At 50.9% G+C, this 230,633-nt stretch overlaps 17 protein-coding genes and 1 long non-coding RNA gene across 32 annotated transcripts; 9 read left to right on the forward strand and 9 right to left on the reverse strand.

The window, feature by feature from the left end:
- The first annotated feature begins 17,723 nt into the window (after positions 1–17,723).
- On the forward strand, positions 17,724–25,699 carry LOC311152495 (GDNF-inducible zinc finger protein 1-like). 5 transcript variants are annotated; one of them, XM_084203650.1, is made up of 8 exons: positions 17,724–17,796; positions 18,028–18,144; positions 19,639–20,547; positions 21,126–21,986; positions 22,841–22,935; positions 23,463–23,630; positions 24,120–24,277; positions 25,187–25,699. In XM_084203650.1, the coding sequence occupies exons 2-8, from the start codon at positions 18,083–18,085 to the stop codon at positions 25,340–25,342; spliced, it is 2,409 nt and encodes an 802-aa protein (XP_084059776.1). In that variant the 5' UTR covers positions 17,724–17,796; positions 18,028–18,082; the 3' UTR covers positions 25,343–25,699. The 5 variants fall into 5 exon arrangements, with proteins under 5 accessions (XP_084059776.1, XP_084059778.1, XP_084059775.1 ...); XM_084203652.1 differs by having other exon boundaries at positions 17,773–17,796; positions 18,028–18,205; XM_084203649.1 differs by lacking the exon at positions 17,724–17,796 and adding an exon at positions 17,807–17,942.
- GZF1 (GDNF inducible zinc finger protein 1) lies at positions 25,511–34,052 on the forward strand (the record flags this gene model as incomplete). Its single annotated transcript, XM_084202673.1, has 7 exons — positions 25,511–25,549; positions 25,906–25,985; positions 27,023–28,420; positions 30,669–30,763; positions 31,232–31,399; positions 32,006–32,163; positions 32,503–34,052. The coding sequence occupies 7 exons, from the start codon at positions 25,511–25,513 to the stop codon at positions 32,812–32,814; spliced, it is 2,250 nt and encodes a 749-aa protein (XP_084058799.1). The 3' UTR covers positions 32,815–34,052.
- Positions 34,053–34,585: 533 nt separating this feature from the next.
- On the reverse strand, positions 34,586–43,065 carry LOC311151845 (beta-soluble NSF attachment protein). The gene is made up of 11 exons (XM_084202545.1): positions 42,699–43,065; positions 40,785–40,864; positions 40,382–40,498; positions 39,593–39,639; positions 39,438–39,515; positions 38,699–38,754; positions 38,406–38,490; positions 37,732–37,836; positions 37,433–37,501; positions 37,173–37,223; positions 34,586–36,202 (listed from the first exon to the last, which is right to left on the reverse strand). The coding sequence occupies exons 1-11, from the start codon at positions 42,794–42,796 to the stop codon at positions 36,098–36,100; spliced, it is 891 nt and encodes a 296-aa protein (XP_084058671.1). The 5' UTR covers positions 42,797–43,065; the 3' UTR covers positions 34,586–36,097.
- Positions 43,066–52,219: 9,154 nt separating this feature from the next.
- ZC3H6 (zinc finger CCCH-type containing 6) lies at positions 52,220–65,667 on the reverse strand. 3 transcript variants are annotated; one of them, XM_084203177.1, is made up of 12 exons: positions 65,307–65,667; positions 61,207–61,387; positions 60,796–60,921; positions 59,997–60,252; positions 59,657–59,796; positions 59,449–59,565; positions 58,421–58,534; positions 57,795–57,902; positions 57,061–57,314; positions 56,103–56,605; positions 55,488–55,727; positions 52,220–54,626 (listed from the first exon to the last, which is right to left on the reverse strand). In XM_084203177.1, exons 3-12 carry the CDS (start codon positions 60,868–60,870, stop codon positions 53,125–53,127), a joined length of 3,309 nt encoding a protein of 1,102 aa, XP_084059303.1. In that variant the 5' UTR covers positions 60,871–60,921; positions 61,207–61,387; positions 65,307–65,667; the 3' UTR covers positions 52,220–53,124. The 3 variants fall into 3 exon arrangements, with proteins under 3 accessions (XP_084059303.1, XP_084059302.1, XP_084059301.1); XM_084203176.1 differs by having other exon boundaries at positions 59,657–59,778; positions 65,016–65,667; XM_084203175.1 differs by having other exon boundaries at positions 65,016–65,667.
- Positions 65,668–68,207: 2,540 nt separating this feature from the next.
- On the reverse strand, positions 68,208–73,397 carry FBLN7 (fibulin 7). The gene is made up of 8 exons (XM_084201945.1): positions 73,269–73,397; positions 71,905–72,064; positions 71,635–71,805; positions 71,184–71,309; positions 70,963–71,100; positions 70,422–70,559; positions 69,300–69,438; positions 68,208–69,184 (listed from the first exon to the last, which is right to left on the reverse strand). Exons 1-8 carry the CDS (start codon positions 73,362–73,364, stop codon positions 68,812–68,814), a joined length of 1,341 nt encoding a protein of 446 aa, XP_084058071.1. The 5' UTR covers positions 73,365–73,397; the 3' UTR covers positions 68,208–68,811.
- Positions 73,398–74,544: 1,147 nt separating this feature from the next.
- Positions 74,545–91,437, reverse strand: MERTK (MER proto-oncogene, tyrosine kinase). 3 transcript variants are annotated; one of them, XM_084203556.1, is made up of 19 exons: positions 91,189–91,437; positions 87,256–87,604; positions 87,055–87,155; positions 86,786–86,959; positions 85,534–85,620; positions 84,847–84,962; positions 82,489–82,672; positions 82,008–82,162; positions 79,669–79,819; positions 79,265–79,418; positions 78,084–78,169; positions 77,896–77,991; positions 77,619–77,699; positions 77,413–77,505; positions 77,201–77,319; positions 76,882–76,991; positions 76,573–76,732; positions 76,142–76,278; positions 74,545–75,060 (listed from the first exon to the last, which is right to left on the reverse strand). In XM_084203556.1, the coding sequence occupies exons 1-19, from the start codon at positions 91,256–91,258 to the stop codon at positions 74,586–74,588; spliced, it is 2,898 nt and encodes a 965-aa protein (XP_084059682.1). In that variant the 5' UTR covers positions 91,259–91,437; the 3' UTR covers positions 74,545–74,585. The 3 variants fall into 3 exon arrangements, with proteins under 3 accessions (XP_084059682.1, XP_084059683.1, XP_084059681.1); XM_084203557.1 differs by having other exon boundaries at positions 79,265–79,385; positions 79,669–79,822; XM_084203555.1 differs by having other exon boundaries at positions 79,669–79,822.
- Positions 91,438–96,616: 5,179 nt separating this feature from the next.
- ANAPC1 (anaphase promoting complex subunit 1) lies at positions 96,617–121,617 on the forward strand. The gene is made up of 47 exons (XM_084202388.1): positions 96,617–96,914; positions 97,692–97,853; positions 97,981–98,032; positions 98,593–98,702; positions 98,866–98,948; positions 99,768–99,841; positions 100,066–100,211; positions 100,839–101,059; positions 101,693–101,902; positions 102,187–102,282; positions 102,531–102,621; positions 102,711–102,776; positions 102,922–103,059; positions 103,391–103,531; positions 103,767–103,827; positions 104,115–104,302; positions 104,751–104,825; positions 104,965–105,230; positions 105,441–105,532; positions 105,828–105,976; positions 106,929–107,007; positions 107,086–107,122; positions 107,215–107,285; positions 107,401–107,579; positions 109,484–109,710; positions 110,792–110,910; positions 111,323–111,594; positions 112,129–112,363; positions 113,087–113,178; positions 113,314–113,448; positions 113,567–113,649; positions 113,762–113,840; positions 114,114–114,188; positions 114,706–114,782; positions 114,972–115,062; positions 115,156–115,209; positions 115,479–115,672; positions 115,894–115,980; positions 116,378–116,495; positions 117,240–117,317; positions 117,644–117,711; positions 118,665–118,803; positions 119,314–119,400; positions 119,837–119,932; positions 120,082–120,280; positions 120,746–120,880; positions 121,368–121,617. Exons 1-47 carry the CDS (start codon positions 96,702–96,704, stop codon positions 121,481–121,483), a joined length of 5,856 nt encoding a protein of 1,951 aa, XP_084058514.1. The 5' UTR covers positions 96,617–96,701; the 3' UTR covers positions 121,484–121,617.
- Positions 121,618–127,510: 5,893 nt separating this feature from the next.
- On the forward strand, positions 127,511–140,661 carry LOC311151704. The gene is made up of 3 exons (XR_014616022.1): positions 127,511–127,728; positions 139,848–140,217; positions 140,544–140,661. It is a non-coding gene; the product is annotated as an uncharacterized lncRNA (long non-coding RNA).
- BCL2L11 (BCL2 like 11) lies at positions 135,312–145,587 on the reverse strand (the record flags this gene model as incomplete). Its single annotated transcript, XM_084202317.1, has 3 exons — positions 135,312–138,431; positions 140,717–140,829; positions 145,230–145,587. 3 exons carry the CDS (start codon positions 145,585–145,587, stop codon positions 138,342–138,344), a joined length of 561 nt encoding a protein of 186 aa, XP_084058443.1. The 3' UTR covers positions 135,312–138,341.
- A 4,766-nt stretch (positions 145,588–150,353) lies between these two features.
- Positions 150,354–162,315, reverse strand: BUB1 (BUB1 mitotic checkpoint serine/threonine kinase; the record flags this gene model as incomplete). The annotated part of the gene is made up of 25 exons (XM_084202674.1): positions 150,354–150,549; positions 150,729–150,835; positions 150,980–151,157; positions 151,237–151,394; positions 151,500–151,661; positions 152,296–152,411; positions 152,979–153,119; positions 153,493–153,716; positions 154,110–154,188; positions 154,680–154,860; positions 155,345–155,420; positions 155,808–155,898; positions 156,223–156,315; positions 157,096–157,236; positions 157,734–157,786; positions 158,426–158,733; positions 159,509–159,657; positions 159,875–160,065; positions 160,166–160,212; positions 160,521–160,615; positions 160,880–160,920; positions 161,422–161,618; positions 161,851–161,995; positions 162,109–162,168; positions 162,236–162,315. The coding sequence occupies 25 exons, from the start codon at positions 162,313–162,315 to the stop codon at positions 150,354–150,356; spliced, it is 3,309 nt and encodes a 1,102-aa protein (XP_084058800.1).
- Positions 162,316–162,878: 563 nt separating this feature from the next.
- Positions 162,879–174,477, reverse strand: LOC311151235 (two pore channel protein 2-like). 4 transcript variants are annotated; one of them, XM_084201558.1, is made up of 20 exons: positions 174,354–174,477; positions 174,158–174,240; positions 173,491–173,605; positions 172,310–172,438; positions 171,992–172,108; positions 171,167–171,285; positions 170,934–171,035; positions 170,180–170,306; positions 169,103–169,304; positions 168,266–168,410; positions 167,007–167,192; positions 166,711–166,775; positions 166,372–166,459; positions 166,067–166,136; positions 165,309–165,528; positions 165,112–165,202; positions 164,366–164,479; positions 163,860–163,978; positions 163,525–163,645; positions 162,879–163,300 (listed from the first exon to the last, which is right to left on the reverse strand). In XM_084201558.1, exons 1-20 carry the CDS (start codon positions 174,372–174,374, stop codon positions 163,222–163,224), a joined length of 2,313 nt encoding a protein of 770 aa, XP_084057684.1. In that variant the 5' UTR covers positions 174,375–174,477; the 3' UTR covers positions 162,879–163,221. The 4 variants fall into 4 exon arrangements, with proteins under 4 accessions (XP_084057684.1, XP_084057683.1, XP_084057682.1 ...); XM_084201557.1 differs by having other exon boundaries at positions 163,525–163,648; XM_084201556.1 differs by having other exon boundaries at positions 163,525–163,697.
- Positions 174,478–176,023: 1,546 nt separating this feature from the next.
- Positions 176,024–187,288, forward strand: NPHP1 (nephrocystin 1). Of its 2 annotated transcripts, none has more exons than XM_084201777.1 (20): positions 176,024–176,114; positions 176,250–176,314; positions 177,081–177,141; positions 177,521–177,657; positions 177,991–178,192; positions 178,375–178,476; positions 178,757–178,848; positions 178,969–179,008; positions 179,290–179,374; positions 179,756–179,850; positions 180,137–180,265; positions 181,075–181,149; positions 181,415–181,525; positions 182,450–182,532; positions 183,383–183,459; positions 183,735–183,834; positions 183,942–184,054; positions 185,298–185,371; positions 185,473–185,517; positions 186,935–187,288. In XM_084201777.1, the coding sequence occupies exons 1-20, from the start codon at positions 176,046–176,048 to the stop codon at positions 187,211–187,213; spliced, it is 2,034 nt and encodes a 677-aa protein (XP_084057903.1). In that variant the 5' UTR covers positions 176,024–176,045; the 3' UTR covers positions 187,214–187,288. The 2 variants fall into 2 exon arrangements, with proteins under 2 accessions (XP_084057903.1, XP_084057904.1); XM_084201778.1 differs by having other exon boundaries at positions 183,738–183,834.
- A 1,565-nt stretch (positions 187,289–188,853) lies between these two features.
- Positions 188,854–191,446, forward strand: MALL (mal, T cell differentiation protein like). The gene is made up of 4 exons (XM_084201947.1): positions 188,854–189,037; positions 190,123–190,290; positions 190,483–190,611; positions 190,947–191,446. The coding sequence occupies exons 1-4, from the start codon at positions 188,936–188,938 to the stop codon at positions 191,007–191,009; spliced, it is 462 nt and encodes a 153-aa protein (XP_084058073.1). The 5' UTR covers positions 188,854–188,935; the 3' UTR covers positions 191,010–191,446.
- Positions 191,447–191,479: 33 nt separating this feature from the next.
- On the reverse strand, positions 191,480–205,269 carry ASB3 (ankyrin repeat and SOCS box containing 3). 2 transcript variants are annotated; one of them, XM_084203007.1, is made up of 10 exons: positions 205,252–205,269; positions 198,056–198,266; positions 197,606–197,767; positions 196,731–196,843; positions 196,280–196,415; positions 195,904–196,081; positions 194,402–194,599; positions 193,438–193,683; positions 192,571–192,704; positions 191,480–191,996 (listed from the first exon to the last, which is right to left on the reverse strand). In XM_084203007.1, exons 2-10 carry the CDS (start codon positions 198,249–198,251, stop codon positions 191,749–191,751), a joined length of 1,611 nt encoding a protein of 536 aa, XP_084059133.1. In that variant the 5' UTR covers positions 198,252–198,266; positions 205,252–205,269; the 3' UTR covers positions 191,480–191,748. The 2 variants fall into 2 exon arrangements, with proteins under 2 accessions (XP_084059133.1, XP_084059132.1); XM_084203006.1 differs by having other exon boundaries at positions 193,432–193,683.
- CHAC2 (ChaC glutathione specific gamma-glutamylcyclotransferase 2) lies at positions 199,192–204,127 on the forward strand. 2 transcript variants are annotated; one of them, XM_084202271.1, is made up of 3 exons: positions 199,192–199,602; positions 201,439–201,474; positions 202,225–204,127. In XM_084202271.1, exons 1-3 carry the CDS (start codon positions 199,306–199,308, stop codon positions 202,606–202,608), a joined length of 717 nt encoding a protein of 238 aa, XP_084058397.1. In that variant the 5' UTR covers positions 199,192–199,305; the 3' UTR covers positions 202,609–204,127. The 2 variants fall into 2 exon arrangements, with proteins under 2 accessions (XP_084058397.1, XP_084058398.1); XM_084202272.1 differs by lacking the exon at positions 201,439–201,474 and having other exon boundaries at positions 199,196–199,602.
- Positions 205,270–205,275: 6 nt separating the features above from the next.
- Positions 205,276–213,819, forward strand: ERLEC1 (endoplasmic reticulum lectin 1; the record flags this gene model as incomplete). Its single annotated transcript, XM_084203008.1, has 14 exons — positions 205,276–205,581; positions 206,088–206,192; positions 206,283–206,363; positions 206,788–206,865; positions 207,396–207,459; positions 208,535–208,575; positions 210,213–210,436; positions 211,497–211,626; positions 211,938–212,099; positions 212,401–212,460; positions 212,555–212,679; positions 213,095–213,172; positions 213,360–213,435; positions 213,576–213,819. The coding sequence occupies 14 exons, from the start codon at positions 205,276–205,278 to the stop codon at positions 213,645–213,647; spliced, it is 1,602 nt and encodes a 533-aa protein (XP_084059134.1). The 3' UTR covers positions 213,648–213,819.
- Positions 213,820–218,373: 4,554 nt separating this feature from the next.
- Positions 218,374–220,998, forward strand: LOC311151963 (toll-like receptor 2 type-1; the record flags this gene model as incomplete). Its single annotated transcript, XM_084202675.1, has 1 exon — positions 218,374–220,998. One exon carries the CDS (start codon positions 218,374–218,376, stop codon positions 220,996–220,998), a length of 2,625 nt encoding a protein of 874 aa, XP_084058801.1.
- A 3,967-nt stretch (positions 220,999–224,965) lies between these two features.
- On the reverse strand, positions 224,966–226,507 carry GPR75 (G protein-coupled receptor 75; the record flags this gene model as incomplete). Its single annotated transcript, XM_084203057.1, has 1 exon — positions 224,966–226,507. One exon carries the CDS (start codon positions 226,505–226,507, stop codon positions 224,966–224,968), a length of 1,542 nt encoding a protein of 513 aa, XP_084059183.1.
- Positions 226,508–230,633: the final 4,126 nt, after the last annotated feature.

A 230,633-nucleotide genomic window follows, 5' to 3' on the forward strand; every position in this document is an offset into this window, starting at 1 on the left:
CTCCCATCTGAGTGAAGGTTCAGGGAGCCACAGCCAATGCTCCCAAAGGAAAAACAACTTTCCAAAAGAAGTGGGAGGGAGAAACCCCACCTGGATGCTGTTTCTAATTGGACTTATCCAGAATTCCAGGAAAGGGAGGAATTTTTTTGGGACTTGGAATAAGAGAGCTCAGCTCAGTTTCCTGCTGCCAGCCCAGGACACGGCTCCACTGTTGGAAAAACACGGATCATGGTTTGTCCGCCCAGTTGATCCTACAATTTTCCAACCAACAACTTCTTCCCACAACCCAACCTGGCTTTTTTTATCCAACCAAATTTTCCTGGACAAATCTGGGATTTTTTAACTAAAGCTCCTCTGGATATTCCCAAACTGGGGAAAATCCCAAAAGATTTAAATATCATTTTAATAGTAAAAATCACTCCAGGATAATCAAGGAATTGATAGGAATGTTCTTTCTTAGGATGTGGAGGGTGTCTAATCAGGAATCCTGTCCCAGGGAAGAACTTCTTGTTCAAAACCATGGAATATTCATGGAATATTTGCAAAAATAAAGTTAAAAACCTTTTCCAGTGGCTTAAAAAAAGCCAAAAGATTTATCCATCTTTCCAAGAGTTTCATGGACAGGAAAGCTCCCCCCCATCACTTTTAGGAAGATTTCCATATTCCAAGCTTATGAGGGAATATTTTGGGGAATTTTTGGTGCTTCTTTGATTTTTATTGACTATTCCACACTCCTTAAATTTCCTTGTATTTTCCCACTGAAAATCCAAGTCCTGGCTCCAAACTTTAAAGGGATTTTCTCTCCCAACCCCCTCTGGCTGAACACATCCATAGGAATCCAATCCCAACGATCTCCTGGAGAGCAGAATTCCCACCAAAAGGTAATATCCAATATGACTAATTAAAACCAATTTTAAAAAAACAGGAATTGCTGAAATTAAGGAATTGGTTTAAAAGTGTCTCTCGGAGGTTAAAGAAGGAAAAGGGCGTGGAATGTGTGACGTCAGCGGCAAATCCCAGGACTGGGATGAGGGACAATGGAGCCGGTGGGGGGCGGGACACCTGTGAGGGGGAAAAGAATTGGAGGAACTCGGCTCCCTCTGGAGACATCACAAGGACATGGAGCCGGGGTTGGGAAGCTCTGGGAAGGCTCTTGGAATGGGGGAGCTTCTGTTACACGAAATTTTGGGAATTTGGGCAATGTAGAGGAGCAGGAATTAGAAGGGGTTTAATGGGAACAGAATTCGAAGCGCCAGGAAAGGGAATTGCTTTGTTTGGGTTTTCACATCCCTTCCCCTGTGCTCCCCTGTGCTCCGGGGAAGTCCCACCTGGAATTCTGCACCCAGGTCTGGCTCCCAGCACAGGAAGGACGTGGAGCTGTTGGAGCAAATCCAGAGGAGGCACCGGGATAATCAGAGGGATGGAGCAGCTCTGCCAGGAGGAAAAACTGTGAGAACTGGAATTGCTCATCCTGGCAAAGAAAAGCTTCAGGATAATCCAGTTGTGGCATCCCAGGAGCTGAAGGAGTCGAGGAGGATTTCACAAGGGATGGAGTGACAGGAGAGGGAAATGGCTTCCCACTGCCAGGCACCAGGCTTAGATGAAATACTGGGAATAAATCCTTCCCTGGGAGGGTGGGGAGGCCCTGGCACAGATTCCCAGAGAAGCTGTGGCTGCTCCATCCCTCTCCAAGGCCAGCTTGGAGCACCCTGGGACAGTGGGAGGTATCCCTGCCTATGGAATGAGATGAGGAACTAAGATCCCTTCCAACTGAAACCATTCCATGATTTTTTTCATGGGGTGGCTGAATGCCCACCTAGATGGAAATGAGGAAAGGAAGGAGCAGTTCCCCTTCCAAATATCCTGTTCCTTCCAGGCATCTCCCTCCTTTTCATGGAAGCAGGGAATTGGTTCCTTGGAGTCCAGATTCCATGCTGGCATTTTTGATTCTTCCCTCCCTTTATCCTGCCCGTGCTTTTCCAACTTTGGAACAACTTCCAGGCTAAAGCTGGAGGAGGGTGGATGTTCAAAACAACCTGGAGCAAATCCAGGAATTCTGTATGTCTCCAGATAAAACCCAAGAGAAAATTCCAGGAGCTCTGTGGAGTCTCTGCCAGCTGGGAGGGAGCTGATCCAGGTGTTTTGAGCAGCTCCAAGGAATTTGCTGGATGCTGAGTCAGGACAAGATCCCTGAATTTTGTCCCATTTTCCCAGCCCACCCTGTGCTTAAAACCAGGAATTCCATTTCCATTTGGAAGCAGTCACCTCGATTCCAGGGAGGAGAAATCCCACTGGCCCCCAGCAGATCCATGCTTTGAAATTTCTTTGGGATTAAAGTGGGGCACTCTTCCCAAACTCTTTCCTCCTGGAATATTAGGCTGGATAGCAGCTGGAAAAATGGGAATCATGCCTCTGGAAGCCTTCCATCCAAGAAGGACAAGCTCCTCAGATCCCAGTGGGAACACGGCAATCACCCTGGGGAAAATCCTCACTCCAAGGGATGTTTTCCCTCTTCCTTTGTTATCTGAGGGATTTTTTATTATTCTTGAACTTTTCATGTGCTCGGAGCCCTGGAATTGCTGACAGGACTGTCCTGGGTGGTCCAGGGTGGGAATGTGGGGCGGGAACAGCCTCTCCTCCAGATGCAGCCACTTTAGGAAAAAAACAGGAATTAAATAGAGGCTTCCATGGGGATGGATCCCTCCTCCCACCAGGATGTTCTCCAAGGAATATTTCTGGGGGAGCTCTGGAATAGCAGGGGGGAAGATGAAGGAGAGGACAGAGATTGAATCCCAACCCAAATTCCCTGCTTTCATTCCAGCAGGAGATTTGGAGATATTAATGTTGGAATGCCACCAGGACACCTGGAGAGCACATACACAAATAAACTCTGGGATTTCTCCAAACAATCCAACTCATCCTCAGGGGCTGCACTGGGATTTGGAGCTCAGACCAGCCAGAGTGGGGGAAATGCTGCAGCTTTGCAAAATTCCCTCTTATTCCCAAATTTCCTGGTCATCCAGAATGAGCCATCAGGGAATTTGGCAGCTCCAGCTGCTCCTGAGGGAATTACAACTCACCTCCCTAAAAAGGAAATGCCAAAGGAAAGGAAAATTGGGAAAATTTTTCCCTCAAAATACAAAGAAAGTGGAGAATTCACTAAGGATGGGGAATTCCTGTGTGGTTTTTACTGGGATTTGTGTGTCTGTTCCTTGTGGGAAGCTGGAGGCAAGAGGGAACATCTTTAGGATATTCAGGAGGTTTTTTTGGGGCATAAATTGAAATTTTCTGCTGGGCATTCCCACTTTTAGCTCATCCCGTTTGGTGGCAGGATCAGTTTTCCAGGTGGAATAATTAAGGAGTAAATAAAAATTTTAAAAATTAAAAAATTAAAATTAAAATTATTAGAACTAAAATAAAAATAAAAATAGTCAACCATTTAACACCCACATAAACATAAACATAAAAACAATCTAAAACTAAAACTAAAAACATAAACATAAACTAAAACTAAAACTAGAACTAAAACTAAAACTAAAACTAAAACTAAAACTAAAACTGAAAATAAAAATAAAAATTAAAATTAAAACTAAAACTAAAACTAAAACTAAAACTAAAACTAAAACTAAAACTAAAACTAAAACTAAAAATAAAAATAAAAATAAAAATGAGTGTATCCATAGGCAGATGCTCCCTGAATAAACATGGAATTACCATGGGAAGGAACCATTCCAGGGGATCCCCGAGGAGTTGACTCCTTCTTTTTCCCCCCTCTGTCTCATGCTTTTTTCCCCATTGCAAACAGGTTTTCCCTGCCCACAAGAGCTCTGGGGAACAGAATTCCCAATTTCCACCTAAAGTCAGGATCAGGGGATCCAAGGTGATCCCTGTATTCCCATGTGGTGCCAGAGGGAGAATTCCAAAGGAAGCCGTTTAATACCCAGCCGCGTGATCCCAGAAATGGGGACGGGAAGGTCTGGAAAAGGCACTGGGATCTGGGCTGGAGGATTTGGGTAATCCCATTTTTCTTTGAGATGTTTAGGACATCCCACGCATCGATCAAGGAAGGTGTATCCATAGATCAACTTTTTTTTTTTTACTGGAGCAGAGGCAGGGAAGCGCTGGGCTCTCTTATTAAATATTGATTTCCCCCCTTTGGAGACTGTTTGCTCATCCCACAGAATTCCCTGCTTGTTTTCCCTCCCCCTCCTGTTGGAATTCCCACATTTGTGGCACAATCCAGACTTCCAGTCCTCCCCAAATTCCCGCAAGCAGCAAAAACCAAGGATGGGGTTAAAGCGGGATCTGGGCTGGCTCCGGCTGCTCCAGCTCCACCTTGCGCTGAGCCAATCGGGATTTGCTGCCATTCCCAAATGTCATTCCCGGCCGGAGGGGCTGGGAGGGCCGGGAATGACTCAGGCCTGGCACAATCCCAGAGTTTCCAACACCCCCAGCTGGATTGTTCCCTGTTTTCCCATCTTCCTCCCGCTTTTTTAACACTGTCCCAGCCCAGCTGCGCTGAATGGCTTTTCCCGCTGATGTGCCAAATCCCGGGAAGGAGGTGGCTCTGGAATGTGAAGGGAAAGGCAGGGTTGGAAACACACCCGAGGCTCGGGAAGCGCCGGGTGTTGGCCGGGCAGGGCGGCAACAACTGGAAGGAAAAGCAGGGTGGGATTCTCCAAAGGGATGAGCGGCTCCTCCAGACCCTGCCCAGCTTTCCCGGGATCATGGCAGCGGCGTGGGACGGGCTCGGAGAGGGGGATAAAAGTGAAGACATCTCAAAAAACCCGGGATGTGGCTCTGCAAAAGGGGAAATCCAACCTGCAGGGGAAGCAGGATAATCAATTCCTTGTTTTCCAAAGGGATTGGAATGAGATGGGCTTTAAGGTCATTCCCAACCCAGTCCAGCCTGGGATTATTGTTCTCCTGATCCTGGTCTTTCCAGAATCTTCTCCCCCCAGATGATCCTGTTTGGAATGTGGGATCCCTTTGCTGGATCATGTCACAGAACAAATTCCATTTAAAAAAAAAGGGAATTATAAATATTGGCATCCACTGGGAAATCCAGAGCCCCCCCATGTTGGGATGCGGCTGCTCCAGTCCCTCTCCCTATGCAAGGAAAGATCCCAAAATTCAGAAGGGAGAGGAGCTGAAAGTTCAAATATTCCTTAAAAAAAATTGGCAGGAAAATGGCTCAAAGCACATAAAAACATCGAGGTCATTCCTGGCAGGAGCTGATCCCAGCAAAGCCTGGATTGATCCCACCACCAGTGTCACCATTCCTGCTTCCCACACTGGCTCTTTTCCAGGTTTTTCCTTCTATCCTACAAATCTTCCTCCTTGGAGAGGAGGAGGAAGAGAGACAAACTCCAGAAGGGCCTTGCATTTGCCCTGGGAATAGCACTCATCATTCCAGGGATAGGAGGGGAATCCTGAGGGGAAAATCATCTGTTTTCCTTTCTGCTGATGGAGTTTGTGGCTGGGAGGTGAGAAAAATGGGATATTCCCACTGGAATTTTATTGTTGGATTGAAAGATTATCCCAGCTTGCTTTGTTTTCCCATTGGATGCTGACTCTGGATATCTTTTCTAACCAGGAATAGAGTGGGATTCTCAGTTCCATATTTTCCCTCCTTTTTCCCATACCTTTGTGAACTCAGAAGGAATTTCTGGGATTCCATTACTTTTGGGATGTGCTTCCACAGGGAATGAGATGCTTTGGACTGGGAGTAGTTCCACAGGCAGGGAAATGGGATTTGCTCATGTATCCATCTTTTTTCAAGCAGCTGCTCCAGGTTTTTCCAGGGAGCTTGGGATGTGTGGGGAGTCAGCTGGGAAGTGCTCCTGGAACTTTATTCCCATCAAATCCAGCTGAACCCAGGATCACCAGGGAATTACCCTTAGGGAACATTATCCCACAGAAACCTCATCCCACATCCAAGTATAAACACAAAGCCAAGGGGAGCCAAAATGGGAGCCCATTCCTACTTTTTGATGGGTTTGTTTTCCAAGGCCCAGAGTTCAGCTGGAAGTCCCACTATCAGTAGGAAAAACTGGGTCAGGCTTCATTCCCGATATCCTGGACTCAGGAAAGCTCTGTTTCCACTCCAAAATTTGCATCCCAAGTTCAGCACATGGACTAGAATAACCATTCCCTGTTTTTATCTCCCATCCCATGGGAGTCAGGCCTTGGATGCTGCTGTATTCTCACTTGGGGTGTGGGATGATGCAGATCCCAGTGCTAGGAATTCCTGGGCATTCCCTGCCCTGCAGAGCCAGGTCCAGCTCTGATCCACTTCCTAAATCTCTAAAAATCCCAGGATCCTTCTTTTCCATCTCCCTGTGTGTTCAGTTTAACAGGATTTAAGTGGGAATAGAATTCCTGTTCCCACCTGGGCCAAAAGAAGGAAATATTCCCCTGGAATTGCTGATACTTTGGGTTTTGCCTTGAAGATCCCACCCATTTCCAGCCTCTTTGGATGTGGATAAATCCTTGGAAAACTAAAGCTAAAAAATGCTATTGGTACATTCCAAAGTTGGAATTTTGGAGGAAAAACTGGCATGGGACTCATGTGGCTCCTGGGACAGCTATCCCAGGCTGGCTCCTTCCCTTCCAGATCGTTGGGAGAATCCAGGAACAAGGAATGTGGATGGTTTTAACCCAGTCCTACAAGGTGCTTCCCTAAATCCTGAGGTGGGATCCCATTCCATATCCAAGGCTGAGCCTCAGAGCCCACTGGGATGTGTGAGCCTGGAATTCCCATGGGAGAATCCCTGTGGCAGGATCAGAAGTATCCCACTTCCTTCTGGGAGCTGCTGGAATGACAGAATTCCCAAAGAATTCCAATTTCACCCTCTTCAAGCCCAGGCAGGTTTGACCTTGATTCCCACAGTTTGTGTGGAACAGATGGATTGAAAATCCATGGCAAACAGGAGGGAAGAAAAGCCCTCTGTTGTTCCCAGCTGTTGGTGCACCAATTCCCTGGTTTGGATTGGGAAAAACACCAAAATTCCTTTTTTTCATGGAAAAGATTCCCAGTCCTGAGCAACGCCTGGTTGGATTTCCAGAGCAATTCCAAGCTGCTTTTCCTTTTCTGTGTTGCTCCAAGTTTTTTTCCCTTTGGTTTTGTCCACTTTAACTCTTTTCCCTCTTCCCCCTCCTATTTATCCAAGGAAATGGGGCTGCTTGGGAATTCAATGGGAGGAAGGCAGGAGCTGCTGGCTCCGCATCCGGGGGCTGCCGGGGGGATCCGGAGGTGCTTCCCTACTTTTTAATGGGATTGAGGAACAATCTCCTATCAACTCCACTGAAAAACTGTTGAAAAAACAAGATCCCAAAAGCTGGAGCCAGGGCAAACCAGCTGTTAGGGAATTGGGAAGTTTGGGAAAGGGGGGAAACAAAACAAGCTCTACAATTCCTGGGAAAAGTCAAGCAAGGTTTTAATTCCTTGCTTGGGCTCTGGGAAGAAGCAAATCCTGCCCTTTTCGCAGCATCGCTGGGATCTCAGGTTTTCCTGGAATGGGATGGCCTTTGCCCCGTGCTGGTGATTTATGTGGGAATCAATCCCTGCTCCTGACCCTGGAATATTTGGAGTCGCTGAGCTGGGAGTGAGCTGGGAAGTTGGGAAGTGGCTGGCATTCAATCCCAAATGTGCTCCCAATCCCTCTGGTGTTGGGACAGGGCTCAGTAGCCCAGGGAAATGTCCCCAGATCTTCCCAGAATCTCAGAATCCCAGAATACCAAACTGGATTCCAGCCAGAGGTCACCACCGCGGGGGCAGGACCTGCAGCTCCCTTTGGATTCGCTCCATTATAACAGAGTCTGGATTAAAAGAATTTAGGGATCAAATCCCTGCCTAAAGACAGGTTCTAAACCCCATCCCAAGGTTTTCTTGGAGCTTCTTTGGGAAGCCAGGGCGTCCCTCCATGTCCAAGGCAAGAGCTCCCTGCCCACGGTGGAGCAGGACACGGATCCTGGCAGGATTTGTCCGGAAAACTCAGCGCTCCCAGTACAATGCCCGATTTCCTGCTGGGAGGGTCCCAGCAAGGCAGGAAAACATCAGCACTTTTCCAGAGGCTCCGAGCTCTGCCTCCCTGCTCCCAGCTGCCTTCAGAGCAGGGAGGATCCATCCTATAATTTTTGCTGGAATTGCACTGCTGTCAATCCTCACCTTGGATCCAGCCCATGGATACACCAGAGCTTCTCATAACCTTGGGGATGAGAGCCCTGTAAATAAAACTTGGGATTGTTAGGAATGTGGGCAATAAAGATAAGGGCTGGGAAGGCTGGGCAGAGTTTTCTGGCTGGAGACCGTGTCCCAAGGCTGCTCTTTTCTCTCCTTATCGCAGCTCCACAGGAGGTGGGTGCTACTGCCAAGGGATGTGCCGGAGCTGGGACTGCCTCAGCTGGAATTTCCCTGCCTCAGCAAGGGAAAAAAAAAGGGAATATGAAGTAAAAATTCCCTGGGCTGCTGAGCAGGGAATCACAGCCAGAGGAAAATCTTCCCTTGATTCCACACCCAGCTCAAAGGTGTTTCTTTTTCACCCCGAAAACAGGGAAGAAAATGCTTCCTTACAGGTTTAAAAGGAATTTTGCCTCTTTTCCAGAATTATTTATTGGTGTTTCCACAGCATCTGCCTCCATGCCATGGCTGTGGGCACACAATGCTGGATTTGCCTGTGGAAAGGGAATGGCTGGGGCTTTGGTGCAGCACTGGGAAAATTGAAACAGCCACAAAAAACATGGATAGGGATCCATTCTCCAGCTGCCGAGATGGGATTTCACTGGTTAATTACGGCCACATTCCCATGCTGGAAAGGAGTTAGGAATCATGTGCCAGGTGCTCCCTGCCCTGCTGTAATTCCAAGGGTTTTACCTTTCCCGGGAGCCAGCCCAGCTTGCCGGGTTATCTATGGCTGCTTCCGGACCTCCCCATGGAATTTGGTGAAGGCCAGCGTGGAAATGGGAAGAGCCCTGCGGATAAGCATCTGGATCCTGCCATTGTTATCCTGAAAGGAGCAGCGGGGAGAAAGGTGGGGAGGAACCAGGGATGCTCCGAGCAGGGCTGATGTTTCCAAAGGGATAAAATGCTTGGATTCTTGTCCCTCCCGGCCACCTGCAGGCCAGATCCCAGCTGGAGGCAACTTTTCACTGACCTCACTGGGTAAACATTCTCTCCTCCCTGGTTTTGCAGGGAATGAGACACTGGATGTACAAGATTGAAGGAAAAATACATGGCAAAAAAAATAGGAGCCTGTTCCTAAAGGCTGAGCCCATTCCCAAATCCTCCTGGGATTTTCTGAGGGCTCCAACTGAAATCCAAGCTGCGTACTTTCAGTTCTGGGAGGTCTGGGGCTCCAATTCCTCTTTTTCCCAAGGAATGGGCTGTGCCAAGGCCAAGTTTCCCATTAATTCATCCCACTGGATCTGATTCATTTCCCAGTTAAACACCCCAGGTTTGGTGCGGTTTTTCCAAAATTCCCTGGTAAAGCTGGAAAAGCCTTATCAGACAGCTATTGGGATACCCCAACGGGGCAGCCAGAGCTGGATAGAGCCAATATTATCCCTAGAGAAGTGGGAAGCATGAACTGGAAGTGGGGCAACTTGGAAAATAATGGGAATGTCATTCTCATCCTGCAAAGAAACAGAGGGAAAAGAGATGGCATGGATTTGATCCCAAATAAATGGGATTGGTTGGTTTATTACTGGCATTGCCACAGCATCCATGGCTCCTCTTCCCACTGTGTTACCCTGGATGTGGGAATTCCCAGCAACTAACCAGGATTGCTCCCTTTGAACTATGCCTTGGCAGGATTGGAACCAGGCACCATCTCCTGGATTTTTAACAGGAAAAAAATGGAAAAGTGGCATCCACTGGCTCAGGCAATGATTTTAGCAATGCGCAGTGCCGGCACTGCCCTTCCTTGGAGCTTTTCCCTGCCTGATTTCCCAATCTTTATTTCCAAATCCGTAGCATTCCAGCCTGATCTCCTATGGAATTCAGGCTATAAAATTTCCCTGTCAGTTCTGGCTCTGAGTGGGAATGCTGATGTTGAAACACTCCCACCTAGATTTCAAAAGCCATTCCCTAAAGGTGGAGAATCCACCCTATCCTGGGGTGATCCACCCAGGATCAAACAGCCATGGCTCCAGGGATGAGGAGTGAGTGGTTTCTTTTGGTGGGATCCATTTTCCTCCCTGGAATTGCTCTCAAGGTATTCCAGCTGTTTCCTGGGAACAGCAGCTACTTGTTCTTCCCAGTTCTGTGGGATTTTTGAGATTGCACTTCCCGCTTCATTCCCTCCTCCTCTGGAGGTCTTGGTGCCAAACTGGGGACCCAAACTCCCCGTGGGAACAGCCTGGAATGTACCCGGAGCCGCTGGAAAAATCCCAAGTTGTGGTCCCAGCTCTGTTGCCATGGTAAGGAGCTCTTGGATTCCATGAGCACAGTGGGGTGGGTTCATTCCTGGTTCTCCTGCTTGCTCCAGCCGGGATCCCAGCAAGAACAGGATTCCTTACCATGAGCTCCACATCCTCATCCTGCTTTTCCAAAGGGAACTGTTCCAGCTTCTGCTGCTGGACACAGCAGGATCTGGAGGTCTTTCCCTGCTTGGAATGCCTTGAGATGGCTGGAGCAGTTTCTTGGGAAAGGGGGATTAGAAGGAACAGCCTCTTTTCGTCAGAGCAAACTCTGTCTCCTGCCAACATTTCACTGGGAACAGCTTGAAAGGACTGGAAAGTCCCCAGGGAACACGGATCCCCAGAAGAGATCTGCCTAATCCGTCACAGCACGCGTGGTCCACCGTCATTCCCGCCTGGATGCGAGTTTGGGATTACTCAGGGGTGAGGTGATGAATTCCTGTGTGTCCCAGATGTGAACCCCTGGGATGGGATGTGTCAGCACAAGAATTCCCAAGAAGTGCTGTCCAGCTGGGATGAACTTTAGTTTTCCAAAGCCTGGATAAAGGAGGGGTTATCCTGGGTCACGTGGAGCTGCCAGGCTTGGAATGAGCAGCCCCGGTGGAAGGAGCAAGGTGTGGAGATCCTCTTGGAATTCTCTTCCCAGCAAAATAACCAAAGTGGCTTTTCCACCTCTATTGGGAATGTTGAGAAGAAGGGAGAGGTGCCAAGGCACCCTCCTGTGCTCCATTCCCAACTGCTCCATGCCAGAGGTAGCTCCTGCACCTTGTCCTTGGAGTTCTGGAATTCTGAGCTTCTACTTCCTCCCCATACACTCCTGTTTTCCAGAGGAATAAAATTCCCACCTGATACTCACGGCTCAGCCCACAGTGATCTTGTCCCAGCTCCGGGAAAAGGCAGGAAAGCTCGGATGCTGGCATTCCAGTTGGGAATTCTGGGCCTATAAATGTCTCCCTGCTCCTATCCCAGCTGCAGGTACATGTTCTGAATTCCTAACTTTTGCTCCAGAGAGGAAAGAGTTTGTGGAGTCAGACGGATCCACTCCTGAACTTTTCCACAGCCTGTTCCTTTGGGAAGTTGGAAATGTGCATCCACAGCATCTCCTGGATGAGCATGGATCCTTGGAACCAGATCCACGGACCTAAAAATGACATTTAAGGAATTTGGGATCTTTTTTCCCTTCCTTTTGGCTTCCTTCCCTTGTCTCTCCCACATTTTCCCCTGACCCTTTCAGGGCTCAACCTGTTTTCCTATTTTTATTTTTTCTAAGGATGGGTTCCATGCCCTCACATGGCTGGGAGTAGGTAGGCAGTAAAAACACAGGTCCATCATATTTTGGGATGTTCTTACAGCTTCCAATGCAAGCCTGGGCTTGGCAACCCCACTGCAGCCATCCTGGTGCTCCCAACAGATTTTTGGGATAATCTGGAGCCAACTGTCCAGCTGCTGGAAAACCTCCTGACTCCATGGATCCCTCTGAGCTATAAAAATGGATCTATAAAATCACTGGCCTTTGGAATGTTGGTGGGTACCCTGTATCTGAAGTTGTGATTCCCATATGGAAAAACAAAGGAATTTTAGACAGAATTAGGTGCCCCATTATGTCCAGCTCCCAGGTTTTTGTTTGTTATAATTCCCTATAGAATGTGTTTTCCCTGAGGAGAAGGTCCCAGAGGTTGGATCCACCCCTTTCAGTGCTGGAGTTTGCCTTGCCTGCAGGTATCCCAGAAAATTCCTCCACACTTGGAGCCTTCTCCGTGCTCACAGCAACATTTTCCTATTTCCTTGCAATCCCTGTTTATAAGTGATAATGAATCCAGATGGGAAATATTGGAGCATGACGTTCTGGGCTTTGGAACTCCAGCTCCATCCAAAGGGATATTTTTCCTTTATCCACCTTGGCATTCCTCCATCCCTGGAATTCCTGGAACCATTAAATATCCCAGAGCAAAAGCAGATGCTCTAACAAAGAGTTCATGGCCTGACCCAATGTCATTCCCGCTGCTTTTCCAAAGGTTATTCGGCCATTCCCAACCCCACTTCTCCCTAGAAATATGAATTTTTTAATCTCACCTGGGAAAATATTCCTTTTAAAGATGAGTGGTTGGTCTGGGAACGCTTCTGGAGATGGATTTTTGTAGATTTGAAGGTGGACATGGTTCCAAAAGCCATTCCTGAAATTAATTGCGATAATTATTGTGATTGTTATTAGGGATAAGCACAAAGCTGGAAAATTAGCGGTGGGAAAACTCAGTAAATCCTTCTCCTCCTCCTCCTCCAGAAATCCCTAATTCACACTTTTATCCCGAAGGCTGGCATGACCCTCATGGTCATTCAAGTCTCATTCTGCAGTTCTAAGCTTAATGACCGTGCCTAATGACCGTGCTGGGAGCGAAGGGTGATGGATCAAAAGGGATTAATTGGGATTTTAATGGTCTCGGACACTTGGCTTGGGATGAGTTCCTGGTGTTCCATTGGCTTTGCGGGGATGGATCTTGGCATAGACCTTCTCCAAGCAGGAGAGCTGAAAGGAGAAAAGATGGAATAAGATGAAGGCAGACGGGAGTTTCTTAATGGAATGGGGTGTTAGCATTGGAATTGCTCAGGGAAGTTTGGAGCTCCTATCCCTGGAGCAGTTCTGGAACGGGATAAAAGCAGATGGGAATTTCTTCATGGAATGGGTTGTTAAGGATTGGAACAGCACAGAAAGGTTTGGAATTCCCATCCCTGGAGGAGTCCAAGGAGTACCTGGACATGACACTCCTGGGCTGGGTGACAGGTTGATCTTGACGATCCCAGAGGTTTTTTCCAACCTCAGTAATTCCACGGGATTCTGTGGAACTAAAGGCAACCTCCTGAGCTGCAGCTGGGGCCGAGCTTCCCCAGCAAGGCCCAGGATGACTCATCCTGAAACTCCCCAAAATATTTTGCCAGGTGTTTGTTTCTCCAGGCAGCTGCTCCTTCCACGTTTAGTCATTCCTGTGCCAAGATTCCGCACCCAAACTGGGACTAAAAAAGGGCATTTTCTCATCCCTGCAGGAGCACCTGGAGGCAGGAATACCCTCCCTGAAAACACTCAGGCTCGGGACGCAGATATAAACTGAGATTCCTGATTTTCCCCAAATAATTTGGATTTGCAAACCACGGTGAGCGCTCAGGAAAAATAAACATTGAGGGAAAAATATTATTGCTGGGAAGCCAGATATTTACATTAAAAGAAATTGGGATAATTCTGATGGCTAAAAGTCAAGAGGCTTCTGTAGGAGGACATAAAGTCTGGGATCTTGCAAGGGAATGCTGCTTTCTGGGGATCAACGGAAAAACACAGACAGCTGTTGGAAAAATACCACTTAATCTGATGTATTTAGATTATTTTCCTTATAATTTTCCCTGGTGAACAGCTGGAATCAGCTGGAATTTGTCTGGAATCACCTCCATGAAATCAGCACCTCTTTTAATCAGAGTCTTGAAACATCAGGAGCGTAAATCTGGCAGGAATTCCCTCTTTTCTTGCCATTACGAATAACTTTGGGGGTTGTTTTGCTGAATTTCTTCTGGCTGGCAGCAAGGTGCTAATCTGAATTTACTCCCTGGGATCTTCCGCATTCCGTACAGCTTTATTGCGGAATATTGAGTTGGAAGGAACCCTGTGGAGAAGAGGCAGGGGGGAAAAAAGGGATTTTCCTCCCCACCTCCTTTTGCTAGTGGAATATTTGTTTTATATTGAACTGTAACTAAACAGGAGGCAGCTCCTTTCCAAGCGGGAAAAGCATTAACATCCTGTCCATTAGCTGGAGACTAAACATTATCCACCTGTTTTCCAGACCCCAGATGGGGAAACAGGACCTTTAGGATATTCCATAACCCCCAGACTCACCTATTTCAAAGTTCAACCAGAACTCAGCTATTTAAAAAACAATTAAAACAATTTCACTTTGGGCTTGACTGGGAGTGTTAAGGAGTTAAAAATATGTGGATCAGGCCTTCAATATCCACGGAATGTGATGGAAAATCCTTTGCTTCCAAAGGCAACTTCTGTGTTTAATGCCCATGGTTTAGCAGGGGTTAAAATACTTGGGAGAAGAAGGAAAAGAAGTTTGCAAAGTGCCAAGAGCTTAAAAATGTGTGATAAACAAGTAAATGAGCTGTGCTGAGGATTTATTTTGTGCCAGAAGGAAACATCATAGATACACTCCCAGAATTTGGATTTCCATCGCCCTAACACATCACTTGTCAGGAGTGTAGGGTCAGAATTGCAGGGAATGAATCCCAAAGCAGCCCCACTCCCTCTTCCCCTGGAGCTGTGGGAATACATCCTATCACAATCACTGCTACACAGGAATGAGCTCCCAGGAAAAATGAGAGGGAACGTCCGGAATTCACAGCCCAGAGCCAAAATCCTGTGTGCCTTCATGCCCAGGGTGCTGCTGAGCTGGCTCCACGTTCGTTCCAGAGAAACCTTCCCAAACTGGGGTCTTGACCTTGCTGGGAGCCCTTCCAGTGACTCCGGGATGTGTCCCCACATCAGGGACACGGAGTTGGCATCCAAAGTGTTCGCCCCATAACCCCAGGGAACACAGAGGGGTGAAAAGGGCTTTTAACTGATTTGCTATTTATGTTTTATTTAATTGTATTTTATTTAATTAATTTATTGCCTTACTCCGTAAAAGCCATTGGTTTCCCAGAGCTCCAAGTGTTCAGCCTGGAGAAAACAAGCTTTGGGGTGACCAAAATGTGGCATTCCAGGACCTGAAGGAGCTACAAGAAACATGGAGAGAGATTATTTCCATGGGCCTGGAATGACGGGACAAGAGGAAAGGCTTTCCCACTGCCAGACAGCAGGGAAAGATGGGATATTGGCAAGAAATCCTTCTCTGTGAGGGTGGAAAGGCCCTGACACAGATTTCCCAGAGAAGCTGTGGCTGGTCCATCCCTGGAAGTGTCCGTGGCCAGGTTGGAGCACTCTGGGATAGTGAAGGTGTCCCATGGCAGGGGGTGGGACCGGATCATCTTTAAGTTCCCTTCCAACACAAACCATTCCATGATCTTGGAATGTGATGGCTGAACTTGATGATCTTAAAGGAATTCTCCTATTCCACCTTGGTTTGCCCTGGTGCTCAGACTTTTCCCACCAGAACCTTGGCAGGAAGTAAACTTTGCTGGTTTTTAGGATTCTAAAATCTTCTTTTCCAGACAAAACACACAAGGACTTCCCTCCATTCCCGTGTTTTTCAAGTGACACCGGTATATAGGAAGCATTCTGCCAGGATATACAGAACTCCTTCTCCTTGAGACTGAACATGAGGGGGAGAATCCATGGGATGTTTGATTTGTAGCACGGCCCCATGCCAAGATTTCTCATGGAGAACAGGACAAGAGGCTAAGCAGCGCTCGGTGCTGACACACGGAGCAAGGGCTGCTCTGTGCTTCCCATAAGGATTTTCTCAGGAATTTGCATTTTTAGCCCGTGCCAAAAGCTCTGTCCCTCTTTCACGGATGATCTGGAGGTTTGCTTGGCTCACCAGAAAAGGCTTCTGGAAGCTCTCTCTGCAGTGCCACGGTTGATCCATGGTCGGATTCCTCTGGATTAAGGAGACGAGCAGGGCTGCAGTCCGGGCAGCTCTTTCTGAAGCCTGCAGCATCCTCTGGTGGAGCCGTAAGGAAGGGATATCCATCCAAGGAAAACACACAAGGATGTTTCACTGGGGAGCTCCAAAAAGCCCCCCAGCTTTGCTGGGAATAGCCAAAATCACCAATGCCCCGGTGCCGCTTCCCCCTGTGCTCCAGGGGGAAGGAACCTGGGATTTGGGAACACTTCCACCCCTTGCTTTGCTGGAGATGTCCTGGCTGACCTCGAGCCACAAACACCCGATGGATCAGGAGCAGAGCCAACTCCCAGTTTTTCCCCTTTTCCTGGTTTTAGTCACCACGATCAAAGCCCAAGGTATCTCTCCACTCCCAACCAAGGGAAGTGCTCAGATAAAATCTGAGTTCCCAGACTCCAATTCTTTCCTGGATTTTGTTGTTTTGGATTAACAGGTTGTTTTATTTCGCCATCCCAGTGCCTGGAATTCTTCACCCACCACAGGACATCTGGGACTGGCATCTCCCACAGCTGCCTCCCACATGTTTCATCCCTTCTGTTGAAATTCCAGAATTAGGGATTGGGAAAGAGGAGCTATGATGCTCTTCCTTCTCTCTCCCCACAGGAGAGACATGGAGAATTCCATGGGTTCTAGAGGGACCCTGAAGCGCATCCGAGCACCCGGAGCATTTGGAGAATCATGCGAAACTCCAGAGAAACAAAACTGGTGGCAAAGAGCAGAGCGAAATCCAGCCTTGGGAAAATCCCTCCTGGGATGTGAGACACACGGACAGAAGCCAGCAGTGTATGCAGAAATTCCCTCCATCCTCATGGAATTCAGGCTAAATTGGCCGGGAGCTCCCCAACTCCTCTGGGTGAGAGCTGCCGAGCACACCAGTTTTCCGATAAAGGAAAAGCAAACACCACTCCCTCGTGCGAAGATACAGGAATATTATCCTGACATTTTCAACACGGATCACTCATATTGCCGCTCGTTCTTCCCGCTCCGAGAGCTGTGTCTGGACAATAGAAACATTCCCTGGCTGCAAACAAAATAATCAGGATTGGAAACGTGGATAACACAGATGTCTGCCTTTCCTGATTTATTTTTTTATGAAGGAATTTGTTTTACATTTCCTCAGGGAATTACAGTCATCCAGCATTTTTACAAGCTGTTAAAATGCAAAGACTAAAACCTGCGTTTAAGTGGTGAAAAAATGCTTCAAAAGAGGAATTTATCTTGGAAAAAAAAATTGGAAGTGCTTGGTAATCCACCTTGATATTATTTTATGTGATAACAGACAGGAATATGGGATCACCAGTGGGAAGAAACAGGGAAACCCTGATTTGTCCTAATCCCAGATTTACCCCGCTGAAGTTCAGAGCTTTATAGTGGTATATATAAACACCTCTCTGAACTCTGGCACTGTGAAAAATGTGTACTTTATGACTAGCGTTTTGCAAATATTAAAATTAATATTATATCTCAGTATCTTCACTGGAAGAGCCTGAGGAGCTGCCCCAGCAAACTGAGGACGCGCATCACTGAGGTCATTTAACCTCATAAAACCCGCCTTTTTGAAAGCGTGAAAACACATTATTTCCACAACGGGTGGTTTTGGGAATGTTTCTTTTAGTGGGGGAGGATTGGGGTGGATTTGAGGCTCGCTTTAAAGGTTTTTCTCCCGTTCTGAGGGAAGGCCCTGCCCTCACCCAACATGGCGGCGGCGCTGAGGCCGCCATGGCCGCCATGGCGCTTTCGGGCGGCACCCGGCGGAGGCGGCGGCGGCGGGGTAAGGGCGGGCCGGGGCCGGCAGGGACCCTCGGGATGGAGCCCGGCAGCGCCGGGAATCACGCCCGGGAGCGGCGGGAGCGATGTGAGCTGGCGCTGCCGGGCGGGAGGCGATTCCCGGCTGCTGCCGCCTCCGGAAGCGCACAGGTGACCCCTCGCGTCCCGCAGCGCTGAGCCTCCCGCTGATGGCGAGCGCCGGGATAAACATTCCCTGTGTCCGTTTTCCTCGCAGCGCTTCCCAGACATCTCCGGATCAAAATCTAGTGGCTGCATTCACAACGCAGAAGATGATCCCGGCTGTGCCCGTGGCACGAGGAGCCGGGCAGCGCGGCGGCATTCCCGGAGGACGGTGAGCGGCGGTGCCGGGCCAGCCTCGCATTCCCGGGGGAGGAGCCAGGGGCGTCCCGAAGGTAACGCGGTCCGGGGAAAATCCGAGAGCTCCGTGCTTCAAAAAAAACCCCAAACTTTAGGGCTTTTAGAGGAATTGGGCCGGCAGTTTGCTGGAGAGAGAATGGAAATTTTCTGGAGCACAAATTGAGATTTTTTTTTTTTTTCCTCCAGGGATTTTCCTGGAGGATAGATGGAGATTGGAGGGAGATTGATCCTGAACAATAAATAAAGATGCTCTACAGCATAAATTGAGATTTTTCAGGTGGATAATATAGAAATTTTTCCAGCAGGTAAATGGAGATTTTAAAAATATACAAATATAAATATTTTCCTGGAGATTCAGGCCACTGTTTGACTTTATTTTTTAAAGGAATTGTACCAATTCCAGTTGCACTGATTCCAGTTCCTCATCAGGAACTCCGTAACTGAATTGAAATACGGTTTGAGTTTTGCATCGGTTCTGATGCAATTAAAGTGTCTTTGCAAATAATCTCTTGGATTAATGATGCTTTCTGCAAATCTTGCGCACGTGTGCACATTTTTAAAGTTTTTATTCTCGAACTGCCAGGGAAAAAACTGGAAAGAAGTTACAAACAAATGAGAGGGAAATGGGGATTTTGTTTAAGTCCTTGGAGTGAGTGTTTTGGAGGCTCAAGGATTCGGCAGCACTTTGGAAAACTAAAGATCAGCTTCCAAATGGGAACATAAAATACAAATATCAGGGTTTTTTCGGAAGGAAAAAATGGTGGGAATTGATGGATTTGTGGAAGGATGCTTCAGTTGCTGGGGGGTTTAATCCAGAAGCAGCTGAACTTGGAGATGATCTTGGAATTTATCTCTCCCATCGGGCTCCATGTCAGATCCTGGTGTTAGAGGAGCTCCCGTGGGAGCGTGGATCGGGATCTTATCGCAGATGGGAATCTCGCAAAGGAGCAGCAGGAAATTAGCACGTGCTGCTCTCATTGATTTCTCTAAGCACTGCACACAAACCAGGATTTCCTGCTGGAAAACACGGAGGCAGCAGATGGGCTGGAAGCTCCTGTGGATTTTGGAGCTGAACCTCGGGATCTGCACTGCTTCCAGTGTGCTGTGGTTGTGTCTCCACGTGGGAATAGTTGGCAGGTGTTGGGTTGGGAGTGTTGCAGAGATCCCTGCTGGCTGTGGGAATTACCCAGCAGGAATCTGGATGTCCGCAATCCTTTTCCAACTGAATTTAGGAAGCACTCTTTTTGCCCATATTCCCTCAATTTCCTGCTCCTGGGAGATGGTTTGGTTCCGGTGGTGGTGCTCCATCGAAGGTTGGAGGTCTTTTCCAGTCTCAGTGGTTTTTACAGTTCCACCTGTGAAGGGTGAACAAGGAATTAGGGCATGGAATTCCACTGGGCTTTCCCGGCCATACTTGAATGGAAAGATAGGAAAAATCATTCCAACACTTCTCTGTTTCTTCTGGCAGGATGGAGAAGAAAATCCTGATGAAGTCCAAGGTTGCTGCTCCCAATCTCCTGAGGGCTCTGCATTCCCTGTACCGGCTGGGGCACCTCTGCGACGTGACAGTCCTCACCCAACACCTGGGAATTCAGGAGGAATTCCTGGCTCATAAAGCCGTCCTGGCAGCTTCCAGCAACTACTTTAAGGGGCTTTTCCTGCACCAGGAGATGCTGGACACCCAGAAGTGCACGGTGACTCTGCAGGACATCTACACCGAGGAGTTCACCTCCTTCCTGGAGTTCGTGTACACGGCAGAGGTGGAGATCGAGGCGGGCAAACTCCAGAGGATGAAGGAAATAGCAGAAAGGCTGGAATGCAAGGATTTGCTTGATATCTGTGAGGAAGTGAAGGCAGAGGGCAGGAAGGGCTTGGATTTGAGCCTCCACCTGAAAGGGCAGAGGGATGAAAATAGGGGATCGCAGTGGCCTTGTATCCAGCAAGAGGAGAACCCCAGGAACTCTTCCCAAGTCATGGCAATTCCCATGCAGAGGAAACTTTGGGACAGGCAGAAACATAAGGAGCTGCTGCCAGGCTATGAGCTCATTGAAAGCCAAGCAGGAGGCCTGGAGCAGGAGGCCACAGCTTTTCCAGCTCCAAAATCCAGGCCGGCAAAGCTGCCCAAGTGCAGCAAGCCCCATTCCCCAGCCAGACTGGGTGTGGATATCACCGGCCTGGAAAGCAAGGATGGCCATTCCCTCTGCAGGGGGCAGGAGCGGAAGCGGGAATCCCAGGCGTGTCCCTACTGTGACAAGGCCATCAGCTCCGAGTGCGGCCGGGCCGTGCACATCGGGACACACGCCGGGGACGGGCCCTACCGCTGCCAGCGCTGCCCCGCCAGCTTCGCCCACAGGGCTGCCTACACCTCCCACCTCAGGTACGGCATTCCCGGGAACGCGCTTCCTTGGGATTCCGGGATAAATCGTTCCTGGAGTCCTCCCTGCCTCACTTCCAGAGTTCCTTGGGTCTGACTCGAAGCGTGTTGAAATAGGGATTTCTCACTTGGCCTTGCAGTGCGGATGACTGGATTGAGGTCTCCTAGACGGGCAATTGAGGGAATTTCCCATTGGATTAAGGGGGACTTGTGCAACCAGATTTCTTTGGAATCCTCAGATTTGGGGTTTTAAGTAGGAATTTTGTGTCTCTATCTGGGCATTTAATCTCTATTTCCCTTGGTTTAAATCCATGGCCTGGGAGGAAAAGTTCATCCTACATTCCTGGTCAGGTGAAAAATGCAGATCTTAATGAACTGAGGCATTTTAATTTTAATTATCTTGTCCGACTCTTCCCAAAATATCCCTATTTTCAGGCTTTCCAAATATGCTGGGAATTTCTTAAATGGTGCAAGGAGCAATTCAAAGGAAAGGACTCTTCCCCCAAGGCCTGAATTGGAACAATTAAACAATTAATAAGTTTCAATTAAATTTAATGGAAGTTGTCCTCCATTTTTAACAGGAAAATCCATGAGTCTGGGCAAGAGAGGAAACTCCTGCCTGTCTATTGGATGGTGGTTCCACCCACACATGGCCCAAACCCCACGAGCCGTGACAGAGATCCCAACGGAGGGACTTGGGATGGGACACCGGAAACCTCAGGGTGTGAGGAAGATGCTGGGAATTCATCCGTTGCTGAAGCAGAAAGGAACAAGGAGCAAGAGGAATCCCAGGAAGCTGAAGGAGGGAATGAAGATGAAGGTGGAATGGATGTGAAGGGTGAGGAGCAGGGAGATTATAACACGGGATACTCGGAAATTGAAGGAAGCAGGGATGACGAGGCATGTTCTGAGGAGGAGGAGGAGGAGGATGAAGCCTCAACAGAGAAGGACAGCAAAGAATCTGAACCAGGGTTTAAACTAAAGAAGGCCAGTAAAAGTGTGGCCAACAAGAAATCCATCTACGTGATCCAGTGCGACAAGTGCCAGGAGCAGTTTGTTTCCCGGAAAAAATACGTGGATCACTGCCGGGACGTACACCAGAGCCTGCCTGGCAAGGTGTACCGCTGCGAGGTGTGCAGCAAGGCCTTCGCCAGCTACACCAGCTGGAAGGAGCACCGCGCCTGCGTGCACAGCGAGGAGAGGAGGTTCTCCTGCAGCCTCTGCCAGGCCACCTTCAAGAGGAAGCGGGATGTGAGGACTCACTCCATGCGGAAGCACGAGGGCAGGGCCAAGCGGCCGCTGTGCTCCGTGTGCGGCAAGATCCTGAGCTCCCGCACGGCGCTGGTGTTCCACATGCGCACACACACTGGAGAGAAGCCCTACGAGTGTGGCGTGTGTCACTCCAGGTTTGCTCAGCCTTCCCAGCTCAAGATCCACACCAGGTCAGATTCCAGCCACGCACATTCCTTGCCCCTTAGAGCGGGAACGCGGGGGTATCGGGTTCAGTGGGATCCGTGATTAATTCCCTTACACAAAGGCTTTGGCTCCACGTTGCGTTTCCCATGGTTGGGATTTCGACATGGATACCCTGTCCAAACTTGCAGGGAATATCCGTCATTTGGGACAGGCTCTGAAATCCCACAAAGGCCCTCAGTGATGAAGAGTGAGTCAGGGATCCTGGAGAAACAGATCCTGAGCTGTGCTCGCTCTCAGAGCAAGGAATTGCCATGGGATTTCATCTCCACGTGCAACTCCAAATCTGCGCCACTCAGCTGGAGCTTGATGGGATGAGTTGCTCCCTGGTGGTGTCTGTGTGGATGTGCCCTTTCCCAGGAGAGGGTGAATCATCCCATGGAATTTCCCATCTTTCTCCGAGCAAGATTGATGATAATCCTTTGTCCTGACAGATCAAAATCAGGAATAATTTCGGACGTCATCCTGTTTGGGTTGGAATAAGTTAAGATTACGCTCAGATTTTTCTGATTCTGTGTCATTTTCTGGTACTTTCCCTTTTTTCTCCTTTCCCATGCTCTGAGCTGTCTGGGAAAAAAAGATGGATTTTTTAGGGCCTGAAAGCGATGAAAAGGTAAATTTTAAATGGGAAATTTTAATTTTAAAAGGTAAATTTTAAATGGAAGTTTTACTCCTGGAGCGTAGCAGCTGGAAACACTCGGTTTTCTGAGGGAGTAGAATTTCCTTTTCCCACTACATTTAAAACCCAAGCATCGTTTCAAATCCAGTATTTTTGGGATCAAGACCTAATTAATACTGATCTTTGGTGTTTTCTCTCCATTAGATCCCACACTGGGGAGAAGCCCTACATTTGTGAGGACTGTGGTGCTTCCTTTGCCGACAAAGGAAAACTCACCGGCCACAAAAGGACACACACAGGTGGGAATTCAATATTCCAGGTGGTTTTCCCATGCCTTTCCTGTTTTATTGCTGAAATATGAAATAAATGCCCCCCCCCCCTTTTTTTTTTTTGGACTCATGGAAGAGTATCCAAGTACCAGGAAGGAATTCATAGGGATAGAAGGACTTTTAGCCTGGAGGAAAGGAGACTCTGGAGGGATTTTGTTGCTTTCCACAATTCCCTGAGAGGAGCCAGGTGGAATTTGGGCTCTGCTCCCAAGAGGAATGTCCTCATAGTGGTGCCAGGGGAGGTTCAGGTTGGATATCAGGAAGAATTCCTTCACGGAAAGGGTTATCAGGGATTGGAATGGGATGGAGTCCCCATGCCTGGATGTGCTCAGGGGACAGCTGGATGTGGCACTGGTTGCCGAGGTGGGGATTGGGCACGGTTTGGACTCGATGACCTTGGAGGTCTTTTCCAGCCTGGCTTCTGTGATTTGCAGACTGACTCTGAAGGACAAAATTCCCCTGGGAGAATTCCCAGCGTCCGGTTTCTGTTCCCGCAGGAGAGCGGCTGTTCCGGTGTGACGTGTGCGGGAAGCACTTTGCCACCAACGAGTACCTCAAGTGCCACAAGCGCTGTCACCTGGGAGCCAAACCCTACAGCTGCGAGGTTTGTGGGAAAGCCTTCGGACTCAGGGCCTCCCTGGCCCAGCACAGCAACGTCCATGCAGGTAATTCCAGGGCTGGGAAAAGGAATGGTGGCTTTGCGGTACTTCCCAGTGTGGGTGCGGATGTTCCAGCCCATTGCTGAATTAGGGGATCCCAGAATCACTGAGGATGGAAGAGAGCTCCCAGGTCATCGAGTCCAAGCTGTGCCCAGTCCCCACTGAGTGCCACGTCCAGGCATTCCTTGGACACCTCCAAGGATGGAAATTCCGTTGGGAAGCAGGGCTCATCCTGACCCTGGCTCGTGGGAGCGTTGCGTGGTATCCTAGAAAACTGAGGCCTGGATCATGCAGCTGATAGAATTTGGAGAAGAGGAAGGAGTAGGGTACCCTTGGCAGGTATTGGGAAATATTTACCACGGAATGGTTGGGATTGGAAGGGACCTTAGGGTTCATCTCATTCCACCTGCTTCCACTCTCCCGGGTTGCTCCTTGGGCACTTCCAGGGAAGTGTCCCAAGTGCCCCTAACTCTTTGCTGTCGCTGTCGCTCCCAGAGACCCGTCCCTACTTCTGCGAGCAGTGTGGCAAGGCCTTCACGCAGCAGGGCGCCCTGCGGCGCCACCAGCGCATCCACACTGGCGAGAAGCCCTACAAGTGCCGCGCCTGCGACAGGACCTTCACCGACATGTCCACCCTGCGCCGGCACGCGGCGGTACGGCATCCCCCCGTCCTCACTGCCGCCTCGCAGGGCCGCCCTGGCAGCGGGAATCGCGGGGCCGTGATGGGGATGAGTTTCAGGGCAGGGTGGGGAGCCGCCATCTTAGCGCCGCCATCTTTAATGCCGCCATTTTAGCGCCGCCATCTTAACACCACCATCTTAACGCTGCCATCTTAACGCCGCCATCTTAACGCCACCATCTTAAAGCCGCCATCTTAACACCGCCATCTTAACACTGCCATCCTAAAGCCGCCACCTTCTCCTGGATTTCATGGGGTTTTCCTCCAGCGGCATGGCAGCTCCCGCTGCGGGCTGCCAGTCCTGTCACCTCCCAGCCCCAGGGGAAGAGTCACCGTCGCTGGGAGGGACTGGGTACAGCGCTTGCCGATGGTGGTCATCTCCGAGATTTTTCCGCTAAAAGGTTCCATGGAAGCGTTAGAGGAAGGACTCGGGATTTTTAGATATTTTTTTTTATGGGTTAAGTGCAGAGTCTCCAATGCTTTAACACCACAGTTTATACAACCCTGTGCTGTGCATTAGCGGGAATTCACACATTCCCAGCATTCCGCTGGAAAACGCTGAGCTCGGCTCTTCCCAGAGACCTCCAGGTCCTGGAAGTGACAGCACAGACAGAACAGGAGGTTCCCGTCCAGCTCCAAGTCAATATTTTGCCCGTGTGCTGAAATTCCAGCTGATTTTGGAAGTGTTCCATGGCAGCAGAGCCAGAAATTCAGCACGGATTTGGCAAAAGAACCTTGTTTGTGTTTGAGTTGAGACTTGGAGCGCAGGATCATGGAGTTGTCCCAGGATTGTTGGATTTAGCTCTGGGTGAAGTTAAACATTTGGCAGTTAAAAATCAGGTCTAATTGTTTTCCTGTCCCCCTCCCTTTTTTTTTTCCCCAGATCCATGACCGGAATGCTCACTGGAGAAGCTTCTTGATCGACCTCACCCAGAAGAAAGACCACAACTGGTCCAAAATAGAGACGTTAGCGGAAGCGCATCCGGGAGGAGATCCCGTGCCGGAAATTTGGTCGGTTGGCCACGGGAAACTTTTATAAACCAGGAAGTGCTAAAGCAGCGGCAGCACAGTTGACACCTGGGCTTGGGGACACTGGGGACACTGACCCCTCCCTTTTGTACTTCTAAAGTCAGGTTTAGACCCAAAAATGGGTGGTCAGAGGCAGAATGGTGGGAGTTGTCCTTTGGAATGCAGGGAATCATTCCCAATGGTCGCTGCAGCTGCCTCGGGAGCTGCACTGCTGGTGGTAAAGGGGTAATTCCTCATGAGGGTATTTATTCCACCGCAATGTTTGCATCTGTCCAGAGGTTTGTTTTTCCCCCAAAGCTGTGGGAGCATCCCGTTGGGAATGGGCAGGGCGGGGTGTGTGTTTGTACAAACACAGCGCGGTGCCGCCGCTGTAAATCACCAATTCCTCCTTTAATAAAGCTGCAAGTGGCGCCCAGCCCGTCCCTCCTTCATTCGCCCGGATTTCCCAGGGGAAAACGCCGGGATTTGGGAATGCCAAAACCGCGGGCGGGGTAGGCCGCGTTGCCAAGCAACACCAGGCGCGCCGCGTGACGTCACTTCCGGCGCGCCTCCGCCGGGGTCGTGGCGCGTCAGCGCTTCCGGCCGCGCCCGGGGCTGAGCGGGAGCAGTGGCCGGGAACGGGCCGGGAACAAACCGGGAACGGGCCGGCAGCCGTGAGTGCGGGGGCCAGGGCGGGCTGGCTCCGCCCGCCTTCTTCTTCTCCCCTCTTTCCCCCTTGTTCCCTCCATCTCCTCCCCTTTCTTCCCCTCCTCTTTTTCCCCCTTCTTTTCCCTTCCCTTTTCTTCTCCACCCCTTCCCCTCCTTGTTTCCCCCTCTCCTCTCCGCTTTCCCCCCCCTCGTCTTTTCCCCCACCCCAGCATTCCCATGTGATCCAGGATCCTGTGCAAACGGAGTTGGAAGTAGGCGCTCTGGGGTTCTCGGTGACTTCAGCAGCAGACACCTGGGAATCCTCTCCCCATTCCCCTTTGGGCTGGAGCTTTTTGCCTCTTCCCAGTCAGTTTTGCTTCTGGAAGGGGAGGTGTTCCTGAGAAATGGACAGTGCCCAAATGGATTTAGAGGAGTAGTTGTGAAATAACACGAGAAGTAGTTAAAAATCATTTTACTGGGGTAAAAAAAGTGGCACTTTGGTGTCACTGATTGTTTATAAAGCACTGGGTGAGACATCACGTAATTCCCAGGACATGGAAGGAAATTCCTCAGATTCCAGTAGGAGCAGGGTTAGACTCAACAGGTTCCTCAGAGCACCTTTAAATCCATAGAAATCTGGTTTGTTCTGGGGTTAGAGATTTGGGAAAACACCGTGAAACTTCCACTCTTTTTACAAGCTTTGGAACAGCTTCAAACATTCCCAAAAATAGGGCCCGATTGGAAATGGGCCTCCCAAATGTGCAGGTTGTGAGTCCATTTTGAGGAACTCCCATCGCTTTGGGGATTTCCAGTGTGTGAGAACAATTATCCATCACATAAGAGCTTGGAATTTTACGTGGAAGGCATTTTCAGGTGGGTTTTTAGGACAGCAGTGAACTTTTGCTTAATCTTGCCTTCCTTTTATTATTGCCTGGTGAGGCCAGGAATCATTCCTTAGTTCCAGGTACCAGCTCTGTTTGCTCCATCCCTACCTATCCCAAAGGGTTTCATGGAAAACTGGGGTTGGGACTGAAGCTCAGATTCACTCCGTGGTTTTCCTCAGGAGCTGCAGATCGCTCCGAGGTCGGATTGAACGACCTCGAAGCTCTTCCCAACCCCAGCGATTCCTGAAACTCCAACAGGGAATCCCGCCGGCTGACGCGGGGCTCTCGTTGGCAGGCAGGAGGAAGATGGAAAGCAACCCCGTCCTGCTGGAATCCAAGTCCTCTCCCATCAACCTGCTGAACGAGATGCAGCAGCTGCGGCTGCTGGGCCACCTGTGCGACGTGACGGTCAGCGTGGAGTACCAGGGCGTCCGCGCCGAGTTCCCGGCGCACAAGGCCGTGCTGGCCGCCACCAGCAAGTTCTTCAAGGAGGTTTTCCTCAACGAGGAGCCCGTGGACGGCCCCCACAGCAACGTCTTCCTCAACGAGGTGCAGGTGGCGGATTTCGCCTCCTTCCTGGAGTTCGTCTACACGGCGCGCGTGGAGGTGGAGGAGGACAGGGTGCAGCGCATGCTGGAGATCGCCGAGAAGCTCAAGTGCCTGGATCTCTCCGAGACTTGCTTCCAGCTGAAGAAGCAGATGCTGGAGTCCGTGCTGCTGGAGCTGCAGAACTTCTCGGAGTCGCAGAATTCCGAGGAGGAGGGCGCCGCCCGCCCCGGCGCCGTGCCCGCAGCCAAGGCCGAGCGGGACTCTCCGGATTGTTCCGGCGCCGCGCCCGGCCGCGGAGCGTCTCCCGAGGGGCCGGCTGCCAAGTCCAAGGAGAAGACGGACAAAAAGAAGGAAGTGCTGAAGGCTCCTTACGCCAAGATCCGCAGGGCGAGCGGGCGGCTGGCCGGCAGGAAGGTGTTCGTGGAGATCCCCAAGAAAAAGTACACCCGGAGGCTGCGGGAGCAGCAGCGGAATGCCGAGGAGGAAAAGCAGCCCAAGGGCGAGGAGGGAGAGCGGGAGCAGGAGGAGAACTCCGGCAAACCCGAGGGGGCGGCCTCCCCGGAGAACCCCGCCAAGGGCGAGGGGGAGGACAGAAAGAAGCGCGGCGGCGCCTTCAAGTGCGGCACGTGCCAGAAGGAGTTCCTGTACGAGAAGAGCTTCCTGAAGCACATCCAGCAGAGCCACGGGATCGCCTCGGCGCTGGAGTTCCGCTGCGAGACGTGCGCGCAGACCTTCGCCAACCGCTGCAACCTGCGCAGCCACCAGCGGCACGTGCACAGCAGCGAGCGCCGCTTCCCCTGCGAGCTCTGCGCCAAGCGCTTCAAGAGGAAGAAGGACGTCAAGAGGCACGTGCTGCAGGTGCACGAGGGCGGCGGCGAGCGCCACCAGTGCCACCAGTGCGGCAAGGGGCTCAGCTCCAGGACGGCGCTGCGGCTGCACGAGAGGACGCACACGGGGCACAAGCCCTACGGCTGCCCCGAGTGCCAGGCCAAGTTCTCCCAGCCCTCGGCGCTGAAGACGCACATGAGGTAGGAGCCGCTCTCCCCGCGCCCGAGGGGCCGCCCTCAGGGCCTCTCCAATCCCTGTTTTCTCCTCATGTGGGGTCCCGCTCTCAGGGCCTCCCGAATCCCTGTTTTCTCCTTATATGGGGCGCAGTCCTCAGGGCCTCACAAATCCCTGTTTTTTCTTCCTATGGGGTGCAGCCCTCAGGGGCTACCCAGTCCCTGTTTTCTCCTTGTGTGGGTGCCGCCATCAGGGCCTCACAAATCCCTGTTTTCTCCTCATAGGCACTCCAGTCCTCAGGGCCTCACAAATCCCTGTTTTCTCCTCATAGGCACTCCAGTCCTCAGGGCCTCCCAAATCCCTGTTTTCTCCTCATATAGGGTGCAGTCCTCAGGGCCTCCCCAATCCCTGTTTTCTCCTTGTGTGGGTGCAGCTCTTAGGGCCTCACAAATCCCTGTTTTCTCTTCCTATGGGGTGCAGCCTTCAGAGCCTCCCAAATCCCTGTTTTCTTTTTCAGGGACTCCCAGTTCCCTGTTTTCTCTTTCAGGGCCTCCCAAATCCCTGTTTTCATGTGGGGGGCAGGCCTCAGGGCCTCCCAAATCCCTGTTTTCTCCTGATACAGCATCCAGCCCTCAGGATCTCCGAAATCCCTGTTTTTAACTCATATAGGTTGCAGCCTTCAGAGCCTCCCTAATCCCTGTTTTCTCCTCAGCCAGGGTCCAGTCCTCAGGGCCTCCCAGATCCCTGTTTTTATGTAGGGTGCAGCCCTTGGGATGTCCCAAATCCCTGTTTTCATGTGGGGTGCACCAATCCTTGTTTTTTCTTTCAGGGCCTCTCAAATCCCTCTTCTCTCCTGATACAAGATTCAGCCCTCAGGGTCTCCCAAATCCCTGTTTTCATGTAGGCCTCAGGGCCTCCCAGATCCCTGTTTTCTCTTTCAGGGCCTCCCAAATCCTGTATTTCATATGGGGTGCAGCCCTCAGAGCCTCCCCAGTCCCTGTTTTCTCTCTCAGGCTTCCCAAATCCCTGTTTTCTCCTCATATCCCACATGGGCCAGGCCTGTGCTGCGGTGAAATCCAGGTGGGATTCCTCCAGCACATCCTTAGGCTCAATACAAAGACAAGTGTGGAAATATTTGGGAAGCATTTGGCAGGGTTTTCAATAGGAAAATGACGGATTTGGGGGCGAAGTATGGAAAACAATGGATCTGGGAACAGGAGGAGGTGGCGCGTTGCCGATGTCACCCACACGGAGCTGGGTTTTATCTGTCCCAGGGAAAAAAATCACCTCTGAGGGGTTTTAACCTGATTTTGTCAGTATTTTATCTACCTCAGGGCATTTTGATAAGGGAAAAATCATCCCTGAGGGGTTTTAACCTGATTTTATCCATTTTATCTTTCTGAGGGCATTTTTATCCGGGCAGAAGTAGATTCTGAGGGGTTTAGCCTAATTGTATCCCTTTTTTTATCTGCCTCGGGGCAGAGCCCTTTTCAGGAGGGCAAAAATCATCTCTGAGGGGGTTAACCTGATTTTCTCAGCTATTTTATCTGTCCCAGGGTGTTTTTATAAGGGTAAAAATCATTTTTTACCCTGAAATTAAACCTGATTTTATCAGTTGTTGCATGTGTCTCAGAGCAGACATTTTGATCAGGGCAAAAAATCCTCTCTGAGGGGTTGAGCCTGATTTTATCAGTTTTATTTTTCTGAAGGTGTTTTTTTCAGGGCAGAAATTAACTCTGAGGGGCTTGAACCTGATCTTATCAGTCATTTTACCTTGTCTCATGACAGAGACATTTTATCAGAGTAAGATCTTCTCTGAGGAGTTTGACCTGATTTTATCACTTATTTTATCTGTCTTCGTCCAGAGACATTTTTATGAGGGAAAAAAATCCTCTCTGAGGGTTTAAAACTGATTTTTTTCTGTTCCCAGAGGCCTTTCAGGAATTTTGGACGCTGGAAACTCAACGCTGCCTTAATTTGGTTGTGGTGGCAGCCGGTGGTGGGGATTTCTCATCCTTGGGGATATATTTTGCCACATGGATGTATCTCTCCAGAAAAAGCAGCCATCCCAACCCCCTGAGAAGCTTTCCCTCACATCCCAAAGGATTTGGCACCACAACCTGGAGAGAATTTTCTGAATTTGGCTGCATTTCACCTTGAAAAATTCCCTTTGACTGTGACATTTTTGGATGTGGGTGTTTACCCAGCAGTAAGGATCAATGGGAACGAGGGAAAGGCTCATCCTGGAGTTCCAACATTCCTTTTTCCTTGCAGGATCCACACGGGGGAGAAGCCCTTTGTGTGTGATGAGTGTGGGGCCCGCTTCACCCAGAACCACATGCTCATCTACCACAGGCGCTGCCACACAGGTGAGGCTGGAAAACTGGGAAAATCCAATCCCAAACATTCCAGGGAAAATGCTGCCTTCAGAAAATGCTTTTTGTCCGCATTTTTATGGATAAAACGAGATATGGTTGTCTCTTAGGTGGGATTTTCCTGAGGAAGGTTCCCAAGGATATCCTGTGATTTGAAGCTGAGGGAGGGTTGATTTAAATTGGATTTTGGGAAGAAATTCCTCCCTGTGAGAGTGGTGAGGCCCTGGAACAGTTTTCCTAAAGAAGCTGTGGATTCCCCATCCCTGGAATTGTTCCAGGCCAGGCTGGGAATGGCTTGGAGCACCCTGGGACAAGGGAAGGTGTCCCTGCCCATGGAATGGTTTGGAACTGGGTGACCTTGAAATGTCCTCACAGGGAGGACACGCTCCGGAGTTTCTGTGGGATATTTAAGAGCATCCCCAGAGCTCTGCTGGTTTAACCCTCCTTTTCCCCCTTTTTTAGGAGAAAGGCCTTTCATGTGTGAAACTTGTGGGAAGAGCTTTGCCTCCAAGGAGTACTTGAAACACCACAACCGGATCCACACGGGATCCAAGCCCTTCAAATGCGAGGTTTGCCTCCGGACCTTTGCCCAGAGGAATTCCCTGTACCAGCACATCAAAGTCCACACAGGTAGGATGTGTCCCTTTTCTTGGATACACAGGTAGGATGTGCTCCTTTTCTTGGATACACACCCTCCTCACCACTGCAATATTCCAGCAAGGAATTCTCAGCCAGGTTTTCCCCCGTGTGCACTGCTTGATGTCTCATGTTCTCCACTAGTCTAGAGTGACGGCAATTCCCTGGAATGCCTCCACAGGCTGAGGATCACTGGTGATGGAGAGCTCTGGTATAGCTCTGAAGGTTTATCCAGGGAAGGAGGAAAATGGGATATCTCTCCAAACAGGGAGTTTGTGGTGTCTTCAGAGTGATCCCGAGGCTCAGGGGAGTGGCTCAGGGGTTCTTGCTCAGAGAAGAGTGAATAAGGGGGAGGAATACTTGGATTATGGGCAGGACTTGAGTCTCTAATGGCAAATCCATGGAAAACCAGAGCGGCAGCACATCTTTACGGGGCTGGGAGGAGCTCGCTGCCTCCAGACGGGTCGCAGTGTGACATTTGCACCAGCAGGATGTTTTCCCTGACCATTCCCTGTCAGCCAGGGCTTGCTGGGCACTCCCGAGGCACAGCAGCTCTGCTCTGCCCGCGTTCCCAGCCTGTCTCCCATGCCGCATTCCCAGGGGAGCGGCCGTACTGCTGTGACCAGTGTGGGAAGCAGTTCACGCAGCTGAACGCGCTGCAGCGGCACCACCGCATCCACACCGGCGAGAAGCCCTTCATGTGCAACGCCTGCGGCAGGACCTTCACCGACAAGTCCACGCTGCGCCGGCACACCTCGGTACGCTCCCTCCCGCAGCCAGCTGGGCTGGCGGCAAGGAATTGCTCCCTGGGACGCTGGGAAGGCCCTGGCACGGTTGTCCCAGGAAACCTGTGGGTGCTGGGTTCCTGGAATTGTTAAAAACCAGGTTGGACGGGGCTTGGAGCAGCCTGAGATGGGGGAAGGTGTTCCTGTGCGTGGCAGGGAGTGGAACTGGATCATCTTTACGGTCCAGTCTTCCAACCCAAACCATTCCATGACTCCATAAACCTTTTCTACCAACATCAAATACAAGCTTGATCCAAACTTTTCCTTGTCATCCCGTATCCAACCTTCTCTCTCCTGGTTATTCCTTTGCAGATCCATGATAAAAATACCCCCTGGAAGTCCTTCCTCGTCATCGTGGAAGGAGCCGCAAAGAATGACGAGGGGCACAAAACGGAGCTTCCTGATGAGGAATACGAGGTGTCCCCCAAAATCCCAGAAAAGCTGCTGTCCTTCCCAGAGAACAGCCCCTACCAGAGCCTGGCAGCAGTCCCGGGAAGCGGGAATTCCAGCACGGACTGTAAGGCCTCTGGAGCACAGGAGTCCCTGCTGGGAGAACTCACCGTGCTCCACACGCAGACGGACTCTGGGCAGCCCCAGCTCCATGCCCTGGTGAACATGGAATAATTCGGGATTGCCTCCTGCTCCTTAGGCTGCACCCCTTGTACAGTCCTTGGCCTGAGGGAGGCTGGTGGTGGGAAGCTGGGAAGGAGTGGGTTTCCAGCTTTCCTCTGGAAATTCCTTCCCCAGCTCCATCTCCTGATGGTTGGGCCGGGTGGCACCACACCAGGGAATTTGTGGGAGTTGAACCCCTAGGAATTCAGGGGGTGGCTCAGGTACCTTGGTGGTGCAGGTTTGTTTTCCAGGGAATTCAATGCCACATGGACAATCAGGAGAACTGATGTTTCTCTATGACATTCGCTGCGTTTTCCCCAGTGGAATTTCATCCAGGAGAAGTCTGGCTAAATTTGCTTTTCAGGAAATGTTGGTTTCTCTCTGCTTTTGCCAAAGATCCCAAAGAGTGGGAGCAGCTTGGGAGTTTCATTCCAGGAGTTTGGAGTCTCTGAGCAGCAAAAAGGGGCAGGTGGCAGCCAAGTGCTACTTCCTTGGTTTTACAATTGCAGGGAAACTGGAGCAGTCTGGCGCTTGGATCCTGTCACTTCTCACCTTCCAGCTGCTCCAGCTCCCATGGAATTGGGCGCTTAGGAGAACAGAACATCTCCTAGAAGAAAGTCTGTGAAAAGGAGCTGTGCTGGAAGGGGCTCAGTTCAGAGGCTTTTCCTGCTCCATTTTAGTGGAATAGGATTTGTGGGATTTCCCCTGGGCAGGGAAGGAGCCTTGGAGTGTTGTTCCATCTGGGCTGCCTCCTGTTTTTTCACAACAGCAGCTCACTGTGCTATGGTTTAAGGCTTCAAGCCTTGGGATGGGCTTCCCAGTGTAAAAACCCACAGCTTTTTCCATTTTTTTCCCATTTCTTTGCCTGTTCTTGTAGTATTCCCACAGCAGTTCCTCAGCTGAAGCTCTGAGCAGAACTTTGGGAAAGGTAAGCACAATCCAGCCTGGTGAGATCCAGCAGCAATAAAGACACCCACCCCACCCCCCCCCCCCAACCTGTGGCACAGAGCTATTTTTTGGGATAAAGGGATGGCGGAGAGGTTCCCATGGAATTCTAAGCTAGAAAAAAGGGATTTTTTTGTACCAGAGGACGTTTCCAAGAGGTTATATTTGAGATATTTATTCCTGCTGGAGCTCAGTTATTCCCAATGGAAGGAAAGGGATTGTAGATATATTTAAGGGCTGAGCACTTGGACCTGGAGCCGGGGAATGTTTTGTACTCTGTGAACATACGGAAGTGAGTTACTTGTTTGAGCTGTTCCTATTAAAATATGGAATATGGAGACCTCCCAGTGACTCAGTTATATCCAGTGGGACACTTTGGGATATTGACAGGCTTGGAAAGCTCACCTGGAGAAGATAGGGTTCCCTGGAAACCTCAGAAGGGGCCTGCAAGGAAAAGTGGGAGGGATTCTTCATCAGGAACTATAGTGACAGGACAAGAGGGAGGGAATGGCTTCCCAGTGACAGAGGGGGAATTGGGGAATTCAGGCAGGTTATTGGGAAGGAATTCTTCCCTGGGAGGATGGGGAGGGGCCCTGAAAGAGTTTTCCCAGAGAATCTGTGGCTGCCCCATCCCTGGAAGTATTCACGGGGCTTGGAGCAAGCCAGGATAGTGGAAGGTGTCCCTGGACCAGGATGAGCTTTAAGGTCCCTTCCCACCCATACCATTCCCTGATTCCAAACAGGAATTGAAGGCATCACACCCCCTCCCAGCTTCCATCCTCCCACCATTCTCCAGCCTTTTGAGTTTTCCAGAAGAACCACTTTTCCCTCCTTCCATCCATGATTTTCACTTTATTCATGTACAGAGTCACACCAAACATGATATTCTTGCTAAGGCCATTTCCTTGAATAAGTTTTCCAAGAGTGATGGAGGTGGGGCGGGAATACAGCGGGAGTGGCAGAATTGTCACCTGGGAACCGTCACAATTCACCATGGATACAGCAGAGGACATGCTGGAGCTACTCACACACAACTACCAGGTGTAGGGATGGAGTAACAGCCCTCCTGCTCCTCCTGTCCTACAACACCGACACAGGGAACGGCAACAGAACCGAAAAAACACCGGGAAAAGTGGAGCCTCCCAAGCTGTGCTTCCCCTCATCCCGGCTCCCACAGTGCTGGACGCCTGATAAAGCCATTCCTAAGGGTGGGAATGGATGAACTCTGTGCTTCCAAGCCTGGAGCTGGGGATTACCCCCCTGCTGCCTCCCAGGCCAGAGCTTTTCCATCTGGTTGGGATATTTGGGATGAACACAAGGACCTGTGGGAAACAGAGATCAGGAAGGGTGGGAAAACACCAAACCATGGAGAATTTGGCATGGATCAGGATTTTTGGTTTTCAGAACTTTAGAGCCCAACGAGCCAAGCTCTGTCCAAAGCCCAACATTCCAACGTGACTTCTTCCAGAGGAAAGAGGGGCTGGGGCTGCCTGGAGCCTCCAGAACAGCCCTTAATTAATGACTTCACTCTTCCCAAAGAGTGACAAATTGCACTAGCTCCCGGCACCTCCAATGCATCCTGGAAAAACCAGGCAGCTCAATCCTCTCTCCTTAACAACACGCCCATCAATTCCTGCAGGAATTTTTCAACTTTTCCCAAGCAAACTGCCCCCCTGCCACCGAAATTCCAACAAGGCTCCTGTGGGATCCACACCCGCGTGCAGCTGACGGGTCAGAATTTAGGGATTGTGCCCGGCACACGCAGAGGGTGAGGTACAGAAATAGATCCTTCCTCAGGTGGAATTATTTGGAAGTGGAGGGATGGGATGCACCACAAACTAAAGTGGAAAATCAATCCAAGAAAGATGGAAACCACCCAGGACCTAGAGCTGACACCGATCCTAGGCTCCTGGAATGCCTATGGCGTGGTGGGGGTGTGCAGGATATTCCCAATTCCCAAAGCCTCTGCCTAGCACCACTTCCAGATGCCCAAATCCAAGTGTATCCAACACTTGAGAACAGGAAAATGGGAACACAACGGGCTGGAAGCGCTTATTGGTACTGTGCTGGCCTGGATGGAATATTTACATGCTGGAATCAACGGAACAGCAGGAAAACCGGGAGCTGCGAGTGCAGGCACCGGGATGGGCGGGACCAAACCCCAGGAGGAGAAGGAGGAATCCCGCTCCAAGGGCTTCTCTCGCCTGGCATCCGCCCGGAGCGTCACCACAGAGCGGGGGCTAAAGAAACACAGTGAGCCATGGGAGTGGGAAGCGACGAAAGAAAGCGCGGGATTGGGTCGGGAATTCCCGAAAAGTCCTCGGCTGGAGGCGGGAAGGGCCCGCGGGCGTCACTTGAGGTCGCCGTCGCCCTCGCCCTGGATGGTTTTCTTGATGCGCAGCAGCATCGTGGTGAGCCACTGATCCAGCCGCGAGATGGAGTCGAATTCCTTCACCTAGCACCGGCAAAAACGTGGATCAGGGAGCGGGAAAGGGGATGAGGCGGGAATGCGGCGGGGATGGGAGGGAGGTGGCAGACAGGGGCTCGTCCTGGGAATAAAGGGGAGGGAAAAAGAAGAGAAAAGGGAGGGGGGATGCAAAGAAGGACAATAAAGGGAAAGGGGGGAAAAACAAGGGGAAAAGGAAAAAAGGGGAAAGGGAGGAGAAAATAAGGGAAAAAAGGGGAAGCAAGGGCAAAGGGGAAGCAAGGGCAAAGGTGAAACAAGGGCAAAAGCAAAACAAGGGGAAGAGGGGAAAAATGGAAGGGTGGAAAAGGGGAAGAGAGGATAAAGGGGAAGAAGAGTAAAAGAGGAAGAGGAGAAAGGGAAAGGGGAAGAAAGAAACCAAGGGGAAAGGAGGGGGGAACAAGAGGGGAAAAAAACAAGGAGAAAGGGGGGAAAAATGCAAGGGGAAAGTGGGGAAAAAACAAGGGAAAGGGAAAAACAGGAAGGAAGGAAAGGGAAAGGAAAAAGGAGGGGAAAGGAAAAACGGGGACTAGAAAGGAAGAAGAGAAAGAAAGAGGGGAGAGGGAAAAAGGGAAGGGGCTGAAAAGGAGGAAGGGCAAAAAAAAAGGAGAAGTGGGGGGAAAAAGAGGGAAAGCAGAGGAAAAAAAAAGGGAATGGAGGGGAAAAAAAATAAACAAGGAAAAAAGGGAAAAGGCACAGGGCCACGGTCCAGAGAAAAGTCTCTCCAAACCCAACCTGAGCTCTTTAAGCTCCTGTCAAACACCAAGGGAGCCAGAGCAAACCCAGGCAGGATCTGAACTCTCCATGAAAACCCAGGAATGTCAAAGGAGGAAGCTGGGACCTTGCTGGAGCAGCTGTCCCTGGCCCCTCTCTGCAGGTTCCCAAACACTGAACAGGGCACAGGCATCCCAAAAAAGAGAAGGAAGAAGCAGCATTCCCAAGTGAACCCATGGGTACTCACAGCCTCGGTGTAGGCCTCGCTGTTCTGCTCCTCATGAGCTTCCAGCAGTTTCTGGGAAAACACCAGGAAAATTAGGGAATGCTCTATTCCTGCATGTTCCCACTCTGGCACCTCATCCCAGGGAACAGAGACCATGAAAAGCACCCACCACAAACAGGGCTCTGGGCCAAACCCAGAGAAAAGTGAGGCTGATGTCCTCTAAAATGCTGGGATAAAGGAGAAAACCCCTGGAAAAGTGGGAAATCCTCCTGGTTACTCACTTTCAATAGCTTGCATTCCCGGGAATCTGTGAAAGCCGGGAACATTTCTTCGTATTTCTCCAGCGCAAGCTGGAAGAGAAGAAAGATCCCTTCACACACCATTCCTATTTTTTCCCCAGGATTTGCCTTCCCATCCTCAAACTTGGGAAAGTATCCACTAAGAATCCAGTGGCACATCAAGAATTCCAGGCACTGCTGAGGAGGGATCAGGGATTTTGGGGTAATAGCTGTGAGCCCACTGAGCTTCTCCCAGCTGGCTGAGCTGGTGAGGAGGAATTGGGAATTCTGGGATAACTGACCTTGGCATTCAGCTCATCCACGATGAAGTGGCACAGGGCAGCTTTGAAGAAATATTCTTTGGCGCTGTACTTGAGCAAAGGGTTATCCATCGTGTTTGTTCCCACCTGGACAAAAAAACATGGAAAAAAGGGGCAGGAAAGGAAAGCCTGGATGAAACCAATTCATATTCCGCCCTGAGCCAGAGGGCTGGGAATAAAAGGCATGGAAAAAATGCCAAAAAGCTGTTAGGAAGCAGGGGGGTTTTGAACTCATCCCAAGGGAAGTTAGATCCCACCAGGCTGATCCTTGGTTGATGAGGAAATGGAAAAAAATCCATTTGGGAAAAAGCTGCTCCAGGATTAACCCTCTGGAAGCACCAAGCAGCCCTGTTGGTATTTGCAGGTAAATGTCCAACAGAAGGCAGAGTTGATAAATCCACGAGGGAATTTTCTGCCAAAGGGAGTTGTAAATACATTCAAAGGGGAATTTTTACGGATTTCTCCCAACCTTTTCCTGTAAACACTGAAACATGGATGTGGCACATGGGGACACTTGGCCATGCGGGGGGAACAGCGGGACTCTGACCTCAGAGAGCTTTTCCAGCCTAAACAATTCCCTGATTCAGGCAGTTTGCAAACCCCTGAGCCCTCTTCCTTGGGAAGAAGTGCTATTCCCATGGGATGTGGCTCCTGACCTGCTCGTAGATCTCGATGGCTTTCTGGTACTGCTCCAGCTGCGCCGCGTAGGCCGCCACCTTCAGCAGACACTTGTTGGCTGAGCTGCAACCACATCCCAAAAATCAGGCCCTGAATCCCAGGAATTCACCAGCCCACGCCCCAGCACCCCTTCCCAGAGAGAGAAGCGGCAACCCACAGCTGGGATTTAGAAGAATTCTCTTGGAACAGCCCAAATTAGAAGTGTGCTGGTTGTGGGAGTGTCTGGGATGGATCCCTGTTCCAGCCCTTCCCACTGATCCCAAGGACTTGCCTGTTGGATTCCTCTCCCTTGTAGTAATCCGCAGCCTGCTCGTAGTGTGCAATGGCCTGGGGACAGAAATGTGGGATCAGTCATCCCGGGATGAAGCACCATCCCAGGGAACAGCACCAACATTCAGGGAGAGAGATGGGATCCAATGGAGTGGAGCCAAGGAGGGAAATCCTTGCCTGGAAAATAACCCCTAAATCCCATCCAGTTTTGTCCTGCAAAATCGCAGCAGAGATCTGCAGTGGGATTCCTGCTCAGGGAGTTTGGAAGTGGGAACAAGGGAAGCAGTGCTGAAGGGGGAATTAAAAGTGACTAAAATGGCTCGTGACACTCCCAAAGAGCTTTTCCAGTGGGAAACACCGAGGTGGATTCTCACTGGAGTGTTCAGCCAGTGCTGCTGGCACAGGGACACACCAGAGACTTGGGATTGCTCCATGAAAGCCTCCAGGCTGGGAAAAACACCAACTCCAGTTCAGGGCTGGACTGCACTTACACCAGGAATTCTGGTGCTGGATGGGAGAAGGGAATTCTTGAGCTCAGGGCAAGGAAATCCCCGAACGGTTTGGGCTGGAAGGGCCCTCAAAGGTGATCCCCGTCCACTGGGGGGAACAACTCCCACCATCCCAGGCTGCTCCAGCTTGGCCCTGGACACTTCCAGGGATGTGGCAACCACAGGTTTTCCGGGAAAGCCGTGCCAGGGCCGCCAGTGACGTCCCTGACGATGTCACCAAGGCCCCCTCACCTTCTCGATGTCCACCAGCTCGGCCTCGTAGATCTCGGCGATGGTGATGTGGTGCTTGGCGGCGATGGTGAAGCGGCCCTGGGGACGGGAGGGGAGCGGGATGAGGCGCGGCGTTCCCGGGAAGCCGCGCGGCGTTCCCGGGAGCGGGGCCTTACCATGTCCGTGTAGATATCGATGGCTGCGTTTAAGCAGTTGATGGCCTCTGCAGCGTGTGTGAGAGACAACAGCGTCAGCCACGTCCCGCCCCCAGAGCCCACCCGGCACCTGCTCCTGGGAATATCTGCCTGCACAGCAGGCTCTGGAATGACCTCTGCCCCAGCACCCCCAGCAATTCCCAAAGGGAACAAACACCAGGATGACCCAACCCCGAGTTTGCTGTTTGCATCCCCCAGTGGAGCAAATGCCAAGGGATCAACTCCAAAACGTGGCTGTTTTCCAGGGAATCTGGGAGTTTCACCACTCCCAAAGGGTGTTATCCACCCTGAGTTTGTTCCCATGGCTGCTGGGATAATGCTGGTGGGAGATGGGGGATTTGCTTCCAGAGCTAGCTAGGGAAAAGTGGATTGGAGACCTTCCCAAAAATCACAGCCTGGCTGAAAGAATCCCAGATCCTTTATTCTCATCCCAACAAAGGCCAGGACCGGGGAAAGCCTCGGGAACACGGCAAGGCTCCTCCTGCAATCCAGCCCAGTGACTGCCTGAAGCCATTCCTCAGGAAGCCATTCCCTAAAGCCAAGCCAAACCAGGATGGAAGCTGCCAAAATTCCCAACACCCTGCAGCATCCCAAATCCCAAAAAAACCACCAAGAGGAGACGCCAGGATAGCGCTGACCTCCTGCATCATCCCAAAGCACCTCCTGGAAAAGCAGGAATGCGGCCGTGCCAGCAGCGAGCCTTTGGCTGGGAGCAATCCCGCATCCCACTGCCGGGTTCCGCTGCCTTACCTTGCGGATCTGCTTTTTTGTAGGCATTCCCAGCGTCCACAAAGCTGGTGGCTGAGTCGTGCTTGCTCTGGAGCTGCATGTGCAGCTTGGCTGCCTGGCAAAAGGCATTTCCTGCCGCTGGAAAAGAGGGAATACCCATCCCGTCAACCCCGTGAGTGAGTGGGAATGCGCTGCTTCCAGGACCCAGGGAGACTCAGGGATGAGGGCTTCCCAAGCAGGATCACCAGCTGGCATCTTAAAATTCCTCCAAGATCCTTCAGCTCACTCCCTTTGTCCACTCTCCCAGTATTTAAACAGGAATTGCGTGGACACAGAGCCCATTCCCCATGGAATAATTCACAGGAAGATGTTTGGGCGCTCTGGGATCACCCACGCCCCCTCAGATCCCAGGATTTGGACTCACCACTCCAGTTTTTGGCGATCTTGAACATGTTGGCAGCCCTGGTGTACATCTCACAGGCCTCCTCCACACGGGTGTTCCCCCTGGAATGCAGCAGGAATGCTCCTGAGGCCAGGCAGGGAGGGGACGGCTCCAGAGCCAAAACTGGGATTGGGAATTGGGAATCTTGGCCTCTCCAGGCTCTGTGAGGCTGATCCCGCTCCCCATGTGAGAACACTGAAAGGGGAATGCTGGATTTGGGGGCTCTCCCGGAATTCCGAGATGCCAAAGGTTACATTGTTGGTAAGGAAATGTAGATTTTTCATGGAAACCCTGGAGAAAAAAAGAGGATCTGGGGGAATCTGCTTGCTCTCCATAACTCCCTGACAGGAGCCAGGTGGGATCGAGCTCTGCTCCCACAGAAATAAAAGGAATCCCAGAATCCTTAAGGTTGGAAAATCCCTTGAGCCCATGAATCCAACATTCCCCCAAAATCCATGTCCCCAAGTGCCACATCCACACTGCTCTTCAATCAACCTCACAACAGGGATTATTCCATTTTCTTTTCCATCCCCTGGGAATTCTGGCACTTTTCTCCCCTCGCTCTCTCCGTCTGGCAGCTGAGCACAGTCGGTTTGGAAGCACAGGAGGGATTTTTGGATCCCTCCTTGCCCTTGGAAGGCACCTCTGGCACGAGCCAAAGCCAATGGAGGCGGCACCGAGGAATGCTACTCTCGGAGAGGCCTCTGGAACAGGGCAGGTCCCAGCCTTTTAAACCCAAAAAATTAGAAATAAAGGAATAACAGCTCCTGTGCAAGGTGATGGAGCAATTCCAGGAAGAGCCCAAGTGGGAAGAAGGCATTTGGCCGGCACTGGGAGACCTGGACATCCCATCTGCAGGGAAGATGCCAAGAGCCGAGTCACCCCCACCCCCCCACCTTTCCTTCCTCTTTTTTTTTCCCTCCATCTGTTTTTAGCCCTGAAAATTAAAAATTCTTCTCTCAAAATCTCTGCCTGTTCCCTCCAAGGATTTTCAGGAATTTGCCACCCGGATTACGCTCCTGGAGCAGGCCCTGACTGATTAATCTGCCGGAGGCCAGAGAGGAATTTCTATTTAAAACTTGTGGATTTTAGGGCAGCCGCAGCCGATTTTTCCGGGCTGATGGATAAAAACCTCCCGGCCTGCACAGAGCATTGCTCCGGGATTGTTCTTTCCTTAAAAAACGAAAGAAAAGCAGGACTGAGGTGGCCGAGCCCAGCCCGTTTCCAGGCACAGCGAGCCCGGAGCAGCCAGGCCCAGGGAAAAGGACGCTCTGCCATTTTCCGGGATAACGCCGGCCGCAGCCCCGGGGGGCCGGGGTTCCCCGGGATTTCGGGAGAGCCCATCCGTGCCCGGGCGAATCCCGGGGATGCCGGGAGATGATTCCCCCGGGATAAGGCCGGGATGCTGGCGGGGCCGGACGCGGGGAGGGGACAGCAGCCGCAGAGGCCGAGCGCGCCCGTCACATCCCCGTGGCCATGGATGGCCAGGAGGGGCTGCTCCAGGGAATCCGGGATGGGATCGGGATGGGAGCGCTCCGTGCGCCCCCCCCTCCCTGCTCTGGCAGGGATAAGGAAGACGCTAATCCACATTGGGGGGCAGGAGTCAGGAAAAAGGGGGAAGAGGTCGGCAAGGGGAGGATGGAGGAGATGGGAAAGGGGGGCAGGAAACAGGGAAGGGGGCGGATGCAGGAGATGGGGAAGGGAGGGATGCAGGAGATGGGAGGGGGACCAGGGGCTCAGGGAGTGATTCAGGAGCTGGGAATGGGGATGTGAAGGGGGGCAAGAGCTGGAGAGGGGGATCCAGAGCCGAGGAAGCGGGGGGAGATGCAGGAGATGGAAGGGGGGAGCAGGAGGTGGGAAGGGGGATCCGGGCGGGGGGGACGCGGGGCCGCTCACCCGAAGAGCCCCCGCAGGAAGGAGTGCGAGCCCTTGACCCGCTTCTCGGCCTCCGCCATGAGCTGCACGGCCTCCCGCTCCTTGCCGGCGCTGTCCATCGCTCCCGCTTTCCCCGCTCTCCTTCCTCCTCCTCCTCCTCCTCCTCTTCCTCCTCCTCCGCCGCGGCACCGGGAGCGCGGCGGGCGCGTGCGCGGGGCGGGGCGCGCGCAGGATGCGGGATGCGGGATCCGGCGGGATCGGGGATGAGCGGCTCCTCCCGGCGGGCGGGACCCGCGCAGCCGCGGCCCTCGGGCTGTTCCCAGAGCGGGATTCCTTCGGGAGATTAACTCAAAGGACGGCTGCGGGAATGGGAGCGGGATCCCCGCTGGAGGCGGGATCTGTGGCAGATCAGTCCTGGTCCCGAAGGTTATGTGTGTCACTCTCCGAGTTTCCAGGGAATTACCTCACCTGTAACGCAGGCGAGCTGAAGCTCAGATTCCCGGGAGGGAGGCTACACTTCCCTGGGAATATTCCACACTAAGGATAATCAGGAGAAGGGTCACCTGTGTCCTGCCCCCGTTACATGAGCGCACATTTGAGTCATTCAAAAACGCCCCTGGAAGGAGTGAGCCCTGTGCGGGGAAAACTGGGATATTCCTGCCTGATCCCTCCCCTGCGCACCCGGGCCGAGGGAATCCCATAACCGGAACCCGCCGAACTACGACTCCCGGCGTGCCCCGCGGCCGGCGCGCGGCGTGACGCCATCGCTCCGCGCCCGTTGTCTCCATGGCGACGCCGGCGCATCCCGGCGTCGCTCCCATGGGAACGTCCCGCATGGCGTCCCGGGAACGGCGGGAACTGGGCAGGAAAGACCTCGCGCTCCCCCCGGCTCCGCTGTCCCCAGTCCCTCCCTGTGAGGGAATGCCGGCTCTGCAGTGCCGGGAACACCCCGTGATGCTCCCCCGGGAAAGGAAATCCCAGCTCCGGTGTCCCAGGAATTCCAGGTGAGTGACCTGGTTTCAGGGCTGGGCGAAATTAAAGCCGGGAGCGTTTCCCAAGCCAGGAACTGCCATCCCCATCCAAGCTCGCTGGGAAAACTGGAAACTGTTCCACACTGGATCCAAATTAACCCCAGGGGTTTTTCCTTTTCCAGGCAGGACAGCATGGAGCCTTTTTCTCTCTCTGAGCTCGGGCTCCCAACAGAAAACAAAGCTATCCAGGGAATTCTCTGCCCCATGGCTGTGGAGCTCTGCCACCTCCTCCTCGCCCTGCAACGGGAAGATGGGATTTGTGCGGCCTTTCCCACTTTGGGGGAAAAGGCAGGAAAATTAGCCAAAGCTATGGAAGAACTCGCTGCCGTGGCAAGGAGGTGAGGTGGATGTGAGTCTCCCGGGTGGATCCGGGGGCTGGGAAGAGGTGGAAAAGGTGGCAGGGAGCCTGCATCCTCCTGGAGAGGTGGGATTGGGAGTGGGGAATAGTGCTGAGCCCAGTCCTCCCATTCCAGGCTGTCCGAGGATTCTGGCCAGGAAGGGAGCACGGAGATGTGTCCTGTGGGTGAATCCCTGCTCCAGGCTGGGAGGGAAGTGGTGCTGGCAGCATTCCAGCTCCAGGAGCATCCAGACAGCCCTCGGCACCGAGAGCACCTGGCAGCGGCCGCCAGGAGGACTCTGGTGGAGACAGCCAAGGTGAGGGGACACTGGGAAGGGACACCAGCACAGGGAAGCTCCAGCGGATCCATGGAGCAAACAACACCTCCTCCCCCCTCCGGGGATGGAACGGGAATGGGAATTCCTGACCTGAGCAGCTTTTCTGCCTTGTTTCCTGGTCAGATCCTTCAGCTGGAAGAGGCTGCAGGGATGAGGAGGATCAGCGGTGCTGCCAGCTGGCTCCTGGAATGCCTGAGCGTGCTGCGGGATGCCCGGGACACTCCGGGGCTGCTGGCTGCATTCCAGGCCTTTTCTGAGGCCGTGCTCCTGCTGAGCCGCCTAGCAGCCAAGCGCCTCCAGGAACTCCGAGACTGCCCTGGAGGGGAGAGCTTGGCCCAGACCCTGCAGCTGCTCCACAAGCGCGTCTCGCTCATCCACACGGCCCTGACACATTCCAGGGATAGCCAGGCTGACCTCTCCCAAGATTCTGCTTTCCAGCTGACGGAGAGGACCATCAAGGAGCTCCTCTCCCTGCTCACGGAGCCCCAGGACAGGAGTGGGATCTTCTCCCAGCAGGTGAGCAGGCTCCAGGCTCTCCTCTCCCACCCGGACCCCCTGCGCCTCTCCGAGGGCGGGTTCAGCTCCCACTTGGAAGCGGTCATTCTCCATGGAATGCTGCTGGCAGAGTCATCCAGGCTGGATCTGCAGCTGGAGCTGGTGGAACGTTGCTGGGTGCTGCTGCAGCTGAGGAGGAGCATCTGCAGCCACATGAGCCGGAGGGAGGGCCAGGGAGAACACGGACTGGAGCGGGAATGTCACCGCTTGAGGGAGGAGCTGGAAAACCTGGACCGGGCAGCGCTCAGGGCCACGCTGTGCCAAATCCTGGATGGATTCTTCGAGGAGAAGGAGCCCCTGAGGCAGCTGGTTGAAGGTGCCCTTAGCCTTGCCCGTTCAGGATGTTGTCCAGCAGGACCAGGAGCAATTTTAAGGAATCTCCAGCCCCTCATTGCCGCCTTCTTCGCTCAGGCCCAACGGATACTCCGAGCGGCCGATCTGCTCCTGGCCAGGTGTGCCAAGGCCCAAACTGCCAGGGAAATCCAGGAGGGCGTGGAGCACCTGCAGAACCTCCTGGCCAGCCTCCCTTCCCTGCTCATGGAAACAAGTGGGAATACCATGGAGCAGCTCCAGGCCCTGTGCTGTGCCTGGGCCAGAGCCACCAACAGCCTCCTGCGCTGCTTTGAAGAGACCATCGGCATGAGGGAATTCCTTGAGTTATCCATCCTGGAGCTGGCCAAGCAAAAGGAATGGTGTGAAGCAGCACTGGAACGCTGGGATCCCGAGGGATTCTCCTGGCACACCGCTCGCCTCATGGGCTGGGCACGCTGGGTGGTGGGAGCCTCCACCCGGCACGTGGACAGGACCACGGATCCCATCTTCAGGAATGGTTTCCTGGTGTGGGTGGAGCAATTGGCCAAATCCATCCTGGAGCTGGGAGCAGTCATGGCCCTCATTCCAGGAAGGTTTTCCTGCCTCCAAAGCAGAGATGCTTTTTCCCAGGCAGCCAGCTCCCTGATGGACTCTGCTCTCCGTGTCCAAGCCGGGCTGGACGGGTCCAACCACCCGGAGATCCTCAGCCCGCTCCGGGAGCAAGTGCGGAGCACCAAGGTGGAAAAGGGGCTGGAGCTCAGCCCGTCCCACGCTGGGACACGAACCAGTAGGGATGAGGCAGCGTTCCAAGGAGATATCCAAAGTCATCCATCTTCACCACCAGCTGACCTCCACCTGGATGCATGGAAAGGGGATACACACCCTGTCATCACAGCTCTCCTGGGAGCATCCCAGGCCAGGGACATGGATGCTCTCCGTGCTGTTTGCTCCGTCCTGCTGGAGCTCTCCGATGGCTATGTGGAAGCAGCACGGGAAGCGCTGCCTGTGGCTGAACCCCCCCAGCTCCAGGTGTTGGAGCAGCATGGGGATATCGAGGCACTTACCCCAAGGATCACAAGCCTGGCCATGGAAACGGCCCCTGGGCAGCTCCCTGCTCCAGGCAGGCTTCTCCAAATGGCACTCAGGCTCTCGGGAAGGATCCAGGAGACTCGGGAGTGCCTGGCAGCTGTAGCAGGCTCTTGGAATGGTCTGGCCCAGCAAGTGCTTGGATTTATCCTGTCAGGTGACTTTCCAAGAGGGAAGCAGGCTTTGGATGAGACCCTGCTGGGTTTAGTGGGAGCAGTGCAGGTGGCAGCAGAAATTGCAAGCACAGCCTGCAGTAGGGAAAATCCCAATCCCTCTCACGTCCAGGAGAGCTTTCTGCAGCTCCAAGCCAAGTTTTCCCGTGCTCAGCTGAACACCAAAGGGTTCCTGGAGAAGGCAGTGTCCTTCAGGGAATCCTGTGGGATGGAAAAGGCCATCCTGGAGCTGCATGGTGTTCGGTGGGCCATTGGCATGTGTGTCCTGCTGGATGCCATGGATCAGTTCGTGGGCAGGGATGTCCTGTTCCTGAGGAAGCTGAGCAGAGCTGTGAGGAACAAGGTTGGCCCACGGAGCCTCCTGGCTGCTGTGGCTGAGAATTCCCTCAGGTTGCAGGAGGCTGCCCGGCTCTCCTACTTATCCTGCCCTGGAGACCACAGTGCCAGAGAAATCCTGGTGCTCCGGGAGGAGATCCAGGTGCTCATGGAAGCACTGCTGGATGTGTCCAACACCCTCCTGCTCTCCACACTGCCTACTGCCAGCCTGGCCATCCGCTTCGAGCTCCTGCAGAGGGACGTGGCCCTCAGGTTTAAGGCATTGTTGCTCCACATGGAAAGGGTCAACATGGAACAGCTGCAGCTCATCCAAGACGTGGTTGGAGCAGCTCTGTCCAGCCTCACCCAAGAGGAGAGGCAGAGGAGCAAAGAAGGTTTTGAGGAGAAGGCAAATCAGCTCATGGCTGATGTCCAGAGGCTCAGAAACACCCTCCAGGGTGCTCTGGGGGCCAGTGCTCAACTTACATCGCAGCTTGACCTGCTATCCATGGCTGACCACCTCCTGCTCCTCACGGCTGACGTGGTGGAAAGTGCCCAGCGGCATTTCCAGAGCCACCAGGACACTGGGGATCCCTGCCAGGACCCTGGGGATCCCCACCTGGAAGGCATGGTGTGGTACTGGTCGGCCAAGGCACACTACCTTGTCACACAGCTCTGGGTTATCCACGGAAGCGACAGGGACATCCTGCGGTGCCTCACAGAATGCCTGCAGCGGGAACGCTCCCCAGGATCGCCCAAGAGCACAGCTGGGCTCTCCCCAGCCCCAGAGCCCGCTGAGACAGCAGGAATTCATCCATGCAGGAGCAGAGGAGCGAGTGGAGCCGTGCAGGAAGTGCGTGAACTGGTATGGGAGCTCTTTTCCCTGGCAGGGTGTTGGTCAGGGCTGTCCGTCATTCCTGGTGCTCCCAGCATGGAGCAGGAATGTGAGGGATGCTGGCAGGGCCTCTGGAGGTCAGCAGGCTGACCCTGGGCCACTCAGGCAGCTCAGGTTGCTGGCAGCCCTGGATTCCTGGATATCCGATCGGCCAGGCTCTCCTACTTCCATCCCAATCCACCATTTCAGAGGCTGAGGGGCTGTAGAGGGGTGTAGGGACTCTCCCTCACCTCCACACATTCCCTCTGGGAATACCAGCAACTCCATTCCCATGGGTGTCAGGAGCTGGGAAAGGCCTTGGCACAGACCCAGGTCCCTCAGCAAAGTGCTTAAGGGCTCTCATTGTGCTGGGAATTAATTGCAAACTGTCAGCTTGCAGGACGCCCCACTCCATTTGGAAATAGCTCCAAGGGCTCTAGATTTAGGGAGAAGGGCTGGTGGAAGGTGGAGTGGACCCAGAAGGGGGTGGGCAGCTCTCCCACCAACTTTACTCACCAAAATCTCCTTCAGAAACATCCAGGTGGAGGAGAGCACTCGGCATCGCTGTGTCCACACATTCCAGGTTTGGAATCTGCTCCATTACTGCCTCGACAGCGCCAGGATGGCCCTTCCAGCATCTCCCCTGCAAATCAGGAGAGAGGAAACTGTGACAAGCGGCAAGGTGGCCCCAGCAAGGTGTCCCAGGTGACCCAGGACATGGCCACCAGGAGGCTCCACATGGCTCAGTTCCTGCGGAGGAAGGGCCCCATTGCGGTAGGCAGCGTTTCCTCCCTCTAGTTTTCCCTTAGGATCATGGCAACTCCATCCCAAATCCCTGTGTCACCCAGCTCTTGGGAGAGTGGCACCAACTCTGTTTATGCAAAATACTCAAAACTCCTTCCTCCTGGTTGGATGTGAGCTTGGCATCCTGTCCTTTCCTCAGGATGTATCTGAGCATCCTGGACCTTCCCTATCCTGCAGGAAAAGCTTTTTTTTCATTCTCTCCCCAATCCCATTGATTTTTATCCCGTTCCAGAGCAAGGAGCAGTTTGTTGCCTGTGCCAGGCAAATGGTTTCCGATGGGCAGGTGGTGGTTAAGTTTGGGAACATCCTCGCCAAGCACTGCCTGGACCAGAGATGCTCCATGGAGCTGCTCCGTGCCACTGAGCACACCCAATCCATCAGCAGCCAGCTCGGCATCGTGGCCAGGTGAGCTTCCAGCAGCTGGGATCACCTCTCCCAAGGTCATCCAAGAGGGATCCTTTCTCCAAGGAATGTGGGTGGTGGTACCCAGAGGTCCTAGGGGAGGTGGGTGTTGTCCAAGAGTTGAGGAACAATTTGGAGGCCTCCCTTACCTCCATGGGTTTCCCTGGGAAACAAGCTGGGTTTGGAATAACAACACTGTCAGGATGTGCAATGTCCTTCCAATAAAATCCTTTGGAATGTTTTTGAAGGGTGAAAGCAGTGACTGGGGAGAGCAGGGCCTCCTCTGAGCTGCTGCTCAGCAACGTGCAGAACCTCATTCAAGCAGTGCAGCATGTCCTGAGGGCGGCCGAGGCAGCGTGTGTGAAAGTGAGTCCATCATGGAATCAATCCTGGAATCATTTGGGTGGGAAGGGTTGCTCCAAGCCCCATCCAACCTGGCTTTGAGCAGTTCCAGGGATGGGGCAGCCACAGCTTCTCTTTGGCAGGGCCAGGGCAGTTCCATGCTGTGGGAGTTTCGCATCCAGGTCTTTCTCTGGAAGCTGGGATCTGACTGCTCTGGGACTCCAGCTGGAGCAGATATTTCTCCTGGAATACTTTCATTTTGTGCTTCTCTTGTGTCCAAAGCCCACACTGCATCACCCCTGGCACTGACTGTTCTTCAAGTCACCTTTACCTGGTCCATTCCCCAGTTAATTTTTGGATCATAGAGCACCTTTATTTGAAATTAGTCCATGCTATCCTCTTTATTCCCAAAAGCCAAATTCCCAAGAGTTTCCCATGCAGCTGCCATCTACAGCCACCTGATCTGACTGTAAAGTCCATGGGAGCAGATTTTTCCTGAAAACAACTGGAAAACAACTGCAAACACCACCAGCCTCTCCCTGAGGCAGCATTTCCATCTGAATCCCATCCTCCTCTATAATCCTACTGCTTTTCGTGGGATCAGCACCTCTTTTTGAAGGAAAAACAGACTTTTTAGAATCCCATTTGCTGAACAATCAGCCCCAAGGGTGACAAAGCTCCTCCTGTGCTTAATTAAACTTAGCACTTCCTCTATTTGCCCATTTTTCACTTTGCTGATGCTGAATTAATTAATTCATTAATTTTGACTATCTAGATCCCAAAGTCCTTTATGACCTGGAAATTTTCCTTTGGAAAATTCCCTGCTTATCAACAAACTGCCCTCCTTTCCTCTCCCTGTAAGAAGCTTTTGGAGCATTCTGAGGCATTTTGAAGCATTAAGAGACAGCGATGCCGTGTGGATCATGCACACATTGGCACATCCAGACTTTTCCATAATTTAGGATGCAAAGGGATATATTAAACTAATTCCTTCATCCAACAGGGTTTGGGACAACCCCCAGCAGACCCTGAAGAAGAAGAAATTGCTGCTTTCTGCCAGCAGTGGAGGAAAAACCTGACACAGCACAGGGCCAAGGAGGCTTTAAGTTCCGACCGGGATGAATTAGGGCTCCGGAAAACTCGAGGGGCAAAGGCTGAGCCCACCCTGATATCTCTGGTGCAAGAGCAACCCCCTCGGTGCAGGAATATCCCAAAGCATCCCAATCCTAGGAAAGGACATACAGTTATGGACAGACATCTGTAAATCCAGAGGGGCTCTTGTCCCAGTGGTGCTGGAAGCAGAGGAGGAATACTTTGCAGTGTGCAGGATTCATGCTGGAGTTTTTCATTGTGGCAGGAAAACCTTGGAACAGGCTCCATGGGGAGGCCAGGAATCTTCTGGTGAGTGTTTTACCCCCAGGTGGTGAGATGGGATGGATGGGGCTCTGGAGAATCCTGAGCCAGTGGGAGGTGTTGGAGGTATCTCTGCCCATGGCAGGGGTGGAATGGGATGAGTTTAAGGTTCCTTCCCACCCAGACTATTCCAGGATTCTGTGATCCAGAGGTGCTCAGGCTTTGTGCCATCTTTCAGCCTTTCCTCCTTCACATATCCAGGGATACAGCAGCGGTGAGCATATTGTCTCACCTGCTGCCCTGAGCCTGCAGATTTCTTCCCAAAATCCCACTCAGCCCCAGAGTTCTCTCCTATCCAGAGTAAACATTGAATTCCCAAGTTCACCTACCTCACAGCTTCCAGAGTATCCTAGACTGGTGACACTGCTGCTCCTGTATCCTGGCTCTCCACATCCATCCTTCCAGCCTCAGGATCACAAGTTGTCTGATGGAAACACTGCTCCATGCTGGAATCCTGCAGGAGAGGTGGAAAGGAGCCTCCCCTGTGGAATACACAATCCAACACCACAGCAGATCACAACTGGCTCCATGGTGGCTGCAGCCCATTCCTGCCCACCTTGGTGCATCCCAACCACCTTCCCCAGACCAGGAATTCCATTACGTGCATGGCAGCAAGGAATCTCCTCTGTATTCCAAGAAAAAGCAGCAGCAGGCACACTGGAGTCTCTCGGAAGCTATCTGCCATGGATAAAGCAGGGGAGGGAAGGAGGAAGGCAGGAAGGAAATACACATGGAGACAACAGGCTGTGAGGACTTGCAGGCGTTTGTATCCATGTCCTATTTCCACACTATTTTTCCCTGCTGGCTTGGTTTTTTGAGGAAAACCTTGACCAGCCACACCAGTGAGTAGATGATGAAATAACAGACTACTAATAAGGGACTAATGGGTTACTCCAAAATAACAACCCAGTTCCATGGCTATTCTCTACTTTTGCTAAACAAAAAAAATCATAAAATTAATGGAATTCCTGCTCTGGCAAATCAAGAAGACAAACTGAAACCACGAATGCCTTCAGAGATGCCTCCTCTGCTACGCAGGAATCACAGGTTTCCCTTGGCTCATCCATGCAAAGCAAAACCTCAGAATTTGGGATAAACTCTGCTGTCCCAGTGGAAACACCACTTGGCCAACAAACATGAGGAAAAGGTCCGTGACCATCACTTGGCCAAGGGAAAAACAAGAGGAAAAGGTCCACCAAGGAAGAGACAGAGAAACCTTCCAAAGGGGTGGGAAGTAGATGATTGATTGAGCAGCCGGCACATTTTTATTGGAAAAGCAGCTGGCTAGGAATGACTGCATTTCCTCTGGAGAAAAAGCAGCCCCAAAGGCAGGACAGGAGGCCTGGAGGACAGTTGTGCTCTCCCATGCAAAACCTGGGGAATTTGTGACATGCAGGATGTTCCACGATGGAAAAATGGCAACTCTCTCCATAAGACCTTGGGATGAGGTACAAGGTTATGTTAAAACCCCAAAAACCATCCCAAAAAGCCCAGCTTTAGTCCCCCTCCTCCCAGCTGCCACCGTATGCACACGGAGTCGTCACCAGGAATTAACTGTACCCTTTTTAATTGTTTTGTTAAAAATGTCGTCGAGACACCATGAATACAAGTACTGCAGTTACAGCCATACAAAAAAAGCAATACAAATTAAGCAGCTGAATACAAAAATACGTTGAAATACATGAACACCACAATGGAACTCGGAGCACTAAATCCCAATCGTGTAGGCGTGGAAAAAAATTAAATAAAAACCTTTTTTTTTGTATTAGACAATGTAGTTTTCTCCACTTCGAACAGTTACTTTTGCTAGTTATGTACTTCACAATTTCTTCTATGTACAGCATAGAATAAAATACTTTTAAAAGATATGACATTTTTCATCCTCAATATGTGATATAGTCTCTTTTACACTAATATTGACTGCAGGAATAAAAACTGTCCGTGTCTTACATCAACTCATTGGAAAAGGAGGAGCGATGCTTTCCTTTGAATTCATTTCCGTGAGGTTTTCCATCAGTTCAGGGGTTTGGCAGTCCTGGAACGGCATCTCTCCCGGGAATTCATGTACATAATATTGCTTGGATCTATACAAATGTGGCAATCAGATCTAAGTGGTGGTTGGGAAAGAGGCAGCTCACACATATACAGCTCTGGGAATTTTCCATGACTTATTTACAATGAAAGTGCTTTTCTCAGCTCTAACACGATCCGGGGGGATTGGTTTCCTTTCTACAGGTCAATTATTAGTCTCCCTGAAATTGGAAAGAAAAAGGATTCTCTAGAAAATACCACAGCTTTGCAAACACTCGAGCGTACTGGAGAACTGCGTGTGGTTCGGAGATTAGCAGCTGAAAAGTGGTGGGAATTATAATTTAAAAATAAATAAAGCCAAAAGAGGTAACCCAGGTACAAAACAGCAGAGAACTGCAATACCCACAACGGTAAAAAGACTCCAAAGCCGTCTGCTAACAAAACGGGGAAGCAGTTGGATCGAAAGTCTTGAAAACATCTTTTAAGGATTTATCATCCGACTCCCCGTTGGGATCGCTCTCCGGGGCCTGCGTTACCTGTCCGGGCTGCCTCACCTGCCTGGGGTCGCTGTACTGTGGCCGGATTAACCCCGACAGAGCCTGGATTGGGAGATTATGGACGGCAGGGGCAGCGCTGGAGTGTTTAGCCTGAGATTTACTGGTGCTGTTTGCCTTGTCTGAAGCAGCTTCCGCTGATCCTTCCGTGGGTTTTTCCGTGTTGGAGGCAGCCTTCTGCTGGGACGCATCTTCCGCGAGACTCGGCTCATTTTTACTGGAATTTTTCAAAATGCTTTTTTTCTGGTTCTCTCCATTCTCTCCCGAACTGGCTGGAGCCGTGTCCGAGGATGAGCTGTGATCCCTGGGATCGTACAAACTGATCCCGCTCAGGATGGAGCCGGGAGTTCCCAGCCTAACGCCACTGGATGATAATTTGGGCGCATAGGGAGGCAGAGCATCGGGGTCAGATTTCGGAGTCGTGGCTTCCGAGGGCTGGGATGAGCTGGCAGCAGCTCTGGCAAGTCGGGGGTCAAACTTGGGAGGGTGGGAATCCTTCCCGACTCCGTGGTGAGCGTCTGCACTCGACAGTCTGTGGAGTCTGGGGTCGACGTTCTTTTGCAAGCGAGGATCCCCCAGTTTGCTGGAGCTACTGGCATGGGAATCTGTGGGTGGATCCATGTAGCCACCCCGGCCCACAAGGCTGTTTTTGGCCTTGGCAGCGAGCCGGGGATCGGCTGGCATCGCGTTGGGGTGTGGATCGTTCTTCAAATTCCGCAGTTTATTCAGTCTCTGGTCAGCAATGAGTGGAGGGAGAGGTAAATTGATGGAAGAGACGGGGTCGGGTTTAGGCAGAGGGATTGGGAGCAAGTCCTCGGGGGCCCACACAATGTGCTTGGCAAAGTTGGGTTTCATCAGGGTCACATCCATCTTAATGTGGCTGAACTGCCGCAGCTGGGAGCGGGGATCCCGTAACGTGACGCCCGGCAGAGGTTCCAAGGGAATGAGGAAAGCTCGTTCCCTCAGCTCCCTCTCCGAGTCCTCCTCGTCATCATCCAGCCCTTTCTGCTTGACCTTCACTCCGGCGTGGGCGTGGTGCAAATCCAGCTTGGCCCCAGCCAGGGAGGGGCCGGGATGGCCGCCCTCGCTGACCTTGTGCATCCGCGGATCGCGGGCCAGCCGGGGATCCAGGGATGCCGACTCCGAAGGTTTCCTGGGGTTGGGCCTTGGGGAGGCCCGGAGTCTCGGGTCAGCAGCCTGAGGCCCCACACCTTTATCTTTTGCCAGCCTGGGATCCGTTGGCATCCCAAGCATGTGCTGCTCCGTGGAATGTTGCTGCCGATTCCTAAAGTTTTCGCTTTGTTTCTTTAAGGTTTTGAGGATTGATTTAACACTGCTCCCCTCTTCCTCCTCACTACTGGAATACCAGTTGACATTGTCATCTAAAAATCAAAGAAATGCCACAAAATTTAGATTATTCCAGCAAATAATTCTTGGAGAATCCAACACTCCCTAATGGGAGTGAAGTCAAACTGAAAAAATCTGATATTAAATCACTCCCAGTGTCATAAAAACCACAACCTCAAATGACCAAAATCCATGTAATTAAAGAAATGCCATTACACAAAAACCTGGAGGTAGTGGAGATAGAATGCAACACAGCCTGGGAGCATCTCCACATCCATCAATATTATTTTGGGAAAGTAACCTGCTTTCAAACAATTCCTATCGGTACTAGTAAAAAAAAGGTATCTAAAATCTGAGTCTTGACAGGAGAAGGAAAAGTAAAATGGCCCCTTGTGGTGGGTCTTTAATCCAGGTAAATTACAAATTTGCTGCCTTACTTAAGCCAAATCCCAAAGTTTGTAGGAGAGGTTGAGATTCAGGAAGGGAAGAAATTAGAGTATTTTATTTTAAAGGATATCAGAGAAGCAAAATTGCTGCTCTAGAGGAAACAGATCAAGAGGTGCACCTGAAGAAAGTGGCTAGAGGATGCACTTCCAGTCCCAGCAGCGAGAAACAACCCCTCTGGTCCAACAAGGGACTTCCCAAAGTAATTATCAACTAAAGGACCTTTAGAAGTGCAATTAGATCCAAAGATTATTCATTGGAGCTAGGATGGACTGAACCTACACTAAGATCCTAGAACAAGCTGGGAAGAAGAGCTGAAAATACTGAGCTGGTGCTGCTTCCAGTAACTATTCCCAATAACTGTGAAGAGCAACATGATGTGAGTCAACGTCAACCGATTTGCTGAGCACGGCCATTAAGTATGATGAGAATTCCAACCAAACGCTGCTCACCTTCATCTTTGCTCATGGCCCTCTGGCCCTGGCTGCTGGCAGAGTCTCCATCCCGTTGGTGCTTCTGGCTGAGCCTCACATACAGGGCCTTCTGCATGGCCGGCAGGAAATCGGGCACGTTGATGCCCTGGTTGTGGCCCATGTGGCCACCCATGCAGTCCGACTCGCTCCCGCCCGGATGGGACTCCGGAGCCATGAGGTGAGCCTGGTGATCCGTAAATTCTCCGTGCCATGCTCCATCTGCAGGACAAAACTCCAGTTAGCAGTTAGCCTAGAGAAATGCTGACAGTTATAAACATGGAATCATGGAATGGATTGGGTTGGAAAGGAGCTTAAAGGACATCCAGTTCCATGCCATGGCAGGGACACCTTCCCCCTATCCCAGGCTGTTCCAAGCCACATCCAGCCTGGCCTGGAACACTTCTAGGGATGGGGCAGCCACAGCTTCCCTGGGAAAACTCTGCCAGGGCCTCCCCACCCTTTAGGGGAAGGAATTTCACCCTAAAGCATAACGTGACTTAACAACACAACTGAACAGCACCAGCTGAGAAAGCCAGAACACTGAAGAGATTGCAGGAAGTTTCTATCCAAAATTCATCCAGCAGATGTCCTTACCTCCAGAATTATTGGCTGGCTGGAAGTTGTGTACAGCTTGGTGGGAATAATAGTTGTCATAGAAGTCAGCCGGGTTCTGCATGGGCTCGTACTCTCCAGGCATCTGCTGGTACTGTGGCCCCGGGGGGCAGTGATTGTCCCTTGGCATGTTCACCATGTGTCCCTGCACTCCAGGGGAATTGTAGGATCCTCCCATCCCCGGTGGGGTGAGGGGTGGCCCTCCCTGCTGTCCCTGCATGGGCATTCCAGTCTGGTTCTGCGGGCCCATGTACCCTGGAGGAACGCCCTGCATGGGGGGGCTCTGCGGCATTCCCGGCCCTTGGGGGCCTCCGCAGGGATGGTGCCCAGGAGAACCGGGGTGCATCGGGGGCCCGTTGTGTCCTTGGGACATGCCAGGACCTGGCCCTGGACTGGAGCCTGGATTGTACATGTGCTGGGAATGTGGGTCGTTGCCCTGGAACGGCGGCCGCGGGGGTGACGCGCTGTTGTAGAAGGCTGGTGGCCTGGAAGCAGAAGAAAATCAAGGAATCAAATTTTGGACCTACAAACACCAACAGCTGGCTCTCTTCACTTCCTCCCACTCTTACTTGATCTGATATTGGATAAAATTCCCAAAGGAGCATTATTTTCCAACTACACCCATTCCACATTCCTTAACTTGGCGAAAACCACATTTTTTTTCCAGTATTTGCTCATCTCCATCAGTTTTGCCCAAGAAAAAGCCAACTACAAAAAGACTGGAGCAGGAACAAACTGCTCCACCTGCAGATGGAGATGCAACCCAAGAGTCAACTTCTGGAAGGTCAGGCCTAAGTTCCTTTCTGTGAAAAACATTAAATAATACTGCCATCAACTATCTGGCAGATCCTCAACTTAGCCCAGAATCCTGACAGGAACAATGGTTAAAGATTAAATGATAAATATCCAGGAGAGTTCTCCCCAGAATTCCAACACCTACTTCTTCCCAATTTTGTGCGCCAAATCCACAGTGGGCTTCACAACGATTTCAAAAAGAGATGGGATTTTCTTATAATCTCCTGAAGGATCTTGGTAATTTTCCATGTCAGACTCAGAGAAGGGATATTGCTCCGGGGGGGTTGGCAGGAGTCCGACCCCCGGCGGGGGTTTGGGAAGAGGAACAATGCCCCGCTTCCGGAGCTCCTCCAGCTCCTTCTCATCTTCATTTTGGGGTTCCTCCTCATTATTCAAAACCTGGAAGAAAGCCACGTGGCAAACATTTATTCAGTTTTCCAGTATTCCAGTTCAATTTAGTCTTGCACCTTTTATTAAAATATTATTTCCATATTTAAATGAACAATTTTGCTGTTATTTGCTACAATACTGCTGGATATTGACATCCAACTCAAAGGAATTCTAAACCCATTTTAGGGAGTTGTTTTTCAGGACACCAAATCCCAGCCAAGAAAATACATTTCTATTTCAGGAAGGAATAATTTCCCACAAGTCCACTTCCTTCCAACAGGAGTGAAAGGAGTTATTCCAAGATTCCTCAAGTTTTTAGTGTTGGAATCACACCCCTTTTCTTTTAAGGCCTGGTGGGCAGTGACTGGAGAGGGAATGCCCCAATAAACCAAAGCTCAGGGTTTCCCAGAGCACGTGGAAAAGGCTCCTCCATCCCTTCCCCACTCTAAGTGCAGCAATCCCAATATTCCCAGTGTCTGGATCGCTCACCTTATCCAACAGCTCCTTGGTTTCTGCAGTCAGGGGCGCGTGAGAGAATTTGCATTTATCTCCTTGATAACACTTTGCTCCTGTGTGGTAGAACTTGCAGGGGAATTCATGTGAGGAAGGAATTAAGGATTTCTAACAGTTTGGGAAGGTTGTAAAATCCAGCTGGCAGCTATCCCTCAATTCTTCAGCAGGAATTCATTTTTATGGTAGGAATTTTGGAAGCCAACAACCAATTTAACTCTTATTTCCATTTAAAATTCTCCTAAAAATGACATTAATGTGGCCTTCAGATTTAATTTTCCAATTGTGATTAAAAAGGGAAAGGTCTCAATTCCAGAGGAAAACATCAAAATAATGACAAACAGGAAGAGATCAGGGTCTTAAAAGGGTGGATAAATGTATCTAAAATTCCAGGGATTTTATTTTCGAAAATGTTACAAATCAGTAATTTTATATTTATTTTTCCTCTGAAGTATTTGAGAAATAGAATGTTTTAATTAATCTACACAGTAGATAGTAGTCTCTTAAAAAACATTCACCTTTACAATTCCTTTATATCAAAATAAATAGAAATAAAATAATAGAAATTAACATTTCAGGTGAATTTAGAAGTACTTTTAAAGGATATTGTGCAAATAAATGCAGTTCTCTCCTTTGGTGCAGTAACCCTGGATGTAAAACTTACAGATTTCCTTTTTCTTTTCAATCTCTGCATCATGATCAAATTTACACTGTTCTCCCTATAAACAAATTGGGAAAAAAAAAAGGAAAAACCATTATCTATCTGAAACACTGAGTAATTTAATTCTATAGTAAAAATAACATCCTCCTCAGCTGAATTTAGATTTTTCATCTTTACCAACATTAAATTCCATTATAAGCAGTAAAAACTGTAAATAAAGGGGTCTGAACATAGAAAAAAATCCTGGATTGGAATTCACAGGAATAGATGGAATGTGACAGAAAACAATCCCTGTTCTCTGCCTTCGCCTAGGAATTTGTATTAAAAAGGCACTGAAATAATATTTTACTGAATTACTTTAATATATTCTGTTATTCTTTAAGATTCTTCTGCTAGATGGAGTTTTGGGTAATTTTTTAGGATTTATTTTCCTGAAAAAGACACCAAGTGCTCTTTCAGTCCCTTCTAAAACTGAAGGTGGCAGCAAATAGTCATCTGAGCCAAAGGTATTGAAAGGCAGCAAGAAACGCAACATTTCACTTTTATTTCTGCCATTTGGGTTAGAAACAGAAAATTCCACTGCTAAATCCCAAGGAACCAAATAAAAGTGAGAAGCATTAAGTGGTTGTGTTTTCTACCAATCCCACTTTTTAAAGTTTAGCTCCACAAAGCAATTCCTTCAAAGTTCCCAAATCAGCAGGAAATAATTTAATATATTCAGGAATTGTTGCCTATTTAGATTCCAGACTTTTGAGGAATTATGTCATTAATACATTATCATTCTCAGGGTAAGTTTAGGATGTTTTTAATAATATCAATTTTTATTAGAATTTAAATCAAAATGTGTAACAGAAGAGGATGTTTTTCCACAAATAATTCCATCTAGAAATCCTCAGCACATCAGAAATCAAAATATTGAGTTTCAACACCCAAGTTTGCTAAAAATTTATTTTTAAAAAGAATTAAATTTACCTTAATGCACCTCCCTTCAAGGAAGTATTTACAGATCTGTTTGCCCTTGTGCTCCACTGTGTGCTGGTTGATGAACTCCTGGCTCATATTAACCCATTTCTTCACTGGTTTGCCATCCTGGAAAAAAAAAAAAAGCCACATTTTATCAGCTCCTTTTTGGAGCACTGGTGATGCAGCCATTGGGAATAAGGACTGGAATTGGAGGTACCTCATGGAAGCCATCGGATCCTTTATTGCCACCTCTGCCCCTGCCGCGATCTTTGCGCTTCAGTTTCTTTTGCATTCCACGCCCTCTTCCAACATTGTAGTTGTTCCCTCGTTGGGAAATGCCTGGAAAACAGGAATAACCTCTTAAAAGGATCACAGAAATTAAGGGAAAATGGTTCTTTCACAGCATCAAAAAGAGACAAATGGAATACATGAAATCCCTCCCTTTCTACTGTTGGAAATGTTATTTCTGACCAGCCAGAATATCCCAGGAACACCATCCCTGGCAGCTTCCCTCATCCAGGTCTCCACCCCAAAAATGCCACCAAAACTCCCCTTACCTTTCTGGATCCCTTTCATGCCCTGTTTCTTCACTGGTTCCTTTGGGAATGGAGGTCCCAAATCCCCACTGGAAGTCTCTTTAGCTTGTCTGTACTGTTTGAGCTGGTCAGCAAAATCCTCATCCTTTTCCTCCTCGTTGTAATTGCCAAAGTTTTCATCACTGTAATGACTGTAGTTGTCATAGTCCTTACTTTTGACATTTTTTTTATGCTGCATTTTCTGGGAACTCATGTAATTCCCTGACACGTGTCCATGCTGTAAGGAAAGGGATTGCATTAGGAAGCAATTCCATATTTCCAAACCCCACCCCCCTAAACTGCTCTAAAAATCTATTTATGGGCCTGCTTTATCATGATCAGATTTGCCCAAAAAAAAGCATCAATAATACAGGGAAAATCAGTTATTCAGGAAAAGTTAATAATTTCATTTCACCAGCTGAGAAAAGCAAAGAAAATTTGGCTCCCAAAATGCAGAATCAACTTTAGATATTGAAAAGTGGCTTTTCAAGAGTTTTTTCCTTTGAGTCCAGCCTAAATCCAGTGCAGGCAATAAAAAGATTCCTTAATAATAAATATTCCTTAATTCCTGATGCCTGATGGAAGAAAAATTGGTTTCTACCACAGATTCTGCTTTACATCTGGGAATCTCCTCAGGGGGATGAGAACTGGATGTGCTTCCAGAAATCCAAGAGAACAGGCACAGGGATGGAGCCAAACTTCCAACCCCACACTGTTTATATTTGTATTTTTGGAATGTCACCTCAGTAAAGACCTGAAGAATGAGTATGAAACTTCCTACCTGACTGAAGGAGGAATCATAATCCCTGTAGGAAGAGCTGCTGCTTTTTTTGTGGGGCCTTTCCGTGCGCTCCATATCAGAGTCGTGGCTGTAGTCGGAGCTGTCATCGCTGGAAGGGGAGTTATGCTAGAAAACAGAACAAAAAAGCTGGGAATTTTGAGGAAATCATCTTCTTTCCATAAATACAATGAGCACAAAAGTGATAAATTTACATTGTGCATCTTATCCTAAAAACTCTCAAATCCCTCTGGTTCAGCTTCCAAGTCCTGGGCTTAACTTTGAACACTTAAGACCCGTTTAAGTCTTAATGGTAATAAAACCATTTTAATTCCTTTGCCAGTTTCTTGGATCCTTGTCCTGGACACCCATGAATCAAATCAGAACTTCCAAAATGTTGAGTTTTTTCCTAACCTTATGCTTGTCCCGCCTTCTCCTTTTGGATTTTTTCTTTTCCTTCTCTTTTTTGCGTTTTTTCCGGGATTTCCGGTGGCCTTTCTCATTTTTCTGTTTATCCTCCCCTTTTGAGCCATGTTCCTTCACATCCTCATAGGCTGCATCATCTATTTCCCCATCTTCCAGCTCTCCATCTTCCCTGGAAGAGGGATACCAGGAAGACAATAAAATTCCATGTTATCATCCAGCTCACCTGTCACTGGAAAAAAACAGTTATAAAGTCTGAAGCAACCCCAAGCTGTGATTTTTGGGATAAATGGATATGCCAGGGAGAAGACATGACTCCTGTATGACCTGGAATTTCTTGGAATTACATTAATGAAATAAAACTGGAACATTAATATCCCTGAAACACCTGCAGCTATCCCAAAAATCCAATTATGTTTTGATAATATCAGTTAAACTCATTCCCTCAAGGATCAATTAAAATATCCTCTCCCATAAAATACCAACAGAAAATGCTCCTTGGGAACAAAGTTGTTCCCATGTCCCAGTTCCTATGGGAATTACACTCATGGATTTCCACTTTTGGGATGCATCCAGGACTGGAATAACTTTCCAGGTAAACCAGTCTCAGTAACACAATCCCTCAGATTGCATGGCAGAGGGAAGATTACGAAAGCCCTCTGATCTCTAAATTCTTTCCACAACATCCAAGCATTTTCCAAGGATGACCTTCAAGAATGTAAAAAAGGGGGTGGGGAAAGGAAAAAGAAGGAAAAAAAGGAAAAAGCCAACAACTGGATAAACATGGATTGAAAAGATAATGGTCAAATACACCATTTCTTGGAAAGTAAGTTATTTTTCAAGGAAGTGCCAAGGCAGGAAGGCTCTTCTGGTTTAGCTGCTTTTATTCCCTTTTAAATCCCTAACTGGAGCTGTGCACCAGGAAGGGAGAGCAGAACCTCCTTTCCTCGAGTTCCCCCCTCTCCTGCAACCTCCAGATACCTGGAGCTGGATATGTGAAAACAATCCCAGGAAACATTCCCACTGTCTGAGTGGATTCCTAGAGCAGCTCTCAAATGGATCAGAAAGGCACAGAAGCCAAATGACCTTACAGAGAAAAGCAACCTGATGAAATCCCTGGGCAGTTCCACAAATATTTGAGAAGGGAGAATCAAAAAACCCTAATTCTGGTATTTTAATTTCATTTCTAACCTGCAAACCTGGACTTTAGCTACCCTTCCTTGACCTTATTTCAGGTCATCCTTAAAAATAGAATTCCTTATGCCCAAAGAAGATTTACTCCAGGAGCTCCTTAAGTCCAAGATCCAAACCCAGAATGCATTTTCTGAAATATTCTGGGAATTCTACCCTCAAACATTATTGAAGATTTCATTCCCCATTATTTCATTTAAAAATTTTACTTTAGGTTAAAATACCCTGATGGCTTAAATTCCCCAAATTTTGATTCTAAGGTGCTGCTTAAGAAATTAGGAATTAATAATGAAAATAACTCCAAATAACAGAGAATTTTCACTGGGAAAATAAAATAAAAGCAGAGGGTGGCTGGGAGCAGTAAAATGTGAAAGTAAATTAATTTCAAGCTATTTTCTGGGAAATCTGGCATCAATTTGTGTGTAAACAAACTTGCCTCCAACTTATTCCTTACCCTGCCATAATTTACCCACACAGAACCAAGAAATCTTCACAAAATCCTTGCAGGAAAAATCTTTCCAGGACCCTCATGCTGGAAGGCTCAGACCCTTCATCACCAAAATATTATCAACAACAGGAATTAACTAGAACTAATTAAAGAACATTCCTGTCTTGAGAAAACTGCATTAAAACAACCTTCCAAATTGGAATATTCTAAGTGTGGACAGATAGGGTTTTTAAAATTATTTTTTACTAAGTAATTTCTTTATCATTCAACAGATCAGCTCAAATCAAACTATTAACAGAATTCCTGCTGCACAAATTGATTTGGAATCACAAGGTTGCCAGTATGGGTGTTTCCTGCAGTGAACTGGTTTTACTGGTCCTACATTTGCACACCTGATGTAACACAAAAACTTTGGAGTTGGGCCTTTTTTGAAGGGAATGAACTCATTTTACACAGCTAAAGTTTTAGAAAAAGTACAAATTATGATCTCCCAGGTCATGTGTCTTGTTGCTCTTCACCTCATAAATTAAAACATTATAAAGCAACACTTGTAAATTAAAATTAATTAGGTTGTTAGGTGGCACTTATTGGCTCTATTTCACAATTACCAGTGTCACAACTGGTTGTACTGGTGGGAACAGCTGGTGAGAGGATGAGAACTCCAAGCTGGAAAAACTCTGCTCCCAGCACTACCCGGAGTCACTCGGGCTTGTCCTCAAGGATTTGAGAACTCCAGATATTTTCAATCCCTGAAACAGTGAAAAGTCACAGCCTGATTGCAGGAACTCCACAGCACAGCTCTGCCCCAGCTCCAGAGATCCCACTGGATTCCTGGTGTGCACTCAGCTTGAAAACAGAGCATGACACAACTTCCACCCTTGCCCAAGGACAAGCAGGAAGGGGAAAACAAGAACCGGGAGCTCTGGGCTCTGCCTTGGACTTGCACTAAAGCCCAGGCCCATTTTAGGGATCACTTCCCCGAGAACAAGCAGGAAGTGGAAAACAAGCACCAGCAGCTCTGGGCTCTGCCCTGACCCTTGCACTAAATCCCAGGAGCATTTCCCAAGGACAAGCAGAAAAGGGAAAACAAGAGCCAGCACCTCTGGGCTCTGCCCTGACCCTTGCATTAAACCCGAGGAGCACTTTGGGACCACGTCCCAGTTTATAACACAGAACTCAGGACTCTTTTCTCCAACAAGGAAACAGTTTAGCATTTACCCACAAGCTTTTTTTTTTTTTTTTTTTTTTTTTTTTTGTCTGTCTGTTTGTTTTTTTCCCAGTGTTTCCTGGTCCTCTGAAGTGCCACAAATGGTTGTGGAGCTGTGTGGGGGTAGGCCAAGCTCCAGGAATGCCAAAACCCTGGCGTTTTTAACTCCTGCAGCTTTGTCGGGAATGCTCAGGGTAGATGTAGGCTCAAGCACTGGTAACTGCCACCCTGGCACAGTATTTTTGGAACTAGTTAGGAAGGCCAGAGCTGCCTGCAGAAAGGATTTGAATTTCCAGCAGCTGCAGGAGAGAAAAGGAGGGAGGGAAGGAGGGAGGGAGCAACAGAGGTCCTTTCACCAGGAACAGGACTCTGGGTTTCTGCGCATGGGGATTGAGAGGTGGCAAAGATAACGTCAGTCAGCCCTTAATCTGCATAAAAAAGATCCAGTTAAATGTGTAAGGTGGAATCTGGCAAGAAAATGACGTTAAATATGGCTCTAGTGAGAGATTGTGGTATCAACAAAAACAGCCAAAAATAAAAAACCCGCCCAACTCGGAGCACCCTTTCCTGCCTGAGACAGAGAACAATGGTGACATTCAACAGACACCCCCTGGAAAGTGCAATTTATGGAAAGAATGGCAAACAGCCCCCCTTCCCAGCCAGAATAAATCAATGAAGATGTAAAAACGCATGCATTCCAAAAGGAAAAATTAAAATCTTGCTAAAAAAATGCACTTTTAATGCAGTGACACCCCCCTCCCCAATTTGCATTCCCCACCACCACCACCCCGCTCCAGCCTGAAGGTGACCTGCCCCCCAAAAACATCGTTAACCCCCTCAGGCACATTAACAGAGCATCATCATCATCATCAGCATCATCATCATCATTACCAGCATCACCCCACTAAGTACCACCATTATGAGAAGCGGAGAGAGAGAAGAATGTTACTCGACCTTTCGTCCCCTGCATGTTGCCTGTCAGAGTCGGGCATGTTTGGGTCAAGAACTGGGTTTGGGGGTTTGGAGAACAGGCTTTCAAAGGCCATTGTGCCTGGCTGTGGTGTGGTGAGGAGGAGGAGGAGGAGGGAGGTGGAGGAAGGCAGGGCCCCGCCGCTGCCCGCGGTGCGGAGCGGCGGGAGGAGGCGGCGGCGGCGGCGCGCACGGCCGCGCTGGGGGCGGCTCGGTGAGGAGGAGGAGGAGGGCCGGGCCCCTCAGTGAGGAGAGATGATGAAGGTTTGCACTCACGGTTACTTAGTGAGACACTAACGGGCACTCAGCGCCCGGGCCCGGCCGCCCCGCGCGGGCGCTGCGGGGAGGCGGTGGCGGCGGCGGCGGCTCGAGCGGCAGCCCCGGGGCACAGGAGAGCGGGAGGACACACACACGGGGGGAGGGAGGTGCTGCTGGCCGGAGATGGCGGCCCTAATTCTTCCTTACAAACATGGCGCCCGCGCGAGGCACTCGCACAAAATGGCGGCGGCGGCGGCTGAGGGAAGAGAAGGAGGAGGAGAACGGCGGCAGCAGCAGCGGCGGCAGCGGCCCCCGGCGCTTTAGCCCGCACACGCTCGCTCAGCGCCCGCGGCCCGCACGCGCCGCCGCCGCCGCCACAGCGTCTTCCGCGCCCGCCGGGGCCGCGATGTCGTCGCGTCCCCTCACGCCGCCGCCGCCGCCCGCCGCGCTCCTCCTCCTCCTCCGCCGCGGCCCTGGGCCCGCCCCCCCCGCGCGCCGCCATTGGCCGCGGCCGCCGCGTCTCGCGCGCTCATTGGCTTCCCGCCGCGCCCGTCCGTCTCGCAGCGACGTCACGCGCGGGCCCCGCCCTCCTCCGCTTCCCCTCGGCCGCCGCCGCCGCCGTGCGCGCGCGAAGGGGGCGGGGCCTCGCCGCGCGTGGTGTCACGTGCTCCGCGCCCGTCACGTGGTGGCGGCGTCCCCCCGGGAATGGTGGGGAAAAAGGGGGGAACAGGGAGGGAAAAGGGGGAAAAGGGCGGCGGCTTCCGCCCGGCGAGAACCGGGACGGGCACCGGCAGCGGGAATGGGCCTCCCCTCCCGCCGCTGCGTCATGGCCGCCCCCCCCTCCTCACGCACTGCGGGCAGCGCCCCCTGGCGGCCGGTGCGTGTGAGGGGAGCCGGCCCGCGCGTCATTAATTAATGACGCTGGTAATTAAACAGAGAACGTGTGGCCCCAGGGCGGGACAGAAGCGGTGCCTGGAGTCGCCCTCGGGGTCAGGGCGTGACAAAAGCCGGGATCGAGCGGTTCCAAGACAGTCACTTAATAAAAATGCGGTGGGCGAAGGGAAGACGTGTTTGTCAGAGTCGGTTCAATGACGTTTAATCAAACGTTCCCGGAAAAAGTTACATTTCTATCCTGTCCAGGCTGTCTCCCTGCCTCTCGGGTCTTTTCAGGATACGGGACTCGGATTTTTCAGCGCTAGCAACAGAATAAACTTTATAAAACCAAGGCGGAACCCTCGCATGGATTCCCGTGGGATTCCGAGCGGGAGGAGCCTCAGATCCTTTAGGGAAGAATCATCTCCCCTGGGCCTCACACACCTGAGCAAGGCAAGCAGGATCACCAGGGAAATCAGGGAAATCCAAGGAAAAGGCTGGAAAACAGCCTTCCTACAGGGGACAAGGAGGTGGCTGGGGAACATCATTAGTGCTACTTAGGACTAATTAGCCCCATCAGCACAGGTGGAGCCGTGGAACTGATGCCCACAGGATTCAGCATCATCTCCCTAGGCCATAGGCAAGGAAAAAAAAAAAAGGGATCCTAAATCTGGAATCGAAGGAAAAATCCTAAATTTTTGGTTAAGTATTCTGGGGTGGTTTTGGGACAGCACATCTGGGGCCAGCAGTGCCCACCAAAGGGAAGCAGAAGCATTCCTGCTATTTTTTCAGCTTCCCAAATATTATTATCCCAAATGAAAGTTGTATTTCAAGACCGGAAGAGCCTCCTCTCTGCAAATTCCAACCTCAGGAAGTCTGAAAGATGCCAGAGCGGCTGCTCTGGGAAGGGAAAAAAATCTCCTTTAGTCAACTGGAATGGCAGCCAGAGGTTGAGAAAGGCAAAGAGCCGAACTTAAACTCTTCCAGGGCTGGAAGGGAGAAACCAGCTCACCCTGGCCTCGGGAATTAGGAAAATGTTGTCAGTTTGGGATGGTGCCGCAAGGAAAAGCCTCCGGAGCGTGGTCCAGGCGCCCGTCTCCAGCTGTGTTAGCCGGAGAAAGCAGCAGATGGAAACTATTCTGCCCTGTCAGGAGCTTGTCCTCTCCCAGATTCCTGGTGTTCAGCTCCCAGATTTTGTTATCATCCCAAAATAGGGTCATGGCCTGTTGGAGGAGCATGTCCAGCCAGGCTGGGAAGCGGCAGGGAGAGGAGCAGCCGTGCTTCTAGAAAAGCATTTTCTCCTAATTTTTGGGGATGTTTTTGAAGCGCTCCGGAGTTTTCCCTTCCCTCCCCCAGCACAACCCTGGGATACATTTCCCTGCCCAGCTCCACGTCCAGCCGGAGCTCCTGCCAATCCAAACATCCTCCATCCGCCGACAACAGCCCTGAATGTCCCTTCTTGTTCTGCTGGAGAGATCCAACCCCTTCCCAGGATCCTGTACCCCCCAAAAATCCAGGAGCTCGATCCCCCAGAGGAGACAGATCCGTCTTGGCAAGTCTCTTTCACTGGGACAAGGAGTGGGAATGGTTCTAGTGGCTGCAGCTCAGCAGGATGTAAGGGAGTGAGGATTCCCAGGGGAAAGGATGCTCAGGGATGAGGATTCCCAGGGTGAGGATTCCTTGGGAGAAGGATGCTCCAGGCTGAAAATGCTCAGGGATGAGGATGCTCTGGTGGGAATGAGCCCCCCACTGCATGCCAGCCCCTCCCATACAAAACAAAGCAGGAAAATAAAACCATGGATAGCAGGTTCTTGCCCTCCCAGACCCCAGTTCCCCTTGGAATGTTCTGTGGGTGAGCCTTCCCCCCATCCCCACATCCATCAGGTGCTTCACTCCGGTGACTTCCTTTACATCATCCTTTAATTGTACTAAATCCAGTGGGATGAGGGAACATGCAGAACATGCACAAGCAGGAGGGTGAATCCCCCTGGGAAAAGCTGAATCCCAGCTCTTCCCAGCATTCCTACACCAGGATGGAGGCTCTGACTGATGCAGCAGGGAATATTCCCACCTCCACATGCAGCTGAAGCTCTGCTGTGAGGAGGATCCATGGGGGATCCCCATTTGAGAGGTTTAAGGAGCAGGCATAGCCCTGGAATTCCTCCTTTGCCCCACTTGCCAAGGAGGGCACCCAGGTGGATGTTCAGGGAGTGTTCCAGCCCTGATCAATCCCAGGGGATTGAGGCACCAGACCTCAGACCCTACAGGCTGCCAGGGGGATTCTCAGCATCCAAAGGGAAGTGGAGGTGTGTTTTTTGGGGAGCAGGATTGGGTGCAGCAAGGGAGGGGAGCAGGAAGGGCCATGAGCCTCCCTCTCCCCACACACTCGGCTTCACTGCTTCCCAAAGGAAAAAAAGGGAATTCAAAGGAAATCGGGGCTGTGGTTTCCATCTGCTGCTGCAGGACATCGTCTCTCTGGAGCTGGGATGAGGATGGGGCTTCCCACTGCTTGTCGACTTCATTTGGTGGTGTCAATCCACACGGGAAGAACTTTGGGACAGAGCAGGGGAGGCCAGATGCCTGCAGAGCAGCTCCAGCCCGGACTTTCCCCGGGAGCCGCGGGATGCTGAGCAGGGCGCAGGAGCCCCCCCTAGAACTCGTAGGCCGAGACAAAGAGGGTGATTTTGGACAGGTGCTTGGCCTGGAAGACGCGGTCCAGGTACTCGGCCATGTCCACGTCCACGTGGACGGTGCGGGGCCCGCGCAGGCTCTGCACCAGCAGCAGCTCCCCGGTGTGCCGGTCCGAGCGCTGCACCACGAAGTGCCCGCGGTCGTTGCCGCCCGCGATGCCGAAGCGCAGGCTGTCGGGGCCCGGCCGGCCCGGGGCCGCCGCCGTGGCCATGCGGAACAGCGGCGCCGGGGTCTGGAGCTTGGAGGGCAGGGGGAGGTAGTGGAAGGAGATGGTTTTGGGGGCCTGGTGGCACGAGCGGCTCTCCATGGGGCACGGGTTGCGCTCGCACTGGCTGCGGAAAGAAAAGACACGGGAGGGTTTTTGGGGATGCGGCCTCCGTGCCCCCCGCCTGGCTGGCGCCGGATCCACAGGGATGCTGAGCTGTGGGTTTTGTGCCCCGCACTTACAAGGGGGAGGTTTTGACGTAGGAGACGTTGCCGGCGGCCGGGGGACACTGGGGGGTGACGCACTGGAATCCCCCGCCGGTGTTGATGCATGTGCTCCCGCTGGTGCAGTTATCCTGGGATAGGGAGCACTCATCAATATCTGGAAAACAGCAGGGGAAGCGGGGTCAGGGCCTGGAAGCCTCCAACTGAGCTCACCTTTCCATCAGAAAATAGGCAAAACCACCTCAAAACGGGTTAAACGCAATCCAAAAAATTTGGGAGCATCCCGGAATTCCATGTCCTCTCCCCAGGCTCTGCCCCTGGCCAGCGTGAGTTAAGAGCAGCCCTCTGCCAGCAGGAAGGCAGCTGCTTTTCCAAATTTTCTGCTTGATTGTTTGGAAACACCGTCCCTTTTTATTTACTGAATGGGACGCCTGGCAGGAGCTGGAATGCAGAGGATTTGCTGGGAGCATTAGTGAGATGCCATGGAACACAGGAAAACCAGGGAGGAATGGGGAAGCAGGGATTTTCTCACCCTGAACTGCAGCAATCAACACTTCAGGGCACAAAAATTTCCCTGTTTTTCAGGAGGCTTTCAGTGGTTTTGGCCTCCCATCATTCCCACCCGCTGCCTTCCACCTGCACCCCAGTTTCCTTGGATTGGGGGAGATGCTGCCACTCTCTGAACTGATCATGGAATTATCGAGGGTTTACCATTACTTTTGGCTCTTCCCAGGAATTCCCTGGTCCAGGAATATCCCCCACAGCCACAGTGGGGGTCGTCTTCAAGGAGGTGCAGACCCAAAGTGTCATTCCATCACCCAGAGAGGTAAAGGAGAGGGGAGAGGAGGAGAGGGAGAGGTGCAGCCATGCTTCCGAAAAGCATTTTATTTTCATTTTTAGGGATTCTTTTGAAGCACTCTGGCAGAGTTTTCCCTTCCCCAGCACAACCCTGGGATTCATTTCCCCACCCAGCTCCTCATCCAGCTGGAGCTCCTGCCAATCCAAACATCCTCCATCCGCTGCCATCCTGCAAAGCATCACTCCATCATCCTCCTCCCCTCTACTTTCCCTTGGATATGGAGAAAAAAGTGGGGGAGAATGGCAGAGCACTTGGGGCCAAGTGGATTCCAGCCTCCTCACCTTCGCAGCTCTTGCCGTCGCCCAGCAGGACGTATCCGGCGGGGCAGGAGCAGTGGAAGGAGCCGGGAATGTTGACACAGGCGTGGACACAGAGCCGGGGTCCCCCTTGCTGCTGGTACACCTCGCACTCGTTGAGGTCTGCGGAGACAGGGATTCACCGAGATCTCGCTCCAGCCTCCTGGGAAAACCCAGGGAGCGAGCGCGGGCCGGAGGAGCGGGCACGAGGTGGGCTGGGAGCGGGCCGATGGCAGATTCCAGGGATTGGGAGCGCAGCTCGAGGGCTGTGACCGGCGGTGTCCCGCAGAGGGCGACACTGGGCCCGGTTTGAGCTCAGCCACCCATGGCCGGGATGAAGGGCTTGGAGCTCCCGAAGGAGCTCGGAGCAGCGGCCGGTCACTGGAGATATTCCAGAACCAGCTGGGCACAGTCCCGTGCTGTGCGCTCTGGGATGGTGGGGCTGAGCCACTGTGGTCCTTTCCAATGTGACTCCGTGACCCTGTGAGGGGACCAGGCCCCGCAGCCCTCCCGTATCCCGGCTCACCCTGGCAGATCCCGTTGGAAGCCGTGCCACTCATGTGGAAGCCGGGATCGCAGCTGCACTGCTGGGTCTGGGCGATCTGGGCGCAGCGGGGCTGCCGGCTGAAGGCCGGGTCATCCGTCACGCTCCAGGTGGGAGGAGCTGCGGGAAAACGGCGGGATGGGGAGTTGGGATCAGGTGGGGGATGAAATACTCCCATTTATCCCCTAGCAAGGGTCACCCACCAGTCTGAGCCTGGTACTGGCAGATGGTTCCGGTCCACTGCGGGGGACAGAGGCATTTGAAGTGGTTGAGACCCTCCAAGCACGTCCCACCATTCTGGCAGGGGCTGCTTGAGCACTCTCTGATCTCTGCGGGAAAAGCAAGCACGTTCCATGTCATCTCCTTTTGGGAAGCAAGGCTCAGGAATGGTGCACACACCAGGATGCTTTGGTACCCTGCGGCACATCATTGCAAGGATACTGTTTCCCCTCATCTCTCCTGCTGAGCTGCTCCAGCTGTAATTCCCAGTTTTCCTTAAGACAGAGAAATCCCAAAGCCATGGGAGCTGCAGCATCCCTGGAACTTTGGGGGGCAGCTGTGATCCCTCCCCACTTTGAGCACCCCGATATCCCCCCGTGTTTATGTAAATCCAACTTTTCCAAAGGACATTCCAGGACAGGCAATGAGCAGTACCTGCACAGCGGGCCTCCTGCCCTGTCCAGCTGCCGTTGGCCTGGCATATCCGTGTGCTGGAGCCCAGGAGCTGGAATCCCGGATCACAGGCAAAGTGAACCTCATGATCCACCAAATATTTGGTGCCGAACTTCCTCCCGTCAGCAGGGGCTTGGAGGGCAGGACAGGCGGCTGCGAGACCATGGAGAGGGGATGAGTTTGGAGGGGGCCCTGTCCTTCCAAGCCACCCTTCACCTGCTGTTTCCCTGGAATGCTGTCCCAGGGACTCACCGGCGGGCGGCTCGGGGGCGGCCTTGGCCAGGGAGGCGTGGATGGTGCTCAGGCGGCTCCTGACAGCGCGCAGCCCTTCGGAGAACCGCGTCTCCTGCCCCTTCAGCAGCTGCTGCATCTGCCGGATGGCAGCCAGGAGCTGCTGCCTGCTGAGGCAGCTCTGCGGGAACAGGGATAGGGACAGGGATGGGGACCTCCCTGCGCTGCCACTCCTCCCAGGAGCCAACCTGCTGCTAGTGGGAGGAGGCTGGCGCAGGAGCTCCGCAGCATCCGATGTTCCCTGAGCACCCTGACTTGGTATTTTCCCCTGCATTTACCCAGATCCCGGAGTTTTTTCCACCTAGGCCTGCGCTCCAGGCAGGGCTGGGATCGCTTTGTGGGAGAGATGCTATAACTCATGTTTCATCCTGCAGGAGCTCCAGCCCTGTCCCACTTCCACATGACAAAAGAAGAGGAAAACAGCTGTCTTGTGAGCTCTGCCGGGGCCAGGAACGCTGGTAGGACTCCTGCCTGCAAACCGATCGCTCCCACGGGACTGACTCATGCCGGAGACGGGCACCGTTATTATGGGATTCCTGCGGAATTGACTACAAACTGAGGAAAAAGAGCAAAGCCGTTCCCAGAGCTCAGAAATGTGGGGAGCGCAGTGAGGAGAGAGCGCACAGGGGCTGGCCTGGGGGCTCTGGAATTCCGGGAAAGCGAACGGAGGTGGTGGGCTCTGTCCCACCTGGTCCAATGGATTTCTTCCCCCCTCTCCATAACCGCACTGTGGAATAATTCCCGTTTCCAAAGAGCTGCTGAGGGTTGAGAGAAGGCAAACACAGCAGCCCAAGCAATGCGCTCGGTGTCCTCTGCTTCCCCGGGAACGGGTTCGGGGCTCCCGGGCTGCCGGGGGGGATGAGCCGGGCTGTGCTGGCAGCTCTGGGACACCCCGAGCCCAGAGGAAGGGAGGCAAAAGCAAATAGATGCTGGCGCGTCGCTGGCTTTAATAAACAGCTCTTTGTTAGGGCTGGGTTTAACTCCGTGAGCCAGCGCGAGCGCCGGCGGGATGCTGAGCCATAGCAAAGCTGGAAAATCCCCCCCAAAAGCCCCAAACGCGGATTCTTTGCTCCCGATGTGCTGGGGGGCAGCTTCAGGTGTGGGGTAAGAAGGGCGAAAAGAGCCCAGAAGAAGCCGCGCGCGCTTTAAGCGCGGCTCATGTGCGGTTTAAGCGCGGTTGGGGCTTTGCCCACCTGTTTGCCGGGGCAGGAGCGCGGGCAGCGCTGCGGGGCTGTCGGGGCGCACGGCAGCGGGGAGCGAGCGGGAAGCGGAGAGGAGCCCCGCGCCCCCCCAAAGCCCCTCCCGGGGTCCCGGTCCCCCCTCACCTGGGCGGCCGGCGCGGCCGGGAGCGGCAGCAGCAGCAGCGGCAGCAGCAGCAGCAGCGGCGGGAGGCGGCCCCGCGCCCCCCGCGGCCCCGCCATGGTGCGGTGCGGCCCCGCCGCTCTCCGGGACCGGCTGCCCCGCGCTCTCCCCGCCCCGCCCGCGCCGCCCCCGCGCTGCCCCGTGCAGGGGACGCGGCGCTTCCCCGCCCCGGCGCCGGGCCGGCCCCGCGCATCCCCCGGGACACCGGCCGGGCTCTGTGGGCATCCGTACCCCGGGACACCGGCGAGGCGCTGTGGGCATCCATCCCTCGGGACACCGGCGGAGCGCTGTGGGCATCCATCCGCCGCGGCTGGGGTGCGGGAGGGTGGCTTTTCCCCCAGCAAAGCTGTTTCTCAATCTGAGCGAGCACCGTGTAGGAGCCCCTGTCAGCCCCCCCGCTCCGGCGGGGCCGGGACCACCCGCGCCGGGCAGGGAAACCCTTTCCCAGCCCTGCACGCCCTCCCCAGCTCGGTACCCCGTTTTCCAGCTCCTGCACCCCATCTCAGTCACTGCATCCCTCTTCCCAGTCCCAAAATGCCTTCCCCAGCTCCTGCAACCCCCTGCCCCCAGTTCGGTACCCCCTTCTCCAACTCCTGCACCCCCTCCCCAGCCCACTCCCCCTATTTCCAGCCTGGTCTTCCCCAAGGAGAGGCAAGAGGTGCTAGGTCCAGCTCTGGTTGCTGCCAAGCAGCCCCAGCTATGGAAGCAGAATTCCCCCCAAAAGAAGGGGCAGCAGGGAAGGACCAGGCCATGTCTGGGGGCTCCAGCCCTCTCGGGACCCCCTCAGGCTCCTGTTTCCCTGGCGTTGCAGCAGGAGCGATGGTTCCTCAGCACGTGGATGGGATGGATGGAAACCCATCAGGGAGAAGGAAATGAGGGAGCACCCGCTGTTCCCATTGGGGCTCCTGTTGATATTTTCCATGGGGATCTCTTGCAGTGTGAAATCCCCCAGCAGGCTGTAGAGCTGGAGCACTCATCATCCAGGGGGATGCCCATCCCACAAACCTTAACACGTGATGGAAAAGGGGGAAAACACCAGGCCCTGCAAGGCCAGCTGCCCCCTCAGCACCATCCACCCCACCCTGCTCTGCTCCTTCTGGAGAAGATAAATAATTACAGCAAAATAATTCCACTGTTAACTCCAAACCCCTGGGGCTTCAGCCCAGGAAAAAGCTCCTGGGGAGAGCCAGCCTCCACCAGGCAAACCGTGCAGGAGATAATAAATAAAAGAGACGACTGTTTATTAAAATATTCCCTCTGTGTCCTTGCCGTGGTGCCGCTCACACCATTCCCAGCGGCACTTCCGAGTCCTCCCCGCAGCTCCCGGCACGCGGCCGCTCCGACGCCGGCAAAGTGCTGGCCTGGCTCCATCGGCTCCCTGGCTCCAAGGCCTGGCAGGGAAGCAGTGGCACATAGGGCTCCTCCACGGGGCCAGCGAGCTGCTCCTCCACAATGTACCTGGTGTCCCACAGCTCGCTGGGATGCACATCCACGGCCACCAGCGCTGCCTCCGTGCCGGGAGAGCCAGGCTCCGACGCCTCCCCGGTGTCCAAATCCGAGTCCGCTTGCGGGAAGCCGGAATCCTGCGTGGAGTCCGGGCTCTGCTCGGGAAGGCCGGTGTTGATGTAGATGATGTCCCCGCATGCCTTGGCGCTGGGCAGGTTTTCCAGCAGCTTCTCCAGCTGGACTTTGAGCTGGGAGAAGGTGGGGCGAGTGGCAGGGTCGGCTCTCCAGCACTCAGACATTATTTCATACCTGGAAATTGGGAGAGGAGCGTGGTTAGGAGATGATTCCAGCATCCCAGAATGGTTTGGTTTGGAAGGGACCTTGAAGTTCATCCAGTCCCACCCTGCTGGCATGGACAGGGGCACCTTCCACCATCCCAGGTAGCTCCAAGCTGTCCTTGAACACTTCCAGGGATGGAGCAGCCTGCACTTCTCTGGATTAGGAGAGGTATGGGGGTTAATCCCCAGTTTCCCTACAAACTGGGCAAGCCTTGAAATTCCCATTAAATCAAAGTGAAACCAACTCCCTGTGCTCAGGCTGTTTCCCGAGGGTGTGGATTTATCAGCCCAAGCTGCTGTTATGTGAGAAGTCTCTTTCAGTGAGGCCCTGGGATCTGTTCCCTGGGAACGTCCCAGCTCTGTGTGTGGGATGCCCAGTCCTTCCCTTGGCAGGTGTCTGCTCCCAGGCTGGATGTCAGGGAGCCCTGGAAGCTCCCAGCGTGTCCCTGTCAGCCTCTCTGCCCTCCGGCAGGCCGGATTCTTAGAGGTTCCTGCACTGCTTCCTTCAGGAACAAGAAGTGGAGAGGAGCCTTTTAGGAAACAACTCTGTTTTTCCAGTTGGGATTCAAATCTCTCAGCCATGGGGGGTAAAACATTTTCAGCTCTAACAGCACTGGAGAAAAACTCAGGAAAGAAGCCTGGGAGGAAGATCTTTGCTGAGCTGCTCAGAATTCCAAAGGTTTGTGTATTCTGCATCTTCCCTTTCTGGGGGGACACAGATTTATAGATTTGAGGCAATGAAGGGACCTAGAGCGAGTTTTGTACAACAAAGAGGAACATCACCAGCCAGGACCTTTTTGGCCAAAACAAATCCAAAAATAAAGAAATAAAATACTAAAAAGTCCCATCACTGATTGTTCCTGGTGACCTTGCCAGCCCTACAAACCCACTGCTTCCCCTGAGGATATTTGTTCAGATTTTTGCCTGGAATTCAGCAGATGCTGCCACATGCTCTGCTCCAGGATCTGGCTTTCCTTAGGCACATTGTGCAAACATTAAGGGGGTTTGTTCCTAGGAAAATCCATTTTCCCAGCTGGGATCCCAGGACTCACAGCTCATCCAGGCAACCCTCGGGCTTCTTCAGGCGCTGCCCATGGAAGAGGTACTCGTAGATTTCGTGGTTCTGCACCCCTGGGTACGGCGTCATCCCGCGTGTGGCAATCTCCCACATGGTGACGCCAAATGCCCACTGCCGACACAAAGGGAAAAGGCCAAGGCTGAAGGCACACTTCCAGGAGGAATGAATGGAATGAACCTTTTCATGGGGAAAGGTCACTGCCTGGCATCCAAGGGACAACGGGCAGAGCCGTGGTGCTCCCAAAACTGGGAATGACCAGGATGGAGGCGAGGGGCCCACTCAAGGAACCGACTGCGCCAGCAGCAGAAGGGCTCCGGCAGCCTCCTGCACTTCCAGGGAATAACACCAACAGGAGCACGGCGTGGCTCAGCCCAGGGGACTGTCCCTCCAGGCACAGGGACCTACCACGTCACTCTTGGTGGTGTAGACACGGTCAGCCAGGGACTCGAGGGCGATCCACTTGACCGGCATCTTGGCGATGCGGCCCTGCCGGTAGTAATCCCCGCTGTAGATCTTCTTGGAGAGCCCGAAGTCTGCCACGCACACCGTCATGTCATCCCGCAGCCTGGGGCAAACAGGGATCAGGGCTGAGCACACAAACCCCAGGCTGAGCTCTGGGTCTCAAAACCAAGGGAGCTTTTATGGAAAGGAGCAGAGTTGTGCTGTAAATCCGCAGGGTTCATCCCGTGGGATGGAGCAGAGGGAAACACTCACATGCAGTTTCGAGCTGCCAAGTCCCTGTGGAGGAAGTTCCGACTGCTCAGGTATTCCATGCCCAGGGCGATGTCCACCATGAACTTCACCAGGGTCTGCAGGGGCACAAACTGGGGAGGGAAGGTGGGGGTTACACAATGTTGATCCAAAAGGCTTCCCTATCCAGAGCTGCCATCCCAATGGATGAGCCAACAGGAGCAGACAAGCTCTCATCCTTCAGCCATGCCATTCATTGACCCACGAGCCTGCAGGAGCTGCAGAGGGAGATTCCCTTCCCTCCTCGATCCCACCCTTCTCCTCTGCTCCTGGTGCTCCCTACCTGGGGGGCCATTTCCAGCCGGGAGCGGAGCAGGAAGCTGTGCAGGTCTCCGTACTTCATGAACGGCAGGATCACCATGGGCTTGGGCACCTGCAGGGAGCTCAGCTCGATGCACACCCCTGGGAAACATGGACAACTCACACAGTGCCCTGGGAAAAGGGATCCAGGTCCCCCCAAATCCCAGCTGGTGGGTGGGAAGGGACAGCCCATACCGAGGAGCTTGATGACATTGGGATGGTCAAAGTCCTTCATGCATGCTGCTTCGCTGAGGAACTCTTCGATCTCCCTTTGGGAAAAGTTATCCACTGGGAAACACAGAGAAAGAAAGAGCTTTAGAGCCTCAAAATGGTGCCAGGGTGCCATTCCTGAGAGAGGTACTGGGAATGTTGGTATCCAGTGGGGCAGAGAGACAACTTACACTTCATGGTCTTCACAGCCACCTTCTGTGGGGGCCCGTCGGGCTGGCTGAGCCGCCCCTCCATCACAGATCCAAACTCCCCTGCACCACAGGAAAGAAGGAATCCCTTTATCCAAAGCACCACCCTTCAGGACATCACCAGATCCCTAAGATCTGGAATGCTCCAAGATGGAGCCAAAAGGCTTGTTCCTCGTCAGTGACAGAAGGAGGACAAGCTGGGCTCGTGGAAGGCTCCCTGCCTGTGGCAGGAGGTTGGAATGAGATGAGTTTTACTCACCCTCTCCAAGGACCTTTCCTAGGCTCAGGGCATTTCTGTCCACAACAACATCCTGCAGCTTCTGCTGCAGCTCCCTGCTGACACCCAGGCTTCCCACTGCAAGAGAGAGGGACAGGGGCTCAGGCACCTCCCACCTGCTGCCATTTCCCCCTCCAGTTCCTTCCAGAGGGACAAAAAGGTATCCTTACGGGTCAGTTCCACGGCTCTCCGGCAGTAGGACTTCTTGGCTGTGTAGTTCACTACCAGCTCCGAGTCATTCCTGCTGAAAGCATTCCTAAGGGAACACAAACACATCTGCTGTGGCTGCTGAAGGAATCAGCATGGCAGGGGAAGGAGCCCAGGGGATGCATAGGAGAAGGGGAAATGCATGTTCCATTTCCTTTTTCCTGGATCAGCACCATCGCCTGCAACATCTGAGCAGAACAACAGCTCCACAAACACCACTGAACCATCAAGGAGTGAGTCACGGAGCTTTTGGGGAGGAAATAGGATACTCATTTCCTACTCAAGGAGCAGGAATGCTGCTGGAGCCCTGCAGAGTCCAGCTTTGGGAAACAAAACTAGGGCAGGATGCTCCAGAACTGGGAAAGCAGGGAGAGAGCGACAATAACCAGTTAGGAGAGGGATCCTTACTCGGTACCAGTTTCCAAACTGGGAGCACGGGGCAGTTAAACAGCTCTTGGGAAGTCACGAGGATGAGTGAGGAGTGTTGGGTTATTGCAGGAGAAAACAGCCCTTTGTCTGTGTTTTTAAACAATGCTGGGCCATTGAACCCGGGCGTGGGATGAGACAGGAGGGTTTCTCCAGGACATGGGATATTCTGGAATCATTGTATCATTGAGTTGAAAGGAACCTATAAGGATCATGCAGTCCAGCTCCTGGCCCTGCACAGAGACCCCAAACAATCCCACCCAGTGCATCCCTGGGAGCATTGTCCAAACACTCCTGGAGCTCTGGCAGCCTTGGAGCTGTGACCATTCCCTGCGGAACCTGTTCAGGTCCCTTTGGGGAAAGGATCTTTTCCTAAAATCCAGCCTAACCTCCCCTGACACAGCTCCAGCTGTTCCCTTGGGTCCAGATCACCCTCTGGTGACCAGTGACACCCTCTGCTCTCTCATTTCCGTGACAAAACACCTCCCCCACCAAGTTGCACAAGTTCACTTCCCTTTAAAAATAGGAATAGTGAGCAAAAGGTGAACTGCTGAGCTAAGGAAGGGAGGGGAAGGAAAAACTTACTTAAAAAATGACATAAAAAAAGTCATTTGTGGTTAACAACATCAGTCCTGGAGACAGAATCCTTGTCCCTAAATCCAGCATGGGCTGCTGGCCCCCCACCCCTTGGGAGCTGCCCTGTTTTCCATCCCCTTACCCATATTTTGTCTCCACACATCGTTTCTGGATGACTACGGACAAGCAGAGGAGGACTCCAACGGCAATTGTCCCGCAGATAAATCCCAGGGCTACAACAAAGGAGTCGGCATTCCCGGAGGCTGGAGTCGAAGAGGGGGCTGAGGTTATTATTCCTAAGAAAATATCCTGTTAATGGAGCTGGTGAAAGAGTCAGCCTGCAGCACCTGGGGCTTGGGGCAGGAATTCCCAGGGGTTTTCAGCAGAGCCCAAAGGGTTATTACATGGGAATGAGGAGTGAGGCTGTCCTGCTCCCAAATCAGGATCCTTGGCTGACAGGGAAAGCATCCAAAGGAGTGATGCCAAATGGCCTCATGGAAAGCACACCCTGGGCTATTCCCAGCATCCAGCCCTGCAGATCCTTACCACTGGAAGGGATGAAGATCTCCACGGGAATGCTGAAGGGTCCCACTCCCCCCTTGGTGACAGCGGCCACACGGATGGAGCAGGTGGCGTTGGTGGCCGCCACGGGCAGCACGGCCCTGCTGCCGTTCAGCTGTACCTCGTCGGACACGATCTGCTGGAGAGAGGAAGGGAAGAGAACCCTGGGCTGGGGAAGGCAGGGAAACCTGGGGATTTACTGAGAACTGTCCCCTTGGCAACCTTTGGAGCTGCTTTGCTTTCCCAGCTCAGAGGAAGTGCAGCACCCGGCTATTTAGAGAGAAGAATGGCCCTGTGTGCAAGGGCCGGATGGGATCGGGAGCGGAGCTGAGCAGCGCTTCCCGTTCAGTCCGAGCATTCCTGGCCCTCTCTGCTTCTCAACAGCAGCAGCCAGAGCCAGAAAAGAGGCAGGGAAGGAGCTGGCAAGGAAGGGAAAGGCTCTGCTGACATGGATTGTGACCCTCAGCCTTCGTTGTGGCCGGTTTGGCCACTGGAGCCCTGCGAGCATCAGCACCCACAGGATCTGTGTGCTCCCGGTAGGATTGTCCAAGTGCACTGGAAGTAGATCCTAGGCTCAAAAACCACTCCTTCTGCGGCTGTTGTGCCCAGCTAATTATAGTCCCACTTTTTATGGATTTCCATGGCAGGAGGCAGTGTGGCTCAGTAAAAACACAGGAACCTTTCCCTGCAAATTCCACCCTTTCCTGGTCATTTCCAGCTGAGAAAGTGCTGCTGCTGCTCCCTGCCGATTTCCAACTGCAAAACAGCTGCCCAGCTGCAGCCAAAACATCTGGCAGGCTGCTGTGCCCAGCCCAGCTCCTTCCTGAACACCCTACAGAAAAAGCAGGAGCTGAGAGGGATCAGTGGGTGAGGAGAGGAAATGGAGCTGAGGGGGATCAGTGGGAGAGGAGAGAGGTGAGGAGAGGGATTCAGAGCTTCTCAGATGGAGCCAGTTTCTGTTCCCTGTCCCAAAAAAGCCACGGAAACAGATGTGAAACACCCATGCCCTGGGAATGTGTGGGCACCTACTGGCAGTGACAGGAGCTGGGACCTGTTGTCACCTCTGTTCCCACATTCCTGCCTTCCTCCTCCTTGTAGCCACATGGGATCCTTTCCCTAGCACCAGCCTGTCCTAAAGGGCTCTGCTGTATCATCTGAGGACAAACCCAGACTGTGAGCACAAAGCAGGGCTGACCTGCCAAATTTAATGGGATTTTATGAGTTTTGTGGTAGTTGAGGAATTTTTTCCTGTCCCAACTCAGGCAGCCTTGGCTCCAACAAGGACTGCTGGTTAAGGAGGAAAACAAACCAACTTTTGGGAATTTTCTGGTTGTTGAGAGGCCTGCAGGTGGCCCTGTGACACCAAAATCTAGCTTCTTCCTGACTTTATCCTGCAAAAACTGGTGGTTATTTTGGGGCAGTCCAGATTTAGCCTGTGCAGGGCCACAACTCAGGGACTTTATTTCATGGAATCATTCACACAGAATCATTTAGGCTGGAAAACACCTCTGAGATTATTGAGTCCAACCTTAGAAGGAGCCTTTTGAGGAGTCAGAACTCCAGTCTCGTGTCTCAGACTCATGGAAAAATTGAGAACTGGAAAAAATTTCACTCCATAAGCTGGAAAAATGGACAAAAATTAACAAACAACAGCAGCAACAATAAATCTCTCAGGGCTTAAAGGGCAAGGCCTGGGTTTGGCCTTTTGCTGGAGAGAGACAGCTCCTGTCAGCACTTTTTTTCCGAGTCACAAGACCATGATTTTGTTTCCCGGGCTTCATTCAGGCTGGGTCTATACGGGGGAGCAAAAGGAGAACAGAAAGTGCAGCATCTGACAAAAAAAGGGGATGAGTCACTCTTTCCAGCTGGGGTCACTCTGCCAGCCTGGCACAGAAGAACCCAAACTACAGCTGGATCCATTCCTGCTGCTATCCACAGGCTCTGGATGGGATCTTTTGGCCAGAGCGCAGGCCAACCTTGCCCTAGCAAATTCCTGCAGCTGCTTCCCAAATCCTAGAAAAAGGAAGCAGGGTTGTGCCAGGTGATTTCATGCACTCACAGAGAGGCCTTTGGGCCAAAGAGTTCCTTGAGCTCTGAAATTCTGTGCCGTGGGTTCAGGAAGGGATAAATCCCATCTGAGTAAGGAACAGCTCAAAATCCAGGGAATGCAAGGCCAGGAGTGGTTTGAAGCCCACATGAAAGCCCAAGACAGCAAAGAAATGAGCTCCAAAAGAATCTGTGGAAGCACCAAAACCCATCTGGACATCCCTGGTGGGAATTTTTCCAGAATTTTAGCCATTCTTCCCCATTTCCTGGTGACTCACCATGCCCTCAGAATTGTGCCAGCTGTACCAGATGTGGTAGCCCTGGAGCTCCCCATGGATCCTCCTCTCCAGGGGTGGCTGCACCCAGCGGATCTCCAGCGAGGAGCTGGATTCATTGAAGGACACCGTGATGTCCAGCGGCGGCGTGGTCGGAGCTATGGGAATCAATGGGAAAGGAGGTGAGGGAAGCTGGGAGAAGGGGTGCAGAGATGTGGAATCAGTGGGAAAGGAGGTGAGGGAAGCTGGGAAAATGGGTGCAGAAATGTGGGAATGAATGGGAAAGGAGCTGAGGGAAGCTGGGAGAAGGGGTGCAGAGATGTGGGAATATGATGGAAAACAAGCTGGAGCTCAACCAGAAAGCCCATGAAAAAGGAGGAAGTTTCCTTTCCCACCCTGGGAACAACCAGGACTCCAGAGGTGGCCCTCATCCAGAGGGATTGAGGCAGGGAAACCCTTCTCAGTCCTCACTCCCATTTCATACCTCCCTCCGTGGTTCTGGCCGTTATCCAGGGGCTGAATGCCGACCAGCCGACCTCATTCCCGCAGGAAACACGGATGTTGTACTCTTCCATGGGCTCCAGCTGCTGGATGTGATACACGTGGGGAGGCACTGAGGTGTGGAAGGGCTGAAGGGATATGTTGCCTCTTGGAACAATTTCCTTGACCTTTAATTGGAAAATCAGTCCACAAACAGGGATTAGTCAGCAACAACCTGCAGGGAGAGATGTTGGAAAACAGGATCCAGAGCCCTGCCTCCCATTTGAACTCTGCAGGGAAAGCTCCTGCAGGGAATGCTCATGGCAGGACATTCACAGGGCACAGGGAGAGGGCTCCAGCATGTGTGGAGCTGGGAACATTCCAGGGATGTTGGGAAGGAGGGAAGGAGCATTTGCTGTTTCTTGTGGCATGGAGCAAAAGGAGCCCCGAATAAAACAACCAGGCAGCACATCCCAAATGAACAAAATAAAGCTCATCTTTTGTGCAGCACATCATTGGAAAACAGGATTTATCTCCATGGGATGTAACGGGACTAATCCAAATCCTTGTCACATTTAGCTGCATGGATGAATCCAACATCCCAAAAACAAGTCCTGCTTTTCACAGAAAGACAAATTTATGGACGTGGAGTCCCCATGTGGCTGCCCACAGAGCCACTGCAGCTTTCCAGGCAACATCTCATTTTGTGGGAAGCACTACCTGGATTGGGAGAGAGGGGGGAAAGAGGGAAGGGCAAGAACAAGGACAACCCAACCCACGTGCCCAGGGTCATGCACTCCTCTGAAAAGCCTCCATCCATGATTTTGGGATGGCAGGACACCTATACTTGTGCTCAATCAAAAGAGCCCCTCATGGTGTCCCAGGATGGTCTCAGCATCTGTTTTACAGCCAAAACATAAAGGACCAGCCTTCGTCCCCAGGTTTTCATGGAGAAATTCCCAGAAATGCTCCAAGTAGTTCTCTGGAATACTCTGCAAGCCTGGGCTTGCTGCAGCCACACACCTGTCCTGGTCACACACTTCCCAGCCAAGCAGCATTCCCAAAGTCAGGATTTGGAGGGGCAGGTTTCCCTCAGCTTCCCATTCCTTACAAATAATGGGAAGGAGCTGAAGGGTTGCCTGTCTCCTATAAAAAAGCCAGGGAATGCCACCTCCATCCCCAAGCTGTCACAAGATGCTCTGAGGGTGGCGAGCAGTGACCAAAGGAACACACACGACGCTTCCAGGACCAAACATCCTGAGCATCCAGCCCAATCCTCAATTGTCTTCTGAGAATAACCCACCAAATCCATGGACTTTGGAAGGAAATCAGGATGTTTGCAAACTGCAACAGTTGGAACTGGCAGGTGGGCCAGCTGCAGCCCTCGGGAATGAGTCACTGGCTCGGTGGGCCCAGGGATTATCCAAGGGGATAGCAGCAAAAGGGCTGAGTCACTGCTGTGTTTTTGCCAGGAACCCTCTCCTGTTTTCCACTTTCAAAGGCTATTTCCTACAGACAGACCACGAATGTTAAGTCATAGGAAATTCCTTGGCTCTCCACCCCGCTTCCCAAGCTCTGGCTGGAAGGCAGCAGCAGGACATGGTGCTAATATTAGCCCTGGTACCTTTTTTCCCTGAAATTCCTTTCACTTTTACCTGGCTTCAAAGGTCTCCTCTCTCCACGTGTTATCCCAGCTGGAGTGGAGACTTTCCAGGACAAAAATCATATCCATGAGACAGCAAGATGGGCTTGGACTGGCAAAGCCAGCCACGTGCAGCAGGTGGAAAATGCCTGCAGGCTCTACCCATGGAGGTGGCATTCCCTGAGTTCTCCAGGAACACAGGTTTCCCTTCCTAGGAGTGGGGAGCTGAGGGAAACCTGCCCCTCCAAATCCTGACTTTGGGAATGCTGCTTGGTTGGGAAGGGTTTGACCAGGTGCATATAACACATGACAACCTGACTGTGCTTCCCAATGGAAAGGAGTTCCAAGAGAGCTGGAGAGGGACTGGGGACAAGGGCATGGAGTGACAGGACAAGGGAGAATGACTTCCCACTGTCAGAGGGCAGGGATAGATGGGATATTGGGAGGAAAATGTTCCCTGTGAGGCTGTGGCACAAGCTGCCCAGAGAGGCTGTGGCTGCCCCATCCCTGGAAGTGCCCAAAGCCGTGTTGAAGCAACCTGGGATAGTGAAAGGTGTTGGAAGGGAGCTGGAACTGGATGATCTTTAAGGTCCTTCCAACCCAAACCATTCCAGGATTCCATGAAATCTGTGCAGCTCATGCCAAACACCACCAACTTCCACCTGCCTCGGAGCATCCCTGTGGGGGAGTTGCAGGGATATGGAAATTCTGGATGCTTACCTGGACACTGCAGTTGTTCAAGGCAGAGAAGGCATCAAAGCCTGGCACCCAGGATATCCTGATTCCATGGGCTGTCCTGTTGAGGACCTGCACACTGACAGGAGCTGATGGAATTCCTGCAGGGAGAAGCCAAGGGCAGTCAGTCAGCTGGAAGCCTAAACACAAACCTGGCACGCTAGCTTTTCCCTGGAGCTCCCAGGGTTCAGTGTGTGACCCCACATCCGAATTCTGCGGATGTGCTGGACCACCGGATAGGGAAGCACAAAAATGTCACTTTCAGAACTATTTTGGCCATTTCTATATTTGTGACCACTCTGGGCAGCTTAAAGACCGTGATTTATTTTGGGGAACACCCTCATGTTGCTGGAGCGCCTCCCATCAGGAATGTCAGCAATTTCCACTCTTTCCTATGGAAAATTCCTATGGAGCACCGCCCTGGTTATGGAGGAAGGAAAGGAGCGATGCAGCCCTTCCGAATCCTGCCTTAAAGCTGACAGTTTTGCTTTCAAATTTAGATTTTGGTGCTCCCTCCCCCAGTGCTGGGATGACCAAACCAGGATGACCACGTTACAACCAGATCCCACTGGATTTTAATTACAGGATTGAAGCCGGGATCTCCCTCAGCTTGTGAAGGATGAGTGCTGGAATGCGTTGGACACAGGGGTTTAACAGGGAATGGGTGCTGACCTTTGATGTTGACCTGGCCTGGGCTGGATGCAGTCAGGCCTTTGCTGTTGTGCGCCTCGCAGCTGAACAGCGCCGGCTCGTTGAGTCCTGCCGGGAAAACACAGCCCCGTTCCCTGGATGTCCCAAAACCATCCCAATCCCACCAGCTCCCCACCACCAAACACTCCAGGTTTCCTTTCTCAGCCTGTTTTCACTTCCCTCTGTGACACTTTTGCTGCCAGTGCCCGGGGGTGACCCCAGCTCCAGCTGCCCCACTCCCACACCGGGGGCACACGTGTGCCATCCCTGCCGGACCCGGCACGGCGGGGACAGGCTGTCCCTACAGAAACCTTGCACAAGCTCCTGAGGAAGGGGTTGTTTTCCCTCCAAAAGGGGAAAGGCAGAAAGCAGAAGAGACCCTGCCACAGCCTGGTCAGATGATTTAGTGCTGGTCAAGGATTGCTCAAATCCCCCAGCTGATGGCAGAGAAGGACCACTGGAAATACCCGAGGATGGATTCTCCCGGCCTGGGTAAGGTGACCCCGGGCTTGGGATGCCTGTCCCATGCCAAGGTGGAGATGTGGAGAGTGCTGGTTCATCCCAGCAGTGCCTCAGGGTGCCAGGGCTCCTGGGCCAGGAGAAGCTCTGCTCCAATGACCCATCCTAGCGGGTGCCAGGCGGATGTGAGGACATCCAAGAGGAATGAGTCACTTCTTCCGGCTTTCACTGCCTTTTAAAGGCTGCCTGCCACTGGATGCCAAGACCAGGCAATTATAGCCCAGCTCTTAATTAACCACCAGCCTCCTCCTCGTGAGCAAAGAAAGAAATACTCCATCTTTTGCCTCTGCGGCAAAACCAGAGTGGGGGTTTATGGGACCCCAAGGATTTTTCTCCCTGTGTCCCAGCAGCTGTCATGGACACACAGCACAGGGGGCATCCCAAACTCTTCCAGAGACACAAAGTGGGGACCAGCATTCCAGCAGCCCAGGAGAGCAGCCAGGTTCCTGTTGGCACAGCCAGAGGCTGGTGGAAAAATCTGCTGCTTGCTCAGGAAAGAGTCAGTTGAGTATCCTGCCTCTTCCAAGAAAGGGATTTCTGGCAGCAGCCAGAGGGGGTTGGATGGGGCGTCCTGCCCTAGAGGGGCCCCAGGACTGTGCATGGCATGGGAAGAGCCCCTCCTGGCAGGGAGCAGTTCTGGGATAGCACAAGGCACATTGCCAGCTGTGGCGTCCCACAGCAGGGACACTCCATGGCAGGGACACTCCCAGCTCACCTGGCACAGTCAGGACTGACGGGGAGATGTGGGGTTTCTGGTTGACCTGGATGTTGTTCTGGAACCAGTAGATCTCCACAGGCTCAGGAGGTCCCACAGCGTGGCACGTCAGGTTGAAGGGGCTGTTCCTGGTGACATTCAGCTGCTCGGGCTGATGGATGAAGTGCGGGAGACCTGCATGGACACAGGGAAGCAAAAGATTCCCCACTTCTGACTCCCTGCTCCTGGTCACTGAGCCAAGACACAACTCCACAGCTGCTCCAGCTCACCTTCCAGCAGCACCAGGATGGGATCAGACACCACCTCCACGCCGGAGATGTTGAGTTTGCAGACGTAGGAGCCGTTATCCGAGCGCTGGGCGCCGAGGATGCTGCCGGACAGAACGGACACCGCCTCAGGGTTTGTGGCTTCCCATCTTCCCTGGGAGCCAGCCCTCTTCCCACCTGCTCTGGAAGGCCAGCAGCACTCACCTGAAGGTGGAGGTCATGGACACCTCCTCCTCATCAAGGATCTCAAAGTGGCTGCTGGCGATGCGATCCAGCACGTGCAGCTCCCTCCCATCCTTCCAGAGGGAAATTCCCGGGGCATCGGCCCGGAGCAGCTCCTGAGGCACACGGATGGAGCAGTTGAAGGTGACATCCTTGTGCTCGTTGATGACCACTTGTGGCACCATGGTGTTGAACCTGAGCTGTCCAACAGAGCTGCCTGGGGGCGCCTCCCTGGTGCTCCGGTGGGGCCACTGGCCGAGCAGGCTCCACTGGGAACGCCGGGAATGTGCCAACAGGTACGGCCTCACACCTCCTTCTCCGTCAGCATCCCCTGCAAGGGAACACCTGTGGTTTGTCACCACCACCAGCAAGTTTGGGAGATCTCGCAGCAAAGCAACTCCACTGCTTCTAAGAATAATTAAAGGCAGCTCGTTTCTATTTCCTAAAACGTTGTCCCAGGATTCTGTACAGGCAGCACCTCTAAAAAAGTCCTTTTTAAAACAAACAGCAGCAGCCCAAGCTAAAGAAAACACTCAGCCACCTTTCTTTGGGAAGGGGAGAGGCAAGAGCTATTCCTGCTGCAATACACCCCCGGGACTGGAACATAAAAGGATCCCTGGGCAGCAGGAATTTGGGACTTTACTCCAGCAAACCCCTTGCAGGGCCTCATCTGAAGCATTTTCAGCTGGGGCAGAGGAAGAGCTCCCGGCTGGAATTTGGCTGATTTTAGGCTCTGCCAGGAGCCTGTCCCTTCCCAGGACAGGGAGAGCGGGACATGGTCTGAGTCAACTTTTGCTAAGTGCCTCCACTCACTGCCTTTCCCAGGAAAAGGGCTGCAGACAGATGAAGAAATGCCTTTGGACAGTGTATAGAAGCCAGCTGCTCCTCAGTGCTGCTCTCCAAGGGTCTTCTCCCACATTTTTTTCCCAAGGGAAAGCACTCTTTGAGGACTTCATATCCCCACCTCCAAGTCAGCAAATGGCATTTTCCCCCTCCCTCCCAGCACTTCCCACTCAGCCACGGCTGAGATGAAGAGCAGCCCCACTTCAAGCAATTCTCTTCTAAAAATCTGTGTATTTTTGAGATCAGATCTAGGGGATCCACCACGTGGAGGCTGGTTTTCCTGGACCATTTCTGAGCTTCCTGAGGCTTTCCCAGCCATCAGCAATCCCGAGCCGAGTGGTAAATCTCCCTTTCAGCAAGCAAAGGCATTGTGCCAGACAGGAATTTCAACTAAATTAATTCCCTTTTCCAAGAAAGAAAAGCCAAGCAACCACTCACAGTTTAAAAGATAAAGCACAGTTCTTATTGAACCTGAGCTCAGCTGAGTTTGTTTTTGGGCAGGTTTTAGCCCTCAAACATCAAATAACAAGTTTTTAAAGCTACGTCATCACCGTTGTGAGTAATGGGGCACGAGCCTGGTGTGTTTTTCCCAGAGCCAAGAAACACAACCCAATTTTGAGGTTGGATATATCCCTTTGCTAAATCTCTTCCTATTTTTAACCCTCAAGAAATGCGGCTTGAGGACATAATGCCAGCAGGGTTTTTCAGTCCAGAGGGAAGGGGGAGGCTCTCCCTGCCTCTCTCGTAGCACAATGGGTTTCCCTTTCAGAAAAAAAAAAAAAAAAAAACAACAAAAAAAGAGCTGCAGCTTTTCCAACCTGCGTCCCTGAGCCTCCCAAAGCAACACAAACACAGCCCATGTGACTGCTGCAAAACTGCAGGGACAGCCATGGACGTGCAGCCACGTCTCCACAGCTCCCAATGGATCTGCCAAATGCAAACAAGCAGCGACCCCAAATTCCCTTCCCTCCCCTGCTCCTCCAGGAGGTCACTGGAGCCACTCCCTGCCTGGCACAATCCAGGCTCCAACTGCTATTTTCATGCTCCGTTTGAAGGGTTCTGCCTCTGGCCAGAGCAGCTCCCCCGGCACGGACCCCTGGCTGGGGAGGACATGGATTTGTGCTGTGTCCTGGGATGGTTTCTGCTCCCCTGGGCTGCTTCAAGCCTAAAGGCAAAGAGCAAGGAGGATCTCAGCCTTGTTTTCACACTAATTAAGTGGGAAGAGGTGTTTGCTGGCCGGGGAATGAAATACTTTCCTCTCTGACTCATGAGAGTACAGGAATTCCTCATCTCCAGCACTGCCTTTGGGTACCCCAGAAGTTTGGGATGGGGATATCCTCACAGCAATTGGGAAGGGACTCGCCCTGTGTGGCAGGATAGCTCTTGCTTGAGTCCAGAGCAGTTAGGCTGGCTCTAAAATCCCAGGCTAAAGCCAGGGAGTTGCAAGCCTGGCGTGCCTGTGTGGGTGCCGGAGCAGCTCCCGTCCCAACCACAGCCAGGCCTGAGGCAAAATCTGGCGTGGAAATCAAACCACTTGCAAGGGCACTGCTGCTCTGCTGGAACACCTGGAACTGCAGCAAAACTCCAGGGCCAGCAGAGGCAGATCGTGCTGCACAGGTCCTGTGTGCCTTTCTCCCTGGAGAGAGGAATTTTAGCAGGAAAATCAGGCAGAATACTTCATTAGGAATGAAGAACCACGACTGAAACAAGGTCTTTACTGCAGTCATGATGCATCCAGGTCTGCCAAAACGCTGGCTGCATCCCTAGCCCTGAAATTCCCACTGCTGGGAGTAATTCACCTGCTGACAACAGCTTCTGCTCATTGAGCAGGAGGAATGAGGAGCCCCTGCCTGTGGGGTTTCCAACCTCCAACCTCCCATCCCCTGGGAGCTGTGGTAGATCTGGAAGTGTTGGGTTAACGTGGACTCAGTGATCTTTTCCAAGCCAAACAATTCTGTGATTGTAAGAAATTAATTTTCCCCGGGTCAAAGAAATCTTCCTTATTCAAACACCTTTTGTACAAACCAGCCCAAGATTCCTGGTTACATCCACAGAGAGTTCCCCTCACTGCAGGCTCCTGCTGTGACAGTCAGGACTTTAACTCCTCCCTGCCCAAAGCAAACACTCACATTCCTTTCTTCCCTGCTAAATTCCATCAGCACAGCGACTCTGAGACCCTTCCCCCCCCAGCAGCCCTGAGGTCACGCAGCAGCTCCCAAAGGTCTGGCAGCCCTGATCACAGAATTTTTGAAAGTCCAAAATTTACTTTATGTCCTCATTTCTTTCTGCAAATGGAATTGAAAAGCCACCAAACTGCCTGCACTACATGCACCACAAACCGTGGTGATTCCCGAGGATTTTTGTCAGCATCACTAGGTAGCTGGCTCATGACTAATGGGGCAAATCCCACACCGATCTGCCACAATTTGTGCTCCCTGCCTGTCGTGGTATCCCCGGCAAGCAGAGGCACAGCAGGCAGTGAAGTATTGGGGCAGGACCACGCTGCGGAGGCAGAGCTTGGTCCTGGGACAGCCAGACTGTGTCCCAGCACATCCAAATCACGTCCCAGAAGAGCTAGACCCTGTGCTCCAGGACAACAAAATCCTGTGTCCCGGGACAGCCAGACCGTGGGTCCGAGGACAGACAAACCCTGTGTCCCGGGACAGCCAGACTGTGTCCCAGGACATCCAAATCACGCCCCAGAAAAGCTAGACCCTGTGCTCCAGGACAACAAAATCCTGTGTCCCGGGACAGCCAGACCGTGGGTCCGAGGACAGACAGACCCTGTGTCCCGGGACAGCCAAACCCTGTGTCGCAGGACAGCCAAACCGCGTGTCCCAGGGCAGCCAGACCCGTTCCGGGTTGCGATGCGGCCAGAATCCCCTCGGGACATCCCTGCGCAGCTTTTCCCCGGGACCCACCGGGCGCTCGGCGGGCGCGCAGTGCCCGTGCTGCCCCCGCTGCCCCGGCCCGGAGCAGCACCCGCGGGGAAGGCGCTCCCCGGCCAAGCTCCGCTCGCCGCCCCGGTCCCGGGGCCGTCCCCGGTTCCCTCCGTGCCCCCAGCGGACTCACCGGCCCCTCCGCGGGGCGGGCGCAGGGCCGCCAGCAGCGCCCAGAGCAGCGCCCAGCGCCCGCCGCCCATCGCCCGCCGGCACCGCCAGCGCCGCCGCCGCGCTCCGCCGCCGGCTCCGGCACCGGCACCGCTCCGCCGCCGGGAACACGGCTGGCAGCGGCGGCGCTCCGCCACCGGCACCAGGCAGGACTGGCAGCGGTCCCGGGAACGGGACGTGCTCCGCTCCGCCGCTCCGCCGCGCTCGGGGGCCGCCGGCACCGCCGCTCCGCCCCGGCCCGGCCCCGGCCCCGGCCCGCCTCCCGGCGGGGGCGGGAGCGGGCAGCACCGGCGCTGCCGTGCCGAGAGCGCTCCCCCAGGACTGCGGGGCCAGCGCTGAGCTCTGTCCCCAAGGGCCACACGGCTTTTACACCCCTCCGCGGTGGGGATTCACCAGTTCCCTGCGCAGGTGTGCCAGCGCTGGACAGTCCTTTCTGTGAAGGAATTTCCCCAATGTCCAACCTAAACCTCTCCTGCCACAGCTTGAGGCAGACTCCTCTTGTCCTGTCACTTGTTACCTGGGAGCAGGGACCGACTCTCACCTGGCTACAACTTCCTCTGCCCCATCCCTGGCAGTGTCCAAGTTGCAGGGGGTTTGGAGCAACATGGGCTAGTGGAAGGTGTCCCTGCCCTTGGCAGCGAATGGGATAAATTTTAAAGTCCTTCCAACCCAAAGCATTCCATGATTCAGACACTGGAGAGTGACAAGGTCCTCCCTGAACCTCCTCGTCTCCAGGCTGAGCCTCCACCCCCAGCTGCTCCTGGTGCTCCAGACCCTTCCCCACCTCCATTCCCATCTCTGGATACACTCCAGCTCCTCCAAGTCTTTCTTTTCATGCAGGGCCCAAAATTGCCCCCAGGACTTGAGATGAGGCCTCACCAGTGGTGACACAAGAGGATGGTCACTGCCCTGGTCCTGTGGCCACACCACTGCCATTGGCCTCCTTGGGCACACCTGGGCACACCTGGGCTTGTGCTCAGGCACTGCACACCTCGGACCTTTCCCAGACATTCATTCCCAGCCTGCAGCACTGCATGGGGTTGTTGTGACCCAAGCACAGGACCAGTCACTTCACCCTATGGAATCTCACCCAGGAATTGCCCTCTGGCCTGTCCAGCATGGGAATGCTGAGCTGAAGGCACTGCTCCTTCTCACCTGGCCCACACCAGAAGGACAAGAGGGTACAGGGATAAAAACAAGGAAAGGAGGAAGAACTCAGGTGAAACCAACATGAGCTGTTAACCCAAGGCAAACTGAACACAACTCCGGTGGCATGGGAAGGAAACAAGGGAGTTTCTGGATACTCAGACCCTGCCCCGACACTGGCCTTGCATGGGTACATTTGGGACCAAGGGTGTATCAAGGCCATGCGTGCTCTCCCCGGCATGGGAAGGGACTGGGATTTGGGGAACCAGCATCCTGATGATGTGGCTGAAAGGCACTGGTATTTCTCTGCACCAGCCTCTCTGCTCCCTGAACCTTAGACACGAGTCACTGCCTGTTGCACTCTTCCCAAAGAACAGAACCATACCTAATACACTTTGAAGCCTTTTCCATCTGGGAAGAAAAACCTCTTTAAGCTCAGCAAAAAATCTCCAACAAATCACTCCCAGCCTTCTTTGACTTGCAAAGCTGCTTATTCACTGCACATTCCCAGGCTTTGGTGACAGGGATTGAATTTTCCTCCCAGCTTCCCACATCTTGAAGCCATCAGCAGCCAAGGAAGGGCTCATGGAGTTGGAGGCCCCGAGGAAAGGGGAGAAGGAAAACTCACTAAAAGTGCTGCAAGAAGTTGGAGCATCTACCACGCAGATCCAGCAGCACTGCTTTTCCTTCAGATGTTGGGCACATTCCCTATGGATCCAGCATCTCCCAGGGAGCAGGACGAGACCAGGGACAGACATTTAGTCCCATGCCTGTCATTTGTGGTCAGCCTTTGCCACACGAGTGCACTTTGATCTGGCTGCATTCCTCGCTGCTCCTGCTGGCTTTGCAATTTTTGGGAACAAAGCAATGGAAAAGCCTTTGGACTTGTGAGCTGCAGAGTGGGAATGGCCCTTACATCAGGATGCTGTCGCCCCACTAACACGGGGTGAGGAAGAGAAGCAGTTTGTGCAAAAGAGGAATTAAAGAAATAAGCAAGAGCATGCAGGACCATAAAGAGGATTTCAGCAGCTCCCAAAAATCCCCTGATCTGGGTCATTTCTTTGCAGCAGTTGGGTTCTGCTCCAGCTCCAGAGGGTTTATTGCACAACCTGACATAAGGAAGAGGCTGGTGCACAGAGAAGGAGGAAAAAGTCGGAGAGGAGAAATCAGAAGAGAAGATCTCAGGTGAGGTTTGTGATAGGAAAGGCCTGGAAGCAGCTGGCAGGAGCCAGTCTTACCCCTTTGGCTCTTGGATACCTCGCTGCCATCTCCTGCTCCTCACGGCATATGGAATACTGGAGTGGCCTTTTTTGGAGCAGGTGACAGATTTCCAACCTCAGAGCCCAAACTCAACAGTTGCTGGGGGGTATCCACACAAACCACTCATGGTTTTTGGCCTCTGACTCACCAGATCTCCCCAAGAAGCATCCCATGTTCCCACTGCCCAGGGCTGGGACTCAGGTGGCATTTGGCCCTGAGAATACCTCCTGGGGCAGCAGGAGAGGGAAAAAGGCGACTGATGTCAAAGGAAGGAGGGACAACCTTTCCTGGAAACAAAGTCTGCCTGCCTGAGCAGCAGGATCGGCCCTGAACCAGCTGAACCAGTCGCTATCCAAGGTTATCGGATCCATCACCAACAAAGAGCCCATGTTTTCCTGCTGTGTCCTACACCAGAGGGACAGCTTCTCCTGCCTGGGTGAGAAGGTCCTGGAGGATCCCTCTCTGCAGAGATCCTCAGCTCCTCTTGGCAGGATCCCAGCAATGCAGGTGCCTGAGTCTGACCCCTTTTTTGCAGTGTCACTTCAGAGCATCGACTCCGTTTCCTCACCAGACTTTTGGGAGGCCTCGGAGTCAACACAACCTTTGGGAAATCAGATTGTTTAGCAGAAATGGCACTTGGCAATCGGACTGGTGGGCTTTTGTCTGCTGAGGGTCCCCCCCCCCCCGGCTATTTCTGTGTTTTTATTTTCATTTTGCTAAATCATTCCTTTATTTTTGCTTCCTCTTTGGGCCTATTTTTATTTCGATTTGCAGGGGCTCCTGTTCTTTCAAATGCCAAACTCCTTTGGCAACACGTCCTTAGCTGAGGGCAGCTGGCCCATTTGTGCTCAGTGCTAAACCCCAGGCACAGGATGCAGCTCCCAAACAATTTGCAGGGAAAAACTGAACATTTTGTGATGCCACTAAAATGCCTTTTTCTTGCTGTGCCTGCTCTGGGCACTGGGACACGCTGTGGCTCTTACCGGGCACATCCTGTCCTTGGCTCAGCTGGTTCTTCCCAGAACAATTTCTCCTGCTCTGCAAATCACTTTGCAAAAGCAAAGGTTGGACATTGGCTTTTCCCATCCTGCTTCTCCTTTCTGAGAAGTGCTTCTGTCCCAACTTACACCAAAGAAGCCCCAAGCCCAGTTTCAAGTATGTTTTCGATTCATCCACAGCTTCTCCCTTCTTTGATTATTGTGAAATTCATGTCTTGAAAATAAATCATTTGCCCTTTCAGTTCCCATCGAGCTACTTCATACAGGTTTTAGAGGAGGGCTAGGTGGGATATTGGGAAGAAATCCTTCCCTGGGAGCGTGAGGAGGCCCTGAGAACAGCTTGTCCAGAGATTCCGTGGCTGTCTCATCCCTGGAAGTGTCCAAGGCCAGGATGGATGGGGCACAAATCCTATGAAAACAGAAAGGGTTGTAAAGCACTACAAGAGGCTGCCAGGGAAATGGTGGAATCATCATCCCTGGAATTGTTCAAAATAAACATGTGGATGTGGCACTTGAGGACGTGGTTTAGTGGTGAACATGGTGATGGCTGATGTTTGGACTTGATGAGCTGAAAGGTCTTTCCCAAGCTTAACTCCCATCCAGGAGGGAGAGGGGATGGCACATTCTCCCTCCACTCCAGACAGAACAGCCCCTCCTGTGTGCCAGAAGCCAGGATTTTAGCTGGGATAAGTCAGCAGAGCCCAGACTCACACAGATTTATGCTAATCCATGTCACGAGCACGTGGAATGTTGGGAACGGGGTTGTACCCATGCCCAGGGGTGGCTGCAGAAGCCCCATCATTCCCACAAAGTAGTTTCTCAAGCACCGTATCAGAGAATTCCAGAATCCCAGAATGTTTTGGGTCGTAAGGGATGGTCCAGTCTCACCCCCTGCCACGGGCTGGGACACCTTCCACCATCCCAGGGCGCTCCAAGCCCTGCCAGCTTGGCCTGGAACACTCCCAGGCATGGGGCATTCCCTGGGCTGATGTCCATGGCTCAAACACAGACAGCCATGGAGCCAAACAGGGATTGTTGGGAATAACGGGCAAGGATCCTTGGTACTAAATACCAGGGAAATGAATAAGATGTGACTGGAGAAGGGGCCATGCAGAAGTAGGGCAGGGCTTCATTCTGGAACAAACATCCTTGTTCCAGTTCACAGACACACAACAACAACAATAACAGAAAGAGAGCGTCAGCACAGAATACTTTCTTCCTTTATTTCAGAGGCCCTTCGGGCACTGGAAGGCGCTCTAAGATCTCCCTGGATCTCTCTTAGATCTCCTCCTTTCCTTTCCCAATTCTGAGGGAGATTGAGCCTAAGATTGGATACATCTTCATCCCACCTCCTCCCCGAAAAGGAGTTTAGGAAACAAGAGGGGTCATTCTGAATCTCCCTTACCCTTTCCTCCCTTTTACACCCCTGGCTTCCATCAGACTCCCTCTACATGGATTCTGATTATTCTTTACCGTGGGATGCCGGGATGATTTGGGTGGGAAGGAACCTTAAACATGACCCAGCTCCTTGCCGTGGGTTGGGAAACCTTCCCCTATCCCAGATCGCTCCAACCTGGCCTGGAACACTTCCAGAGATGGCGCGGCCACAGCTTCTCTGGGCAACTCTTCCAGTGCCTCACCACCACCCTCACAGGGAAGAATTACTTTCCAACATCCCATCTAAACGCGTTCTCCGTCAGTTTAAAGACAGTCTAGCACAGCGCCAGGCTGCGAGCCGGGCGATCCACCACGGAAGCCGCCACGGGAGGACAGCAGTCACTAACCACTACCAACAGCGCCCGGCGGGACCGTGACGCTTTGAAGCGGCATTTTGGGGGAAGTCTCCCCTCAGGATGCGCCGAGAGGCGCCGCATTCCCGGCAGGACACGCCGGGCACAGCCGCGGGCCGCCCGTGAGGCGCGGCCATGGCGGAGCGGGCGCGCGCGGGGCAGGGCGGGAGCGCCAAGATGGCCGCGCCCGCGTGAGGGGCCGCCGGTGCCGCTCCCCGCGCGTCCCGGTGCCCGCGGGAGCCGCCGGAGCGTCCCGGAAATAATGTGGATATCGGGGCCCCATGTCGGACCACTGTGACGAGAGGGCGACGATGATTGCGGCCGGCGACCTGCAGGAGTTCGCGCCGCGGGGCCGCGAGCAGAGCCGGCGGCACCCGAGCGCCCTGAGCCTGCAGCTGCGGCGGCTGCAGCCCGCGCCGGAGCTCTGCTCCTCCGACGGCGCCGCGGGGCTCGTGGGCTCCCTCCGAGAGGTCACCATCCACGACCGGCACCGGGTACGAGCCTTCCTGAGCCGGGGGTTGGGAGGGAAGGGAACTTCGAGCCCATCCGGTTCCCGCCCGCCGCCGGACAGCTTCCAGCAGCCCAGGTTGCGCCGAGCCTCCTCCAGCCTGGCCTGGACTTGCAGGGATGGGGCAGACTGTGCCAGGGCCTCGCCACCCTCCCAGGGGAGAATTCCTTCCCAGTGCCCCATCTAATCCCGCTCTCTGGCAGCAGGAAGCCAGTTCCCCTTGTCCTGTCAATCCAGACTCGTGTCCAAGTCCCGCTCCAGCTCTCTTGGAGCCCCTTTGGGCGCTGGAAGGGGTTTTAAGGTCTCCTTGGAGGCTTCTCTTCTCCAGGTGAACACCCCCAGCTCTGATGGAGATCGAGCCTAAGGTTGGATCCATCCATATCCCAGCTCCTCTCTGAGAAGGAGTTTGGGGGGCGAGGGGGTTCGCTCTAAATCTCAGAACTCTACAAAGGATCTCCCTTACCCATTCCTCCCTGGCTTCCATCAAAATAAATCTGATCAATGGATCCTGATTGTCCTTTACCGTGGAACAGCAGGGATTTTTGGGTTGGAAGGGATCTTATGGATCATCTCATTTCACCCCCTGCCGTGATCAGGGACACCTTCCACTACCCCAGGGTGCTCCAAGCCCTGTCTGTCCTGGCCTGGGACACTCCCAGGGATGGAGCAGCCACAACTTCTCTGTGCCAGCACCTCGTAACTGGCCAAACTCATCACACCCATGGCTCTTGTGGCTTCCCCTTGACAAACCTCTGTTTTCCAGGAAAGCTGGCAGCTGAGGAAAGGCATCAGTGATGTTGGGGAGGAGGTGGACTACGACGAGGAGCTGTACGTGGCCAGCAACGTGGTCATCTGGAGCAAGGGCAGCAGAAGCCAAGCCTCCGCCGTGTACAAGGCATTCACCGTCGACAGCCCCGTCCTGCAGGTACAGAAATGTGGGAGAGGGGCACTGAGGGAGCACACAGACCCCTTCCAGACAGGGAACCTGGAAAGGTGATGTTGTGTGGGAGCAGCTCGTTCTGGAGAGTTAATGATGCTGTGTTGGGTTTCAGGCCTTGTGGTGTGACTTCACTATCCCCCAGGAAAAGTCGGAAAAAGCTGATGGTGAGTGTCCTGCTCCTTGTGCTGCTGGGCAAATGCTCAGAGCTCAGCTCCCTTGGCTTGGAATCATGGAATTGTTTAGGTTGGGAAAGCCCTCGGAGGCTGCTGAGTCCAGCTGTTGCCAAGGCTACCACAAAACCACATCCCCAAGTGCCACATCCACGTGGCTTTTATAGCCCAGTGCCTGTGTCAGGGCTGGACACTCTTTAGGGGAAGAGATTTTCCCAAAATCCACCCTGGATCTCCCCTGGTGCAACTTGGGGCTGGTTCATCCTGTCCCTTGTTCCCAGGAAGCAGAGCCTGACTCCCACCTGGCTGCACCCTCCAGTCTGGGAAATTGTGCAGAGCCAGAAGGTCTCCCCTGAGCCTTCCTTTCTCCAGGCTGAGCTTTCCCAGACAGTTCTTGTTTTCCAGCCCCTTCCCAGCTCCATTCCCTTCTCTGGACACACTCCAAGAGCTCATTCACCCCAACTTGAAATGTCAGAATTTACTTTTTATGTATAAGGGATGTCTGAAACAGAGTGAAACTTCACCATGTAATTGTTTTGTTCCTTCCTTCCCAGTGTCAGGCAGCGAGGAAATAGTGGAGAAATGTATCTGCATTTTGCAGAATTCCTGCATAAACGTGCACAGCATGGAGGGGAAGGATTACATTGCTGCTCTGCCTTTCCAGGTAACTTCTGCCGTGCTTTTTGTCCACATTTTTGTCCACATTTACGTTTCCCTGCTCTTCATAAAAAGCCTGAAGATCTTTTTATCCTATAAAACCCTCAAAAATCATCAATGCAGCACATGGTTGATTTTTTATCCCACCATAATTCCATTTTTTTTTATAGGTTGCAAATGTCTGGCCAACCAAATATGGTTTGTTATTTGAGCGCAGCGGTTCTTCCCATGAGGTGCCTCCAAGTCCACCCAGGTATGGGATGAGGAATTTGGGTGGTTTCCTGTTGGATAATCTAATAAGGAATGGAGGAGTTGGAGGGCAGTGGTGAAAGATCTGTGTCTTTCTGATAGGAAAAGGTAAAATTGGGTGGAAAAGGAGGAAGTTGTGGTTGTCCCCTCCCTGGAAGTGTTCAAGGACAGCTTGGATGGGGCTTGGAGCAACCTGGGATAGTGGAAGTGTCCCTGCCCATGGCAGGGGGTGGAATGGGATCATTTTAAGATCCCTTCCTACCCAAACTATTCTGGGATTTATTGATGTGCTTCTTCCAGTCTTTTTATCCCATCCCAGTGACTCTGAGTGAGCACACTCAAAGCTGAGTGTTAAAAACTATTTGAGAGTGCTGGTCTTGGGAATAGGATCTGGGAAGCACCAGCCTGATTCCATTAAGGTTTGTCCCAGGAATTGATTCCAGGCTGTCATGGACAGCTGGGAGAGTCACTGAGGGATTGTCATCAAGACATTTTCTCTCAGCTGCAGGATCCCATTTTCTCTTTGGTGAGGATACTATTCCCTGCTGGGTGGGGATCCCATTCCCTGTTGGGTGAGGGTCCCAGCCCCTGTGGAAACCCTCTTTGGATCCCAAAGGAACTAGTTGGACAATGCACTGATGAGCAGCTTTTATCCACTTTTTTGGCTTTTCCCCTGGGATTCTCTAGTCATTGGAAGAGCTGGGATTAGGAATAGAGGTCCTGAAAAGTTGAGTCTACTCAGTCAGTCCAACAAACTTTTGGAGATGGAATCTGTGTCCCTGCTGTCACATTCCAGGCTCTGATTTGTCTGGCTTTTCCCTAGGGAGCCTTTGCCGACGATGTTCAGCATGCTGCACCCCTTGGATGAGATCACCCCTCTGGTCTGGAAGTCTGGAGGTACATTGGATGTTGCTGGAGTCCCTCGGGGTGGCAGCAAATCCCAGTGTGTCCCTGTATCAAAAACTTGGGGAAGAGTCACTTCCAAGGGTGCAGTTAGAGTGGCTGCATGAATTGGGAAACTGCTCAGGGGGGAAGCCCAGGTTGTGGAAGGAAGAGAGTGTGGGAAATGCTCATGGTATTGCTGTGGGGCTGATCCTTTGGAATGCATCCCTGTTTTCCAGGAGTGTTTGGATCGTCCCGGGTGCAGTACGTGGCTGACCACACGCTGAGGATCGTGTTCCTCAGCGCTGACCCTTCCATTGTGATGACCTACGACACTGTGCAGAGCTTACACACAGTCTGGGCCCTCAGGAGAGTCAAGCCAGAGGTACACATTCCCTGGGGAATAAAGATCCCTGGAAAATAGCTGTGTGCATTTCCGGGCCCTGATGTGTGTTAGGAATGCCTGGGATCTGGGATTTGTTTCATTTATAAGAGTAGGATGTGTGGTGGGGCTGGTTCTTTTGGTTTTTGGGAAGTTTTTTCCCATGGATTTGCCTGGAGCAGGGGGATCATGGGGTGGTGAAGGTCGTGGATTATGTTATTAATATATTATTCCATACATTGGACCAGAAGCTTAAGAAAAGTGGAATGTAACTTAGTGCCATGAAAACTTTGACAATGAGGGTTGTGAGGCCCTGGCAGAGTTTCCCAGAGAATCTCTGGCTGCTCCATTCCTGGAAATGTTCCAGGTTGGACAGTGCTTGGGATAGGGGAGGGTATTCCCGTGGCAGAGGGTGGAACTGGCTGGGCATGAAGGTCTTTTCCAACCAAATCAAATCCTGTGATTTTGTGAAAACCATTGGAGCAATTCCTGTGGGAGTGGGAGAGCAGGGTTGATGGGATTAACTCAGTAGGCTGAGCATGAATTCATAACATGTAACTGATGGGAAAAGCTGTTGGAAAAGCCTCTCCCTGGCTGTCCTTGCCCACATGCCATTGGTTTTCTTCCCAGGAGCAGAGCCTGGTGCTGAAATTCCCCGAGCAGGGGGGCACCCCCCAGCACATGGCCACCAGCAGCTCCCTGACCACTCATCTCCGGAGCCTCTCCAAAGGAGACTCCCCTGGGGGCTCCCCTTTCCAGAACTACTCGTCCATCCACAGCCAGAGCAGATCCAGCTCCTCTCCCAACCTGCAGTCCCGCTCTCCAACCATCTCCAACATGGCTGCTTTGAGGTGAGCACCCACAGCAAATCCCAAAGGATGGGACCCATGGAATAGCATGGACACATTTTGCTCTCTGTCTTTCCATCCAAGGCTCAGGTGCCTCTTGTGTTGCAGCACCTGAAATTTCCCTTGGAATTCCCTTCCTGTGGCATTATCCCAATAGTACAGGAGGGTAGTGCCTGTACCAGAGCCAAGGAGGTTGCTCTGTCATGGATCAAGGAATGTCTGCAGGATGTTTGAGTCCCAGGAGTTTTTCAGGCTGGCTTCTCTAAAGAAATTAGAGGGAAGGAGTTGGGAGGGATTTTTGATGGAATAGACCATCTGAAATCCTTTTGAAATTTCATCTGTTGGATTTGGACAGAGATGCCTGGAAAATAATTAGGAAATTGTTTTCCTGTGCTAGAAAACGAAAGGAAATCAACAGTGAGCTAGTTCCTGGTTTAGGCTTTGGTTGGGTTTTAAAGTCAGTGGATGAGCTCCCTAGGAATTCTCCCTGATTTTGAGAATCCACTTTTTGGCCATATCCAGTGTGTCTGATTCTATCCCAATTTTGAAGATCCAGACTTTTTGGCTGCATCAATATCTGATTTTTCCAGGATTTTGGCGATCCCTTTCTCATCCATATCCTGTCTCTGCCTGCAGCCGTTCCCATTCCCCAGCCTTGGGAGTCCATTCCTTCTCTGGAGTGCAGAGGTTCAACTTTTCCAGCAGTGCCCAGTCCCCAAGGAGACCCAGTGTTACCCATTCCCCAAATTCCATTTCCAACGACTCCTTCCTCGTGCCGGAGACGGAGCCAATCGTTCCTGAGCTCTGCATCGACCACCTGTGGACAGAAACAATTCCAAGCATGAGGTGAGCTGGTTTTCTTGGGATGAGAGTGGGGAAGCAGGAATTAAAGTGAAATCACAGCTTATTTGAGTGGTTTTTCTGCAAGTGGAGCCATCTTGGAGTCTTCATGGACTTGCACTCCTGATTTTTTTTTGGGAAATGGTGCTCCCTAAGTGCCTGGCTCCCTTGCAGAGAACTGAGCACTCAGACCACTTTTTCCTGGTGTGTTATTCCAGGCTTTCTGAATGGTTTCATGGAGTCTCCAAAGCAAAGCAGGTTCTAACCTGGTTCTTGTGTCTCTTTTCCAGAGAGAAGAATTCCCAGGCATCCAAAGTGTTCATTTCCACTGACCTTTGTGGGCAGAAATTCCTGTGCTTTTTAGTGGAATCCCAGCTCCAGCTGAGGTGAGCATTCCTTGGGGACACATGAACCAGGAGAAGCACTCCAGAAATTCCCAGCTGGAAGGACATCAGGGATTTTAATTAACTAGCAAATTAAAAATAAATTGATTTATTTTGGGCAAAGCAGGGAAGAGGAGGAAGGAACCACAAAACCCACAAAAAATTCACTGCACTGTTGGAAGTCTGTGTTTTCTTTCTGTAACAACACCCAGGACAAACCTTTTATGTTTCCTGTTCTCCCTAATCCCTAGGTGTTTAAAATTCCAAGAGAGCAATGATAAATCCCAGCTGATCTTTGGATCTGTCACCAATATTCCAGCAAAGGATGCGGCTCCAGTGGAGGTATTGTTACCTGTGGAATGTCCTTGTCGTGCAACTGGTGCCTCCTTAATTAAACACAAGGAGCTGAATGTGCTGCTTCATTATTCCAGGGAATTGACACACTGCTGGTTCTGGAAGGCAGTGGGAATCTGGTACTTTATTCCGGAGTGGTTCGGGTAAGCGACACCTTTTCAATCCCTAATTTATGTGCAGTGCTGGAAAGGGAGTTCTGAAACATCCATAGCATTAATGGGACAATTAAATAATTTTTGTGGGGGTTATTTTTAGAGAAAAACTTAACTTTTTGTTTCCACCAAAAAGGTGGGAAAGGTTTTTATTCCTGGGCTTCCTGCTCCATCCCTGACAATGTCCAACCCAATGCCTCGGCCAAGCACTCCCTTGGATAGTGTCAGTACTCCATCCAAGCCTTTGAACAAGCACCTGGGGCCCCTGGAAGAGGTAACAAATAAGGAAATATTCTTTTTGTTGTAATGATCAGTGTTTTTTTATCTTCTAAGGTGACTTTTAGAGTTGAATCTTTCCTTCTTGTTTTGTAAATCCTCTGAATAAAATGTTTAAAAGAAGATTTCTGTGCTGCTGCCCTGTTTATTTATTTCTGTTAGCCATAAAACTTCCAAGGCAGGCATTGGAAAGATTTATAGTCATTTCCAAGATTCTTGTTAGTGCTTCAAACCCAACAATTATAGCTGTTCTTTGCTCAGATCCCCTTTAATTCTGAATTCCACTTCAATTTGAACTCTAAAATGGGCTCATTTTTCCCACTTTCCAGAGCGTGCTTTTGTCACCAGTTCCGGAATTAAGGGATTCTTCCAAGCTCCACGACTCCCCGTACGTTGAGGACTGCACTTTCCAGCAGCTTGGGACTTTCATCCAAGCTCTGAGGGATCCCGTCCACAACAGAGTCACTTTAGTAGGTATTTCCCTGTCATTTGGGGCAGCACTTTTGGTAACAAAGATTATTTCAAGATAATTCCAAGATTTCCAGTGTTTCGCAGTGCTGGCGCCCGAATTCCACATCATAATGTAGCGAAAGCCAGGATTTGGGAATATCTTCACCCACTAAGGAGTTCTGAGTTGATAGAAAACGACTCTCCCTGCTCTTGATGCATTTCCTGATTTATTTCCACTTTTGTTGGATTTTCCAGGAGCTCAGCAATAACACCATGGTTCGGATCAGTATTCCTGAAATCGCCACCTCGGAATTAGGTAGGGTTCCAAAGCTTTAGGTGGCTTTTGCTTGGCTTGGGGAAGGGCTGAAATACCAGTTCAGACATGGCTGGTTTCAGTAATAAGCAAAAAAAGGAGTATTTTTCCTTATTTTTGTTCCAAATCTGAGGATTTGTGCTCAACTCAAGAAAGAGCTGTTGGAGTTTTGTGGGTTTATTTAGAGTTAAAAGCAGGTCCAGCAAGAGGAACCTATGGAGGTTTCCACCACTGATGAAGCAAATCCTAGGAAGCCAGAGCTGATGGATGATTTCCTTCTTTTCCAACAGTGAAAAGATGCCTGCAGGGGGTGAAAGCCATCCTGCCCAAGGAAACAGCTGTGCAGATGTTGGTGAAGTGGTACAACGCCTACAACGCCCCAGGAGGGCCCAGCTACCACTCAGAGTGGAATTTATTTGTCACCTGTCTCATGAACATGATGGGTTACAACACTGAGAGGCTCTGCTGGACACGGAATGTGAGCAAATCCATTCTTCACTTCTAATTTTCAGGCCTGTTTTACTCTGTCTTTATCATGAGATACATTTACAAGGTGCTTGTTATGAAAATAAATGATGAAGATTTGAATCCACCTCAACATGTAACACTGCTATATTAAATTTGGTTAATCTCACCCATATTAAATCAATTCTGAGTTTAAACACAGGTCACAACTCAGATTGTTGTTCTTTAAAGAGGATTTTGGATTTCTGAGGTTTGTTTAGCACATCCAGAAGTCCCTCAAGCCACATCATGTCCTACATGGCTTGAGTTCAGATGTTGTGATTCACCTAGGAAACCTTGGTTCCAAAGAAATCACAAGAAACCTTGGTTCCTAAGAAATCACAAAGAAACCTCTTTATTTAATTTTTTCTTTTTCTATTTATTTCTTTTATTTTTATTTCTTTTTCTTTAACTTGTTGCAGCTCGATTTTGAAGGATCACTCTCTCCGGTCATTGCTCCAAAGAAGGCAAGGCCATCAGAAACTGGGTCAGATGAGGTGAGAAATGGTTCCCTCTGTTGTATTTGGATTGGTTTTTAGGGAAAAAATTCCTGTATAACAGTGCTTTGGAATTATCTCTCTGGAAATTATGTTCACCATGGATACTCTGTCTTTCTTTCCTGTTTCTTTGCTCTAGGACTGGGAATATCTCCTGAGCTCTGACTACCACAGGAATTTCGAGTCTCATCCCATTGCCAAAGCTCTGCGCCTGGACCCTCTGGAAGTTTCAGCTTCCAGGGATGACTTTTCCCAGAGCCTCAGTTTGGATTCCTCCACCCTCCTTTTCTCCCACATTCCTGCCATTTTCTTTGTTCTCCACCTCATCTACGAGGAGCTCAAACTGAACAGTCTGATGGGAGAAGGACTCCGCTCCCTCGTGGTTCTCCTGGTTCAGCTGGCCAGGTATTCCCACTGGAAAATCGTTCCTTTTGGTGGGATTGCCTAAATTGGAGCAAACTTGTCCTGTATTTGAAGGAAAGGAATATTTAAAACCTTTCCTATTCGTTCCATGGCTCCAAATTCTCCCCCAGTGGCAGCAGCTGCCCAAAGGTGGCATCCAGGAGGTTGGAATGCTTTTTTCCCAGTCTGTGACTCCCCTCTCTCTCATTCCAGGGATTTGAAACTGGAAGCTTACATGGATTATTACTACAGGGACTACCCAGCCCTTGTCAAAACCTCCAGGCAGACCTGCATAATTGACCAGGGTGAGTTTAAGCCTTTGGCTAGTCCATGATACTTGGATATTCCCTTTGTTTTTAATATTACCCTCATTCTGGATGATTATTCCCTGCTTATTCCTTTGAGATAATTTTTCTTCTTTAAATAGATGTCTTGAGTTTTCATTCCTGTCATAAAATCCCATCTGACAGGAGGGATCTGTAACATTTTGTGTGGAAATGCTGGATTTGTCTTGTTGAAGGAAATGCTGGAGGAATTGGGGATGGTGAGGAATTCTTGTGCCTTTTCCCTGAGCTCATGGTCTTTACTGTTCATCTGAAGTCCAAACAGGTTTCATGCTCCATCCCTCCTTTTTTTCTGCTGAGCCTCCAAGTATCTTCCAGTGGCTGAGTTCCTGCCTGAAGGGAGAGGGAGTGCAGCCTTATCCCTACTTACCAGGGATCTGTGAAAGGAGCAAACTGGTGGTACTGGTGAGTACTGGGGGACAGGAATACAGGGAATGTGCTCTGTTCTGTCAGCGCTGCCCTCAGGGCAGGGTTTGCTCCAGCTGCTGAATTTCCTGGGAGTGAAACATCCCTAAAGAAGGGTGAAATAACAGAGGGATTTGTTTACTGGATGTATTGGAGCTGAGCAGCTTCACCACTTCTGTGTTTTTCTGTGGTTTGTGCAAAGTAATAATTGAACTTGGGATTATCTGTATTTTGGGAATGAGAATTCCCCATTTTTCTCCTTGGGCATGCCTCAACATCAATGTTTAGTCCTGTGAGTGCTGATGGTATCTCCTGGTCAGCATCACTTCCTTACTCATTGATGGGAAAACCCTTCCAACTGGGAGCAGAGGTGTCAAGCCTGAGGTGCCTAAGGAGAAAATCAGGGAGAAAAAGCCAGGATCTATTTTCCTCCTCTCTCTGCTTGATCTGCCCTTGCAGAGCTCAGAGTTGAAAGATCTTCATAAAGCCCACAAAATCATTTTGCCTGGATGTGATTTTTCCCAGAGTTTTCAAAATATAGGGACTGATCCCTTGGATTTTGCTGGCTGGATCCCACAGCTTTTCACTTGGAACCTTCACAAAATATCCAAGATGTGGAGGAGACCAAGTGGAAAATGTGTGTGTCCTGCAGGAGAAATGGAATGTGGGAAACACGAGAAGGATAACTGGGAACATATTTTTGTTGGGAAGATATTTATCTTTTGTCTCTGGAGCAATGAAGGAAAATTCAGTGCATTGTTTCAGGGTGGATTTTTTTCCCCAAAATTTAAAGCTTCAGAGTTTGTTGTTGTTCAGTTGTTTTCATCTCTTTTTCCCCACAATACACCTGCCCCACTTCTGAGGTTGTATTCCAGTTCCTTCCTGCTTGTTTTTCTGGGAAGCAAAGGAATATCAGCCCAAAATGACTTTTTTTGGTGTCTCTTCTCCTCAGAGTGTGGCTCTGTACATCCTTGGGGATGAGAGTGCTGTGCTGAATGAAGCCTCCCATTATTTGTACAAGATCACATCAGGTAAGGATGCTTTGACTCCATCCTGGGAGTGTCTCAAGCTTGGAAAACATGGAATTAACACAGCCTTGTCTTTCCTAGGCCAACGGAAGCAGCAGATGGAGCAGGATGACAATCGGTACGGAAACTTTTTTGGTGGTGTTTTATTGAGTTTGTGACTTCCTGCTGACTTCTGGATGAGCTTTTATTGACTTCTCCTTAATTTTCCAGGTGCAGTTTCAAATCCAGCACTTCTGTTTCCAGCCTGGCTGAAAAATTGGTCCTTTGGATGACCAGTGTTGGTAAGAGCGGAGCAACAACATTCCCAAATAACCATGTACTTGGATAACAGGAAGCACTCTTTGTCTGGGATTGATAACACTTATTTGGGCTTTTCTTCCCCTCCTTAATTTTAAGGTTTCACCTTGAGGGATCTGGAATCTCTTCCCTTTGGCGTGGCCCTTCCAATCCGAGATGCCATCTACCAGTGCCGGGAGCAGCCGGCCTCGGACTGGCCGGAAGCCGTTTGCCTCCTCATCGGCCGCCAGGATTTGTCCAAGCAGGCCTGGGAAGGGAGCCTGCAGAAGGGAAAATCCGTGAGTATGGCCACAAAGGGATCTACCAATCCCAGGGTTTGGGCAGAGCAAGCAGCTCAGGAATTTCCAGCTTAATTCCCAAACTGAGGACGACAAAAGGGAGGATTTACACGTACAGGGGTTTTGGTGTGAAAAGCAGCATCCAGCAGGGATGGATAATCATGGATAGCTGAGAAAACTCAAGATAAATCACATTTTTAAATTTAGACAAAAGTTTTATCTCCAGAGCTGTTGGATTCCTCCTCCTCCTCCCATTCTTTGGTGCTTTTTCCAGAGGCTCTGCCATCAAGCCGTGGCAGAAGGAGAAGGAAGTGGGTATTTGTCAGAGGTTCATTGTCTTGGCATGGCTTGCAACCTCCTTTCCACTAGAAGAGCTAGATTTGGAAATACACTTGCCACATTTCTCTTTTTTTTTCCCAAAAAAGGTTTTAGTTACTTGTATCCTGAGGTAAAATGATTTTAAAAAGTGTGGTTTTCTCTTCAGCATTTGCTTCTGATGGTGGCTATCACCAGCATCCCAAGGAATGCATCTCACTGAAATGTCCTTTGTTGAAAACCAAAAATCTTCTTAAGGCTGGCATAAAATCCCTTCATGGCAGAAGATTGGAGCCTTTTCCAAAGTCAGGAATTGGAATTGAAATCTCAAGTCCATCTTGGTCAAGATCCTTTTTTGCTGTCTCAGCTTTGGAAGGGATATTAAAGTTATTCCAGTTTTCTACAGCAAAGGCTTTATGACTAATGGCATATCAAAACTGTAATTAATTTGGCAGAAAGGTTAATTAACTCTAGGTCAAACCCCACCTGCCACCACACGAAAAATCCTTTTTGTTGCTGCTGGTGGAAGCTGTGCCCAACCGAAACCCTCATGAATCATCAAAAATGATGATAAATTTGATTTTATCACTGACTTTATAACAATGCCTCGAATTGATGTGACCTTAAAAGGCCAAAGTGAGCTTCAAACCCCAAATTGTTTGTCATTTCTCAGGAGGGCAGGGTGGAGTTTCCTGTTTCAGAACGGACGCTGCTGCTCTGGGTGGTGCAGTTGTGTGTTGAGATTGAGTGTGGATTTACCAGAAGAAATTGAGTTTCATTCATCAGCTCTTCATTTACTTGCCTTCCTGAGGCCACATGTTCCCAGAGAACCACAGGAAGATCTGTTCCCTTTGGGTCCTCTCATCACTTGTATGATGTGAGCAAACGGGAGAGCAGAGTTTTAGAAAAGCATTTCTTAAATCTTGCATAGGAAAAGGGTTTTCCAAGAGTGCTCCTAAGCTTTGGTGCTTTTCTGGTCATGTGTGGAAGCTCCAAAACCACTCTGGTGCTGTGATGAATCCCAAGTTTTATGATAGTGAAGGATTTTGGGATTTTCTGCTCTGCAGGCTGTTTGTTTTAATGGGTAGTTTGCTTTTCCAAGATGTTGTGGAGGGAATCCAAATTGATGTGTGAAAACATCAACACTTTAAAAAAAACCACAGGGTTTGGAGCAGAATCTGCATAACAGCAGCTCTGGACTGTTGGACTGATCACAAACTGGGATGATCACAAACTGGGCTGATGGAGTAGGCAGGGAAAGGAAAACCCTTTCCTACAACTGCTCCAAAACAAGGAAAGATTTTGAAAGGACAAGAACTTCATCACGCATCACCTCCTCAATGCATTTGAGGTGTCATATCCTCTTCTCTTTAGTTATTTATCCCATTTGGTTGTGCAAAAGTACTTGATTTCCATCTTGGAAATCCTCCAGGCCTTTAAATTCTTGTAAGGAGCATAGGAATGCTGTGAGCCTCCATCAGTGTGTCCGTCCCTTCTGTGTACAGACCCATCATTGTGCTGGGTGAGCTCAGGCTGTGGTGCCTTCCTGGCAGTGTTCCCCCCCTGGAATTGTCTTCTCCCTTTTGCAGTCCGTGGGCACGGTGCTGTCCTCGGACATTCCGTCGGCAGCCGAGTCGGAGGAGGATGAGGACGGCATGAACGACATGAACGAGGAGGTGATGTCCCTGATCTGGAGTGAGGACCTGAGGGTGCAGGAGGTGAGGAGGCTGCTCCAGAGCGCCCGGCCCGTCCGCGTCAACGTGGTGCAGATGCCAGAGGCCAGTGACCACGAGTACATCGAGGAGAAGGAAAACAGGTAAGGAGTCCTGGAAGCATGGCTTGGCTTGGCTTGGCTTTGGAAGGACCTTAAAGGATCTCATTCCAAGCTCTGCCATGGCCATGGTCACCTTGCACTATCCCAGGTTGCTCCAGGCCCCATCCAGTGTGGCCTCGGAAATTTCTCCATTTCCAGCTGTTTCTATTTCCCAGTATTTCGTTCTGCTGAAAGGTTGTGGGGATATTTTTGGAGGCTTGGAATCTAATTTAAAAAAAAAATCATAATCCAAGTCTTTGGAGTTCTGTGGATCTGCTGTGTTGGAGTAGGGGGCTCTTGGGAAGGACAGACAGCACATTGAGGTCAGTTGGGGTTGAAGGGATTTTGTAGCACTTTCTTCTGCCCAAAAAAAAGTGAAATATAAGCAGGACCTACTCTGTAGAGACCAAACCATCTATACCCTGCCTAAAGCTGGAGAACCCTTTGTGATAGGCTGGTCTTGAGACAGGGGACCTTGGAATTCCACAGAAAGCACATTCACTGTCCCATCCCGTTTCTTTGAAACCTGTGTCCAGTGCCCTCGATTAACCCTGTCCTGCTTTATTCACTTTTGAGGGGGGTTAAAAACCTCTTCTTTAAAAACCAAATTAAAAAGCAAACCTGAGAACACCATTACCATGCAACATGTTCTGAGTCTGACCTAGGGAGCTGAGTAATCTAACGAGTTTAGAAAGTGTTTCCAGACTAAATCATAGAGAATTGTGGTCGGCATTCTTGGAAGCACCTTATCACCTCTGTACGTGCGTTATTACTCGGTGTTACCACCACTCATAGCAGGATCCCACAGAGCAACCACCTTTACTTGGCTTTCTCCTTTCACCTCGCTTCCAGCACGGCTGGGAAGTGTCCATGGAATAGATTTATTGAACCAGCTTTAAGGGAAAAATAGTGCCAGGTTCCAGCAGCTAAAAGGTATCTTGGAGATGAACCTTGTAAGGACCAAAGATTTGGTTCACAAGGAAAAGGAAGGAGTAACAATAAGGGAAAAATGGTTCTGTCCAGTGCCTGTTTTTTGTAGGTTGTTTATATTTGGGATTTGATTTTGGATTCACCTCCCCACCAGGTTGCTGCAGCTGTGCCAGCGAACCATGGCGCTCCCAGTTGGACGAGGAATGTTCACCCTGTTCTCCTACCATCCTGTGCCAACGGAGCAGCTGCCCATCCCTAAGCTGAACCTCACTGGTACGTTGGTCAGGGGCTCCTTCCCAGTCCATCCCAGAGCTGGATGGGCTTTCTTCCAGCTGTTATCCCATTAATTTTTATAGCATCTTCTCCACCAAGAATTTCACGGCTCAAGTGTGGGTTTTGTGAGGAAGCAGCTCCTTTGGGCTTTGAATCTGCCACCTAGAATGGTGGAAGATCCTTCTGGAATGGTCAGGGCCAGTGTTGGCAAACACTGAAACCTTTTATTAGGTACAGAAGGAGAGAGAAGTGGAAAAATGGCCTAAACAGTGCTGGGGTCAACATACTGGAGATCCTGCAAAGGGCTGTCCTGACATTCCTGAACATTCTTGGATCAGAACCGTTCCCTCACTTGGCACTGGATGGAGAGCTTGGCTTTTGCTGACCGCTGTTCCCCCCTCTCCCACGGCAGGCCGTGCTCCTCCGAGGAACACCACTGTGGATCTGAACAGCGGGAACATCGATGTCCCCCCCAACATGGCCTGCTGGGCCAGCTTCCACAACGGGGTGGCCGCCGGCCTGAAGATCGCTCCCGCTTCCCAGATCGACTCCGCCTGGATCGTCTACAACAAGCCCAAAATCGCCGAGCTGGCCAACGAGTACGCGGGGTTCCTCATGGCCCTGGGCCTCAACGGGCACCTCACCAAGCTGGCCACCCTCAACATCCACGACTACCTGACAAAGGTGAGGACTTGTGGCACATCCAAGAGCCAGATCCCGGTGGGGTTGAATTCTTTAGGCAAGACAAGGAAGGAAGGTTTCTTTGAACGGCTGCATCGGGAGTTTCCTGGTGTGGGAGAATGTCTGAGTTGCTTTGTTAAGGTCGTGGTGCATGGTTTGGGTTGGAAGGATCCTTTCTCAGTGGGAGGAAGGACTTCTTTCCAAGGAGGTGGTGGAGAGCTGGCTGTCCAGGGAGAGCATGGAGCCTCTGAATAAACTCCATTCCAAACCCACCTGGATGCATTCCTGTGTCACCTGCTCTGAGTGAGCAGGGAGGATGGACGGGATAATCTCCAGAGGTCCCTTCCAATCCTAAATATTCTGGGGTTCCACAGAATGAGGAACCTCCAATTCTGTTCAAAGATTTCCAGCAGTGTTACCACCAGAACTTTCCACCCTGTGCACGGCTCACTGGGATAGGCCACTGGAATACTGGGACAGGGGTTCTCCCATTCCTCACTGGGAATGTGCCTCACTGCTCCTTGTCCCCATGCCCAGGGCCACGAGATGACGAGTATCGGGCTCCTGCTCGGCGTCTCTGCTGCCAAGCTGGGCACCATGGACATGGCCATCACCCGCCTGCTGAGCATCCACATCCCCGCCCTGCTGCCGCCCACCTCCACGGAGCTGGATGTGCCCCACAACGTCCAGGTGGCTGCTGTGGTCGGGATAGGCCTGGTCTACCAGGGCACTGCCCACAGGCACACTGCTGAGGTGCTGCTGGCTGAGATAGGTGAGTGCCAACGCTGGAAAAACAGGATGGGGGCTGGGATAGTCGCTGGGATAGTCCCAGGGAGCTGGGAGTTGTAACCTTGGCACCTTCCCACCACATTTTCTTCCCATTTTTCCAGTCCCTCTTGGGAGCCTGTGCAGCATAAAAAGGAAAGTCATTGGATTTAGGAAAAGAAATGTGGCAGCATCATTACTGTTCCTACTTCTTCCACCTGGAAATTTGGTGTCCTAAATTCCCCTGTTTGGAATTTTGAGGGTTTTTAACCACTAGGCCTTAAGAGCTGATGTGAACAGCAGATTTGTGATCTCACTTGTGCTCTTATTCTGAGTTAATTTGTAACAGCTTTTCTCCATGTTTACATGGGACTATACTTGGAGACTGTGTGGTTTATTAAACAGGGATTGGGGTAAATTTTAAGGGTGAAATTGTTGTGTTTCTAGAAATTGGATATGTGCAATCCTTTTTTAGCAACAGCATTTGGATTGGTTCAGGATTTTAAAGTATCCTCAGTTAAACTTGGCATTTTCACCATGGCTCTAAACTCCAACCATAACATTTAGGAGGGAGTTGCTATTTAGAAGTGGATGGATGAGCTGCCAGCTCCTTGTCATTCCATTGAGGACTTCCCTAAGGAGGGACAGATATATTTTTTCTCCTTTCAGTACGAATTAAGCAATAAGCTGGAATTTTCAAAGGTGAATTTTGCTGGTTTGGTTTCTCCAGGGCGTCCCCCCGGCCCAGAAATGGAATATTGCACGGACAGAGAGTCCTATTCCCTGGCATCAGGGCTTGCCTTAGGAATGGTGTGCCTTGGGGTAAGTCAGCTACAATTAGGAGACTCATTATCCATTGGGATGGCATTCCAAGAGCTGTTCTGTCCTTGGCTCCCAGCTGTGGGTTTTTCTCCTAGAGGAAAGCACTTGCATGTTTTCCTTCTTTCCATTCCTTAGCACGGCAGTAACCTGATTGGGATGTCAGACCTCAACGTTCCCGAGCAGCTCTACCAGTACATGGTGGGGGGACACAGGAGATTCCAGGCAGGAATGCACAGGGAGAAGCACAAATCTCCCAGTTACCAAATCAAGGTACGTGGTGCCAGTGCTGGCTCATTTCAGTTAGAATTCTGGGAGGTGTCTCCATGACTTTGGGAGCAACATCCCCCTCCAAGTGAACCTATGGAAAGTGTTCCCTGTGTTTTCCCAGGAAGGAGACACCATCAACGTGGATGTGACGTGTCCAGGTGCCACCCTTGCACTTGCCATGATCTACCTGAAGACCAACAACAGGTATTGACCTGGGAATTCCTGCAGGGTTAAACTGCCCTAGTGTTGGCTCTGCTCAGGTTTGGAATTGCTGGAATGTGACCTGGAAACCCTTTTCTTCTGCCATGCCCTGCAGATCCATTGCTGACTGGCTCAAAGCACCGGACACCATGTATCTGCTGGACTTTGTCAAACCAGAATTCCTTTTGTTGAGGGTAAGATTTCCCTTGGGTTCATTCCTCAGTCTATTTAAATGATATTTAGGAATTCCAGCCCAACATGTCATTGCCCAGAATCCTTTGTTTCCCAGCCAAACTCACCCCTTCCAACAATTCCTCCTTGTAGTGTGGCAGCTTCCTTGTCATGGAGACAGAATTTAGGGAGAAATAGGTGAAAGACACAATTTATGGGGAATGTTACATTAATTTTTTAGGTGTATTTTTATAGCTTTTCCCAATTCCATAGATAAATTTTCTCCCTTTCTCCAGACCCTGGCTCGATGCCTGATTTTGTGGGATGACATCCTGCCCAATTCCAAGTGGGTCAACAGCAATGTGCCTCAGGTAGGTGCTCATTTATGTGTGGTGTGTTTGCTTCTCAATTTTACATGGGTTGTTTTCCATGTGGGTATTTCCATAGTCATGTCAGGAGCACAAGGAAATGAACATTAACATGACAGAGGTGACTGTTCCATGGGATCCCTGGATTTTAGGAGCACTAGAGACTGGAAAGGAGATGATTGAGGAGAGATGGGATTGTTCCAGACACAAAATTATGTCAGGGAAAGGAAAGGATTAAACTTTTCCTTGCATTGCCAGGCCCCAAACTGTTGCATGGAGTTGAGCATTAGGAATAACTTCCCAACAGTGGAGTCAGTGATATTCCAAGATATTGTATGGAATTTTTAAGACCAAATGAGCTCAATGAAAACTACAGGATGCTGATGGTCTCTGTTGGGGGAAAAAACAGCTTTTCCTTCCCTTAGACCTGTTTGGTATCACTTAGGAGCTCTTGATGGCCAAAGTTTCAATGAGTCATCAGTTTTCCCTTGGATTTATTTTCCTTCCCTGCTTTTTACAGATCATAAGAGAGAACATTATCTCTCTTCATGCAACAGAGCTGCCTTCCTCTGAAGACCTGAGCTTGGAAACGCTGGCGTGAGTAACGTCCCAAAAATCTCCTCCTAGGGAATTTTACTGTCCTGTAAAGGAGAGTTTTGTTATACTGGATATCCTGTAAAGGATGAGTCTTCCCTTTTATTTTTGAGGGATGAAGGGGTTTGTGCTGTGTATTCAGATGAGGAGAAGAGGAACATTTAGTAATTTCCAGTTTGTGTTGTTCCTTAGGCAAGCTCACGTCTACATCATCGCTGGAGCGTGTTTATCCCTGGGATTTCGTTTTGCCGGGTCGGAAAATCTGGCAGCATTTCAGTGCCTGGTAAGAGGAGGGTTATTTGATTCCATTCACTTCCCAGGGAGCTGTCACTCACCTTTTGGATCCACATTCACTGGGCATTCCTTTTCTTTCTAGTACAAATACGCCACGGATTTCCTGAAGTGCTTGTCGGCTCCGACAGCGTCCATAGTAAGTTTTTCCAAGAAAAAGATGGCTTTTTGTGACCCTCAGCAAAACCTCAATGGGAAAAAACCCAGCCCTTTTAATTTCCTGGATTACACATGATCTCTAGGATGTGGCAGAGCTGTGAATCATTGAAGGACTTTGCTGGCTCTCCCTCCTTCTGGGGAATGTGGTTTTCAAGCTCCGGGGTAGAAAGTGGTGGATCATCCCACCCGGAATGTGCTGTTGGTGCACTGAAATGGAATTGTGATGAAACCTCTCTGTTGTGCTTGAAGACAGGTCACTATAACCTGGAAACGTGCCTGAGTGTCCTTCTCCTGGCCTTGGCCATGGTGATGGCTGGCTCTGGGAACCTCAAAGTGCTCCAGCTTTGCCGTTTCATGCACAAGAAGACGGGGGGAGAGATGAACTACGGCTTCCACCTGGCTCACCACATGGCTTTGGGGCTCCTCTTCCTGGGAGGAGGAAGGTAATGGGCCTTTTCCAAAGGCAGATCTCAACCCTTATTTCCACTTCATCCATTCCCTGTTTTTAATATATAGATGCATAAAGGGCTCTTCTGTTGGCAGAGAGAGTCTTGTTGTCTTTGTGCACTTTTGGAAATTCCTTTCCTCATCCCACCAAAATATTTTGGCCTCCTGTGTTTTTTAGAAGAAAAACTAAGGGACAATATTGGGGGTTTTTTTGCAGATATTCCCTGAGCACTTCCAACTCCTCCATTGCTGCTCTTCTCTGTGCTCTGTACCCTCACTTCCCTGTTCACAGCACGGACAATCGGTAAGGCTTTCATGGGGATCCCATTTCCTTCAGCTGAACCATCTTCTTACAAAAGACAAATGATGGATTTTTACCAAAAATCCATTTTTGGAGGTTCTCCATTAAAAAAAAAAAAGTAGAATATGGAAGAAGTAAGTGACAGTGGTAAGGGTCTTTGGTCAGTGAGGAAACACCATCTCTGCTGTGCTCCTGTGATGTGGCTGCTCCAATCTGCTCAGCAGGAAAGATTTTCATAGAAGATCTGTCCATTTATGACCCTTAATTACTTTTGATTCTACTCCATTAAGCTCTGTTCTGTTAATTAACCAACACCATGGCTACGTGGAGCTGGAATTGGGTGTGGAGCTGGAATTGGGATCATTCCTGGCCCATGCTGAGCTCCTGGTTCCCACCCCAGGTACCACCTGCAGGCTCTGCGTCACCTGTACGTGCTGGCAGCCGAGCCCAGGCTCCTCACTCCCGTGGACGTGGATACCAACACCCCCTGCTACGCCCTCATAGAGGTCACCTACAAGGTAATGTGGCTGGGAGGCCCTGAGGAGCTGGGGGATGGCCAAACACTCAGATGTATCCCAGTTTTCATTGGAGTGGCCTCCAGTCTTGGGTTTGGTTTCCAGCTGTGGTGGAGACGAGGTGAATTCTGCACGAATAAGTGAAGGGTTGGGCTCCACCCACTCCCACCTCAGGTGTGCTTTGGTGGCACCTGGAGGGCAGAAAGGAAGTCTTCAAACAGGCAAGGAAGGGTGTCCTGACTGACCCAGGTTCTTCTCCCTCTTCAGAAGGATTTCCAAAGGCTCAGAGGTGGCTGGAACCATTTGTGGCTTTCCAAGCCTTCTCCTAATTCTGAGCTGAGCAACTTGGTGTTTCTCCTTGGTGCTTCCATCAGATGTCCTTCAGGGAAGAGTCCTTTCTGTGGGATTTATTGTATATGGGAGAAGGGAGATGCTCAGAATTGAGTTCTTGGAATTTTTAGGGGGAAGAGGTGCATCTGTGATTCTGGCAAAGAGCTCTCCATGTTCCCATTACAGCTTGCTTCCCAAGCCTTCACATTTTGGCCTTGCCCAGTGTTAGGTGTTGACCATCCATTAATGGACAATACAACTTGGGAAGTCCATGTTTCCTGGCATGAGTCCTGTGTTTACTTAGGAACAGAACGCCCTGCCTGCTGCCAGGGCAGTTGTTCCCCACAAGATGCCTTTCCCTTCCTTTTCCCAGGGAAATGAGCTTTTCTAACCTGTGGCTCCCATGACGTTTTGCAGGGCACGCAGTGGTACGGGGAGGCCACCGAGGAGCTGATGGCACCCACGCTTCTCCCAGAGCTCCACTTACTGAAGCAGGTAGAGGAAATCTCTGTTTTAATGGAAAATCACCTGGATTTTGTGCCACAAATCTAGAGAGTTGAAATCTGATGGGTGTTGATTCCTTAGCCTGACTCTGGATGACATTGTCCCATTATGATTCCAAAGACAATTCTCTGTCTTCTGTCTTGATCAAGATCTTCCAAGATCCGCTGCAGCGGGAATTTCCTGTAGGAGACACAAACCTCCTCCTGAATTTTCTGTGTGGCCAACACTATAAAACAGCCCTGAAAAAAAAGAAAAGTAGAAGCTTCTTAATTCAATGATTCTGGTTATATTTAGTAATAAAATGTTTCTATTGACAGATCAGAGTGAAGGGCCCCCGGTACTGGGAATTATTAATAGATTTAAGCAAGGGAACGACTCATCTCCAGTAAGTGTTTTTTAATGCTCAACTGAATCATGACCTCGTAGTAATCGTATTTCATAGTTTTTGTAAACCCTCCCACAGCTCTGGGTTGAAACCTGGGTTTCATCAAGTCACTGTTGTGCATCTGACAGCGCTTCAGGGGTGAAGAAAGAAACTGCAGAGTTGGGTTTCACCCATTGAGGTGAATAATTCATGCAAAAAAACAGGGTCGGGGAAAACCTGATAGTAAAACCCACAGAGACTGGCAGTGAGATGGAGGCACCAGAGAGCAGCTACAACTCATGGTTTTGGTTTGGTTTTGACTGGTGGTGATATCACATTTCCCAGACTGTTGGGGACTGTAACTGCCCTGTGAAATGGTTTTTCTTGTGTCACCCCATGTCACAAAGTGCCACCCACCCTCGTGACGCGCTCGAAACGCGGCGGGCAGCTGTGGGAACCAGAGATTTTACCGGAACACAGGATCTGGGGTGGGGGGGAGTGGAAATCATTCTCATCTTTGCACTCCCCAGTGAGGGTGGGAGAAACCAGCCCAGTCTTTGCTCAGTAATGGGGTGCTTTTAGGGCATTTACTTGCCATTGATCAATCCCAGAATCATTTAGGTTGGAAAAGACCTCCAAGATTATGACTCCAGTCATTGATTGCCCTCTTGTCAAGTGGAAGGATTAAATTAAGCTCAGTCCATTAGTACAGCATGCTTTGGGTTGGAAGGGATTTAAGGATCACCCAGTGCCACCCCTGCCATGGGCAGGGACACCTTCTACTGCCCTAGGTTGCTCCAAGCCCCATCCAGCCTGGCCTCGGACACTTCCAGGGATGGGCCAACCGCAGCTTCTCTGGACACCCTGTGCCAGGGCCTCCCCACCCTCACAGGGAAGGATTCCTTCCCAATATCCAGCCTGAATTTCCTCCCTTTGAACTGTTGCCATAAATGGGCCCCACTGTGCCCCTCCAGGTCGATCCTTTCCAAGGGTGGCATCCTGTACGTGAAGCTCCGGGCTGGGCAGCTCTCCTACAAGGAGGATCCCATGGGCTGGCGCAGCCTCCTGGCACAGACCGTCACCCACCGCAACTCCGAGGCACGGGCCTTCAAGGTACTGCTCCCAGGGTGCTTCCTGCCAGGAATGCTGCTGAGGGAGGGAATTCTGCTGGCTTTCACAGGACAGACACGTGTGGGTTCCTCTCCTGCCCATGAAGTGCTTGAGCAGGCAATCTGTTAGGGTGGAAAGGTCCTCCAGGGTCCTGCAGTCCAACCTGTACATGACTGAATCCAAATTTTAGATCATGGAGTCCAGCCTTCAGATCATGGAGTCCAACTTCTAGATTGAATCCAACCTTTAGATCACTGAGTCCAGCCTTTAGATCATTTAATCAAAATTTTAGATCGCTGAGTACCAGCCTTTGTATTGAGTCCAACTTTTAGACAGTTGAGTCCAACCTTTAGCCATGGATTCCAACCTTTAGCCATGGATTCCAGTCTTTGGTGTGGGTTCCAGTTCTCTCCCTTGTGTTCTGGACACTTTGGAAATCAGTTGTTGCTACCTTTGTGCACAAATTCAAAAAGTTTATTTTAGGAATGTGTTTTAATCCTTTTTTTTTTTCAGCCAGAAGCGATTTCCGCTTTCACTTCCGATCCCGCTCTCTTTTCCTTCGCTGATTATTTTTGCAAACCGACTACGAACATGGGCCAGGTAGGAAGTGGTGATGTGGACCAACACTTATTCTATGGATAAAAAGTAGGGAAAACCTGCCTTAAACTCCAGGGCAGAATTTAGCCCTGCAACCAGCAGGAGCAGGGAATATCCTGCAGGATGTTGTGTGCTACAAGGATGATCCTCTGATTCCAGTTGTTTTGATATTGGGATTTTTTTGTCCTATTTCTTGAGGAATGCATTTAACAAATCCAGAAGACCATGAAGCATTTAGGGGAAGTCACAGAACGTGTTTGATATGGAATTTCTTTAAAAATCATTTATGGGAGGGCATAAAACCCAGTTTAATTATCCCAAGGAAGAAGTCAAGTGGTATCATTAGTTATCCCAAATTCCTGTGATACCACTGCATGGATTAACTTCAATAGAGTCAGGAACCTGGAATAAATTGTGCCTGACACCTGTCTTTCTTCAGAAACAGGAAATCCTAGATCTTTTCTCCTCCATCCTTTACGAGTGCGTGACCCAGGAAAATCCGGAGATGCTGCCCACGTACATCGCCATCGACCAGGTAGGAAACTCCTGTTCCTGTTGGAAACAACACTTTTTCCCACTTTAGGGGGCAAATAGTGGCCATTCCATGTGCTTTTCCAGAGGAGTGAGGGCAGGGGTTGAGGAGTCATTTACTTGTTTCATTCCTGCTCCGATTCCTGCTGCCAGGCCGTGAGGAGGCTGGAAAGGCGGGAAATGTCCGAGACCTTCGAGCTGTGGCAGATGAAGCTGGTGCTGGAATTCTTCAGCTCCCGGAGCCACCAGGAGAGGATGAGCAGGAATCCAACGCGAGGGCTCTTCATGAACTCGGAATTCCTGCCGGTGATGAAGTGCACCATAGATAACACCTTGGATCAGTGGCTTCAAGGTCAGAAGGAATTTCAATCCAACCAGTGCTGGAATCCTGAAATGGTTTGGCTTGGAAGGGACCTTAAAGACCATCTCATTCCATCCCCTGTTGCTCACCCAGTTCTTGTCTTGCTGATCCAGGCTGATTTTTGCCTCAAAAGTGTGGAAAACTGATGAGGGAAGGGAGGGCATTTTCAGTGTGCTGTGGACCATTCCCTGGAGAATTGTGTTTGCCTGGAGTGGTGTGGGATTTTTAATAGGGAAGGTGATGTTTCCCAGAGAAAATTCCTTCCTCATCTTGCACAGGGAGAATTTTCCCGGGGCAAAAGCGAAGTGACCACAGCAGGGTGGCCATGGCAGAAGGAAGGAGGTTGGAAAACAGCCTCCCAGCCCACCTTCTGTGGGGAACAGAGACTTCAGTGGGATCAATCAGTGGGAATCCTGCTTCCCAAGTGTCACCAAAGGTATTCCTCCTGCCTTGCAGCTGGAGGGGACGTGTCCCTGCATTCCTACCTGAGCGGGCAGGCTCCAGAGGAATCCCAGCTGAGCATGCTGGCCTGCTTCCTGATTTACCACTCTGTGCCCACACCCGCCCAGCTGGCAGCTGGAGGCTTGGAAGGTGAGTCTGGAACTGGCATTTGGGGAAATCCTGGATCCTTTCACTGGGCACCCTTTCCTTGCTCTCCAGCAGCCTGGGAATACACCAGTCCTGAGGTTACTGAGGGAAAAGAAAGGCAGCTGGACCTTAATTTTGGGAGCTCTGTTCCTTTCTTACGGCTGGGGCAGCAATGTCACCACATCCATGAGGAATTTGGGGCCTATCCCGGGAGTCCTGTGTTGGCCACAAATTCCTGTGTCTGGGCATGGAAGATTCCAGTTACCTGTTACACACCTCTCTGCTGGGTGTTCTTTTCCTCTGCGTTCTCCTTCTTCCTGGATTTGGGATCTCCTTTCAAAGAGATTTGAGATCTCTTGTAGAACTTCCCTTTCCAACCAGCACACAACAAACGGATCTGTGGGATGACACCTCCAGAGCTCTCTGAAGCTTCCCCCTCCAATTTTGGCCTCGTTTTTACACCTTTTTCCTTTGCTTTGGATGTTTTCAGGGAGCAGGAACTTCTCGGAGCTGCTGCTGAAGCTGAGGAGGCTGCACGTGCCCGTGCGGGCGCTCCTGCGCCTGGCTCCGCTGCTCCTCGGGAATCCCCAGGCCATGGTGCTGTAGTCCCACCAAGCTTCCCAAAAATCTCCTTCTTTTTGTACCTTCCCAAACAGCAGACTCAGCCCCAGCTGTGGCAACCACGACCAGGAGTTATTTATAAATTGTTATGAGGAATTTAAAAAAAGAGCTATAAAAGTGAGGTCATAATAAATTTACTTTTGTAACGAAGGTTTGTTTGTAAATGTGTGGTTTCTGTGGGGAATTTGGGAAAGACCTTGGCTGGGAATGGTGCTTTTCCTTGGCTGTATAACTGCTTTGCTTGTGGTGGATCTTATTTCCAGACAATGGAAACAATTCCTGGTTCAAACACTTTGTGTTCCCTTCCTCCATGTATATGAATTTGGAGCAGGGCTCGTTCCTTGTTGGTTCCAGGCAGAGCAGATCCTTAATCTGTCACCAAACACATGGAATTACTCCATAAAAAGCAGCCAGAGGTTGAGGGATTACTCAGCCAGAGCCAAAGGCTTGGATTCTGATTATTGTGGTTCCAAATTTAATCCTGCTCTGTGGGATTTGTGCCGATTTCTCCCTGTTTTTTCCCAAATCCTCGAGGATTTTGCAAAGGGTCAAAGGGAGGGAGGAGGACAACCAAGAGTGATTAAAAATAGAGCAAAAGCAGGAAAATTATACAAATCTGATTCTTATAAAAAAACAATTATTGTGTATTAACTGAGGTTTTCCAATTGCTTGAGGTGTCCTGAAGGAGGCAGAGCCTGTGCCAAATTCCAACCCTCATCCCTTTTTTTTTTTTTAAGCTGTTCAGAAACTTCTCTAATTTAATAAAAACAGTTTAATTAATGTAATTTATCACACCTCCCCCACAAGCACCTTCCTTATGTGAATTCAATCAACTCATGAACAGATGGGAAATCAGAGGAGCCAGGAGGTCTCATGGGGCAATCCTGGATGTTCCTTCCCCTAGGAGGTGGGTGCAGCTCAGGGAAGTTCCTTCTAACCTGAGGAAGTGGGAAGCGTGAAGTGCTAATTTTGCAGAGGGAATGACATTGGGCTTTCATGGCATCCTGGAATGGTTTGGGTTGGAAAGGACCTTAAAGACCAGGGGCAGGGACATCTTCCTTAAAGCCCCATCCAACGCCGGCCTCAAACACTTCCGGGGATGAGGAATTAAATTCCCCACGACTTTTCCAAGGACAGATACTTTTTTTGCCTCCTCAAGCCTTTCCCCCAGCCCCAGAATGAGCCTCCGGCTTTATCTCTGCTGGACAAAGAGCCGAAAATCCAAGTGCTGGATTTGGGGGTGGAAAGCTGAGAAACCTGGAGGTGTCCTAAATCCCCTTCCTGTCCCGATGGATCCATGAGGTTTATCCCGCATTCCGAGGGTGATGCTGCCTTGTGGCCGGGCAAGCTGGAAAGCGACGATTCATTTCACCACGAATAAGATGAAAAACGACGAGTAACGCGAACCAGAGCATCCCCAGCATCTCCCTGCCGGGACCTCGGCGTCGGGATGCTCCCGGTTTCCGCCGGATGCGGGAAAAGCACCATTCCCAGCGTTTGGCGAGGGAGGCGAGTCCGTGGGCGGGGGTGGGCGCGGGAGGCTCTGGCGAGGAGCTCTGGGGCTTCCTGTTTCCTTCCGCAGCTCGAGCAGAATTTGAAAGCAGCGGCTGCCGTGAGCTGGACCAATGATCGGGGCACAGCGCGCCCGGGCCGCCCGCGCCCGTTACGGCCCCGGGGCTGCGCTTCCCGGCTCCGCCCGGGAATACCGGGAACCCCCGGCCCGGGGCCGGCCCGGACCCACCACCCACGGTAAGGCGCCGCTCCCTTCGGATGCTGCCAGGAATTGCGGGGGGAAAAAAACCCATGGAAGCAGCGGGAACGTATGGGATTTGGCGCGGGTTGTGCTCGGGGTGTGCGCTTTGCCCCGTGCCGGAGGGATCTGCTGGAGGAGCCCTGGAGGCGGTGTGGAGCTGGGAGGAATTTCGGGATGCTCCGGCAGCCGCAGGGAGGGAAGAAGCGCTGCTCAGGCACGGAGAAGGGGGAGGTGGGATGTGGAAATTCTCCCTGCTCCTGCACCCGGTTAACTCCATTCCCCATCCCTAGAAGTGTCCCAGGCAAGGTTGGACGGGGCTTGGGGCAACCTCGGCGAGGGGAAGGTGGCCCTGCCCATGGCAAGGGGTGGAACGGGATGGGCTTCATGGAACATTCCCACCCTAGTCATTCCCTGATACCGTGATAATGGCACAGCTGGGAAGGGAGGCCGGGCTCCGCTGGCGTCATGCCCACCCCCGCAGTGCTTAGTCACCTCTTTGGGGCATTTTGTGCCGCCCTCTCCCGCTCGTTCTGTGCTCTCATTTGGGATTTGATCTGGGAAGGTAATAGCGAGTTCCCCTCCTGCCTCTCCCGCTCTCCCGCCACCTGCCACCCAATACATCCCAAACTGCGGCTCCCTGTGTGTCCCGTGGCTGTCCCGGAGCTGAGGGGCTCTGCCAGGGGCTCAGCAGCCCCGGGCTCCCTCCTTTTCCTGCTCTGCCTCGGCTTTGGCCCTCGGGATCATCCGGCGGCAGCACATTCCCTCCCCAGTGGGGAATTATCCTCATGATCCTTCCGTAGTCCCGGCTGGGCGGCCCCTGGGATGTCCCGCGGTGGCTGCGGGCAGAGCGCGGTTTCTCCAGCTCATCCCACCCCATGGATCGCGGTGCCGGCCGCGCTTCCCGGAGCATCATTCCCGGGACGGTCCCGCAGCTGGGACGCGCTGCCTGTTCCAGCCCGGCCCCATCGCCGCCTTCCCCACCGAGGTCCCTTTGGTTTTTTGGCTGGGGCTCGCAAATTTTCGGCAACAGTGACCTCTGTCGGCATCGTCACCGGGGCCACCGGCGTGGCCCCGCTGTCACCCGGCTTCATCCCATGCCTCCATCGCAATTCCCACCTCAGGCACGAGCGGGACGCGGTTATTTGGGACCGATCCCGCAATTCCAGCTGCTGCGGAATCCCACGGAAAAGCAGCGCTGCCGGGAGGCGGCTGCGAGAACCGGGCGCCGGTTACCGAAAGGTGTCCCCAGGACAACCCCAGAGCCGGGAACCCGAAAATCCCGGGTTTACTGGGCGGCCAAACCTCCGTGACTCATGTCGGCAGTGCTGCTGCCACCGGTGACTAATCCCGGGAGCGCTCTCTGCCCGGGGCTCGGCTCCATCCCCGTCCTCACGGGCGCTCGGCACCGTCCAATAACAATAAAAAATCCAGGTGAGGTTACGGGAAAGAAGGGATGAGTGGGGGCCGCCAGCTTGGTTTGGGCGTCACCTCAGCTCCTCCATCCATCCTGTGCACACCCAGAGAGGCTTTCCCTGCTGGGAAACGCTTCCCAGCGCCTCTGGAGCGGCCCTTTGGAGCACGGATCAGCAGCTGCAGGTGGCGGCGAATTTTGGGAGGGCTGTGGGGCCGTGGCGGCGGCCGGGGAGTGACTCAGAGGCGCTTTGGGGCTCTGTGGTTTTGCTTTCATGGTTTTGCTGTGACTTAGCAACTTGTTTGTTCGCTCTGCGGGAAGGCAGGTGCCGGCATGCCCGGCAAAGCAGCCGGATCCCGCGGGATCCCGGCTATCCCCAGGGATCCCTCGGGGAGTTGCGTTGCCCAGGTGGACGTGGCTGAACCCCACAGGTGATGCAGGGCAGTGGTGTGACACGGTTCTTTTGGGATCTGCATCCTGCAGCAGCTCCATCCCACTGGGAATATCCATCAGGAGTGGTTTCCACCCCTGTCTTTTTAGAAGGAAAATGAGATTTTTGATGATGATTCTGGCGTTGCCTAAAGCTCGCAGCCACTCCGGGGCTTTCTGGAGAGTCTGGAGAGTCTGGAGAGTTGGATCTGGAAGCTGGGCTGGCAACCTGGCATTTTCCAGGGAGATGCTAATGATTGCCAGCACATTTTCCTGTTTTGTTGCAATACTGTGGGGAAAAAAGGTGGAAAGGGAGCAGGCTGAGTGTTTTCCCACCACAATGGAAAATACTCCCAATCCTCATGTTTCTCCTTCCCATAGGATGCTTGTGGTGTAATTTCTTCCAGGAAGGGCATTTCCCACTGGCTTGTGCTGTGCTGGGAGGAGCTCCAGGGATGTTGGTGGGAAGCACTGGACAAAGAGGAGCATCCAACTCCCAGTTTTTTGGGGGGAGTAGCCAAGCATTTGGTGCCACTGTAGCCAGCGTGGTTCCCCGACGCCTCCAAAATTCCACAGTTCCTGGGTTCATTTGGAGGTTTGTGGTCCCTGTAGTCTCAGCCCAGGGAGCTGGATGGGAGATTGGTGAAAGCCAGAGATGAGGACAAAAAAGGGATGGTCTTGGGTGGTTTTCCTCCTTCAGCTGAGCTAGACCATTGCTCATCCCATCTCAGCTCCCTCAGGCACTGCTGATTTTTTCCTTGTGCTGCAGTGATGGTGCTGGAAGGGTTAAAGCCACCAGCAGGTCCTGAAGACAGGGATTGAATCAGAATGCTCAGCTGGATCATGGCATGGCCGTGGAGCACTCAGTGCCAAACCCCTCTGCATCCGAGCTGCCTCTCTGGTGTCACAAATCCAAGTGTGATTAGCTTTGTGGATTTGGGAAAGGCTGATTAAAGGTTCCCGGAGCTCCCCCTTTGCTCTGTCACCCCCCCGGGGCTCCCCCTCCCTGCTGTGTCACTGCTCCCAGGGCTGCTCATGCCCCTGAGTCACCTCCAAACTCCAGCTGGATGCAGGAGCGCAGCCCTGCCCGAAGCTGGCCGCGAGGGGAGTTGTTTTCCCAAAAAACGGCAGCTCCAGATCACACAGAACAGAAATGTAGTGGGAAAATCCCAAGGTGGGGACAGCAGCAGGGTGACAGCCAGCCCCGTGCTGCAGGAGAGAGGGAAAAGGTCCCTCAGCTGGGAGGGAGAGGGCTTGGAGTGGGGTGAGCATCTCCAGGGCTGTTCCCTGGGGAATGGGGATGGTTTCCATCCCTCACGTGCAGCCAGAGCCTTTCCTAGGGGATTTGCTGGGGGGTCACAGCTTCTTTTAGGTGGGAATGGGGGTAAAACTGGGCTTTCCATGCTGGAAAAATATCCAAGGTGCCTGAGAGCTTAGGGGTGCATTCCCTGGGTGAAAGAGCCTCCCACTCCCATCCTGGGATATCTCATCCCCTTCCCAAGCTCCTCAGCCAACAGTCCCCATGGATTTGGCTCCAGGCCCTGGGAAACGAGACCTTTCCCAGCAAAAGCTCTTTCTGATGAGAAAAAACTCCCTGATCCTTTCCCGGTGGGGGAAGTGGGAGAGCCCCTGGGCCATGGGAAAATCTCCTTCCCCGCATCCTGGCGGGAGGGACGGAGCCATAAAAACCCTCGGCGCATCCCGGGCTGGGAGCTGCGGCGAGGAGAGGCCAGGTAGGATGGGGGATGGATTTGGTCTGCTCTGGGATCCACGGAGGGATCCACCCCATGGCAGGGCTGGCTTCGGGAATTGGGGTATGGGGAATTTGCTCCAGGGGGGTGCTCCTGTGCCTGGGAATTAGGGGGCTCTGAGCAGAGGGAAAGTGAGACTGAAATTAGTGGAATTCTTGCAGGTTTCCCTGGCTGATGGATTTTTATCTGTGCTTTGCTCTGCCTGCACAATCCCTGCAGCCTAGGGAGGGATGCTGGAGCCAAGGTTTCTGCTGTCATCCCAACATCCCCCTGTCATTCCCGTTAATCCTCAATATCAGAGAGTTCATTACATTCCCACAGCAACTCTGCTGGATGGGGTTTCCCAGGGAAGCTGATCCTGACCCCTTGCCACGAAATGACTGTGGAAGGAGAGGTATAGGAAGCACAGGGATGAATCCCTGTGGTGGAGCATCCTGCCTGTGATCCCAGGGGCACAAAGCCATGGATCATTCCCACCCTGCAGCCCAAAACCCACCAGCATAAACCTGGGAGCAAAGGGGCAGAAATCCTGCTCTTCTCCTGCTTCCAGCATTCCCAGTGCTGCTTCCTCCATAGGTGATTCCCTGTTTCTGGAACAGAAGAAGCAGAAGAGGTTTTTGAAGCAGCATAAACTAAAAAAAGCCTTTTTCCCCTATTTTTCCCCAGGGAATCAGCAGAAGCATGGCTGTCCCGCTGGGATTAAGACTGGAAAGGGGAATCTTGTCCACTTCCCAATCATTTCAGTCCCCACTTAATGGTGGGAAACAAGTGCAGTCAGCACTTTGGGATTTTTCCACCCACTCCCATGAGAACATACCCAGTTCTGGATGTTCCCTCTTCCCATCTCAGATGCTCCAGAGGACGTGGGGAAGGAACCGTGGATCCGGTGAGTGCCTCCACGGGATGGATAAATGTCTCTGTGGGAAGGTCTGGGAATGGCTTCAGGATGAGTTTTTGGGGTGCAGAGTGCCGAGCTGAGGGACCAGTTTGGGATTCCCGGGCACCGATCCGTGTCCCGCTGCCGGAGCGAGGCCGTGAGTGCCACCAGCACTTCCAGCAGCCCCAGCTCGGCTCCTGGGCTGGAAACCGGGCTCTGGGGAGCTGAGCAGTTCCTGGAACTGCAGCCCCACGTCATGGGGGGTTGGGTAATCTGGTGGCAGAGGAGGAAGGGAAAACCCCACGGAGCAGCAGCGCCGGGAGGCTCTGGCCAAAAATGAGTCAGCAGTGACGGGGAGGCTGCCAGGGCTGGTGGGGCTGGGGCTGTGGGGGCTGCTGGCCTGGCTGGGGATGCTGGTGATGCTCTGGTGATGCTCTGGTGATGCTCTGGTGATGCTCTGGTGATGCTGGTGATGCTGGTTCTGGCTGTATTGGGTTTGTGGTGCTGCTGGTTCTGGTTCTGGTTGTGCTGGGTTTGCTGGTGCTGCCGGTTCTGGCTGTACTGGTGATGCTGGTGCTGGTGGTGCTGGTGTTGATCCTGGGGTTCCTCATCTCCCAGCTGCTCCTCTCCCTCTCCCCGTGCCCATTCCCTGCACCTTTGGGCAGCTGCTCTTGTCCCCTGCTGGGAATTCCCAAGAATCCCATCCATGGATTTTGTCCATCCCTCTGGAGCCCATTCCTGCGGTGTTGTGATGCCAAGGGCACCCAGGTAGTGTTTTAGGGATTTGGGGCTTTCCAGATGTTTGGGATTTATTTTCTTTTGAAAATACTTGCCAAATTTTTGGGACTAAACCCTGGCACAAAAATTGCCCCTTCCCAGGCTCTCCGAGCTCTTCCGCACTTTTCCACGGCATTGAAATCAGAGAGGGAGATTTAAGTCAGGAAAGGCGATTAAAATCCAGCAGGGCAATTAATTAAAATATCAGGGTATAAAATCTATCAGGACAATTAATTAAAATATCAGGGTATAAAATCTATCAGGGCAATTAATTAAAATCCTGCAGCTCCCAACATTCCTCTGCTTTTTATATTTAAATAAATCCTATATTTGTATATTCATATAAAAATTATATTTATGTAAATATATTTCTATTTCTACGTGAATGTATTTTTATATATTTATTTTTTACTTACAAGGACATTTATTTCTGTTAAAATGAAATTATTAAATGTATTCTCACATGTAAACTGTTTGTATGTTTATTGAATACTATGGTGATTCATACATCAAAATATTTGTTTCTTAAGTAAAGTTGAGTAATAGAAATGTAAATTTATTAAATTTAATTTAATAACAGAGAGTGATAGAATAGATAGAATTAATGTAATGTGATAAATATAATGAAAATAATATAATTCATATAATAGCAATGATGTCCTTAATGGTATAAAATAAGCCAAGTGGAGGTTTAATTTTTTTTAAAAAAGGAGAAAAAAGAATTATTTAAAAAAATATTATTTTTATAATTGGAAAGGATTGGGAATAAATGGAAGCACCCAAAGATTTAATGGCTAGTGCTGAGAGAATCATGGCAAGTGGGTTTCTTGGTATTGAATTTTCCAGATTAATTCCTAGAGGCAAATCCCAGTCTCTGGGAAAGGCCTGTCTGATTTTACAGCTGGGTCTCTTGAAATTGAATTTTTCAGCTTAAATCTCAGAGGGAAATTCCCAACCCCTGGGGAAATCCTGTACGATTTTCGAGGCTGGACATTTTTAAGCCGACTGTTACCATTTTCCCAGGATAAAACTCATCCCCCCTCAGGTCAGAGTGATCCCCCTCAAGCATCCACTGAAAAATTATGATGGGTCAAAATCAGATCAGCTACAAATTCCCTTCCCCCCTCCTCTTTTTCCATTCAGCTGCCCAAGGGATGCTCAGGGAGCAGTGCTGGCAGGAGGGCAGCCCAGAAGTGCTGGAAATTTGACTGATAGAATATCCCGAGCAGAAATGGACACACAAGGACTATCAAAGTCCAATTCCTGGTGCTGAACTTCCCACAAAATCTGTTTTCTTCACCCGTGGTGAATGGAGTGGGGAAAGCCTGAGGATTTGGGGGGCTCTCAGTGTTCCACTCTCCCCACACGGATTTGTCTCGATTTTCCTTCCCTGCAAATATTCCCAGCCTATTTGACCCCGGCACGGGGAAGAGGATGAGCCAGCCCCCAAATTTAAGCCCTGTCCCCTCCTTTGGCCACCTTTGGCTCAGGTTTGAGATCAGTGACGTGGGGAGGGAGGGGGGGCGGAGCGGGGGGAGCGTTTGACTCGAGACGAAAATAGCGACGTGGAAATTCAGCCCAGCTCGAGATTTGAGATGAAATCGTTTGAAATGAAAGATTTCGTGCCTCGCTGAGGCTGTCCCAGCCCCGCTCCCTCCTCTGCCTGCGCTGTGGATGGCTCGGGAAAGGGAGCAGCATCCCAGCAGGGTTTTGAGCGTGCTTTTGGTCATCGTTTCTCGGCATTAAATAGAGGAAGAATAAGTTTCAAACGAAGCGTGTTTTGTTTTGTCACAGGAAGTGGAAGAGAGCTTTGGGAGAGCCCTGACACATTGACTTGAAATTCTCTATTTTAGCCTTTTCCCGGCCGAGCCGAGCCGTGGATCGGTGCCTGGTGGAAGCCGGGTGGGATTGGGATGGGAGGAGCGGGGCGGTGCGACCCCCATTTCCCCGCTGACCCCGGGGGAGGAGGTCTGGGGCTGAAGGGGTTTGTGGGCTGCAGGCAGCCCTTCCTGAGGGAGCTGCCGGCTGCTGTTCCCCGCTCGGGGGAGCCCGAAATTGTGCGGTGCGAGGGTGGCGGGGCGGGCGGCCGGGGCTGCCCCCGCTCCGGGAATCCGTTTGGAGCCGCTCCCCGCGCTCCGCCGGGCTCGGCCGCCGCCGCCAGCCGCAGCGTCAGGAAAGGGAGCCGGGTTTCACAATGGCTCAGTCCTCCCCCGGCCGGGCAGCCCGAGCCGAGCCGCCTCTTGCCCTGAAAAAGCCCAAAATTGGTTTTCTCCTCGCCCGGGGGGCAGCGGGGCCGCTCGGCGCGGCGCTTCCCTCGGCGGCGCTCCGGGGGAGCCGCGGCTGCGGCGGCATCGCCGAGCTCAGCCCGGCGGAGGGAGAGCCCCGAGCCCTCCCCTGTAGCCCGAACCCCCCAAAAATCCCCTCGGGTTAACCCCTCTGCTCCTCCCGAGCTGCTGCTGCTGCTCTGTTGGCCAGGATCGCCTCCCACACCGAGCGTGGTGTGCACCGGGGTGCCTCTGCTTGAATTTCAGCCAAATCGCCAAATTCCCGCTTGCTCCTGCGGTATTAATTTGCTTTTTGGTTTCGCTATTAATGTCGAAGGGCTGCGAGGTCGGCGGCGTTGGCTTTCGGTGGTAATTCGCAGCCCCACTGATTTAATCCATGCTCTGCTGCCAAAACCGGGGCTCGCCCGGGCTCTTTGGGGTATTTGGGGGTATTTGGGATGGGGTTGTGCCCGCTGGTGGGAAAATGCAGGGAAATGCTGTTTGGGATCAGGAAAAATCCCGTGGGTCACGCAGGGCTGAGTTTGGCTTCTGCTGCGAGGGGGAGATGGGATGAATTCCTGTTAAACTGAGGGGGTGGGCAGGGGCACGTCTGGTGTCAGTCAGCACTGCCCTGCGGCTCGTCCCTGCCTCGGGGACACAGATTTGGGCAAACGCTGATTTTGGGGTTAAATCTGCCCTTTTTCTCGTTGTGCTGTGGTTCTGCTGTGCCTGTCCTCGCCACTGTACTGCTAGCAGTTTTGGGAACACGTTGTCTGCCTGAAACATGTCAGAATCGGCCACAAATTGCAGATGAGACTGATAAAAAAGCCAACAACAGAAAATAGGTAGAAAAACAACACGGTGGAGGCTGAGAGACCACTGAAGGGCTTTTTTGTGTTTTTTTAACCAGCTCTCTCACGATGGAAGTGAAAACACATGAAAAGAGAAATGTCTTTTGTTCTCCCACTCGAATTGAGATGCTCCAGCACCAGACCAGGGCTGAACCCCGTGGCTGGAGCTGCTGCCCAGCCCGGGGACTCACAAATCAGCATTTTGGCACCGATGAGGGTGGCTGGAGGTGTTTTGGGGGAGGTTTATGATATTTTTTTTAACCTTAAAAAATGTGCCCTGCAGCACGTGGGTAACTCAGCTCATTTTCTCAACCCAGCCTGCTCTACCTGAACATCTCTGCTCAAATAAATCAGGCTCCAGCTCAGAAATTAGGATGAGGTTTTTGTTTTCGTTCTACTTATTTCGTCTTTGTTTTTATAAATAAATACAAATCACTCAAACTGAAACTCGATGGCTTTGGTGATAATCAAAGAGCAGCCCTGGGGAAATTTTTCTTCATTACCATGTTCTTTCACAGCCCACACTCGGGGTTTCGGGAGGAAAACTTCTTAACCTTTGCAGCAGCAGCAGCACCCGACACTTTTTGAAGTCCCGGCACGCTCAGACTCGGGGTTCACATCGCGGAGCTGCCTTGGCATCACCTTTACTCCAGGGCCATGTGGAGGGGAGAAATCATCTCAGCCCCCAGCCCTTTCCTCCCCTCAGTTCACCCCTTTTCCCTCTTTCAAAAAACATATCAAAAAACCACCCCCAAGAAAGTGTTGGACTCCCCCCCTGCAGGGCTTGGGTTTTGTTGTTGTTTTTTCGGTTCTGTGGGGCAGCTCTGTTCTCTACCACCTTTGTACAACATGTTTTAGTATTTGCAGCTCACTTCCTGTATGAGGTTACCTTGTTTATCATAAAACCCCTATTTTTAAACCCATTTCTGCCAATAAGTCATTTGAATGGTAATAGCAGGCGCGTGTGACTGTCCCCTCTGCCCCCGGCTGGCAGGGGGACTCTGGTGGCCCCGGGAGGGATCAGCATTGGAATGTGGGCTGAGGGCATCCCCGTGGCTCTTCCCTCAAATCTCAGGGGGATTATTTGTGTGAAAATCACCAGGATTTCTGAAAATCCTGACTTATTCAGCGTGGGGTCACACGTGGTGCGAGGATGTGGACAGGCAGAGCTGCAGCGCTCACCGTCCCTTCCATCCTTAGGGAATGGCCACCGTGCCATCTTCCAACTTGATTTTCATTAATTACCGGCCAGGAGAACTGTGGGATTGTCAAAACAGGGTCGGCTCGGCCCACTCTGCCCATAATTGCAGCGAGAGGAGGTGTGGGTTAATGAGGGGCCCGCCAGGCTGGGAAGCGCTGGATACCTGTGTGTCCTCCTGGGAAAAGGGACGGAGGAGCCTGTCACAAACCCAGCCAGGAGAAATCCATCAAATCCAGGAAGAACAGGCCCTGCATCCCCACAAGGGCTGTGTCAGGCCCCCTGGGCTCCACGGGACCGGCTTTTGTTGGAGCAGCAGTATCTCCATCAGGGGGAACCTCGTTGTCTGCCTTCCCTTGGGTTGCAGGGTTCAATTTTTCAAAATTTCACGGAAAAGAGGTTTGGGATGCTCAGCAGGAAGGTTCCTTTGGGTCCAGCCATCCCTGAGCTCGTCTTACACCCCATAAAAACCCCGCTAGAGCGCCTTTAACATCCCTTTACTGCTTTTAGGCACCTCCTTGGCATCCAACACTTCCCGTCTCTGTCTGCGCCGGGTGTGATCCCAGGAGCATCCAAGGAGCTGCCAGAAAGGCAGAAACACGGCTGGAAGGAATGAGCTTTGTTGCAATATGAAAATCAAATGCAAAGCTCAGGGGGTATTTTTAGCTGGTTTAGGCTGCACAGGTGTTTGAAAGGTCAGTGGCGAGTCATTGGAAAAAAAAAAAATCTATTTATTTCTGTGTGTGGGGAGAGCCGGGTGTCGGTCCCGTGGCTCTGGATGACTGGAATCATCCTCAGCTTGGGTTGCTTGGCATTCCTGAGGCAAGCAGGGGTATGGGAGTGCAGCAATGTCCCCGTTTTGTGTGTCCCCAACAGCATGAGCACATGGCAGCCATGAATGTCCAGGGACGCAGGGAGCTGTGGCTTTTTCCATGAATAAAATCTGGGAGTTTTCTCCTTTTCAAGGAATTAAGGCCACTTGTCATCCTCAAAACAATTGCATGGAGGTTTTTATGAGCTCCTAGAATTTAAGAGCGTGGAAAGGATCTGGCTGGTGATATGGCTTTGGCGGGCCTGGGCCATGGCCAGCGTGGCTGAAGCCAACCTGAGTTCAGTGCACCCATGACCATTTTGGGCTTGGCCGTCACCAAGAGGCCACCACCACCTTGTCTTGGCCAGGAACACCTTGGAGCTGGCCTTGGACAACCTAAACCATGACCACCTTGGATTTGGCCATGTCCAGCCTGGGCTGTGGCCAGCCTGAGCCTGGCCATGGCCAAGCTGGGCTGGGAACACCTTCAAGGTGGCCATGACCCCCTTGGAGCTGGCCTTGGCCAAGATGGACCGTGACCACCTTGGATTTGGCCATGTCCAGCCTGGGCTGTGGCTAACCTGAGCCTGGCCATGGCCAAGCTGGGCTGGGAACACCTTCAAGGTGGCCATGGCCCCCTTGGAGCTGGCCTTGGCCGAGCTGGCCCTGGCACGTGCCGATCCTGGGGAGGGGCGGCGCTTCCCTCCCGCGGCGTCACCGAGCTCAGGGCACGAGCTCCTCCCAGCCTGAGTCACAGCAGGGCCACATCCCAGGTGTGACAACCCACCTGGACACTTCCATGAGCTCCCAGATCCCAACAGGAGTGCAGAGGCACCGGGAGAGCAGAGCCAGCAGCTGCCACAGGCTCGGCTGGGCAATTAAACCTTTTTTTTGTGAGTTAAAGAAGCCCCCAAAATAGCACCTGAAACCAATAAACTTCCCTTTCAGGAACTTCTGTAATTTGAAACACACACAAGAACAAAACAAAAAAAAAATCCAGAATTTTTTTAGGTTGTTTATCAAGTAGGACTTGGTGGGGTTGTTTTTAAATCCCTTCCACGTGGTGACTGCTGAGGAATAAGTGGAGAGGGATAGGAAGGGCTGGAGGGACAAATGGGATGGAGGGTCCAGGCAGAAGGAAGGTGGGATGGGAATTTTTAGGAGCAGATTTTAAACTGTAAATTAAAACCTGCCATGTGAAATAATAAAAGGAAAAAATGTTGGTGCTCCATAACAAAACCAAAATAATGTTAATAAATGCATTAAATAATAAAATAAAAATAAAACAAGACATAAAGCATAAAATAACCCCCAAAACTTCTCAGTGCCAGTGAAAACCAGCAGGGGACAAGAAGTGCATGGAAGGTGCCCATCAGCTGGGCTTGAGCCCACAACCACATAAATGTGAGGAAAAGCAAAAAACTTCCAAGGAATCCCCAAATAACTCCCAGCTGGAGCAGCCTTTGGGGTTGGGAACACTCAAGGCAGCACCTGACAAAGCAAATTCATTCACGAGCTGCATTTTGGGTGGCCTGGAGCATCTTGGAGCTCCAGGACACGGAAATGGAGAGGGGAACACCAGGTCTGGAGGGAGAATGGGTGAAAAATGGGGAAAATTGTTGCTAAAGCCACAAATATCCTCTTAGGAGAACCTCAATCCCCACAAAGAACCGGCACTCGGGACAAATAGTTGAAAGTTTTTATTCATATAAAACTCATATTAAGAACATAAAAGATTCTTAAAAACAAAACCAAAAAACAACCCCCAAAAAACAAGGCTCTTGCAATTATTTACAGCAGTATTGCACAAGTAAAGTGGCAATTACCCTGTCCAAAATTCATCAGTGCAAAACACAAGGAAGGCAGGGAAATTGCAGTCAAAAATGCTACATTAGCTGGGTCCTGCGACACGATTTAGTGATTCACGCGATCCCAAGGGACGGCTGCTCCAGGAAAACCTGGCTGGAGCAATCCCGGGGGGTGGAGGAACCAAATTCCAAATTCCCACTGGATTTCACTAATGCTGAAGTCTTTGATGTGCCTAAATCACTCCTGGGAAGTGGAGACTTAGGCACTTGGAGAAAAATAAGATTAAAATCTTGTTATCCACACCACGATGGCTTTGGAAGGGGATCCAACACTTCTGGCAGGGAGGAAACCGAATCTTCACAGGAACTTAAATAAGCAGGAAATAAATATACAACATTTCTACAAGTTACAGCATTAAACAGTAGAGTGCATTAATTACACAGGGAAGGAAAAAAAAAAAAGAACAAAAAAAGGACCTACAGTATTTACCAATTCCACTCTAAAAAAGTGTAGGAAAAAAACAGGAACTTTTTTTTAAAATTTTTTTTAGGTTTTTTTAGAAGTATTTCAAAGCTGTACAAAACTTACAGGAGAGAAAGGAGAGGGAGTACATTGCACACAGATATTTGGCTCAGATGATGAAAATAATATGGTATTCTACTCTAATAAATATTTGAGTAGTATTTACAGTTTGGTGCAAAAGAGGAGAAGCAAGAACAGGATCAATCTGGTTTCCAAGGAAAACTCTTCATCCTTTTGGTGCAACACAGAGCACAGGCTACACAAACACGACCCAGAGCAGGCAGCCAACATGGCTGAAAGGAGCATAAATCCCTATTTTATATCATTCTTCTCTTTTGAGGCTTTTTGGGGGCTTTTTCTCACTAAACCTCACAACAGCACAGGGGTCCTATTTTTTGAGGGTTCCTTTTCCTATGATTTTTGGCTGGGAACTCCTCCTGTGGAGAAGGCCCTGGGAGACTTTGCCAATATCTTTAATTGCTTTTCCCTTAAAATGAATCTGGTTTTTGTCTCTGTGGGAGGACAGGGTAAAGTGCTCTTTGGTGATTCTTTGGTGTACTCCAAGGGACACATTCTGGGATGCCCAAAGCTGGGGAGATCCCAAAGCACCATTTCATCCACCAGCAACGATGGAACTCAACTGGAAGGAAAAAAAAAATAAATCTCACTGGGTCTCCCCCCCTCTGCTGCCGAGTTTTATCCTTTTAATTTTAATTTTACCAGTGGAATTCCATGGGGAAATCCCTGGTGGCAGCCTACAGTAAGGCTGGCTGGGGCAGCACAAAGCCAGAGGCAAATCCCAAGGGATGAGGAGCAGGACCTGCCTTGGCCAGGTTTGTCATTTGAACTGCTCGCTCTCCACCAGTGCAAAGGTTCCCCCAGAGGGCTCCAAAATGCCCTTCCCAAAACACTCCCTGCTCCTGCAACCGCTGCTCACCTTGCACTTCCAAGGAAAAAAAGGGAATAAAATTGGCAATCGAGGTTAAAACCACCTCCATGATCCTCCAGGAGCAGGAGGGGAGGCCCCGCTCCCACCTGCCAGGCACAGCCCTGCAGAAGGGTCCCATTGGGGTCTGTCCCTCATTAATTAACACTAATTATCATCCATGGCACTCAGCAGCTTCTCCCTGTGGGAAGAACCGCTCCAAGGGGGGCTTGGGATGGGGGCATTCCTTCTTTTCTTTTCCTATGCTGCTGGTGGGACTAGGAACAACCCTGCAGCTTTTGGGGAGCCCCTGCGCCAGCCAGAGGGAAGGGGGATGTTTGTGCATAGATATGGGATGGCTGGAGCAGCCAATCCCTCAAAACATCTGCTGGGAGACAACGGGAACACCCGTGGATCCACGGCTCCATGGGGAAGGGGAAAGGCCCTGGGAGATGGAGCACCTGGGAACTTCTCTGGGAGGACACAGAGCAGTCAGATCCCCTTGGAACGTCCTGGATAAATCCATGTCGGGCTGGCATCTTTCCATCTGCATCTGAGCGCTCATCCCCGTCCAAACACGGAGAGGATCCCAGGAAAACACAATCTTGGAAACCTCTTTTGACAGCCACGACTCCCAACAGGTCCTGCTGCCGTCGCCTCCGGCTGCGGCGTTCCGGGAGCTGCTCCCTGTCTCCGGAACGGTTTATTGCTGGATTACTCAGTCCCCCACATCTGAGAGCAGACACTACAGAAGCGTTTTCACACGTTTTATAGAAAGAATTTCTTTAAAAAAAGGCAACCTGGTGGCTTGGGGTTTGGTTGGTTGGTTGTGATGGTTTGGACCCTGGAGTTCGACAGCGAAGTCTTGAAATTCAGAATGGATCAAAAAAAATAGAGATATCAAAACCCAAAAAATTAAAAAAAAATTTTAAAAAATCAGTCAGCAGGAAGTAGGCTGATTTGCATTAGGCAAATGAAGTTGGATTTGGGGTAGCATTAGGTATTTACAGGTAAAAGAAGTGCTGATTAAATCCCTCTGCCCTTTTTCCAGCCTTTTTGGGGGCAGATGCCCCGGAGGGGCAAAGGGAGAGGGGAGGAATCTGAGCCTCAGCAAGGCAAACTCCGAGGGCTCTGCCCATCAGCTGGCTCAGGTTTCCCTGATTCCTGCCACGGGGCTCATGCCACAGAATTCCAGGAACGATGACAAAACATGATTCCACATTTTCGCTGAGACTCTTTTGGGGGAAAAAAAAGGCAAAAACTGAATAAAAAGAGCGGAGAGAAACACCGAGTAAACACCACTCTGCCATAAAACGCCGTGGTCGGAATGGGATGTCCACCCTCATCCTGCCACGTGTCCTGGGGGAGAGGCAGGGTGGGAGCCCCACATCCATCCATGAGTCCGTCCTTCCCGGGCTTTCCCAGCGAGGAATTCAGTCCTGGCGGCTCGGGATGCGCCGGGCGCTCACTGGAGCCTCCAAATGCGGCTGATGATGTAACGCAGCAGGCGCCAGATCACGACCTGGGGGTTTCCCACCGGGTGATCCAAGAAACCCTGAAAGAGAGGGAGAGAAAAAAAAAAAAAAAAAGAAAAAAAAAAAAGAGAGAAAAACCAAAACGAAGCGGTGACTTTAATTCCCAGCGTGAAGCCCCCCATTCTATATAAATGGAAAATATTCCAGAGGCACAAAGCGTTTAACACTTTGCAGCCAGCAGAGCTTGGGGATCATGACAGCAGCCAAGGGATGTCCCCCTCTTCCAGGAAAAGCTAGGGACCCACAAGCCTTGCGGGGACAGGGGGTGGCTGGATGACGAATTGCCCGATTTCCTGGTGTCTTGTCCGAGAAACGGTCCCAGGGGGAGGCCACACCCTGGGGAACGTGACGGGGAACGCGCCGGGACCGCGCCGGGACCCGTCCGACAGCCCCGACCTGCCCGGCGAGTGCGGCTCTGGCACTGCTGCAGTTCCCCATTTCTAACCTCGGGCTGAAAGGGCAAACCTCAGAGCCAGCAGGGCCGGCAGGCACGAGCCCTTCCACCCTCCCCTCCGGAGCCCAGACAGCTCAGGAGCAGGCAGAACGCTTCCAGAAGGAAAAGGGACCTTTTCCACCAAGTGCCTCGGGGATGATAATTAAACAATGGCTGAAATGCTCTGAAACCTCCCCAGTTTTGGGTGCAGGGAGTGAGAATTTGTCACATGCTGACTTCACCAGGTACAAAGTGTTTTTAGGGTCACGCATGACGTCCCCTGCTCGTGTCACCTGAGCAGGTAGGACGTGTCCTCTGCGTTCCACTCCTTGCCCCGGGCCAGCCCTAGGTTGGAATTGCAGCCGTGGCACTGGGAACAACCTCGTGCAAACCTGGGGGATGCTCCCTGCACCTCACCTTGCTGCTGCCTGGGAAACACCCCCATTCCCATTAAATTCACCCCCTTATCCACCACAGGGTTGTAGGGAGCAGCACGATGTGCCCAGAGACTTCCAGCACCAAAGGAGCCAGGATAACGCTGGAAGGACATTCCTGCTTCTCACCAAGTGCTCCAAATTAAAGGCACTGCTCTGGGAGGCAGGGAGGAGATGGGAGATGGGTAGTCCAGCACTGAACAGGTTCCCCAGGGAATGGTCACAGCCCCAAAGCCACCAGAGTTCAAGGAATATGTGGACAATGCTCTCAGGCACAGGCTGGGATTGCTGGGGTTGTGCAGAGTTTGGACTTGGATTATCCTTGTGGGTTGCTTCCAGCTCAGGATATTCCACAGCACTCTGCATTTCTTCCAGCTCCTCTGGATCTGCCTGCTGCTACCAGGTGCCTCCAGCTTTCTGGACAGCCTGATCCCTCCCTTTCATTGAAAAGATGCCCCTTCATCCCAAAAAGCAGCCACTTTGCATCACAAGGGATCAGCCTGGGTGGGGGAGGTCTGAAGATGCGCATTCTGGATTCTGGATATCAGCTTATCGCCATTTTGTTGCAGGTCAGGAATGCCAGGGCATTTGGGAAAAGTGGAGCAGGTGGAGATGATGTGGAAAAAGCAGGATCATAACAGCCTGACCCCCCTTCTGTGGGAAAGCCAACCCTGGGAGCAGCGAGGAAGCTCCGCAGGAGTTACTTGGGAGCCAAAGAGGATGGATAAGGATCCAGCAGCCAGCATTCCATCACCAACACTGCTCCTGGCCCCTCTTCCCACAGCCCAGCCCGAGTGGATGGAGCAGAATCCACAAGCAGGGACATGCAGCCCTTGGGAACCGGCGAGCTCATCTTGCTTCACCCCCTGGGCTGGGCTGCCTTGGGCTTGGGATTGGGCTTCTCTGGGGCATTACTGCATCGACTTGCAACACCCCAAGGTGAGCGAGTTCGTGGGCTTATAAAAACTCTTTCAAAACAGTCTTTGCAAGAGAAGTTCTAGAACAAATTTGGTCTCTTCTTTGCAGCATCTGGGATTGGGGAGCTGGGCTGGGAATCCCACTGAATGCTTCCCTAAAAACGATGGTGCCGGGCACTGCATCCCCCAAAACCCCCAAACCTTCCCTGCCTCTTCCTTCTTAAAAAGCTTCCTCATCCCCATCAGGTCCAGGCCCAACCCAACAGCTCTGCCCCAAAACCCTTGTGCAAACCTGGTGCCCTAAGGCTTCCAGCCCCGATTCTGAGGTTATTTTTAATTGATTTAAAGGTTATTTTTCATTGATTTGAGGCCGCCGCCGCTGATTTGCCTGGTCCAGGCCACCCCCCGCCCGCGCAGCCTTTTCTCGTCTGAGTGAGCGAAACGCTCACCGCAGAGAGAGTTCCAGAAATGATTCAGCCTTTCCCTTCGAGAGAAACGGGAGGTGAAGAGGGGAAAGTTACCCTGCGTGGACAATAGGAGGCATTGAACTCGTCCCCGATGCGCCGCAGCTCCTGCGCGATCCAGATCTCCGGCTGCACCTCTTCAGCTGGAGAGTGGGATTGCCACCGGGAAGCTGCGGGGGGATGGAACAGGAGAGTTGGAAACCCGGGAAGAAGAACTAATTGTATAGAATTTGCTACATTAAATTCTCCAGTAACCCATCAGCTCTCGCCATCTTATTCCTACTTTTTATTACTATTATATTGTAACTGTCTAAAATCCCAGGGGTGCATGTGGGGACTCACTGCGCACAATGAACAGGCTTTTATCCCTGGATATTTCTGCATTATTATTGTTACTACTATTAGGGTTTTATTTATTTATTGTAGGTTGTCCATGGGAGCATCTCCAAGCTTTGGTCCCTCTTAAACAGGGATAAGAGTCAAGATGCCACCCTCCAATTTCCTTCCCTCGCCAAACCTCCTCTTACCCCTTTTTTTCCTTCAGCAGCAACTCCTTCCCTAACCTTAAAAACCCTCTGCCTCATCCAATTTTCACATTTCTTCCCCAAATCATCCTCAAGTGCCCAAGAAGAAAAACCAATGGGTATGTCATAGGGAGGAGAAAGCCACAGTTGGATTTATGTGTGGAGAAACCACACTTCCAGCAAATCCAAGTGCTGGCTTGAAAGAGAAAAGAAAGAGTTAATGTGTTTATTATAGGATAATTACAGGATACATCATTATTTAGGTCTCCATCTTAAAAAGTTATTAAACATGCGATAAATCCTCCAAATAGCCAGGGGAATAAAAAGAAACAGGACCATGTATGGTACCAGCACCACCTCATCCCCCTTCCCTAAAGTTCAGGATCCAAACTGGAACTGCAGCCTTAGGGAATATTAAAAAAAAAAAAAACAACCCAGCAAACTAAAAAAATAAATAAAACAACCCCATACAACCAAAAAACACCGCACAAAACAAAGCAGTGCTTTGGCACGACAGTTTTGGAGGAATCACAAGGGAACAGGAATAGCTTCCAATCTTCCAAACATTCAAAGGATTAGTAGGGCAGTTAGGAAAAAAAAAAAAAAGAAGAAAAAAAAAAAGAGAAATTAAATAAAAGCCTGGCTCCAACCTGATTGGAAAATGCGTTTCCGAGCCAAGGCAGCGCCGCTTGGCCGGAGGATGTGTTTTGTTTTCACGCTGTAGTAGCAGCGCCCGCCGCCCGCCCCGAGCGCTTCTCCTCCCGCCGCCGAGCGCGCCACGCGCGGCGCTCACGATCCCGCCGGAGCCAAGCGGGATGGGCCGGGGCGGAGCCGCCTTCCCAAATCCCACCGCCGCCCTCCGCAGGGCCGGCCCAGCCGGGCAAACAAAAACACGCGGCCAGCCGGGGCAGGAAGAGGCGAGGAGCGGCGGGGACGTGAGGAGAACCACGCGAGGGAGCCGCGCTGCTGCCGCCCCATCCTTTCCCCCGCTGCCATCCTCCCTCCCGCCCCGGCACCGCGCCCGCCCCAGAGACTCGGGCTGGGCTCGGTGGCTGAGAGCGAAATCGGGCTGAGGTTTTCAGAAAGGACTTTCTGCGGCGCTGCCGAGCGGCGGCGGCGAAAGGGGCCAGTCATAACTGGTCCCCAAACCAGTCACAGGCGCTTTCGGGGGCGGGGGGACACAGTCATAGCAAGAGCCAGCGCCCGCCAGCGAGGGTGACACGGCCGCCCCGGCACCGGGACAACCCGGGGGCACCGGCACCGCCGGGAAGCCACGCCTGGCTCCCGCCCGCGGGATGCTCCGGGATGGAATTGCTGCGGTTCCGGCTCGGAAGGGCAAAGAAACCAACCCCAAATTGCAACGTCAGCTCCTGGGTTAGGTATCCAACCCCCCACTGAAGGGAATCTTGGAGAGCCGGGAGAAAACAGCAGCGATTCCAAAACAAGAGCATCGGGACATCACCAGCAGATTCCCAACTATTTGGAATCTCCTTTGAGAGCGACAGGTTTATACTGCTCCTCTCCTCATAGGAATACACAGAGGGATCGAACCAGCACTGGGAAAAGCCATGTCCAGAGCACCTGCTCCAGCCACATTCCCAAAATCTGCATGCAAACAAACACGTGTCTTCAGACCAAAAATCCAACGGAAGGAAAGGAAGGAGAAACACGAAATACCACGCACAGAGGCACCCAACCCCTCCAAAAAGAGTGAGCTTGTCTTGGGTGACTTACACTCTCAGCTGGGAATTCCCCATCCCTGCGAACATCTTCCCCCAGAACAAACAAATCAACTCACCCTTGCTCCTCTCCTTCCCACCCCCAAAAGCATCATCCTAGATATGCCAGGCTGGCACTGAAACCCTTGTTCCCTTCCATCCCAGAGCATCCCCTTGCTGCTTTTGTCTCATTTCCCAAAAGAAACAACTTTGGAGGCAGCTGGATGCATCCCCTGGACTGTCAGAAAGGCAGCACAGACCAAAGGATCACTTCCCAAAACCTCCACACCAACAGCTCTTCCTTACGCAACCCAGGGCATTCCCAAGGACCGCCTCCACCTTTATTTGCCCTCATCAAAACCTTTGGGGAAGGTTCTGCAAGATTTAGAGAGGGACTTTTGGGGCAGAGCACGAGCTTGCTGTGCTGGAGCAGCCTTGGAGCTGTTCCCCACTGCCCATGGGAGAGGCCGGGGAGCATCCGTCGCTCCTGCTCGCAGGAAACGCCTGTTTATTTTAATAAAAATAATAATTATTATTATTGTTGATTATGCTTCCGAGAGAAACTCTCCACCTTGCAGCCTCTGCTCACAACAGATAAAATCAGTGGGCAAAAGCACAACAAAAATATCTCCTTTGCTTCCTTCCCGAGGGACTGACCCACTTCCATGTGGAAAACTCCACGGCACACATCCAGCTGGACACTGCCAAGGCACAGGGATTGGGGAGGAGGTGTGCAGGGCAAACGCATGGATATTTCCCAAGGAGAGCTGCATGGGAAGTCACAGCCTGGGAGCTGCAGGCCTGGATGGGGATAAAACAGCTCTGCAGCTCCATGTTCCCAGCTTAATCCGTTCAGAAGTATGCAGGAGTCCCAGTTAAACAGCACTGAGGATTTTCCATTTGCTTATAGCTGTTTAGGATGATGCCCCTAGCAACACTCACAGAGCAAAGGCTCCAATAAAACAGCTGATGAGAGCACAGGAATTTGGGGGAAAAAAATTAAAAAAAAAAAACCAGGGAAAACTTCAATTTCTTCCCAGATAAAAGAAACCGAATCCTCGGCTCTCCCGGTGAGGAATTCCGGGAGCATCCCTGCCTGGCCATGATCCCTGCCTGGCCGTGCCAGGGCGAGGTTGTGAAACACGAATTAAGCTGTAATTACAGCAATAATGTCACAAAATCTATCCTGAGGGCACGTTACAGCCAGGCCTCCGCAGCCAGAGCCAGGAGGGAGCAAAAACACCACCAACCAAAAAAGATGGTGTTTAGATCCCAAAAAAGCTCGGAGCTGGTGTTTGTTATCCCCATGCGCTGGTGGAAGTTCAAAGGTTTCCTCCAATCCATCAGGGAATGCATCAGGAGAGGGGAATGCTGGACACTCATGCGAGCTCCCGCGGGCAGGTTTTCCCTGCTGGAGAGGCTTCACCTGGCAAAGCCACTCGTAAACACGCCCCCGCCCGCCTCCGGGCCGCTTCCCAGCGGGATTTCGGGATGCATGACCCCAGCACCTCCGCCACCGATCGATGAGAGGGCCGGCAGCGACGCACGAGCCAGGAGCCACTTGCTTGGCAAAACATCCTGGGACGAGCGAGCCCTGAGCACAAAACCGGACTCAACAACTCTGTCCCCTCCTCCCCTGGCAGCAACTGACCGAGCCCGGAAAAGAATAAACATCATAGTAATAAAAACCCCGGCGCTGGACGCGCGGGAGTTCCCCGGCGCTGTGTTTGCCCGCGGCCCCGGCCAGCTTCCACAAATCCCAGAGCGGCGGGAGAGCCTCCAGCCCGCGGCACGGCTGCTCCCAAAATCCACGGGGCGGGTGGGATGCGGGAGGTGCTGCTGCAGGTGCCTCGCGCGGCGGGGATGGTTTTCCATCCTTCCAAAGGGATCCCCTCGAGGCAAAGAGCAGGAGCCCTCATGCACCCCTCGACAAACCCCTGGCTCACAGCTTTACACATCCCTCCTTCTCACTGGCACCTGTGCACAAACCCCGGCACTTCACACAGCCCACGAGAATCCGTGTTTTCCGCCGTCCTGAGGAAAGCCAAGCCAGGTGAGGAGGGGAAGGCGAGGAAAGCCAAGCCAGGTGAAGGCTCGGAAAACCGCTCCTGCACTTTCAGCCTAGCCTTGACCGGCGTGTTCACCCTCCACACATCTCCCCCGGCACTTCACTTTCACACCTTCGCACGCCCCCACAGCAACTCGGCTCTGAGGAAAGCCACGCCAGGTGAGGAGGGGGAGCGAGGGCAGCCGAGCCCGGCGGGGAGGGGAGGCCAGCAGCAGCAGGAGGAGGAGGAGGAGGATGGGGAGCCGCGCCCCAGAGCTTACCCATGGCGCTGAGGCAGTGGCTGAGCGCCTGGCAGGGCGGGCTGGGGGTCTGCGTGGCCTTGTCGCAGCCCAGGGGCGCGGGGCTGCGCTCGGCTTCGAACGAGAAGTACCCGCTGGAGGAGCGCGGCAGCAGCGGCGACCTCCGCACGAAGATGAAGAGCGGCGAGCGGGTGGCGAAGGGGCCGGGGCTGGCGGGCGGGCCCCGCGCCGCGGCGGCCGCGGACACCGGGCCGGCCCCGGGCAGGGCGGCGGGAGCGCCGGGGCGCAGCTGCGCGCCCGGGCCCGGCCCCTCCGCCGCCGGCAGCCGCCCGCCCTCGCCGTCGCGTCGCGCCTTCACCTCGGGGGGCTGCTTGGCCATCGGGGCTGCCTGCGGGGAGCGGAGCGCGGTGAGCGGCCGAGCGCGCCCAGGCCGGCCCGGCCCCCGCCCCCCCGCCCCATTGTTCTGCCGAGCGCGCCCCCGCCCCGGCCCCGGCCCCGGCCCGGGCCCCCGCCCCGCACCCCCGGCCCCGCTCACGGTGCTGCCGCCGCTGGAGCGGCCCCGGCCGCGGCTGCGCTCGGGTGTGCGCGGGAGCGGCCCCGGCCCCGCTCCGCCCCGTGTTTACAGCCCCAGCACCGCCCCGGCCTCCCCCGGCCCGGCACCGCCCCGGCCTCGGCACCGCCCCGGCCTCGGCACCGCCCCCGGCCCCGGCCCACGCCCCGCCCGCGGGGAGCGCCGGGGCTCGGGCACTGCCTTACACACGCTCCGGGACATGGCCCGGGCTGATAAACACTGCCCGGGGCACGGCACGGCCTTACACACGCACACGTGGCTGCCAGCCTTACACACACACACACACATCCCACATATCCCACATATCCCACACAAACACACGCACATCCCACACAAACACAGCCCAGAGCGCTGCCTTCTGATACCTTCCCCCTTCCCACCCGGCAGCACGCACTCGAACCTCGCACACACAGTGCGCACCCCGCGGGGTTCAGCCCTGCACGCACCCCATCCACTGTGGGTGCTGCCCTTACCTGCGCACCCCTTACACACCCCAGGCACCCTTGTTTCACCCCCATGTGTGCACACACCTCGCAGCCCACACACACACTTGCTCCTCACACACATTTTACACACACGCCTCTGCTGCAGGGCACATCCCGCGCCCCACAGCCCCTCCTGCTGCGCCCCTTGCACACGCCTGCACACACACCCAGCACTGGTGCATCCCTCGAGCAGCAGCAGCATCTCCAGGCTGTGGAGAAACACAGCTGTGGAGAGGAAGGACCGTGGAAAGGAAGGAACACCATGGAGAGGTAGGAAGGAACACCATGGAGAGGTAGGAAGGACCATGGGGTGGAAGAAGCCTTATGGAGAGGAAGAACCCGGCCCATCCACCCCAGGGGCTGAGAGCTGCTGCTGGAGCAGATTCTGGGGTGGTCACAGGTCCCCCATCCCATCCCATCCCATCCCATCCCAGTTTCCCTCACTTTAGCCAGGGATGGTCCCACACACTGCTGGAGCATCCCTGGCCGCTCCGGCTCTGTTCCCACTCCCTTTCACACCTCTCCAATGGGAGGGGAAGGAAAAGAGCCTGCGGGTGTTTGGGTGGGCAAAAATAATTAGGGAAATTTGTTAGGAAGGCACATTAGGGAAAAATTTGGAGACAAGGACCAGCAGCAGAAGGGAAGGGCTCAAAAGGTCTGGCCATCACCTTTCCACACCAGAAAAGTGAGTGAGAAGCAGCGCTGAAAATCAGGCTTGCTCCTCTTTCCCCAGCCCTCCAGCAGTGGTACCCACAGCACCGTGCTGGTGGGGCTCCACAAGGCCGGGCTTCCCTCACACTTCCCTCGGATCCAGGAGCCACCTGAGGCTTTTCCCCTTGGCTGGGGCCTGCAGAGCATCCAGTGCTGGTGGGGCAGAGCGAGGGGGACGCTCTGGAGGCACCTGGGCTGCCGGGACACGGGGCCAGCCAGCAGATGTTGAGTCTATTTTCTCCTCCTGGGTCGTTTTCGTTTCTGCGTGGGCGGCTCACACGAGCAGAAAGGGGATGGGGAGCAGCCTGGCCTTTCCAGCACCCAGCCTTGAGCTGGCCCTTCTCCTCCTGCCCTCAGGATTTTGGAGAGCCAGGACAGGCACCAAGCGCATTTTCCCACCGTGAATCATGGCTCCAGCCTCACGGAAGAAATCCGTTTCGACGTTATCCTCGCTCCTTGCGTCGTGAGCCATCTCAGAGGAATTTGCACTGAAGCCCATCCCAAAGTTCTTCATTTTCGGCACTGATTGAGGGAAGGGGAGTTAAAACCTGCCCCTGGACACTGTCTCAGGCCCTGCAGCATCCCTCCCCAGCTCCCTGGGAATGCTGTTTGGGAATGCCTCATCCCAGCCCTCCTACACACCCATCGGCATCCCTGTGCAGGGAGCTTTCCCATATCCCACAGGGAAATGAGGAGGGAGAAAGGAGAGGGCTGGAGGAGGATGGTGAGGATCCCATGCTGCTGCAGCACTCCAGCTGTGGCATCTCCCGCCCAGCCTTCCCTCTGTGCCATCACAGAATAACTTTGGTTGGAAACAACCTCCCAGATCATGGAGCACAGTCCAATCCCAGCACCTTGTCCCTGCCACCGGGAAGCGGGCAGGGAGGAGCTTGGAGCAAAGAAGATGGGGCCTGGCTGGAGGAAACAGACTCCTCAGAGTGCCCTGGAAACCCCCAGGGAAAACCACCCCCAACCCCTCCTCCCCACCCAGCAGGTGCTCACCAAACCCCTTCTGACCTGAACAAAGCAGCAACGGAAAAAAATGACACCTTGTTCTCCCTCTCCTGCACCCATCATGATAAATGTTACCTCACTCGTGCTGCCAGATAAAATCAGATTTGAGCCTCCAGCACGAGGCTTTGTCTGAGCCAGGCTTGGAGCCTGACCTTTAGAGAGCTCCCAGTTTCAAACACCGACCCAAAATCAAACCCTTTGTCATCAGCGTGGGGGTGCTTGAACAGCAAAGGTTGGATAGAGATAAGAGCAGATGGGTTTTGCTAAAAAAATGTGTATTTTAGTTAGAGAAACCCCCAAACCCTCTCTGGGGGATCTCCACACATCCACAGCGGTGACAGTGACGTGGGGGTGAATCAAGTGGCAAGAATGGTCCCGTTGTGACCTGAGGGGTCCCTGGGTGGGGCAGGGGGTGGCACTTGCATTCCCTGCTGCCACCAGTGAATTTGGGGGCCTGCTAATGTATATTTAAAGTTTTTTACTGTTCCTCATGGGGCAAGTGACATCGCTGTGGGTGACCCCAAGGAGGGGGACCAGGACTGCTGCTTCATTAGTGTGCACCTGACTAATTACTGAGGTGGCTGCAGCTTTCAGCAACCTCACACTTCATCCCTGTCAATGCCTTCCAAGCCAAAATTGAGAATTTTGGCCAGGAATTGCGGGGAGGTGGCAGCAGAAAGGGCTTGGCCGGGGCTGAGTGGTGATGGGCCAGCACCAGCAAGGGATGGAGGAGCTGGGAGAGAGCCTCAGACCCCAGGGGGGGCCCCGGCTGGATGGGAGAGGGTGAAAGATGAGTAAACCTGGGTTTTCTGCAGAAGAAAAGGCAGAGGCACCCACCCACGCGCCAGGAAATCTCTCCTCTCCCGTGTGGGTGGTGGAGGCCCCGAGATGAGTTATCTCTAAAGGGCGACTCTGGGGATACCTCGACATCTTCAGCGGCGTGGAGCCGGCGCGTGCCGGCGAGGAAACATCGCCCTGCCAGCTGGGCCCTCTTGGGCTCCCCTCCCGGGCCTTTGAACTTGGCTTGGTTTAAATAAAATACAGCAGCAGAACCTCCACTCCACCCCATCGCTCCACTGGTCCGTTTTCACCCCTTTCTCCTCCCAGCTTCTCATGGGATGGTGGTGGGATGGGGGCAGGAGCAGGTGGCTGGGACAGGGGGCTGGTTTTAAGGGTGTTTAATGTAAAATAACAGCATTTATTAAGGGCAAAGCTGCGGCTAAAAGCTCCATCGTGCTCATAATGCTCTGAAAAGTGCTCCTCCACATAGCCCTCTGCATTATATGAGGAACTAAAAATATATAATTTACAATATACATCTAAAAACTTCAGCCTGGCAGAGATTTCGGCCTGGCCAGAGAACAGCTGGCTCTGGCTCAGCTCGTAAAAAAATGCAACTAAGGGGAGAAAGGGAACAAAAAAAGCCACCTCAGCATCCAATGTTTATGTTTCCACCAGCTCTGAGGTTGCTCCAGCTGATCTGCCTCCTGGTGCAACTTGCTCCAGCTGAGTCAGGAACCAGCTGCTTCGGATCAAAGCCCAAGGCTTCTCCACGTGCCACAGGAAGCAGGCTGCTTCCAAGGGGAATCTGAGAGGTTCTGCCATCAGGGCAGGGAGAGGAGCCCCAGCTGGAGAGAGAACAGCAATCCCTAGAACACATCTCAGCTCTTCCCAACCATCCAAACTGTACCATGAACACATCTCCGCTCTTCCCAACCATCCAAACTGTACCATGAACACATCTCAGTTCTTCCCAACCATCCAAGCTGTACCAGGCTCACTATGGTTTTCCAGCTGAACAATTTAAGCAAAGGAAAAACACCCCAGAAACAGAAGGAGGGAGAATAGGAAAGGCTGTTGTCTCCCTCCTGTGGGGAGACGCAAAAATCAAATTAATGCCCTCTCCTCCCTCGGGGGGGTTGTGCCGCTAAAATATTCCTTTTAAAGAGACACTTTCTTCCCAAAATTCTGCTGCTACAGTCAAACAAGAGACATTTGTCTTCTGAGTTTCCCCTGAGCTTGAATAATGATGTGGGGGGAGGTCAGACCTGGAGGTGCCAAGGTTGGGTTCGGTCCTGTCCAGCTTACATCTGACCTGCAAACCTCCATTTCCTCCATCTTAGAAATTCCTAAGGACAGGCAGAGCAGGAAGAGCCCGATCCAAGTACACCCATTGCCTCCCAAACCAATCAACAACTCAATTTAGCATCATATTTTCCCCCCCTAAAAAGCACAGAAAGATGCAAGCCATCATTGCTGACTGAAGTCAACCCCAAACCCATTTATTATTTGAAACCAAGTTATTACAAAGATATTCCACATCCATAAAACCCCAAGTCCTTGGAAACTGGGCAAACTCAACCCTCATTTCCGTGAGCGTTTGTGCTCGATGAGCAACACAACAAGTCTGTTCCGAAGGAACTTGATTTCCTTAGCGTAGGACCTGCAGAATAAATCCTTGAGCTTCTGGCGCAGGGCTCTGAGGGAAGGCAGGTTGTGGCAGCTGGGAATGTTCAGCAGGCTCTCAAAGAACTCCTTCCACAGCTCAGCGTTGGCAAGCCTGCAAAAAGGGACAGAAAAGCATCCAAAAAAGCACTAAATTCAGCTGTTAAAACACTCATTTTTACTCTGCTCCCGGTTAGGAAAGCCGTGACTGAACCTGACCCCAGAGCAATGCGGTACTAACGTGGGTTTCTAGGAAATCCAGGCAAAGATTTGGGAAATGTTTTGGACACCCACCTCCTGAAGGTTCCCTCGGGCTTCCAGACCCCGTTGTCATCCTTGAGGCGCATGTAGGAGCCGAAGAGCAGGCAGTACACGGTGGCTGCGATCCCAAAGTAGTCTGTCTGAACCAAAACCACGCCAGTTTCGTGTCAAAAAATGAGCTCAAAACACCCCACGGAGGGGGAGAGGCTCTGCAGGAGGCTCCAGCTCTGGCACCAGAGCTGTTCGATGGGCGGTAAGCTCTGGGATTCCAGGCCATCCCTTACCTGGTAGTTCCAGGGTCTGTTGGTCAGCATCTCCACGCACTGGAATCCAGATGTTTCACACCTGGCAGTGAAGGCTGTTCCCTCGGGGAAGAGCTCCATGTCGATGCTCTGGCCCAGGTCGATGAGGGTCAGGCCGTGGCAGAGCCCGTCTATGTCGCAGGTGCTGTCCTCCAGGAACCTTCGAGCGGGACAACAAACACAGCTCAGCGCCTCCGGGCTCCGCCTGGTGACATCTGCTGGCAACAGCAGACACTTGCCTTTCTCCCAGGATGAAGTTGTCGGGTTTGATGTCCCCGTGGATGATTTTGCAGCTGTGCAGCTCCTCCACCAGGTGAAGGATTTTGACAGCGAAGTAGATGACCAGCGCTTGGGGCATCACCTTCTCCGGGAGCTTCTTGTAAATGTTGACGGCGTTCTGGAAGCCAGAGACACACAGCGTGGGTTAGGGCACGATGCATTCCCAGAGGAGGTGGGTCAGGAGGAGGAAAGGCTCTCCAGAGCAGGAGCTGGTGGCACTCACGAGCAGCGTTCCGTAGTTGTGGAGCTCGCCCACCAAGACGCTGCCGTTGGGGAAGAAATGGGCGGAATAGAAGCGGATGTAGAGGTGGCGCAGGCTGGGGCTCAGCCTCTCCACCAGCTGGGTTGCAATGTAGAACTCCCAGGGGTTGGCAGGTTTCTGGACCTGGAAGAAAGGAGGGGATGTCCTGGGAAAATCTGGGAGCGGTAAAAGCTGGGGTTCCTCTCAGGCTGGGCTTTGTGGGTGGTTTGTCATGGCAGATCAGGGATCTTCCCTCTTGAACTTATCCCAGAATGGTTTGGTTTGGGAGAGAACTGAAGGATGATCCAGCCCCATCTTCCATACCTTACCACAGGACACTTCCCACTATCCCAGGCTGCTCCAAGCCCTGTCCATCCTGGCCTTGGACACTCCCAGGGATCCAGGGGCAGCCACACCTTCTCTGGGCAACCTGTGCCACGGCCTCCCCAACCTCACAATAATTAACCTCAGCTGATAAACTCCATGATTAATCCTCTCAAATCTAGACTTCAATCCCATGCCACAATTCCACACACTCCTTGTGAATCCCTGATGCTCCAAAGAAAGCATAAATCACCTTTCAGTCCCGAAAAAGTTTCACTTCAGGAGTTAAAGAGGGGCTTTAGTTTTTCCTGAAGGACTAAATGTTGGAGAGGACACATACAGGTCCCGAGGCAGATCTGATATGGAAAGGCCAAGGATGTGTGTGAATCCACCCAGGGGAGGGTCAGACTCCAGAATTATTCCAGGAGAGCTGCTGTGGCCCAGCACCACTGACCTTGAATATCACTTTCTGATTATTCTGAGGGTTACTGGCATCCAGGATGGAAGCTTGATAGACTTGGGCAAAAGCTCCTTCTCCAACCAAGCAGTCCACATGGAATGAGCTGGAACCTTTAAAAGATTAGCATTAAATCCTGCTTGCCAACTCCACTGAGGAAAAACAGGAGGAAAAAAAAGAGAAAAGCACAAGCCCATATGAATTATTTAATCCTAGATCAAAATCTTTCCCTAAAAATCTCTTCCTGCTAAGAACAGGAGAGAGCAGGAGTGCTGGACGTGCCACACACTCGACCCCAGTGTTTCTATTTTTGCCTGACCCCCTGGAAGCAGTCAAATTCCAAAGGGCATGCCCTGAAAAGTAAACACCAATGTTTAAGTCCCACAGGGATGTTGCAATCCCCGTCCTACGGCTTTTGTTGACATGGGCCCGCTGCTCTTCCACACAAAGCTGGAGAGCTGTGGCCCAGTTTACAGGGAGAACTGGGAAAAATGCCTCATCCAAAAGGCTCATGCTACAAAAGGCAAACAAACCAACCCCAGGCCTGATTCCCAACCTGAGGCTGAGATAATCTGGAGACACACACACAGGGAAGCTGAATTCCCACATACTTCCGAGAGGTTGTCCTAGAAAAAGCCTCAAGAAACGCTTGGCAGTGATGAGGTGGAAGGAGCTCTTACCCAGGGAGAGTTCAGCCCTCACTTTGATGAATGGAAGGGGAGATTTCCACTCAAAGTAGTTGGTGTAGGTGTGGAGCGGCTTCGGGAGCTCCGACAAGAATTTGCCAATCAATTCCTTGTCCCAAGGGTTCTCAACCAGGACTTGATGGAAAAAAAGGGAAGTGTTTAAGCTCTGGGTGTTCATTCCAAGGAGGTAACAAGCTTGGATTTGAGAGAGCATCACTAAATTAAAGAAAATAATCAACCAAAACCCCCAGGAGGGATAAGGATATGTGAAGCATTCCCTGATTTTGACGCTCCACCTTTAGCACCTGCCCAGAAATCCAGAGTTTCCCAAAGTGCACTCTGGAGCATCCATGGCAATGTGCAATCCAGGTACAGCCCACACTCATCCCTCCTCACACCCCTTGCAGGTGGAGCAGTGACTCCTCACAGGAATCACGGAATTGCTCCCTGCAGTGCGCAGAGCACAGCCCTTGGAATGCAGGGAGGAGAAGCAGGGAATGCTGTGCACCTGCAGGTCTCCAGCTCCACGCTGTCCTGTCCAGCCCAGCTCCACAGAGCATCTCCTGGGGAGGTCTATCCACCCCAAGGCAGGAGGAATGTCCAGTTCTGCTTTGAGCTGTCTGCTCGTGCAGTGGTTGGGAAGCAGCTGCAGCAATTCCCTGGATTCCAGTCCCTTGTTTCAGGATGTTCCCACGAAGCCCCCTCTGTTCTGGGACACACTCGAGAACAGGGCTACAGATTTAAACAAAATATTATTAATTATTAATAATGTTATTATAGTATTATATTATTAATATTCTGCCTTGGGGGTTTGGCACCTTTAGGGACCAAAAATGTGTCAAATGTCACCAGGGCCAACATGGAGGTGAATAAAATGGAATTTTCTTAGGAAAATTAGATTTGGTCAAGTCCCTTTACCCATTCCCTAATAATTCCCAAGTTTACCAAGAGAAGAAAACAGCAGGTTTTTTTGCCAGTTAATTTTTAATTCCCATGGAGCAGAACTTAAATCTTAGAAGAAATTTTGGGGCATGGTCACCAAACCCAGGTCCATTTACCCCCAGACTGCTGGGATGAGGCTGATGCAGTGGAAAACCTTGGGAAACTTACACTGGAGCAGCATACCTTAACTTCTTGGGCTTTGGCTGCCCATGCAGTTCTCCAGAGAACTCCAAATCCATTTGGGACAAATTTTCCTTACAGGCTGCACAAAGGGAGCAAGAACAAGAGCAAATCAATGTTTATTTCCCCAAAAGCAGGAATATTTGGAGTCATCTCACCCAGCAGCTCCAAAAGCTGCTGCCACGAAAACCAGAACTCAACAAAGCCTCATTTCAAATATCCAAGTTAAAATAACAGCTGGATTTCTCAAGGGAGCAGATTCCAAGACTTAAAAGGGGCAGAGCATCATAAAGGTGCTCCCAGATGGGATTCAGCCAATGTTTGGGTATTCCCAACCCTTTGGAACGGCTCACAGCAGCAGCTGGACACACAAAGCCTCTCTTGTCCATCACCACCTCCTCTTATCCCAATTAAAAATCCTTGGAGAGCTTATGAACTGCTGTTGCACAGGGAATGTGGACTCGGGAGGGGCAGCAGTGGGAGGCACACCTGGGTGGGATTTGGATTTGGGCAGAAATGGAGTCACGAGGCACCAAATTCAACATTTTCCACACAAAATGTTCCTTATTTTACCTCTGTCCTGCAAAGAGGGCTGGGAAGGAGCTGCCAGGTAATTAAAGGGTGTGGACATGAGCTGGGCAGCTCGGGCAAAATCCCTGGTGTTGTCTGGACTGGGAGCCAGGGCTTTGTTGCTGCAGGGGCCATTCCACACTGTGTAATCATCCCGCAGGAATTCCGTGGTCCCCGTTTCTTCCTAGGCAGGAAAAACAACCGAGATTTAAAATGAAACCATCAAAATTATCCTGAAATGTAAACAAAATCCCACGTTTCCATAGTTTTAGACTAGGTCTGAATGTTGGTAATAGTCAAAGCCACAGCAAAATGCCAGACCACCAGAAATTGCTGTGGGAAAAGCCAATCCCATGGGAAGGGATCTCTTCTATCCAAGCTTTATCCATCTCCTTGGCTATGGAAGCTGCAGGAAGATTAAATGTCTCTTCCTCCCCCAAACTGATGCCAAGTCCACACATTTGAGAGGTGTAGATCTCCATCAATTTTATGTCAATCAACAATCAAAAACGCTCAAGAAATGGGAAGAAGTATCCAGCTTCCAGCAGGCATCATTCCTAAGAGTATTATGGGATTGGGATAGAGCAGAGGTGAATCCACCCACGCTGGTAACCCTCCTAAGTGCGTAACCCACTTCCAAGGCTAATCCCTGCAGGATCACCACTCACTCCTGCTGCACAGTCAGTCAAGGGATGTTCTCCAAAAGTTCTGGGCTCTTCTGGTTTGTTCTTGTGCTGTGGGATCCTGAAAAATGACCCAAAATTTTAGAACAACTTTCCCCCAGGAGCTTTCCCAGGCACAGTGGTCACAACGAAGGTTGGTTTGTTTTAACTTGAATTTTTAATTTTATTTTAAGAGCCCCATTTGTGGCAACCTGGAGAAGCTGCAGCAGCTCAGAGCTGTACCCAAATTCTGCAGGGAATGGAAGCACTGTCCAAGCACTCCCAAGCACTGTCCAAACAGGGAAGTTGTGCAATCCCAGAGCAGCAACTCCTGCTTTTCTCCTGCCACTCCAGGCAGCTGCCACCAGTTGTATCCTGGCACAGCCACAGCAAAGTCCCATGGAATGGGAACAATTTTTCCCCTGGTTTTTAAGGGGCTGAGCTCAGCTGCTCCTTTTCCCCTCCTTACCCGCCATTCTCCTTGTCCTCCTCATCCTCAAAGATGGCAAAGGCAGGAGTGGCAGGGACAGCAAAGCTGGTTTTCAAACCTCCACCAGGCTCTGAAAATGAAAGAGAACCCCTGTTATCTTCCCCCAGTAAAGATTATTTACACAGCCACATTCTCCCCCCTCTCCAGGCACGTGATGCTCAGGGCTCCATCCAGCTGCACCTGCAGAATTCCCACTCTAATCACCCTTCCTACAAACTCTTGGAAGGAAGGTTTTTCCAGCCCAGCCCCAGATATGAAATCTCTCTCTGCTCACTCTTGTAAAGCCCTTGGGTTTCAGAGTGGCTCAACTCTTACAGCAAGGGCTGGTGGGAGGTGTCAATGGGAAATAAAGGGTGGAATTCCATGGACTGGGAAAACAAAGAGCACACACCACTTTTTCTGCAAAAGGCTTCAAATTGCTCCTCACTGTCTTCCAGGGGAGATGGCTCAGGCAAGAAGGGTGTTTGGAACATATCCATGAGAACACCTAAGAAAGAAAGAAATAATATAGGAATAAATAATCAAGGAATAACACTCCCAGAAAAAGAAATTTTCAGAGGTTCTTCCAGTGTGTAGTATCCAAATCAAATGCCAACTAACTCTAACAGCATTAAATGCCAATTAATAATGTTCTTATCATTTTGTCAGCAGTCAATAACCAATTCTTCCTCCCTCTTGCATTCAAACACCTCAGACAACTGATCAGACACAGGAAGGGCCAATTTGGCCAACACACACTTGGTCATGGCCCTTTCTATTCCCTGTCCAAGGGGAGATTGCAAGTTTCCTAAGAGAGCAAATTCTCATTTAATTTCTCAGATTTTTTTGAAATTTAGATATTTGTAGGACTAATGAATACCACAGGCTTTTGGGGTTTGTTTTGTTTTTTTCATTTTTATTCAGCTCAGCATCAAGCAGAGCTGACTGTGAACTTCCAAATCAGTGTGGTTTAGGTCTTCACCTCCCAAACAGGATTCCCTGAAAAGCAGCTCAGACAGCACACTCCCAAAGATGCCTGGCAGTGATTTATCCAGGAACTGATGGGATGTGGCTGCTGGGATGTTGTTAAAACATCAATTTCTGGTCAGAAGTTTTGGATCACCCAGATAATCCCAACAGACAATTAATGATGTAATGCTATTTTCCTCTTTGAATGGTGCACGTGGCCATCCCTGAACAGCTCCCTTGGCTAGAAAAGGCTCCACTAACATTTCCAGGGGAGATCCCAGGGACTCCAGGGGAAGGAAATCTTTATTCCAGACCTTACCCAGGGCTTCCTTCGTGTGGACCGTGGGCGACGGCTGCACCTTGAAGGGCGTTGTCATCCCCATTGCTCCTCCCAGGGAGGTGTTGGGGGTGGCCTGGGAAGCATTTCCATAGGCAAAGGAGGAATTCCCAGCTCTGGAGGCTGGAAAACACAAGGGCAAGATCATTCCTGAAGGAGCCTGGGAGCAAAACATTAGTGAGGGAAGTAAACAAAAGGAGCAGCAGCGATGCAGAATTTGGGGAGAGGTTTTGGCTTGTGCAGAGATTTGCGTGGCAGACTCCCACGGGAGGCTGCCCTGGAGGGCAAGAGGGACCTGGGACAGCTGGGTGGCTTCCAAGGAATCCATCTGCAATTCCCAGGAATGCTCTATCCTGACACAGAAAGGGAAGCAGGAAGGCAGCGAGGACAAACAGTGATTCCCAGCCACGCTCCAAAAGGAACTGCTCAGAACATGGGAACAAGGACTGGATCCATGTTCCATGGAAGGGACAGAGAGACCCTGCTCAGACATGCAGGCAGGGAGGCTGGGAAGTCAAGGAGCTTTGCCAGGGTTGGAACTGGGGTCCACACACAGGTAATGAATCCCAGCTGGGAGCAGCCACGCCAACGGCATCAGTCTCCATCCAAAGGTTCCTTACCTTCCTTCACATCCACAGCAGGAGTTAATCCAGTGGATCCTTTGTTAGGGGACCTTCAGAAGAAAGAGTCACAACATTACCTTGGAATAAAAGCTATTGAAATCCCTTTTTAATCTCTATTTCAATGAAGTGAGAGGTCCTTTAATAAAGATCACCCTGGAAGGTTTCTCCTACAGCTGCCAATAACCTGGGAGGCAGCAGAGTCCTTTAAAAAGGTTAAAATGCATTAAAAGCTCTCCTTGGACACAGTTTGCCTCCAAGGAATTCCAGAATATGAGTGAACAACTGTTCCCACATTGGCCAAGTCCACTGAGCCACCCTTGCTTTGCCAGCTTGGGTCTCTCCCCCTGCCCAATCCCATTTTGTGGCCAAGTCCCACAGCAAAAGTGCAGGAGAGAAATACCAGCACTTTTTATCTTTCTCTGGAGACCTCGGAGTGGGATCTGCAGGAGCAAAGCACTTCCTGGGTTTTATTCCAGGCATTACACACCAAATTTCCTCTTACTGCAATTAAACCACAGGGTACAAGGAATTAAACGTGGCCACGAGGACCAAGTTTGATCTGAGTTGAATAAATAGTGGCTTCAGGTCAGGTATGTTTTTCCAGAAGGGGAAGAAAGGCTCATTTTTAGCTAATTCTCAGTGTGGGCCCTGAGGACACAGCTGCAGAGGAGGAGCCCGTTCACACTCACAGTTCTCCCGAGCTCCGAGGGTCGGGACCGGCCCGTTCCTGAGCGGGAGCAGCGCTGAAGGCGGGGTGCAGCAAACTCTTCTGGAGCTCCCCAGGCTCTGCTCGAGCTCCAGCTGGGGCCTTCTCCTCTGCTGCTTCCCAGGGGGAGGTGGCTGGGATGCGGCTGCCGAGGGGCTTTGCTGGTGGTGCCTGGAATTGGGGCTGCTCAGGCACCGGAGCTCGGCCCCTTGGCACATCCAGCCCTGCTGGGGCAGGCACCACCCGGCTCCCTGGGGTGTGAGATGTGCTGGGCCTCACGAGTGGGGGCACCTTTGGGGATGAGAAATGTTCTGTGATACCCAGATTCCCCCCAGATGCCGCCATTCCCCTTTTCTCTACCAGCTCCATACGAGCAGAATGTCACAGAACCTTTAGGTTCCCCCCAGGTACAGCCATTCCCATTTTTCCTGTTCGTTCCACATATCCAGAACCTCAGAGAACTTCTAGCTGCATCTCAAACTAAACTGTGGAGAAGCAAAGCCACAGTTCAGGGTGAAACCTTTAAAACCTGGGTGTTTGCAAGTTGTGCCAGCTTTCCACACTGGTATTGCAGCCTCAGCCTGGAGAAGGATCCTATTCCACAGGGCTCTCTTAGGAAAACATATCAAGCATATTTTTACTCCTTTTTTTTTCCCCCTCTCCTCCTTCCTTTTTGCAATAAGCTCTGAATAAAGCCCAGAGCCAGAGCCTGGTGTCTGTCTGGATCAGTGACACGCACTGGGTGAGCTGAGCCTGTCCCAGTTTGAAGGATGCATTCCTGCGAAGAGTTCAGCTCATTTTTGGGCTCTGGAAGAAGCCTGCAGGCACCTCCTGGAGCTGGTGAAAGCTGTGGCTCAGTTTTGTACACCCTCTAAGCCCCCAAAGGGAGGTTTATCACATCCAGGAAGATTGGGCAGCTCAAGCTCACATCTTGCTCTGCATGGAGCAGCAGAGCCCAGCTGCAGCCTCACACCAGGGAAAAACCAGCCCTGGTTCCTAGAGCATGGCTGGATTTTGTGGGATAAGCCCAGGCAGAGCCTTCCTGTCCATCCCAGAAGGCACTCACCACCCCCTGGTTCGGCTCAGCTGCTGGTTCCAGTCTCGTTTCCTCCAGGCTCCTGGAGAGCTGGGTGAGCTGGTCCAGCTTCTGCTGCAGGGCTTGGAGCTCCAGCACTGCCGACTCCTTTTTCCTCATGGAGTCCTTCTGCTCCTCCTCTGCGGATTAAACAGTGAGACTGAATGAACAGGTGTGGTCTGTATGAGCCCAAACAATGAGATTAAATGAATATATGATTAAATGAATCTATGTGGTGCTGATGGCTCGCTGTGCCTCCTCAGGAGAGACACCACTAACGTGGCGTTGACAAGAGAAGCCCAAGGCACGAGCTTGACCAGGAAAGAGCCGTTTGGAGAGCTGGAAAAAGGAGGATACCCAGTGCCTGCTGCGTCCTGAGGAGCCCATATTTCCAGAGGTATCTCTCAGCCCTCAGCTCCTCGAAGGAGAGCTCGGAGTCCTGGCGCAGGAACAGCTTCTGGTCGTACATGGGGACCGGCTTGCAGCCCGCGGCGCCCGACGGCGCCTTCGGGGCAACCTCGGACCTGGAGATGTAGGTGACGTATTCCCTGGGAGGGAGAGGGAGAAAAGGGCCAGGCTGGGGGTTTGGCCCGGGAGAGAGCTCGTTTTCTCGCAGTGGGACTCGGAAAGGGCCACCCAACCACCTACACTTCTTTTCCAGCAGCGCGGGATTGAGAACCAGCAGCATCTAGACCCTAAAGCAGGGAAACAAAACACAAAAAAAAGGGAATTAAATTAAGTTCAAGTAGGACAGCTGGCACAGAATCCACTGCTAATGTTATTCCTGGGATTCTGGGAATGTGTCAGGCCATTGGGTGTGTCCCAGTGCTTCCCAGATGAGACATTCCTATGGAGATGTTTTCCTGCTGCAAGCATCACAGCAGCAATATCCTCTCCAAATCAGTTCTGAGATACACCAGGCACAGCCAGCCTGCCCTGTTCAGCCAAGCTCACCAACCCAAACTCTACATGAAACACCTCTCCCAGGGAATTCATAGTTTACCTGAGTTTTGCAGGGATTAGGACTTGAAACACCTTTTGGAGGAGCCATTTGGTTTGCAGCTTGGGAAGTCTGCAGTGGTTTTACAGCAGCAGGGTCTGGGACAGAAAATATCATGTAAGCATTTTCTAGTCATTAATGAGTAAAAATCATTTGTTCCTTCATGAATTTTGATTAAGCTTAAGCAGTGGAAAATTAATAACTTGTTTTGAATACATTGCCCTTAAGGATTTTTCACATAAAGAGGGAAAATAAAGTGATTTCTATGGGGAATTTTGTTTTTTACAGTGACAAAGCTCACTCATTGAGGTAAATAATTGATTTAGAAGAGCTACTGATCAAACAGGACTCTTCATCCTCACCTTCCAAAGGAGGATTCCGAGGATCATAACTCAGCAGGGAGCTAAAGTGCAAAAAAAGCCTCAGTTATTACCATGAAATCACCTGTCCCTCACCCTTCCCCACCTCCCAGCAACCTTGGATTTCCTTGTACAATCATGCCATGAAATGCAACATTGAAAAGCAAGATTCTTACTGTATATGGACATCTCCACAGCTGCAAAACTAAAAATGCCTTCAAGAGGCAGTAGGAGAACAGAATTGGGTATTGGCTTTATGTTTTATATTACATTTTACTTTTGGCTTTAGCTTCCCAGAATTAAATGCTTCCCAGAATTAAATGCTTAACTCCAAGACTCAACTCAAGCATCTGCTTCACTCTGGGATTTTTTATTTTAATATCCATCCCAGAACACCCAATGAATATTCAACAGCAAAGAAACGTTATTAAGTTTAAACCTCCCTTTACCAAGAATAAGAACGCTGGGGAAAAAAAAAATTTTAAAATAATTTAAAAAACAATCATGTGCTACCCATGGTTAATTATGAGCACTGAGTAAATTACCAGTGGAGCTGCTGCAGGCTCTCCCGGGGCTGTGCCTGGTTGAGGAGCCCTTTTTGGAGCACAGCTGCTGCTCCCTGCACGTTGCCCTCCTTGAGCAGCAGCTGAGCCCAGGCCAGGTAGAAATCCGAGCTCCTGGCTCCGATTCCCAGCCCGTGCAGGTACTCAAAGTACTGGCACGGGGAAGAGATGAACTCTGCCTGCACAACAAGAATTTCTCGGTCATCACAAGAGAAAAATATCAGAGAAGGTAAATCTCTCCAAGCCGTACAGCTTAAAAAACACACTCTCCCATTTTTCTGACCCCCCTGCCCTGCAGAGGATCAGAATTCCTGAAGCCTCCCGCTCCCCCCAAAGCTCTCTGCAGTGCCAGAACCGCGGTGTGACTAGATCGGGATGATCGAATTCCCGGAGAACCGCAGCCCTACCCACCAGCTTGAGGCAGTAGCTCACGAACCGCGGGTCCTGCTGGTACCGCCTGTCGCTCACGAACAGCTCCACCAGCTGCTCCAGGAGCCCGGGCCAGCGGCTCTGCTTCTCGTGGAGAGGGAGACATCCCTCTGCCCACCGCAGGTACCTGCGGGAACCATTCCAGGGTCAGCTCCGCGCCCGGCAAGGGCCGGATCCCGGGCCGGGATGGGGCAACTCCCAAAGCGGGGATGGGGCACCCGAGCCAGGCCCAGCGCTCACCTGTCCCACGGCTCCAGCGGGTCGGGCCCGCGGTAGTTCCGGATCTGAACCTCGTAATTCCTGCAGGGAAAACGCCGCGTCAGGCCGGGATCAGGGAGGCTGGGAAGAGCCCGGGGCGGGCGGAGACTCTGCCACCCCCACGGCGCCGCTTGGCCACTGCACCCGCACAGCTCCGGGGCCGGAGCCCTTCCCGATCCCGTTATCCATCCCGCTATCCCGTTATCCATCCCGCTATCCCTTTTCCCGCTCACCGCCCGGGCTCGTCCATGCCCAACCGCTACCGCCGATTCAAACTAGCCGCGCGCGGCCCCGCACCGCCTCCCCATTGGCCAGCCCTCGGCCCGCACTGCATCCCTATTGGCCAGCCCTGGGCCTGAACTGCAACCCTATTGCCCGCTGCACCAATCAATCACACAGGAAACACCGCCCTCCGCTGGTGCAGTTCCCGCCGCGGCCGCGGGACGGCGCCCTGGAGCCAAGCCCAAGGGAAAAAAGGCGGGGGAAAAAAAGGAGGAATTGGGGAAAAAAAAGGAGGGATTGGGAAAAGGGAAAGGAGGGATTGGGAAAAGGGAAAGGCTGGGCAGCCCCCTGGGAGCGAGGAGCCGGCCCCGCTCCTCTCCCCCCTCCTCATTTCCCACCTCCAAGCCCCGCACATTATCATGGAGCAGCCGCAACCCTCTCCCCCCCCATTAACTCGGAGATATTCCATCGTTTTTCCAAACTGCTGAATTTATTGTGCTAAAGAGCTGCTTCATTCAGCGTACACCGCTCCAGAGCTGCATATAAAAGTGCTGCGATACAATTCCAGTTACAAGTAGTAGTTATTCCATAACATACTGCCCGCGGCACCGTCCCAGCCCCGGGCACGGCCGGGGACTCCGACTCCTGCCCGCATTCCAGAGGTTTATATGAGACTTTACATGAGATAAAGCTCCTTTACAGGACAGAGCTGTTTGCTCCCACCGTGTCACCCGGGCCCCACGCGTGGGAGCAGCCAGGGAGCACCTGGACAGCCGGGAATGAGCTCCATTCCCTGATCCCCCCATTCAGGCTGCACTCTCGGAACTCGGGCTCCTGGGAACAGCCGAGGTGGGGGACAAGTTCAGGATCTCTTCAAAGGAAGGGCCTTCGTCCTCCAGGGGTATCTCTGCCTCGAACATGCGCTGGAGCAGAGCATCCACTGTCCTGTATCCTGGGGGACAAAAAAATGCCCTTTGAGCACCAGATGTGCTCCTCTGGACACCTTAAAACAGGCAAGAAAATCCCCCAAATTACACTCCCTGCTGTTCCATCCCATCTACTGTAAGTACTCCGAGCCCTTCTTGATCCATTATCTGGGATTTAAGCCCTTCTGTTCCCACACAGTGGAAAGCTGAGGTACAGCAGGAAAGCCAGGAGAAGGAGAGAAGTAGTCACCGAGGCAGAAGAAAGGATCCGAGGCAGCAGGAATGCAAAGCCCCCAGAGGAAGGAGAAAGGGAAACAGGTGTCTTGGCACAGCAGGACCTCTGGCAGCAGGGCAGCGTCTCCAGAGGGAAGCTACTGAGGACAAGGCACACACGGAAGGGATGAGGTGGGAGAGGAGAGGATGCTAGAGAAGTAAAAACAAACAACAAATATCACATGTCCACAGCTGTCCCAAAGTTTCCCAAAGTGGCTGCTTTTATAGCCCCAAGGGAGCAGCAGGGATTGGGAGCTTCCCCAGGAGCAGCTAGGAGCCTCAGGCCTGGACACGCTGGAGGGTCACACTTACGTTTGGAGGCAATTTTGAACACCAGCCCTTTGCTCTGTGCCTTGGTTCCACCTTCCCCCTCGAGCTCCTGCTCTGTGCTCTCCATGTTGTCAAGGAGCTGCTCATGCTGGAGCTCATCCCTGCACAGCAAGGGCCAGGAATCACCCTGGGAAGGGCTCACATCCCACCCTGGGAGCCCGGCAGGGATGGGTGCTCAGTGGGGCAGGACAAGCATCAGCCATGGGTTATCTTCCAGCATCTTTCCGGTCCTCTGGGCTGAATTCCCAGCTGGAAGAGCCACAGGAGGCAGCAAAGCCAACACCAGTGGCCTTCTACTGGCACCTAAGCCAGCAGAGGTGCCAGAACTTCAAGAGAGGGAAGAGGAATCTCCATTTTTCAGAAAGATGAGCCAGAACTTTGTGACAAGGAAGGAGAATGTCAGCTCACACCCTGACACAGAGGGTGGTTTTCCCTCATCAGTGGTGCCAAATTGGCCACATCCAGCCTGGGTACATTTGGGGGCTTACTCTTGGACTCCCATTCCCAGCTCCTGGATTTTCTGCTCGATGGCAGTTTCCACTTCACTCTTCTCCAGGGAGTACTCCACAAAGAAAGCTTCCAGGATGAAGGACACGAAGATGCTGAAAGAAATAACGAGCAGAACTGAGACAGCATTTCCTGCCTGGTACTCACCGTCCCAGCATGCCCAGGCTCATTCCCCAGTGCTCCATCCCCTCCAGGTCAGAGGGGCACCCATGATATCTTCTGAAAAATCCCTTTGCCAGGACTTTTCTCCTGAGAAGCTGAGAAGCCTCAGAGGAAAAGAAAAACAATGATTATCTGCTGCTGTGGAATGCAACATCTTCGATTGGTCCATGTTGGTTGTTTCTAATTAATGGCCAATCACAGTCAGCTGGCTCAGACTTTCTGAGAGGCATGAGCTTTTTTATCATTCCATTCTTTTCCTTGCTAGCCTTCTGATGAAATCCTTTCTTCTATTCTTTAGTGTAGTTTTAATATATAATTTTCTTTTAATATAGATCATAAAATAATAAATCAGCCTTCTGAAACATGGAGTCAAGATTCTCATCTCTTCCCTCATCCCGGGACCCCTGTGAACACCACCACACAGTGGGGACAAGAATGCAGCAGGTCCCTCTAGACACATCCCACCTGTCTCCAGTGGGTGACCCCAGCACCCACCAGCAGTGCCCTGACAGGGGCAGATCCCCTTTTCCATGCAAAGCAGAGGAAATCACCCCAAAAAACCTACTTGACAATGATTATCACCATCACAATGTGGAAGGCAATGAAGTAGAGCTTGGCAGGCTGAGCTGTCACGTAGGCAAATCCATTGGCAAAGAGTGGGGTGGGAGTTAAGGGAAAAGAGGAAAGGAGGAGCTGAGGGAGGAGCCAGGAACCCAGCAAGGTCCCAAGGATGCAGCTGGGAACGTGTCCCACAAAGGATATCGTGCCACTGGTTGACCACAGTGAGCTCCATGAGGACGATGAAGGCCGAGGCGAAGTCGTTGAAGTTGTTCTTGCAGTACCTCCCTCGGGCAAACAGGGAATCCTTGAGAGCTGGATTCCCACACTCCAGGGCGTGAGGAGCGTCTGAGTTGGCTGGGAAGTACTGGATTTTCCCGTGGAATAACTCCATGCCAATGATAGCAAACACACAATACACAACCTGGGAAGAGAAACCCCATCACCTGCTTCTCCAGCAAGCTGCAAGCCCCAGGGCAAGCTCAGCACCCCAGCAGGTTTTCCAGTTTCCACAGGCACAGCAAAGGGCTGGAGGGCAGCACAGACTCCAAGAGCCCCAAGCCACCCAACAGCAATCACCAAGCAGGAATAATTAGCCAAGAACTACAAATACACAGATAGGAAATATTCCCAAATCATTACAGAAACTCATTTTAGGAACTCATTTGAAATCCAAGTTTCTCATTCAGCCTCTTGCCCAAACCATGATTTGATTCTTTAAGATGCAAAGCCCAGGCTGCCAGAACACCCCATGGATCCAAGGAGGATGTCCTGATCCAGGAAAAAGCAGGAATGCAGCCCTTTGCTTGCACAATGGCCACGACTCAAACGATACTTACAGTTCCAGGGGCCTGCCATCCAGGGAATTGCATTTACCCCCTTGGAAACAGCATGAGCGTGAGATTTATGACACACTTCTGTGAAACTGGAGTGCTTTGAGCCAACACACTGGGATTTCTTACCAGGGTGAGCCCACCAAAAGTCAGCATGGTCGGGACGATGTTTATCAGGGTGTTCATGATCACCTGGAACCTGCAGGGAGCCCACGCTGGTTACTGTCACACCATTGTCACACCCCCGCCAGCCACCACACGCTCCCCACATCCCAGAGAGGCTGCAGCCACTGGGCTCATCCCAGGCAGGCTGGAACAAGGCCTTGGGAAGCTTTGTGGCGTGGCCATGGTCAGTGCTGGGCACACAAAGCAGCTCCTCTGGCACAGAGCAGCCCCTCCCCAAAAACCACCTCCCACCCCACTTCCCTCCTCACCTCTGAATGCTGTCAACAATCCGGATCAGCCTGAGGACTCTCAGGATGAACACAATGTCCAGGATCTGCTGGCTGTTGTACTTCATGGCTGAAAAAAATAACAAAGACATTTTTATTATGAAAATAAAGCAGGGAGGTGTTTAGATAAAATTCTTTCATTTGTTACGGTTGTGTCCTTGATAAACATTATAACAGGGAGCTAAAAAAAAAAATAAAATAAAAAAAAGGAAGACTGGGTTAGTTCTTAGAAACCCTCCAGAAATTCCTGGAGGTGCTGGCAGAAGGCTGGGGAGGACACCAAGATTCCCAAGGCATGCAGGCTGCTCAAGCTGCACTTACTGGACTTGAGGGTGGCATTGAGAATCGTTGCAGTCAGGGCAGCAAAGATGATGAGGGTATCAAACCTGGCACGAGGGAAGGCACTGCTGTTAGATTTTGGGGGACAGGGACAGGAGTGGGGTTTAAACAAGGAGTGACCCCTGCTCCTCACATCAGGGCCAGGCTCAGGCTACAGGCACACAACCACCTCTGATTCACCTTAAACACACCCTGGCACAGGAGTTCGGAGCCTTTCAGTCCTCGAGGAGCTGAGCACAGCACTCAGCACACTCCACACAAGCCTCCAGCCCACTCACCAGTTCCAGAACTGGGTTTTGCCAAAGAACTCCCTGGGTTCATAAGTGTAGACCTTCAGGAGGATCTCGATGATGTACAGGGCAAGGAACACCCACTCTGCATAGGAAATGTAGGGGCTTTCCTCATCCAGAGCAATGAAGACAGCATTTATCAGGATGATGGCATCATAGGTCCAAACAAAAGCCCTGCAAGAACCAAGAGAGATCAGTCTGCAGCTCCCAGGAAGGTCAAAGTCACACACTTAGTTCAGAAGCTCTTTGCCTCCTCTCTCAAAAATTCTTTACCCATAAGCTCTCCTCAAACCTGCGAATTTGGGGGAGTCACTGAAGAGTTTAGTTTTGCTCTTGAAGTCCAACAGAGAATTTGGCCAACAGGCCCAGGGAAGTGATTTTTCCCCACCTACTCAGTACTGGTGAGGCCACACTTGGGGGTGCTGAGGGAGGAACCAGGGTCAGCTGGGCTCCCCAGTACTAGAGAGGCCTGAGCACACAGAGCTGGAGCACCAAAGGTCACAGAACTGACAATGACAGGACAGTGCAATGTGATGTGTTGGGAGAGCTGGGCTAGTCCAGCCTGACAGGGAGAGGGGTCAGGAGCAGCTCCTGTGCATAAATACCTGATGGGAAGGTGCAGGGAGGATGGAGCCAGACTCTTCTCAGGGATATCCAGTGGAAGCACAAGAGGCAAGGAGCACAAGTTGAAATTCAGGAACTTCCACTTAAACAAAGAAGTTGCTTGGGGTTTTTTTTTTTTACTGGGAGTGATCAAGCACTGGAAGGGGTTGCAGAGAGGTTATGGAGCCTCCATCCTTTAGGGATACTCTAGACCCAGCTACGACAGCCCTGAGTACCCTGCTGTGGCTGACCCTGCTTGGAGCAGGGGGGTTCCACTAGCCCATCCCTAGATGTTCCTTACAACCTCGGCGATTTTGGGATCCTGGGAAGGCTCAGGAGTGAAAGAGAGCTCTAGAGAACTCCAGAACTCCCAGGGCTAATGAGACAGCAGGACACAGCTCTGCAGCAGAGACTGCTGAGCCAGGAGCAGATCTAAGTGCATGGCAAGACACAAAGCACAGCCTGATGTCAGCAAAACCCAGCTCAGGCAGCGGGGCCTCACCCACAGCCACAGCCGGTTCCTCCACACTGACCAAGGCAGGCCAGGAGCAGCAGCAGAGCCCTGAGGGGTTCTCCTCCCCAGCAGGGCAGCCAGGAGAGCCCTGTGCCGGGGCAGGGCTCACCTGTGCCGGGGCAGAGCTCACCTGTGCCTCACGAGGCTGCGCAGGAGCCGGCTGGGCGCGGATCCGTACAGCGCCGGCGCCCAGCGCGCCAGGGGGTGCCTGCGGATCTTCAGCGTCACCACCTGGATGTTGAGCAGGTCTGCCAGCTGCACGAAGGACTTCTTGTCTGCAGCAGAGTGTCAGTGTCAGCCCGATCTCATGGCAAACAAACAGTGCCTGCTAAAAGCACATCCGAGCCCGCAGGAGAGGCAGCCATCCGGGCTCCTCGGTCTCGGCTCCCAGCAAAGCCCATCCCAGAGTGGTACCCACCACAACAGGCTGAACTTGGAATTCAAGCAGCTTCTCCGCCCCATTCCCGGGGAATTGGCTCGAACCATGGGCCAACCACCACCACAGAAGGATTCAGAACAAGGAGAGTGACCCATCCCTCCGGATATTCCTGCTCCAGAGGACTGTGTGGGGAGCCACACTGCATCCGATAACAAGGGAGGCTTTCCACATCCTCTGCTGAGAACGGGAGGGCCCACATGCCATGGAACGCTTGGCCTGACACCAAATGGCCACGAAGGGCCACTCACAGTGTGTGGGACATGGGCTATAGCACAGGCAGCAAGAACAACCTTTCGGGACTCCAGGAATCTGGAGGGAAACAGGAAGAGGGGCCCGGAAACCCCATTCCTGGAAATGGCACTCTGCTCTGGGGGGAACAGGCACAGGTTGGGATCTGCCTTGGAGGTCTTTCCCGACCTCAGTGACTGTGATTCTGAGTCCCTCTGGGGCCATTACAGATCAAAAATCCCAATGCCAAAGCCCTGGAAGGATCAGCCTCCTGGCTCCTCCCCAGTCCCCACTGCTCACCTACGAACCCTTTCTGCTCGTCATCCGAGATGCGGAGCAGCAGCTCCCGATGGGAATTGCTGGTGTCAGGAGCCACCAGCTTGACCAGCTGCTTCCAGCGGGCCTCCCGGACCACGAACTGCTCTCCCTCCTCTTCCTTCAGCAGGTTGAAGGCCTCGATCATCTTGCGGCGCTTCATGTAGGCGAGTTTACGGATCTCGTTCTGGAGAGAGCGCTGGGAGTCAGGGGGCTCCAGGAGCCCTCCCCCCTTCTTTAACAAATAAACTCATTTGCACAGCACAGAGATGCAAGAAGAGACCCAGGGGAATGGCACTGGACACAAAGCAGGGCACAGCTAGTGAGGGAGGGGGGTGAGAATTGGTGTTTAACAGCATCCGTGGGTTCTCCACACCGAGCTCTGGAAAGATCAATAGATTGCTGGATGCTGGGACAGCACTGAAAAACCGGAAGGAAAGACAAAGGGTAGTGTCAGACAGGAAGGAGGTGACAAAGATCACGGGATCTGCATGGCCACAGAAGCAAAGAGGATGTGTCCACACATGCTTCCCATCCACAAGTGAATCCTGCTGAGAGCAGGGGTGGGGATCCTCTTCTGCACATGACTGAGCAGAGGGACATCCAGCACTCCCTGACAAAGATCCAAACCCCTCATGGGAGCACCCAAGAATTCCTAGCTCTCCTCCTTTGATCACAAATTCCAAACTGCCCCTACCCAGTTTGGGCAGAACAAAAATTCTGATTTACTCAGACCTCCAGCTCCCTTGCTCTCAGAGCACATGCAGAGATGCTGTGCAAAAAAAAAACCAGTTCCCTGCACGGAGACAGCATTCCTGAGCTAGGACTCAGCCTCCAAGATAATGCAGAATGGGCTTCTTATCTGTGGGAAACACCACAGAATATTTCATTCAATGCCAACAGCAGAACTCCCAACAACCCCATGATATGAGAAGTGGGTCTGTGCTTGTTGTTTGCAGAACACCAAAGGCAAGAAGCTCTTTCCCCTTCTCAAAGCTTTCCAAGAGGCTCCTGACAGAGAACAGCAGGAAGCCACTGGGCACAAGCCCCTCCAGGCATTACCTTCAGGTGTTTTTTGTAGTTGTTGTAGACCACAGCCAGGAAGAGAGACATGAAGATGTAAGTGTTGACGATGACGAAGGCGATGAAGAACAGGGCGTACCAGGAGCTGAAGTCAAACGCTGGCATCCTAGAGGAGGGGAGAGGGATTGCTGCTTGCCAGACTGACAAAAGTGAGCCCACGAGAAAACAGACTGCCCCGTGGGTTTCCTACCAAGGGCTGTTTTGGACTGCCAGATCAAACTTGTCAGGTAAAAGCTAAAAACTGCATTAGTTCACTTAGAGAACACTTTTCTTCTGCTGGGTTTTCATCCTGCTCTGTCAGGCCCTGACTGAAGGGGCGCAGAAGACAGCACAGAGATGAAATCTCTGCCAGTGCAGCTAAATTTAAGAGCAGACATGAGGCAATGCCTCAGCCAGATGCTATTTTTTGGCCTCAGACCCTTGCTGCTCTCACATCTGCTTTTCCACTTGCTCTAGGATGAGCACCATTTTATTTCTCAGTTTAAATTCCCAGGGCCACTGTACCATCGCAGTTGTGCTGAAGATATTTCCAGCACATGGATGACCGAGCCCTTGCTCCCTGTCCTACTCCTGACAGCACCTTCCCAGCACAAACTACAACGGGAACCCAGAAGAGATAGGGATGAAGAGCCCACCACCCACAGAATTTTAACTCTGCTGTGCAAATTAGAGGCTGCACCCTGAGAGCACTATGAGAGGAAGAGATCTGAGCATCTACACGTGACATCCATACATGACATCCGGGCTGTTTGCCGTGGTCACCAGCACGTAGAGGTCAAACACAATCTCCAGGTAGTTCCTGAAGTAGGGCAAGCCTTCTGGTGTCTGGAGATTCCTGGGAGGAAGAGGAGAGCCTGGAGTTAAGCACTGGGATCACACGTCCCGCAACAGGAGCGGTGCTTGCATTCCCTAGGAATTGCTGGGAGTGTGCCCAGAGTATCCCAGGAGCAAAGGAAGTACCCACACCTCTCTCCAAAGAGCTTCAAGGCCATGAGGGAGAACATGAGGAGGCTGAACATGAAGAGCAGGAAGACGTAGGTGATCTCCGGCAGCGTGTTGCGGATGCTGCGGAACGCCCTCCGGATCTGCCGGGACAAGGGAACCTTCAGAGGCAACGCGGCAGCCCTTCTTCCCCTCACCACCCCCAGATCAAACCCCTAACTGGGGTGCAAGAGCCCCAGGCCTTTCCTCCTTGTTCTTCAGGGGGATCCTAGAAGGAAAGGCCTCAGCTACACATGACAGTGAGCTCAGGAGCCAAGGGACAGACGGCCCCAGGGCACTGCTCGGATGTTCTTGCTGCAGGGAACCAGTCAGGGACAGAAATCCATTACTCCAGGCCACAAAACACAGGCTCTGAGCCCAAATGTTGAGCTGCTCCCTCCCCCAGGCCTCCACATTGCAGTTTGTTCACTTGTAAGTCAGGACCAGACTAGCCTTGGGCAGCAGGACAAAGATCTCTCCGTGCTGAGAGGAATCAGAGTCCAAATCTGGACAACAGGCTTGACAACACCATGACACTTGTTTACCCAGGAGACTTCCAGAAATCAGTAACCTGGCCCCTGACTCTGGGAGAAACACAAGGGATTTTTTTCTGTGGTACTGTGTGAATCCACCCTTTTGCCCACCTAAAATTACTGCTTCAGGCCACTTCTGAAACAAACCTTCTCTCACAGGATCCTAAATTCTGCCATAAAACCTTTCTGCTACAGCCCCTGGATTGTGGAAAGCAGCGGGGTGTCTGAAAAAACATCCCACCAGATCCCTGGACATCCCACCAGACCTTTTCTTTACCTGGCGACTCTCTGCGAAGTTGATGAGGAAGATGGGCCTCACAATCCTTGACCATCGGATGCTCCTCACACCATACAGCCTGAGGACCCCATATATGGCCAGGTCTGCCAGGGATAGCTGTGGAAGAAAGAAGGAAAGCTCCCAGAAGTAATGCTGGAATGCGTCTAGACAGTGAAGTGTTTGTTGATACAGGAGAGGTGACACGTGACAGGTTTGTGAGATCTCGTTGTTTTGGCCATGGCTTGTGTATGCCAGGTCTGGGATCCCAGGAAAGCCACATGAGGGGGAAAAAACTCATCTCCCCTGGGCCCAACTCACCAGGATTGCCACCATGATGCAGATGTTCTTGGTGTCCTTCCAGAACACGTTGTGCAGGGTGACTTTGGCAAAGTGTGTCAGCCGGCCGAGGAACACCAGAAGGCACAACACCTCCAGCACTGAGGTGGCCTGCAGAGAGAGCAGGGCTCAGCCAGCACAACCAGGAGCAGCAATATTCCTTTTTGCACAATGAAAAACAGGCAGAGCAACAATTTCAAGCTTCCTTTTGCAGAATTCCCTGCCACAGGCAGGTTGAAGCCAGCAAGTCCGTGTTTGCTTAGGATTCAAGGAGTACATCTTTCACAATCACACTGGTGCAGGACAAATATAAAGGCTGCAGAAAAGTCTGGCCTCAAGTAAAACTTGGCTTCTGCTTTCATGCATGAGGACTGGACTGGAGTCCCAGAGAAGGCTGGAATTAGTCTCTGAGATGGAAAACAGCAACATGACTTTGGCCACAGTCACGTGGGCCATTGCTGGTGACCACAATGTCTCCTACAGTCCCTGGCCAGCTCCTGGGCCTTTTTGGTCCCCATTTCAAACAGATCACAGAATTATAAAGTCACAGAATCACTTGGGTTGAAGGGGACCATAAAGATGATCCCATTCCACTACCCCAGGTTGCTCCAAGCTCTGTCCAGCCTGGCCTGGAACACTTCCAGGGATGGGACAGCCACAGCTTCTCTGGCAAACCTGTGCCAGGGCTTCACCACCCTCACAGGGGACAATTTATTTCCAATCTCCCATCTAATCCTGCCCTCTTGCAGTGGGAAGCCATTCCCCCTTGTCCTGGCACTCCAGGCCCTTGGAAATAGTCTTTCTCCATCTTTCTTGTTGACCATTTCAAGTACTGGAAGAGCCAATTAGGTCATTCTGAAGCTTCTCCAGGCTGAACAACCCCAATTATCTCAGCTTTTCCTCACAGCAGAGCTGTTCCACCCCTCTGATCAACTTGGTGACCTCCTCTGGACTCACTCCAACTTTCCATGTCCTTCCTATGCTGGTCCTGACCTAGAGCTGGATGCAGGACTCCAGGTGGGTTCTCACCAGAGCAGAGGATCAAAGATACCACAAAAACATCACCTTCCACTGTACCTTGGCACCTCTGACAACCACTCTGAAGCAAGAAGCCCTTGCTGGCTCCAGCAGCTGCATTTGCTGCTCCTACACCACAAACTCACCAGGAAGGGGAGCGGATACACAGCAGGTTCCTCAAACAGGGCAAGGGACAGGTTGAGGAAGATGAAGAAGTAGGTGGCTGTTCGCATCATCCAGTGGTTGTAAAGGTGATAAAGCCTGGAGGAAGAAGGCACAGGCACCATAAATAAAGGCTACAGGGCACATCCCCAGGGCATCACCAAACCTGTACTGGAAGAACAGCACCTGCTGTCCCAAACAAACATTTCTGCCAGCAAGGAGTTTGGCAATTTGTTTCCAAATCAGTCTCAGAGCTGATGGATACTATACTGCCTTTCAGAGCAGGGTTAAACAACAGAATATTTATTATAGTAAACAAAAAATATTGGTTCTGCCACTGCAGCACCTTCCACACAGCTGAGGGCTGACCAAGCCTCCCACACTCTTCATTGCCCCAGAGGCTTGGAAGATTTTATGTTAGTTTTACTTTCTCCCCTCCAGCAAACCACAACTTTTTAATGTCAATTCCCATCTTCAACATACGGATGCACTGAGCCTCGTTTTAAGCATTTCAGCTGAAGTCCAGTTTTTGGCGCCCCACCCATCCACCCCTCTTAGCGCCCCCGACTTCTCCCGGCTGTCGCTGTTTGGCCACGGACACGGCCGGCTCTCCACAGGTGCGGTCGGGGCGGGGGGCGCATCCCTCCTTACCTGACAGCCTCCGGAGAGGTCTTGAAAGGAATATTCCTGTTGTACTGCGCATCGGAGACAAACGCCGCTGCCAGCAGGAGATCCTGGGGAAAACACAAGACAGCGTGTGAGGAGCTGCGGGGAAACTCCGCGGAGTTACCGACGGCAGGGAGAAGGGGACGAGGGTGCCTCGGGGAGCCGCGGGGCGAGGCGCTACCTGCGCTGCCGCCTCGGCCATGGCGCGGGCGGACGCGGCGCCTCCCCGGCCCCGCCGCCTTTAACGGGGCCGGTCCCGCCCCCGCGGCGGCGGAAGCGGGAGGCGGCGCCGGGCTCGGGCTGGGAGCGGGGCCGGGATGGTGCTGGAGGCGCTGCGGCCGCGGGTGGTGCGCTGGGCGCTGCTGGCCGCCTTCGCCGCCGGGGTGGTGGTGGGCTGGCAGGCGGGCCGGGCGCGCCGCCGCTTCCTGCGCTGGCGGCAGCGCTACCTCCAGCGCCGCCTCGCCGCCGCGCAGGAGAAGCTGGAAGCGGCCTGAGCGCCGGCAGCCCCTGGCAGCGGGCTCCGGGCGGCTCCTCCGGTGGATTCGGCTCATCCGGAGCTCCGGTGGGCGCTGCCTGAGCGGCTGGGAACGGGCGAAGCGCTGCTGGGGAAGGACAGCATCCCTGGGATAGCAGGGCTGCCGGCTGGACAGCATCCTTGGAACAGCGGGAAGGACAGCATGCGTGGAATACTAGGGATTCTGGAGAAGGACATCATTCGTGGAATAGCAGGAAGGACAGTATCCGTGGAATAGCAGGGCTTCTGGAGAAGGACATCATTTGTGGAATAGCAGGAAGGACAGCATCCGTGGAATAGCAGGGCTTCTGGAGAAGGACATCATCCCTGGGATAGCAGTGCTGCCACAGAGGACAGCATCTACAGAATAGCGGGACTTCTCTTCCTCCCTTCGCAAAGCAAGATCCCAAACTGTGTCGGACTAACCCAAGAAAGAACTGAGGCTATGCAAGCAGCGATCCCAAGCCTGGAATGGACTGCTCAGGGAGGTTTGGAGTCCCCGTCCCTGGAGGTGTCCAAGGAACAACTGGACGTGGCACTCAGTGCTCTGGGCTGGGTGACAAGGTGGGGATCGGTCACGGGTTGCACTCGATGATCTCGGAGGTCTTTTCTAAGCTCAGCGATTCCATGATTCTCGGATTTTCACATCTCAAAGGGTTGTCTGCGCTTGTCCAGCTCTAAGCCTGCTGCTCTGCCCTTGCCAGGAAGCGCTGCCAACACAATAAACTAGCAAAAGTCATTGCATGGTGCTCCTAGGTGTTTATTTCTGGAATAAATGTGAAAACGTGCCTTATGGGCACATGTAACAAGTCCGATTATGGGTGTGCATGGGGACAATTAAGTGGTGAAAGAGCTCATGCTTTGGCTGGGCGAATGAACAAGTGAAATAAAGGAGTAAGAATTCCTCCTGGCACTTTGGATAAGGAATTGTAAGGTAGCTGTAGCAAATTCCTTCTTCCCATTGCTAGAGAATGCCAGGAGAAGGAGCGCTGGGGGATTTATTGGAGGCTGCTGGTTTTCAGAGGTGTTACGGAGTTCTCAGATCCACGGGGGAGAAAAAGCACTGCCCAGAGCCCTTAATGCTTGGTCTTGATCTTGGACCTCCTTCCCAAACTTAGCGATCCTTCCATCAGCCTGGGTGGTCTCCAGAGGTCCCTTCTAACCTATTCTGTGGTTCCGCGCTGGGATCACAAAACGCCATCGTTTCTCCCCAGATAGGCGCCGCCGGGTCTGTTGGGGGTGCGAGGGGTTTTTCCGAGCTCGGGGCTGCCGGGGCGGGCCGTGGAGCACGGAGCGGTGCCGGCCCCGCCCCGGGCCCGTCATCCGGCGGCGCCGGGGCTGTCCCGTTGCCCGGTGACGATGTCGGAGCGGCGGGCGCGGGGGCCGCTGCAGCGGGTGCAGCGCCGGAGCCGGGAGCTGCGGGCGCAGGTACCGGGGCTGCACCGGGGATGGACCGGGGCCGGTCCCGGGGATGGACCGGGGATGTACCAGGGTTGTACTGGTGCCGGTGCCATAGCGGGTGTCTCGCCCACCCGGCCCTGACCGCCCCGTCCCCTGTTGCAGGTGGAGGCGCTGCGGGCGGAGAGCGCGGCCGCAGCCCCCAGGCAGCGGGAGGCCCTTCGGCTGAGGTGAGGGGATCCCGACCCCCATCCCGACCCCCATCCCCAGCCCCATCCCTCGAGCCCCATCCCGAACCCCATCCCGACCCCCATCCCTCGAACCCCCTCACTCGAGCCCCATCCCGAACCCCCCGCTCCATCCCAGCGCCCCGGGCGCTGCCCTCATCCTCCCCTCTGGTACCCTCAGCCGGGTTCGCTCCCTCTGTGCCTTTTCTCTCCTGATCCTGCAGCTTTTTCCCTGCCCTTCCCTCTCCTGTTGTCCAGGCTGGCTCTGTCCCAGCCCTCTGGGGCTGAGGACGGTCTGGAGAAGGGAAGTCTGAGGGGGCATCTCACCAATCCATATAAATATCTCCAAGGCAGGTGCCAAGGGGATGGTGCCAGGCTCTTTCCAGTGATCCCAGCAACAGGATGAGGATCAATGGCCATAAATTAAAACACAAATCCACTTCAACACGAGGGTGGCAGAGAATTGGAGGAGCTGCCCGGGGAGCGTGTGGAGTCTCCCTCTCCAGAGACATCCCAAACCCACCTGGATGCATTCCTGTGTCACCTGCCCTGGGTGATCCTGCCTGAGCAGTGGGCTTGGACTGGATGAGCTCCAGAGGTCCATTCCAGTCCCAGCTATTCTGGGATTCTGGCAAATGCTGCTGTTTGGGCTTGAAATTCTCAGCCTGACGGGACACACAGCACCTAAAATGACACCTTTGAGTCAGCAGGTGTGGTTTGGGTCAGAATTTTAAGAAAATACCATCTGCCTGTCTTGCTCTCAATGCAGATGTACACAGCTGAAGGAATTGGTGGAGGAGAATACAAAGGCTCTCTGTGCTTTGAAAAAAGTAAGTATGGAGATTAATTTGTGGTTTTCTCCAAAATTCACCATGGAAGGTGTTTAAAGAAAATCAGTGTTCCATTTTAGATGCCTCAGGACTAGAGCAGTGCCCAGCACTGCACAATCCCTGCTTGTCATCTCTCCAATTTATATATTTTTATATCCATTTATATAATTTAAAACTCAACCTTAATCCTTTATTTTGTCCAAGTCCCAGGTGAAAACTTAACAGAGAATTTCACCTTGGGAGAGTGAAAGGGTAAGAAAATTGTCACTAATGAGGGAGTGACAGCAGCCCAGAAAGGGGAAAACTTGTAAAGCATGTCTGGAAAACTTAATTTATAGAGGAACTTTGATTCTTTGGGGCATGTTGGGTTCTCTGTCAGGCTGATGAGCCTGCGCCGGTGGGGAATTACAGCCAGAGGAAGGAAGAGGAAGAAAAGCTCTTGCTAAGACTCTCCCAGCAGCTGCAGAAACTCCTTCTTGTCTTGGATCAGGATAATGTGACAAAGAATTACCCAGGGTGAGTAGCTTAAAGATACAAATGCAACTGTTTTTTTAAAGGGTGGCTGGAATGGACCTTGAAAAATCATTATCTCACCCCCTCAATTAGCTGAAAAATAGCAGAAGGAGGAAAATAGAAGTGCTCAGGAGAGAAGTAATTTATGACTTGCTGGGATTTTCTCAGGGTGCTGGATAATGGCTGGAATATAAGGTTTGGAGAGTTTCTTCAGGACAGAGAGAGCAAAGCAAATGAAAATGCTGTATCTAAATAATGTCCTTGCAGAGGCTTGACAGCATTTCAGAAAGTTTGGTGGGAATGATACTAAAAAATAATTTGATTTGTTTTGGGTAGGGGTGAGGAACACCAGAAAGGCCCTCATGCAGAAGAGGGAAATGAAGAAGAGGAGGAGAGTGAAGATGAAGAAAGTGAGGAGGAAGACACTGAAGAAGAAGAAGAAGAAGATGAGGAGAAGTTGTTGGATGATCCAAATGTTAGAGAATGTGTTGCTGTTGGGAACTTCGATGCCCAGCAGGAAGGGGATCTCACATTTGTGGTAAATATCTCTCTGTAAAGGGTTTTCACTGCAGATCACTCTGAGTTAAGCAGTAACTGTAATAAATCCTGTGCTTTTGGGATTCATCCCGTTGTGGGATTTGGGGAGAAATTTGAGTTAGTCCTTTTTCATTTAAATATTTGCTTGTTTTTTTGTCTCTGTCTCTTCCTCCAATGCCAAAGAAAGGTGAAATCCTGCTCATACATGACAAGAAGGAGGATGGCTGGTGGGTAGCTGAAAATTCCAAGGGGGAGAGAGGCCTCGTTCCCAGGACCTACCTTGCGGTGGGTGTGCTGCAACCTCTGTCCTCATCCTACCTCTGCTCTTTTATACAGATTAATGATCTGTAATTTATAGTCACCATGCCATGGGTTGTTTGGAAATAAAGCCAGTTATTTGGAAATAACTCTATGTTTTTGTCCATGAGGCTGGAGATCTCCTTTTCTAAACTTACTTAATTTATTCTAAACTTATATTAATATGGGGCTGTGGTTGGAGAAGACATTTTAAATAACAGAACTAGGAAGAAATCAAGCCTTTTGCCATTTTAAATGTGAATTCCAGGTTCCTAAGGAAGAGGAAGAAAGCCAGGAGGAGTCAGAGGAACACATAGAAGTGGTGGATGAAACAGCAGATGGAACTGAAATTAAAAAAAGGTAAATGGAATGCCTCAGATATGGCTGTGAAGCTGCTGCTGTTTGGAAACAGAGCAATATTTAGTGGCTAAATTTTTGTTCACATGAGGATTTACTATAAATCCCTCTATTTTCTTCCAGGACAGATTCCCACTGGAGTGCTGTCCGAGCCATTGTAGAGGTAGGTGCCCCTCTTACAGGGCAGCTTCACCTGCCATAATCTTCATTATTTTGTAGAAAAGCTGTGCCTTTTCCCAAACACTGTGCCTCATATCAAAGACCATTGTTCTTAATTAACATCTGTGTTTTGGGAGACTTTGGTAGCAAGAAATGCCACAGAAATGCTTCAGAAGAGGTGGTTGATACCTCAAGTTTCTGGTTGTAAACAGAGCTGTAAATTAAGATGAAATTTGCTGGTAAATAGCAGGACCAGTAACATCCTTTTTCCTTTGTTTTCACTAGAATGACACTGCGGAGGTCCTGACCACCACAGGGGCAGTTCCTGCAGGGTTCCGCCCATCCATGCTCTTCCAGCTCTTGGAGGAAGGTAGGGATCTCACCTGGCAGGATTCTCAGGGCTCTCTGGTGGCTTTCTCTTCCTGGTCACTAGCCTATTGGACCCCAATCCATACGGCTCAATTTTAATTAATTGGCTAACTGGCAACTTCACCAAATATATTAAGATATCTCACGTTTTGTTAGTCTTTCTGTTTAAAGCTGTTTAATCTCTTTTTACAATTAAGTTATTGTGTTTTTGAGATGAAGCACTTCAGAACACTCAGAAATAGTAGACAGTGCTCATGGCAGATAATTCCATAGTTTTGTTTAGTCAAATATTCAACTGGACATGAATTTTGGGCGTTGTCCTTTTTGGCACAATAAAGATCATTTGAAAAATGAAGAGTTTTTAAATTTACTCTTGTTGTAGGTGAAGAGTTTCGAGCAAGGCACTATTTGCAACCCAAGCTTACTCCATCCCAGCTGGCTTTCAAAGACTTGGCGTGGAACTCGGAGAGAAATACTGTGAGTATTGCTGCTAAGGGGGACACAAACTTTATTTGCCTTCTTTCCTTTTGGCTGGTGATTATGTCTTAATTTGCACCGTTTCTGGTGCAAATGTTTCTTCTGCTGGGACCTTCTGTCTGTCCCCCTAAAACATCCCTGGGGCAGAGCTAAAGGCTTGTGAAGAAATCCTGCTGCTACCACTGCACTGGGTTTGTGGTTGGAGAATAACCTCAGCCCATAAACACAAGATGAGACCACGTGCAGTGGGGCCTGTAGGCTTAATCCTCTTCCTGCTGTGTTTCAGATCCATCCCAGACCCACCAGAGTGTCCCTGATTGTCACTTTATGCAGCTGCAAGATGATCCCTCTCCCTGGCAGCGGCGTGCGGGTCCTCAGCCGGCACGTCCGGCTCTGCCTCTTCGATGGCAGCCGGGTAAGGAATGTGTCTGCTTCCCAAAAAGGGGCTGCAGGAGGTTGGGAGCTTCCAGCATCCTTCAGGTGCTGCTTCCTCTCCATGTCACTCAGAGACACACACACACCCTGCCTCTCAGGATGCTTAATTTATGCTCAGGTGAGTCTGGTTTGAGCACACTCACCCAGAAGAACCGAACTGAATGATAAAACAGGCCAGACTGCATTGATGGGCATTGGGCATGGCCAGGCAAGCACACTCAGCCCTGCTTTCCACCCAAGGTACTCCACAAGGCACTTGGACCCCTCCCTTTTTCTGCCTTTGGTTTCTCCCCCTCTGCTTTCCTCTCGTGGTAAATCAGGTGCAGCCCCAAAATGCCCCAGAGCAGTGTGAGGTGAGCCAGGGAGCTGCTCCTGACTCAGGGTGACAGTCACACCCAGCCCCTGGGGCTCTGGGCTGTGCTGGGTGGCTCTGGGAGGGGCTGGGGTGGCAGCTCCATTTCTCTGAGTCCATCATTTTGGGTCCCCTGCCTGCCATTGTGCCTCCTGGCTCCTTTGTGTTCTTGGCAATGAGTGTTTCCTGGGCTGATCTGTCCCCTGGGATGGGCCAGGGAGCAGCTGGGTCAGGGGTAGATTCCTCCACGTGCCCTTGATCCTCTGTTCCTCTGTGTGTGTGCAGAGCAGCTTTCTGTAAAAACATAACCCTGATTATCCAGCAGTTTTCTTCCATTTGTCTTGGTTGTGTGCAGTGTTGGATCCATCTGGGATAACCCTGCATTTTCTGAAAGGGCTTTCCAGAAAAACTGACCTTAGCTGTTCTTCCCACTTTAGGTGCTGAGTAACATTCACACAGTGAGAGCCACGTGGCTGCCTAAAAATCCTCAAACTTGGACCTTTTCTCCAAGGGTAGGTGATACAGCCCCTGGCTGTTTACAGCTTCTTCCTTCAGTGTCACTAAAGTGTTCCTTGGTGGCACAGCTGTGCTCCATGGAGAGACAATAAGGGGAGAAAGTTTTGACTGGAATTGCTTCTCTCCTCATTTTTATATGCAGTGTGATTGGGTCTGAGATCTTGTGTTGAGTGAGGGATGTGCTTGATGGCCTTTAAAAATCAAGATTTTTTTTTTTAATAGTATATTAACTTTTTTTCCTCCTCCCTCTCTCTGTATCAGGTGATGGGCATCTTACCCAGCTTGCTTGATGGTGACTGTTTTGTCAGATCCAGCTCCCTGTCTTCAGACATTGGGATCTTGTTTGAGCTTGGCATCACGTACAAGTGCAATGTGAGTGTGGGGAGGTGCAGTGGAAATTGCTCCAAGGGCAGGTTTATAAAGGGAGCCAGCTGTTCCCAGTGAGGGAATATCCCTCGTTAGAGAACAGGATTAGAGACTAGGATTACCTGGAAGGAGCCTACAGGAAAGATGGAGAGAGACTTTTCACAAGCTCATGTAGTGATAGGACAAGGGGGAATGACTTCCCACTATCAGAGGGCAGGGATAGGTGGGATATTGGGAAGGAATTCTTCTCCATGAGGGCAGTGAGGTCCTGACACAGGCTGCCCAGAGAAGCTGTGGATGCCTCTGGATCCCTGGAAGTGTCCAAGGCCAGGTTGGACAGGGCTTGGAGCAACCTGGGATAGTGGAAGCTATCCCTGCCCATGGCAAGGGGTGAAACAAGATGATCCTTAAAATCCCTTCCAACCCAAACCATTCTGGGGTTCTCTGATGGGAGAATATCCCTAATTAGAGAATAAAAATCCCTCTGACTCATGGACACGAGTGTCCCTGTACCAACAGTGAAATAACTTGTGCCAAAGATCCCATGCCATGGGATCATGATGGACTAGTTCTCCCTTCACTCCTGCAGTTTTCCATCTCTGTGATTTATTTCAGACTAATGTCCTGTACAGTTGGAAAACTTAAAGTTTTAACTGTTTCAGCAGTATGGGCAGTGGTTTCCAGCTCCAGATAGAGCCTGTCCATCTGGGCTATGCTGCTGGAAAGCACAACAGGTAGAAAGACAATCGATGATAAAGCCAGAAATCAACCCTCAGAGAAGGCAGATTGTGATTTTTAAACACACAAAGGTGAAAGAGGAAAAGGGGATAACTACAATAATTTTCATGTGGTTACTGTTATTAATTGTGGTTCAGTCACTCATTCTGGGTCAGCTGCTCAAATAATTTACATTTCTCTTTTTTTTTCTAGTCAACAGGTGAAAGAGGAGAGCTGAGCTGTGGCTGGGCCCTTCTGAAGCTTTTCACTTCCAGTGGGATTCCTATTCCTTCCAAGTGAGTTTGTTGCCTTTTCCTGCTCTCCCTGTATTTATGCACAGATGTGTACACATCTGTTTGAGACTGAGAGTAAAGTTCATCTTTCAAACTTACACACTGCTGGGGCAGGGGGCATCCAGCCCAGTCCTTTGGGATTCTGGCTCTTCTTTGCTGCATTATCCCTTTCCCAGGTGAAAATTGGGAGACTGGTTGCCAAGACCTGGAGTCAGGTTGTTGTGAATGAATCTCTCACTGCTCTTGGAGTGTGAATTATGATTTATGATTAGTGGGTCCAGTCATCTGAAAGAATAATGAAGTGTGTATATTTTTATTTTATTCAATGTAGGAAAACTTTCTGTTTATTGACAGAAATTATTCATTGTAGCTCAGACTTTCAAGACATGGTTTTTGTCAAATATTGGTAGACATATATATATATATATTGTGTATATGTATTCTGGATTTATCTGGGTTACAGCTCAAAAAAATACCCACAGGACGCCTCTACTGTTCTAGAACTCAATCTCTTCTGAGTCTCATTTTTTAAATATTGTTCTACTATTTCATTAAGCATGGTATTACAGATTAAATTTCATGCTTGTTTCAGCAGTGACTTACTCTTGGCAGAACTGGGGTTACATTATTCTTCAACTAATTTTAAATATGAAAGATTTTAATTGTTGGTGATTCCTCAAAACCATTGTAGCGAAACAATTGCTAAATTCCATACAAGAAAAATATTTGGGCTGTGGAAAAGAAAGAATGCTGTTAATGGCTTTTAATATAATTGACCTCCCAGTACAATTAAATTCCAAAAATAGTTGAATTCCCAATATCATACAGGCTTCAAATTTATCTCTATTGGCAGGATGCATGAGCTGGTCCTGAGTGGTGGAACTCCCTATGAGAGAGGCGTTGAGGTTGACCCATCAATATCGAGGAGAGGTGTGGTTTCTTTTCAATATATTATAAACATAATAATGTGATTAATGCTGCATCTCCTTCACAACAGTCCCCACAGCCTGGTTTGGGTTTGTGTGCTCTATTTTTGCATGCATTTCATTATTTATCTGCTTTTGCCTTGGCTGCGGGGAGCTGGGTGCTACCAGGCTAACTAAACTCGAAAGAGTTCTCAACCCACTGAAATGCCCATTTTTGTAATATAATTGTTGCTGTTGTTTCAAACTGACTGTGTGAATCTGGGCTGTCTATTTCTGCAGCAGGCTCTGGGGTTTTTCAGCAGCTTATGAGCCTCAGGAAGCAGCCTGTGCTTCTGGTGAAAGTGAAGTCCCCGAGTGTGCACTCAAAAGACATCCTGAAGTGAGTCCTTGTGCTTCCATAAAATGAAAAAGTATTCCAGATGGCCTAGAGAAATCTGCAGTGTTTGCAGTGAACACCTCAACTGCTGTCCCTTATTTTCCCAACAGTTTTCTCCCTGAAACATTAGTTGGGGGCATGTGCTACATCCATCTCCTGGTGTTTTATCGGCAAATCCTTGGAGATGCCCTCCTGAAGGACAGGATGAGCATGCAAAGCACAGGTGAGCACTGGAGGAAGATCAGGTTCATCCAGGGAATGACTCTTGCCAGGTCTCCCTTTGGTAAGAGATGTTTTTGGCACTCAGGCTGTTAGCCTCTTTATTTTTAGTTTTTAATTATTATTTACTTACTGACAGTAGGGAGAGACAAAAGTTGGAGAATTCTGGATTTAGAACTCAGTGTCTTGCCCTGATTATTCAACAGAACTAATGATAGTTCATAGCCTTCTCCATTTTAAAACCAACTTGAAATAAGGAAAATTTACATTTCTTAACTGTACTACATATGAATTTATATAGGTGAGAACTGCCACACTTACCTGATTTGATCTGCATAATTTATGACAGTAGATCAGGCTGACGACCTCTCCTGGAGTTAAATTGCATCCCTTTGGATTCAGACTTCATGTGAAGTCATTGCAAGGCTTTATGCCAGGAGTTGCTCTGGTAGCTGTGCAACTAAATAAGATTTCTATTATTTCAAAATTCACCATCACTTTAGGAATAGACAACTGAAAATGTCTGTTTTCCTTCCCGGAAGTCACCAGTCCTGGCTCTCTTCTCCGAAATGTTTGGGCATTAGTAAATGCTTCATGTTTACCAAACTTACCATCAGCTTCAAGGTGAAGGGACAAGAGTACATTGAGTATTTGAAATCACATGATAAAGAAAACACTTCAGCCAAAATCTTGCTCTCCATCACTTGGAATCTTATCCACAGTCTCATTAATTAAAATAATCACAGGAGCAGAGTGATTTCTCATGGAAGTGACCCAAAAAGCACCAAGACACCAGTGCAGTGGGATATGTGCTCCATCAGGAAAATTCACTGTGCACTTGGTCCCTGGTTCTCCTAAAATGTCACACCAGGCTGAGGTAGAACCCAAGTGTGTTTATCCATAACATCCAAACTAAGCAGCACAATTGCAGCTGTGTATAAAAAAGGCAGGTGCAGAAATGAGGGAAAACACCTCTGGCAGGGCTCGTGTTGGTGTTCCCAATAACCAGCACTGGGGTTTGTGTGTCCTCTCTCCTGGTTTAACTGTCTCTCAGCCACTGAGAATTGGCTGCAGTCAGAACAGGTTTCAGGGAGTTCTCCTACCTTCCCTGCTCTGGAGAACTCATTCACAGCTCATTTTCCCTTTGGAATTATCTGACAGGAGGGGATGTGTTGAATACCTGGATGTGTCAATACTTTGAAAACTGATTCTTCCTTAGCCTTGAATGTGTTTGTTTTCTGTTCCAGACTTAATCTGTAATCCTGTTCTAGCAACTTTCCCTCAACTCCTGGATCAGCCAGACCTGATGGATGCACTTCGGGTATGTTAACCTTGTCAGGATTTCCAGGCAAAATTTGAGCTTTTTTTTTGTCCTGGGAGAAAAGTTCTCCAGCCTTGCTCTGATTTTATATTTCATTTTAGAGTGCCTGGGCAGAGAAAGAAAGAACATTGAAGAGAATTGAGAAGGTAACAAACTACAGGTTTTTCTTTCCATATATTCAGGGTAATTCCAACTAGCTGCTCCCTGACAGTGGAATTGCTGCTCAGCTTTTCCTCTCACCATACATCTGTTTAGAAAATAGAGATATGTAAATGCAGTTCTTAACATTTCTCACCCAGATTTGTAACAGTAAACCAGGAGCAGGAGGAAAATTAAATTAACTTACGACTTTTTATCCCAGTGTTGTTAGGGGGGAACCTGTTACAGGTTGGTACCCAGCGTGGCTCCCTGTCATGATGTGCTTCCAACAGTCAGCTGGTAAAAGCTTTCCATGGATACAAAAAGGGGCTGTGTATGCCCACAAAATCATCTTCCCTCCTCCAAACTCTGAGCTTCAGTCCTCCCACAATCTGCCTGGGAAAAGGCCCCCTAAATTCCTCAGATCTCCCTACCCCAGAGAGTTGTAATCCATGTTTTGGCACAGAGACAGCTTGAGAATTTACCTGGTTGTCCCCAGGCTCACCCACACTTTGTCCTGCATCCTGTCCCCTGGACAGAGAGCAGCTGCAGGAACTGAATGAGAAAGCCATTGCCTGTGAATGCTGGATTTCCTGGAAGCAGCAGTGGGGTATTTCATTCCTGTGCATGCTCCTGAATTGATGCACAAGGATGGCTCCCGTTTACGCAGAACAAACACCCGCTGAGTCAGAGCAGCTTTTTCAGGGCCATTCATCCGAAAGGAGAGCAGATCTGCTCACGGAATTGGCAACTCCCCGGGATCCCAGAACCATCCAGTTCTACCTGACTGGCATGTGCCACTCCCAGGGGAGGATTGCTGCCTGCTGAATGCTCACCCCTCATGTGGTTCCGTGAGGCTGAGCTGTGAAATGCTCCCTGCCGGGCACAGCGCTCCTGGGGCTGGGACACTCCGGACTTGGATCTTTCCCATGTGTTTGATAATTGACCAGGCTGATCCTTTGTCTCTGGGTTTTCCAAACTGATCTTCACAGGGGAGCACACAGGTCACACCATGCACAAAGAGTAGGACACCAGTGCCCAGGGGCAGCATCACCTCTGGTTCCAAGGAGTGGGATCGGAGCCACACTCCACCTAGGACAGCAGGGAGATGAGAGGAGTTTGGGTTTCCAGGGCAGGGAGGATGTGGCACTGCTTTTAAGAACTATAAATACCCCACACAAAGTGCTCTCAGTGCCTGTAGTTTGTGGGAAGGCTGGCAGAGTTCAGGTTTGTGGATATGCTGGAGGCTTATCTGTGATCCGAGATAACGGATGTGTGTTTAGGAGGATCAGATCTCTTCTCATTGTTTTCCTGGGAACCGGGAATGAGTTGTTTGGGTTTTTTCCCCATGTACAATACTTTGGAAAAGTGCTTGGCAACACTACGTGTTTGCACTGAGGTATTTTCAAACACTCTTCTCTGCAGAGAGATCAAGAATTCCTGAAGTCTGCGTTTGTCCTGGTGTACCACGACTCTGTGTTCCCTCTGCTCTGCTCCATGTCCCTCCCCAGCTACAGATGGGCTGAGGAAGAGGTGGAATTGTCTCGCTGGAAGGTGATCCATGACTTCCTGAAAAGGAGCCAGGAGAAGGACGGTGCCCTGGAGTACCTGCTGTCATCAGAAAACACCCACAGAGCCTTTGACATCTCAGAGCTGGCCTATGATTACTTAGGAGAAGTGAGAGAAAACAATCCTGGAGATTGAAAAATTCAGGCTCTCTAAGGATGTGGTAACAATAAAATTAAGTTCTTACCAAAGACATTGTGTAGGGGCTGAATTGTAATGGATATTTTAGCACAATTAAGAGTTTGAGTGAGAGTAAAATTATTTCATCTGTTTATCTACTGGAAATTGTATTTTAAATTTTTAACTTTGCAGGGTTAAACAAGGCTCTGGTTGCCTGTTACTACCTGTTGTAGCCATGTCAGATGTCATGTTTTGCCAAAGCTGAGGTAGCCTTTTTTTCCTCTCATGCAGCTTCCAAGTAACTTCCAGTGTTGTTTTAATCAGGGTGAATAAAAGACTCTTTGTCCCAGTCCCCCAGCAGGAGCAGGGAAGGGAAGGAGCAGCGATCTTTAAGAATGCTGCTGAGCAAGGACAGCCAGCTTAGGGGAAGAATCCTCTCTTGCCCAACCAGTGACCAGCAGGTTGCTCCGTTTTTAGACTGTTTGCCTGTTCCTCTCCCCCACTCAGGAGAAGGCTGGGTTCCTCCCAAGAATGTGCCTGACCCAACACAAATAGCAGCTGGTGGGAATCCTGGGAATGCTGTGTTTCCCCAGGATTATTTCCTCTGCTGACCCCTGAGCACCTTGTGACCACAGGCCCTGTGTGCTGCCCATTCCCAGGGGGAAGTGATCAATCCACTTTCTCTTTAGTGCTGGAGCATCTGGATGCTTCCTGCAGGGTGATGGGGACGTTGCCACCGAATCACACCTGGATTTAAGCCCAGGCCAGGCTCAGTTTTGTCTGGCGAGATTTGAAACAAGATTTTTGAAAACCTCCACTACAGGGAGCCAAAAACCAGCTCCCACTGTAGTATCTGTAAACTGGAGCCTCCGGAAAAACCGCAGGACACTTCCCCCAGCCTAGGAAGCGCTCAGAGACATGGATTTGATCTTTGCTCTGTGTTGTGCAAGAGCTTGGCATAGAAGCCAAGTTCCTGGGGCATCACCTGTCTCGCCTAGCAGAGCTGGGGTAACTCACTGGGACAGTGTCTGCCTCCTGCTGTAGCCCATTGCCCTGGTTAATGGGGTCATTCTGTCCTCTCCGAGCCACCGGGCAGAAGTGCCACCCCCAGCCTTTCATCCTGATCTGGGAGTTCTGGGGCCAGGCAGAGTGCACTGGATGAGACAGCAAGTGCTTCCCGAATCCGAACTGCATTTGCCAGGAGGCAGAAATTCCTGTCGCTCCCTTTCAAACCTTACTAGGCACTCGGGAGCACATTGCCAAACCCTCCTGGTGTGTTTGTAAAATTTACCTGCTCGTTTCTGAAGGCTGGATGTGCCTGGAGGGTGTGGAGGGGTGTGACGTGACCGCGGAGCAGAAACCTGAACAGAAAGGGGAGAAGGCAGCAACAGTGGAAGCAAAATTATTTCAGGATTGGAACCGTGCCAAGAGAACTGTTTGCAGGAAACATTTCTGTGCCGGCAAGGTGTAGGAAGTTTTTTTGCTTCCCCCTCCAGTTAATGACCTTGCATTGGTGCTCGGCGGGGCCGGGGTCCCATCGCGGCTGGCAGTGGGATGCACAAAGCCGCCGCAGCCTCGGGCGGTGCCAGGGCTGGTCGGGCCGGGGCAGCGGCGCGGTGCCAGCCCGGGCCGGTTCCTGTGCTTACGTCCCGCGGGCGTGTCCCTTAAATCCCGCACGGGAGCGGCACGGGGCAGGCGAGCGCCAGCGGAGCCGAGCGGAGCGCTGTCAGCGGGGCAGAGATGGCCTCGGTGGGTCCCTCCGCAGCCTCCACGCAGCCCGCCCTGCCCTCCGGACCCGCCGTCTTCAAAACCATCCCCTACGCCTTCATCCTGCCCGAGATCGTGAGTATGCCGCGCTCCGCTGCCCCGCGGAGCCCATTCCTGGCTAAAACCCCCGAAGCCATCCTGAAGGCATCGTGACTGGGAAGTGACATCTTGTCTTTGAGCTTACGCTGAATGCACAAAGTATTCCTGAAGGGGTTTTTAGGAACAGCGTGAGGACAAGGTACACTCGGCTCCATCCCAGCCTGTGTGAGGGTCACCGGCTGCCGCGGGGCTGGGAGAGGCTGGAGAGCTGCTGGCTCATCCAGGGCAGACTAGCAGCTCTCGTTATCATGAAGCAGCTCTCTGTAGAAATGGCTGGAAAATCAAGGCAATTTTGCTCCCTGTATCAAGTCGTTCCAGGGGTTGGCGGCAATTGGGCGCCTGGTAATGTGTGATGACATTCCATGATTCTTTCAATTGCTTCTGGGTCCAGAGGGCATCCAGTGGGACCGGCCAAGACTGCAGCTGGTGTACTTTGTCATGGTGCACGAGGCTGGCAACCCACACACCCTGCGCTCCACAGGCACAATCCCTGCCCGTGGTGGCGGGCTCAGCTCCCTGCTGCAATTCCAGGGGTTTCACCCACCGCAGCCGGGATGGCACAGGGCAGCACGGGCTCATCCCGATGACCTTGTGGGCTTTTTGTGCTCAGTAAATATTTTGGGTGGATCCAGAGCGAGCAACTCGCTCCAGGCTGATGCATGGAGCTGAGAGGAGACTTCCTTTTGCTGTGATTTCAAACCCTGGAGATATAACGAGCGGGCAAGGCTGGGTTGAGGCAACCGCTCACTTTTCTCAGATAAAAGCACATTTTCTGGCTTCTCCACCAAATCCCTCGGGGTGAGACATTTCCTTGTGTGGAAGGCGGCAGCAAACCCTTCCCTTTCGTGTGAACACTCATTTCCCATGAGTTTTCAGGGAAACCGGTGCCAACTTGCTTGCTTGCTTGCTTGCTTCCCAGAGCACTGGGATGCTCTGGGACAGAAGCAGGGGTTCCGCTGGCTGCTGCAGCTGGCCCAGGAGGGAGGCGAGGAGGGAACTGGGGAGGAAAAGAGCTTTTCCTCATCCCACACTTATCAGAGGCGCCTGTTTGTCCCCGGCAGGTCTGCGGGACCTGGGTGTGGATCCTCGTCGCTGCTACCTCCGTCTCCTTGCCGCTGCTGCAGGGATGGGTGATGTACGTGTCCCTCACCTCCTGCCTCATCTCCCTGCTGCTCCTCTTAAGCTACCTCCTCGGCTTCCACAGGAACAGCGAGAACTGGAAAGTGCTGGTAAGGAGGGGATGGAACACAGGCAGATGTTGGCAGCAGCCACGTGGGTGCAGGACCACCATGGCTCCTTTTGCCTCCACTGGAAAGTCCAGGGGAGCTCTGCTGTGAAACCACTGCCTGGGAGGGTTTGGTCCCAGGCCTATCCAGGCACCTGTCCCCCTTTGGGGCACTCACAGGCGCCTTGTTTTGCAGGACAGTTTGTACCATGGCGCCACGGCCATTCTGTACATGAGCGCCGCGGTCCTGCAGGCCAACGCCACCATCAACTCTGAGTTCGGCGTCAACGCTCCCCTCAACTACCAACTCAACAGCGCTGCCTCGGTGAGTCCAGAGCACCCTGCCGGCCTGCAGGACACACACTCACCCCTGCAAGGGCAGCAGCACCTGCTAAAGCCACAGCAGAGCCACCCCAAGTGCCAGCAGGGCAGAGCTTCAGCTCCTCAGCTCCATGGGTCGTGCAGCTGGCGTTGGCTTCTCAGGGTGCACCAGTTCACAGGCAGTCTGACGTGGCTGGATGCTGGGAAAAGCGGAGGCTTTGCCTCTCCTTTGAGGCTGGAGGGAGCTCTGTGCTGGGAGGCTTCCCCATGCTGAGAGCACTGGGAGGAGATAGGGTTTGACTCTGCCAGCTGACCCTTCCTCTTCTTCCTCTCGTGCAGTTCTTCGCCTTCCTCACGACCTTCCTGTACATCCTCCACGCCTTCAGCATCTACTACCAGTGATCCTGGCAGCACCAGATTCACCTTGACAGGACGAGGGCTTTCCCACTGTGAGAGACCCAGCTGTTGTCCCAAGGTGTCCCTGCTCCAGCCCAGTCACCAGGCCTCAGGAACAGCAAGTCCTTTTGTACATCATCACAGGAGGGATTTTGCTGGGACACATTGGTGTGCCTGTGGGACATTTCCTGCCTTACCTGGGGGAGGGACTTGGGTGCAGGCCCCAAGCCTCCAATATTGACATTCTGCCAAATATTGACAACCATGGGAAGAGGAAAAAAAAAAATCACTGTTCCTTCAGCAAACAATCTCCTTTCTTAATTAAAGGTAATTTGCCTTTCTCCATCCCTCCCCAACAGAAGTTCATAGCAATGATAAAAGATTGTGTTCCTTGACTTTCAGATGGTTTCATTTGGTAAATGCTGTATTTGGAATAAAATGTCAACGGGCAGATTTTGACTACTCTGTAAGCTGTGTTCACTGAAAAAGCTCATTTTACTTCCCAAGAGTTAGAAAAGAAACAGAAAATGTTCACTTACAAAGCTACAACAGATTGTAAACAAGCAAATCATGGAACCCATAGGAAATTTCTAGATGTAGTACAAAACTACAGCATGAAAAGAATGATTACACAGGAGGAGAGCAGACATTTACAGCAGTTCTCCTCCCGTGTCTCCTGATTCCCGTTACAAAACCTGTGGCTGTGGAGTCCAGGCACTGGCACCGCCGTCACGGAGCACTGGTGCTACTGCTGTCCCTCCTCTGTGTCCTCTGCCTCAGAGTGACTGGAAGGAGCTCCCTCCTCTCCCTGCTCCAGGCAATCCTGCAGCTCTGGGACACTGTGGGCTCGCAGCACATCCAGGTAGAGCAGGTAGTCCTGGAGGCAGGCTGGCAGCGGCAGCTCCCGGATCACGCGCTCCGAGCGCAGGCGCTCGCTCCCCAGCAGGGACCGGATCTCCAGGCGGCACAGGTGGGACAGGGAAGGAAGGAAGGCTGGAAAATGGAATCCCAAGTCAAACACAGAGCAGCTCTTGCTACACCAATATACTTAGTAATAAAAAAGGAAACAAAGAGAGAAGTTAATCTCCATTTCCTGAAATAACCCCAATTTTTTTAAACTCCAAAAACATCCTCATTAGCTTCAAACATTCTAAAACAAATATTATTAAATGATATTATCACTAGGACAACTTAAAAATTATTAGAGACCCTTTTAAAGAAGAATTTTATTTGAAAGGAATCATTAACAAAGATTAACACCTAAGTGCAGTTTCTCAGTCACATAACACGTCATGCTTTCCTGAAGGCTGAACTATGAAAAAATTCCTGTACAACCAATTGAACCTTTTTGGCTGGTCACATTTTGATTATGTTTGATTTTTATGGTTTGTATTTAATTACTGTCCAATGCTTACGAAACAGGACAGATGCTTCACTGGAAATATAAATCAAATTAGAAAAGTAAAACATAACTAAGTCACATATTATCATTCTCTCCTAAATCTCCCCATCTACAGCCTGGAAGCTGAATACATGGAGACATTATTTTCCTGCCTGTATTCCTTACCAAAATGGCTCTTGGGAGTCCAAGTGAACTTCTCCTTGTATTGGGAAAAGTGTTGCTCCACAATTGGAGGAAGTCTGCTCCAATTCATGAACTCCAGGACAAAATTAAGGACATCCTCACTCATGGAGAAAATCCTGTGTAACAAAGACTCCTCTAAAATACCTTTTAAAAGTATTTGTAGATTACAGAATAAAAGACCAAAAAGCATCACATGTGATACACTAAGACAGTGACATTCATTCAGTCACTGAGTAGCAAACTTGTAGGGTGTTTACTACAGCCAGCAGAAAATACAACTATTTCATAACTCTAAGTTTAATCCTGTAGTGTCCAATTAAATATAAAACATCACCAAGCTGTTGTTTATATATGGAAAAACTTCAATAATAATAATAATAAAAAAGATCTGACTGGAATTTTTGCCACATTGTGTTAAACAAAACAGTCTCAAACTGCATCCGTTTCCTCTCCTCCCAGCCTTGGCCCAGCTTCATTTCCCATTTGTTTCCCATCCCTCCTGACCTATTTCTCCAACTGAAATTTCTTCTTACCATGGCTGTATTAAAGTATTACACACACAATTTGCAGCTAAATTTGGGGGTTAAGTAGAGATGTTCGATATAAATTCGGGAAGTGATGCTTTATTGCTACCCTACAGAAAGGCAATTTCCAGTCTGGCTTTCTTCCTAAAGAAAATTGTTTTACTGCCTCCAGACATGACGTGTAAATGATTTATTTCAGACTTTCCACAACCCCTCCTGTTCCTGATGGTGGCAACAGATTACCAAGGGCCATCCTGTAGCAGCTTTGCACATTAGCTTGGGATGTTTAAGTAAATAAAGACAAGGCTCCCTGCTTTACCAGAACCTGTGCATGAAATTCAGGGGGTTGAAGCCGGCCAGGAGCAGGCAGGGCAGCCATTCCTTGTACTCCTTCTGCACCGTGCTGCTGTAGAGGATGAAGTCTGTTAATTCCTCCTCCGAGGGCAGGGAACAACCGAGCCTCAGGAAGCGCTGGAAGAGAGCAAACTTCTTATGGCACAGGCAGTGAGCCAAGTTGATGCCACGCAGGGTGATGCCATATTTCAGAAGGACATCAATGAACTGGTAATACCTGTGAGCAGGAGAAGGAACAGGGCATCCCGTGAGCTTTGCCTCAGAAAGCACCCACCACTTTTTACATCTGTTTGCAATAAAATATTTCAAAATGTTTGTATTAAAATCCTTTTATCGTTGCCCCCAATAGGGTAAGGACTGAGACTGTGACTGGTGCTGCCTTTTGCTGATTAGAGGGCACATTACTCCACAGAAATGGTGACATGTGTTACCTGCCTCGTTCACAGAGCAATCACCTGCTCTGAATCCCTTCCTAAATTTTTTCTTATAAAGCAACACCAGGACAAAAAAGGAAAAATGGTGTCCAAGGACTTTTAAAGACAGCTTCCTAGGAGCAGGCCACAAACTAAATTCACTACTAATAAACCTCATTAATTTAAATGGCAACCATAAATAAATTATGAATACACCAAAAATAAATTTCAATCCATGTACAAAGAAATAATCTGTTAAAATCTGAGAGGATTCAAACGCCATTTTTGAAGATGTTTTCCTTAGTGCAGCACGTGAGTCACACTCCAGGGCTTCACATCAATATTCCCAAGGAAATGGGAATAATGAGGAGCGTCTGCAAAGGGGGAACACACTGGGATTCTGGAAAAATATTAGATGATAGACAGCAGTTGAGGGAAGGAGGTGGGAAACTACAGTTAAAAGCAAGTTAATTAAAGCAAATATGATTATGAATAACTCCAAAACAGTAGAGGTTTGCTTACTGCTTTTGGAAGATCATGCACATGGGGGACCTGCAGCCAAAGTCCAGGCACTCCTGAGCATCTGGGCTGAAGCCCTGCTTGAGCAGCATCTCCAGGCACTCGCCGTCCCCGCCGTACAGCGCCGAGTACACGGGGCTCACTTTGCCTTCGCCCTTGTCACACACCCGGTCAGTGACTGGAATCAGCAGCTCCAGTATCCTGCAGATGTTTAAAACCACTGCTTTCTGATCTCATTGCAATGATTAATCTTAAATACACGTCCATTTTGTTCACAGGGTCATTGCAGCTTTGGAAGACAATTGTGATTTTTCACTCTTGAATTTGCAGCTTTATAATTCCATACACAGACCCCTGGCAAATGTTGTGCTTTGGGATGGATTTGGGCTGGAAAGAAGTATTTTAAATCAAACCAAACTACTTCCTATTACCCAGCAACTCTTTTTACAGCAACAGAACACCACATTAAATCCCAGCTCCAAGGAAGTTTGGAAGCAAACTGTAAATGTGAGTTGCAAATGAAACGAATTCTTAGTTCTGTGAAACAGAAAAATCATTCTGTTTACAGCTCACACCCCAGGCCACATCACACTAGTGACCACCACCAGTTCCTTTGCTGCTGGAACTTACTGGTGCTGCGTAAGAGTTGCCAGTGATGTATCGTCATTTATATATTTAAGTGCTGTCCATGTGTGAATCATGGAGTTCCTGAGAGATCCTTCTCCCCAATGGTCTACTCCCAAAACTTCCTTCCACTCTTGGCTCGCTGCTGTGGAACTGACTTGTATATCTGAAATTGGGCAAAGCTGCAAAGGCATCTCTGGAAAGATTAAAGAAACTATTTTTGTGGCTTTGATTTTTCTGGCTGGTCCAGCTAATTCAATATTTGCATATAATTACTTCTGCTACTTAATATAGAATTCTAATTAGCAGCTGTTCAAGTCATGTGTAATGTATAACACAGTTATTTGCATTTTTAAATGGAAAAGTAAAATGGCCATGGGGTGAATTGATATCTGGTTCAGCACCAAGGAAAACCCTCTAAATTCATTAGGTTATGGATCAAACCCAGGTTAGATGCTGAATTAAAAATCATATAATCATAGAAGGGGTGGGGTTGGAAGGGACCTTCAAGGTGATCCAGTTCTACCCCTTGCAATAGGCAGGGACACTTCCCCTATCCCAGGTCGCTCCAGGTCCCATGCAACCTGGCCTGGAACACTTCCAGGGGTGCCAAAGCCACCGCTTCTCTGGCAAACCTGTGCCAGGGCCTCACCACCCTCACAGGAAAGCAATTTTCCCTAATATTTCATCTAAACCTACTCCCTGTCAGTGTGGAAGAAACTTACTTAGAGACATTCAAAATACAAAAATAATCAGAACTTCTAAACTACAGATCAGTTTGAACACTCAATTTTCCTCCCTTTTAGTGCTGAACTTCCTCCTCTGGGGATCAGATTTGTGTGACCAGGACCTTGTGTCTGAATGCCTCTGCAACCACCTACTTTGCATGGCCCATCTCAGATGCTGCATGGATGGGTAGCTGCCAGTTATCCTCATTGCAGTAGAGGTTTGGGTCTGCTCCTGCAGCCAGCAGCAGCTTCACACAATCCAGGTGTCCCTCCTGTGCAGCAATCAGCAGGGGAGTGGCCCTGTCCTTGGCCTGGCAGTTGACATCTGCACCTGACACAAGACAAAACCAAAGCCACCTCCATCAGTCATCATCTTTCATAGGGGGGCTTCAAATTCAGCAAGTTCTCCTCAGCAATAAGGAAATAAAACCTCTAACACTTGAAATGACCGTGTGCAGGAGCAGAGCTCCAACTGCACTCAGAGGGAGGTGCTGGGAGCGTGGCCAGGGAGACGGAGGGGGGTGGTTACCGTGGGACAGCAGCAGGCGCAGACTCTCCAGCTGGCCATACTGAGCAGCCACAAACAGAGGGGTGATTCCAAAGTCATCCCGACAGTCCTTGCCGGCCCCTTTCTCCAGGAGCATTTGCATTATGTCAGTGGAGCCCTGAAATCAATGGTTTTATTTTATAAGCAAGGAAATCACACAACCCCTTTTTTTCCCCACATGCTCCAGATAGAAATAATAAAACCCACGGTATAGTCAATATTCTGAAGATGCACTTAAAAATTAATGGTAAAAAATTACATGATAAAGTCATTTTTATGTGTTAGAACTATTAAGCCAACAAATTTTTAAGTACAAGCTGCTAGGGTAGGTTAGGAAAAATCACCTGACAAAAATGCAATAATTATTAAATAAATAATTATCTCCCAGAATACACCAGTTACACTAAAATTACATGATGTGCTCGCCGGTTACCTGAAAGGAAGCTTGGTGCAAAGGATTCCATCCAGACCAAGAATGAGAACCTTCAATATTTGCTCCGTGTTGGAGCAGGAACTTGACAACCTCTGTATGTTTATTTTCAACAGCTTCCACAGAACAGTAATAAATAAAAAAAAATTATTGAAGAATTTGAAAAAGAAATAATTTATGTATTTGGATTTAAAAGCTCAAAATGTCTCACTGCCAACTTCCTGAAATAATAATCACAATTCCTTTAAACCTGCCCATTATATACTTGTTTGCCTGTTATATTTAGATCCCCAAAACAGTGTTGGGGAATGGAAATGATGCCAAATTCCCCCAAACTTGGAAAATACTTGGAAACAAAGGTAACATGGCACACATGATGCCTGGGTAGAGAGGCAAGTAAACCTATAAATGTATTTAATCAGATGATTTAGACCCTCAGGATTCACCGTAACAGAGGTTTTAAGCATTCAATTAAGTCAAATATAAGTAACAGAAAAAATGCTAAAATAATGGACCTCAATTGCCAAACTAGGAATGTCAAAAATAACTATTTTTACATAAGAATTAGGAAGGAATTATAAAAATCAAAAAGGCTTTGAATCAGCCTCATACAGATGTAATCCTGAACCTCCTAAAGCTTTTTTGTGCTTGATGCAGAAAACCAGTTTGCTTTTATAATTTTGTTTTAAAACACTGTCTGAAGCAGATTTACCCACAAACAAAAGGCTATTTCCACACAGTCTAAAGCCTGGTTATTTAGGGCTACAAAAAGATGTGACATGGCAGGCAAGTAAGAAACTCCAGTGAGTTAAACTCGGAGAAACTTGAGTTTTAACTGGTGAGTTCAAACTCTGGAGCTTGAGGAAAACTCATGTCACCTAGGAAGAGTGGGGTGGTGGCAGATTCGGTGGTGACATTGTCCAGGTCAGCCCCAGCTTCCAGGAGAACCTGGAGACATTCCACAGAGCCGTGCCGGGCCGAGAGGTGCAGAGCGCACATCCCTTCAAACGTCCTCGAGTGGATGTAGTCATCAGCTGGAGCTGCAGAGGAGCATAATGAGGGGGGAAAAAGGGATATTTGGCAGTGAGTTACAAAATACAATCATTTAAAGAAAATAACAGAGTTATTTGAGATGTGTGGCCTCCAGAACACCCACGAATATGCTGTCATCACCCATGAAATCTGCAATGTGTCAACTTCTACTTACCGCGGTTGGGAAAACACACAGAAAATCCCCAAACAAGAATAGGATAAATCTATGCAAATGATTTTCTACGACAGGGTAATTTAGCACAAATCCACACTATTCCCCATCAGGTTTTCCTTACCTGTATCAATGAGCAGCTTCAGGCACTCGCTGGAATTGTGCGCTGCCGCTTCATGGATGGGCAACCACCTCCTGTTATCCGGGACATCGACGCTGTATCCCCGATTAATCAGCTCCCTCAGAATCTCCACGTTTCCTTCTCGGGCTGCAAGGCCCACGGCCGAGCACCGGTCCGAATAGGCTTCTGTGAAATCCATCCCTGGCACGGAGCTCTGCAGCAGGAGGAAAGGAGGAGAGGGGGAAAAGAAAAAAGAGGGATGCGTGTTGGTACAATATCGACATGAGGAGGGTTTAGTTTGTCTTGCAGAGGATTTGGTTTGGTTTGTAGGGAGAGGGTGGTTTGGGAGGCTTAGGGAGAGGTAATTGCCTGGTGTGAAAAACGCCAATCACTTGCTTTTAAAAATTTTTAAAGGTTTAATAGTAATAAAATGGTTATAAAAACAGTAATACAATTAGGGTAATAATAATTTGGACAATTTGAATTAGGACAATATGAGGCAATAGAAACAAAGAGTTACGCATGTCTGGGTACCTTTTTCTGGGCAGCATAAGCCCAAAAGAGGACACATGTTAACAGAGGATTAACCCTTAAAAACAATAACCTGTTGCATATCCATACACCTCATCCGTGATGCATAAATTCCATTCAAACACAGGATTCTGTCTGGGCAGTGTCAGCTTCTTCCTCTGAATGCTAACCGGCGCTTTCAAGCCTGAATGAGGCAGGAAGAAGTTCGTTTCTTCTGATAAGGGAGCACTAAATTCTCTTTCTCTGAAAGATTTAGGTGCCCTGTGGCTGCTATCTCGGTGCAAGTCCTTTCTTTAGAAAAATGTATCCTACATAGCATAGTTTCTATTTTAACATTTTGCTATAACCTAAAACTCTATTTAACACACTACTTAAGAGAATTAATACAGCATAATTTTCTAACACAACACATATAATACTCACTTTAATATTTGCGAAAGGCCAATCATGAAATACGCATTTTTCACGCCTGGGGTGGGCAGGGGAAGGTCTTTCGGGGGTTTTGAGGGGAGATGGTGGAGGTTTGAGGTGAGGTGGTTGTGTGGGGTTTTAGGGGAGGTTGATTTGGAGGAGAGATGGTTGTTTATGGGCTTAAGGGATGGTTCTTTGCAGGGTTTGAGGGCAGAGATGGTTGGGGGCTGTGGGCCGAGGGGATTGTTTGGGGGTGCTGGCAGGGCTGGGGGGCGAGGCAGGTTCTCGGGGCAGGTCGGTGGTGGGTTTGGATGTGGTCGCCGCTGGTTTTTGTGGAGACGGTGGTTCGCGGCCCCGGGGAAGGCCGTGCGGGCCGAGGGACGGCTCCGGGCCAGCCGCCACAGCGCCGGGGCCGCCGCCTCCGGCCGGGGCCGCCCCGCGGCTCTGCGCAGGCCCCGCCGGGCCGGGCCGCCATGTGGGTGTTCGGCTACGGCTCCCTCATCTGGAAGGTGGATTTCCCCTACCAGGAGAAGCTGGTGGGGCGCGTCCGCGGCTACAGCCGGCGCTTCTGGCAGGGCAGCACCGACCACCGCGGCGTGCCGGGCAAGGTGAGCCGGGGCCGGGGGGAGCGCGGCCGCCGCGTCGGGCCCGGCTTGGGGCCCTGCCCCGCGGCCGGAGCCGCCCTCAAGGGCTAGAGAGAAATACAGCGACAGCAACACAAGGCTCCTTAAAGAGGGCTCCGAATGCCCGTGTTTGGCATCCAGGGTGTTACATGGCCTCGGTGAGGGGCGGGTGTCAGGCTGTGCACAGGGAATAGGGAAAGCCAGGATTGTCCATCCGAGTAACCCCCGGCTGTGTTTGAACTTGTTTTAGTGGCAGGTGAAAATACACGGGTTAGGAAATACTTGGAGTTCTAAATTTCTTCGCCGTTTGGAAAAGGAGAAAAAAAAAAAAAAAAACAACAGCGAGAAAAAGAAACTATAATTCCAAGCAAATATTCCCAATGTCATGTGTTTTTAAACCATATAACCTTGCACCCAGGTAACTCCACTGTAAAACCTGAAGCGACTTTAAGAGAGAAAAAGCATCAGGATTATTTTAAGGAACGCTGCTTGCTTCGTGGAAGGTTCCAAATGAAACAACACTCGCTAGAATATCAAACACCATAAAGTAACTTGCACAGAGCTCAAAGAACACAGCTTAAGCCACCGCTGACTCACATTAAAGAACAGCAACAAGGGAAAAACAGTTCTTACAAATATACAGCAAATTACTTCTTAGCTGTGTTTTAAGAATATTTTCAGAGGATTATTCCCAGTAGTACAAACAGTAATTAATTCCTCTGATCAATAAGTATTTAGTAATTTGTTTCTTAATGTTTGTTCTGGGTAGTTCCAGGCAAGACAAGGACTCTGCAAGCAATTAAGTAAATATCCTGCCCTTCCTTAGGCAAACAGATTCTTCTTCCTTCACACAGCCCACCTGAACATGAAGTTCTCCTCAGTACTGCCCTTCATATTAAATCAAATCAGATTTAAATGAAATTTAATTAATTTAGGCTACAGTTACAGACATTCCTAGCGAGGAGAAGAAAGTTGATTTCCATCCACCACAGAATGTCTCTTTAATCCAGAATTCACAAAAATCTTCGTGACCCATTGTGAGTGCACAAGTCAGAGAACTATCAATGACTATGGAAAAAACAATCCAAAAGGAACACCAAAGTTATCTTTGGTGTATCATGGGAACAGACTCATTTCTCCTCAGGAAATAGGAGTCATTTAGTGTTCATGTAGCTTTATTGCCTTATTTTATCAGTCAGGTCAGGAATAAATTGTTCACGGTGGGAGAGAACTAATTTGATGCCAAGAGCAGCAATTTTAAACTGCAGATGTAGTTCAACATAGGGTTTTATGTTTTAAAGTTTTATATAACAAACTTCACCTATTTTATTTCCAGTATTTACAAACTGGCTTCTTACTTTTTCCTACAAGAATTAACTTCCTGGGGAAAACAAGCCATTTGGAAGTTATCCTCCCTCAGTCCAGTGAGACTCCAAGGGCTACTTGAGGACACTTTTACATTAATGAAACTCTCCATTATCACTGTTATTGTATTGTTAATTAATTGTCACTTTTAAATTGCAGTGGAATTGAGTCGGGACAGCACACTTAAAGCAATTCAAACCCTCCCAGTTTCTGACTGCCTTTAATTTTTGTGTCACAGGCACTGTCCAACCCAGAATTTAACCTGTTGTTTATTTTATCTAATACACGTCCAAAGCTACTCTCTGAAAATACTTACACTGGAGCTGGACTTTACTGGAATTGTTCTCTGAGCATTTCATTCCTGTTCCTTGTTTTTTTCTCGTTTTGGTTTGGTTTTGCTCATGACTTAGGGCAAAAGCCTCTGACTGAATGATGATTTCGTCTTTTAAATTTTAGCCTGGAAGAGTTGTGACCCTGGTTGAAGATGCTGAGGTACAGTACTGTTGTACAGAATGTCCTGTTGCATTTCCACTCATTAATTTTTTGCTTTTCTACCAGAAGATAACTGTCTTATCTTAAGGGAAAAGTTCTCTCAGTGTTTCCCAGAGTTACCCAATGGCTCTTGACTGTTTCAGACAATCAATATAAACTGGAAGTAGTTTGGGTCTGTTATTACCACAGGGATATTTTAAAGTATATTCTGGAATAGTCACTTTGGCTCTCCAGTTGTGAGATGTAGAATTTGATAAAGATATATCAAACATACATGATTTGATATCAGCATTGAGTGATTTAAATGCTTTAATTTCAGCTTCACAAGCTTGTGAAGGTATCTCAGCACACCACACCAGTTCAGGTGTGTAACAGGTGTAGGTGGCCCTCAGCTCCTTGCCAAACTGTCACTAAACAGAAGGGACCTGATAAATTTGTCATTTTCAGACGTAAATTTTATGAGGTCAGGGAGAAACTCTGTGTCCTTTTTGCCAGCTCCTTAGCGGCCTGTACCGAGGCTGTTTCCTACTCCAGACATTAACAAAACAAGAAGTTGCTATGTTAGGAAAACCTCAGCCTTAGCAGAAAGAGCGTGATCACTGATAATTGCCTGAATAAAGCAGCCCTTTTGCTCTGGGACTCTTACAAACAGTGCACAAAGCAGCAGAAGGGCAGGAGATGAGTTTCCTGAAAGCTTTGCCTAAATGCAGTGATTCCCGAGTATCCCTTTGACCGGCTCTCCTCGGCCAGGGCTGCGTGTGGGGCGTCGCCTACAGACTGCCGGCCGGGAAGGAAGGAGAAGTGAAGGCCTACCTGGATTTCCGGGAGAAGGGCGGCTACAGGACCACCACGGTGATCTTCTACCCGAAGGACCCGGCGGTGCAGCCCTTCGACGTGCTGCTCTACATCGGCACCCGCGACAACCCCAACTACCTGGGCCCCGCGCCGCTGGAGGACATCGCGCGCCAGATCCTGGGCGCCGCCGGGCCCAGCGGCAGGAACACCGAGTACCTGTTCGAGCTGGCCAACTCCATCAGGAGCCTCGTGCCCGAGGATGTGGATGAGCACCTCTTCTCCTTAGAGACACTGGTCAAGGAGCTCCTGAACAAGCACCAAAATCTCAACTGTCTGTGAAGTGACCTCGTAACAGGTTCTGGCGTCAAAACCTCCTAGCTGGTTTTGACCCCTGGGAGGGATGCTCCTCTGTATTGTGCTGTCCTGATTAGTACTGCATATCTTAATTAATGCTGCATTCAGAATAGGAGTTGGTTTCTTAAAACTGCCACAATCATTCTTTCATTCTTTCTCAAGAAAGGAGAGCAACAAAGGTCTTCTAAGTTTGAATTTGGTATCTCAGTTTTTCATCCAAAGACTACACCTCAAAGCAACCACCTGATCTTCTCTTTATGTTTTATTATTATTTCGGATTTAAAATAAATCTTCAGAATATTTTTGAGGTCAAAATTGGCATGCAGAGACAAGTTCCTTCGATTTAAGTGATAGTTTGTTCTGATCCCAGACCACACTGCACGAATTTTAAGTGGTTGGCTTAAATTCTGTAGTAGCACATCTATATCAACATTCAGCTCCTCTGAAATAAAGTTACGCCACTGAATTAGTCATCTCACCCTTTATATGTTAATTTATCCTTAAATGCAGAGGATAAACCGTTTTATTGTAAAGGAAATAATTCCTTCCCTTGGCTGCTGATGTCAGGCCCTGAAAACCAAAGCTCCGGGCGCTCTGACTCAAACAAGCCATAACCTATCAGTGCCTCGTTTTAATTTTTAATCCTAATATAAAGAAGAGCCCCAAAATATTAAAATTAACTAAGAGCATGACTTGAAGTCACAACACAGCAAGAAGAGAAACTTTCATCTCCGTTACTTCAGGTGCTGTTGTGGCCCCCATCTCTTCAAAAATCCCAGCTGCAAGGACAGATTTTAGTTTCAGGGATTCACCAACAGAAGGAACCCTCTGGGAGGTTCCCAGAGGGAAAATTAAAGGAGGAACTCTCTCCAGTAACCTTAGGTGTGTGTGTGGACATCCCAAGAGGGTTGGGAAGCCCCCAGTTTAGGCTGGTAGGCTTCCTGATGCAATCCGTCCCAACATGGACTTGTCTTGCTCCTCAAAACTCTTTATTTTTATTAACTTTTAACCGAGTATATTTTTATATCTTAATATAAAAGGTCCTGTTTCAAACACCACGTCACATCCTGTTTTCCCATCCAGGGAATGTGTAAGTGTTTAATAGCAGCCTGGATTCTGCATCAGTAATTCCAAAAAAAGTGTGTTTTTCTCCCACAAAGGTTGACCCTTTCTGTTCTTTACATCTTCCTGGTTTTCATTTGTGAAGGTAAAAGTGTACAATGGCATTCTCTGCTTTCTTGAAAATTCTTTTTAGATTTAAAAATTCTTTCCTCAAAGACTTATCCTTGTTCCTTAAAAGAGGGCAGGGGATCCAGAACCATCAGGGCTGATTCCCCCTTAAAAATGCTAATTATTTAAGTACTGTGATTCTGTGTAGCTCCACATTCTCTGTCTTTGCCTCCAAGGCTTTGTTGGTTCTTTGCTTTCTAAATGCATAAAGAATTGCAATAATACACGTTCCTGTGTACGACTTCAGTGCAATAAAAACGCATTACAATGGCTAACAGGGTCGGAAATTTCCAGAAATGTTGTGTTTAAAGTGTGTCTGTGTGAGGGTGGGCATCGAGGGGTGTGTTCATATGAACACTATAAAATTGCTGTTGGGGCTGAGGGTGACAAACAACACACAGGGGCTGCTATAAACTGTGGCACATTAGGAATTAATTTATGCATGGGAAATATAAATAGATTTGTTCTTGCCGTGTGGGATTAAAGCCACTGCTCTGCCCCCAGCTTTGGTCCCTGCCAAAGATCTGGTCCCTCCCAGATCTGCTACCTTAAAAATTTTATGCTATTTAGGCTTCATTTTTTTTCTGACTGCTTATACTCAGTCTCTATTTATGCAAATACAGATTTATATCTGTAGGCTTCACTACACAACCACGCACACAAAGCCACTGCTAAACCTGTTCTCAAACAGCGTTTGGGGAAACAACAGGCACATCCATGACTATTAACAGAAGATAATGCAGAGAAGAGGGAGAGGGAAATCCAGACTGAAGGGTTGGACTCCATCATCTCCAAGGTATTTTCCAACCGGAATAACTGCAAGGCTCTGTAATAAGGGGATTCTCTCTAGCATGGCCAATTAATTTCCTGTCTTTCCTTCAATTATTTATCTGCTCCGTGTTTCCCATGGATCAGATGGGACTGGCCTAACCTGCTCTGATGTGAAGACTGCTGGTCCCCTTGGGTTCTCAGCTGTATAGATACACACAAACACAGGTGTATAGAGAAACACACAGAGGAGCCCTTGAAGTGCTCTTTTACACTCACAACCTCATACCTGTTGGTTATGTTTAACCCTTAGCGCTGCCACTGACGACCAAAGTTAATTACTCGCATCCCATTCCCCCCCTCCTCTTACTCGCCCCCATTTTACCCCTCGCTCACTCACTCATTCCCTCATTCACACTCCTGCCTCCCTCACACTCGTTCCCTCACTTACACTCCTCATTCAGATTCCTCACTCCCTCACACTTTTCCTCACTCACTCCCATCACTCACTCACTCCACTCACTCCCATCACTCACTCACTCACTCCCATCAGTCGCTCCCATCACTTCCATCACTCACTCACCCCCCACCCCGGTCCTCGGCTCGCTCCCTGCCCGCCCGGCCCCTCACCTGCGGCGGCGAGCGCTGCCCCGGATGCCGCTGCCGGCGGCGGGCGCTGCCCCGGTTGTTGATCGCGGCTGCCGGAAGCCGACGTGGCGGCGGCGCGGCGCGGCCTCGGCGGAGCCGCCGGCCGGCATGAGGGGCTGCGGGCTGCGGCCGCCGAGCCCGGCCCCGGCCCCCCGGAGGGGCTGCGGGCTGCGGCCGCCCTGCCCGGGCCCGGCGCTGCTCTGCGGGCTCCTGGCGGCCGTGGCCGCGGTGGCCGAGGGCGGCCGAGCGCTCCCGCAGCTCAGCGACGACATCCCGTTCAGGGTGAACTGGCCCGGCACCGAGCTCAGCCTGGTCCGTACCGCGCCCGCCGGAGGGCCCGCACGGCCGCGCCCCCGGAGAGGGGCTCGGGTGGGGCGCGGAGGGAGCCCGGCGGCTGGGAGAGAATCCCGGGGGATTCCGTGCCCAAAGCGGCGTGGGGAGAGCTGGGGGTGGAGGGGGATGGCTGGGGCTGGGGGCTGTAATAAAGGTCTGAAACGGGAGAGCAGGAGTGAGGGGGCATGGAGGGGATCTGGAGGGGTTCGGGGATCAGGAAGGGTTCAGGGATCTGGAACAGTTCGGGGATCTGGAGGGGTTCGGGGATCTGGAGGGGATTGGGGATATGGCTGGAAGTAGAAGGTCCAAAGGGAAGGCGTCAGCAAGCAGCTCCCAGCCAGCTAAACCACCAAACTGGAGTCTTGTTGGTATAATTAAATCCCAGGAAATACTCTAGAGCGCTGCTCAGGAATTCAGGGGTGTTTCTGATGAGCAGCATTAAAAAGCCCCTGCCTGGCTGATCCGTGGGTTGGTTGTTTTCTCAGCCGACCACTGGTGTCTTGTACAAGGAGGACAATTATATCATCATGACCACTGTGGATAAAGAGAAGTACAAGTGTCTCCTGCCATTGATAGCCAGTGGCAATGAGGTGAGTTCGGCGAGTTATTCTGTAAATATAAACTGTAGCTGAGTCTTTACATTGTCAGTTTCAATATCATGAGATATCCTTTTGTTGCAGGAAGAAGAAAAGGACTATAAAGGTCCTACTCCAGGGGAACTGCTGGAGCCTCTCTTTAAGCAAAGCAGCTGTTCCTATAGAGTATGTTACTTTTGTCCTGTTCATTAAATGCCAATTAAAAGGTTATGGGCCAGTCCATGTCAAGGTTTTAGGGTAGTAAATGAGATAGTAATACAGTCTGAAACAAGGTCTTTGCAACGTTATGCCTTAATATTGCTGACAAAATTCTGTGTGATTGAAGATGTCAGAATTCAGATAAATAGGTAGCTATGGTAGCAGTTAAAAATATGGATTTTTATTTTTTAATTTAATTTTTTCCTTTGTTTTATTTGTGTGAAAGTCAAGGAAATCTCTGGTGTGTTTATTTGGGCAGCACTGAGACCACTCGCTGCGCTCTTGTTTTTGAGGGTGCTCCAGCATTTTGCTGCAAAAGCCAGCATTTGGGTGGTTTTGTGCTGTGTAAATACCTCTGAAGATAATTTTTAAAATGTGTTTTATTTCTAAGATTGAATCTTACTGGACTTACGAGGTGTGCCATGGCAAACACATCCGTCAGTACCATGAGGAGAAGGAAACGGGGCAGGTAGGCTGCTCACAACCCCCTTCCCGCTGGCACGGTCCTGCTGAACTCCTCCAGCAGACTTGAGTTGTCGTAATAATTTAGCCATGATTCCATTTTCTTCATGCAGAAAAACTGCATCTTTACTGTACAGGATTTATAGGATTATCAGAAGGCACTGTGTCAGATCTTACTGGTTGGCAGTACATACTTAGTTCATTGCTCAGTACATAGTATTTTGCATATCTATTAAACTTCTGTATTTTTAGTTTACATACTATTCTCATGAGACAGATCTCTTGTTAGTACAGATTCCATTTGTTCTTCACCCTAGAAGTAGATTGTTGTGCTGGTGATCTCTCATTCCCAAAATTGTTTTGTGTGGGAACTTGCAAGCTGTCCGCACTCAGAAGTGCCAGAGTAGCTTTGGCACTTTAGCAGAGTAAGGCCCGATTTCATAAGGCCTTTATTTTATAACTTTTTTTATCTGTTTGCAACATTGAATTCCCTGAAGAAGCTTGGGAAGTGGTAACTGATGTTTGTTTTGATTGTAGAAAATAAACATCCAGGAATACTACCTGGGGAATATGATAATGAAGAACCCGTTGTCGGAACCAGGTGTGTTTTAGATCATTTCATTTTGCTGATAATGAATTTTTTGGGTTTTAATTATTCCTGTCTGACCAGTTTGAGAGCCTTTTTTCAGGGAACCTGGCAAAGATCCTCAGAAATATTCAAGTGCCTAGAGTGGGACTTGGGTGGAAATGAGGTCGCTGAGCCCCAAACTCAAGGGGCAGTTTAGAATAACTGATTTTTGGAGAATTTTTTGCCTGCAAATTAGTTCACAGAAATCCACAGATTAAGTGTTCATTCAGGGTTGATAGAAAGAACAGAAACAGAACAGAAAAACATCACCTAGGCTGGGGTGTTTGTTTCACTCTAGGCTAGTGTGTGAAAGGCAGACACCATTGTTTTCCTAGAAGTGATGAACTGGAATGTGCAGTCTCCTGGGGGGGATTTAGTGTGTTCATCCCACTTCTGGATCTCTGGCTGCAGCCCTGAGTGAGGGATCTTAGTCCTGGAAAGAACCAGGGCTTCAGAGCATGCCTTGTTTGGCCTTTCTGGGTGAGTGGGTGCAGTCTCTGTGCAGGGGGGGGCCTCGTTCTGCTGCTGCTGCTGCTGCACAGAGCACAGGATGTTTGATTCAAGTCACCCATTTTGTGGGGCTGGGTGTTGAAGCCTGATGGGACCTCAGGTGAGAATGGCTGGTGCTGTCAGGCTGTTGTCCCTCTGCCCTTCCTGCTGAGGAGGCAGATTGTGTCCTGTGTCCTTTCCCTGCTTCCTATCTGGCAGCTCCTGCTCCTTCCAAAGCACCTGCCTGTTTCCTGCCCAATTCCCACCCTTCCCAAACAGCTGCAGTGACGTGTTCTGCAGCCCTGCCTTGGTGTCAGGGCTGGATTTGGCCTGTCCTACCAGCTCCAGGTGGTTTTGTGATGAACTGACGTGGATTTTGCTCTGTTTGCTGTGGGCCTCAGATCACTGGTTGTTTCCTTTCTTTCCTCTTTTGCACCTGCAAGTGGCTCTTGGCAGTGTTTAAAGCACCAGTAAATACACAAACCAGAAAAGCTTCTCTGTGAAATTCCTTTTTTTTTCCCGAGTGCACAAACTTACCTCGTTCTTAATTATTCCCTAGATCAAGAAGAGAAGGAAAATTCCAAAGACGGTGCAAAAGAGGCAAGTGAAAAACATCTGTTTTTACTTCTGCCATCAATAGTGGAGGCAATTTACGTATATATATGATCACAGAATCCCAGAATGGTTTGTCTTGTAGGGGACCTCAAAGATATCCAGTGCCACACCTTTCACTGTCCCTCATCCATCCTGGCCTTGGACACTTCCAGGGATGGGGCAGCCACAGCTTCTTTGGGAAACCTGTGCCACGCCCTCTCCACCCTCACAGGGAGGAATTTCTTCCTAATATCCAGTCTAATGTTAAGATGATGTAATTATTCCCCTCCCAAAATGAATATCAAGAATGAAACTCTTCCTGAGCTGCACTTCTCTTGCTTTTAATTATCAGCCCCAGCTCAGAAAATTTATTTAGTCTTGCTGCTCATATTACTTACACCTATCAAAGCCTTACAGCCCAAAATCCCTAAGGGATAGAGCTGACTTGCTGACCCATCCCATGATACTCTGTATTTCCCTTCCCCCTTAGAGGACTTCCCCACTTGTTCAGGCCCCAAAACTGAACTCTTGAGCAGCTGATTCTGTAGCAGAGCAATGGGAGTACCTGAAACACGCTGGAGTTTGGAATTAGTGAGAGCAGGTTGGACCTTGTTGCCAGTTCCCCATAATTTTCATGCTGAAATGAAGTTTTTGTGTCTGTGGCCCAGGGTGGTGGTTGTGTAGTGTTCTCAGCATCAGCCAGGCCTGAGGAGCATTTTGAAAGTCGAGTGGGGGCAGAACGGGGCCTGTTCTGGTGGCAGTGGCAGCTGTGCCTCTTGGAAAGCCAGGAAAACAAAGTGTTTTGCAGTGCAGCTTTTTTTTCCTTCAGCTTCAGAGGAAATGAAGTCTTTTATTGCTTTTTCTTGGGCAGTGTTTATGATGCACTTGCCCTGTCAGGATTTCCTGGAATCTCTTATCAGGCAAGGGCATGTTGGTTCCTTAATCTCGTGAATGTCTTCACTGGTGGTGGAGCAGTTTCTGGAAGGAGTCAGTGGCCTGGGACAGGGTGACGTGGCTTGACAGCCACAGCAGGTGAGGGGCAGAAAGGTCCCAGATCCCTGGAGTGTCCTGGCCCCAGAAAACACCTCTGTCTTTTAGCACAGACCCCTGCCTGTTCAGCACTGAAAACCTTCAGCAGCTCAAGCAACACGGGTGAAAAAGAGTCAGTTTGTGGGTTTGGGCGTTCTGGGAAGCCAGGAACTCCAGCTAATTCCAGGATGGAGATTTACCACTTCAGGGAATTAATGTGTTAAAGAGGGGGGAGCTGGATGAAACAGGAAGGAACATACCAGAAGGGAGCAGACTGGAAGGTGTGACAAAATGGGATGTACATTGGATACACCATTAACTTTTTTAGCCACACCCACCGGTGCTTGTGGGATCCTCTGGATAAGGAACAGCCTGGGCTGGGAATGCTGAGAGGTGTAGTGCAGGTGCCAGGGTGACTTTGCAGGGATTTTTTTATTATTCTTTTGGGGGTGAACACCAGGACAGGTCTGGATGTTGCAGAAACACTGAGGAGCCACACAGGGTCTGATTTTAACCTGGTAATGCCGGCTCTGCACACAGGAATAACATTTTTTGTTTCAGAGGAGTCTGGGGAGCTCTGCTGGGGTCATGACCTGTTCCTTTCCCTCACCCAGATCCCCACAAAGAACATTGAGGGGCAGATGACGCCCTACTACCCCGTGGAGCTGGGCAATGGCACTCCCTGCAGCCTGAGGCAGAACCTGCCCAGGTCCAGCACAGTGATGTACATCTGCCACCCCGAGGCCAAGCACGAGATCCTGTCCGTGGCAGAAGTCACCACCTGTGAGTACGAGGTGGTGATCCTGACCCCGCTGCTGTGCAACCACCCCAAGTACAGGTACAGTGCCCTGAGCACTTCTGTCTCCTGTTTGTTTGGGATTTCTTGAGGGATCATCTTCATGGTCTTTTTGAAGACTGCAGATGCCATGTGTATACACTTTAAAAGTCTATAAAACCAAAAAGTATCTTCTCCAACCCTGACCATGACCTTGACTTCAGCTTCTCCCAACATGAGGTGCTCTCTAGAAGCCATTTCCTTATGGAGAATTCACAATTTCAGTGTTATTTTCCAAAAATGAAGTGTAGGCTTCTTGTTTCCTCCCCTTCCCTGACCTGTTCCATGTATCTGAGGGACCCCCTGAATCTTTGGACCTTCCAAGGGGTGTAAAGAACTGCAAAGGGAATGTGCTATACAGACAAGGGGGGATAATGGACAGGATTCCTGGATTTACACAGATGTTGGAATAAGTGAGTATTTAATCAGGGATCTGAAACAGGCCACAAGGCCTGAAGGCAAAATCCTGCATTCTGTACACACGTGGCAGTTGGAGTCACTAAGTGCTGCTATTTTTAATCTTTGGTATCCACTGTAAGTATTCTCATGTGGATGGGTTTGGTCATACTCTGTTATCTGCAGCACTGTGGCACTGTTATCTGTTTAATGTGTGAGTCTTTTAAGCTTCTGTAGCAGTAGGAAAAAAGCATGGGAAGGGCACAGGGAAATTGTTCTGTTGCTTGATAAGGACAAAATTTGGAGCTGCTGCCTCCTTCCAAAGGGTTCCTGGCCACCAGCAAGAAACACTGAAAATAAACACACACTCCTTACGTCACCTTGGTAAAAAAGGAAAGGTGGAGGTGGCAGCCTGGGAATGCTGCCCAGTGACATCACAGGGATCACAACCCAAATTCCAAGTTCAGTGCATCTTTTTTCCTGTTGTGTGTTCCCAAAACAGCCCTGAGCAGTGCCTCAGCCTCTGGGGCTTTCCCTGTACACCTGGCATCTCATCCAGGGTTGCACCTGCGCCCCCTGAGCAGCAGCAGATCCAGAAGCTCAGAGCACTGAACTGATTCCTGTACTTGGAGGTGTAACAGTGACGTGTTCTTACCTTGCTGGGCAGGTTCAGGGCTTCCCCTGTGAATGACATCTTCTGCCAGTCCCTGCCAGGATCCCCACTTAAACCCCACAACCTGGAACAGCTGGAGAAACAGCAGGAAATGCTGAAGATGCCTTTTAGGAGGGTTAAGGAGGTAGGATTTGTTTCATTTACTTTCCATCTTTAAGACATTTTTTAAGATGATGTCAGTCTTTCATTGGTCTTTAAGCTTGTTGAAACCATCTGTGTCTCACCCTATTTGGAAGGAAAACAAAGCAAGTGTGGGCTACTGATTTGAATTTTTGTAGCCTTTGTAGCCTACAGTTCACAAATGTGTGAAGATTTGGAGTGGAATTTTTTCTTTCAGCTAAAATTGCCCAAAACAGCCAACCCTATTCGGTGTTCAGTAACTTCATATAACTTGTAAGACTTTGTGGGGGACTTAATTGTGTCCTTTAATTGCAGGAAGAAATGCCTTCAACGAAGGAAGAGAAATTCTCTTCCATCCACAAGCCTGTGGCTATTGGGAGCCACCAGCTGTTAACGGTGGGGACAACCCACATCTCCAAACTGACCGATGAGCAGCTCATCAAGGAATTCCTCAGTGGCTCCTACTGCTTCCATGGGGTGAGCAGCAAAGCCACGTGGAATAAAGCTATGTGGAGTACATCCTAATTTGTGTACTTGTTTAGTTTTTATCTTTAACTTTTCTGTTGAAATTCAGTTTATCTGAGCAGACAGTGAAATGAAAGTAGGTAACAGAATTAGCCATGAAGAATTTTCATTAACTAACAGATATGGAGTTTTACAGCTGAAACTGCTGGTTTAGGGTCTGGGGGGAAAAGGATGGGTTTGTTTTGGGGGGTTCTGTTTGTTTTGGGGGGTTCTGTTTGGTTCTTTCTAACACTGAGGTTGTTCCTCTCCCCAGGGCGTTGGCTGGTGGAAATATGAATTCTGCTACGGCAAATACGTCCACCAGTACCACGAGGTGTGTTCAGAGAGTTCTCTTAGTTCCTTTAAGTCCCTGTTAAGAAAATACAATCCTCTGGACACGGTGTAGTGCTCAGCTTTTCCTGTTTTAGGATAAGGAAAGTGGCAAGACCTCCGTGGTGGTGGGCACGTGGAGCAAGGAGGAGCACATCGAGTGGTCGAGGAAGAACGCGGCCAGGACCTTCTACCTGCGAGAGGATGGCACCCAGACAGTCAGGTACCAGCCAGGCTCTGCCCTGCTCTCACACCTGGGACACAGGACCCAGCCCTGCGAAATGTGGGCTATGAACAGATAAAATAAACTGCCAAGAGCAGCATGTTCAGATTTACCCCCCAGTTCAACATCACAAATAAGGAATTCAGCACTTGGGAATTGGCACAGAAAAAAATCTTTCAACACTGAACAACTCTTTCCTCTGCAGTAACTGCAATACAACCTGTTGCTATAGAATAGTATAATAGCTATATAGAGCAGTAGTGTAATATATAGTGTAGTAGATTATACTTGTTGCTATTTGTTAGTATATTAAATACTTGACCAGTGATGAGGTGCTGGATCACACCACTGAACTGACTGCTTAAAAATTGTGTTTGATACTTCCCAAACTCTTCATTCTGATCTTTTGTGACAGGATGGTGTCTCATTTCTATGGAAATGGAGATGTTTGTGACTTGACAGACAAGCCAAGGCAGGTGACTGTGAAATTGAAGTAAGTGGACTTTTACAAAGGGATGTTTTGTGTCTGTTTCCTGGGTCAGAGGGGAAAGCTGCTGCTGTTGTCACAAGGCTCAGAAGGCCATTGCTGTCAACTTAATAAAATGTTGCAGACAGCAGTGAAATACATGTTACTTTGTGCTTATTGCCTACCAACCCCCCAATTTCTCCTCTATTTTCAGATGTAAAGAATCAGACTCCCCTCACGCTGTGACCATTTACATGTTGGAGCCTCATTCTTGCCAATACATCCTTGGGGTACGTACAGACACACCCTGAGGTCAGGGCTGATAGTAGAGCACATCTCCAGGATTATGTTGAAGGTGGCCCCTTTCTCCCAGTGACTATTCCCAAGATTCCTGCAGGGCTGAGTTCATGGTTTGGTCTCTCTGTTCCAGGTGGAATCTCCAGTCATCTGTAAAATCCTGGATACAGCAGATGAATACGGGCTCCTCTCAGTGCCCAGCTGAGGACAGCAAAGCCCCCAAGGCCAAATCCTGGCATTCCCATGGGAACAGTGTCTGTGAGCTGACAAAGGCCTCACCAGCACAGCTCTCCAAGCTGAGGGACTCGTGAACCACTTTGTGTATAACTATGTGTATATAAGAGCTTATTGATAAACTTTTAATGATTAAAACCTTGTCTTGCACTTCCTGCCTGGCTCGTGTGTGGCACGTTCCCCCCCTCGCTGATGCCATTGTTAAGGTGTAAACTCAGCTCAGAAAAGGCACAAAAATAACTGAAGCTTCAAGGGAGGAGTTCAGCTGCCAACAGGAGGAAAAGGTGAAGCCAGCACTTCCTGCTCAGGAGCCACAGCACCACTCACGGTTTTCCTACTGTTCCTGCTGTCTCCCAACACCAGTGTTGCCTCACTCTAACTGCTGGGAATTGTATTCTCTTGTCACTGTACCTCACCCCTCTTCAGCTGCTCTTTCTGGGCTGCTTCCCAGGACATTCAGTTTATTTATTTATATTTAACACTGGAGGGACAATTATTTTGCTGAACATCCTTTCTGCCACCAGGTTCAGTTCCCTGTAGCGTGCCTACCTCGCCAAGAACATTGGGAAGTTTTGATCTGCTGGCACTAGACATTCCTAGAAGTAAATTGGGAGGGACCAGATGAGTTGAAATACTGCTGACAGGAGGATCTGAAGTAGACTTACATTATATTTTTGAAAAAGTTTGTAATGGCCAACACCCAGCAGAGCCTCAAACGTCTGGGGCTGTAGCAACAGTGTCCGGTCAGTGTGTGTTGGTCACTTCCGTGTGCCCACCACACTTCTCCTTTCTGCAGCCCTTGTGCAAGGCACAGGAATTTCTGATGGCTGCAGGGCAGGAGCCTGCCAGCCTCGTGGCAGATGAGTGGGCAAATAATGCCCAAAATATTCCCCTGTGCTGCTGGACTGTTGCAACAGAACCTGTCGCAGTGTCTCACCAAGCTGAAAACCCAAACAGCAGCAGCAGCATGATTTGGCATTTAAATTGACTCTCACTGCTCTTCTATCCCGATTTCTGAGGCTCAGTGAGATGGCAGAGGGAGCTGGAAAAGGGGAAGAATCTTTTACGTAGATTATTTCCCCATGGAACAGTCTTGGACCCAGATTCCCCCATTCCCAGCCTTCCTGCCTGCCAGAGGCATCAGCAGCCAGCACAGAGCAGGAAAAGATGGAAGCATTTCACCTTCTGCTGCCTGTGCAAGGGCCTGGCTGCATCCCCTCGTTGTGGCTCCGAGCTGCACAATCCCTTGGGCTGGTTTTATTCTGAATCAAGGCTGCCCTGATGAAAGGCTGGAGCCACCCAGCTCTGGGCAGCCTCAGCATCCCTCAGGCTGTGCCAGGGGAGGGAACACAACACAGTCACTATTCCTGCACATCCCTCCTTGTGGTGAATAGATCAGAGGGCAAGCCAAGAATAGTTTTGTGGAATGTCAGAATTCCCCTCGTGGGGGGGGAACTCCCTGGCGGGAGGGGGAAGCACATCCCTGACTCAGAAGTCAGAGCACCTGGTGCCTCCCAACAGCAGATTTGCCACGGTGTGAGCAAACAGGCTCCTGGCAAACCCTCGACTCGAGGGTTTCCTCGAGGTGTTCCTCAGCCTCGACTTCCCCTTGCACAGGAAGCTCCACACTCACAGCTATTCCTGCCCAGAATCCAGGCTGCCCCAGCAGCCACATCCACTTCCAAAAGAAACTTGTTTTGCTCCCCCTCCTCTCTCATCCCCTCCTGACCAACAGGCTAGCTTAGGTTTGCTCCTACACCTTCAGGAAGTAGAGCTGTTTCACACAGATAAGGGCATTTCCAGGCCATAAGGAAGGTGCATTTCAAGGTGCATTTCCAGCACCTAAATCCAAGCCCACCTTAATAAGAAAAGATCCTGCGAGGTCTGGCCTCCTCAAAGCTGGCGCTGATCCTGTTTGGATTTGAGCAGCTCCTGTGCAGGTTCAGCTCTCCTCCATTTAAGAATATTTCCAGTGCACAAAAAAACCTTTCCCTGCAGAGAGAGACAGAACAAGTGGCACATGACCTATTTTGGGAATTAATGCTCTGTGCTAGGATGCAGCTGTCCCATCTTCCCAAAGCAAAGCACAGCCCAAGGCTCATGAGCAGCACCACTGTATTCAGGTGGAGAATTGTCCAGCTACAGGGAGTCACCCCACACTGGCAGCAGAAGCAAAAATCTTCCCTGACATCCCAACTTACCAATTTCCTGTCCCTTTTATGAAAGCAGGTTGGGAACTGTCTGAAGAAGAGATGACTGTGGGGCAATTCCCAGAACCTGCTGCAGCAGGGAAATGCCTGGCCAGACCAGACAGACCAACAGCACAAACCACCTTGGGTTTTCCAGCCCCTGGGCTGCTGTGAGAGTTTCCAGTCACTGCTGGTTGCAAAAGAGTGGGAAAAAACACAATTGGAAGGGAGATAAAGGCAAGCTCTGGTCACAGTGAAAGTTCCAGGTAATAATTTAGAGCAAGGTTCTTACCAGGTGTCCCTGTGGGGCATCAGCTGACCCCAGGATGTGTGATGGCCTCTCCTCTGACCTTCCCCACTCAAGCTGGTTTTACATTATTTTCTTTGAGGGACAGGCAAAGGTGAAGTTACAGCTGATGTCATTTCGTGGTTATGAGGAGTTTGAGTGACTTCAGTCACCAGCATGGGCTAAGACCACAAGTAACCTGAATTTCTGAGTTAATGAAGGCGGAGTCAGCTTGGTCTGGATCGTTCCTTTGGCTCTGTTCCCCTTAGCAGTGTTGTTTTTGACAGAGCATGACCACAGCGCCAGGGTGTTGCTCCATTCTTTGCTCTGCGTTCCCCTGGGAGCAGCACTCCGAGCGCTCTCAGCATTCCTGCAGCCTGTCCCTGCTGGATTCCGGCCAGCCCATGCCCTCCTCGCTGATCACCCAACCTGTGATGCTGAGGCCGAGGCAAACCCTCGGGACCACGCTGTGATGCATTAAACGAGCAACTTCCACCTTTTATTTCCCCCTCGGGCACGGGTTGGGCAACGCCTGAGTGCGGCGCGAAGGGGAAACCTCGGCGGGTTTCACCGGGGAGCATCATCTCCGGCACCTCCTCCTCCTCCGGCGGGCACAGGGGAGGGGGCCAGGCTCCGCTCCCAGCTCCACAAAAGGCACCCGAGGCAGTGCAAAGTGAGGGAGGAGCACCCAGGAGAGCAGGTACAGGGGTCAGAGGGATGGGAGGGTGGCTGGGAGCGAGCTGTGCGATGCTTTAATCAGAGCCCGGCGGTTCCTGCTGGATGTGGAGCAGGCTGGGGTCCTGCTGGCAGTGGGGGACAGAGCTGGGAAGTCACTGACCTCCCTTCCCTTCAGGTAAACCTGGCTGGCCGCAAAGAGGCTGTGGTGGCACGGGTTACTCACATGGCTTGGAGCAGCGGGGTCAGGGACTCGTGACAGGGAGCCCCGGGGCAGCGACACTCCCGGCGCTGGGAATGCTGTGGGGCACTGGGACAGTGACCTGGCCCGGCTGGTCCCACATCCTGCTCCCAAGAAAAGGTACTGCGACAGGAAAGGCCAAACAAATGGGCACTGGTGAATCCAGGGCAGAGCAAAGCGCCAGGGGCTGGGCTCAGGGGAAGATCCGGGGTCACACCATTACCTGCAGCTCCCTGCTGAAGTGGCTGAACAGGTTTTTTTTTTAACTTGTCGTGCACTGGGATGGGAGACATAAAACATGAGTCCCACAAAGCCATGAAAGGCATTTCAAATTGTCTTGGTGTGAAAAGACAAGTGTGTGCTAAGGAAGGCAGGAGCCTCTTTTAAAATGGAAAATGCAAACCCCTTTCCTCCGAATTATTTTAATTTTGAAATTAAGGGGCTCTCAGGCAAAGATATGGGAGTAAGAATAACAGTTATTAGGAAAAATAAAAATGCAGTAATACAAAACAACGCTGACAGAGTCAGAATACAACCTGACACCCTGTGGGTCAGGGTGGTGGCAGCAGTCCCATTCCATGGTGGCTCAGCCCTCCTGCAGTGCCAGCTGTGGTTCTGTTGGAGCAGGGATCCTGGACAAGGGGGGAGTTTTCCTCTGAAGGTCTAGAGGTGGTGTAGATGGGCCAGGTCTTCCTCTGGGAATGCAGTGGAGAAGAAAGCTGCTCCTCTGGGAATCCAGTGGGATTCCAAATCTCAGGTTGTATCCAGGTAGGAATGCTCAGTTCCTCCCCCTGGGCAGAGCATCTCCCAGTGGGATGATGGAATTTTATCAGCCATGCAGGGACACTCAACGGCCATGAACAGAAGAGATCTGGAGGGAGGATTGGTTGTGGAAGAGATAAAGAAAACTGCCCAATGAACAGAAGAGAACTGCCCCACCTCTGACAGATGGCAATAGAATGCAAACACCCCTGGCCACATCTTGCATTTGCAACCTAAGACACAGATTTTGCAGGGGGAAGATGAGATTTCAGGGGCTTCCAGGGAAAGAAAAGAAAGAAAAATTCAGACATTCAGACTTTATCTACCATGAGCTCCAATGAACAGTGCTCTCCTTCAAATCATTCTCTGTTACTCTCTCTTTCTCTCTTACTCTGAAGTAAGATGTGTTTTATTTTGCTGGATAAAAAGGGATTAATGGATACAACTAATGAAACAATTTCTGGATTTCAAGTAAATTTGGATTCATTTTAAGGGTAGCCATTAACATATTATAATGATCGATTAAACATTTATTTTCTCCAGGATGAGGATCCTTCCTGGCTGCCTTCATTTCTGCTTCATTCCTTTCTTACTCAGTGGGGCACGTGGAGTCCTAATGTGGAGAACACCTCCAGCCTTCCTGGTCTATAACTACTCCTATTCAAATCTCTCCTCTGTCTCAGAAGCACGAGCTCCTAAAACAGCAAGAGCTCTCAATTTCTCACACAATGTCATTGAAAAAATTACCAAGGAAGACTTGGAAGGGTTTGGCTGGCTGGAAGTTCTGGACTTTTCCTACAATCGGATCAGAGCTGTTGAGCCTGGAGCATTCCAGAGTCTGCTCAGCCTGGTTTCTGTGGATTTATCATTTAATGATGAGAAGCTGCTTCTGTCAGATCTCCCATCCCACCTGAAGCTCTCACCTGCTGGCAAAGCTCCGAGGTCTTTGCAGCTTTCCAGGAATTCTGGCAGATCCTCAGGGGCTGCTCTGGAGCCTTCTGCTCCTGCAGAGGAGCTCTCACCTTCTGGAGTTGTGTCTCTCCTGCAAATCCTTAGCCCCAGGCTCAGGAGAAGCCCAGGGAATCTTCTGAGGAAGGGAGAGAGGAACACAACAGCCCTTCCCACAGCCACACCTGAGCCCACCCTCTGTGGAACTCCCATCAACGGGACACTCAACCTGTCCCACAGCAACCTCACCCAGGACGAGCTGATGTTAAAACTGGATGAGAATCTCTGCAAAGCCCAGCTGGACAGGATTTTGGAGCTTGACATCAGTCACAACAATGTGAAAATGGATCTTCTGTCTCTGTTTTCCCTGTTCTTCCACATGGAAAACACACTGTCCATCGATGCCAGCTTCAACAAGTTAACTATTAACATCCTGGATCCTCGGCTCTTCTGTGAGTTCCCATCCCACCAACTTTTGTTCCTAAACATCAGCAACAACCCCATCAACAACCTGGATATGCTGTGCCTCCCTTCCAGCATCAAGGAAATTGATTTGTCCTTCACCAACATCAGCCAAATACCCCTGAATTTTGCTCAAAAATTGTTTAACTTGGAAAAAATGCATGTTCAAGGAAACCACTTCATCTACACAGTGTTCTCAGAAAGCAGCAATACACTTCCAATGTGTGTCCCTCCCCCTGGAACTGTAATCACCAACGCCATCTCCTTTGTCAGGAAGGAGAGTGGGACACCCATTGAAAGCCTTCCAGAGAAAGTGAAACACCTGGGAATGTCCAACTGCTCCATTGTGGAGCTGCCAGAGTGGTTTGCTGACACAGTGGAAGAACTGTTATTTCTGGACCTCAGCAGCAACCACATTTCTGTACTTCCCCATTTTCCCCCCTCCCTGCAGCATCTTGACATCAGCAACAACGACATCAAAGTCATCTCCCCCACGCTGAAATCCCTCTCCAACTTAACAATATTTAGGATTCAAAATAACAAAATTATGGGTATGCCCACGGAGTTTTTTCCATCAGCCTTAAAAAAATGTGATCTTAGTAAAAACAAGCTGAAGGTGTTGTCCCTAACTTCTGCCCTGGAGAAGCTGGAACACCTCAATGTTTCTGGGAACCTGATCACACGTCTGGAGCCTGCTGGCCACCTACCTGCACTGACCAGCCTGGACAGCAGCCACAACCTGATCCCAGAGCTGCCCGATGGCTTCGGGGCATCCCTCCCAGGGCTGAAGTACTTCAACCTGTCAGGGAATAAGATCTCCTTTCTGCAGCGTGGCTCTCTCCCAGCTTCTCTGGTCGAGCTGGACATCAGTGACAACGCCATCACGACCATCGTGGAGGCCACGTTCGGCCCGCTGACGAGCCTCAGGCTTCTGACTGTGCAAGGGGAGCATTATTTCTGTACCTGTGACCTCTACTGGTTTGTGAATGTCTACCTCCACGAGCCCCAGCTGGAGATCAGGGGCAGGGGGGCCATGAGGTGCAGCTTTCCCCCGGAGCGCCGGGGCTCCGCGGTGGGCAGCAGCCGCCTGACGCTGCTGCGCTGCTCCCTGGGCGTCCAGCTGGCCGTGACTGCTGGCGCAGCCAGCCTGGCCATGCTGGCCCTCACCCTGCTCTGCTGGAGACTGGACGGGCCCTGGTACATCAGGATGGGCTGGTACTGGTGCATGGCCAAGAGGAAGCAGTATGAGAAGCGGCCAGAGAACAAACTCTTCGACGCCTTCATCTCGTACAGCGAGCACGACGCCGGCTGGACCAAAGAGAACCTGTTGGAAAAGCTGGAAAACGACGGGTTCAGGATATGTTACCATGAGAGGGATTTCAAGCCGGGGCATCCTGTGCTTGGGAACATTTTTTACTGCATAGAGAACAGCCATAAAGTGCTTTTTGTCCTCTCTCCCAGCTTTGTGAACAGCTGCTGGTGCCAGTACGAGCTGTATTTTGCCGAACACCGGGTCCTGAATGAAAACCTGGATTCCCTCATCATGATCGTGCTGGAAGATCTCCCACCCCACAGCATCCCACAGAAATTCAGCAAACTCAGGAAACTGCTGAGAAGGAAAACTTACTTGAAGTGGAGCCCTGAGGAACAGAAGCAGAAAATGTTCTGGCATCAGCTAAAAGCTGTCCTAAAAACAACCAACGAGCCGCTCGTGAGAGCGGAGAATGGATCTGCTCTGGAAATGCAGGAGCTGGAATGAGACCCAGGGAACTTTGAGGGCTGTTCCTGGGAAGCCTGTGACCAGATAAAAGCATTTACCTCCTGCAAAGGCTGCTGTGATGCCCAGGGGTTTGTCTGGATCAGTCCCAGGAGAAGCTCCTAGGGGGACTGCAGCACACTTGTTATTCCCTCTGATAAAGAATCCTGAAGGGATGAGAGCCAAGCACTGATAAAAAGCCTTTTCCTCCTGGATGCTTGAATTTGTCCAGCTATTCCCAGCATTTCTTTAAGTGCTGTGGATGTCACCTGAAAAGAAGAGCTGTTCAACTCATGTTGCATGTCCTTGCTGCTTTCCTGAGGTGGTGGCAGTGAGAAGCAGTGTCTTAGGACTGATTCCCAGTTCTGGGATAGCTTAAAGTGGGAACACGCCCTGTGTGCAGGTAAGAGTGCCACAAACCGTGCTGGTTCACAGGGAGCAGCTCCTTTCTGTGCTCTGGCAAGGGAAGAGTAAAGATTGACTTAATTTAGCCCTCTGAGAGGGGCTAAACCCACACTGCTAACAGACTTTGGGTTCAGTGACTCCTGGAAGAGATGAGACTTGAAAATCTTTTGTAAATTCAGAATAAAATATACAACCAGACAGTACAAAAAGGACCAGCTGAGTGTGGTGGTCTCTGCTGTTAAATGACTGGGGTGAGCTTTGTTTAATCACAAATCCTTGGGGAATAAGCAAGTTCTGTACATTATTGTTTAGAATTTAGGAAAGTTCCACCTTGCACAGCCACCCTGACCCAATTCCAATGGATTCAGTACTACCTCTGCATGGGCCTTGCCCTCACCTAGTGCCATTTGATAATTTTATTTATTGTGCTTGGGGAAAAAACAAAAGAAATTCAGCTGATCCAACTTTCTCATTCAAGGGAAATCAACAGACTGTGACAGAAAATAAACAGCAGGTGAGGACAAATTATTTGGTTTAGCAGGACTTGCTCCTATGATGAGCAAACACAAACAACTTCCCAGTAGAAAATTCCCAGTCCAGGAATGCAGCATGTTTGGAGCACAGACTCTGAAAAGGAATTGGCTCTGCTGTGGCAAAACAAGACCAATACCAGCCTGTTTGCTGCCAAAAGGGGGAACATGCAACAAACATCTCCATTGACAGAGATCCCTTGGAACTCACTGCAAATCCACCTTGCCTCAGGAAAGCCATTCAGCATCATCAGCTTTGAGGTTTTATGTATTAGGATAAAACCCACAATCCTGCAGGCCAGCAGCTGAAAAAGCCAACTCTTCGCCACAGAGACCTAGGGCTTAAAAAAACTCTGAATTATAAAGATATTACAAATATTTTTCTTCATTTAAGCAACCAGAAGTCGCCTGTTAATGAGATTAATGAACCACAAGTAATTAATCAGTTGTTTTTCTAATAACCTTTATACTTTCCTCTTTCTAAAGCACTCAGTGGTCACATTTCTCACTGCCTCTCTTCCCACAAATTTCCCACCTCCACGTTCTGCTGCTTGCCTCTCAATTCCACTGCTGCTTGTTAACCTTGCAGTGACTTTTTACTGGTTCTTTACTGGAGCTTTACTGGTTCTGAGCTCAGCAGGTTTCTGATGGAAGAGACTAAGGGAAAAAAAGGGAGAAGTTATACTCCAGAAGAGTCTAAACCAATTACTTTACCAAAAATTTGATTATTTCAGTCAATGATTCACTGCAAAGTTGTACCTGCTTTCAAAATCCAATCTGGATTTACTACACCCATGAACCTCCCACAAAACAGCTATTTAGTACAGCTGCAACTGTAAATGCAACTGTAAAAGCAACTTAAATGAGGTTTTGTTCCTCCTGCAGATTTAAAGTTGTTGCACTTTCCTATCTGGCACTATGATACAGATTAACACCAATATTAATTACACAGGTGGTGTTAAGGGCACAGCTGGCACCAGGGGTTAATGGAGAGCAAATTACAAAGAGCTTTGCTGGGATTTCAGTTCTTTTGTCACACAAAGGCAATAAAACCTCCTGCTTGGTCCCTTCTTGCTTTACTCCCACATGAATACTCAATGCAAATGTTTTATGAGGTGTGAGTGGTTTAATTTTCAAACATGTGATGAAGTTCATGTGATCTAATGGCACAGGAGAAGTTGCACATACACACAGCAAACCCCCAAAATTGCCTCATGTATATTTTTCCCTCCAGTACGATTTGTACTGAAGAGAAATTCAAATACAGAACAGCCAAACAAGATCTTTTCATTATCTTTTATGCCTAGTTTAGAAAGAACCACATTATTCATTTAGAGAAAAAAAAAATCTGGGCAGAGAGAAAAGGCTTATGGAAATAATTTCCATTTTACATTTCTATTAGAAAGTTGTTCACACTGATTTTATTGCAAGAAAGCTGGTTTGAATTATTCAGAATTAATTCATATTCAGTGTTAAACAAAGAACAGTGTTCCAGGAGAATCTTGAGAACAGTTTAGTTGACAAAAAGCCTGAACCAACAACTCACAGACAGCAACGATGTGGACATTTTTTGTTTCTAAAGTAACAAATCACGTTCCCATCACTGTCATATTCCTGAAGATGTGGCACTTTCCTACAGCAAGGCATCAAAAGCCTGGGGCATAATTATTTTGCAGACACTGAGGCTCTGCTGAAGTCCACAGAAGCTGAAAGGTGATTGCTTGTTTGGAAGAGATCTGGCATCTTAGAGCAAGAAATGTCTAATTTAAATTAGACAGGGGGGAAATAAGGGGAATTTAAATGCCCCTGAATTGTTCTGCCTCCCAGGGAATTCCCACAATAAGATACAACACAAAGGGGTGCATTTATTAAAAAAATACTCAATTTCTGTCATTTGCTCACTGTGTAGACCAACAGACAAAATTTCCAAGCAGAGAGATGAACTCAAACTGATGTTAAGACCTAACAAAACCTCAAAAACTTGTCATTCTGGTTTTAGAAATGTCAACAGCTTTCAGTTCTGACTGTCAGGAATGGCCAAATCCCAATTTATACAAAGTCATGGGCAAAAGAACAAGTAGCAACACGACTCTGCCTGACAGCTGACCAGTTAGGGAATTCCAGAGGTGACTGTGCTCCTTCTGGTGTATCAGTCACATAATATTGTAAAATTCATCTTTATCATCAAGTACTGCAAATAATTAGGTAGTGCATGGTTATTTCTATCAGATGTTAAACACTTCTCCAATACTTTGGGATACAGACTGCCACCATCATTAAAGTCAACGCCCACCAGGTATTAATATAGGTACTGCAGAGGTTTATGCCAGTGCCACACTTCCCAAATGTCCCTCCCAGTGGAAACAGAACACTGACCAGACAAAGCCTTGTCCCACTTGAAGAAGCCAATACTGAAATCCTGAACTTCAGCTGAGTTCATAGAAGTTTTGCCATTTACCTCAACAGAAGCAGGGTTTCGTCTTGTGAAGATAAAGGACTTTTGTTAATACTGAAAAACACTGATTCTTCCAGCCTCCTGCAATGGGAAGAGTTTAAGCCCAAATACTACCAAGCATCTCCCCAATTCTTCCTTCCTGAAAATACAAGGTATTTATAAAACTTGGTATTATCATAGGATGGTTTGGGTTGGAAGGGACCTTAAAGATCATCCAGTTCCATCCCACGCCACAGGCAGGGACACCTTCCCCTGCCCCAGGTAACTTTGAGCCCTGTCCAACCTGGCCTAATGACATAATGAACCACACAATCATGGCATCTAGTTTTTTTTTACTTGCCCAGCAGTAAAACTTAGTAACAAAACCACCCTCGTGCAACAATTCCAAATTTAAAGTATCCCCCTTGCTGGCTCTCCACGGCAACTCCAGAGCGCGTCAAGGAGGCGACAGCCCCGCGTTCTCTTCCGACGCAAACGGGAACGGTGTTTCTATCCATCGGCAGCGGCATCACGGAGTTGGCAGCAATTCCTCCCCAGAGCGGAGCGGGAGGCCGTCTGGAAGGGCGGGGCGGTGCCGAGGCTACACGGAGGGCAGCGGTATGTGCCTGGCGGGAGCAGCGCCGCAGTCCCGGCCCGCCGCGCTGCCCGAGGGATGGAGCGCGGCGCCGCAGGGCTTGGCGAAGGCGAAGGCGGAGCCGGCGGGCTGCAGGCTGTGCGGGGTGCTGGCCTCCGCCGAGGGGCTGCTGTTGTACACGCTGTAGTAGGGCTCGATCCGCGTGTTCATGGGCGTGGAGCTGCTCTGCCCGTAGTGCTGCTGCTGCCCCGCGGACGCCTTGGGGCTCAGCACGCTGTCCTTGGAGTGGCTGGCGCCGCACGCCTGCTCCAAACCCTTCTTCTGAAGCTTCGGAGACAACATGTAGGCCGAGTTGGTCTCGTGGTGGGACGACTTGTTCCTGTTGACCTCCAGGCTGCCTTTGCCCACGGCTCGAAGCCTCGTCTTGTGCTTGCAGCAGAAAAAGACCAGGGCCACGTACTGCAGGCACCAGAGCATGCGTCTCCGCAGCCCCGCGCTGTTGCGGGAATATATAAAGGGATTTAATCCCGACTTGAAAAAAATGAGGGTGAACCCACACAGCTCGAACTGGTAGAGCACAAAGCCACCACTGCCGGACAGCATGTCCTGCACCAAGGAGATGGCCAGGGGCAGGCAGCACACCAGGACGGAGAGCACGATGACCACGCACGTCACCACCGCCTTGGAGTCTTTGCCCGTGGCCAGGTTGACGGCCGAGGCCAGCGGGAGCCGGCCGGCGAGCTTGGCATGGCCGTGGGGTGGCTTGCTGCAGCTCTGGGTCCTGTACAGAGCGGGCACGGCCCCGGGCCCCGCGAAGGGCTGAGCCCTGGCGGTGCCCACGGCCACGGCGGGAGGAGGGCACCTCCTGGCCCGCGCGTTCCTGCGCAGGGCCTGCGCGATCATCGCGTACGACACGGACACGACGGCCACGCAGCAGATGAAGTCGGTGACATAGAGGTAGAGGATGAGCTTGCCGGGCCCGCGGGGCAGGCTGGCCATGGGCAGGCAGAGGCGGGAGCCGCGGGTGCGCAGCGTGGCCAGCGTGGCCAGGGTGAAGCTGGCGGCCCAGAGCAGCAGCGTGAGCAGCAGCGAGCAGGGCGCGGAGGCGGCGCGGTGCGGGTGCTTGCCCAGCACCATGCGCAGCCGGTGCAGCGCGATCACCGCCACCGTCTTGAGCGACATGATGATGAAGCCGGAGCTGGTGAGGTGGAAGGTGAAGCAGAAGGTGCCGGGCACGCCGCGGGCCGGGCCGAAGAACAGGACGAAGGCGAACATGGGGGCGGCCACGCCGCAGATGAAGAGGTCGCAGAAGGAGAGGTTGAGGATCATGAAGTCGAAGTCGGTGCGGAATTTCCGGAGGGCCGGGTCGAAGAAGGAGAGCAGCACGATGAGGTTGCCGTAGGAGCCGAGGCAGAAGACGAGGGCCAGCAGGGAGGCGCAGGCGGCCAGCGTGGCGGCGTGGGTGCCCTCCCGCAGCTCCGCGGGGCCGCTGCCGTTCGCGCCCAGCTGCTCCGCGGGCCCGGCCGGCAGCCGCCCCGACCCGTTCATCGCCGCCCGGCCCCTTCCTTCACAGCCCGCTCATCGCCGCCGCGGGGCTCCCACCTTGCCGCTTCACCGCCCCCTCATCGCCGCCTCAGGGCTCCCGCCCGGCCCGCTCACCGCCGCCTCAGCGCTCCCGCCCCGCCATGGCGCCCGGCCCGGCCCCTCCCCGCTCCGCTCCGCTCCCTCCGCCGCGGCGGGGCCGGGCCGGGGCGGGCGGCGGGGGCAGAGCCGCAGCCTCCCCGCACCGCCGGGCACGGGCGGGCCCGCGGGAGGCGGCAGCGAGCTGGCTCCAAACGCCGCGCTGGCGCTGCATGCCCGCCGCTCCGGCTCGGGGAGCAGCGGGGATGCGAGCGGGTGGAGCAGCGCAGAGCGTGGTCTAGAGAATCACAGGAGCGTTCGGGTGGGATGGGGACTGCGAAACCATCTCGTTCCTCCCCCTGCCGTGGGCAGGGACACCTTGCACTAGCCTAGGTTTCTCCAAGCCCGGCCATGGACGCTCCCAGGGATGGGGAAGCCACAGCTTCCCTTGCCAGGGCCTCACCAACCTCACAGGGAAGAATTTATTCCTAATAGCCAATATTCACCTACTGTCCTTCAATTTGAACCCTTTCTCCCTTGTCCTGTCACATGCCCCTGTAAACAGTGTCGCTGCATCTTTCCTGTAAGTTTTCTTCAGGTACTGGAAGGCTGCAATAAGGTCAGCCTCAAGCTTCTCTTTTCCAGGCTGAATTCTCTCAGCTTTTCCTCCCAGCAGAGCTGCTCCATCCCTCTGATCAACTTGGTGCCTCATCTGGACTCGCTCCAACGACTCCTTCCTGTACCAGGACCCAGAGCTGGATGCAGTGTTGCAGGTAGGGTCCACCCAGAGCAGAGGATCTGTGCTGACTGCACCAACAAAACACCTGCCTCAACCCAAAACCTGTTCAGCATCAACATCAAAGCTCTGTATGCTGCTCCTGCCCTGCTTGCCCTTCTGCATCCCTTTCCTGAGCCAGCTCAGTGGGGCCAGGGTACCCTTTGTGTTTGCTCAGAAGGAAAGGCAAAGCACCTTCTGTGTTCCCATGGGGAGGGAAAACATTCAGCATAATTTATCAGTTAATTTGCTATCACAAATATAGTAGTGATAGAGAGTGTTGGATAGCTGAGCAATAAAGGGATGGTTTTGAAGTACTTACAGGGATGTGAGGGTGAGGAAACGCTCAGTGCACGTTCTCTGAGGCAGACACAGCTGAAGGGCCACCATGGCACAGGAAATCGAGGTGGAAGAGACCAAAATCCAGCCAGGCAAGGCACAAAAGCTTTATGAAAATACAGTAAAGCCAGTATTTCTGACTTGTGCATGCACATCTTACAATCATTATATATACAGTAATCTATTGGTTTAATAATTACCCTACCCCAGGTGCTTTGTAGAACCATCCAGACAGCCACAAGTGTGCAAGTTTGATACCTGAAAGCTTCCCAGTGCCACCTGCCTGTTTCTTTTTCAACACATTCCTTTCTAAACCCCAGAGCAATGCTTTGGTAACCCTCTGGCTGGTGACAGCAGCCTGGCCTGTGAGCCTTGCACAGTGGCAATGGGGGTGGATTTGTTCTTGGGGCAAATGCCAGCAGCTGGCTGCAGCAGTGCCTTGCAGCCTGAGCAGGTGCATTTTGGCTTCATTTCGCCCTTAAACTGGTTGTATACAAGAGGGAGAAGGTTCAAAACCCAAAACATAGTTTCCTATGGCTTCAAATTAGGTTTTCTCTCAGCTTGGCAGTCTCTTTATTTTCCCTTACTTGTATTTTTGTTTGCCAGTTGTAGTTAATTTGAAATCTGTGGGTGAATCTTGAGTAAGAGTTGCTTTTTCATCGATAAAACTGGATCTCCCTCCTTGAATTTTCTTGTTTATAAACATTAGAGGACACTTAATTATGGGATTAAACAGGAGTGACAAAATGCTAGCCTAATGCAAGAATGGGGTTTGGTTGTTTGTGGCTTGAAATGGAGGGGAAATTGTAGCTGGTTCAAGGCTGCAAGCCTTAAACATTCCAGCAGAAAATGAGAAGGGATTGTTCTCAGGGAGCAAGGGAATGAGCTGAGGCAAAAAGGATCTCCATAGGAGCACAAAGCCCTGCTCGGCCCCTGTGGCATAGCAAAGTGTCTCACCAGTCTGTCCCTTTTAAAAAGGACTTTTTAGCTTTTAAAAGAATTACCAAAGTTTGGGTGGGGGAGGAAAGTAGTGGGAGAAAGTGTGTTTTGCAAGGTAGCAAAACTTGCCTTGCACAAGGTACAAGGGTATTTACTCTTTGTAGCAGCCAAGCCTTTCCTTAAACTTTAATTCCTTAAATTACTTAAAAAGCACTTAAAAATCCAGTGCTCTCTAGAACTATCAAGCTTTTCATTGTTCAGTCTTGGAGTTCCTCCTGCATAAGGAGAAACAATGTTCCCAAGGCATTTTTGACAACAGTGTTCTTCTGCAGATATTTGCTGGAAATTACTTTTAATTGTTGAAATCTGTCCTCATCTCAGCTGAAGATTTGTGTCTTATGATTTTAACAAAAGAGTTCTAGGGAAAAGCAGCTGGAATAATAAAAGGGGAAATTAACCCAGAAAAAGAATAGAAATAAAAGCCAGGAGAAAATAAACAAGAGTAGCAGTGAAAAGCTTTTAACAGAATACTTTCAGGGTGAACTCAGCTGGGCTTCTACCTCGACTTATTGTAATACAAATGCACTTATTGCTAGAACAGATTTATTTGGTTTATTGCTGGCTTTCCTAAGAAGCCTGTCAGAAATGATGGCATCTCATATTCCCCAAGGGAAGTGTGTGTCCAGCTCCATTTGCAGCAGCAAAATCTGCTCAGCAATACTGTACATCTTGCACAGAGTTTGTCTTTGACATTAAACCAGGCTGTAACTACCACTGCACCAATGCCCTGAGGACCTTGCCTTGGATTAACCACCTGGAACCCCTTCCTTGGTGTAGGGATTCCTCTGCCTGCTGGCAGCTGGGAAGTCTAGAGCAGGCTGAGGTTAAATGCCCCTCCTTTTATTAGAAATCCCCAGAAGTCGACCTTCAGGTACTACAGGATGCTATGAGGATACAAAACACATCAGCTGGTAACTCACAGCAGGGTTAGAGTTAAAAATCTTCCCAGGACAGTGGCCAGCAAACCCTTCTGCTGCCACAGGGTTTTATTTCCCCCCTTGCATCTTACCAGATTATTGTGTTTTCCACAGCCCTGGGGAAAAGGGAGCTGGAGGCTCTGCTGCAGGATTCCAGGAAGCCTGAAGCTGTGGAAGGAAGTGTGAGACTGAGCAGGGTGTGGGATGCTGGGGATGCCTAACTGTGAAAAACTGGCAGGAGACATCATCACATCATCCAGTGTACCAAGCACAGCAGTCCCAGCAGCCTGGGAAAGGGAGATACCTGGACATAACAAGAACACAGTCATAATATACCAGAAATAAGGAACTTCATCCCTTTGCCTCTTTAATTAAACCCAAATCCATCCATTCATGAACTCGCCACCAACGCTGGGACTGTGGTACCACCCAAAAGCACAGGTTAAAAGTCTAATTTGCCTACTTGTAATTTTCTTATATATCAAAATAAACAAATATACCCACCTGATTATGGAAATATGGGAGTTCACACCATTTAATGGTCCAGCAAGAGTCACTGAGCAGTACATCACTGGCATCTTGAGTGTTTAAAAACCAAACCAAACCCCCAGAAAATCCAACAAAAAAACCCCCAACCTCAACAAACCAAAACACCTCCCAAACCTCCCAAATTCTGCCTTACATCTTTGCCTTTCTTTGGTGCTTCCCCATGATGGTCACAGCTTATCTGTGCAGTCTGACAGGTGGTCACTAAGGATGTCAAGGCTATCAAATATGCTCAAGATATTTTTCCATCTCCTTTCCTGTTCCAAGGGGAAAAATTCTTTCTTCTCATGCTAGAAATCTCTCCCTCTCCAGACTGAGGTACTGCAGTTGGTTTATCTTGACAGCTTCAGGGAAGAGACAGTAAAAGACATCAGTGGTGAAAGTTCAGAATTCAGGATGTGGGTGTTGCTTGGGGAAAGTTAGGGAATAAATCCAGTAATGGAGTTGTGGTGTTTGGTGAAGATTTGGTGGTAAAAAA

This window comes from Fringilla coelebs, assembly GCF_963513975.1.
Source record: "Fringilla coelebs genome assembly, chromosome: 3".
In the NCBI taxonomy this organism is placed as follows: domain Eukaryota; kingdom Metazoa; phylum Chordata; class Aves; order Passeriformes; family Fringillidae; genus Fringilla; species Fringilla coelebs.

Excerpts from the sequence above, each read along its gene's own strand:
- LOC311152495 (XM_084203648.1), top strand. The coding sequence starts at position 17,981 with ATGGCGAGCGCCGGGATAAACATTCCCTGTGTCCGTTTTCCTCGCAGC. Across the intron at positions 23,631-24,119 it reads GCACAGCAACGTCCATGCAG|AGACCCGTCCCTACTTCTGC; the intron begins GTAATTCCAGGG and ends TGTCGCTCCCAG. Across the intron at positions 24,278-25,186 it reads CCCTGCGCCGGCACGCGGCG|ATCCATGACCGGAATGCTCA; the intron begins GTACGGCATCCC and ends TTTTTTCCCCAG.
- LOC311151845 (XM_084202545.1), bottom strand. The coding sequence starts at position 42,796 with ATGGACAGCGCCGGCAAGGAGCGGGAGGCCGTGCAGCTCATGGCGGAG. Across the intron at positions 38,491-38,698 it reads AAGGGAGAGGAATCCAACAG|CTCAGCCAACAAGTGTCTGC; the intron begins GCAAGTCCTTGG and ends ATGTGGTTGCAG. Across the intron at positions 37,837-38,405 it reads CCATCGAGATCTACGAGCAG|GTGGGAACAAACACGATGGA; the intron begins GTCAGGAGCCAC and ends TTTTTTGTCCAG.
- ZC3H6 (XM_084203175.1), bottom strand. The coding sequence starts at position 65,107 with ATGGCCTTTGAAAGCCTGTTCTCCAAACCCCCAAACCCAGTTCTTGAC. Across the intron at positions 60,253-60,795 it reads ATGATTCCTCCTTCAGTCAG|CATGGACACGTGTCAGGGAA; the intron begins GTAGGAAGTTTC and ends CTTTCCTTACAG. Across the intron at positions 55,728-56,102 it reads GCCAGCCAATAATTCTGGAG|ATGGAGCATGGCACGGAGAA; the intron begins GTAAGGACATCT and ends TTTGTCCTGCAG.
- FBLN7 (XM_084201945.1), bottom strand. The coding sequence starts at position 73,364 with ATGGCGGGGCCGCGGGGGGCGCGGGGCCGCCTCCCGCCGCTGCTGCTG. Across the intron at positions 71,310-71,634 it reads GCAGGAGGCCCGCTGTGCAG|AGATCAGAGAGTGCTCAAGC; the intron begins GTACTGCTCATT and ends CTTTTCCCGCAG. Across the intron at positions 70,560-70,962 it reads TTCCAACGGGATCTGCCAGG|ACCTCAACGAGTGCGAGGTG; the intron begins GTGAGCCGGGAT and ends CTGTCTCCGCAG.
- MERTK (XM_084203555.1), bottom strand. The coding sequence starts at position 91,258 with ATGGGCGGCGGGCGCTGGGCGCTGCTCTGGGCGCTGCTGGCGGCCCTG. Across the intron at positions 86,960-87,054 it reads CATCCTGGTGCTGCTGGAAG|GTCTCCCGCACTTCATCCAT; the intron begins GTGAGCTGGAGC and ends GTGTCCATGCAG. Across the intron at positions 77,700-77,895 it reads AGGAAAGGTCCTTGGAGAGG|GGGAGTTTGGATCTGTGATG; the intron begins GTGAGTAAAACT and ends CCTGTGGTGCAG.
- ANAPC1 (XM_084202388.1), top strand. The coding sequence starts at position 96,702 with ATGTCGGACCACTGTGACGAGAGGGCGACGATGATTGCGGCCGGCGAC. Across the intron at positions 105,977-106,928 it reads GGAGCAAACTGGTGGTACTG|AGTGTGGCTCTGTACATCCT; the intron begins GTGAGTACTGGG and ends TCTTCTCCTCAG. Across the intron at positions 107,580-109,483 it reads GCCTGCAGAAGGGAAAATCC|TCCGTGGGCACGGTGCTGTC; the intron begins GTGAGTATGGCC and ends TCCCTTTTGCAG.
- LOC311151235 (XM_084201556.1), bottom strand. The coding sequence starts at position 174,374 with ATGGCCGAGGCGGCAGCGCAG. Across the intron at positions 171,036-171,166 it reads TTGAAGCTCTTTGGAGAGAG|GAATCTCCAGACACCAGAAG; the intron begins GTGTGGGTACTT and ends TCTTCCTCCCAG. Across the intron at positions 163,979-164,365 it reads CTGGGAATGGGAGTCCAAGA|GGATGAGCTCCAGCATGAGC; the intron begins GTAAGCCCCCAA and ends CTTGCTGTGCAG.
- NPHP1 (XM_084201777.1), top strand. The coding sequence starts at position 176,046 with ATGTCGGAGCGGCGGGCGCGGGGGCCGCTGCAGCGGGTGCAGCGCCGG. Across the intron at positions 177,658-177,990 it reads GTGACAAAGAATTACCCAGG|GGGTGAGGAACACCAGAAAG; the intron begins GTGAGTAGCTTA and ends TGTTTTGGGTAG. Across the intron at positions 179,851-180,136 it reads GGAACTCGGAGAGAAATACT|ATCCATCCCAGACCCACCAG; the intron begins GTGAGTATTGCT and ends GCTGTGTTTCAG.
- MALL (XM_084201947.1), top strand. The coding sequence starts at position 188,936 with ATGGCCTCGGTGGGTCCCTCCGCAGCCTCCACGCAGCCCGCCCTGCCC. Across the intron at positions 189,038-190,122 it reads CCTTCATCCTGCCCGAGATC|GTCTGCGGGACCTGGGTGTG; the intron begins GTGAGTATGCCG and ends TGTCCCCGGCAG. Across the intron at positions 190,291-190,482 it reads GCGAGAACTGGAAAGTGCTG|GACAGTTTGTACCATGGCGC; the intron begins GTAAGGAGGGGA and ends CTTGTTTTGCAG.
- ASB3 (XM_084203006.1), bottom strand. The coding sequence starts at position 198,251 with ATGGATTTCACAGAAGCCTATTCGGACCGGTGCTCGGCCGTGGGCCTT. Across the intron at positions 196,082-196,279 it reads GCGCCTGCTGCTGTCCCACG|GTGCAGATGTCAACTGCCAG; the intron begins GTAACCACCCCC and ends GTCTTGTGTCAG. Across the intron at positions 194,600-195,903 it reads TCTGAGATGGGCCATGCAAA|GATACTGGAGCTGCTGATTC; the intron begins GTAGGTGGTTGC and ends AAACATCTGCAG.
- CHAC2 (XM_084202271.1), top strand. The coding sequence starts at position 199,306 with ATGTGGTCGCCGCTGGTTTTTGTGGAGACGGTGGTTCGCGGCCCCGGG. Across the intron at positions 199,603-201,438 it reads ACCGCGGCGTGCCGGGCAAG|CCTGGAAGAGTTGTGACCCT; the intron begins GTGAGCCGGGGC and ends TTTAAATTTTAG. Across the intron at positions 201,475-202,224 it reads CCCTGGTTGAAGATGCTGAG|GGCTGCGTGTGGGGCGTCGC; the intron begins GTACAGTACTGT and ends CTCCTCGGCCAG.